Source organism: Penicillium canescens (assembly GCF_028828765.1).
Source record: "Penicillium canescens strain IBT 15451 chromosome Unknown utg000007l_segment0_segment0, whole genome shotgun sequence".
Lineage (NCBI taxonomy): Eukaryota > Fungi > Ascomycota > Eurotiomycetes > Eurotiales > Aspergillaceae > Penicillium > Penicillium canescens.
Window position 1 is genome coordinate 651,797 of NW_026703969.1, and position 275,908 is coordinate 927,704.

General features: G+C 47.2%; 53 protein-coding genes across 53 annotated transcripts; 25 read left to right on the forward strand and 28 right to left on the reverse strand.

Annotated features, from left to right (window-relative positions):
• Nucleotides 1-9,902: 9,902 nt before the first annotated feature.
• N7446_010603 (uncharacterized protein) lies at nt 9,903-10,481 on the forward strand (the record flags this gene model as incomplete). The annotated part of the gene is made up of 1 exon (XM_058519346.1): nt 9,903-10,481. The coding sequence occupies one exon, from the start codon at nt 9,903-9,905 to the stop codon at nt 10,479-10,481; it is 579 nt and encodes a 192-aa protein (XP_058368184.1).
• A 3,287-nt stretch (nt 10,482-13,768) lies between these two features.
• N7446_010604 (nucleic acid/nucleotide deaminase domain-containing protein) lies at nt 13,769-14,901 on the reverse strand (the record flags this gene model as incomplete). Its single annotated transcript, XM_058519347.1, has 2 exons — nt 13,769-14,730; nt 14,781-14,901. 2 exons carry the CDS (start codon nt 14,899-14,901, stop codon nt 13,769-13,771), a joined length of 1,083 nt encoding a protein of 360 aa, XP_058368185.1.
• A 4,108-nt stretch (nt 14,902-19,009) lies between these two features.
• N7446_010605 (regulator of G-protein signaling domain-containing protein) lies at nt 19,010-19,477 on the reverse strand (the record flags this gene model as incomplete). The annotated part of the gene is made up of 1 exon (XM_058519348.1): nt 19,010-19,477. One exon carries the CDS (start codon nt 19,475-19,477, stop codon nt 19,010-19,012), a length of 468 nt encoding a protein of 155 aa, XP_058368186.1.
• Nucleotides 19,478-35,010: 15,533 nt separating this feature from the next.
• Nucleotides 35,011-36,510, reverse strand: N7446_010606 (uncharacterized protein; the record flags this gene model as incomplete). Its single annotated transcript, XM_058519349.1, has 1 exon — nt 35,011-36,510. One exon carries the CDS (start codon nt 36,508-36,510, stop codon nt 35,011-35,013), a length of 1,500 nt encoding a protein of 499 aa, XP_058368187.1.
• Nucleotides 36,511-47,599: 11,089 nt separating this feature from the next.
• Nucleotides 47,600-48,313, forward strand: N7446_010607 (uncharacterized protein; the record flags this gene model as incomplete). Its single annotated transcript, XM_058519350.1, has 1 exon — nt 47,600-48,313. The coding sequence occupies one exon, from the start codon at nt 47,600-47,602 to the stop codon at nt 48,311-48,313; it is 714 nt and encodes a 237-aa protein (XP_058368188.1).
• Nucleotides 48,314-49,526: 1,213 nt separating this feature from the next.
• Nucleotides 49,527-49,856, reverse strand: N7446_010608 (ankyrin repeat domain-containing protein; the record flags this gene model as incomplete). Its single annotated transcript, XM_058519351.1, has 1 exon — nt 49,527-49,856. One exon carries the CDS (start codon nt 49,854-49,856, stop codon nt 49,527-49,529), a length of 330 nt encoding a protein of 109 aa, XP_058368189.1.
• Nucleotides 49,857-50,628: 772 nt separating this feature from the next.
• Nucleotides 50,629-52,239, reverse strand: N7446_010609 (DNA-binding domain-containing protein; the record flags this gene model as incomplete). The annotated part of the gene is made up of 2 exons (XM_058519352.1): nt 50,629-51,141; nt 51,508-52,239. The coding sequence occupies 2 exons, from the start codon at nt 52,237-52,239 to the stop codon at nt 50,629-50,631; spliced, it is 1,245 nt and encodes a 414-aa protein (XP_058368190.1).
• A 12,911-nt stretch (nt 52,240-65,150) lies between these two features.
• On the reverse strand, nt 65,151-65,952 carry N7446_010610 (cyclin family protein; the record flags this gene model as incomplete). Its single annotated transcript, XM_058519353.1, has 3 exons — nt 65,151-65,416; nt 65,442-65,715; nt 65,767-65,952. The coding sequence occupies 3 exons, from the start codon at nt 65,950-65,952 to the stop codon at nt 65,151-65,153; spliced, it is 726 nt and encodes a 241-aa protein (XP_058368191.1).
• A 2,084-nt stretch (nt 65,953-68,036) lies between these two features.
• Nucleotides 68,037-68,866, reverse strand: N7446_010611 (uncharacterized protein; the record flags this gene model as incomplete). Its single annotated transcript, XM_058519354.1, has 3 exons — nt 68,037-68,141; nt 68,248-68,348; nt 68,413-68,866. 3 exons carry the CDS (start codon nt 68,864-68,866, stop codon nt 68,037-68,039), a joined length of 660 nt encoding a protein of 219 aa, XP_058368192.1.
• A 2,003-nt stretch (nt 68,867-70,869) lies between these two features.
• Nucleotides 70,870-72,369, forward strand: N7446_010612 (uncharacterized protein; the record flags this gene model as incomplete). The annotated part of the gene is made up of 5 exons (XM_058519355.1): nt 70,870-71,038; nt 71,093-71,486; nt 71,542-72,173; nt 72,213-72,284; nt 72,356-72,369. The coding sequence occupies 5 exons, from the start codon at nt 70,870-70,872 to the stop codon at nt 72,367-72,369; spliced, it is 1,281 nt and encodes a 426-aa protein (XP_058368193.1).
• A 923-nt stretch (nt 72,370-73,292) lies between these two features.
• Nucleotides 73,293-74,243, forward strand: N7446_010613 (glycoside hydrolase family 18 protein; the record flags this gene model as incomplete). The annotated part of the gene is made up of 1 exon (XM_058519356.1): nt 73,293-74,243. One exon carries the CDS (start codon nt 73,293-73,295, stop codon nt 74,241-74,243), a length of 951 nt encoding a protein of 316 aa, XP_058368194.1.
• A 4,839-nt stretch (nt 74,244-79,082) lies between these two features.
• Nucleotides 79,083-81,427, reverse strand: N7446_010614 (uncharacterized protein; the record flags this gene model as incomplete). The annotated part of the gene is made up of 2 exons (XM_058519357.1): nt 79,083-79,969; nt 80,020-81,427. The coding sequence occupies 2 exons, from the start codon at nt 81,425-81,427 to the stop codon at nt 79,083-79,085; spliced, it is 2,295 nt and encodes a 764-aa protein (XP_058368195.1).
• Nucleotides 81,428-87,463: 6,036 nt separating this feature from the next.
• Nucleotides 87,464-87,790, forward strand: N7446_010615 (uncharacterized protein; the record flags this gene model as incomplete). Its single annotated transcript, XM_058519358.1, has 2 exons — nt 87,464-87,712; nt 87,785-87,790. The coding sequence occupies 2 exons, from the start codon at nt 87,464-87,466 to the stop codon at nt 87,788-87,790; spliced, it is 255 nt and encodes an 84-aa protein (XP_058368196.1).
• A 2,469-nt stretch (nt 87,791-90,259) lies between these two features.
• N7446_010616 (uncharacterized protein) lies at nt 90,260-90,553 on the reverse strand (the record flags this gene model as incomplete). Its single annotated transcript, XM_058519359.1, has 1 exon — nt 90,260-90,553. The coding sequence occupies one exon, from the start codon at nt 90,551-90,553 to the stop codon at nt 90,260-90,262; it is 294 nt and encodes a 97-aa protein (XP_058368197.1).
• A 134-nt stretch (nt 90,554-90,687) lies between these two features.
• Nucleotides 90,688-91,787, reverse strand: N7446_010617 (uncharacterized protein; the record flags this gene model as incomplete). The annotated part of the gene is given in 5 exon segments (XM_058519360.1): nt 90,688-90,872; nt 90,902-91,180; nt 91,195-91,304; nt 91,322-91,663; nt 91,687-91,787. 5 exon segments carry the CDS (start codon nt 91,785-91,787, stop codon nt 90,688-90,690), a joined length of 1,017 nt encoding a protein of 338 aa, XP_058368198.1.
• Nucleotides 91,788-97,474: 5,687 nt separating this feature from the next.
• On the reverse strand, nt 97,475-97,765 carry N7446_010618 (uncharacterized protein; the record flags this gene model as incomplete). Its single annotated transcript, XM_058519361.1, has 2 exons — nt 97,475-97,624; nt 97,679-97,765. 2 exons carry the CDS (start codon nt 97,763-97,765, stop codon nt 97,475-97,477), a joined length of 237 nt encoding a protein of 78 aa, XP_058368199.1.
• A 3,770-nt stretch (nt 97,766-101,535) lies between these two features.
• Nucleotides 101,536-102,118, reverse strand: N7446_010619 (PaaI family thioesterase; the record flags this gene model as incomplete). The annotated part of the gene is made up of 2 exons (XM_058519362.1): nt 101,536-101,991; nt 102,050-102,118. 2 exons carry the CDS (start codon nt 102,116-102,118, stop codon nt 101,536-101,538), a joined length of 525 nt encoding a protein of 174 aa, XP_058368200.1.
• Nucleotides 102,119-102,736: 618 nt separating this feature from the next.
• N7446_010620 (MFS general substrate transporter) lies at nt 102,737-104,468 on the forward strand (the record flags this gene model as incomplete). The annotated part of the gene is made up of 4 exons (XM_058519363.1): nt 102,737-102,981; nt 103,031-103,912; nt 104,027-104,114; nt 104,169-104,468. 4 exons carry the CDS (start codon nt 102,737-102,739, stop codon nt 104,466-104,468), a joined length of 1,515 nt encoding a protein of 504 aa, XP_058368201.1.
• A 5,851-nt stretch (nt 104,469-110,319) lies between these two features.
• Nucleotides 110,320-114,010, reverse strand: N7446_010621 (uncharacterized protein; the record flags this gene model as incomplete). The annotated part of the gene is made up of 3 exons (XM_058519364.1): nt 110,320-110,894; nt 110,996-112,933; nt 112,987-114,010. The coding sequence occupies 3 exons, from the start codon at nt 114,008-114,010 to the stop codon at nt 110,320-110,322; spliced, it is 3,537 nt and encodes a 1,178-aa protein (XP_058368202.1).
• A 736-nt stretch (nt 114,011-114,746) lies between these two features.
• N7446_010622 (uncharacterized protein) lies at nt 114,747-115,061 on the reverse strand (the record flags this gene model as incomplete). The annotated part of the gene is made up of 1 exon (XM_058519365.1): nt 114,747-115,061. One exon carries the CDS (start codon nt 115,059-115,061, stop codon nt 114,747-114,749), a length of 315 nt encoding a protein of 104 aa, XP_058368203.1.
• Nucleotides 115,062-134,077: 19,016 nt separating this feature from the next.
• On the reverse strand, nt 134,078-135,889 carry N7446_010623 (uncharacterized protein; the record flags this gene model as incomplete). The annotated part of the gene is made up of 7 exons (XM_058519366.1): nt 134,078-134,100; nt 134,153-134,650; nt 134,704-134,778; nt 134,910-135,098; nt 135,156-135,228; nt 135,321-135,454; nt 135,508-135,889. The coding sequence occupies 7 exons, from the start codon at nt 135,887-135,889 to the stop codon at nt 134,078-134,080; spliced, it is 1,374 nt and encodes a 457-aa protein (XP_058368204.1).
• Nucleotides 135,890-137,514: 1,625 nt separating this feature from the next.
• On the forward strand, nt 137,515-138,096 carry N7446_010624 (hemolysin-III family protein; the record flags this gene model as incomplete). The annotated part of the gene is made up of 1 exon (XM_058519367.1): nt 137,515-138,096. One exon carries the CDS (start codon nt 137,515-137,517, stop codon nt 138,094-138,096), a length of 582 nt encoding a protein of 193 aa, XP_058368205.1.
• A 2,538-nt stretch (nt 138,097-140,634) lies between these two features.
• On the forward strand, nt 140,635-141,342 carry N7446_010625 (uncharacterized protein; the record flags this gene model as incomplete). Its single annotated transcript, XM_058519368.1, has 1 exon — nt 140,635-141,342. One exon carries the CDS (start codon nt 140,635-140,637, stop codon nt 141,340-141,342), a length of 708 nt encoding a protein of 235 aa, XP_058368206.1.
• A 1,213-nt stretch (nt 141,343-142,555) lies between these two features.
• Nucleotides 142,556-143,203, reverse strand: N7446_010626 (MADS-box domain-containing protein; the record flags this gene model as incomplete). Its single annotated transcript, XM_058519369.1, has 1 exon — nt 142,556-143,203. One exon carries the CDS (start codon nt 143,201-143,203, stop codon nt 142,556-142,558), a length of 648 nt encoding a protein of 215 aa, XP_058368207.1.
• A 1,775-nt stretch (nt 143,204-144,978) lies between these two features.
• N7446_010627 (RlpA-like double-psi beta-barrel domain-containing protein) lies at nt 144,979-145,791 on the reverse strand (the record flags this gene model as incomplete). Its single annotated transcript, XM_058519370.1, has 1 exon — nt 144,979-145,791. The coding sequence occupies one exon, from the start codon at nt 145,789-145,791 to the stop codon at nt 144,979-144,981; it is 813 nt and encodes a 270-aa protein (XP_058368208.1).
• Nucleotides 145,792-151,803: 6,012 nt separating this feature from the next.
• On the forward strand, nt 151,804-153,304 carry N7446_010628 (glycoside hydrolase family 71 protein; the record flags this gene model as incomplete). Its single annotated transcript, XM_058519371.1, has 5 exons — nt 151,804-151,876; nt 151,908-152,446; nt 152,502-152,727; nt 152,774-153,231; nt 153,282-153,304. Exons 1-5 carry the CDS (start codon nt 151,827-151,829, stop codon nt 153,302-153,304), a joined length of 1,296 nt encoding a protein of 431 aa, XP_058368209.1. The 5' UTR covers nt 151,804-151,826.
• A 576-nt stretch (nt 153,305-153,880) lies between these two features.
• On the forward strand, nt 153,881-155,125 carry N7446_010629 (uncharacterized protein; the record flags this gene model as incomplete). Its single annotated transcript, XM_058519372.1, has 5 exons — nt 153,881-154,274; nt 154,328-154,422; nt 154,487-154,852; nt 154,915-155,055; nt 155,102-155,125. The coding sequence occupies 5 exons, from the start codon at nt 153,881-153,883 to the stop codon at nt 155,123-155,125; spliced, it is 1,020 nt and encodes a 339-aa protein (XP_058368210.1).
• Nucleotides 155,126-155,863: 738 nt separating this feature from the next.
• Nucleotides 155,864-157,192, reverse strand: N7446_010630 (cytoplasm protein; the record flags this gene model as incomplete). Its single annotated transcript, XM_058519373.1, has 1 exon — nt 155,864-157,192. The coding sequence occupies one exon, from the start codon at nt 157,190-157,192 to the stop codon at nt 155,864-155,866; it is 1,329 nt and encodes a 442-aa protein (XP_058368211.1).
• Nucleotides 157,193-158,430: 1,238 nt separating this feature from the next.
• On the forward strand, nt 158,431-160,491 carry N7446_010631 (Kelch repeat-containing protein; the record flags this gene model as incomplete). The annotated part of the gene is made up of 6 exons (XM_058519374.1): nt 158,431-158,584; nt 158,633-158,798; nt 158,849-159,323; nt 159,370-159,431; nt 159,483-159,902; nt 159,960-160,491. 6 exons carry the CDS (start codon nt 158,431-158,433, stop codon nt 160,489-160,491), a joined length of 1,809 nt encoding a protein of 602 aa, XP_058368212.1.
• Nucleotides 160,492-174,188: 13,697 nt separating this feature from the next.
• Nucleotides 174,189-174,773, forward strand: N7446_010632 (uncharacterized protein; the record flags this gene model as incomplete). Its single annotated transcript, XM_058519375.1, has 1 exon — nt 174,189-174,773. One exon carries the CDS (start codon nt 174,189-174,191, stop codon nt 174,771-174,773), a length of 585 nt encoding a protein of 194 aa, XP_058368213.1.
• Nucleotides 174,774-176,449: 1,676 nt separating this feature from the next.
• On the reverse strand, nt 176,450-176,884 carry N7446_010633 (uncharacterized protein; the record flags this gene model as incomplete). Its single annotated transcript, XM_058519376.1, has 1 exon — nt 176,450-176,884. The coding sequence occupies one exon, from the start codon at nt 176,882-176,884 to the stop codon at nt 176,450-176,452; it is 435 nt and encodes a 144-aa protein (XP_058368214.1).
• Nucleotides 176,885-177,252: 368 nt separating this feature from the next.
• Nucleotides 177,253-178,062, forward strand: N7446_010634 (uncharacterized protein; the record flags this gene model as incomplete). Its single annotated transcript, XM_058519377.1, has 2 exons — nt 177,253-177,561; nt 177,604-178,062. The coding sequence occupies 2 exons, from the start codon at nt 177,253-177,255 to the stop codon at nt 178,060-178,062; spliced, it is 768 nt and encodes a 255-aa protein (XP_058368215.1).
• A 4,315-nt stretch (nt 178,063-182,377) lies between these two features.
• Nucleotides 182,378-183,696, reverse strand: N7446_010635 (cytochrome P450; the record flags this gene model as incomplete). Its single annotated transcript, XM_058519378.1, has 3 exons — nt 182,378-183,193; nt 183,256-183,555; nt 183,616-183,696. 3 exons carry the CDS (start codon nt 183,694-183,696, stop codon nt 182,378-182,380), a joined length of 1,197 nt encoding a protein of 398 aa, XP_058368216.1.
• A 5,351-nt stretch (nt 183,697-189,047) lies between these two features.
• Nucleotides 189,048-189,761, forward strand: N7446_010636 (uncharacterized protein; the record flags this gene model as incomplete). Its single annotated transcript, XM_058519379.1, has 2 exons — nt 189,048-189,428; nt 189,516-189,761. 2 exons carry the CDS (start codon nt 189,048-189,050, stop codon nt 189,759-189,761), a joined length of 627 nt encoding a protein of 208 aa, XP_058368217.1.
• Nucleotides 189,762-193,438: 3,677 nt separating this feature from the next.
• Nucleotides 193,439-194,608, forward strand: N7446_010637 (uncharacterized protein; the record flags this gene model as incomplete). The annotated part of the gene is made up of 1 exon (XM_058519380.1): nt 193,439-194,608. One exon carries the CDS (start codon nt 193,439-193,441, stop codon nt 194,606-194,608), a length of 1,170 nt encoding a protein of 389 aa, XP_058368218.1.
• A 1,843-nt stretch (nt 194,609-196,451) lies between these two features.
• N7446_010638 (uncharacterized protein) lies at nt 196,452-197,042 on the reverse strand (the record flags this gene model as incomplete). The annotated part of the gene is made up of 2 exons (XM_058519381.1): nt 196,452-196,478; nt 196,581-197,042. The coding sequence occupies 2 exons, from the start codon at nt 197,040-197,042 to the stop codon at nt 196,452-196,454; spliced, it is 489 nt and encodes a 162-aa protein (XP_058368219.1).
• A 972-nt stretch (nt 197,043-198,014) lies between these two features.
• Nucleotides 198,015-198,650, reverse strand: N7446_010639 (ankyrin repeat domain-containing protein; the record flags this gene model as incomplete). Its single annotated transcript, XM_058519382.1, has 1 exon — nt 198,015-198,650. One exon carries the CDS (start codon nt 198,648-198,650, stop codon nt 198,015-198,017), a length of 636 nt encoding a protein of 211 aa, XP_058368220.1.
• Nucleotides 198,651-200,824: 2,174 nt separating this feature from the next.
• Nucleotides 200,825-201,391, forward strand: N7446_010640 (uncharacterized protein; the record flags this gene model as incomplete). Its single annotated transcript, XM_058519383.1, has 4 exons — nt 200,825-200,856; nt 200,925-200,961; nt 201,015-201,110; nt 201,245-201,391. 4 exons carry the CDS (start codon nt 200,825-200,827, stop codon nt 201,389-201,391), a joined length of 312 nt encoding a protein of 103 aa, XP_058368221.1.
• A 2,127-nt stretch (nt 201,392-203,518) lies between these two features.
• N7446_010641 (uncharacterized protein) lies at nt 203,519-205,055 on the forward strand (the record flags this gene model as incomplete). The annotated part of the gene is made up of 4 exons (XM_058519384.1): nt 203,519-203,634; nt 204,444-204,592; nt 204,647-204,711; nt 204,774-205,055. The coding sequence occupies 4 exons, from the start codon at nt 203,519-203,521 to the stop codon at nt 205,053-205,055; spliced, it is 612 nt and encodes a 203-aa protein (XP_058368222.1).
• A 1,010-nt stretch (nt 205,056-206,065) lies between these two features.
• Nucleotides 206,066-207,165, forward strand: N7446_010642 (uncharacterized protein; the record flags this gene model as incomplete). Its single annotated transcript, XM_058519385.1, has 2 exons — nt 206,066-206,484; nt 206,520-207,165. The coding sequence occupies 2 exons, from the start codon at nt 206,066-206,068 to the stop codon at nt 207,163-207,165; spliced, it is 1,065 nt and encodes a 354-aa protein (XP_058368223.1).
• Nucleotides 207,166-210,050: 2,885 nt separating this feature from the next.
• N7446_010643 (uncharacterized protein) lies at nt 210,051-210,807 on the forward strand (the record flags this gene model as incomplete). The annotated part of the gene is made up of 3 exons (XM_058519386.1): nt 210,051-210,308; nt 210,372-210,704; nt 210,766-210,807. 3 exons carry the CDS (start codon nt 210,051-210,053, stop codon nt 210,805-210,807), a joined length of 633 nt encoding a protein of 210 aa, XP_058368224.1.
• Nucleotides 210,808-213,320: 2,513 nt separating this feature from the next.
• N7446_010644 (uncharacterized protein) lies at nt 213,321-214,134 on the forward strand (the record flags this gene model as incomplete). Its single annotated transcript, XM_058519387.1, has 2 exons — nt 213,321-213,372; nt 213,434-214,134. 2 exons carry the CDS (start codon nt 213,321-213,323, stop codon nt 214,132-214,134), a joined length of 753 nt encoding a protein of 250 aa, XP_058368225.1.
• Nucleotides 214,135-217,667: 3,533 nt separating this feature from the next.
• On the reverse strand, nt 217,668-221,060 carry N7446_010645 (uncharacterized protein; the record flags this gene model as incomplete). The annotated part of the gene is made up of 7 exons (XM_058519388.1): nt 217,668-217,678; nt 217,741-218,148; nt 218,668-218,675; nt 218,875-218,993; nt 219,038-219,322; nt 220,383-220,925; nt 220,983-221,060. 7 exons carry the CDS (start codon nt 221,058-221,060, stop codon nt 217,668-217,670), a joined length of 1,452 nt encoding a protein of 483 aa, XP_058368226.1.
• A 908-nt stretch (nt 221,061-221,968) lies between these two features.
• N7446_010646 (uncharacterized protein) lies at nt 221,969-222,643 on the reverse strand (the record flags this gene model as incomplete). The annotated part of the gene is made up of 1 exon (XM_058519389.1): nt 221,969-222,643. One exon carries the CDS (start codon nt 222,641-222,643, stop codon nt 221,969-221,971), a length of 675 nt encoding a protein of 224 aa, XP_058368227.1.
• Nucleotides 222,644-223,535: 892 nt separating this feature from the next.
• Nucleotides 223,536-225,449, reverse strand: N7446_010647 (ankyrin repeat domain-containing protein; the record flags this gene model as incomplete). The annotated part of the gene is made up of 1 exon (XM_058519390.1): nt 223,536-225,449. One exon carries the CDS (start codon nt 225,447-225,449, stop codon nt 223,536-223,538), a length of 1,914 nt encoding a protein of 637 aa, XP_058368228.1.
• Nucleotides 225,450-226,713: 1,264 nt separating this feature from the next.
• Nucleotides 226,714-229,673, reverse strand: N7446_010648 (uncharacterized protein; the record flags this gene model as incomplete). Its single annotated transcript, XM_058519391.1, has 2 exons — nt 226,714-226,823; nt 226,856-229,673. 2 exons carry the CDS (start codon nt 229,671-229,673, stop codon nt 226,714-226,716), a joined length of 2,928 nt encoding a protein of 975 aa, XP_058368229.1.
• Nucleotides 229,674-231,983: 2,310 nt separating this feature from the next.
• On the forward strand, nt 231,984-233,073 carry N7446_010649 (uncharacterized protein; the record flags this gene model as incomplete). The annotated part of the gene is made up of 3 exons (XM_058519392.1): nt 231,984-232,369; nt 232,417-232,882; nt 232,933-233,073. The coding sequence occupies 3 exons, from the start codon at nt 231,984-231,986 to the stop codon at nt 233,071-233,073; spliced, it is 993 nt and encodes a 330-aa protein (XP_058368230.1).
• An 11,532-nt stretch (nt 233,074-244,605) lies between these two features.
• Nucleotides 244,606-244,878, forward strand: N7446_010650 (uncharacterized protein; the record flags this gene model as incomplete). Its single annotated transcript, XM_058519393.1, has 1 exon — nt 244,606-244,878. One exon carries the CDS (start codon nt 244,606-244,608, stop codon nt 244,876-244,878), a length of 273 nt encoding a protein of 90 aa, XP_058368231.1.
• A 3,561-nt stretch (nt 244,879-248,439) lies between these two features.
• N7446_010651 (uncharacterized protein) lies at nt 248,440-250,387 on the reverse strand (the record flags this gene model as incomplete). The annotated part of the gene is made up of 4 exons (XM_058519394.1): nt 248,440-248,531; nt 248,591-249,110; nt 249,169-249,699; nt 249,758-250,387. The coding sequence occupies 4 exons, from the start codon at nt 250,385-250,387 to the stop codon at nt 248,440-248,442; spliced, it is 1,773 nt and encodes a 590-aa protein (XP_058368232.1).
• A 3,760-nt stretch (nt 250,388-254,147) lies between these two features.
• On the forward strand, nt 254,148-255,218 carry N7446_010652 (uncharacterized protein; the record flags this gene model as incomplete). Its single annotated transcript, XM_058519395.1, has 1 exon — nt 254,148-255,218. The coding sequence occupies one exon, from the start codon at nt 254,148-254,150 to the stop codon at nt 255,216-255,218; it is 1,071 nt and encodes a 356-aa protein (XP_058368233.1).
• Nucleotides 255,219-262,846: 7,628 nt separating this feature from the next.
• N7446_010653 (uncharacterized protein) lies at nt 262,847-264,337 on the reverse strand (the record flags this gene model as incomplete). The annotated part of the gene is made up of 1 exon (XM_058519396.1): nt 262,847-264,337. The coding sequence occupies one exon, from the start codon at nt 264,335-264,337 to the stop codon at nt 262,847-262,849; it is 1,491 nt and encodes a 496-aa protein (XP_058368234.1).
• A 3,959-nt stretch (nt 264,338-268,296) lies between these two features.
• N7446_010654 (transposase) lies at nt 268,297-269,907 on the forward strand (the record flags this gene model as incomplete). Its single annotated transcript, XM_058519397.1, has 1 exon — nt 268,297-269,907. The coding sequence occupies one exon, from the start codon at nt 268,297-268,299 to the stop codon at nt 269,905-269,907; it is 1,611 nt and encodes a 536-aa protein (XP_058368235.1).
• Nucleotides 269,908-273,565: 3,658 nt separating this feature from the next.
• N7446_010655 (uncharacterized protein) lies at nt 273,566-274,182 on the forward strand (the record flags this gene model as incomplete). Its single annotated transcript, XM_058519398.1, has 3 exons — nt 273,566-273,590; nt 273,662-273,974; nt 274,059-274,182. 3 exons carry the CDS (start codon nt 273,566-273,568, stop codon nt 274,180-274,182), a joined length of 462 nt encoding a protein of 153 aa, XP_058368236.1.
• Between the last annotated feature and the right edge of the window lie 1,726 nt (nt 274,183-275,908).

Consider the following 275,908-nt stretch of genomic DNA (forward strand, 5'->3'; position numbering starts at 1 on the left):
CACCCTGAACATTGTACGATCCCAAGTCGCGGCCAGTCAATGCTTGCCGGAGAACGTAGGCAGACATTCCAAACGAGTAGATGCAGCACTCCCAGGGAAACACACGCGGAAGCTGTACGATCGGTTGTCGTGGAAGGAAGCGAGCGTACTGGCCCAACTCCGGACTGGCATGGCTAGACTCAACGAATATCTCCATCGAATCAATGTCGCAGAGTCAGATCAGTGTGCATGTGGACAAGCAAGAGAGACCGTGGAGCACTTCCTCTTTCGATGTCAGCGGTGGACCACGCACCGGACGGAAATGCTGCAATGTACTCAGACTCACCGAGGCAACATATCCTTTTTCCTAGGCGGAAAATCGCCTTTGGATGACCAGAACTGGAAGCCGAATTTGGAAGCAGTGCGAGCCATAGTACGGTTTGCAATCGTCACGGGCCGACTCGACGCCGCTTAACCGTGTCGACCAACCCAGATTAACCCTATCCCGCCCCAACCCCAATCTAACCCCCACCAACTACCTTGTGCCAGAGCCGGTAGACGCGCTTCAGTTGCCTAGGATAGGATGTTGAACACTTGGAGAATCGCCGTCAAGCAAGTCTACTAACTCAACACTAACCCACAAGGACCCTCTAAGATATTGACATCTGAGATGACATACACTGAAAAGAATCTTGTATGGGCTGCAAGGAGACATAGCATTAGCTAAGACGTGTATATTTAGATCTGTGATAGTTGCCCTTTCGGTTCAGCCGCCGGGCGTTAATGAATTGTGTGTGTGTGTGTGTGTAGGTTTCACCCGCTTGAATACGTCCAACGGCTCAGCAAGGCGGAGTACGATCAGGTAAAACAGTGTCGGTCGGTGATTCTTTAGCTCGTGGCTCTTGAGTCGGCTCGGCTGTGACTCGCGACTAGATGATCTCCTTTTCTCGATTCGTAGGTGATATGGTAATGTTAATCTGAGGGCTCGATATGACGGGGCCTTTGCCTCACTTCTCCTTGCACACAGACTTGGACTAACAATCTGGCCGTCTGCGAATGTATGTCTCACCTGCCATCAAGCCAGAAAAATCAACCAGCGCTCCCCGGGTTTTTCAGATTTCCAGGCATCGAAAGATACGAGAAGTCAACCGAGGACAATGAGGATCACCCAATGGACGCCATGATTTTAACCCACAAGAAACTGTTCTTTCGGATACCGAGACGCACGGTGGTGCAAGCCCATTGTGGCTTGGACTCTGTACCAGGTAGACACATCAGCACATGACTGATGCACAGAGTCGACTGAGAGAATGGCCGAGACGATCTGAACATTACTTTGGCTCATCATCGATGCCACCAGTAGTTATGTGGAAATGATAGACAGCATGCGATCGCATCGGTATAGGGGAGCTCAGGCAGACAAGACATTTGCCTCGCTTCGCATTCTACTGAGTGACGGGAATATGAGGGGCCTCCTGTTGTACGTCCGAGTCAGCAAGGCTTACCACTTGGACGAGTTGTTATGACTCACCTGTTCATAGATGTTCGCTTGAGACAAGACGATCAATTAGCTTCGTGGCCGTATCTTACCGACGAGATCACTTACAATTGTCTTCATCAATGCAGTCACCATTCATGCCAATTGACATGATGTTGTATCCAGTTCGTCGCACTCTCCGGCTGTCGCTTCGGATAAGCCGCGCTGGGTGCACCGGGCAATTTCTGAGCCCCAAGCGCACGTGACGAACCCACCTGTGACAAGAAATTGTACAGTCGTAATGGGACAAGACCTCGCGATGAGTACGGCGAGAGGTTCATACACCCCGCCGTTCACGGTGTGAGGGCGGTGAGGTTGAGGCGGAAGACGCGATGGATCACGCGTCGTAGTGACGCCTTGGTCTTATCTCCGATGCGGCGATAGAACTCCCAACAGCGATGTTTCACATTGGGGATGGGCTGCTCCTAATTCCAATAGCATGAAAATCGGCAGTGTCCATGTTTTGGAGCACAAAAATTTGCGCGAACAACTGATATAGCACAGCAGAGGGCGCGACAAATCACTCACACTACCAGGATGAATGGACTTCCTTGCAGTCAAGCTCGCAATCGAATGTCCATACCTGTTATTGGTATTACTCCACCTAAGGTATGCTGGCTAGTCTTAAGCGACGGGACCAGGAAAGATGTGTAGGCCATGGCTTGTGCAGAGCACTAACAGGAGTGCGGTAGCCTCGGGGGCACTCTAATGCGATGTCCTTAGTTCACTGTCATTCATTAGCTTTCAGATCGGCGAGATAGTGAATGACTCACATGTTCTGGTGGCCAAAAAGAGACGGCAAAAAGCTGTGGCCCTTGCGCTCGTGCCTTGTTGTCGAATTTCCTCGGTTATATTTAAATCGCATCGACTTCAGGATCAGTAGAATCCAGACAAGTCAGGCTAAGATTCACATAACTGCGACGCGGGTATTCGCGCTCTCTTGGGAATACGCACAGAGGCTGTACAGTAGGTCAGCTCAGTCGGCTGCTGTGGCGGAGGCATCTTCGCATAGACATCTTTAATCGGCTAGTGTGGATAGCAGTGCATCTGGTGGGAATCATACCTGTATCTCTCACAAGCACTGTCTGGCTTGCTAATCCACGATGTATTCAATGAATGTCAGTACAGTGGCAATTTCAGTATGGGGTCAATGGGGAAGAACTTCTCAAGTGGCTCAGACACAAGCCTTCTCGAATTTGCAGAGTCGGGAGAATAAATTGTAGAGCAAATTGCCGGGGTAGAGGACGTATTTATAGGCTTATCGGCTTCTGTGACTTACAAGCTTTGTACCTATCCTAATTGAGGTCCATTGAAACTCATGTTTTCTTTTTGCCGCAATATTTGCAGCGACATCTTTGATGCCTTGAGATGCTTAGTGAGAGAGAGAGTAAAAGTGGTGTTGAGAAAAAGGATGCTGAGTTGGTCAAGAAACGTTGGCTGACTGTGAATCTTTCACGGCTCTCTAAAATTCAGGCACTGAGTACTATTCAATCCGAAATGGCAGGCTCATATTTCTTGTTCTGATACCTCACCTGTGAGTGACTCAACGTTGGATCACCGAAAAGCGCCTACAATTTCGTCCCGAGAAGTATGTATTTCTTTTTCTTAACCTCGCTTTAGTGTGGTGTTGGTTGTGTAGAGCTATGAGTCTGTCCGTCTAGACTGCAGAAAGCGAGGTCGTTCGACCCGTCAACCCGTTGAAGCTTGGCCACACGTTGTCAACACTCAATTTCCGAACTTGCGACCATGAATGATGATGATGATGATGATGATGTATTCATTTGCCCGATGTAGCTCGCTCTATATATATGCTGCTATGCGGGAGTGCTGTCAGGCCTGCCGACAGCTGGAAGGTGGTCGCCAGCCCACTGGGCGACCGTCAGGGAACTCGCCTTGCGAATTTCTGATCAATCGCCCTCGAATCGAAAGACGTAAACTAAACAAAAGAAATGCACGGATGCAAACATGATAAACACAAAGCCAAAATGAACGTCATTTACCCCTGGTCGCGGGTAGGACCAGGGTCCCGCTTCAACACACCATTCCCACGCCCTCTTCTCTCCAACTGTCCAGTCTTGTCGGCTGCCGCTTGCGCGCTCGCTTGGATCAAGGGAGTACAGTGGACCTGGCACTGCACTCCTAATGGGCGCCATCCTTCTTCTTCCGTCACACTGTCTAAGGGATCATTGTCTCCGCTCCTTTGTCGTCCCCTTCCTCGCCCAGAGCCGTAGGGTCGACTGTCTGAAATTGGCCTAGGAGGCCGGTCTTGACCATGAATTCGGCCACAACTGTGCGGGCCTCCGGTCGTGTGAGGAGTTCGTCCCGGTGGAGAGCGACTCCCTGGTATGAGAGAGCGCTTCTCATCCAGTCTCGCTCGTCCTGGTGCAAGGGGCATTCCAGTAGGACGTGTGTTACTGTTTGGCTGCCAAGATCGCAATCACACCGCGCTGTTTCGCGTCGGTTGATACGATTCAGGTAAGCCCCTAGGCCAATTCGCCCAGTTCTAAGCTGCATCAGAATCGATGTCGTCGCTTTGCGCAAGCCCGTCCAGTATTCCAGCGTCTTCTTTGTTGGTGCTTCAATCAAGCGTTTCGTCGGACGACTGGTCGCTTCCTTGGCCCACGTTCTGTCCCACTCCAGCTTCGCTTCTCTGCGAATTCGTCGTCTCGCTGCGGCTGCGAGACATATGTCTCGGTTGAGGGGGTTATGCAGCCCGTCCTGTTCCTGCGCCGCTTCTTTTGCGTGTTGGTCCACGATCTCGTTGCCAATGACTCCTTGGTGCGCAGGAATCCATCTGAGTTCTGTCCGAATGCTTCTGCCCGCAAGTTGTCGGATCAGGTTGAGGCATCCTGCTAGATAGACCTGTCCTGACGGCATCCGCGGTCGCCTCAGCGCCTTCAGCGCTGCTTGGCTATCTACAAAGATGACTACCCCGTTCTTCGCCTGCTTAGCCCATGGCTCTGTGCTTTCCAGAACCATTTCAAGTGCCATCTCAATGGCTCGAAGCTCTGCCGCATATACGGTGGACGTATCATCATCTCCCATCTGGCTATGAGCATGTTGATCCTCAAGGTCCACGACCGCTGCCGCTCCGATCCTTCCATCAATTCCGCTCCCGTCGGTGTACAGAATCAAGGGTCTTTCTTCTGGGTCTTTCATCAGGATCTGGTTGTGATTGTTGACCGCAGCTTCTCTGTCCTCGATGATTACCTCTGGTGGCGCTTGCCATGGTGCCAGGACGAATGCCTTTCGACTCTCCCATTTTCTCGCCAAAGTATCCGGGGGAGCCATAAGACATCCGTCCGCCTTCCAAGCTTGCGCCTCCATCGGTGATCATCCAGCCCAGTCTCTCTCATCTGCCGGTCGGCGACGTAACATCGTTGGCGGGACAGCGAACTCTGGTCCTGTCCGTAGTCGAAGGGCCGTTTCTTTCACCAGTCGATTCATGTGAACAGAAATAGGCGGTAGGTGAAGCTCTGCATTCAGTGCCTCTGCTGCCGTAGTTCTGAAAGCTCCACTGATGAGACATGCTGCCTGCTTCTGGATTGCCACGAAAGGCCGACTGATTATGCGTGCCTTGGAATGACTGATGAGCATAGGTTGATACCACGCGGAAACCCCAAAGAGCATCTGCGGGATTATCACCGCTTGGTAGATCTTTCGCATTGCATAGAGTGAGGCTCCCCACGTTGATCCTGCCAGGCTTCGTAGTGCGTGGAGAGAGACACCGGCCTTGGCCACCGCTTTCTCGCGGTGATGGTGGAATTCCAGACCCGGATCCAGCCAATAGCCTAGGTACCGCTCAGCCGTCCTCGTCGCTGTCACCGTGTGTCCTCGTAGAGAAAGCGATGTGTGTTGTGGGTCGACTTCCCTGGTGTTTACAAAATGCACGAGTGCATACTTCTTCGGGTCAAAAACTGATGCATGTTTCTCGGCCCATTGGTCGGCTTTGCGGCATGCCGCTCTGAGTTTCTTGATGGTTTCGCGTTCGCTGTCTCCCTTTGTCATGAAGCAAACATCGTCGACCCACCCGTTGCTAGTCACACCGTTACCGCAGTTCTCAACGAGGTCTGCGTTGTAGATGAGATATAGAATGGGTGAGATCGGTGATCCTTGAGGGATGCCTGTAGGTGTCGGGATTCGATCAGATGTGCCCTCGGGCATGCGGATCCGTGTGCTTCGGTTGGTCAAGAAGGCCCTCACCCAGGGAACGAAGTGTCCCAGACGTCGTTTCTTGAGGTTGTGTAGTAGACGTTCATGGGAGACATTGTCGTACGCTCCGGACACGTCCAGCATCAGCAGAGATACCACTGGCTTGCCCTTTCCCCATGCAGTTTTGATTCGGTCGATGATAATGTGGATAGCATGATCGGTGGATATACCCTTTCGCCCGCCTAGATGGGTTCGTGGGAGTAAACCGTTGGTTTCTGCTGCGTAGCTGATCCGTCGCGCGACAACTGCCTCCAGAAACTTTCCGAGCGTGTTCAGCAGCGCGACGGGTCTGTAGGATTTTGCGAGCTGGTAGTCACTTTTTCCCTGCTTCCGGAGCACCACCGTGATTGAGCGCTGGAAATGTGATGGGTTGTACCCCGTGTTTATGCATGCGTTGAATAACTGGGCCACTGTTTCTAGAATCACCGGTATCTCGATAAGCTTGTGCCAGAGAGAGTTTGGTATACCGTCTTCTCCGGGTGCTTTCCCTGCTTTCGCTCCTCGCACCGCCTCCTGTATCTCTTGAGCGGTGACTGCTGGAAACTCGATTTGCTGTGGGTACAGGAATGAGTCTGTGTCGGATAGATCGGCCGGCGGTGGTTTTGGGAAGAAGGCAGTCTGGAATGCCTCTGCCTTTTGCTCAACTGTTTCTGCGAGAGTTCCAGGCATTTGGGGATCCTGTATTTTCAGCGAAGGGGTGATACCCTTCTCATATGCCCCGTCTCGGTTTCTTGCCCATTTAGCCAATCGCCACATACCCTGTGGGCCATCTTCAACGACTTGCTGGACTCGGCGCCGGTGCGCTCTTGACAATGTTTTCTTGACGAGTCGCGTTTTCTTGTTGCGTGCTTCCGAGTAGCACATCCAGTCGTAGGGGTCTTTGGTTCTCGTATGTCTGCGACGGAGGCGACGAACTTCTTTGACCGCAACTTTACACTCGTCGTCAAAGTCGGGGTTCGACCACGCGGATGGTTTTGCCCATGGGGTTGATTCCTCGATTGCTGACTGGATCACACCCATTAGCTCCTGGCATTTGGCTTCTATCCTCTGCGGATCTGCCTGGTATAGGCCTCCTGCCTGTAGACCTCCTTCGATCTTCTGGATGAGTTTCTGGTCATCAGTTGCGTTCCAGTTTCTTCTCTTCTGTTGTACAGCAATGGGTGTAATAATATCAAGCACAGTCCTGATCGGGAAATGGTCGGATGCGTGCTCGATGTCATCCGCCCTCTCGCAATTGATAAGCCTGTTGACCAGGTTGAATGTGATGAAGGTGAGGTCAATCACCGACGACTGATCGTTTCGAGACCAGGTAGGTCTGCCTTGTTGGGTCGTCAACTCGAGTCCCCATTCATTGGCAATTTCTAGGAGTTGCTCGGCCTCCTGATCGGCCCTGGTCCCTGTTCCTCCCCATCTCGGGTGATGCGCGTTCATATCTCCAAGGATGATGTGTTCTCCATGAGGTCGTTTTGACAGCTCATTTCTTAGATGTCTAAGGGTATTGCTGCCCGGCCTATTGTATATGTTGTGTATGAAGAGATCTGTCCAGTCTCTGCCTTGATGAGCCTTTCTAAGTTTCAGTAACTGGTAGTCCTGTGAGACGAGTTGACACGACCAATGGCTCGGGTCAAGCCTTTTAGAGACAAACAGGCATACTCCCGGTTGGGAGAGATCCGAGGCTTGGACTTGATCATCCTGGCTTTGGGTTGATCCGTCAGCAGCTGCTTTTGGTGGGTAGATTAGCTGGAAAGTTGCCGTCGCTGGTTGGTGCGTTGTGTGTTGCATTTCGTTCTTCCATGGCTCCTGCACCGCGACGATGTCCGCCGCGAGGACATTTCTGTCTCTGAGGAACGTTGCCATCACTGGCCACGATTTGTGTACGTTGTATTGAAGAATCTCAAACGATTTCATTGATGAGTTTGTTCGTCATCGCTTCGTTCGCTGGCCTCGTGCCATACTTCATCATTTGTGTCTTCGATTGTTGGTGCATCCGTCGGAAAAAGCGGCGGAGATGATCCAATCGGTATCGCTTGCCGCTGCATGTATTTCAGAATCACCAATTTGCGGTATTCGGGGCTCTCGGGGTCCAATTCCCCCTCGTCATCAGGCCCGGACGTGTTACCGGCCTCATTGACAGTGGTGACCTCGTTGATGAATTGGGTAAGTCGGTGTTCTAGGCTATCTTGCTGAGTGTCAGGTTGAGGGAGACTGGCCGGAGTGGGTTGAATGCTGAGCCATTCATTGTCGTCTGGTTGCTCGTCCATGGTGTCGTCCGGCTCGCCTGTGCGGCGCCTTTTCGAGGCCGCTTGGAGTCTTGTGGACCCTTGGCATGCCAGCGGTATCACTGTTGGTTTGGGATTCTTTGGCCTCGTTCTTGAGCCCTTTGGGCGGCCAGGGCCTCTTTTGAGCTGAGTAGGCTGAGTCGGTCCAGTGACCTCCTCTGGTAATGTTTCTACTTCTATTGCTGCAGCCTCCACGTCGATTACAGCATCCTGGGGGTTCCGCCAGGACTCTTCCCCCCGTTGCTCCTCCGGGGCGTGTATCGACGCTTCGAGTCCATTCGTGGCCATGGGGTCTGCCCTGGTCGAAGTTGCTTCGTTGCCAGTGCTTGCCGTCACTCGGAGGTGCAGAGGAACGCGGTGATATGCAGGGCAGTTGGCCAGCGCTTGCTTGGCTTCGTTCATCGCTGCAACCTTCACCGGACATTCCCGACTTGTAGGGCGATGCCCTTCACCACAGTTGGCGCACTTGACTGGTATCGCTTGCCCCTTCGTCGACGGACACTCCCAGGTCGGGTGTCCGTTGGCGCAGTGACCGCATTTGAATAAGTTGGAACAGTGTGACTGGATATGCCCCGGCTTTTGGCATTTTCTGCATAGCTTTATCCGCCCCTCACGACAGAATCGTGATGCATTGTGAATTTGCTTCCCCCACACGACTCCCGAGATGATCGCGCGATTAGCCACGACTGGGCTGGTGAACTCGATCAGGATGGAGCCCTCCGCCCTCTCACCCGGACGGGTCATCCATCCTAGATACTGAATCTTAGCGCCTTCGCCCCAGTTGTTCTGCCTGAGCAGCTCAGCCGCAACGTCAGCCATCGTCTCCGGAGTAACCTTCATGGACCTCACGGGAATATGGTACGCCACCACTCCCCATGACGGTTCTTGGACCACCGAGCCTGGTCCAAAGGCTCTCAGCCACGCAGCATGTTTGCGGAGGACCTCTGCCCCTGCCGCACTGTTGGCGATCATTGCCACATCCCCCGACGGCAATTTTCGAGCAGCGACAAAGAAAGCCTGTCCGGCCAGTACCCCTGAATTCTTCTGACGGGCATTTGATACCCTCTGTCGTTCAGCCCTCTCGACCAAATCTTTTGGTGTCAATCCACGGATTTGCTCGCGGTTCATTCCGACCTTGACGATGACCTCTCGGTCCTCGCGAAGTTCCATTTCCGGTACTCCTGGTGACGATGTGCCGCCGCTCCGGGTGATAGGAGCCGCAGCCGTAGCCAAGTCGCGCTGCCATTCTTTGGCCCGGAAGTTGCGCCACGCTGCCGCAGAGTTCGCCGCGGGGGTAGATAGTGCCGTCGATAATGTGCTCGTTGTCTTTTCAATGGTATCCATTCGCTGGTTCAGACGTTCGGTGTCGATGTTGATTTTGGTCAACGCCTCGAGCACCTTGGCCATCCCCTGGCCGTCTCCCCGTTGGGCGTTGAGTGCGTACTGGCGGACGGCGCGAATATACCCAGTGACATATCGGTCCTCCGTGCCATTGTTTTCGATGTGGTTGAGCACCCTGCGGGCCCCTTCCGCGATGTCGTCCATGGATCGGGGCGGATCCGCGAGGGCCGTGGTTTTTGGCGTTCCTCTCCTGTCAGGGGGCAAAATCTGTGCGTTCGCACCCGTCCCAACCATCGCTGCCATCTCCCCTATGAAAAGGGTATCAGGCCGTAGCGCTTGAGGTTACGATTACGATGAACTAATTCAAGAGGCCGTGAGACCTCTGATTGGCTAGATATTTCAAGAAAACGTTTTTGCCAAGAAAGAGTTGTTCCACACCCCCGACATTTCGCTTGATCGATGGCAAGTCTCCTTCCACAAAGGTAACAGAGACCGCAAAGGAGAAGAGGAAACGCAAAAAGAACCGCTTGAATTTTAAATGGAACGACTCTCTGATGGATTTTGCATCTCCACCCGAGCCGGAACCCGAGCCGGAGGCTGTGCCAGAGGCACCTCCATCCGAAGACGCCTGCGACGATCCGGAAATCCCGTATAAAGAGAAAAGCGCCTGGACTGGGCAATTACGCGACGCATTTGAACGGAGCCTAGTCGTTCCCGGTCCGCAAATCACCGACTATAACTTCACACCACCCGAGAATACCGGGTCCTGGGAAGACTTCACCCCTGTGTTTCTCGAACAAGCTCAACTATACGTGCTGGCCGACAAATATTGCATAGACTCACTGTGCCAGCTGGTACTTTCTAAATTGCATCAAACATTAAGAAGCTTCAAACTTTATGATACGGGCGTGAGTGGTATCATTGAACTTGTTCGATTTGTCTACATGAATACACCGCCAAATTGCGGTGAAAAAGTTGATGCCATGAGGAATTTTGTAACACGTTACGTTGTTTCTGTTCTTGGTCAAATTGGTGAGAATGAATGTTTCCGAGAGATTTTAGAAGAAGGCGGTCCTTTCGTTAGTGATTTCTGGCACACCATTTGGGGTATTGAGGAAAACTCTAGCGCATGAAATGGATGGCTGTTCTGATGTCTTGCGAGTCTACCATGGTGATTCAAGAATCGATTTGAAACACTGTAGGTACAGTATATGTAGCGCGTTCTTCTTAATTAAATCATGGCATCTTGCCCATTGGTTGCTGCAGAATTCGAGTCGACTGATGTTCCTATTTCGTCATGACAGTCAGCGGAGGAAGTCTCCCATATGAATAGATATCTCTGTTATCAGGCCTTAAACACACTCAACATGTGCGATCTGCTCTTCCAGGAAAGGCCGACGTGTGTCGACGTTTGTCAGAAACCTGGAGTCCTTCAAGGGTAGGAAGTAGACGCCATACGAGGCTGAACATCCGTCAACATCAAGGACAGGAGAAAGCACGTGCATTGCCGACTGGTGAAGATATCTGCAAAAAATCTTTCACCCACCCCTTTTCTTTTCAAATAGACTATTCGCTTCGCCGGAGAGTTCAGCTCTGTGGAATAAAAGGGGCCGAGTGAAGGTGGCTGGGTGTGGTGACCCATCCGTTACTCTTGGGTGAATGCCCAAATTGAACAGCCAGCCTCAAAGCTTACAAAAATTGAACAATAACACAGAAGAAATTGCTACTTTAATTAAAAGAATTCAATATGGCTGGAAAGTGGAAAAGTAGAATATTGCGGACAGAAAATGCTGGGAGCAGGTAATTAGATGTTGGTAACCAAATTGCATAGAAAGGTGTGGTGATTCGACTGGTAGTTGCCCTGGTCAATTAGTTCCTAGGTAAACGATTATTTATCTGTCATTCAACCAGTCTGGCCTGACAACTTACATATTTGATCATGCTCGAGATCATGGGGCAGTTGGTGTGCAAAACTACAAACAACTTCTGAATAAATCCGGTTGAACGGCGTGTTCATTTCGTCGAATCTAGCACTCCGCTCTCCCTGCTATCAGATGATTGCCTGTTTGTTATATCGACCCTAAGCCAGTTGATGTATCCTTAGCTAATACGTTCAAATTGCCATCAAACACCATTGTTGGATCCACTTTACCAGCCCTTCACATTCTTTTACCAATCTTATTTCCAACTTTCCAGACACCCCAGCCCTTCTCTTTGATCGGAGTAGTAGTAATTTCGGTATAAACCCCTTGGTGTTGTCCAAACTTTGCACGGTTAGATCTTGCGCGGAGCTTTTCTCCAGTTTCTGGGAAAGATGAAGTCATGAACCAAGTAAATCAGTGTAGATTTTGTGACAATCACACGGGGTACGTAACCTGAGGCATTTTAAACGGACACGCGCCGGGCAATTGGATGGTAAACCACGGTCGGAGTCGCTGGCGATAATAAGTTCACCAAAAGACGCCTAGTTTAGGAATTGAAATGGATAGATGCTCTACGGACTATACAATAAACACGGCGAAAGAACATTTATTTTGGGTCTGCTTGCGTTTTGTGGGCAGAATATTCGGGTGTTTAGGTGTTACGGCGGTGGCCAGCTAACTTACCATTTGCCATCAAGTGCGACTTGTCCGGTCGTCTCGCCGAATCCATCGGTGAGTCCAAAAAAATGATATCCGAAACCCAATTACTTGACGCCAACACATTAATCGTGTTCAAGAGCAAATACGTCGGAAGGATGAGCTTTGTTCTAAATTAGAGGCAAAACAACTGCGTCAGAAGACCAATACCACCAACAGCTAACCAGCTTGTGTGGGAGGATCAATACACCTGAAAGTGATCTACAAGTAATCAACGAGGAAAAATGCGTTAGGGAATTGCGAAGACTTCGACTGAATCTTGATCAATAGGTAAAAGGAATTTCAAAGACACTGCAAAGCTCAACGCTGAGCCAAGTCGATTACAGTGGCATCCTGCAATCGATTGGGACCACTGCAGCCCATCCAAATTCTCTTGTCGCAAGTAACTCTCATCAGCATTGGGCGATTCTTTAATCCTGGATAATGAAAACGCTAAATGATAGCATCTTTCTTCAATACTATCCTGGGATAAGTGAATATGAAAATGAGCTTTTGCTCGAGCTGGATCGACTGATATCTGAGCGGAGTACGTGTTCTTAGAACACCTTCAAAGAGCTTCACTAACCGTTTTTAGGCAGCGTTGATACATGGAGACACTGCAAATCAGGAATTAATACGGCTCTCGGTACTATCCCGAAGCCGTCAAAAGCGATGCGAGTAGAACAACTTGTGGACCATGTCGAAAGCAAGCTGGGAGAATATGCATCAACGGCGCCCAAGATTCGTCAGCAGCAGCTACACAGTATTTTCAGCCAATGTGCTGATTTCAAACTAATGTGCAACCAGCAGCCACAAATCTATAGATTTGTGTCATCGCCATCTGGACATACTGTTGACATGACATGTATGGCTGTGACTGAAACATCGATTGCTCTGAGACAACAATTGCTCTTTCTCTGTGGTAGTTTCTCATACTGTGCGACTTTTTGAGGCATCTAATCACTGGCTCTTCCCAGAAAAAAAATATACAGGCTTTTAGCGTCCTCACTTGAAGACTAAGCCTTTGAACAATAATGTGCGCTGATGTAAAGCAGGACAGCATCTTGCCATTGCGGCCTCATAAGACTTTGGCCTTTACTGTGCCAAGCTTCTCTTATTCCTTCCCCATGCGGTTTTGTATCGAGCCAATAGGCGCCCTAATTTTCCCCAATTTGATTGTCTCGTCATTCTCGGCGGTGTAACATCTCCTCCATGCAGTACATAACGACGGGCAAAATCTTCGGCGGTCTCTCTCTGGTACACGAGGCCATGTCAGTTGAGCTTTTCTGCGTTACATAAGTATTGTACGCATGCTGAAAGCTGTTGTTGATTTCCGACGCTGAGCTTGTTCTCAATAACCAATAAATCTCTTTCCACGCAGAAACCGATGCGATATACTCCTTTTGACTTGAGAAGTTCCATCAGCACTTGCCAAGAAGGCTGCTGAGCACTGGCATCAAGTATTTCTGCAATTCTGACGGTTTCCTGCTTCAGAAAATCTTCTGCCCTCTCAATGTGAAGCACCATATCCATAAAATCACGCGTAAAGGTATGAGCCGTTGAGGCAAAGCCACTGCGAGAAAAAGACAGATCTTCGTACTCAAAATTCGATGTTTCTGCCTGTCCAATGGAGTAAGGTGTTCTTGAAGAGATGCATAACGATTCAACCTCAGTGTGTTCAGCAGTGTGTTCAGAATGGCAACCTTGAATGGAAGCAGAAGCATCATGCCGTAATAATGCTCTTCTGCCAGCACGGGATTCAAGCAAAGCACCAGATGTGACAGGGACAGTACCAGATTCTGTTATGCCGGAAAGCGAAACTCCTGCGGAAGAATCGGGTGGTACAAGTTTGTGTGGAAATTAGGTCGTCGGTCCAGTTCCTCTTTGATACAAACCTCCATAATACCTATTAGTTTTGTTGCGATTGACTTATACAAGTCGTAGGATTTGTTATTCCTCGTGGAAGGAGTAGCCCATGTGGAATAGAGCTTTTGATGGCAAGCCGAAGTCGTAAATGAGAGTGGGTGAAGAGCAAGAAACCTGTCGCAGAGATAACATGATTTCTTGCTCACTCCAATGAAACGGAAAGACGGTATACGCTCAGGATTCTCATCGTAAAAGCCCACAAGCTGTAGCTCGGCATGAACAGTGAGATGGGTCGGGCACTGGTGTAAAAAGTAATTTTGCGGATCCCCCTTCCCTTTCCAGATATGTTGAAGACGACGCAGACACTCGTCCTCCTTTGAGCCCACAAGCCTCCGTAGAACACGGACAAGATTTAACTCTCTGGTATAGATTGGCGTCTTTCCTCGGACCGGCACCGATTCGACGTTCATAGGGTCGAACAAAGCGGGTAATTCAATCACTATCTGGAAAAATGCCCGTGATGCAATTCCATAGCGCCCCAATTTGAGTATGATCAATACCCATTTCTCCAAATGGCCCGCATTTGTACTAAAAGCGGCATTTAGGAGGTCTGCATAGTCATGTTTTGCTCTCTGGGAGTGTCGAAGAAACTGCACTAACGACTCTGTGTTTTCACAATCCAATTCTCCTAGTGCAGAGATATAATCCAGCCATTCGAAAAAAGAGTCCAAAGGCTGAAACGAGGTGCCACTCTGATGCTTGGTAATACGGAGACTGAGCTCTGAGCGTGAAAAAGTCGACTTCTTGAGGCAATTTTGCAAATCTTTGACATAGTGCCGGATCCGCGAAATGTCCATAGAAACGATTTTGATCAGAATTGATGTTTCTTCCGTGCCCTCTGTTCTCAGTCATTAAAGTGAAGTTGACAAATTAAGACTAGAAACGAACCTCCACGTGCCATATTGGAGAGGAGCGCGACAATGCCTCGTGCATTCGATAAGACAGTGTTCTTAACACCGCTATTGCAAGCAATCCTGATTGTTGCCCCTGTAGGCTGGTTTTCTTCCATACATGCTGCTGATACACTGTCGCCACCTTTGTGACTAGCACAAATGAAGGCGAAGGAATCGAGGAATTTTCTTTTGAGAAGCTGGGCTCTATGAGCACCTGCACATTCTTTCAAGTCCAGCCCGTGTGTTGTTGGAACTCCTCTTACTTCATCCAAGGCTTGCAGAAGTAGAGCTGTTTCCAAAAACCGTGTTTGAAAATTTCCAGTTATAGAGAAGGTCGACATATTAGGATAGTCTATTCTTTTACAAGCCAGATGCTCAAAGTTAGACCATCCACTTTAGTGCATAGGAAATGTAAATCTGTCAATTATTATTCTCGAGTCTCGAGAGCCTAAATCTATGACGTCATGAATACTGGCCGGATTGTTAATATATGCTTAGTCAACATCACTTCGGATCAATTCAATCATGGCACTGAGTGGTAAAGCTTACATTGACTGCTCCTCTGCGAGACCTTAGTCTTCTCGGTTCTATGCAGTGTAGGATATGGCAGGCTTACGCACTTTTACAAATTGCTTTATTGATGCCTGACGCGCCCTTCTCGATAACAATTGAGCAGCGGGTCAGATGGTATCAGCCATTCTGTCTCATTTACTTGCCTTACGAGACTATCCTTGACCGGGATTTAGTGATCAGCATGCCAAGGCGAGTTATAAGCCCCCAAGGAACGCTAATACCTACTCCTAGGAGCACCAATACCCCGGGAGCTAGCCCTGGTCAAACGCAGGTTTAGAGGTATAATGTCAATAAGGCTATCGTTTCAGGAAGCTAAGATCTGCCTTGAGAAAGGTATTTGCCTTCACCTGCTAGCTTTATTCTTCATCTTACTCTGTATCGTGTTATCTCTAGTTCACATACATTTAACCACATGTATCTAACTAACGTATTTCACATGTGAGCGGCGCGCACAAGCGAGCGGCGCACCCCACCAAGCCTATCAATTTTAAGTGTAATTATCTCAACCAAAAAGCCATTAAATTCGCTAACCTAAAAACAAGTTATATTAGGACATGTAGTCAATTTATGACCCTGAATTCCACATATACTGCACTTCGGTAAGGCTCTCGTACGTGGCTGTAAAGGTGTCGGAGCGGATTCTGCCTCACGGGGCATTTTTGCTAAAACTGTCTGCACTGGCCCCCATGAAATTTCTGCTCCCCAGATAACCTGATAGCCCGCACGCTGTTTTCTCTCCTCAGTGACATGGATGTTGGATCACAACCTTCCCTTCAAGACCAACTTTCCGAATCAATGATATGGGGGTCTGAATATAATAAACAAGGCAGAATATAATTATAATAAGATAGTCATTGCAGCATAAAGAGTGAAGTAATACTAGACCAGTGCAATATGTGCGCTATCGTATATTACACGAAGCTTTGATACACTTCCACCTGCGTGTCTCTTGTCCCCTAAAACCATCTGTATGCTATCACTCCCTCAATAATTGCTAGAAACCTATGCCCAATATGGCACCAAGACTGTCCCACTCGAAGCTACAGAGTCTCAACTGGTTTGCCCACCTTTTATACGCGTCTTTATCGAACCGCTCTTTTTGAACGCAGTAATCTAGATTTATAGAGCGTTTAGTAGGCAAGTAAGTGGACACGGGTCGCAGATGTAGAAAATGATTATGTCCACCTCGGCCAAAAACAGCTTAAAGCGGCTCCGGATAGGGGCCTACGAAGGATCATCACAGACAAAGAGGAACTCGAATTCATCGATTTTAATGAATACTGTACAGGCGAAACAGAGGGACGTCTGCTCATTTGGAGACGTCGCAGGAATTTGGATTCTTTGACTGATCCACAGCCCCACCCCTACCTGGTTCCCCAAGAGGAAAGCGCGAATTTCCTTTTATTGTAGCACTCGATTTGGCTTTGTTCATTCATTCTACGTACCCCGAGATTCCTAGGAGCTGTGATATACAGCCTAGGATCTATCTAGTATATAAACAAATGATTTGTGGCTTATGCCATATATTAAACATCATCACCCCACTACGTTCTTTTCATTACAATCTATCTCTCTGCCTACTAAGTGACTGTGCTAAGCATATTCAGATTCATTGTCAATATGGTAAGTAGAGTCATCTACGTCTACAGTTTTTGATTTGAGCAATGCCACTAAGCAGCACAAGGTTATTGTGGCCTCCTTGAAGACGATAACCCTTATCCGGTGCCACAGGATTGTTGATAATACGACGACCTTTTTGGTAGAAGGAGTCGTAGGCACGAAAGAGAGTGGAACCAGAGAAAATTTGCCGTGGGTATTTAATGGATGGAGCCTACCTCAATCCATTGAACTTAACAGGGACTTGTACAACTGGTTCGAATGCGGGCTCAAAGTCACTTTGGACGCAACGAGTAAGGCGAAGAAAGGCCGACACCTGGACGTTGTTTGCATTTTAGGGGCCATCCCAAGTGTTAAAGATAATACGGAATTCGATATTCACGCAGCTCTTTGGCTTAAATCCGAAATGGTTGAGAAAATCGTTCCTTGCCTGCTTAAAAGTTACAGCACAGATCCGGGTATGTATTTCAGCGAAAAGGGGAACTCCAAAAGGCTAATTGCCACTCAAAGGCGCTATCGATATTAAGAATCTCCCGAGCCCTAAGAGGGAAGCAGGCATGAAGTCGATCCGCCCACGACGCCAGCCACGTCGCTCCGTCAGAATTCGAAATTTACGCAAGATGCGAGACTGAGATTCAATACTTTGGGGGTTCAAATCTGAAGCAAGAAAATCATGTAGCAAATCAAGCGACGAAAAACTGTTGGGCGGTGTCGAGGAGGTACAGGATGGATCAGGGATATTTTCACCATATAAAGCACTGAAGTGCCGCCCACTACCGTTGCACTCAGCAGGAAGTAACAGTGGAGACTGTCAAATTATCAAAGTGAGAAATGGTTGTCTAAATTGGGCGCTCTCATATTTGACTCGCAAATTCAAGTCGTACTGTGCAGCCCCATGCCCCATCTATTATATTTTATGTTCGCGCACATGCCGTGAATGTGTTCGCGTCAAGTGAACGGGTGACGGCTTCTATTTCTGGTATGACACACCGATGAATCCCGCAACATCGACCGGACAAGTCTCTTTTGATGGTAAATGGTACTGTAGCTGGCCACCGCCGTAGCACCCAAACACCCGAATATCCAGGGGCAAAGAATCTAGTATTATTACAAAGCTCAAATCCACCGGATTTAGAACCGTGTCCATAGCTCAGACATTGGTTCAACCAACAAGTACTCGAACAAGAACCAAGCTAGCAGGCGAAGGCAAATGCCTTTCTCAAGGACAGATCTTGGCTTCCTGAAACGATAACTCATTTCAGTAATGATCTCCAGCACCACGAAGAGGTGTCTGTCCTATCGCTGGAGGTAGCGGTAAGCCACTGGGTGATGGTGCCAGGTAGCTGAGACAGAGCCGTGCAGGTTAACACGCTGGAAGACACGATCACTAGATGATTACCAGGTAGCAGCGACAGAGCCGTGCAGGTTGTCACGCTGGAAGGCAGGATCACCCTGTTATATCCATGTTACTGTAGGGGAGGGCTTTGGACTTTATACCCTTCGGACTGCGAAGATCGAGATCGACAAAGACATGCTATCCAGTGAGGTTGGCACAGCACCGCATTCTTCAACCAGCCCAATCTTCCTGTGGAGTTTTATTGTTTTGCTTGATCGTCCCAATGGATACTGGCGGGGTCGCGTCGGTCCTTGTCTATCGAAATCAGACCTCTTTGACAATTCAAACTTCATAACGACCTGCAGAATATGATTCCAACCGCGTTGGTCTCTGTCAGTGACCGTCCCATAGAAGCTCTCCATCGTGCTTTCGCAAGTACTACAATTGGAGAGAGGATCCAAGCACCATTTGGATTGCAGTTATCTCAGTTCCGGTCACTCATTGTGGCGAGAAACCCTATCATCATGCCCAAGAACTTGCTGATGGGGACGACAGGCTCAAGCATGAATATTTGTTCGAATGGAAGATCCCCAAACAATCCGTGAAGCATATGGTCTCAGTTGAGACACTCCTTAGTTGGGTCTTTGTGTAAAACTATGGAGGGCTGTTCAGAAACGAAACGAAGATCGAATCCTCCATCAGGTGTGGATGTTTTTCACGGCAGGTGCAAGAGTCTCAGGAAGCGGCGGTTTCGACATATTTTTGTGTCGCAAGAGGGTATCACGTACGTTGACGGAAAGGTTGACCTCACGGGCTGCTCCGGGGAGAATGTACGCCTCCAGGAGAAGCTGATAGAGCTTACTTAGGTTGATGCTTGCCGTGGAGTTGGTTGTCTCTATGGACTTCTCTGCTGATTCGACCAATGACTTGTAGCCTTCGCGATATCGTTTCGCTTCGAGAATGAATTCTAAATTCTCGAGGCAATGGTTTTGAGAGAGAAATTCTCTGAATGCGCTGAGGGTATACGGTGGAGGGGCGGTGTTATTCAGCACTTCATCGAGCGTCAGCCCCCAGGCTGCCCTGTAGGACCTAGCTCGAAGATTGTTTAGCATTGTCGATGTTTCCGAAACGCCTATTGACGGATCATTGGAGCCGGAACTGGGCATTGTGTAAGAACTTTGTAGGTATAGAAATTGGGCGGCTAGCGGATGCATAAGATTACTCTAGAAGGAGAATGAATAGTCTGTCTTTTAAGACAGTTTACCTTGAGATAAGAGAGGCGCAAAGTGGTGGAACTCGATGATCGACTGAGATGGTAGCGAATGATAATTTGTGGGTCCTCGACAGATGGCGTGATCAATTTAGACTAGTGTGTGTCAATCCGTTAAAGAAAGAGCGGATTGCAATGAAATGAAAACTTAAAGGAAGCAAGAAGAAGAGAAACGTGGGACAATGGTTGGTGGCGAATGGCGTAATGAAGAAAATCCTAGTTGCCAAGGGGATGCAATTACCGTAACTTACACATTCTCATGGAAAGTACATGGACAGGTTCAACTCTAGCGGAAAGATCTTCCGCACATGAACTAGTGCAACTGGTGTACAGCCTCGGGGAAATAATGACAGACATTAGAGGTAAGACTGATTTCGAATATCTGTATACACAAGAAAGCTTTAGGTACAACTTGGCTAATTGTGAGGCGAACTGTCCTGTCTGATATGTCAGTTGTGAGAGCCCTAATAATCGTAAGGCTGAGTGACTTGCCCCACACATTCGGCCACACTTTTGGCCACACTCGAAACGCCTCACGTTGGGCAGCAAAAGGAGGCTGAGTAAGAGATTGCGGACGAGTGTGTTCGCCCGCAGAAACACACTGATTTTGCCTTCGCCAGGGTCTAGCGAGTCAGCGGCGCTGATTTCAAATTGCAGCCTCATGTCATATGTTTAATTACCGGCTGCATATATTCTCTTGCCCATTGAACTTCATTCTTTCGCCACTCTTATAGAGTATTTATCTGATATCGTGGAAAGCATCGTTGAGACTCCCAAATAACCATCCGGTTTTATTCTTGAGGTTGAGCCTGAAGAATACGGCATTCTTCTTCAGGTCCTGGCGCAACGAGCCCTCTAGGGAATTCGCAATATTCGAAGGGCAATATACTACGTGAACCGACCACCGGTCCATCGGTCCCACCTGGACCGGTTGGGATTCGATAGCCTGCAGGTTATTGTGAGTGCTACGGCAGCGGCGCCTAGGTGGCCTTCACGTCCCGAGGCATCAGGGTAGACCACGATGGCGGATGTGGACCCCACGGTCTCAGCCCAATCTCTTGCCGTTTCTCGGTCTGATCCGATCTCAATCTCTGTGAAGGAGTCGGCTCGCCACGGCGGTAGCGGTCGTGAGTCGATAGTTTCTAGTTCATCTAATCTTCCTAGGTTCATGGTCTTCAGGGCTTCCGCCAGTGGAAAACGAGCGTGCGATCCGATATTGTCCGGCCCCCAAGGACCACAAGACGCCACTAGTATTCTTCACTATGACCAATGATCCCGGATGGTTGAAGCTGAGGCAGCTGAGTCGGAGTGTGCAGCCGGTATTAGGCTCTCAGAACATTTTAGTTTTCAACTAGAGAAGCCTCGCATCAAAACGGTAGTAAGCTATCATTCTGAGTTTCTCGAGCTGCTCCTCTTTTGTGTTACCAGTTCTTCATTCAACATCCCACCATGTCGGGCACATGAGCTCAGTACCAGCTGTTGAGCATCAACTTGGGCACTTTAGAGATCAATAACGATAAGAACTAAGCAGCGACATGCCCTTTTTGGTGTTACAAGCAGTTTGTCTGAATATAGTTCATATCCTAGTCGATCTTCCCGATCTCGTGTTATACTGTATATTTGCGGTTGCAACGTTAACATTTGCAATTTATGAGTTCATACATTAATAACATATGCCACCTCATAATTAGATATGGCTATGGTTTTTCATGTCAGGACAACAAGGTTCATGTTGGTAATTAGATAATGGCAGGGAGGGTGAAGCTCAGATTCGACGAAATATATAATCTGCTCAACCGAGATTCAACATAAACAGTGGTTTTATTCACTTGTTTAGCACAGCAAACGCTCGAAGACCTCAGATATGGACCAATAAATCAAATTGACAGGCTAGGCCAATCGAATCACTGTGAAAAAGAATCACTACCAATTGACCAGGTTTAACTACCTGTCGGATCACGATCACCACTCCCCTCTCTTTTACAATCTGGTCAGTAAAATTCACTTACCAGCCCCCCGGGTTTTTCTGTCCGCAAATCTTACCTTTCCGCTTTCTAGCCGCATTGTATTGTTCCTCTTGACCAGAGTAGTGGTTCCCCAGTGTGTTCTTTCCCTAATTTTTTATTAACCTTTATGCCTGACTACGCAATTCGGACGTTCAACTCTCATCGTCTCTAACCTTTCTTTTGCCGCTACAATAAACGCACAGCCTGCCAGGTAACATAATCATATACACAAGGGCTCGCGATGACAAAGAGGGTGTTGAATTGAGCGATCATTTGGTTTTGCGCAGGACTGCTGATCTTTTCTGGTTTCACAGCACATAAGTTACTGTGTCTGTTCATAGAGAACGTACAAACGTGAAGTAAGAGAACTGCACACATTTGATATCTTATCTATCAATAGCAGCTTTGGCATTCATTTTGTCCATTAGAAAAAGGGGGACTACGTAATAAATCGACTACCTGAATTAATGCAGTGCTGCGGCCTAGTGGATCCCGCGGAATATACTATTTGTTCCCCGACCATTCAAGTCAGATGGTTGAACTCAGCAGAAAAACACTTTTCACCGAAGTCACGTACAGTACAGGCCCTGGGATTAGGGCTCCCGAAAGGAATAAATGAATGCGAATATAGGGCATATTCATATTCGCACCCCGCGAATATGAATAAATGAATATCGTATTCGCGCGAATAAGCGCATTATTCATATTCGCATTCATATTATTCATATCATGCATTTTGCGCGCATTAATGGATCTTCCGTTTCCCCGGTTTTTGTATTACAGAAAAACACGTTTCCACTAGCCAACTTGTACAGTGACTGGCCATAAGTTTGGACACCCTCCTTAGACCCACTCAGATATTACATAATTTTCTGCCGGTTTTAAACCCTCATGCCATTTAATTAATACTGCGTATACCATCCCTCACTATCAATAATAGCTTGCACCCGATGCGGCATAGTCTCAGAGAGATGTTTTAGGTGCTCAAGGTTCAATCGGTCCCATGCAATCTGTGCTGTATCTATTAAAATAGCCTTTGTCTGCTCATTATTCCTCATATCAATGAGATCAGGCCGAAGCTTATAGATCTCTGCCTTTAACAACGCCCAGAGGTTCTCAATTGGATTTAAATCAGGCGAATGTGGCGGCCATTCCATTACCTCGAGCTCTAAGTCCCGTAGAGCTTCTCGGACGACGTGGGCCGTATGTGTTGGTGCATTATCCTGCTGAAAAATCGACCCTTCATTCGATATTAGGGTAGGTAGGATACGGAGGTATAGATCCCGGATAACGATGCTATTCACACCTCCACGCTCTGATTCCGGATCCCCGAATAGCGGAATCAAACCAGTTCGACGGGTAGCGCCCGAGAAAGCAGCCCAAAACATCTGCTTAACTTGCTTTCCCCGTTGTGGAAGGCCTTGAACTTGTCCAAGTTTTGGCTGGTCTTTTGGCCGAGTAAATGTCCATTCTCGACGGACACCAATTCCACGCTCTACCGTACATTCATCAGACCAAAAGACGCGAGCCCAATCTTCGGGAGTAAAGTGTTGATAGCGAAAAGCCCATTGACGCCGTTTAAAGGCATGTTCCTCAGTCAAATAAGGTCGCCAGCTACATCGCCATTTCCGGAGGTTTTCAGCATTCAAAAGCCGTCGAATTGACTTTATTTTCACTTTATAAGAGACCTCAGTAAGAAGGTCTTCGTGTGTAACGCGAGGGTTCCCGTGGATTGAGTCCAAAAGGCGTACTTTATCGGCTTCATTAAGCTTCTTCGGTCGGCCAGAACGCGGCTTTGAGACACCGGCACGTCTTTCATGCTCTTTTTTAATCGTATACCGGATCCCCGATAGTGAAATCCAGGGGTATCTCTTATGGATACGTTTATAACCCCAATAAGCAGCCGTATGAAGCTCACAGATCCTCTCGCGTAAAGCAGGTGTAAGTTCTGAGCGTGGAGCCATAGTAAAAATAGCAGGTTTTGAAAGGTAGGTTTCATGAAATAGTATTATAAAATAGCTAGAATGGCTAAAATCGCGAGAAATAGCGACGCGTAGCTAGCGTGTCTCTCTAGGCGGTGTCGGCTATAAGGGAAAGCGGTATGAAAGTGGGTCTAAGGAGGGTGTCCAAACTTATGGCCAGTCACTGTATTTCAAGTGCGATCACGGCCTCGGTCAAGCATAGTAGAAAATATTTCCCATGCAATCCATGTTCTGAAGTATATACCCTATATTGTAGGGCTCGGTAAGCTCTATATATTCTGCGTCATTATTTTTCGTGATTTTTTATAGGTAAATGTCTAGTTTTGGTGACCAACGGTTGCTACAGAAAGTCGAGCGAAATTATATATATCTACAAGTCGTCTTTCCACATCTTTGCTGCTCTAGTTAAATCGACTACCATAACTTCTCTTGTTCCCACTCGATCTACTCCAAAGTTTAGATTTATTATAACCATGACTATTGGCACGTAAAAACGCGTTTATCATGCCACCTTAACTCACTTCTCATGCAGGTTACAGATTGTTTACCATGAGAGTCGCGAGTGAGAAACCGCCGCGTGTAAAGAAAAGACCTATCAACTTTCCACTTTACTGGGATTCGCATCAGGCGAAAGCATAGCTAGTGTTTCCCCATCATTGTTTCATTCTCACCGTTCATTTCCGACCCGCCATGCTATCAAGTATTGTCGAGTGATACTAAAGGTGTGCCCCGCCTCGCTCCCAGGTACCACTTGGACTACTAACACTGAGCAAATACAGAATGGCATCCTCACCTAACCCATTTGTGCGAAAGACGCGTGGTCTTCCGCGTCGCGACTACAATGCTCTGAACAATGGCACACCCTCCCTACTCCCTGAGCCATGGGAAGGAAATATTCGTGAAATAGAGAGCCCCTGCTCACCAGCACCATCCGAGTTTACAGAAGGCGAAGAGACGTCCCCATCCGTGCTGTCCTTACCCATTCCCAGGTCTTCGCCCGCACCGCTAGATCCCACGCTATCAGGGTTGACTAGCAGTCAGAGTAGCCCACCGACTTACAAGAGACGAAAAGCCAAGTCATATTCTAGCTGGACCCTCGAGCATTTCTGGATCACAGAGCTAGACAACACCTGGCGTCGAAAGGGTGGGCCACCAAAGAAGGATCGGCTCTTAGTCTGTAGGCAGTGCAGTTGGTCATCCAGGGATTCGGCACGCTATGGCTCCACTTCGAATTTGTTGGCCCATCTCCAGGCTAAGCACCGCATCAGTTCCGGATCAGACATCACGTCATCGTCAACTATCGGAACGACCCTGGACAGTTTTTTGACACCTGCAAAAGAAAGGGCGGGCCTTGAACAAATGCTGATACAATGGGTTGTCCAAACGAGACAGCCGTTTACGGTAGTGGAGCATCCGGCATTTAGGGCACTTTTTGAAGCGACAGGGGCTATATTACCCATCAAGACGGCCGACACTCTCTTCAACAGGATCAAGGAGGAATTTCGCAAAAACCGGACTTGCGTGAAAGAAGAATTAGCCAGTAGTAGTCGCACGCTTGCGCTGTCTCTTGATGTTTGGACATCGGAGAATCAGATAGCGATCATGGGCATCATTGGCCATTGGATCTCACCCGAGTTTGAGAAGCGGGAAGAGCTTCTGGAGTTTACTGACATATGTGGACCGCACTCTGGGGAGAACCTTGCGGAAATTGTGATTAGAATGCTCGAGGAACTAGACGTCGCGCCAAAGCTCCTCACAATTACGGGGGATAATGCTGCCAACAATGGAACTCTCTGCGACAGTCTTCACGCCGAGCTTCTCAAGAACTATGACGATAAAGACGACCAATTTCGCATCAGACCTCTTATGCGGTTTCGTGGACGGCAGAGCTTCATTCCTTGCCTTGCCCACGTCATAAATCTCATTTGCAGGGACGTACTTGCTTCCCTGAGGGCCGGCTCAGCTCGAGAGGCGAAGGTTATACTGGACGACATGGCCACACAAAGTAGCCCAACATTCACCTCTGCCCACAGCACGAAGGGAGCAATCATGAAGATCCGGCTGCTGACCCTATGGGTTGCCCGCAGTCCACAGCGCCGCCAAAATTGGAAAGATGTGTCACCAGCCAAGCAAGTGGGCTACGATGTTGACACTCGATGGAACTCAACCTATATCATGATAGCGGACGCCCTTCGGCTACAGAAGGAACTTGGACAATTTGTTCGGATGCATCCAGAAGTTCACGCCCTTCAACTAAACGAGAACGAATGGTCGATTCTTCAACAAGTAGCGAAGGTTCTTAAGCCATTCTGGGATCACACCAACTCCGTATCAAAATCTTGTCCCACGATTGTTGAGAGCTTGCCTATCTATTGGAGTCTAGACGACCTCCTTGACGAGGTTCAAAAAGCCGAAGGTGATTTTGAAGGTGTGGATACTGAGATCCGGGATGCGGTGGAAAGAGGAATCCAAAAGATGAACAAGTTTGCGAGGAAGATGGACACCAATCTTCTTTACTACGTGGCTTCCGTCCTAGACCCGCGTATTAAATCGTCTTTGATTGGATCGCAGATGAGCGAGCAAGATGCGGGACTGATCATCTCTCAAGTGCGGGAGTTCCTAAAGAGGGAGTATCCGCAGGAGTTGTCCATGTCGTGTGTAGTGGATCGCCCGCCGGGAATGTCAGAGACTATGTGGAGGACGCTGCGAAAAGTACAGCCATCACAGCGGACGCTTCTTTCAGACATTGATAGATATCTAGACGCGCCACCGGTGAGTTGGTCCCACCATATGATTGACGATGCAGACGAGGAATGGGTTCTCAAATGGTGGAAGGCAAATGTATTTAGCTTTCCACTCATGGCAAAGGCAGCCCGAGATTACCTGCCAATTCCATCAGCGGAGGTAGGGATTGAACGCGAGTTCAGCAATGCCAGGGATGTATTGGGGCTCAGGAGACACTGTCTAAATGCGGAGACTATGCGGTGGCTTATGCTACTGAAGGGACAGTATCAAAAATAGCGTTCCAAAAAAGTGATTGTGATAATATTAAGATTTATGGGAATGTAATATCTTAGAGATGGTGAACGCATTTGTTATAGAGTCTTAGGCACATGAAAATGGGTTCCTGTATTGAGACGTAACAACATGAACGGTAATGTATGCTCTCTCAGTATATGAATAAATATGATCATTCATGAATATTCATGAATAATGCAATATGAATAAGTCTCTTATTCATATTCATATTATGCAATTCATATTATTCATATTCGCAAATATTCATGAATATTCATGAATGATCATATTCCTTTCGGAGCCCTACTCTTGCTTTCCACACCCTGGCCATCATCCTTGGCCAAGCCGGTGACCCAAATATGCACCCAACCGTGCATGCGTCTAAGGCATTCCTGTGGTGCCTCACGCTCCATCCAGCAACTATGCAACGACTCGAGCCGCTAGTTCCATGGTTGATACTTGCAAATTATCTAAATACTTTGTTTCAGCCGGACATCAATATTGCAATAATTGAAGACGAATCCTTTCCCTGCATCGATAACACACCCACCCAGCAACTGCCGGAAGACTTTTTGATTAGAGGACACATTTGGAGCCGGCTTTATTACCCTGCGAAATTCTTTGATCAGGGGGCTGAAGACATTGACAGACCATTGATTGAGGAGCGGTCTACAATGTTACCGAGAAGGCTTAGGTGCCTGTGGCTTGGAGTGCGGATTGCATCCGTTTGTCTTTCCTGTGAGTTTTTACAGTACACATTGGCTGAACATTGTTTGAACCTAGTTTTCTCGTTGGATGACATATGATCGGACTCAACACTTCACGCCTACCAAGCTTGCTCATCAGTTTGCGCCGGTTACTCAATCCCCTGATCACTTCAGTGGAAATCCATACCCGGGAGCTAGGAATGTAGTGCAAGAAATGGGGGAGTGGAATGAAGGACATGAGCGTCTATTCCAATGGAGGACTGTTGAAAGTCATGCCTTCGTGTTTGCGTCCACCCTTTGTGCTTGGTTGAAGGTCCTAAGATCTGTAATTTCTTTTGAAGAAATAGTCAAGATGCAGGGCAAAGAATACTTCGAAAGTCCAATTTTAATGCCAGGGCCGCATCTATTTATTAGCCGTGTATTTCAACTCAGACTAGAGATGAAAAGTTTAGTGTTGAAAGCGGCCAGTCTACGCTCTAGTGCATAGACAGGGAGCTTTAGGATAGCGCGATTGACTCTAGCCCAACCGCGCCTACGAGGTTCTTTATAGCCTGCTTTGTAGTCCTCGGGAGCTTTGAAGCTGGTAGGGTCGCAAATACTGTGTTAACTCGCTACTGTGCTAATATGAACTAGTAGGAGCATGATTCAATTTTAGCAACTAGAGTCAGTACGTGTGCTTCGCGGTGCACAATAATTCTCCACAAATAGCAGGGGTTTACCTCGGGGGTTCGCCGTCAGCCCTCCACTTGGTGCACATACAGACACTGTCCCACTACTGCCTCCAGAAGTAAGGGGAAATTATACTGTACTTATTAGGCCTGACTTGGCCACGATATATTTTGCGGCTGAAGTCTAGGAAAAACGCTTTGACTTGTTATATCTACATTTTCTATCTCTATCCGTATAAGCAGCAAATAGGTATCCATAGAAGTGTCCAGATACAAACACGCACGTCTCCATCATCACCAAAAAACCGATCACGCTCCTATTGACGGTTACATTAGTACTAGGAACTCACGCCTTGGCCCTGGGAGATCTCTTGCCGCTAGGCGCTACCGAAATGTTTCTGGGAGCAAATACTCAGCTTGTAGAAGCCACATAGCCCCCAGGAGACCGACAGAGCTTCTGGGGCCTAGTACGGTCATCTCGAGTAATCAAATCTGCGTCCCTGTTGACGATTTATTTGATTCTTGGAGCTATAATCTGTCATCTGGGAGGGACCGAATAACACAGAACTGTGCGCAGGCCTGGGGAAGGTGGCATGTGAGAGCTTTCCGCGACTTCGGAAGGAAGGTTGTTGACTCTAGGACCCTAAAATGAGCTCCCAGGGGCGCCACAGTTCCCAGATCCGGCCAATTTATTCCCAGAGCCTGTATGACAGATGGATAGAAAGCCTCAGCTCAGATACATTTGCTGAGCAAGTCGAATGTGGCTGTTCTTCCTACGGCTTGCAAATAGTCCCTTGCTCTTTTCAGTCTTTTCTGTGTATTTAGGAATAACAGTTTCCTATATATCAGTAGACATTCGAGAGAACAAGTGCCGTGCTCCCGGGGCTCGGGACAACATTGCTGCCATTTCTTTAAACTGGGTTCCAGCAACTGTTTCAAATATCTCCTATCGTTTCCCCTTCTAGTGCTTCTGCCTTTTCCTGAGATATAGAATTGATATCATTTATTCCAGATACCATGGGCTCAGCGTGTATGTTTTCCCTGGTCACTGGCTCCACCATGATAGCCTTCAAGTTTGGGGGATCCAGAGGTACGATTGAGGCTTCACGTATACTCGACATCCGCAGGCCTCCTTTCCGATTTGCTGATAGGAGCATTCTTGTTGCACGGGCTATTGTTCGCACCTTCTCATTTGTATGGCACACTATCTTGGACCGACTCGTTCACGGAAATACCTGGGAGAATCTTAAGATCATTAGTAACGGGCCTTCACTGTAAGGGAGTATTGTGAGGTTTAACAGACCGAGTTGCGGCTTTTCTCCTTGGACCACATGTCATCCAATATACCACCTGTTGGAAGGATCGCCTCGTTCTTGTTTGAGATGAATCGGCAACTGGCTATGACGGCAGATAAAGAAGCTTGGCTGATGTCAAAAATGCGCAAGAAAATCTGTAGTCACTTAATGGATGCGAGAGAATGGAAGGAGATTTCGCTGCGCTGGAGTGAAACTCGGACAAACAGGAAGGACATGTCACTTGAAAGCATGGGGACATCTTCGATCAAGAGGAGCTGCTCTTGACTTCCCCACATATGTCAATTCTTTCGGCATGATTTCCTTCGCTGGCTATACAGCCAACTAGGACGAGCCTGAACAGCTTTCATGAGACTTCGGTTGCCTCGGATGTGCTTTGTGGATGCTTTGTGGACAGTCGTCGCTGAGAATGTGTCGAATGTTGCTTCCTGCTACCCAGAGGCTCCTCAGATACATCAAGGATCTCGATTCACATTAGTGTATGTTGTTATTGTATGCTGGGAATGCGCGGCAGAAAGCTTCGGAGAAGGAGAAACTTAAAACTGACTGCCTGTTTCAGGTAAGGAGCCCTTGGGTCGTCTGCTGTCCACCGCACCGTCTCACACCTGATTATTCCGGCCCTGCTTGTTTTCTTTCCATCGTCAGCGGTCACCCCCACGATCAGACACAAACCCATGCACATATTACAAATTTTTGTTTCTCTTGCATCTTTTCCGGTAAGATCAATCTCACCGAATCCTTCAATACCCTCTTAACCGAAGCTCTTCAGGCTTGAGCCTGGACAGACTAGTCACCAAGAGATCTTGATAGCAAAACGTCCTTTGGCTGGTTCGGTACTCAAATTCCCGTTGAACTATACTAGTTCTGACAACGACAATCCTCAGGCCCGCCAAACTCTTGGCGTCTCGCATGATTGCTCGAGTTTGTTCGACCAGAATACCGTCTAAAGTCAATTTCAGCAAACTGTATCAGCATAGTGCTCTTGGATTAAGCTTGTGCTTCCCCTCCACGGGTGCGGACGATTAGGTGCGGTCTTTGAGGGCTAGTTTAACTCTGGTCAGAAGTGCTGCAACTGCTAGGAGACAGACCCTACGCATTGTTGTTTTAAAGTGAGAGCCGTCTGACTAAGTTGTCGCATACCGTTATCCGGCTCTATCTCATGTTACAATAATTTCTTTAAAGAACCTGGTAATATTGTTCCGTGGGTATCTAACATTCACACACATACCATGCGGCTGGGCGTGGAAACAACTCAGACAGTTAGGCTGCTGCGAGCCCTCCTAGGAACGATACTCGACCATTTAAAAGACCTGTCTCATGCAGCCGATGATATAGGTCATGATTCAAGCAAGACACCGATGCCAGTCGCGGCTACCTGAACCAAATATTCCAGGCTAGCTCAAAGTTTACTTCGTAGCCGCTATCTTCCATTAGAATAAGATCATGGGAGCATAAACAATGAACTGGAAGCTTCTCACTAGTACAAAGCGCTAAGGACCGATCCTGTCCCCAAGTCCTCAAACAAAAGGCCCATCCTACTCCCCGGCAACTTGCAACCATCATTTTCATTAGTAGCCTTTATCAAATACACCATTGAGTGTGAAAGGACACCCTGTGGTAGCCCTTTTCGGTTATACTTGGTGAATCCCACGAGTCCATTCAAGAGGCTCCGGATCAACATGTGCACCCGGGATCATTTCGCATTTGGCCAGATGAATTACCCAAGCTCGTGTACTTCACAACATTATCTTTCAAGACACTTTCCGGCAGTGGACAACATGTTTCGTGCGACATTCTATGAAAACTACGACTTCGTCTACGAACGACCTCCTCCAGCACCCTTTTTGGCAGAATCACCCACGCTCACTTCCTCTCCACCACCCTCGCCCCCCAAATAGCGCGATCCAACCTCGACCCAATAAGCATGGTTCCAAAGCCGAAAAGGTTGATGATACGCTACAGCTAAAGCCTCGGAGGCGTCGGAGAGATGAAATGCGCCGAAAGAGCCGACGGCTGTCACAGAAGAGAAGCCGCGCGTCCAAGTCCGCTCAACTAGAGGCAGATGCCAACATGGTCTCTTCAACTAGCCCCGGGAGAGTGAGCTTTGAATTTCCCAGTCATTGGGTACTGCCACATTTCCGAATCTGACTTAAAGGATCACCAAAATCAGTTCCGCACCCTTCAACCAATATACGGATTCCGACCTGTCCTCAAGCAGCCAAGAACCTACCTTCGCTCTTAGACCAATACCGCCTACAAACAACCCTGCAAGCCCAGCGAGGTACCCATCGTCACTTTTGCCCAGTGATGCATCCGGAGCGCTTGTCCGTGGCCGGCCAACCGATCACGACGGCGTACACTGCTCCCTTATTTTGCCAGATTATCAGTCCCGATGGCCGAGTTCGTCCTTTGAGATAAGCCAGAACCAAGCATATATGGAAGCAGCTTGTATTGGATTAGCAGCGCATCTTGAAAAGACTCAAGTTCTGCAGTCATTGAGCATCCTGCAGGATTATACGGCGAAGCACCCTTCTCTTTTCGAAAAACAAGCACCCGAGACGGTTCGAAATTGGGTGGTGGACATTGAAAGGGTGAATGTACCAGGGTCATTGTCCGAATGAGGAAATGCAGTTCAGACACAACAGGTTACTTCAATGGTAGAAACCATTGTCTTGAGGGCCCATAGCCTCATGACCGACCAGAAGTTAGGAATATACAGATTGCACATCACTACCACATGGTGCTTCCCTGGTATTCCCCCAAGTAAAGGAGACAATACAAGATCAACTGTGTACCAGTTTCAGCAGGGTGGTTCCCTGGCTACCATTCATCGGATTTTTAGCCTTTCCTGCTTGAACGTAGCTAGCTGTATATAAAACATGAGTATGACAGCTACTGATTCATCGAACGTGGTGCCTTCAGGTTCAGCTTTTGGCATGCCTCCCCATAAAGCAAAAAAGCGATGATCCAGCACTGACTGTTCTATTGAGAATAGTCTTAATCTTCTGACTGAAGACCCGCTGTTCTCAAAGCTTCCAGCCATTCTCCATCCTTGCTTAAGAATTACGTGGTTGTATCAGATCAAGTATATTTCCTCTTCGGTATATGTTGGATGATGTGGACGGCGATGATGCTAGTTTCCCTCTTTTAGTTTCCATGTTGGATATAAGTGGGAAAGAAAGCCTACAAATCTGAAAATGGGACTTTGGTATAACCCTGCGAGTTTGAACCCCGGACGGAAACCTGTTCCATGGTAGACTTTCAACGGTGAATAAGATACGATCGATATTGGAGGGCTCAACGATAAATCACCGGAGTCAACGAAGCTAGTGGGAAATGCGAAAGCAGCCCACCAAGTATAATGATCAGAGCGTTTAAGTCTGTCTGGGACGTTTAGAGCTTTGGAACTAATTATTATTGGAAGAAGATCTTGAGATGCTGATGACACCATTTGCATTAGGAGCATCATAAAGGTAGCGGGCATAGACGCACTTTTTTGCATCTTACCCACTCGCACCATAGATTATTTCAGCGCTACGGTCAATGCCGAAATATTCATGCAGAATCTCCATTCTTTGTATGCCTATGGTCAACTGTGGCCTACTTTCTCTGCAGATGAAGCCTAGAAGCTTCTGTCGTTCTCAATAATTTGCAAGCAGCGCCCAAACTGAGCTTAGCGAATCCATGGAACCTAAATTGTTAATCGTAAACACCTGTAGAACTTCTTCTGTACGCTGAACAAGAAACTTTTCGACGCGGACACTGCGCTGGCCAACCAGAAGAAACTCCACCATCGACTCGACTGCGATAGACCGGCCAGACCTGCTCGTCCAACTGGAGCTTGAGGCTGCAACACAATCCCAGTGCTCGGGCGAAGAAGGCCTTTGTCCGCACAGACTGGAGCCGAAACGGCATCGGCGTATAATCGCGAGGCTCACGTACGTGCTTGCAGCGACAGATGACAAACATACATCTGATCTGTAACGAGCACCACTCTAAACCCTGGTTCACCTACGCCAAAGCGGTAAGAGCGCTGTGCAGAGCTTGGACGAGGTCATACTCGCTCCCTGGCCCCGGGGTCCCCACGATTCCAAGGCGACCAATCTGGGACGATCCCGCGAAGAGAGGTCACGGGTGGAGCATTTTACAAGACACCCGCACGCCGTGGCCCGTGGTGGCTGGTCAAACGGGTACGGCAGGAGCCTGGTATCCAGCGACGGTTTATGGTAGCTAGTACAGGTCTAATTCGAAGGAAGACGATTGATGCATATTTCCAGCGAGTGCTTCAGCTCCGCGAGCAGCTGTGTATGGATGTCTACTTCAGTGGTGGGCAGCCCGCATGGTTTCAGACCCGCTGATCATTCGACACCGAAATACTGACGGCGGGAGACACCGCAATATCTTTATTGAAGATGGATTAGTGGCTTTTGTGACCCAGTATCAAAAGGGGTTTTATTCGTCGAACGACACGGAAGTCATACATTGATATTTACCCCTTAGGTTGTTGAATTAGTGGTGTGGTATTTATGGCTAGTGTTGCCACTTGTGGAGCGGCTCAAGGCATGCCAGCTGAAAATACGAGAGCAGAGTAGGGGCACTTTTGGCGGAGGAATTCGCGTTTTTCGGCATGATTTGGTAAATTGTCCAATTCGAAAAAAAGACGGTAGCTGTGAGAATCGGCAAGACGGTGACCACCGATAGGTTGATCGCGTGAATCCGCACGACGTCCCTTCTCGGTCCCAGTGCCGAGCGGCGAGCGTATTTGTGGTCGTCAGACACAGCAGCAACCGACAATAGTCATCCGACGGTTTTAGGAGGTTTTCAAGCGGAGACAGGGGTTAGGGTTAAATGGACAGGTGTTAACGTTACTGGCATATCGTGATATCGCCGTTGGTATCAGTCGTCGATTTATGCGGCCGTCCAATGTATTCCCGAATAACGCCAAGCGAGACGATCGAGCCAATGCCGTGCAAGAGGATGCCGATTCCCGAGGACGAAATGAACGCACAGCAATTGCTGGGCAGTTTGCGGATTCAAGCCGTGCAGCCATCTCACGTGGCCAGCATGATTTACGAGCGAGATATCACCGAGCAGCCTGGTACGACGGCACACCGGCGCGAGAACTTCCGGCTAAGTAGCACCCGATTCTCATACAATTTGTAGGTTTTGTTTCTGTAGGGTAACTGAACCGGATCCGACAAGCCAATTCTAGTAATTGTGCGAAATTAAAGATTCTATAAAAATGCTTTGCTCTTGGATATTCGAATTGTCTACGTAATATCTGTATTTAACTAGTTCCGATGGTTTTGCGGTGGATTAAAGTTGGCCAAAAATTGAGGAATGGGCCTCGCGCTTCCGCCCCGTCAAGATATATACGTCAACTACCGTCACCAAGTTTTATCCCGATTCAGACAACCATCACATCAGCTTTTTCCCGACCACCCTTTAGGACAGATATCTCGTAGTCATCAAATCATGGTAAGCCATTCGGTTCACATCACGTATCAAATTTTAGAGTTCATCCGACAGTGGAAAGAAGTAGGGTTGGGAGCTTCTGCTTTCGTGACCAAGGGTTTCAGGTTTTCTCGCACCCCAATGGCACAGCTAATTACTTTAACGAAAAGCGGAGTTCATGCTGCAGTATCTAGAATACTCAAGTCCTGGGAAACTGCAGAAAGAAATGACGAAACGAAGACAACAGGATGGCCGACGGATGATAGAGAAAGCCGAGTCAATCATCCCGCACTGTTGGCAGCAACCAGGCTCGCTAGCTCTTTATGGAGCCTTACCAGGTCAAGCATGTCGGTTTGTTCCAGAGAAACATTTTGATCAATGAATGTGGATAAAAAAACCTCACAAGAGTTCAACTGAGCTCTGATACGCATTGCGTTGTTGATATCACTCGTCGAGGTCCCACTCAAGTATTTGCGAACGAGAACATTGTGTTCCTCAAAAATGCGAACCATATTAGCACGAAGCCTTTCTCCGAGATACTCCGCACTTCCAAGTGATTCAGATGCCTCGTCAGCTAAGAGCCTTAGTTCATCAGTAAGTTTTTGATTGCCACATAGAAGGGGTCGCTCCGATATTCGAAGTCCCGAAAAATCGTCTTCTAGCGGGCTTTGGTAGGGAGCCGGATGAGGTCCAGACGAAAACCAATCCTTTTGCTCATTACCTCGTAATAGCAGCCATGACTTTGTTTGCTCGTATAGAGGGTCGTCCCGGAAGTGCTGTTCCCAGAGAAACAAAACAACTTTCGCAATTCCAAGGCATCCAAAGTTGTTCGAGTTCCCGAAAAGCTGATTCAGTGATTTGCACATGGCATTAAATCCCTTGATTCGTGTACTGCAGTGTTCCAATGGAGTTTCGTCCGAAATTCTAAGGAAATGTGCCTTGCATGGACCGTCGTATGCTTTTTCCAATGCTTCAGATATGCGAAATGCTGCTTGCCATGGCTTATAGTTTGGGACGTCGTGCCACATTCGTTCGCCTTTCTGGAGGCAAAGCATTCTAATCATCTCCGCGGTGTCTGGCAGACTGAACTCAGACCACAATTCCGAAAAGGCGGCCACGAAATGGTACATCAATAATGCTCGGTATTCAGGTCTGCAGTCGGCATTGTTCACGGCACACGATGGATGGAACGACTGCAAGACCACCGCTGCATGATCTTCGGTGATGTTGATTTCTTTCCGGCCCAGTCGGTAATCCCGCCCTGGCAGCTCGATTCGCTTGAGCCATTCGTCCGAATACTCTTCACGATGGCATCTCAAGATCACTTTGGGTTTCTTTGCTTGCAAAATCCGAGCGAGAGCTTCGTGACCTTTTCTTTCTCGTCCCGTCGCAAATTTGTCGGGCTGAAAAGGGAATGCGTTCAGCACAGTAACAGTATGTATGCTTCGAGCGCCTTTACTTGCGAAGCGAATGAGTTCATCCACGGCCGAGAGCGTCTTGGAGCTTTTCACAAAATCCTCGGAGCTGCAGTTGAATTTGTGATTCTGCCTGTCAAGCGGACGCTCTAAGATGATGATTATGTCCGAAAATCCGGTAGTCAAGTGTTGCGCTTGCATGATTTCGTCTCTAGGCTTGCTGAAGCCTTCACCAAGGCTCCCTGTTATTTCAACGGCTGCCACATCTCCGGAGATGGGAAGGCAGGCAGGTGGTGCTCCGGTCAGCCGTCTCAATGACTCAGGAATCGGAACACCAAGACAAGTTTGGAAGTTTTGTTGGGCCATATCGCTTGAGATGTCGCGGGTTTAAGTAATTCGTGCTATGGGTAGAACGGATAGTCGGGTCTGCTACTGCGCGAGAAATGCGGGAATTTTATTCCGGTGCCGAATTATGATGATGCCTACAATGCAAAATACGGAAGGACGGCATCGGAATGGTTGACGTCATGGTATTCTCGGATCATGCGGACTTCCAGCTTGCGAAAAGCCAGAAAGAAGGTACCCGCAGGCTTATTTCCATACAGGTAGAACGAACTAACATTCTGACATTCGTAAATTTAAGACCTGATGGCGGGCAGAATGAGTATCCTTGTTGCTTTTTGTGTAAAGGCTTGTCTGGATATCGCGCCAGCATTCCCGTGAGGAGCGTAGTTGCTGCTTCTGGCCTGGTGAGCCGATATGATGACCTTTTCTGCATCCCTCCATGCATGGATGGATTTGGGTGCGAAAAACAAAAAGCGAGACGAGTTGTAACTGAATTGTTGTCTTTCGCGACGATCCGCTGGTTTGTTTAGTTAACTAGTTAGTTAACTAAGTTAACGTTAACTAACGTGATTCCCGCCCGAGCTGCGCACCCGGTCGAATTGCGCACCCCAAAACAGATAGTAAATGCCATAAATTACTACTTCATATCTCGACAATGTTATCTATGGATGATAAGATATTAAAGGTATATAATATAGATAGTAGTTCTAACCTACTGGGGAAGTATAGAAAAATTACCGGAAGCATTAATGGATATATATATATTGGGGACTCATACAGACACCCCCTTTGGATGCTAACACCCCCCTGCCTGAATTTACTCACCGCCTTTCTCGCCGCTTTCGTGCCGCCGCACTATATTCTCTAGCAGCATCAATCGTCAAAGTAATGCTACACGATAGGTACCTACGATTACTATGTAAACCCCTAGTAAAAATAAGTCACCCCTGTAGCTTCGTACTGAAGGAAAATAATTGATGTTTACATCTCCAAATCTCGCATGTTTTGACACCCATTTCTCGCGCATTTTACGATGGCTTCCTTACATCTCAGCTCGCCGTCTGATCCTGAGCCTGAAGCTATTCCCGAGTCCCCGCCGACGCTGCCAAGCCTTTTTGACGCGCCGCCAAGCCTCCATGACGCTATTCCCGAGCCCTCGCCGCCGATACCAAGCCTCCATACCTTCCCGCTACCCCCTCTCGATCCGCAGTACGATACGCCTGAGCAAGGAATCGCCGCGATCAATGCTTTCGCCCGCCAACATGGATATGCAGTCTCTATACTCCGCTCAAAGCTCACCAAGAAGGGGGTGAAAAAGACAGTCCGTCTATGCTGTGACCGATAGGGCTCCGAAAGGAATAAATGAATGCGAATATACAGCATATTCATATTCGCACTGCAGGAATATGAATATATGAATTTTTATTCACGCGAATAAACGCATTATTCATATTCGCATTCATATTATTCATATTGTGAATTTTATCCGCATTAATACTTTGTCCGGTACAACGGTTCTTGTATTACCGAAATACGTTAGGGGTTAATTTCAAAATGCCATCACTTCATCGACGGCGTTGAACCGTAGAATGTCATTTCCAAATATATGCTAGAATTCAAGATCCGCTTATCTACTAAGCCGCAGTGGATTGTTTTGAGGTACCATACTCATCCACAAGCGTCTGATCATGGAGACTTTAGGGCCAGTAGAAAAGAGCGGTTGAAATTATATATATCTATGACCCAGCTTCATATCATCTTGTTTGGTCTATTTGATTATACCCACTAATTCCCGTAGTTTCATTGTGATCCATTTCAAATTTCGTCCATGCACTGTGTACGATGAATGGCACGTAGAAACACGTTTGCCTCACAATCTAGAGCCTCCAATGACCCTGGCTGCATTTTGTTTACATTCTGTTTACGCTCAATGTTATGAATAGCGCGCTGCAGAAATAGAGAAGTGACCTATCGATTTTCCACTTCATAAGGGGCATATAAAGCGCGAAAATGACCGAGATTGCCAACAATCATCCCACCCTCCAGTCCCCCTCTCAGCTCTGCCTGATTATTCAAGTAGCTCAAGGCATGTTATGCATCATTGTTGAGACCACTTTGATATACTGACCCAGAAGACACTAGCATGGCATCTACACCTGCTCCATTCGTGCGGAGGACGCGGGGTCTTCCACGCCGGGACTATAATGCTCTACACAATGGCCTGGTTTCATCACCTTCTGAGCAATCCGAGGAATCCATTTGTGAAATAGGACGCCCCTACTCTCCGGAACCCTCTCCGTCTAGGGGCTCCCAATCTAAGCGGTCCTTCTGTATGCCTAGTTCTTCCCCCTCCCCGCTTGATCCCGCGTTTTCAGAGAGCACGAGCAATACGAGTAGCTTGCATCCGTATAAGAGACGAAAACCCAAGTCCTATTCTAGTTGGACCACTGAGCACTTTTGGACCACAGAGCTGGACAACACTTGGTGTCGACAGGGCGGCCCCTTGAAGAAAGACCGATTGCTGGTTTGCAAGCACTGTAGCTGGTCCTCCAGGGATTCGGCGCGCTATGGTTCCACTTCGAATTTGTTGGTGCATCTCCAGACCAAGCATCGTATCAAATCCGGAAATCACCCTATATTGTTGCCCACGGCCGAAGGGAACCTCGACCCATTCTTGGAGTCGCCGGGGAATAAGGCTGATGTTGAAAAGACGCTAGTCCAATGGGTCATTCAAACAAGGCAGCCTTTCACGGTAGTGGAGCATCCGGCGTTCAGGGCACTTATTGAAGCAACGGGGGTTAAGTTGCCTATCAGGACCGCTGACACTCTCTTCAATCGAATCAAGGACGAATTCCACTCAGATAGGGCTTGCGTGAAAGAAAAGCTTGCTATAAGCAGTCGAACACTCGCATTATCTCTTGACGTTTGGACTTCGGAGAATCAGATCGCGATAATGGGTATCATGGGTCATTGGATCTCCCCGAGTTTGAAAAGCGAGAAGAGCTTCTCGAGTTCACGGATATCAATGGACCACATTCTGGAGAAAATCTAGCGGAGATTGTGCTAAAGATGCTCGAGGAACTGGACATTGCGCCTAAACTCCTGACTATCACAGGAGACAATGCGGGCAACAATGGGACTCTCTGCGATAGTCTGCATGACGAGCTCTTCAAAAAGTACGACAACGATGATGACCGCTTTCGCATCAGGCCGCTAATGCGGTTCCGTGGACGACAGAGTTTTATCCCTTGCCTTGCCCACGTCCTCAATCTGATTTGCAAGGACGTGTTAGCTTCTTTGAGGGCCGGCTCGGCACGAGAGGCGAAGGCGATGCTGGACGAATTGGCCGTCAATACTAGCTCAGCATTTAACTCCCTTCACAGCACGAAAGGAGCAATCATGAAAATCCGGCTTTTGACGCTATGGATCGCCCGCAGCCCACAACGCCGCCAAGATTGGAAAGAAGTGTCACCAGGCAAGCAAGTCAGCTATGATGTTGACACCCGATGGAACTCAACATATGTCATGATCCAAGACGCCCTCCGGCTACAGACTGAGCTGGGGCAATTTGTCCGGATACATCCAGAAGTCCAGGCCCTTCAGCTCACCGATGACGAATGGTCGACGCTTCAGCAAGTAGCCAAGATTCTCAAGCCGTTTTGGGACCACACAAACTCCGTATCAAAGACTCGCCCGACAATTGTGGAAAGTCTACCAATTTATTGGAGCTTGGACGACTTGTTGAACGACGTTCAAAATGCCGCGGGAGATTTTGAAGATGTGAACACTGAAATTCGAAATGCAGTGGAAAGAGGGATTCGGAAGATGAACAAGTTTGCCAGGAAAATGGACGACAACCTTCTTTACTACGTTGTTTCCGTGTTGGATCCGCGTATCAAGTCGTCCTTGATTGTGTCGCAGATGAGTGACCAGGATGCAGGGCTCATCATTTCTCAAGTGCGCGAGTTTCTAAAGAAAGAATATCCTCCGGTGGCCTTTACCTTGCATGAATCTGAGAACTCACGTCCGCCGGGGATGTCGGAAACCATGTGGAAAACTCTACGCAAAGTTCAGCCTGCCCAAGGAAAACTTTCATCTGATATCGATAAATATTTGGACTCACCACCGGTCAGCTGGTCCCACCATATGATCGGCGATGCGGACGAAGAATGGGTCCTGAAATGGTGGAGGGCCAACGAATTTAATTTCCCTCTAATGGCAAAAGCCGCTCGCGATTACCTATCGATCCCCTCAGCAGAGGTCGGTATTGAACGTGAATTCAGTAATGCCAGAGATATGTTGGGTCTCCGAAGACACTGCCTAAACGCAGAGACTATGCGATGGTTGATGCTACTGAGAGAACGGTATCAAGCATAAATTTCTGGTAATTCAAACTTCAAAGCCTCGTATTATTACGCTGCGTAAGAACAAAATGATGAACCCTATTGATGTATTGGGATGTAATGAAATGAATGGTAATGTATGGGATCTGCGTATTTGGGATAAATATGAATTATTCATTTATTCATGATTAATGCGAATATGAATAGAGGGCTTATTCATATTCATATTATTCAATTCATTTAATTCATATTCGCAGATATTCATGATTATTCACAAATAATCATATTCCTTTCGGAGCCCTAGTGACCGAGGTCGTACTCTTCGAGCGCGGCCTGATGATGGCCCTGAGCGAAGGCGACAGACTACTTCAATAGCAATTGATTGCCCTTTTGGGATATCTCTACGGCTTCAAGAAAGCCAATGGAAGCTTACCGTGGAGAACCAGCACCATAATCATGAACCCTCGCCTACGTCTACTCATATCGCTCACCGGCAGCATGAGCTCTCTAAAAAAGCGCCTGAAATTGAGAAGCAGCTTGCGCAGGGCGTTTCTACGCGTCATATCCTCACTAGCATTCGAAAGGAGGATCAGGCTTCATGTCTTACGGCCCGAGACGTCTACAACCTTCGGAGGAAGCTTCATATTGAATTCCTTGCTGGCCGTACGCCGCTTCAAGCTCTCTTGATAGAGCTTCCGCGCGATGGCGAATGGATCTTCAAGCATGAGGTAGATGATGAGAATCACGTCACTGCCTTATTTTGTATGCATAAATCGAGTATTGCGATGCTTAGGACCAATTCATGGGTTATTTCAATGGATTCTACATACAAAACTAATAGATACGGCCTTCCCTTGCTCGATATCATTGGTTTTGCTGCTACTGGATCAAGCTTTTACGTCGGCTTCGCCTTCATGAAGGATGAGAAGCAGGATAGCTACGAAGTGATACTCAGCTGTCTTGCGGAAGCATTCGAGTCCCTTACCCTCGATCTACCTCGGACGATCCTAACCGATAAAGAAGAAGCGCTAATGAAGGCTATCAAGCTCATTTTTCCTGATACAAAACATATGATTTGTCTCTGGCATATCAACATGAATATCATGAAGAAAGCTCGTCCGATTCTCGCTGAGCAGCTCGCAAAAGCTCGGCAGGAGGCTGAAGATCTACTGAATCCTTCCTCGGCTTCTTCACACGATCGGACAAAGGCAGATAGAAACCGAGAGCTTTGAGAAATGGTCGATAAAGCGTGGAAGATGATGCTGAAGCGGTGGATACGTATTGTCTACGCAATCACTACGGAAGAGAGACAGGAGAGATGGAAACAGCTTCAAGAATGCTACAAAGTGCCAATTTTTGCGCCTTTACTCGATTACCTACGGAGTGAATGGCTAGACGACTGCCCCGAGTATTTCCTTCATGAATACACGTCCGAATACCTTCATCTTAATGAAATCTCGACATCTCGGACCGAAGGAGCTCACTGGCTGCTTAAGCAGGACCTTCAAGTCTCAACAAATGATCTACTGGTTGTTCTCCGCACCTTTGAGAATGCTGTAAAGCTTCAATTCAAGAAGGTCACCGATACGATCAAGAATGATAAGATCAGGAGGTCTACCGATACCCGCTGGAAGCAGCTATTTCGGCTGGTTGTTGGACGAATTTCGGCTAAGGCGATAGAGCATACCAAAGACGTCTACAAGCGCTATCTCCCAGCAAGCGATGAGAAGCCGCCAATTCCTCCATTTTGTCGCTGTAATTCGCTGAATACGGCAGGGTTTCCATGCATTCATCTTATCATACAGTACGAAGAAGAGGAGAAGAGCTTTGAGCCTGAGTTATTTCATCAACACTGGCATTTATACAGTGTATTTGCACCTCCTATTAACCCACTACTTCTACTCCAGGATCCTCTCCAAGTGCGCCGGCGAGGGCGCCCTCGAGGCGCTAGGAACTTCATCGGCGGCGGCGGAAGCACCCAAGCAAGCACCCAAGCAAGCACCGAAGACACCTCCACCCAGCGAGACCCCTCCGGCTTCGAGCTCATGCTATCTCAGGAAGGCGGACGGGTCCGTGGACTCGGCCGAGGACGTGGCAGAGGACGTGGAGGGACACAACAGGCATCGCAGGGAGACAACAGGGTGGGAATAGCTTCATCTACGGCCCAGGAAGCTCAACAAGCTTCTCAGGAAGGTGGTCGGAGCCGTGGACCGGGCCGTGGACGCGGCCGAGGACGTGGCAGAGGACGTGGAGGGACACAACAGGCATCGCAGGGAGATAACAGGGTGGGAATAGCTTCATGCACGGCCCAGGAAGCTCATACGGCATCGCCAGCGAGCAATCCTGCTTCGCCGAGCATAGGAATAGCTTCATATACGGCCCAGCGCGAGGATTCCTGGCCCGACCGCCTCAGGAAGCGTCGGGGAGCTCCATAAATGACTGATACAATGCAAATTACTCAATTTCTTCACAATTCTCATGCAATTTATCAAGAAATTTGACCCAGAATAGCTGGATTCCTTCATTTCTGCAGAGTTTTCGAAAACAGCATCTATTTCCTATTCGGGACTAGTGCCATGCAGTTGACATGGTCGATGGTACAGTACGAAGGTGACTTAATTTTGCTAGGGGGCTGTATAGTAAATGGAAGTACCTCGAATCGATGGTGCCAGCAGGAAATACTGCCGGCAGAAAAATGTTGATGCCTGAGGGTCCAGGCAGGGGGGGTGTTAGCATCCAAAGGGGGTGTCTGTATCAGTCCCCTTTGTTTATTTTCTCTTTACCCTATTCTTTTTATTTATTTATTTCTTTTCTTCTGTTGGCCTTCTTAAAGGAACCACTTTGGCCAAACAGTTAGCAGTTATGTGCCACCCAACAAAAGATTAAGCTTCATGACGCTTTATTTTTCCCTTCTCAACCTGCGCCGAACTCCACTATCTGGCGCGCGGGCCCCATAGGTGGGTCGGGTCGTTTTTCTTTATTTGTTCTGTGGCTTTTTGCTCTTGTTTTAGTTGTTCTTTATATTTCGGGATCTCGATTGGTTGATCATACGTTTTTTTTTTTACCTTCATTTGTCCTCGTACTAGCGTCAGTAGAGTAAACACGGATGAGATCGAACTTTCTACCCTTGATCGCCTTGATATCTGCAGATACTTCCTTACTTTTACACCCCCCAGTTTGAGTTTACTGGGGGTACGACATACCTTATTGACCCTTGCCAGTAATACTTAACGGATTTGCGTTGGTACTCGTTGCTTGGGAGCTACGAACGGAGGTAATGCCGCCCGCTATTTGGGATGTATTGTTGAAAGTTTGCCCTAGTAGAATAATCAGCAAAATTTTGACAAGCAACTTCTATCGCCTCTTATGCGTATACTTTACCTCTCCCGGGCGTGAGACAATGGAGCGACACTTGGCATTTTAGACCTCGCTCGCAGTGTTCCGAAAGACTGCATTGGTGTGTCCGTTACGCCCCGTCTCTAGAGTGCCGGGATTCAAGTGCGACCTGTGGTGATGAGTGTAATGGCTATCCCCGGCCGCTGACGGGGTTGAACCTAGAATACAACGGCACATAGATTTGGCTTCATAGGGTCCTGCAATAAAAACTGTCTCTGTATTCCGAATGTCAAGAGCTTGCAAATTATATACAGTACTGCCAGTGAGCTATATCCCGCGACTGTAATCCAGGCTCTCAAAGTTTTAGTACGGAAATAGCACACCTAGAGCGCTGCTACCGAAGCCTGCGGCTCCCGAAATAGTCCATGTCGCAATAAATGTTACGAGTGGTCTACTTTTGATGTATATAAACAAACCCGATCTGCATAATAACTACCGCCAGTTTACCACAGTGGTTTCTTCGTTTTAGTCGAGAAGCAATATCCTGTCAACATGGAACCAAAGAAGGGCCTCCTCGATCTGCCCATGGAATTGTTATCAGGATTGGCGGATTTTCTAACGGAAAGCGACGTCAATTCATTATCCCAAGGAAGTCGGCAACTTTATGATGGCCTGAATCGCTCTTTATATTGGAATAATGCTCGATATCTTGGATCCTCGGCATTAATACGGGCTTCTGTGAGTGGGAATTCAGCTACAGCCAAAAGGTTTTTCGAAACAGTGACGAGAGAGGGAACTATTTTGATAACGAACAATGATATTACAAATGCATGGTTCGAAGCTTTACAGTATGGACATAAAGGGGTGGCGGAGATAATACTCGAGAAAGTATGCATTGATGTGAACGCGAAAATACATAACGGTCGGACGCCATTATATATCGCCGCAGAGTTTGGCCACACAGCTCTGGTGCGGCTACTCCTGAACACTGGGAAGGTGGATATAGACGCGGATTTCTCTATATTTGGGACACCGCTATCGGCAGCTGCGAGGCATGGGCATGTGGAAGTAGCGAAGCTATTACTCGACACTGGGCGTGCGGATACAGAGGCTATTAATCTGATGGGTGAGACACCACTTTACTCGGCAGCAAAGAATGGGCAAGTGGCAGTGGTACAATTATTCCTTGACAGGGGCGTGGACCTGGGAGCGATACTCGACGGGGGCCCGACACTAGGTCAGGCTCTGGTAGATATAGCAAGACGTGGCGGGCATGAAGAAGTCGTGAAGCAAATATTAAAGTCGTGAAGGTAGACAAAAACGGCTTTAGAATAGCAGCGAGGGATGTAAAGACCTCAGTCTACCACTTAGAATGAAAAGTATCTTCGGAGAATCCAAATGCAGATCCTTTCGGCCGCATGCAATGCATGTAAATCATTATGTAATATCGCTGGCAGATGAGTCAAAGTCTTATTCTACTGTTAGGTTGCTAAGGGAATGTAATAAAATATAACACACTAAGTTATATTTCGAGGAACATGTTTCTGATTAGTCTGTGTCTTGGCTGAAAATGGTCAGGTAAACCTAAGATATGTCCTTTGAAGCGCCCGGTGCACTGCATGTCTGCTAAAGCATTCATGATATCAAGCCACTAATGTATTACTACTTCGCCACTACAATAATTACCATTTTCAGCCCTCCATTTTAAAAGCTCCATTACTCAACCGATCCGTGCTTAATTTCATTGATTTTTATTGGAAAATTTATGGTAATAGCCCTTTGTTACCCGTACAGTACCAATGCGACGCGGTATTGAATGAAATCTGCTGTCTTACAGTTGATCCTTTGCAAAAGTCTACCCTGGGCACTAATCGATCCTAAAGCTTTGCCGTTTGCTCACATCATCAGCTTGCGTGTTGTTCCAGTTGGGGACCGTATCCCAAGATTGGACTTTTGGTCAAATTACGAACAATGAAGTGATCGCAACTTTCCCATTACCCTTCAATTTATCATTTAAGCCACCGTAGGCGACTTAACCTTGTGAAAGGCTCTCATCATGTTCGAATTTAGAGGGCCATTGGCCATATGCGAGACATATTTGTCCCATAGCTTCGCCATTCAGCAAGATTAAAGCTAACTTATTTGGCACTTGCATCGAAGTCTCGATGATCGATTACCTCTATCACACGAGCGACATGATAAGGACACGCAAAAACGACCACGACGATACCCTCGCATAACCTCTCGAAAGATCGGTTCTGTAGCCCACCCAGGTGCCTCGTCCGCAAAAAATAACGTCAAGAAGGGGTTGGCTGTCCAGAAGCCTCTCTAAATATGACTTATAGCCTTTACCTAACTGTGCAACCACAGAGCCGATGTCAACGTCGGTGACGATAACGTTGGAATGCCACTCCAAGCCGCGGCAGCAAAAGGCCACACTGAAATCGTCAAGCTTCTATTGGATAACGGGGCAGATATCAATAAAAAAAGCAACCCCTACTGTTGGTATCACCAGCTAGGTACTGTGTACAGTGGTTATGCTTCCAAGGCAAGACTCAATTTGATTCGTGTAAAATAGATGTTTCTCCTAGGTCAAGGCCCAATACCCCTGAATCCATACGGCGGGAGCCGTTGCTTAGCAAGATTACGTACAATGTGTCTTTGCTTATTCTGACGGGAGTATATGTCCCGACACCTACCGAACCGCCATCACTGCGGCCTCCTGGCACAACCACATTGAGAACATCTTGCTACCGAGCTCGATATTCGGCATCGTTGCGAGAGCTTTCTGATTGTCGGGACATATACTCCCGTCAGAATAAGCAAAGACAGGTTGTACGTAATCTTGCTAAGCAACGGCTCCCGCCGTATGGATTCAGGGGTATTGGGCCTTGACCTAGGAGGAGACACATCTATTTTTACATGAATCAAATTGACTTTTGCTTTGGAAGCATAACCACTGTCCACTTAACTGTGTACACAGTACCTAGCTGGTGATACCAACACTGATGGAGTACGATTTCATCTTCCACTTCTGGTTAACGGAAGAATAATAGAATAAATAGAATAAATAGAATAAATAGAATAAATAGAATAAATAGAATAAATAGAATAAATAGAATAAATAGAATAAATAGAATAAATAGAATAAATAGAATAAATAGAATAAATAGAATAAATAGAATAAATAGAATAAATAGAATAAATAGAATAAATAGAATAAATAGAATAAATAGAATAAATAGAATAAATATTGAACTGATCTAGTGCTCCTCATTTCTTCACGTAAGCAGTAAGTTCCCGATGGTATAAAAGATTGGTTCCCCCATGATTCCATAAAAACCAACATCATGGGAAAATCAAAAATATGTTCTATTTTGAACAAGCTTTGTGGCAACGTATTAGATAATACGTCACAATCGTCAAAAGTTATGACAGCAACTCACGATGTTGGGCAGCGAAGCCTGGCGGATGCACAGGAATTGTCCGAGTTCCGGGCAAAGGTTAATCGTGGGGAGCACTCACGAATAATTGACTTCGCGTGGATACCGCCAGTGGAAGACAGAATCGTTCTTAATAGGTGGCAGAGACTTATAGTTGAGAAAACTGGTGCACAAAGTGTTTTTTTTGACAATAGTAACACCCAGTTTACGACAGTGGCAGTCAGTTTTGATGAAGCTGAGCTGGCACCGCGAATTGTTGAAGTGTTGGAGAACTGGATCCGTGTTTGGCACGATAAGTACACCGCGCAGCGACCAGCGGGGCAGCGAAGCCTAGCGGATGCACAGGAGTTGTCCGGGTTCCGAGCAAAGGTTGATCATGGGGAGGACTCACAAACAATTGACTTCGCGTGGATCGACCCGGTGAGAGACAGAAGCGTTCTCAATGCGTGGCAGAGAGATATGATTGAGCTCACTGGTGCACAAAGTGTTTTTTTTGACAATAGTCACGGCCGGTATACGACAGTGTCAGTCAGTTTTGATGAAGCTGAGCTGGCACCGCGAATTGTTGAAGTGTTGGAGAAGCGGACGTGTGTTTGGTACGATAAGTGCACCGCGCAGCGACCAGCGAGTGATACTACCGCAGCGTTTACCCTTATCCCGACTGGTAAGCGTGTCAAAATCGACATGGGCAAGAGCAGTTGATTATGTCATGACTTGACATGTCATGTTATTCCATGCAGTGTAGGGCGAAACGCTTATTAAGTTGAAAGTATCTCGGGTGAACCTTAATACTGACTCTCGGCTTTGCCGCTCCCGCCTTGCCTGTCGGTAACACACTGTATCATTAACCTAAATTAGATGGTGTCGAACGTGAGAAGCAGGGGATAATCCAAGCTGCCTTGCCTACAATTATTTTCAATTATGCTGAAGGTATCTATGTGATGTTTCGGCACACCGCCTTATTTTGGCACCTCATATACGTTAGAATAAATAGAACACACTATATATAGAGATATACGTCTGATCGGTCTGCGTCTTGGCTCAAAATGGTCTGGTAAACCCATGGTATCTCTTTTGAAGCGCCCGTTGCGCTGCATGTCTGCTAGCATTTATGTTACCAAGACACTATAATAATTACCATTTTCAACCCACCATTTTAAAAGCTCAATTACTCAACCGATCCGTGCTCAATTTGATTGACTTTTATTGCAAAGTGCACCGTAATAGCCCTTTGCCGCCCGCACAGTAGGCGCGGTATTGAGTGAAACCTGTTGTCCTACAGTTGATCCTTTGCAAAAATCTACCCTAGCCACTCACCTATCCTAAAGCTTTTCTTAGACAAACAACTTGCCGTGTGCTCACATCATCAGCTTGCGCGTTCTTTTCCTTGGCAACCGTATCCCAAGGTTAGACTTTCGGCCAAATCACTGACAATAAAGTGATCGCAACTTTCCCATTACTCTTTAGTTTATCATTTAAGCCACCGTAGGTGACTTAACCTTGTGAATAGGCTCTTACCACGTTCGACCACTGGCTATGTGTGACGCATCTTTGTCCTATAGCTTCGCCATTCAGCAAGACTAAAGAAAACTCAGTTGACCCTTGCATCCAAGTCTCGATGATCGATTACCTCTATCACACGAGCGACATGATAAGGACACGCAAAGACGACCACGACGATACCCTCGCTTAACCTCTCGAAAGATAGCTTCTGTAGCCCATGCAGGCCCCTCGTCCGCAAAAATAGCGTCAAGAAGGGGTTGGCTGTCCAGAAGCCTGTCCAATTATGACTTATAGCCTTTACCTAACTGTACAGCCACAGTGATTGCTTCATACAACTCGCTCCAATCAACATTAGTATTGATGACTCTTTTAAAAAGCGTGCGGAGGATAGGCTCCCTAAGATCCGTCCTACTCATACATGCAAGCCATATAGCGCTGTCATGAGTATGTTTTTCCACATAATCATTCGCTTTTTTGCCAGTAGCAACTGGACAACTTGCAAGTTTCCTCTTTCTGCGGCGGCGGCGAGCGGACTCCGGAAATCGTCACTTACTCCGTATCGGAAGTTCACGCTGGCTGAATTAGCTAGAAGCAATTCCACAATGTCAATGTGGTTGTGCCAGGAGGCCGCAGTGAGGGCGGTTCCGTAGGGGTCACTTGTTTCGTTAATATCTGCCCTGTTATCCAATAGCAGCTGGACGATTTCAGTGTGGCCTTTTGCTGCCGCGGCTTGGAGTGGCATTCCAACGTTATCATCACCGACGTTGACATCGGCTCTGTTATTGAGAAGAAGAGTAACTATGTCTCGAAACCCAAGCCATGAAGCGGTTACCAGAGGGCTATACCCATGGGCTGGATGTACGTTGGCCTTGTTCTCTAGCAGTAGGTTTACCAAGGTCTGGTTGCCTAACAGTATCGCAATCTGCAGCGGTGTAATACCAATCCCAAACTGAGGACAGAATGGTTCATCACCCAAATCGTCTTTACTATTTGGCCCCGGATAAGTGCTGTCGTTGGGTGACGAAGAATCGGTTTGGAAAGCTTTGTGGTGAAGATACCAGCCAATTTCCTAGTTGCACGTGTCGACAGTGTCGACATCGGCTCCTGCCTTGAGTAGTTTGCGTGCGGTATCCTGATATTTGCTTGGAATGGGATCTAGCAACTTAGCGTTTAATAACTCAGCGTCGAGACGTTTTGAGATCGTATGTCTCTTGATACACCTCATTATCGGTGAAGGGTGCTTTGAATAAATATGTCTCGGCTTGTGGTCCTATCGTTTTATGTTAGCGGTTGTTGGAACGATCGTGACTAACCGGCCCTTACATTTTTTTACAAAAATTACAGACCCTCCTAGCGGAGGGTCCGCCACCCATATGAAAGGGATCACCCAAATGACAGATTTTTCCTACATTTTACTTTAACCTCAATTTACTACACCACCACATAGTAAATTAATTAATTTAATAAGAGATATAGATGAATTAGTCAACTTACTACTAGAATACAAAAGCAATTTAATTTCCACTGCGTTTTTTGGCCCTTCCATGCTTCCTGATTTCGACCAATACCTTCTTCCACTTCCGCCTCGTTTTCTCTTGATCGGCTTTTTCGCTCAGTTTATATTCTTTTCGCTTTATTTCTTTGAGCTGGTTTGAATTCATGATGCCGGTAATCCGTACATGACGGCGAGATGCATCATACCGGGCGTGGCGAGCTCCCATGATAGCTTGTGTTCGATCGAATTCCCGCTGTAGCTGGAGAGCTAAAGTAGCCTGCGCCTCGGCACCTTTTGCAAGCTTTGCCAACCCCTCTTTGAAATGCTGAGTTGTAGGATCATATTGATTAAGCCGTAGGCTTATTCTTCTCACTTTTTCAGCGGTTTTTGGGGTGCTAAACTCAGTGTTTTGTGAGTTTATTGATGGTGTATTCGACCGGTATAGATTGTCATAGTATGGATCGTATGACTCTAATTCGTCGGTAATAAGCTTAGAATTAATAGGCCAAAGGCCTGTCAATTTAAATCCAAGCTTAATTGTATGCGGTTTGAAGGTTTTTCGACGAATTTCCCCTATGGAATGTAGGAATTCATCCTTTGAGAACTTGCGGCATCCAGTCATTGTTGCGGCCTCGACAACCTCACTATGCCAGTGTTTATAAACACTAAACACTCCGACATCGAGAGGCTGTAATACATGACTAGTATGCGAGAGTAAAAAGAATAAAATGATATTATTCTTCTCACAAAATTGGACGAATTGACGCGTCATATGGGCTCCAAAACGGTCGCATAACACAAGCCTTTTTGCACCTAGTGTACGGCCAATAGTCCACTTATGGAATAGCTGAATCCACTGGAATGCTAAGGTATCATTGATATAGCCGGTGTCAGTGACAGCTAGATGCTCATCTTCCTTAATAGCATCAAACCAGCGTGCTAAGGCTTGCTTTGCACTTAGAATAATAAGCGGCGGGCAGGCAAAACCATCAGCAGAAACAGCCTCCAAAACAGTCACAGATTCTCGGTTTGTGATAGATCCATTGAATAGCTTCTTTTTTGGATGTCTAGTAATGATAAATTGATCACGTCCGACACCAATTTGAAAGCCAGTTTCATCAAAATTGTAGATGTCTTGCTGGCATATACCGTGCTCAGTCACCACTTGTTTATAGTCTTGAAACCACCTCTCAACAACAGATTTATCAAGTGCAGCACTTCTTTCAACATCAAGAGCCTTCCTCCGTCGTACATAGTACTCAGGATTACGTTTGAGAAAACGTTTTAGCCAGTGGTCGCCGATTTGAGGGGGCGGTTCGCTCTCGTCATGGTGGTCTTCTTCGAGGATTGAATTGGCTGCAATAGCAATTTGACGGCGATTTATCGAGGCTCCGACCGTATCAAAGTAATTGATATATTCACATAAAGCCTGCTCTTGTATGGAATTAAGCCTCCGGCCATTGGGTTTTCTTTGAAAAAGCGATTTTCCACCTTTCCATCGCCGTCGGAGTCGACCTTCGGGGACCGCGAATTCTCGCGCAGTTTTTGCAATATTGGGTTTAGATTGCTCAGAGAGAGAGTCCATTGCTTTCTCAATCTGGATCTCTATTTCTTTATTGGTTTTAGGCATGTTAGGCTGCGTGGTGGAGGATCAATGTGAAAACGGTAAATTTAAAAAAATCTGTCATTTGGGTGATCCCTTTCATATGGGTGGCAGACCCTCCGCTAGGAGGGTCTGTAATTTTTGTAAAAAATGTAAGGGCCGGTTAATTAAGCGAGAAAACCATTTTTGGTCAAAACACAAATGGTACCCCGACCGAGCCGGACGGAATTTAACCCAGTTTTTGATATGCCCGTAATTAAGCACAGAATTTTCGTATAAAATTAATTGGTGTTAAAAATAGGGTGTAGCTGTTTCGGTCAGATGCCCGAAAGAAAACAAAACGGAAAACAAAGAAAATTAAACACAAAACAGACCCTAGTGCCTAAATTATGGCACTAATTTGCTGTAAAAGTCCGAAAGAAACATACGGTAATATGACTATGGTTAAATGACTACAGCCGAATGACTAAGGCAGTTATATGACTACCTTAGTAATATTACCCTGGTTATATAACCATAGTCATATGACGGATTTAGTGATATGACTATAGTGAAATACCCAGCCTGGTTATACAACGATAGTCATAATACTAGGTCCGTAATATGACTATAGTCATATTACCACCTTAGTCATTTGACGGGCGTAGTCATATGACTATGGTTATATTACTAGTCCGGTTATGCGACCCTAGTCATATCACTGTAGTTATATAACCATTTAGTCATATTACTCTAGTAATATCACTGTAGTTATATAACCTGTCTAGCGATATTACTGTGGTAATATTACTCTAGTCATGTTACTGTAGTTATATAACCATTTAGTCATATTACTCTAGTAATATCACTGTAGTTATATAACCTGTCTAGCAATATTACTGTGGTAATATTACTCTAGTCATGTTACTGTAGTTATATAACCATTTAGTCATATTACTCTACTAGATTTTTATCCTAACTTCTTCTCCCAACTTCTTCTATTTCGCCTTTCGTTCCGTTCAATCCTGTGAATTTCCTGTGTTATCCGTTTGTGGTTTTGTTGTGTTAAATACTGCATCCAAACCTTTGATGCGAGCATGGTGTGAGAGTGACAGAGTTCTTTTAAAACGTGTTTCGTCGGGATAAATTTTTGTGTTTTAGTGTAGAAGCAGAAGTCTTTAGCTAGGCGAGACTCGATAGCGTTCGGTAGTTCATTTTTCGCCAGAAACTCGTAGTTGCTGACCCGGAAGACGTTGTCCTCTTTGCTCCAATCTAAATCCAATATCAAATATTGTCGCTCGAACTTTGGCTTTTTATGAGGAGTATTCGTATTCTGCTGGAGTATCGGTGAATCAGGTCTTTCGGCGAGGGGACGGCGCTTATGGCCCGCCACCTTCGCGAGACTAGACACTGTGGGCACGTCTTCCATCTCGTGATCATCGTCGCTAGATAGCTGTGCGTCAAGCATCTGCTCTTCGGAAACTGGTCGATTGAAGCGCGCTTCTACGCCGATATTTGCTTGGTCAGGAATACGGGGTTCGGGGGGCTCAACAGTAACTTGGCTGGGTGGATCCGGCTCTAGGTCTAAGCCATCCGAGGTTCTAGTCGCTGCCTCCATGGCCGTGTTATGTACTTGAACATTTTGATGTTGTGGATGGTCGTTATGTAGATATACGGTGGTGTGATGTGGTGCAAGTTTCGTTGAATCAGTAGACGGATGGCTCCTATCACAGCTCCCCTCGGTGGTTTGCGGCATCTCCTCATTTAGAGATGAGCCTCTAGGGGTCGAATCTGGCTCGCTACTCTCACCCTGACCCACGTCGCTGGTAGAGGCACCCACGACACGTTGTGTCGTGTCGTTGTCTATGACTCTCGATGTGAGGACGTTGTTCCCTCCTGCCTCCTCTACTCTAGGTGGCTCGAAAGACCCCGCAGGGGTGGTCGCGGCATCAGGATAAGGCATGTTGCCTTCGGCACCAAAGGGGATAGTCGCTGACAGATTGTCTCCGGTCTCAGAACCTGGTTCAGAGTTCCCAGATAAACGGTCCACGTGGGAATGTTGAGGTACGAGTGGGTTTAATGCTTGGGAAGATGGATGATCTCTCGCGCTGGAGCTACCCGCCGTTGATAGGCTATGGAAATTATTTTCCTCGGCTTGCTCAGGTACGGTAGATCTCTCCGATTTTGCAGGTTCAAACGTCTCGTATGTATCCGAAAACAGGTTCTCTTGGCTTTGCATTCGAATACCATGGGGGCTCTGGGCGCGGTTTGATTCTTTTCGGCCGTTTGGCGTAGCCTCTTGGGTGCATTTTGTGTTGTTGGTAACCAATCCGGTTGTAGGAACTTGACATTCGCCGATACTGGTGTCTAGCGGTGTATCATGCATTGAAGCGCTCTTTCCGCCATCAGGGGTGTTGATTCCAGAATGATTCGTGGCAGGGGACTGAGATTTCGAGGAAGGGGCGATCTGCACATCTTGCCTACTTTCATGTACTGGGAAAGTAGAGGTTATGCCCACTGAAGACTGAGTCTCCACAGTATCCTCAAGATGATGAACCATTCCGCTTCCTTGTCCACCTTCGGTTGACTTGTCAATTGTATATCTTCTCTCTTCGATGTCTGTGTACGTATGGGTTGAATTACTCCTTGTATTTCCTGTTGCGAGAGACTGGGATTGCGCCGCTACACTCGACCCCTCGCTGGGGTGGCTTTTCTTCGGAGAGTTAAATTGAATATCTGGATTGGCTAATGTAAAGTTAGACGAGGCATAGGCGGAACTGCTTTCTGCTTCCTCTGTGCGAGGAGTAGCCCTTCTCTTTCCGTTGCTGGGCGGACAAGTCATGGTACTCGGTGGTAAGGTTCGCGAGATAGCGGTATCGTTGATGCAAGGCTCGTATTGGCCTTCTGATTGCTTCGACGTGGAAACTTCCTCACGAGAATGAGAAGGATGGTCGAAGTAGGTAGGAGCGGTCAGTGAGATATTTGATCGACGGGACACATGACCTGTTGGGCTTCTTGTAGTGAGGGCCGTAGAGCTAGGCCCTATATGGCCTTCGATGTGACTACCGATGTCTATGTCCATATCAGCGTGGTCCTGTTTTATTCGCTTATTAGGATCGTATTCTTCTGGTTCCAAGGGGTCCAGTTGTCGCGGCAAAGAACTAGATAATTGTAGTGCTTCACGCGGCCGCTCTGTCTCATAAATCTCTGATTCATCGTCCTCGCGTGGCCTTCGCCGCTCTGATGTACCTGCGGAGAGCCTACTAGTGACCAATGATGGAGGTTGAAGCATGGCAACGTCCCTTTGAGTTACTTGAAACGATTTCTTACCACCAAAATTACGGTATGGTCCCGTTGGGACGGTGGCACTTGTGGGATCATCGACAGACTCAGACGCCGGAGATCTAACCAATGTCGCGTGGTCCACATGCAAAGGATCCCCGGAGTCAATGCGAGTAGCGGAGATTGCTTGTTGTTGGATCGGATATGAGTAAATCGTCGTGCGAAGTCCTTCTGGGCCGTGTGACGACATCATGCCATCACGTAGCACAACGGTATCGTAGGTATTAGGATAACCTATGCGCGGATTTATGGCGACGAGGGCCGCAGAACTACTCTTCCCACTATCGGAAATAACCCCTGGACACGGTAATAACCTCTGCTCAGATCGAGGTAGGTAATATTCGGGTTGTAAGTGGCTCACGTGCCGTGATGTCGCCCTTGAACTACTGCGTAAGACATTCGATCTCCCTGCGGCAGGAATATCCACAACTCGACGTTTTCCCATAGCTTTTTGACGCGCCAAACGCTCACTGCTATTGTCTCGGAGGTTACGTAAACGCCCCCTACAGGACCAGTGGACCTTGTAGTCGCATTGTAGGCATCATTTACGAAGGGACTCCTGCGGCTACCATCGGGCCAACGCTGCCACATCTTAGATAGTTTAACGGCCGTGTCTTGTGCTATACGTTCTGTCACCTGTGATATGAAATCATCATTCCGTAGATATTGTGTTTGCTTGCCAGGATACGGCGTCCTTCCAGAACTAGACGGTATTTGGGCTTGATAATATTGCTTGTCGGACCGCCTTGGGAAATTGCTTTTATGGCGTTGGACCCGTCCTGTGGAGCGACCTTTTGGGCTACGACCCAAATTCCTATTGGATTTACGACTTGCAGGGAGTGCAGGCGCTTCACTCATCACAACATCTCCTGCGGTATTGGGATCATAACCTGGCGCGCCTTCTATAGCCAACGTCCCAGAGCTTGGCTGCGGTGTTGTTTCTCCTCTCGGTCTGACGCCGACACTATTAGGGGGAGACGTTGGGGGTGTGGTTGTCCATGGTAGCATGTTCGGCTCCTTGAACCGAGGTTCGTTAGTGGTAGGGGAGTCTGGCTCTTGGATGTGGTATGGTAAGGCGGGTGTGTGCATCGGTCCTTGCAAAGGCTCGTCCCCTGTGCGTGGGCCGTCGCCATCTTTCCATCTCGGGCCCTGTGGCTCAGCCATGCCTAGTGACTCTGGATCATTCGAGCGTGAGAGGAGGGTAGGCTGTTGCGTTGTCATCGAGCTATTTGTGATGATTCCGGACTGAGACGAATTTTCAACGGACTTGGACCCCGAACTGTTCATGGGACCAATAATTCTTTCAACCTCTGTCGTAGCATGAGTACCCATAGAGGCACGTTGCCAAATTTGAAATAGTTGACCCATCCTCTGTGGGCCTATATAGCCTCGGATCTGTGATAGAATTTTTGCATCATCTGGTGTTGTGCTCAGCCTAGTATTTAAGCTTGAGCGAAATTCTTCAAGTTGCAAACTTTTACGTGCGCCTTCTGCAAGATGCCGGTGTTCTTCGGAGTGGCCACGTTTCCGTTCTCGTCTTCGTCTCCTCTTAATATCATGACTTGGAGGGAGCGCAGGCGCCTCACTCATCACAACATCTTTCGCGGTATTGGGGGCATTCCCAGGCGTGCCTTCTATCGCAAGAGTCCCAGGGCTTGGCTGCGGTGTTGCTTCTCCTCTCGGTCTGACGCCGTCACTATTAGGGGGAGACGTTGGAGGTGTGGTTGTCCACGGTAGCATGTTCGGCTCCTTGAAATGAGGCTCATTAGTGGTAGGGGAATCTGGCTCTTGGACGTGGTATGGGGTACGTGCAGTATCCAGCGGCCGTCGTAAGGTATCTCCTTTCCTAGTATCACCCTTGTTCTCTCCCCGGGGTTGAGTCCTAGGCAATCTGGTCGGGCGACGCACACGATCTCCTCGTATAGGGTCTTCATCTCGACGGTGATATTGACCCGCTGTCTCCTCGGTGTGGGTAACGTCGGTATAAGACATAGATACCTCTCTAGAAGTATTCTCTTCAGCCACCGGTTGCCCCTCTATGAAGGGTTGCCCTTGCGTGATACGTGGTATGTTTTCTGTATGTTGCGGCCTTGGGGTTACCGCAGTGGAAAGGGGTTTTGATTCTGATATACTCGACAGCGCAGTTCCCATATCTACCGCGGATCCAGGTGTAGGGTCACCTGAAAATACTTCATCCTCTTGCAGGGAGAAATAGACATCCTCGTTCGAGACGGATATATTGCCAGTCGTTGCTGCTCTCAAATTATTCTCGTCTATGGTGGCAACTGAAACTGACGGTGTAGGCGAGTTATCGAGCCTATTGTGTCTGCTTTGCTCCGCTAATGCCGCGTGGGATTCGCTGGCTCCTTCGCCTGGATCTCCATGCTCGTTCTCCTCTCGGCAATCGGAATCACCTGCGAAAGGAGGAGGCCTTGGTGGTACATTGTGAACCCCCTCGCTCCTCTGTTCTAGGGGCTTTCGGGGCCTTACAAAGAACCCTTGGAACATCATTACCTGTACTAAGCGCACGTTAACACTGGTGAAACTCTTGTTAGACTGATTCTGCATTGCTTCAAGGAATAGTTGGTCTTTATTATTGTCCCACTCGCGTTTCCACGGTGGCGATCGTTCACTCAATATTTCCCTCTGGGTATTATCAGACAATTGTTGTTTCCCGCTACTGTTCTTCGATCTTTTTTTTGGGAGCTTCTATGAACTGCTTTCTTTCCAGTGTTTTCGCTGGATCCACCTCTACTATCGTTTCTTAGAGAAGAGTCGCCGGTTTCACAAACCCGTGACAACTCCTCAATCTCAGGTGAATGAAAGCCAAGTGCCATTGCTACACATGCTAGGTGCGATGTCCATTCTGTCCATGCCGTGTCGTCTGTTTCTTTTTTTGTGTCATTTCTCATCACAAAAAGCCACAACTGTTGATAGCTGGACTCGAACTGTCCTTGATTTCGCTCTTCCACTGTCCACTTATCCTTCAATTCCTGCAACTGATCCCGGCTAGGATATGTCGTTTTGTAAATTTGCTTCAGCTGGTGGTATAGAGGATCACAATTTCTCCCTCCACATTTTCTCCTTCCAAGTATCCTTTTCATGCTGTGACTCCATCTCTCAAGGTAGGCGATATGTCGATAAAAAAGACTTAGGGATGGAATAATGCCGGTATATGTAACCAGTCTCCTCTTGATGATTTCTTTTGATTTCTGGTCAAACCTTTTGAAAATAGTGTTCTCGTCGATTAGAGTAGTGATTAAAATCCGATCAGCTGATCTCACTGCAGGTGCTAGACCTTCTAGCTGTTTCACGGTCTCTGCGTCAATTTGGTTTGCCATTTGAAGACGTTTGTCCAACGTATCCCCGGTCATCAGACCAGCCCAAAACGCGACGAGGTAGTTCACCAGCCAGTTCTCATATTCCTAGCAATTGATTAGCTTATCTACCAATATCATCTTCAGTGACTTACAACTTCACATTTTGTTGCATGGGCTTTCTTTATTCGTTTCGGGTTAAAGAATGGTGCTAGCCCCCGTATGCCTAACATTACTAGATCGAAAGTCTTACAAGTCCGAAAACAATTATCCAGGGTTACCATGTTATCCATAATATTCTGGTTCCCACTGGATTGGTATAAGGTCGCTCTTAGTGCTTCTACGACTTCGGCCTTCTCGCCCAAACTTCTCTCAGCCTCCCGAATTTGGCAGTAGAGCACACCAGCGTTTATCGATCGGGGAACGGGATATTCATAGGCTATCAGCTTGATTTGTTCGGTTGATAGGCCTTTTATTCTCTCCATTAGCATCCATTGATCTACATTACTAGGGTGACATACCATCCTTGACCAAGTGAACATATTGCCAATCTTCGCCCGTAGGGTACACACTTAGGCTGGAGAGCGCCTTCAGCCGGGACATTCCATCAAGGCAGAGCAACTCACCGGGCTGAAATATTAAGCGTTCCGCGGAGTCGACTGATTTCGCGAGAGTTCCGGTGCTTGTTTTACTTCGTATTTGTGCCTCTCGGAAGGCCCTTTGCGATACCTGCACAATAGGCTTATGACAAAGCGAGTCTGCGTGCAACTCATCAAGCTGGTAAAATATTCTCCAATGTTCTACGTAGGTTGGAAGAAAAGATCTTTCTTTGTCCCGTAGAAAACGCACTTGGCCAGTCTGGACTTCTGCGATACCTAAATACTCCGGCCATCGGGTCACTGGAACGCCTTTCATGTTTTTTGGTGAACTCTGACTGTGTTCGCACCTAGGAGTTTTCATGTTTTGTTTTGGTTTTTTTATGGTGTGGCCCTCGGTCTAATATTGGACAGGCGCACGTGCCCCAAGGCCCGGTTTTAGCAATGCCTGATGCTCGCTATAAAAGTGATTAGTTAGGAACTTGTCTTTCTTTTCCCGACCGTAATCAACATGGACGGTCAAGACCCGAACCTTCGCCCTCTTCATTTAGGGCAACAATATCCGGCCACGTTCGGGCCGGTGCAACGATACAATATAGAAATCCAGGAGGAATCGATTTGGGAGGTATATGACACTAATGGCAGCTTTGAAAGTGTTGAGTTTAATAATGCTTCCTCTCGGGCTAATCCTCTGGACAAGTCAGTATATGCTATCCGAGCATATAATAAGGACAATGCAGAAGACAAGAAAAGAATCGCTACTATCCAACACACTTTAGATTACCTTCGACACGCTCGTACCACCCAGGATGAAAACATTCTATTCGTAATTGAAGCGTTTGACAATGACAGAACATTCTACACAGTCTCGGAAAGCCCTATTTTGACGCTGTCTCAGATAACAGATTGGGCCCAAACGGAGAAGAAGGCTATGGATGGTCAGAAACTCAACATTTTCACCCACATGGACGTCTGTTGCACTATGATACAGGTATGCTCACAAAAATGTCCCTCACGAGACTTCTTGCATTAACTATACTCAGCTTTCCCGTGGTCTTATCTTTCTAGCACTGAAAAAGCTATACTACGACGACCTAAATGACACTAACATATTCCTTGATTATTCTGGCGTTATCAAGATAGGTAAGTTGGACGAACGAAATACGATACTTAGTAGTACTTACGCGAATTGATAGGTGGCTTTGACAACATGCGGCCTCTGCCAGGAACTCAAAAAATGAAAGAGTGTAAAGATATCAGGAATGCCACTAACGCTGAAGAAGCAACAAAGCAAGCCAAAGCTTCCTGTATAGAATCTTTACAGGGTCTTCCAAATGCATTTGTCAATATCATTGTCAACTTTGAAATACCGACAATCGAAAAAGAGCTGCGCGACGTGGGAAGGAAAGTCAACGCCAGCGACTGGCGATTCCCCGTGGATGATTCCAGTGCCCTAGGGCTGAGCCTTATGTCACTGATCTCTGACTTACGTAAGGTATATTAAGATATACATGTGATACTCTGATCGTCTGTTAACCCGATCTATCGCTAGCCGTTTACTGTTCGGGACACGCTCCCACCGAAATATTTGCATGCCCGGGTTAGACCACTCATCCGCTCGGTATTTTTCCCGGCGGAGGGGTAAAAATAAATAGGACGGGTGCAATAGTTTTTAGGTTCAGGGCACAGTGCACTGGACTCATTTGAACACAGGACCAATCTAAATATACCTACCCCTTAGGTACTTGTTTTCCTTACTAGGGAGCGTCTGGCAATTTCATTACCAAGAGACGTATCGACACGGTACTATACGGAGCTTAATCTTAGAGTGCCTTACGGGGTGTGCCGCATCGCCCACCCCTAGCAAGTTTTCACTTTTCCCTGTCACACCCATATCCATCTTACGACCGAGTATAAGGGCCTAGCAGCAACTGTACCCGCCCTAAATGAACAGTCTAGAAAGTCTAAAAATTATTCCGCCATATCAAAATCCAGCGGTAGTCCAAGCCCCACGTTACGCAATCGTGAGGTACGATTTTCCAAAACGGAGCGAGCCGTAGAGCAACAATAGCTCCCTCCGCAGGGAGAAAAGTCCTTGGTGGAGTATGGTATACGGTCATTGAAGAATGGTGAATCCCCCACTTTCAAATTCTTACGTTCTCACGGTAAGAGTCTTACGGAACAAGCAGAAAGCAAGACAAAGACAACTAGGTGGGTCACCCGATACTTTCTCTTCGCAAGAAGCTTTCAAAAATAATGCCATTTTCCGCTATTAAAATTCAAATCTGGATAATTGTTCCGCTACGTTTTCTAAAAAGCGCTTTAGAAGGGTTGGAAACCAATCCCCCTCTCCCCCTCTCACTCCCCAACGCTAGCCCTGATATATCTGACGCTGTAATTATATTTCACTGAGCATCACGCATCATTGGGTTAAAAGGCATGGTTTTCTAAGACCGATGCACTGAGGTCTTATAATCACCTAATAGTTTTATCTTCTGTCTACTTATCGCCGGTAAAGATTCTTGCGCGTTAGGACACAACTTCCTAGTCTAATCGGCCTAAGAAACGTAACAGAGCTCTTTGAATAGGTGATTTAATGCAATTTATTCTAGTTCTTTACTCTTAAGACGTAATTTTCGAAAATTCGACGCTACATAGGCCGATTCCTCTATATCCACAGTCTTTAACAAATAGGACTTCGAGAGATTAAAGGTGAGGAGTGAATACCTAGGAATTGATACAATTCGACTCAATAATGCTCCTAATGCGAAATAAAATACAATTACAGCGCCAGGCCTAGTCAGGGCTAGTGGTCTTTTTGTTAAAAGCTGGGGTCCTTTTAATGTGACCCTCTAAAAATATATATCCGAATATACAACTGAAGCTTGACTCTATTTACGATGCTCGCTTTCTAATATATTACCGAGATGCCCTTGCATTGTTTCGATTGCAACAAGTTTAGAATATGGCACCTATTCCCCCACCTACGTTCAGAGACTTACCATTTGGCAATAAGGGAAGACCAAAACTGAAGCTTTATATCCCATCTAAACCATCTAAACCGCCTGTACCTGTACAAGTTGTAAGTTGCTCCTGAGGTGATATATGTTCACTGTTAAGTGTCCGTAGCAGGGAACCGGACATCAACCCAGGATGGAAATTGGAAGTCAAGATTCACTAAGATAAACAACGGATGTGTGCGTTCATTTTGCGGTTTGCTGGAATAGTGGCAACGTTAGAGGTTTGCTAGTGTACATGTGATGGCTTGATCTGTGTGAATAGGTGGTTTTCCTGGTCTACTTCTGTATTAAACCACACCTTCATTTAACAATGCGAAAATAGATAATCTATCTAGGTGCTTCCCGCTCAATTAAGGAGAATTGGAGATTAATTGATTGGAGCGTAGAGGCTGGATGCTAAAATGTCAGAATAGTTTGGCTTGGCACAAAACAGTACGCTGGGATAATCAAGTGATAAGGCTGGTCGGTCGATAGTACGCCATGGAAAGGCTTTGTGGATACGCGAGCTGAATTCTAGAGCTACGGATTGTGGTAGTGCAAAGTACAGGTCTGGTTATACGTGACACGGGAAGTTAACCCGTTTAAAAGAAACAGCAACAGCAGGGCCTTCGGTAAACGGAGTGAATGTACGCTTGCCGCACAAAATGAATTATTCAAAGAAAACCTTTAGTCAATCCCGGAATGTTCCTTTTTGTATGCTGGCTAAATTAATGCTTGCGCCGGCTGACTTTCTAACTCTGATCCACAAATATATATTCCGGATCGTCGGTTCTCCATCCAGTAGCCTACTAACAAACTGTCTGCGTGCTTCCACGCTCAGATACTGATTAAGGTTATCGATCCTACCACATTGTTTGATTTCTTTAGGGGGAAAGGAAGTCGGTAGAAGGTCGCGAGTCACAAGTCAAACTGGCACTGTATATATAATGCTTCTGGCATCTGGTGAGAAGGATAGGATTCTATTGTAGTTAAACCATTCGCTCGTTCACCTTCAATAGTGAATGTTCTGCATTGCTTTCCAAAATACCGACATAGTACTCGCACCACTCTATTATTTGGCGCGTAGTGCAGATCAGAGTGTACTTTTTCTGCGCTTCCGTTTGAGTATCGTATTGTGACTTATTCTCTGGTTCGGCTGAGAGCCAATTTACAATGAGTGGCTGGATCAGGCGTACAATATGTTCGTCGTAGGTAGCCCCTGACAGGGCTAGGCTGCTGGTACTTTGGACTAGACTTCGATATGGCAAGACTTCAGATGATACACCTGCCTCCTCAATCTCCTCAATCTCGGTAGGACGTATTGGTTCACTACATACAATTCTTTTAGAATCGCCAGCCATCTCATCGGTTGCTTTACGCTTTTCCCCTTGAAAGTGGCCCATGCTACCGGCGTTACAGAGAAAACAATTTGGTCAACCGATAGTCTTCAACAGGAAACGCTGATCTTATACGCTCGGGAAATTGTATCAGAAATGTCCTATTTGAAGTCCATCTATAAATAGTACTACATATTAACGGTGACGCTTATTATAGTCCTATCCTTCGCATTTTATTGGGAACCAAAATTTCCCACGAGACTAGACTGCGGATGAACAGTGCTCCAAAACACGGATGTAATTGAGTATGACGCGTACGGTACGTCGCGTAAAGTTCTCTTCCGAACACGATCTGCAACAAACATTACCAGTTACCTTTGGAGATACAAGGGAGGCATATTCCTATATGTTATTCTATTGTCACTGTTGCTTTCCATGGAATAGTAACTAATACTAGTAGAATCTGATTTTGAGAAAAGATTTTGTGCCCAACGTGCTTAGACAGCGGAATGTAGGGCCTTTGGTTTCAGGATACGGTTGCGGTGTAGGGCTTCAATCTAGTCACGGTCAAGCTTGTTGTCTATATTTGAGGCTAAAAGCTAAATTTCTGTCAAAGTGGCAGGCCTCTGTAAATAAACACCCCAAAACACTACGTACCGAGGATGCTAGACAGGAAAGAATCAATAAATGATATTGGGCGCAAGGCCCTAGCGGTCGAGCTAATAATCTATATGCGTGCGCCAAACCGACAGCACGACTTGAGTTTGATATATCACCATAATGTCAAATTTGTAGAGCTCTGCATCTCAGACTACGTTTGAATATACAGTGGCGCCCGACATCGCCTTCCATGTCGGGATCGCGAGATAATCTCTCAAAACATAGAACGAAGACGACAGAATTATGTAGAGCATATCATCCTCAGAATCCCCGGCTCTTCCAAGCTGGGATTCATCTCAATCAAGATTCTGGCTATCTCTCGGTAATACGCTGATTTCGACTCGCGTTAGACCACAGACCATATTTCATCGAACATGTATGTGTACCCGGAGCAGGCATCCGCTGCTAGTGGACCATCGAATTTGACAGGTTCAGTACTCGACGCCATGAATGGTTTTTGTTTTCTTTCTTCCGTGCGGGAAACAGTATTTTATCCAGTGGGAGTGGAACTCATTTTTAGCTGATTTGTCATTATAGTCAAAGCCCGCCGACCGAATAGGCCCAAAACGGATTGTTTTATCTTAGGGCCAATCCTAATGTGGAACAAAAATCTTGAACATAGGTGCATAGTAGAAAGTAAATAATATTCAGGTTTTGACATCATATCAGTACTCATTCTGATCCCTAATTGTGAAGGTCTCAAGTTTTCTATACAGTCGGCACTTCGTAGCCACTATGACAGTATTTGCCGAATAGTACCAGCTTACTGCGCCATTTAGACCACGTGACTTTGGAGGAGAACAGGTTGTAGTTAATGTAGCGGAGAAATGCAATCTCGATACTGTGAATCTGGTGCTTGGGGATGCCAGACACTTCCGACCATGCCCCATTGCTGTAGGGCACGTCATCAAGAACTACCGGTACATCAGCATCTTCAACACCAGTGGGGATTTGCGTGCAGGTCGACAGGCTGCCTAGTGTGGTACTAGTAAAACTCACATTTATTGCCAAGCATCAACGCAACGGTCATCAACATGAATTCGCTTCCCCTCTTACCCCCGATCCTCGAGTTAGACCTCTTGAGTCTGTAAATAAGCTCCAAGGCTAGGAAAACGACGTTTACGCTAACTTGTGTGGCCGACAAAATGGTGACCACCCATTCCTGAAACCAAGGACTAGGGATCGGCTTACCAATCCGGCAACGCACAGGACGTTGACCATCCTCGATGGCTTGCAACGTTGAGGTCTCTTCAAACCAGAGCAGGCAGGCGACCTACTTTATTAGTTCAATTTGGCTTTACCAACATGGATTCGGAACACTTACTTGAGCTACAAACCTGGGGAGTGGCTCCTTCTCTTTCTCGCCTTTGGCCGCAGAAGGGGAGCACTGGGATTCTAATTCTTTGTCGATCGACTTTTGTTTAACACTTTTGCGATTTTGCACTCTTTTAGTGGATGTCGTTGGCGACACAGACTTGTGGTGGTGTCGTTTTCGGCGGACAGCAGGCATCTTTTTTTGGCTTCCGAGCTATGATGGTGCTAGGTGTTATAGCCTTAGGATTATTGCTAGAAGATATAGAAATACTCCGACCAGTCTCGAAGCTGGGGAATCTGGTGGCTTTTCTTGAGTCGGAGGCCTGGCAGCACCATAGAGACCCCGTAGGGAATGGGAAATAAAGGAGAGGAAGGGAGAGAGCGATGGAGATAGTGTTTTATAGCATTTCTTTCCGAGAAGTATCAAAGCGAATAAACCTATTTCCATAATTTCGGGTATGAATGACTTTCTCCCTTCAAAATTGGGGCCACTACTGAAGACGGAAAATGGTAGACCTATGTTGACTTCCCTTCTCTAGATTCGATGGTTGTCGTGCGGAAGGCTACTGTAAGCCTTAACATCAACTGCTTAATTGGAATTATTGCTTAGGAAGTCGGCTGGCGTTATCCTCATGTGAACTTGTTGCTAGGAAATAAGGAGAACCGACGAGAACAGGATTCTATAATTAAACCCCTGTCCCTTCCTGCCCCACATGGTCATGCTGGTCGTGAGAATTCTAGTATTTTCGCGTTCTTTCGGTATGAGGGTATACCTTCGATCCCCGATTTCTGTTTCCTTCGGTAATTATTTCTCGGTTACAGCCGTTCCAATAGTTTGATATTCCTTTCAGCAAATCACCTAGGTTGTCAAGCAAACCAGACTAATCATGCAGCTCCTCCTCAGTGCGTCTTCAGGAAGTGGACCACTACATGGAAATACATGGTGCAGACTCCCATCATGCCATCCCATTTCAATGGATATATAGTTGCTGTAGCCTGCATCTATTTCGCGAAGTTGATTTCCCAACTAGACTAACATACGAATCCGCACTCAGCCTAGTGGGTTATGTATGGTTTAGAATCCAACTCGCGAGGGGTTAGGGTAAACCTACAACTACTATGCTCTACGCAATGCCAGTTTCAATTCGGCAAGTCCATTCTGTTCGTAAGTGTATTAGCTAATTTCCGTAATGATGTCTTATTCATAGACAATCAGGCAGTGTTCGCCTTCTCTTTCAGACCTCTTTTCTCGTAGCTCGTAATATAAGAGCTCCCTCTTAGATAGATGGATCCATGATCCTTAGAGATCCTTCTTCCTCTCTCTATCACATATGCGTACATGTCTCGGTAAGAGGTCGGTTCGGAAAGTGTGAGGCCAAGCTCTTTATCCGGGCACCGATCATCAAATACCGACAATCGCTTCCTATCCATTGCTGATGAGCTCCCCAGCTCCCTCGACTTCGACGCTGTCACAACCCAGGCACGCAATCTCATTTTTAGGACGCTCTGTTCATCGACTCAGACAATCGTACAGTTTTTGTATCGTGTGAACAGTCTATATAAACTGTGGAGTACCCGAATGTCATCGTCTGCCAAAGTCTACCGAGCGAAGAATCGTACTCTGCCCAGATTATGTTGTCACATTTCACGTGGTCGCGGTAGGCGGAAGTTAGACCAACGTGCCCGCTGGATCAAAATTAGTTACTAAGGCCTGACACAAAAACCGGGTACTTGATGCTTAACTCAAATAAGCCCATACCTCTGGAGTAGCTGAAACAATGGCAAGAATATCATGTGCAATCCAATTACAGAAGATCTAGACAGCGGAACTTTGAGATATAAACATATATTGACAGCGCTTTCAAAGCTTGGCAGCTGCGACTTCTAATTTGGGCTCTACTATAAGGGAGCTGAGGAAAGCAGTACCGAAGTAGCCTAGCTCATCAGCTATTACCGGCGCAGGTAGAGATAAAGCAGGTCACTACAGTCTAACTATAGACGCTGAGCTTGACAATCATTTCTGCAATAGGGCATCATGTGATTCAAGTTTAACACCCTCTATACAAACATGGAAGGCGGCCGGTCCTACTGCGCAAGCCAGTACATGTATAACCCATATACCCACCAATGGAAAATCCCGATCCCCCTAGAATCCGATCCCTGAAATATGCTGGCACCAAAGGGGACCGGTGACTGCGTCAGATGAGGTCTCCTACCTAGTATCTTGACCCAAGACGACGAGATAGTAAAGAAGGTGGTGCACATTACCGGACAAAGAAACTAAGAGTCTAACACACGCATGTACAGGTGCATGGCGAGCTTGAATCCAAGGGAACCATGGTAATCGAACTGCTTGTGCTCGCTGGAGTTATCGCTGGGGAGATCCTACTGAGGACGTGCTTGACCCGGAAGTGGCCAATGCTTCAGATGACGCTACTGTAGGGGTGGCTGTAATAGAATCCATCGTGGCGCACGAGTCTACTTGGCATACCGGCTCGGAGACAGTCCCTGGGGTTGAAGACTGAGTCGTAGGAAGATCAGCCATGCTCACCGAATCAACTTGTGAGCTCGTTTGACTAGCCATAGAGGTCGCTGTTTGCAAGGTTGGTTAGCACCAACTTGGGAGTTAAGGAGAACACGTGATGTAAAGACGTACTTGAAGAAGAGGCCGGCTCGATGGATGAATTGCCAGATTCTGTAGCACAGTAGGCACTTATAGCGTTTTGGTTAGAGGGAGATTCCAAATCCCTTCGAGACGATAGGCTAGGATTTTGAATATTAATAGGGTATGGGGAGTCATTTAGACTTAGCACGCGAGGTCCAGATGGTAGATCCCAGCTATACGTAACCCTAATAGTAAGCCGTTGATTTGAAGCGCAACGAGGAACCTCCACATCACCGAGGTCAACACGATCGAAATTTGTGGAGGCCTGGAGGGTGGCGTTATAGACACCGGGATCTAGCGGAGGTTCTAGGTTGAATTCGAGAGAGCCATCAGATCCGGACGGAATCGTGTCACTCTGCTCCGCGGTAGGACTCGCGTATGCAATACTAGCCAGACTGCCAAGGCTGACAAGGCTTCCCCAGGCCACATGTCTATAGTACCGCATAATAGTGATTTGCTGAGTACGATATATGGTTCAGATACCCAAGGATTGGGAAGGCAGTGCTATAAAACTAGCAGGTCATTCGGCGCGTCCGGGTTTAGAACGTCCTATTTATAGCATACTGCCGATCAAAACTGGTTCGTTGGAAACTGGTCGGTTACAGGGAGGATCGAAATCAATTTCACCGTTTACTCACAAAGGTTCTTTTCGAACTCTCCTTTGAAACAAGCTATCTATTGCGGGTACTCTGTCCCCGAATCCTTTCTTGTCCAGCACAGCCGTAAATAACGGCCTAAAATAGATTGTGTATTAGTCAAGTAAGGTCTAGGCGTTCTAGGACTTTGACCCAGCAAACAAAGGATGCCTGCTGGTTTGGAGACGTGGCTAGACTTTTTGTTATGGACTAATGTGTTTCGAAATAGGGTTCGAGAAAGAATCTGTGTAACGTACTAATTTTGATCCGTCCTGTATGGGCTTAGGATGCGAATCTTATGCCCAAAGCCGCTCGATCGTGCAAAATTAGGACTGCTGCTATGAGCATTCTAAAGTACATAGGGAAAAGTAGAAAATAGCTCTCATATGAACGCTATTTAATATTGAATCCTACAATGCCAAGGCATCTTACGCCAAACCATCAAAATAATTGCTATGGAACGACTGAGCTTCCTCCCGTGGCTGCGGGCCTTCGACCATGAGCCGGATAGTGAATGCATTGATATATACGGCCCTTTTGACCGAGTCCACGCTCCACAGTCAAGGCGCCAATGTCAACCTCGCGTGCTGACCATCTCCGGGTCTGCTCTAAAGGGTGACTTTAACGGTATGAACACGTGTATGGTGAATCACTTAGGCCATTCGACAGTCTGTAATCACATCAAGTTTAGCCCACAGTCGGCTCTTGCTGGGAATCCTTCGCTTAAAAGACACATCCCGCTTGAAATCGTACCCGCAAAGGATGTAATCCGGCACCTGTGTCTTTCCTTTAGCGATAGTCTCTGTATATATAGCTTGAATATCGAGGAAGCGGCGCGCGAGCTCATGCTATGGATCTTAGGGCAGCTAGAGTCCCCACTGGAAGAGTGGCCGCCGGTGATATTCCTGGTGCAGACTTTACCCCCAGAGGCCGATGCGGAACAGGACCTGAAGGACCACTGCAGTCGTCTGATAGACGAGATAGACGAAGATACGCTGCCACCGGGGTGTTTGGATAAGGCGTTCAAAAATTGTGCCGTTTTCCGACACGGCTGCACGGAGTCCAGCATAAGTGATGTCGTGGAATTGTGCTTACAGGCGAGCGCTGAAAGGCTACAGCAAGGATGGGACAGGCGAAAGAGGCTTCGGAATCTTTGGACACTCACTATATATGTCGAGATGACAGAATTATTTTGCTCAATGAGCACACAACGCTTACCACCCTTGCTGGACTTGGTCGTCAAGCTTCGAGAGCAGTCCTGGCCTGGTACTCAGATGCACTCGCTCTGTTCGCTCCCGGAATGGTTTTCGTATGTCAATGAGGAAAGAACCCCCCAAAGATTTTTGGCCCCTGTATTGGCGGGGTTATTTCTCCGGGATTCTGAGAGTCTATCACATAGTAAGTCGGGCGAATTCGTTCAGGTTGCCGGGTTAACATTCTCTCTACGCGATTAGGCTTTTCAGGACGGGACCTCTTTCACAGTGTGTATGCCCCTCTATGCAGGGAGGCGCTTGCAACGGCCACAGAATCATCGCCGGTATCTAAGATCTCGATGAGCGAGCTGACAAACTTAGTAGTGTGGCACATGGAGCACTGGTCATCTTGGAGCGAGTTGGCCGTGAACTCTATGATGAAATCCGTTCCCTTTACGGGTGTATGCGGATTATGCCTTTGGCATCACCCATCCCTTATTATCTTTCAGTGCGGCCATAGAATCTGCGAAAAGGATGCATGGGCGTGCTCGGTTCGAGACCTTCCGTTCAACACACTCTCTCACATTGAGCATTGTCCCGTGTGCCTGGCGCCGTCAGGGATGAGAGTGCGTTTCCGTCCACTTCAATGTGGCTTTCGAATCGTGACAATCGACGGCGGAGGCGTACACGGAATTAGCCCGCTGGTGATGTGGAAGTACATACTGCTAGGGCTGCCGTTCGGCTTACGGCTATCTGATTATGTCGACCTGAAAGTGGCGACCAGTAGCGGTTCGTACTACCCTTGTCTAACCCATGTGTATATTAAGTTTGACGTAACCCTAGGTTCGATCGTTGGAGCGGGGCTAGTAATTCAGGAGATGGAGCCTGATGAGTGTATTGACATGTTTACTAATACTGCAGGCAAAGTATTCCAAGATAATGCCGCCTGCACATTCCTGTTTTCCGTTACTTTCTATCGAAAGATCCTTCGCCAGTGGCTATATGGCGCTAAATATAGTAGAGATTGCCTTTTAAGTGCTCTGCAAGGCATCTTTGGATGTGAACAACTACTAAAGGCCGCCGCCGACCCTAAGTCTGTGAACAATGTTCGAGTGGCATTTACCATGACCGACTTTAGGACCAAGCTGTACCTATTACGCAACTACGACGATGTTACCGTGGGCGCTCATGGTGATGCTATTTACAACGACGACGGAAATCGCAAGGTCGTGGACGCGTGAGTCTTTGTCTCGTGTACCAGAAAACGGTTTCCATACTAACGCAGACCGTAGGTTGGTCGATGCCTGTGCGGCACCGACTTTGTTCAAGCCGAACAATAATCGTCAAGACGGTGCATTTGCAGCAAACAACCCAAGCGGGGTCGCCTTGGCCGAGCTCAATCGTTTATCCTTGAGCTCTCGAAGAATGCTGGACTTCTCGATCAGCTTTGGAACTGGTCGATTTGTTCGAGAGGACCTACAGCCCTACCCTAGCTGCTTCCCGTGGTTATGTCCGCAGTGGATCCCTCGACTAGGGCGGAGTGTGCTTGAAAGTTTCTCTGCGAGCCGAAACTACCAGCGGCTACAAGAGCAGCTAACCGTCCAAGAAAGATCCAAACATCATAGACTCGATCCTTTATTCGTGGGGCGCCCAATTCCGTTGGATGCTGGAAAGGCAGTGAAAGAGATTAAACGCCTAACAGAAGAATTCATAAAACACGGACTAGACGACCAAGTAGTTCAGGATGTACGGTTGGCTCTAGTCGCGACAGGCTTTTACGCAGTTGCTAGATCATCCCCGACATTCGATGGACTGAAGGGTGTATACTCTCTGAATATCGCCATCGTTTCTCGTTGGAATGACGATGCGGAAGCATCTTTCAAACTTCGAAACTATCTCAGATATGCACGATTCTTTGTGCAGGGTAGGTCTTTTCCTTTCTCCGACCCACTGATGGTAACAGTCACTGCGAGGACACTCGACGCAATCATGGACGCTCAGCTCCAGCCGAGCAATAGTAAATCTCACAATATCAGTGGGTTCCCTATCTCCATTGCAGATTTTATCTTTCTCCAAAGAACAATCCCGCTATGCGACAGAAAGCAGACTCGGAAACGTAAATTTTCGTGCAAAGTATCGTGCAGTGTATTCAAGCGAAGGAAGTTAAACTCCTCCATAATCCCACCATCTCTAGAAAGATATCTACCGCAGCCTCTTGGTTCCATCGGCTCAAATGTCACGTGCCCGTACAATTCCCCTACCGCCTTTTCTACCGCCTTTACTCATTACCCTTATAGTACGAATCCTATTTGGGCCCATTTCTTTAAAAGAATTATCCAATTTTTATTATTTAGACGTTTTCTTGCTTACTATAGGCTGTCTATTATTTAATGCAGCGATGGTGTATTTAGTAAGGAAACTAATCCTTTTTCTATTCTTATTATTCTTCTTATTATTATTCTTATTAGTATTCTTATTAGTATTCTTATTAGTATTCTTATTATTATTCTTATTATTATTCTTATTATTATTCTTTTAAGTCTAGTTTATTTTTGAATATTTTCGAGATAAATATTTACCCTTATTAATTGTCATTTTTATGTCTCCACTCCTATGAGGTGTAACATCCAAGCTTCGCCGTAAAGTCCTGAAGGTTATGAATATGGAAGTACCGCTTGTAGTGGATTAAGATATTGGACCCACGGACCCAATTGTGGTGCCTAAGCGACATATGCTATTGCAGTGAAACGCTCAGGTATACCTAGGTACACAGAGATTATCAAAATAAAGAAACTCATGAGTAATGATGAGCTTAAATGAATGTGAAAAGCGGGGACGAATGTCAAAGCCATATTCCTCAAACATACTAATCGTTCCGGCCATCGAGTGCTACATTCCCTAGGATCTATAGTTAGACCTGCTACTTCTAACAGGGTCATATTTAGCTTCGGCAGCGATATTACGCATTTTCGTATATAATATACCACGTGAAAGCGTAGGACTAATTTTTAAAATCTCCAAAACAGTGTAGCAAAGCGAAAGAATGAAAGTTTGTCGCCTCATCGCCTTTATCTGTGCCTTAAGGCACGCCCTTGGCGACACGGCCAAGTCCTCGTCCAATGCCCAGGTTGTCACGTACTGGGGACAGACAGCAGGCCAGAAGAGTCTACAAAGTTATTGCGCGGATGACGCCGGTGTTGACATTATCCTCCTTGCGTTTTTAAATACGTTTGGCCAGAATATGGATACACCATCGGGAAAAATCGGCTCATCCTGCCAAATTACTTCAGGAAATCCACAAGGCTGTGAAGAGGTAGCTGCTGGTATTGACTATTGTCGGTCGAAGGGCGTCAAAGTGATTTTGTCGCTCGGTGGTGCATTGGGGGATTACGGACTAAGTTCACGGGAGGAAGCAGAAACTATCGGTCAGAATCTATGGGATGCATTTGGAGGGGTAAAGCAAAGCCGCATTCCTCGCCCCTTTGGCGAGAGTTTTGTAGATGGATGGGATTTCGATATTGAACTTTACGAGGGGACCGAATATTATCGCTACCTCATCGCCAAGCTACGCTCCAATTTCGCAACCGATCCATGCCATACATACTACATCACAGGTGCCCCTCAATGCCCTATACCCGAGCCCTACATGCAGAAGATGATTACCAGCGCCGATTTTGACTATCTGTGGGTCCAGTTCTACAACAATCCTAGCTGCTCCCTTAACACCCAGATCAACTATGATGAATGGGTCACAAACATTGCCAACACGCCTTCTACTAATGCCAAGGTCTTCATCGGCGTCCCGGCCTCGCCCTTGGCAGCTACAGGCACCGAATCTGGCTCGCGATATTATCTTGATCCAAGTGCGCTAGCCACACTGGTACGGCAACACGCGACCAATCCAGCATTCGGGGGGTTATGGCGTGGTCGGCTGGGTATTCCGACAGTAACGTTCAGAATAGTTGCACTTACATTCAGAATATTCGCAAGATAATTAGTTCCGGGAGCCCTTGTTAAGTCTGGTACCTCGCCAACTGAACAGCAGTCCGTGCCCGAAGAAATTTATTTTCAACCTCATTGCCTCTACTTGTGCCCAGATTCCACCAACTAAATAACTGTTTTGCCGTATCTTATTTTAGTCTGGCCGCCGGGCAATCTAACATGATCGTGACAGTGACAGAAGAGAATGTAATGCCATTCGGAAACAAACTAGAATACAAGAAATCAATACCAAGATTGAAGCGCAATATTAAGCCCCAATTCTGTAAAATAAGAATTAAACGCACACAAATTCTGTTGCTTGGTAATCCATCGAATATTTTGATTAAATATGCTTAGGCGATTTTCAACACGAGGCAGCAACAGCAGATACACACTTCAAAGAAAAAGATAGATTTACCCTTAGTTAAAGTGAAAACTCATGACTTGGGCGTGAAACCCACCTAAGCTAGGATAGTCGCAGACTAACCTGTTTCTAAATCGTTAATGCCGTGTTGAACGGTCAGAAGAGTTCTGCTGCAGAGCTCTAGTATTGATGGGACAGCTAGCCGGTTCGGACACGCATAGCGTACTAGGTTTGTGGTTGAAGGTGACTTAGATCGGTGTCAGAAGTATGCAGAGAATGGACTCATTTTTGATGAAAAACAAGAGGATCATACTAGTGGAATTTTCTCACTATACTTTCCTGACAAGCGGAAATTACGCGACCTGCAACGCTCTCGATGAGATTTGTAAGGAACGGCGGCAGCTTTCCCTTCTCTTCTTGACCAAAGGGCGGCGTGTTACTAGACAAGCGCTGATATTTTGCACGACGACATTCCCTACATTCCCTAATGAGTCTATGAGAAACTACTTTCGGGCGGTGACGCCACGTATCATAGAGCCTTCTGTGCGGTGGACGATTCCGCGCGATCGGATATTTATACAGCCGACTAGTCCTTCGCTTCTGAATAAACATTGCTGGAGATGTTGCTCCCGCTTCACCTTGCTGGAATATATATATATTTCTAGTTACGAGAGGAAAATGTCCCATTGCCTAATTTAGAAAAACAATAAGCGTAACCGAAAAGTTCATGGGAATGATAAAAATTGGGAAACTTATTAAGAAGGTAGCATACATAAGCTTGAAATAGATCTGCTGGAAGTGGACCGACCGGCTTGGAAATCGCGAACTAAGGCAGAACAACATCACGTGATCTTTTGACATTCTCGGTGAGGAAATTACGTAGCTGCTAGTTACTTAGTTAACTAACTAGGTTGGCAATTTAAACTGGGTAATTACATAATATTAGACTTGGTAGGAATGACCGAGTCCCAATGCATCCATGCATCCACACGAGACCACAACCCTGCCAAGTGCCTGGGATCACATCGGCGCCGAAACAGCTTTAGTCGAAATGTCGCTGGACCCTTGCTATTCAGAATACGGTGACATGATATATGGAAGCAAATCTTACAGCTTTTTGTGGGACGAACATTGATCTGGTAGTAGCAGAAAACCACAACGACCTCCTATGTGGGGTGGGACAGACAGTGGGGACTCTGAGCTCCATAAAGGAGTGGATGCGATACCTCGCAGAGTAGCTACAGATTATAAAGAAGCAGCTTCATCAGCTTTATTATCCCGCGATTGGATATCTGACGACTTCTCCCTCCTAGATCGTGGTTTACCCCCTCGTCTTTTGATCACACGGAACTCCAGTCAACACCATTTCACCTACGAACCCGAACAAGCGAGATGGCTACCGTATTCCCTATTTCGGAGCCCAAGGCGGCATCAGAGCATACACACCTAAATGAAGGACCTCCAAGGATCAAAAGTAACCGAATCAGCATACCAAGACCTCTTACCTCAAAGCAACGTGATACTGGAAACCCCTTGATCGGTAATAGACAGCTGCATGATCACAGGCCACCAGTTGTTACAATTACCATTGAACCGATGGACAGATCGGGCGAGCAGCTTATGTGTGTTATGGACGTGTTTGATTCATCCGCCAAACGGAATTCCACGTTCCGTCATCTAGTAACATTGAATGGTCCCTAGAAGCTACTGTCAAGGTGTGTATATCCAAATATTACTATGTATTGTATCTTACTGAAATCAATAGAGTGAGCTGAAGGTAGGACCAGGAGCGAATCTCTTATAAACTCATGACATTTATTGGAGCAAAAGCGTGACCCTGGATGGTTCTTAGAGTACGAAGATTTTGTTGAATTGGAAATTTAAACATCCCTGTAGCCATGTCGATCAAAGTCCTAAGCCTTGAATCAAGCAGGATTCAACTATATGCACTAAATTCAAATACGGGTAAAGCGCCGACGCAAAGTTAGAACGTCAAGGTCCATCACCCAGGCTGTACTAGGAACATTGTTTAAAAATGAGCGGAACCACGTAAGCATGATCATTCAATGAAAGAAAAGGTATACGAGAAATAAACAAACAAGCGAATGCAGAGACACTCGGAATTAGCTTCATCTCGGTGCTCTCTTTCATTCGTCGAGCTCTGCTCTGCATCACGCTATACTGGCCCACGTCGTTGGAAGTACTTCAGTACCTTAATAAAGTACAGAAACGGTTATCGTATCATGGTTTATGAGCCATGCTCTGCCTAACAGTCGCCTGCAAACGAACAAACGATGCGTACAATGCAAGGCGCGTATCAAAAGGCTGCAAGATACTTTATGCACTTAACGCTTCATTTTGCACCGTAGGACACTACCACTCTTTTAACCCGTAAAGGTTTCTAGACGATTCTTTACTTCGGACACACGTTTGGCACTTTGCTTGTAAAGCCAACATCGGGTCTCAGCGGCCACAATTTTCACTGCCTCCAAGTAAGGGAGTGTCAAGATATGAGTCGAGCATTTCCTTCACGAAATCTGGCACCTAAGCAGCGATTGAATCGTACTTTGCGCGGATAGAGTCTTTCTTAGATGGAACCGGAGATTGTCTCTCGAAAGACGAACGGCGAGCTCTTGAAGCCCCTTGTTCTGGCTCAATGGCGAAAAAGACATCAGATATCGAATCAAAGTATTTAAAACGGTTCAATTGACCTACAGCCCCGATCACGTATTTTCCCGCGTCCGCGTCACGATGCTCCGGGATGCACTATTTGTCGCCCAAAGCGAACAATTGTGCGTATAATTGAGGTGCCGATATTGATAGCAGGGCATCGTTGGTGAGCCGTCTGTCGGTCTATCTTCTATCGCCGGTAAGCTCTGAATAATCACCAGTGTATAGGAAATCCACGATTTCTCTAACAATGGGCATCCATTCATCCGTCATCTGGTACGTAGATTCTGCTGCTTCCTACATTTAAGCTAGGTTAGAAATTAACCGAGGGAAAAAGCCGACGTAAGGGACAACTTGCTTTTGAATCCCGGGTGCAAGCAGCTCGAAACACAAAAGATTGAGAACATAATATGATTTATGAACGTCGATATCGACTTCGTCACAAATGAGTTGAAATCGGTGTGAATACCACTTTCACGAGATCTTCAGTTATTTAGGAAAGCTTTATAATTCTGGGGGTGAACCTACTGCGAAATCTTATCAGTGATGCGCTGAGTTTGTGTTGATGAAGTGTTGGCATTGTTGCATTGGTTATATCGGAAATAAGAGGGCAAGAATATTACATAGACCTTGCTAGTACTCGAATGCATTTGAAACGTTGGTCAAGTGATAGCTAGGCACGGTCTCAGTGAATGTCTTGACGTAGTACCTTCAGTAATGACGTAGCTATATGTTAAGTCTTCACTATGAGCTAACTGTGTTTGATGAATAATTTTCCTAATCTTGATAACTACTGTACCGAATTTGTGGATGTTGTCCAGCAGATTACACATCCGGGAAACCGGAGAGGTCATTCGAACACGCCGAGGCTGATAGAGCGATTTACTTTAGCCCACTGCCTTGAGAAAGAATTGTAAAATTTAGATTTAGAATGGTGAAAGGCCTCGACAGTGTCAACGGTATAATTATTGCCATTCAATTACGAAGCTATTCATCACGTGACCCAAAATTATCTATATTTTGAGATTCCTATATCGAAAACAGACCAGTGTGTCTCAAAATTGAGTTTGAGAACATGAAGAAAGTAAAGTCCCAAAACTGATTTTGAGCCCGTCTATACAACAAAGAGAAGAGAAAATACCAAGGGCGAGCATGTAAAGCGATTGATAAATGTTAAATAAAATGGGAAAGTAAACCAAAAAAAACAATTAAATAAAATAGAATCAAGGATGAGAAAAAGAAAATGGAAGCTAGGATATAGAAAATAAATTAAAATAGCTGGAAAATGACAGGAAAGGAAAAACAGAAAAAAGAGGGGAGTGTTAACCTATTGAGTTAGTATTGAGGACGGTAAAAAAAATCAAAATCAAATAAAATCCATAAGCGAAAACGAGAAAAAAAAAAAAAAAAAAAAAAAAAAAGAATAAAAGAATAAAGGAAAACTAAAGATTAAAGGGAGATAAAATGAGGGATGGTTGGTAAGATCGCAAAAGAAACAAAAAGTGGAGAAAGGAAAGAACAAGGAAAACATTATGGGCGGTAGAATATGGAGAAATAAAAAAATAAAAATAAAAAAGAAAACCAATAAAACCCGGAGTTTCTCGTCCACTCACTACGACCCACTTATGATAGCTCTTCTTATCTCAAAATAGATACCTCGTCTAGTGGATAGATTGAGTAAAAGAGGGGGGGGGGGGGGCACTGCATAATAGGCTTCATATTGACAGAAAATATACATCGAGATATATTCATTCAGGCCTATACAAACGGACCAGGAATAGGCGGATATTAGACTAGTAGGTAAAACTCTCACGAAGCTTAAAAGGTAAACCAAACACAGAATAGGAAAACACTCATAACTTCCCAGAAGGAGCGTGCTGGGTAGTGGAAGGCTCCACCCGTGTAAACCAAGTGGCCTGTTGGCGACGCTGGAAGATGGGAAGAAGTTGACCCGATGCGTGATGTAGACGTGGCCTTTCCAGGAGGGATCGTAAATGCCCCCATTTTGACGGTTTGCTTGAAATTCGAATATACGGTATCTCTAGTTCCTGTTGCCGAAAAGATAGATGAAGAGCTCCGCCCTCTGCTATATGTGGCTGAGTGGGATTGGATTGTCGACGTAGCGATGGTCGATCCCTCACAATAGAAAAGGAATTGTTGGAATTCCGGAAGAGCTGAACTCGTAGTGCGCACTCCCGAGCCGGAGTCCACACAGGATTTGCAAGCGCGATGGGACACTTGGAATGGAGAACCTGGAGAGCACAGCTTCTGGGTCTTGGTAATTGATTCGGCCGCCTCCATCGCATCGTTACACGGACCATAGCACTTTCCCGGAATGTTCAGGTCTCGTTGGGTATTTACTCGCGGTTCGGGAAACTCGAAAATATCGTACCCAAGCCCGAACTGGAGAGGGCTTAAGTTGATAAATCCCGGAGCCACAGTGAATCGTATTTGGCCGGACGACGTCGTCGAGCCCTGAAATGAAGTACTAGGCAGCGGGGGACTGGGAATACACTCCTCGGGCGCACAGTAATAGGTGTCGGCCGGTGGCCCAGCTTCAAAGTTGCATTCACCGTTAGCCGTTCTCTTGGATGGGTTACAAAGAAAGTTTGGCGGGCAGCCCCAGGTGTAGTCGCGAGGTGGCCGTGATGTCGGTGTGTACGTTGGATTGATGACTCTGGTCGGGCAGATGGAAAGCGATGAGTCTATTCACGTTAGCCAACGTAGTCTCGTTCTCTTCTGTCTCCACACTTACTGGGGGAAACCGATGTCGAAGACAACGCGGCACTTCTATCATTAGTTTGAGCCTGCCCATCGCTGGGACTTCCGGAAAGAGGCACAGGATTGGCCGGGGTGACAAACAGCTCCGTCGACGACTGGACTCTCGAACTTAGTTCCTGTTCAGTCGCATGATCGATCGAAATTTGATCGGTAGATACCCTGGAGCCGCCTGTATTGGACTGAGAGGCGACTAGGCTAGAGTCGGGTCCTTCCTCTGTGGGCTGGCCTGAGGGGTTACCTGGACTCGTAGGTAGCGGAAGAGACGATAAAGGTGCCGCGTCGCCTGTTGTAGTGGGTAGAACCGTAATCCATAGACCCCCTTGTGGGCTCTCAGTAGCGCTCGTATAGACTACGACGGTGGTAGTTGATACTACGATTGTGGAATTTCCGGCAGGGCTCGTACGTGATGAGAGCGTGACTTGATCTTCTGAGAGCTTAGATGGGTCGCTGGACGATGTGGGAGTTGACTGCGTGACCGCCGTATTGCTTGGAACGTTGGTCATTGTCCAACTGGTCACATAGCTGGTATCGTGAAATGTAACTGTGGCGTATTGAGTTGACGCGCTTGGATCTGAATTGGGAGCTTCATCCGGAGCAGATTCGCTCGGCAGACTGGGTGTGTTTGATGTCGATAGGTCCACTTGCGAGCTATCGATCACGCTCGTACCTATTGCCGTGGTCCTCGATACCGTGATCGTCGAACTTTGGTCGGAGCTCGCTGAAACAAATACTCCACTCCCTGTCATGGTAGGGGAGTCACTATTTGACGACGGAATTGACTGGCTGATTGGCGTCGTGTTTGAAAGTCCTGTAGTCCCCCAACGAGTTGTGTAGCCGGTATCATGGACCGTGACCGTGGTATATTGAACCGACACGCTCACATCTTGCGTGAAAGATCCACCCGACAAGGGAGTAGGAGCGCTGGGAGCGAGTGTGATAAAGCTCACTACCGTGGTCACCCTCCAGTCTGTTACGGTGGAGATATCACCGACAGGAGTCTCGGTAGAAGCGGGTATAGTGGTTGTGCTTGAGACGTCTATTGACGTTGACTGGACGTCGGTGCTAGTTTGCGACGCTGTGGCTTGTGGAGACGAGCTTGCCATGAGCGAGGTTGTCGTTTGGATCCAATCGGTGCTAACGGTCGTGCTAAGGGCCGTTTCCGTACATGTACAGTCGGTTGTGTCCGTCGATGTCGTGGTCAGAGTGATAGTAATCATGCGTTTGGCCAGCTGGGATATAATCTCCTTTGTCGTCACCCCCACCCGCCCAGTCTGGCAGGAGGGCACTGTCTGGCTAGAAAGAGAGATGGAAACATCGGAGGCAACCAGTAAACAGAGACCTTGAATGCAAAGCAAGACGAGGGATAGGGTCGAACTCCGCATTCTGATTCTGTATGCGACTAGACAAGATTAAACAAAGGTGGGTAGAATGATACGGAGGAAGGGTGTCGAGTAAAAAGTCGTCGTGAGATAGACCTCCTTTATAATTGCTCAGTTCCATGGTGCGATACTAGCGCCAATAGGCAATTCGATCGGAATGGGTTTGGTTTTGAGTCATAAAAACCCCGGAGGTGATCCCATAGGGAGGGTTTTAGTACCCGCTTGGTCCACGATACTTTCATCCACAGATCATAAGACCCAGAGAGGTCGCCCTTAAGCCAAGTACACCACGGCAACCTCACTACAAAATGTGTGTTCTCTACTGGTGCCGCCGCATTTGTGCTTTGGCCCCTCTCACAGTTCATTATGTGCAGGACAGATGGGCAGCCCATCTGGATTCCTAAGTCATCAGTGATCGAAACACGAGCATAGATATCTGTAGGATGTATACGAAAATTAAGGGTTCTAGAACTAAAACAGGGATGATTCAAGTATCCCGTCGCACTACTAGCTGTGATGTTGTGGATTTGTCTTGAGATAGCGTGCCCAGGTCCGCCTGCCCTACAGCATGGAAGAAACGCTTCTTCCATTCTCTCTCCCTCTCGTCTAGCCAAATTTAATCTATTGCCATCCTTTGCTAGTCCTCTTCTCTCTAGACTTCGCGAAGAAAAACTCAGTGCAATTGCCACAATTTTACCAAGTGACGCCAAAATAAAGAGCAATTTCTCCCCACGGATAAAGTCAAATGTATCAATAGGCTCCACGGGGCTTAGTGAACCCCACAAAGTTCTAGATTTAGGAATTTAGAACTTGGCATCCTATTTTGCCTCATGGGTTGATCGGGACCAAGTAGGAGAAGGGCATAATCAAGCAGTTCGTTAAACGATTAACAAATATTTCTTTCGAACATCGACACACTAGCCCAGTTTCGAGTCATAAGAATAATTCAGATGACAGTTGGTGATAACACAGGTCGGGAACGAACAAAATTTCCACCCCCGCCGCCTACGTGGAGAGCATTTGGGAGCGAAACAAAAACAAAACCAGAGGTAACGGACCGTAGTAGGTTGCGCTGTCAATACGGCTAGGGGCCTAGATATAGATTAGGCGTTTTCGGGATTAATTCCGAGAAAAGACCAAGGATTTCAAAGTGGTGGAACAGATTCTGAGCGTGCATACACAAATAGCCGAATTTTTTCATCCCCTCCTTCGCTTTTGATCAAATGCCCCCTGCAAGGCCGCTTCAACGCGACAGTGCACCCTAGTTCTCCATTGTGAGTATGTCCGATAACACTATGTATTGCATGCCGGGTTCCATAGGCTAATGTACATGTCACAGATAGATGAATCTGCTCAATCTTCCTAATGAGCTTCGCCTTTTGGTAGCAGAGAGTCTGGATAAATCAAGGGACAAATTTACGCTGGCTTGCCTCAATCGATCAACAAGAGATCTCCTCCTTCCGGCTCTGTACAGATTCAATCTGCGGCAGCAACGTAGCTCTGCCTTATTTTGGGGTGCTGGCAACAACCGACCAAAACTTGTGGAAAGATTGTTGCGCGAATATCAAGCGGACGCTAACACTACGGATAGGAAATCTCGCACACCCATCTTCTACGCCGTTCACAATGAGGATACCACCATGGCTGGCATGCTTCTTTCTGATTGGAGATCTGATATCAATTGGCAAGACAGGTACCTGCAGACGCCACTAGTATACGCCATAAGTCGAAATCTTCTGTCCATTGCAACATTTCTACTGAAGTTCAATCCAAAGGTGGATAGAAAAAATTACAAACAGCGTTCGGCGATCTGGTATGCTGTCAACCAACGAAATGAAGATCTGGTGCAGGTTCTTTTAAACATGGGCAGCGATGTAGTAACGCCCGATTACAGAGGAACATCACCGCTTCTCCTTGCTATTTCTAAGAGAAGCGTCAAAATCAGCCGAATGATATTACTGCATTCGGAGGGATCGGGAAAGCCTTTGCTGGAGAATGTGCACGATACACATGGTCTGCTTCGCCAAGCTGTAAAGTCAGGTCTTAAAGATATCATTTCCCTATTGATCGCTAGTGGTGCAGACTTAAATTCGAGGAATGACGATGGTCAGAGTGTGTTGCATCAGGCCACACGAAGAGGTGACAAGGCTATAGTCCAACAGTTACTCGCATTTGAAAATATCTCGGTCAATGTGGCTGATAGAAACACCCGCACTCCCCTCCACGTTGCAGCAGAACGAGGGCTTAGGTTCATAACCAGTCTGCTACTTGGACACAAGGATATAGATGTTAACGTAAAGGATATGTACGATCAGACCGCCTTCGACATCGCAGTAGGATGTGGCAATAGTTCAATCACGAGCCTTCTTTTAGCAGCTGGTACTGTGGACATCAACGCTCCAGATGCTCATGGAACAACAGCACTCTGTGTAGCTGCACAGGAAGGGAATACAGATATAGCATTGCAAATACTCGCAGAAGATCTTGTAGATGTGAACGCGGCAGGCCAAGAGGGAAGGACAGCTCTTCATCATGCGGTGAGGACCAATAACATGCTGATCACATGCGCACTCTTAAATAGAAAGCGGATAGATCCAAATGTTTGTGATGACTACGGATGGATGCCCCTTAGCGAGGCTGCTTCCAATGGTAATCTACCCATAGTTGAACTTCTTCTCGCCAGGCGGGACATACACGTGAACGTGCAGAGGACCCCTCCGTTGTTCTATGCCGCTCAACGGGGTCATGTAGAGGTTGTACGTCGATTACTGTCCCTTGGCGATAGAATCGACATTGATCAACATGTCTCACACAAATCGGCTTTATGCATTGCCACCGAGAAGGACCATGCTGAAGTTGTAAGGCTTCTTCTCCTTCAGCAGAAACAGGGACCCGGTATCGACACCAAGGGAAACCCAGAAGACCCAGCGCTTTCATCCCCTGCCTAGAATAGATATTGCCATGAAGATGGAGATCTGTCTACATGTTACTGTTACCGTACTGAGACTCTAACTAGAACGGAGAGGTAAAAGATGGTAGCAATGTGAAGAACACTATTGATGCGGCTGACAATGCTCCGTCTTATGTTGTTTCGTGCGTCCATAAGGATCGCTTAGGTTAGTCCAAAACCCTATAGCTTAGTTTTCACTGATCAGTCCGAGATTACAATATCTACTCTCAGTCAAGAATGTAGAGGTATTTCATACACAAACCTGGCGGCGGTTACTATGGTCTTTGAAGCATGAGACATCGTCTTCTACTCTATAACGATTTGCTTTCCCTATAATGGAGAGAGAGGAAAGACAGAAAACTTGTTATAGTATATCAAGCTATACTATGATACAACGCAAAAGAGGCTGACTACAATAAGGTTTCCCGTTTGTTTATTGCTTTAGGAAACATATATATCATATACACTGAACCTCTGTATTCCCCTGAGGCAGAGTGCTACATATTATATTAAGTGACGAATGCTTAAATCAAGCTTCATGTCTTCAACTCTTGTATAAAGGATTGTTTCTATTGAAGAGAGGAGTAACGGAGATGAACCGTGGATGAAAATCGTAATTTTGTTTCCGAAAGTTACGGATCATGCTATGTTCTTGTTACAATACGGTTCGTGACTTTGTAACAATCAAAGTCAAACATAGACTGCGTGTTTCAGAGTAGAGTTCACCATGAAGTAAAGAGAGTAAAGAAGTGAATTAGGAGCGCATCTGTAAAATTATTCATATAGTTGCTGTCCGAATGAGCTTTGTTTTCTTTGGTTTATCAAGGACCAGACAAAGAAAAACGAAGAACTAAAATATAAATAAACACAAAAAAAAAATAAGACCAAGAATAGAATAAAATAAATATAAAATAAAATAAAATAAACCCAAAAGAAAGGAAAACGGGACACTTATCACCTTGCACGCCGACTTTTCCATTCTCTTTCTACCTACATTCTGACCAGAAGCCATCCTGCCACTACCAAATTAGGAAAAGGCAATCAGAAAAAGCCTCCATTCTTTCACAACTTCTATCACCTTGCTTGTGTGTTACAAAAGATGATGCTATACAACGACTCCGATGAACAAGATAGTGCACTCTTTGCTTGCGCATTGCGTCTAAGTAGTCACGTGTGTCCTTTTATTTTGTCTATCAGGTATTGAGATTCCATAGACAGATGGCGACCCTGGGCTAATCTTTAGCTATTTACTATTTCCATGGACACTAAGATCAGACTGGTCGGGTTTCCGTAATTTCAGTCAGCTCTTAGCTGCCATGATGGCAACAGTGGTCTGTGGTGTTTTTTTTCTTCTCAACCAAGCTGGCAGAAGGCCCCCAGTACCGAGAGCATCACCTCCGCGAATTCATGACGTTACTGAAGTAAGTCCTGGACCATAGCATTTAGAATAGCTAACTGACAATTTTGGCCTAGTGGATGCTATGAAGCTAGTAAAATGGGCTTTTTCAACATGTCTATTTTTCTTCTTTTGGCAGCGCAAGATTCTTTTCGACTTGCTTTGGCAGGTTGGGGCTTGACCATCGCCGTCACAGTATTCTACATCATTATGCTTTACTTGGCCAGCGATGAATTGATGTGAGCTTAATGCACTGTAAAAACAAGCTAAGTAGAATATTACATTTCTCAAACAGTTACGGAATATGTAAAATAAAACAAAAACTCGCTAGAACTCCATAGGAGCCTAACAGTGCATATCCAGAAATCAGATCAGCGTTGCCAAGTCGGTAATTGGCGGAACGTGTCTCAGGTCTAAGCTGACCAATACAGTCGGTAGGTGTAGTGAAAGAAAGGAAAGCCTTCTACCCCATCGCCTACGGGAAGATTTTCGGCGGTGAAACATGCGCGAGTCCAGAAGTGTGTGGAGCAGTAGCCATCACAAAGTTTACGAATCAAGGTAATTATGGGAAAGACAACATAAGAGTCGAAATATACGGACCTTGGAGTAACCACCCTCCCGCGATTACGCAGGGTAACGACGGGAAACGGCAACGGAAGACCAAGTCTCGCCTTGTCCTATCACCAATATTACTGCCATTGTATACCTACCTTCTAGATCTCTGCGCCTTTCCTATGATCAATTATAGGTCATCGGGTGGAAAGCCCTCGGTCCGCGCGCTGAAGGGGCCTGTAAACCTTGACGCAGACGAAAGGCAAGTAAACACCACAATGCTAGTGGATTGTACCAACCATTTCTGGACGGGGTTCCACATGTCAGTACTAGATATATCGCTTATTTAGATATACAGTATAACTGATTTCGAAAACTACTGTACATCTAACTAATAATATTGTTGAGTCAGCCAAGTTTATGACTGGGCTTTAGAGCAAATCATTGAAATGCGAGAAGGAATGTCTCCTATGTTTTATACACGTAGTTAAGCAAAAACATGAATTAGTTGATTGTTGAAGAACTACTATCGTGGTATCGATAGTTAAGAATCACTGTACCTGTATCGATTAAAGATCTGCGTCCTAGATCGCGCCAACGGGCGGCGCTCGGAGGACGAGATAATAAAAAAGACTCATAAGACATAACATAGGGAATATGCCACCTCCCGGTGTGCTTCCGGCATCTATGCATCTCGCAAAGCCGACAGCCGAAACGCGCTAAGTACTGATGTAGCCTTATTCTAATGCCGTTTGAAGACATGATCTCCGGTGGCTTTTGTGATGTGCCACTTTTGGACTGTCGCACGTAGTCAAACAAATTATCTATTTAAGCGCCAACTCTCCTCTTTGGAACGAAACGATTTTCAGGTTCCTTCACAGCCAACAAAGACCTGTCGCAACCGAATAATCCCCTCTTATTTCATCACTTTATTCTCGTGTCGTTTGTAAACCGTCTATACAAGAAGCCTCAGCTTATCCGCTAGCAAGAGATAATCCTACTGAATCGAATATTGGTACATACGCTAAAACCCCTCTCTTGTAAGTCACATACTCCTCGAGGAGCCATCAATATGGTCTACCGGGAGTCCATTAATATGGCTACATGCTGACAAATATAAACAAGAATATATAGCATTTTTATGGCAGTCTTAGCTTTGTTCCTTGTGGAACCCGACGATTGCAGTGAAGACGAGGCCGAGAAGGTCCTGAAGGATGCTCGGAGTGGCATAAGGAAAGCCGTCGAGCAAAAGAACCTGCATGTTAGATGGCTCGTCATGGGCTTCCCGTTGGGGATAGGCCCGATCTATTCCATGGAAGTTCTTTTCGATGGGCCACCCGAGTTGTTGGACGAGGTCCCTCGAGGCAAACCTGGAGTAACAGGAGACCCGGTTTGTTATCATTGGAAGTATGACAAGGTGGAAGCGGTGAGCAGATTTAGCAACCTCAATTATATTATGCAGATATAAAGGCCAGGTGCTCCGCCGGCCACCGAAAGCATGTATTTATCGGCTGGATTACGTATATTGTGTTCCAAAATTCCAAGATAGTACCTCTATCACATGTAATCACATATCCATCAAATTACATTGGAAACGTATGCATCTCGGCCTTATGCTTTACCTTAAAATAAATCTACCTTGTTGGTCAAAAATGTATAATACGGCGTCCTGATTTGGTTTTCAGCTTCGTGAAAAAGGACCAACATAAACAAATGATCGGCCGCCGGATAATAATTATTGCTACTTCCGCCGTCAGAGACTTTTTAATGCATAAAGAACTCGATTTGTTCTATCCAAGCCCGAAATCTTTCCTTTCCCTCCGTGTTCGTTTTGCTGTACCAATATCCTCGTACTTCATGATCTTGGCCTTGTTAACAAATTGTCAGCTTTGTATTTTGTCGAACATTTTTTCTGGGCGTTATGTAAGACGACGAAAGTAGAAACGAAAAAAATAGGACGTAGGAAAACAAAATCCAAAAAGGGGAGAGGAAAAACAAGAAAGAAAATAAATGAACGAAAAATCCAAGGATAAGGTAAGACTTACACGAAAAAAGAAATGCAAACAAGGAGTGGTAAAAGAGAATGGAAATAGAAAATAGAAAAATATGGAAACGGCGGTGAAATATTTAAATATAGAGTAAAACCCGAATAGGGCCTAGAGCCGCGGAAGTCTCCACTATATCGCCTACGTTAGTAAGATGCAGTGCGCCTAACGAACTGATGCTGAACCTACTACTCTGATTCTCTGATAGAATTTCTGCCTCAAAAGGGACAACCCGCCCTGTCAATATGTTCGATTCATGTTATAAACTCAATGGCTCTTGTATCGAGGAATTATAGTATACAAGACATCTTGTGGAAAGTGTAAGAGATTTATTGATTCACTCTCATTAGAAACAATATAGAAGGCGTGGGGTGGACGGACTTTGGTCCGAGTAAGGGAATGGTATCAAAAAATCTGTCGAGCCTCGAATAGTGGGCCATTTTTGGTAAGTAGAACTGGCGATGCGGGATGAACCGAACGCGAGGTTAAGGTGCCGGAATACACGCTCATCAGACACCACAAAAGGTGTTAGTTCATGTAGACAGCCCGACGGTGTCCATGGAAGTCGGAATCCGCTAAGGAGTAGTAAACTAAAGACAGAGTAAAAAGGAACTTGCAATTGCCCAGAGGGACGTGCAGGTTAGCGCAAGGAAGCTCCACCAGTGTTAGATCAAGGGTCCTCTGGTCGACGCCGGAAGACGGGAAGAAGTTGACCCGGTGCATGATTTAGACGTGGACTTTGCATGGGGGATAGTAAATGCCTCAACGGGGTCGCCTAGAGGTTGTATGTCAATTAATATCCCTTGGCGATGGAAACGACATTGATCAACATGTCTCACACAAGTCAGCTTTGTATATTGCCGAAAAGGCCATGTTGAAGTTGGAAGGCTTTTGCTTCAACAGAAAGGGCAACATGGTATCAACACCGAAACGAATGCAGGAGACCCAGTGCTTTCATCGGCTGCCTAGAATAGATGTTTGCCATGAAGGTAAAGGTTTGGTTAAATGTTTCTGTCACTGGTAATGTAGGTAGAAGGCATTATACGTAGCAGCTCGAGGTACGAAGGAAGACATTGGGGCAAAAAGTGGTAACAATGTAAAGAACTCAATGGATGCAGCTGAGGAAGCTTCGCCCTACGTGCTTCCGTTCTACGTTCAGGATCGCTCGAATGAGTCCAAAGCGCTATAGGCTTGTTCTCACTGATCAAGTCAGCGATTTGCTTTGTTTATATCGACATAAATAGCTACTCTGATTAAACCGTCTAGAAGTGTTTTTCATATATTTTGCTGGAGGACAGTTCGGAAACGTGTAAATACAGTAGTGCAAGTTTAACCATGAAGGTTAGTCTGGTACCCTACCGTAGTAAGGGATCGGGCAGTACGAGGAGCTGTACCGCCTAAAGGCCAAGCCATGAGGATGGTTGGCATTTTGTTGATCTTTCAAGACTTGAAGGCTATGATAGTCCGAGGATGCGGCAGGGCAAGGCATCGTCAACAGTGATGCGGGTACCACAAATTAATGCCCTTATCTCTCGGCTTATTCCTTGCAATACCGTGGTAGGAAAAATCTCTCTCTCCTCTCGTTTGTTCGTTTATCGCCATTTAGAATAGAAGAGATCAATCAGACTGCTGCGCCTCCTCATTCCTGAAGACGTCGTCGAGCCGTCACAGCTCTCATATTAGGACTAGTAATATTGATATCCTGTTGTTCATGGGGTTGACCGTATTGGAAGTAGGATTGGACTCCACAGCTAGACCTTTCACATCGGTGGGGCACTGCACTCTCTCCTGAGAGCTTCCAGGACTGCAAACATTCTGTCGTGTCAACGCGTGTGCGACTGTCGAGCGCCCCGTGTCGCAAGGGCTTTGTTTGGTAGTATGCTGTGTTTGGTTCACAGCAGTAAAGCCAGCAGACCCAATGGCACAACAGGAGGAACTTTCTCTACATAGAACTCCTCGATAAATTTGGTTAGCGAGTCAATATATTCCAGGTTGGTCATCGCTCCCAGGCTGACGCGTAGAATGCCAGTTGTCCGGCGATTTGAGACATCGTGGTCATCGCCGCAACGTAAACCGGCGGCATGATGGCGACGCAGCTCTTCGCCTGTCCACCCAAGAGACAAGGTCGTTCCTCTGGGGTTGTAATCCGAGCTACAGCGTAGTTGGATATTCCGTACGGCTGCCATTTCTTCTACCTCGGTCCTGGAGATCCATTAGCCACGACTGTTTCTCAAATTAAAAGCGACGATCGGGCCTTGGAAGAGTGGCTTGCTATAACTTGGTTGGTAAGTCTGACAGACCTTTATGTCATTAAAGTGTCTCAATACAGACAGCTGATCATAGAGTCGCTGAGCGAGAAACCCAGTATGTGCGGAACTATTAGACATTGACCCGTACAGACGCTTGTGCTAATGGCGGCATCTAGTGCGATGATGCTCTGAAAAGGAAGGGTATCGTTGTTTAGCCGCTCAGGGATCGAGGTGTCTTTCTTGGCATGCCATTGTGCTACGGATATATCGACATATTTACTGTACGCCTGCCAAAAAGCTTTCGTCTCTCAAGTAGGGAGCCAGAACATTTCCGGACAATCAAAGCCCCTAGATCCGGGAATCCAAAGATTTTGTGGAAGCTGAACGCCGTAAAATCCGGCGCGGTGTTTGGCGCGGTGTTTGCTTCACCAAAGTCAAGAGGAGCGGTTGATAGAAATGAGGAGGCATCAAGCAAAGTAGATACATTCCCTCCCTGACAGGCAACGGAACGGAGTTGCGCGCACCACCGAAGTGGGAGACGTCGACCATTCATGTTGGACTGGGCTGGAAAGGCAAACAACTTGGGAACTTAGACTGAGCTGTGCTAAGCTCAGTAATCCAAGCCTCGACATCAGCATCGTCAAAACATTGAGAGTTTATGTCCGCGAGCTCCCGCACACCAATCACACTGGTATGGGAGTCAACATGGCAGCCATACCAAAATCCGCCAGGGTCGGCTCGGCATCACGAAACAAGTCTCCAATCAGCTTCATAGCTGCTGTCGCATTTGCCACAAAGACTAAATCAAATCCATTGGGGTTGGCATTAAAGAACTGGAGGACTTGGAGTCGCACGTCATCTGTCCGCCGTGTAGACCGCTGTGATGATACCAACATCGGATGGTGACTGGACATTATATCATCAGAGAATGACTGGATAAAAGACTTGGCAAAGAGCGTGGTTCCGGCGTGGCCAAGATAAGTCATTCCTGCAACCCATGGAAGAGGATAGTCAGCATAGACGAATCCAGTCATTTGAACGACTGGGCTATACCATTGAGAAGAAAATACTCTTGCTCATGAATGGCATCCGTATCGGCAAAGTAACCCTGACCATATTGGGGATGAACGAATTCCTCTAAATATTCTCCATCATACTCGATTTGGCGCATGGAATCGAAGAGTATATTATTGCTTCCGCGATAATAGTGTGCTGTGCATGAGATTGAAAGTGCAGATAAAAAATTACTTTAATAGAAATGTATAATTGCCACAGAGATGGTGCGGTAGACATTTACAGCGGATATAGATAAAGGGAAAACAGTCGTTTGTGATCATGTTTACTAGGCTAGTTGGTAGGTTTACTGGCCGACAATGTTAGTCCCTATATAAGCAAGGTTGCGCGGTAGAACTCAAGGCCAATAAGGGTTCGAGGGAAGGACACATTTGGAATTAATTGTCTCCCACCCGCTCGCTGCAAGTATTCACCGTAGTTGCATCAACTACGAAGAACCCTATTTAATTCCTGGAGTGGACCCCATCGTGAATTCTCTTATTAACGGACCATGTATTAACTGGGGTCTCGAGAATTATGATTGCGACCTCATCAATTTTGTGTGGGTGAATATTTACTCCCCCTTCCCTTTTAGTTTATTTTCATTTATTTTTTATTTATTATTTATTTAATCTTTTTTTTTCAAAAAGAAAGAAAAAGGAAAATCGACATTAGTGCTTAGATATGCACTTCGACTAAAGCAAACCAGGGTACCAACGCTGAGAATGTTTCCGTAAGACTTATGAACATGTTATATCCCATGGTTTTGCTAGGAGAGATGATATCGGATTTTGCTCGTTTTCATAGAATGACCGCGAAGCGTGCGATGGCCGAGTAAAAACCGGCAACAGCTAACCTCTTTTGAAGCGAGGACAAGAAACGCACGGCACACATTCTAGTCGTGTATTTGGTGCACATTTTGGAGCGGCCGGTGCTGACCTACGGAAACAGTTGTAAGCCGGAACCGAAGAATGCCACTTCAAAAATTGACCCGTATGATTGGTCTGTTGATTTATAAGAAAACAATCACAGCTAAATGATTGCCACAGGATCATATTACGTGAATAATGGTTTGGTTAGCCGCAGCCTATTATGGCAGGCACCCGTTTTCGCAGGTCGCGGCGCTTCGCAGGAGTGTGAATACTTATCGCCGGGCGCGTTAGCGATAGGAGCAAGTATATACAGAGTCATTTAGGGCGAAGAAATCATAAGAGTCGAATATACGGAGGTTGATGCAATTACGGGAACAGCAACGAAGGCTAAGTCTCGCCTTATGCTATCACGAATTGTCATTGTACTCCGAATTTCTCGCTCTCACTGTCTTCTCCAGGACCAATCATATTTCATCGGCAGGAGTGTGACTCGCGCAGGTTTAAAAGGCCGAAGGTCCTTTCCATGATGGAAAGGCAGAGTAAACAATAAAAGCGCTAAGGAAATATTGTAATTCTCATCAGTTTTAAATGAACTTCACGTGCCAGCGCTAAGAGTATATCGTCGACCCAGATATCGACTAAGTTAGGCATGTTCGGATTAATTCGGACAGGACATCGAGGAACTGCATCCAGAATAGGATAATATTCTCATCTTTCTCCCAACGTTCGATTAAACTTCTCTGCAAGGCCAGCTGAACTTAAAGTTGCTGGCCAGTGTGAGTATAGTCAGTACTGTACCACTTTGTGCCATATGGTTGGTTGTGTGAGCTAATGTAGAATAGATAGATGCATCTGCTCGATCTTCCCAATGAACTTCTCTTACTGTTAGGAACACCGTGGGAGCTCAATAATCCAAAAGTGAACCAAACAGGCTACTATGAATGCGATTTTAGTGATTTTTCACAGTAACCCCTTAACTAGCAGTAGGCCATGTGTAGTATTCGTATACGTGACTGAGCAATGGGCGCTAGCAGTTTGGAACTCGAGCAGGAGTCTCACGAATCTTCCTTCCTTTCTGGCTTGAACGACACACCTAAGATCTAGAAGCCTCGGCGAGTTCAAGATATCCTCTTTGGTAGAACTAGACATGGGCCTATATTTTATCGGATCGTGTCGCCCGTGATAGAATACTACAGAGGACCCAGATTTATGGGTCAAATTTAATTTCACACATGACAGAATGACCGACCAATTTGGCAGGAATCGACTACATGTTATTATTAGCCGCCCCTAGCGACAAGGTAAGAGAATGACCCCAAAGGTTTGTGCCAGATTCTCTCCTAACTGGGTTGACAAAAAATTACTACCGGTGTTTGATCTTACTTTCTCTTCATTTGTCAGGCTTTATTGTCGGTACCGACAGAATTATAGCGAGAATTGCATCACGGAATACTGATTCGACTTCCTAGCTTTGACACTTGCATGCTGAGCCTCACCGTCTATCTCTGCAAGGAACTCCAATTTTGAGCAGCACGTTTTAACAGCAAAACGCACATCCCTGACATATACATCCCCTGTCTTTAAAAAAGTCCGCAATGCCACCGGTGAATCCCAATCTTGCCGCAGCCAGAATTTCCTAAGCCCCAAATAGCTGCCTTACCTCATCAGGACACCGACGGTATACGGCAATAGGGCGACCCATCAAATCCTGCTTCCACGACCTCAACATTTATCGGAGCATGGCATGCGACCTTCGAGGCTACAGTATCATGGGATGGAGATCTCCTCGCACAATCGCAACGCTCTACGGTTTATTTATAACTCCACCCCACCGAATGAATGAAATACGCAGTGATTGATAGTAGATAATTGTACTTCTGAACATAAAAGGGGCAACACCAAAAGTAAACGAGATATATTGACTACATACAGCCCACTCAGACCAACTGGGTATCTGATCAGTACAGATGAACGTGCATGTCTGCATGGGGGCTACACGACTTGGTTGCCAAATTATCAAACGGCTGGTTATATACCGACGGACATGGTATTTCATTGGCACGACAAGAGATCGCAGGGCAAGTTGATATACTTGGCTCAACAATGACACTGATTCCGCCACCTCCGTCTCCGTTAATATAAGATAAATCATAGAACATCTGGTCTGTGAAGCAATAGAAAAAGCTGTCACATTCAGGTGGATATGGAGGACAGTAGCTCATTTCAAATTGAATGATGTTCCCGCTTCCCCTCTGTCGTGACAGTTTGTATGAGGCCGCAGTTCCATTGATCGTCGGCTGATATTGCCCTGACCATACTTGATTTGATGGAATAACAACATCGGCAAATGTATCTTTGGTTGTACCTACCATGTACACAGGAAAGCTGCAATGATTGTGAAGGAAAGTGCTCCCACGGTTGGAATTCTGACCATAATCGTAACAGGCTACTGACAAACTACTCGCCGAGGCAATAAGCGTAACGCCAACTGCAATCTTTAACAACAGGTTTATTATACCGTGGTGCATCACCGAAGTGTGTTATAGTCAGACCTGGAAATGTGACTAGCAAGCTGGCAATCAAATATACACTAGGGATGGCTTTCCTACATGGTCTATTTAGGGGAGCGTGGGAGAAAGGCCAGCAATTACTCTTACGTTCTTTCGTTATAAATAGTTTAGGTGCTATTTTATAACCAATCTGCGAGACTTGAAATACGGGTGGGGTGGACTGCTTCCCCGGAAAGCGACAGTCAACTTCAAAATGGTGGCTGATAATAATATTCTACCGTCTGCCACCGATTATGATAATATTCTACAGTCTACCATCAAGACACTGCATTCGCTCCCGCAACTCCGACTTGGTATTGAAAGAGTTTCTAGTACAGAAGTCACCACTCTGGCCAATATGCTAGCCGATGATAAAAGTCTTATCCAAAGGAGGCTTGAGGTAGATCTCGGGTTCTATAGAGGATTCTTGATATTTGTGGGGCAGCTATTGGCTATCGTTAAAGAGTACTCCGATGCGGACATAACCAGTACCGGCTTCCATCCCGAAAATCGGAAGATGATCGAAAATTGCTACCGCCCATTCAGCCCGACGGGTGAGGTGCCTTGTGAATTCATAAAGAAAGATATCCAGGATGCATCAGCGGACTACAGGATGATTATTCTCCAGCAGCTACAGTTAGGGCAAATAGCTGACAAGAATGGATGTTAATTTCTGCAACCACTCCCACATTGGTCCGGTAACCCTTTCCCCCACAGGGCGGTCCATGATATTCTAAAGCCGTTATTCGTAATCACGGTATAGTACGACGTATGCAGGCCTAAAACTGTGCAAACAAATTTGTTCAAATAACATTCTTTTAATATCTTGGGGAAACCAGGAAACAACAACTATCTTAGTATGGGCAATCAGTCTCAAAATAAGATAGGAATTGACACGAGAAACACTGAGGTTTTCCTACAAACCAGTCAAGGGTAAAGATTCAATGAAAAGGGAAGGCAGGATAGCAATTTTTGCAGGGTGCCAATAAAAGATAGGGCTGGTAATCGAAAAAGTTTATTAATTGCAAGTGTGGCGTGGCGTGCAAACGCGCCTCAATCGCAGTGCAGACGGCGGTGTACAGGATAAAGCCATTCGGACCTTCACCATGTTGCAGTTATTTTAACAACAGAGTCTGAAAATGTTTCATGATAGTCCTGCAGAGCTCGTTCAAGACAAATACGGTCAACAAGACCACTACAGTACATGCAAACAACCCCCACACCACATGTGGATATCCATGTAGTTACAATGGCTGGGAAGCCCGGGAAGCCCAGCAACATGCATCCTTCCTCACTTCCACTTGCACTGGAACTAAACCCACGGCCCCAATGCAACAATGAACCGCACCACTACGATGGCCATTTCAAAATGCTTCTCCAGTATGCCGCAGCTGTCAATGCCGTTTTAGACTTCGTTGGAGGCGTCACAGATGTTTCGCTAAGCCATGGGCATAGTTAGCTACGCACGGGCAACAACTGGCCGCCAAGACCTTTGGCCTCCGTGACAATGATCATTGCGGTTCCTGGGCAGATTCCCGTAACAGCTTCCTAGTGTAGGTAGCTGGTGAAACACTGTCGATTCTTCGCAAATGACCGCCTTTGGTGGATCAGTTCTATTCCCGCTCTCACGGAGCGCGGATGTTGTCGCGAACAAGCGCCTTCATCCTTATCAGCAAGATCGGAAGGGGTGTTGTTTGCCCGCGCTTGCCGCCTCCTGGGCCAGCTGATCTGCTCGTCATTTCCTGAGTTGTCGCAGTGCACAAGCCCCCAGCACCCACTGTAGACGAAATGCTTCTCCTGTCATTTAAACCTCCGTGGCCGTATGGTGAATGGCATGGCCGGCCTTGTTAGGTTAGGGTGCCATCCACGCCTCGGGCCGTATCTCTATTATTATAACGATGCGATGCTGATATACATAGTGCATTCTGTCTGCTCCGATGTCAGATACAAACCATCAGTTCTCTAGTCTAAGTGAAAACGGTGATGCACCGTCGAACTCGAACAAACTTTCACATAATGGCTAATGTGACAACATACAGCTCTGTTTCATCCCCATGTGTACCATCGCGGAATTGGCCGAGATCGTCCTCCAACGCCCAGAAAAGCTTAAAATATCCGATGGCTACAGCAGCAAAACTCGCATTGGCTATAGCTAATACACTCTAGCAAATCAGCCCTGCGTATTCGTAATATGGGTATAGTAAAATATTCGACGCATCGTATTACACTGAAGGCCGTGTCAAACTGCCGTAATAGGGAGTGATTACTTGTCATCGCTTTTGCCGATCAAATTGTGGTGAAACTAGGGAACGAACTCCTAAGCCTGGCAACATAGGACTGCAAAAATTGGATTATATCACGCTTAGTTTGAAGAATACGACAATTCAGGCACTTGGGGGGATTTCTTCTAGGTCCTCGCTAGCGTTGGACGACTCGGCCGGCGATGATACCTGATCCTCGTCCATAGGCCGTTCCTCAACCACCTTGTCTGTCACATTGTCCAGGAATAACCCAAAGAGGTTTTTATCACCTCGCTGCTTGAATCATAAGTCACGGCCATCCAAGTAGTTTGGGTAAGATATACTCACTATACGCCTTGCCACGCGCTCTGCAACGCATTCTAGTAGGTATCCTGGACGCTGCGTAGTCTTTCGCACCCTATGCCGTGAAGACATGTGAGGGCTACGGAATTGCGGCTGCCCACCCGGCAGTGGAGGATACATGGGCTGCATGGGCTGCATGGGTTGCATGGGCTGCCATGGCTGGGAGTGAGATTGATTTTGCGGTGGGACTTCATGCCTATCGTACGGACCAAAGAAGAACTGTCCGGGGTGATATGGGGATGGTGAGAATGGCAGATTAGATATGTTTTCACCGGCCCGCGGTGGGGTACTTTGTCTGCCTAGGCCGACTGACTCGGCTACTGGGGCGCTGGCATTTGGCGTTGAATCCATCGTAGAAGCTTCACAATTGTTGATAGCGAAATTTGAACATATTCCACCAATACTAAATACTATGTCGCTATCTGAAGATGAAGGTCTGACTAAAAATAGCATCGTATAGGTTTATTCCGGCTTTAGAGGTCTCTTTGTGAAGGCTAAATTTAGCGAAGCTAAATATACTTGGGTCCTTAGTAGAGGGTCGCAATCTAGTCCTGAAGACAGCCAGTATTCACTCCGCTGAAAGTAATCACCTGGTGGACTGATGCCAACTTGACATACCTGTCTGCAGTGCAACTAGGTAGGACAATTTCAACCAAGAAGGGCTGGTGCGAGGTCCAACCGCCGCAGAAGCAGGGGCTTCGGGCTAAACTCATCGAGTCTACTTAAGACGATCTTTTCATGCAGCCTCTCCAGTATGAGGCACGCCGCTCAAAATTGAAGAATACGTTGGTGAGTCGCAAAATGTACGAGCGATGCAATCAGGTGCTGTCCTTGTTATGCAACCTGGGAAGACCCAGACCTAAGAGCGGGAAGAAATGTTGGGAAAATAGTTTCCAATTTGCCCACAAAGGCTACTAGATGCTGTATTGTTCCACACTGCTAGAGTTTCATCCGATATTTAGTTGCATTCAAGCAGTGATTTTCTAAAATTTACATAGCCCGGAATCATGTTCATCGCTCATGTGGCTCAGCGTAGACGTATAGGCCTAGATTATGATTAAGCTTACGTGATTAAGACCAGCAGCCCTTATCCTAAATTCCCTGGGTTGGAATTAACCTTTACATCCAGGAGAACGAAGGATCTCGACAGCACGTTCATGACCCCGTTCTCGCGCGGCCTTTAGAGGTGTCCATACCTCCGTGGCCACCAACAGCTTTACCACTGAGTCATGTCCATTATCTGCGGCAGGTAGCAATTGGGGTCTGCCAAAATTAGTTCGGATTGACTTCTTTGTAGAAAGCAGTTGCTTAACCACAGACGGGTGTCAATTTTCCGCAGCACTTATGTAACAGTGGTGTCGCTACTCCGAACTCTATTTAATTTAGTTGTCCACCATAAGCAATGAGTGTCTTCACCACAGCACTACGCCCCGTCGATGCTGCCACTAGTAGTGGCGTTTGCAGGTAAATATTTTTACAGTCTGGATTTACTACATTGGTACAACGGAAACCCGTACCACAGACTCATGACCGTTTTCCGCTGCTATCACTAGGGCATTCTGACTGAACCTGAATAATGCAGGAACATCAGCTGCGTCTCGTAAAGGCATCGTAACTGTAGCTGTTTGTCCACACTTCGCAGCCCTGAAAAGAGCGCAACTGCCAGAGTCGTACATCATATTGATTTGAGATATAAGATTAATGGCCTGTAAAAGTCGGAATTTGTCCGCTCAAGAGCATTAATATTCCTTTTGGATGGCTGGCGTCTGCCACAGTCGTAATAGCTCATTGGGTAACTGAATAGTTAAAGGTAACTTTACCATCTAGTCAGCATGAGAATACGAGCGACGACTAAAGTATAATGTCATCTTCATGTCATATTTTTAACAGTTGCACTGAATACAAAGTGTGGGCCAAACACGGACCTGACCTATCAAGGTTTCCTTAGGCGGACGACATATATAATTGAAGTCCTATTTCGATCCCAAATCTACGATACGTAACGAAACAGGAACAGCAGGTTCCAAAAGAGACCTACCACAAGAACAAATAACATAAAACCTTCGATATCAAATCCGTTGACCGGAGCTTCCCTTCTAGGACGATTTCACCCTTGTCTACTCGAGCAGCAGGGTGGCTCCCGGTTACGGTTACTCATCAGGGAAGACGGACAAGTGAGCATCCGAGATACAGTTGATACTTGCTACATAAAAAAGCCGACATATACCTTCACCCCAACTCCAGCCATATCCCGCTAGATCTCTACTCTGTACTCTCATATTTAGCAGCTATTGGGGCTCTCCACATAGTATTCAGGCGTCATCCCATCAAGTAATTAAGAAAGGCGCCAATCTACATATTCACTGACCCAATAGGTAGAGAGCCATATAGTTCTTGATCAAAGGCATTTGGCAAAAATCCCGGATCAATTAACCCCTGGTCTTTTAGTCCCGGGCTTGGTGGGGCAGGGTTTTCGTTGCTAGACCGACCAAGATCTGGATCGTCTGAATGCAACAGCTCGGATCCCTTAGTGGAGAGCAATATAAGTGTATCGTGGCTTTTCTGTCTCAGATCACTTCTTTTGGTGGCGAAAGGGTGACTCACATTGTATCCTGTTGCTTGCTAAGTACTGCAATGGAATTTTGTAACTGGGCCCATCGTTGACTCCAGTCATTTTCTAGAACAGACAGTCGTTGCTCTAGAGTCGAGAATCGCTTTTCCAACGAGGAAGGTCCGTCTTGCATTAATGAACACTCCTTATGGGCTCCTGGGACCGGAGAGCTAGAAAGCGTATACGGTTTGGTTGTCTTTCTATTCGAACTAGACCGCTTCCGGATACCGTCGTTTGTTTTCCAACGAGATCCCAGGTTTGCATTCGGGTCCCAGCGTGCAGTCTCGTACGTTGATAATTGGGTCGATGGATATGACCTATGCGACGTTTTTCTCGTCCCCGATGGTTCATATCCACTGCCACCATGCAGAGTAGGTCCTGTCATTCTGTAGAGATTCGAAAATAGATGGCCATGAAATAGAGAAGATGACTTTATAAGTGACACGACCTTGGAGTTTCAATGTGTCCTATCTTTAGCATAACACCGAAAATAGCATACTCCAAGTTTCGATCTAATAATAACCCCTATGAAGGAACAAAGCTTTAACCCATATTGTTAGTCAAGTGGCTTTTTCTAAGGGACCGTGATCTTCAGTAGAGGAGCAGCCTCGTACGACGAAGTCTCTTGGTTTGAATTATTACAGTATGGATGGATGGATGGATGATATCATTTACCCTGACCTCTCGCTTTTAGTTGGATTCTAAACCATAACCCACTAGGCTGAATGCGGATTCGTATTTTAGTCTAGTTGGGAAATCAACTGGTCATGAGCCCGGATTGCATGACCTTTGAGCGCGCCGGTTCGATCCTCACAGTTTGCGTTCTTGAGCACCCAGAGCCACCAGAAGACGGCCTATGATTGGTCGCATAGCCAGGCAGCAGAGCTCCACACGCGCCCCCAACCAAGTGTTTATGGTTTACGGGGGAGAGTTGGATTCTAAACCATAACCCACTAGGCTGAATGCGGATTCGTATTTTAGTCTAGTTGGGAAATCAACTTTTTTGCGAGGGGTCAGGGTAAATGAAATCCATCCATCCATCCATCCATACTGTATCATACTGTGTTGAAACTGGCTGTCATACTACATATGCAATGCTTCCTACCACCATCTGCTATTGTCCGCTGGCACATAACAGTATCAATGTTAGATCTATCAAGTGGCTAACATTACACGGTAACTCGCAGAGTGACAGTACACTGTGTAGAGACTCTCCTAGCACAGAACCACTCTACTGACGAGGGATAATGAATAGCGCAGAGGCTGTGACCACTGTGGCCAGGTCACCGGTGTCTTTGTCCATTAGCTTGATTGATCCCTCCATCTCAATCTTCCGTCCATTGACCTTTGTTGGCCAGGCTTCCAGGAACAGCTCAGCATCAGGTGGCACTGGTTGATGATAACTGAGTGTCAGACTTGCAGTGACCGGAGGGTTGCAGCAGTCGACAAAGAGCTGGTTACAGCAGTCGGCAAAGAGCTGGTCGAGGAGAAATGCTTGGTACCCTCCGTGGAGCTTCCCCGGGTAGTAGCATACTCCCTGGCTAGGTGACAAGGCGATTTCTGCCCGGGCCTTATTGCCTACCTCACTCAGATGAATGGTGGGTGTGTAACCTTGAAGAAGCACATGTTGTATTCCGTATGTGGGGTGCCTATCGAGGCTGTCGTGATGAAACTGTATCGACTGGTACTGCGGCAAACTGTTAGCTCATTGAACGTCGAATCTAGCGGACTAGGCGAGGAATCACCTTCTTTCGTATGTTGGAAAAAAGACCCTTGCGAGCGTGAAGTTGTATTCGTGATCCGTCCCATAGCATATAAAGAAGGCGCTGAACCTTTCCCCTTCCCCCTATCCAGGCAGAGTGGCGACGTGGATACATGACGACTGCGAGGAGGTTTGAGATCCAGGTATGACTCTCTCAGTCGAAAGCAAAATTGAGATGGAGAATCCGGATATAAGACGAGATTCTACGCCTAGGTCCCTGTGTGTGTGGGTCTAGAGCAGATTCCTTTATCATACACAGTGTACCAAAAAGCTAGAAAAGGTAGCAGTCATGATTGCGTTCACTAAGCGTATCGCATTCTACTGGCCATCGTTAGGACACACTAGACATATTACGGTTATACATCCGTTGCTTTGACCGAATAACCCTCGAAAGACCTAGACCTTATCGATTATTTCTCGCTGAGTGAAATCAACACATCGAGTGACATCATGGGATCCAGTTACTTTCCTTGGTGATATCGCCCATAGATGTCGCGTTGCGGTCTAGCCATGGGCCATGCCCTGTGTGTTCCTCGCCTGGGGTATTTAATACATGCTTTGCCCATTCACAGGCAGCGTCTTCTTCCTTGTTTACAGCGCTTTTTGGGTAAATTGCCTATTTACTTCGATTTATTTATCTTGGTATATTGCTACCAATTCGTTGCTCAACATGGATACACACCCGGAGCTCTCATCTAGTGGCCCAGACCCCAACCACAAGTTGGACATAACGGTTCAGGAGGAGCCACAAACCCCATCATCCAGCCCTACCCTCTGTTTTGGTGACCCCAGCTGGACTATTCACTTTCAAGACAAGAAAGACGACTCCCAGCCTACCGACTATAGCGCTCGCCAGTGGGGCACTGCTACAAAAATCCTAATCTCCATCGTTGCAATTGCCTCGTTCTTTGTGGTGTACGTTCTGATTCTTCCTCTTGAGGCTTCGACTAAAAGTTGATTTCAGCACCCTGACAAATTCGATCTACATTGCTGCCATTCCGGGCGTTAGAGCGGAGTTCCAGATTGGATCTACCTTGGCTATATCGCCCGTTACCCTATACGCTATGGGGTTTACGATTGGTCCTCTCCTCTCGTCGGCTTTGTCAGAGGAGTTTGGGAGACAGTGGGCTATTAAATGCTCTCTGCTCCTTCACCTGGTCTTCACTATCCTCGGTGCCACAGCGCGAAACTTTCGGACCCTTGCCGTTGCCCGTGCCTTATCAGGCATTTTGGGCTCTCCATTGGTGACCATATTTGTGGGAGTCCTGAACGATATATGGAAGATGCCTGAAGATCGGCTGGCAGTCCCTGTATTCCTGCTCTATGGACTCGGAGGTATCGCTGCTCCAACAGTCGGGCCTATCATTGGACAGCCCGTCGTGGAAGCCGGCGGATGGCGGTGGTCCTTTTGGCTGATAGCCATACTGATTAGTGTCTGCTTTCTCGCAGTCCTTCCTATCGCAGAAACCTACGAACCGGAGGTGCGGAGGAAGGCGCTCAATCTCCCTCGTCGTGACTGGCGCAAGCTCATAGGTCCTGCCGTCCTACAACCTCTCGATATGCTCTGGAAGGAACGTATCATATTCCCCACCACTTCTGTTACTATTGCGGGCCAAGTCGTGCTTTTCGTTCTCTACGAATCGTTCCCGATCATGCTGAACGAGGTCTATGGATTCTCCCCATACCAGACGGGGCTGGCCTTCTTAGCCCAACTGGCCGCAGGCTTTGTGGCATTCCCACTGTTAGCCTTTATCGAGAGGAAAAGACAAGCCACCGTGGAAGACCCGGAATTTATTCTCGTCGGCGGCAAGTTAGCGGGTGCCGCGATGTGGGGTTCTCTCTTCACGTAAGTTTTGGAAACTCCTTCCCTATACACCAGCCGGGCAATAAATTTGGAGACTTCAAGTCATCAGGAGAGACCCGTCCCGTGGCACCAGAAGGTATACTGACATCAAGATAGTCTCGCATGGTTGCCACGGCACAATGTTCATTGGGTCTGGGTAATTCTGGCGTCTGCTGTTTTCGGGTTTGGTTTTGCGTTGTCACAGGTATTTTGCTTCTTTTGACTTTGAAAGACTGCCGCTCATCTGTTCTGCAAACAGTTAGTCTATGCCTGCTACAAAAACGAGGTGTATAGTGCCGAGCTCGGGGCTTCCGTTCTCGCAATCGACGTGTCTATGAGATACGGGGTGTCGTGTGTATTTCCCCTGTTCACCATGCAGTTTATGGAGCGGATCGGGTTTCACTGGATGATATCTCTGTTTGGGGTTCTACATCTAACCCTATGGACTATTCCGTGGGCCTTACAAAAGCACGGTGCTAACGCGCGCGATATAAGCCCCTATCTGAATCGCCACTCCCGACCGTACGAAGATGCTGTGAAGAGCATTCAGACGGCGTAAATGCCAACCCAGAGTCGTAATGAGATATGTACATGGCGGCTCTACCCTTGTAACAAAGATTTCATGTCTGTAGTCTTGAGCTTCATGGCGGTTCTAGGCTCCTTCTGATTGAATTGGATGTTATTACCACCTTGGGCCCCGACTAAGTAGGGCTGATTTGAAGTCCTGCCACTATTATATCATCATAGCTCTAGTGTCCCTAATACGGGAACCTCTTGTTTCTGAATGCGAGATTAGTTATCCGTACAGTAGCCAAACCACGCTTCATTCTTCCTGAAGTTGGATAAACACCCATTACACTAATCGCGCAACGCTGCTTTTTTGGCTTTTGCCGTCACATTAAGATCAATTGCTTTTGGCTCCTTCCTGCATGGTCCCCACTATCAGCGTCGATATTTATTCTTCTTTCTAATGAGGATTACAAACAGACCACACTTGTAATAGCAACAGGTGCAACACGGCAGGCTTTAGGTTACTGGCCGCACTCTATCCGGTCAAAGAGGGTATGGCAAATTCTACGCAGATCAACGAGATCCGACCCATCGTATCACTTATCGATCCTATGCCATAGAACTACTGTCAATTCGATACGCTCGACAAATGCTAAAGAAATGATCGAGATTCGTTTGACTGACTCTAGAATCCTCATCAGTTCGGGGTACTAAGTCCACAGATCCAGTCGCTATAATACATCTCATTCCCTACCTACGCCTTAGGAAAGAAAAATGCAAAAGACTGAGGAAAAATACAAAATAAAAACAAAAACAAAAATAAAAATAAAAATAAGAATAAAAATAAAAATAAAAATAAAAATAAAAATAAAAATAAAATGATAGGTTCTATTCGGGACTGTTGCGTGAGAGCCCCTTGCGTCGGGCCCACGATATCCCGTGCTGGACATCGCACACAAATATCGCCTGGCCTTCCCCTCCCTCGAAAAGAACATCGCCGTTTCGAGGGAGAGCCGGGCTCTCTCCGCGACGGTTTCTTCAATAGTTCCTTTTACAATGGTGCGTCATAGTTCGGCGGCCCCCAGTCTAACCCCTGGGGGACAGACCACCCTGGGCTCCTCGATCTATCCACCAGAGTACATATGGAATTCCCTCTCCGACTCCCAGCAGGACTCATTCATCTCTACTGTGTCCGCGTCCCTTGTTGCGGGCGACGGGCAGCGCAAGCGCCCACGTTTAGACCTCACTGCGGAAGAGGATGCTGACGACGGTAGGGTCCCGTCTCTTGTTTTGCCAGTCCTTCCCCGTTTCCCCGGCCTCGACCGTGCTGCTATTATAGCCGTTTTCGAGCACACCTTCCGACCAAAGAAGGACCTCATAAAACTCCGTAGCCCTGAGTTCAAAGCCTCGGCACCGGATGGCGAGTCTTTCGACTTAAAATCCACATCATCTGGCCTGCAATTCCGCAAGGTAGTCTCAATTAAGGACTGGGGAAATGACGCATCCCTCTGGGCCCATTGCTTTAGCAATTACGTCGCTGTCTGGTGTGATTTCTTCGCTGCTAAGCACCCGTTATGCATCAGTGGAATGGTTCTCTTCCACCGCCGCATTTGTGACCTTGCTAGGGCATATAAATGGCAGGACTGTATCCTGCAAATGGCCCTGGACCACCACCAGATGGTCGTCGATAAAGGCGACCTCACCGTTTCTCTTAGCGATTGGGAAATTGGGAAAGCCCTCGAAAGCTCCTACCTTCGCCCGGACAACGTGCTCCCAGCAAAGACAGCGCCGGCTACCCCAACCACACGGTCAACGCGCTCTACCGCTGCGCCAAATAATGACACTGTCATTTGTGAAAAATTCAACTCTTCTGCTGGCTGCCACTGGCGAACATGCCACCGAAGACACGTCTGCTCTAAGTGCGGCAACGACCATTCCGTGACAAGCTGCAAAGTAAAACCAGTGAGTTAGGAGCACGCCGGGGTCGGCCCTGGTATAGGTCAAACCCTGTCGCCACCAACTAGCTGGCCAGCCCCGCGTCCCAACACTTCTATTCAGTTTGAGGTCTTCGACCCTTCCCTCCCGCCTCTGCGTGATTCCGCTTCTCCCTTCATTGCTTCGGCGTGGAAAACCCTCCTCGAACGCTATCCTGGCAACCTAGGGACTATCTGCAGCGGCATCCTTACATTCGGCTGCCGCCTCGGTTGTACGATCCAGCCAAGATACCGTCGAACTCCTAATCACCGCATCGAGGAACACTCTCTTATCACCCAGAAGCTCTCTGATGACCTATTATGTCGTCGGGTGCAACCATCTACTGGCCCCGTCGTTGTTTCCCCACTAGGGCTGGTGCCTAAACACGACGGGAGCTGGCGCCGTATCCATGATCTTTCCTACCCGCCGGGTCGCAGTGTCAACGAGTCCATCCCCGACGCTGCTTCTACTATACAATACATATCTATGGATAACATCTTCGATCTCATACGCACGTCTGGACGAGGATGCTATATCATCAAACGCGACATCAAGGATGCCTTCCGTAATATCCCAGTCGCCCCCGCTGACCGGCCCCTCCTAGCCTTCTCATGGGATAGCAAGACATACATGGAGTGCTGCCTCCCATTCGGCCTTTCAACGGCACCCTTCATCTTTAACCTTTTTGCTGAGGGCCTTAACTGGCTCCTAACCGCTTACTTGCCGTTGGCCTCTATCGCTCATTACCTTGACGATTTCATCGTTATTTTTCCTTCCTCCGTGGGAGGTCTCTCTAAAGCCCTTACCGCTTTCAATAGCGCATATATTCCTCTCACGGATGCGTTAGGCATCCCATGGAATGACTCGAAAGACGCCGCGGGTACCGTGGTCAGTGTCCTTGGGGTCAAAATCGACACGACACTTCTGCAGGCCCGTATGCCTCGCGATAAGCTAGCACGCGCATCTTCCGAAGCCGCGTCGCTACTACAGCTAGATCGTGTCTCGCATAAAGCTTTGCAACGTGTAGTCGGTTTCCTCCAACACTGCTCAATAGTTATCCGTCTCGGCAGAGCCCGCCTTCAGTCGCTCTACAGCGATCTCGCATCCTTCCCGCCTCACCAGCGCTCCGTCCGCCGCCTATCCCATGATAGCCGCGGGGATCTCGCGTGGTGGAGGGACACTCTCCCGTTATTTAACGGCATCCATTTCTTCGAGAAGAGCCGCCCCCTAGTTGCCCTCTACACAGACGCGTGCGACTCAGGTCTGGGCCTCTTCTTCTTCTATGCGCCCTCATGGGACTCCGCCAGGGACTGGATGTCTGCAGCGCCTCACCTGCCTTCCACCCATGCGGCTATTGTGGACGCCTCCTCCGCCTGCGGCGACGTGGCCCACATTAACATTAAGGAGGTCTCTGCGATCCTGCAGGCCTTCCTCATACACAGCCCCCATTGGGCTCATCATCGTGTCCTCGCTTTCACGGACAGCGCCGTCGCGTTTCATGGCCTGTCTAAGCAGGCACTCCGTGGGCCGGCTCATCGCTCTCTGCTCATGCTTTTCAGCATAGCAGCCGCCCTTGACATCGAAGTCCAGCCACACTGGCTTCCTTCATCGGAGAACCTACTAGCTGATGCACTGTCCCGTTCCGATTATAGGATCATCGCTGATATTTGCCCACAGTGGACGAGCTCCTTTCCCTTGCTCCGCCAGCCTGGTTCTCTCGACAGCCTATTTTCGTGAATGCTGGCCATGCAAAGTTGGTCTGGAATGGCCTTGCCGAGGGAACCAGAAGAGGCTATCGCTCTGCGCAGCGCTCGTACACCCGTAGCTGCGCTATTATCGGAGTGCAGCCCTGGCCAGCCACTGCCCCGTCGATCTGCACTTGGCTTACGGAACGCCTGCTGGGCGCGGGTAGTTCCCCACCTGTGAAGCCCGATTCAGCTATGTCTGAGCTCTCGGCTCTCCGCGCGTATCACATCGATAACGGTCTACCTGACACAATTTTTGACCTCCACGCAAAGCATTTTCGTCGCATGATCGATGGCGCTCGTCGGCTGCAACCGCCCCGCCAAAAGCGGATTCGCAACCCAATCTCACGCGCCTCAGTCATAACCCTTTCAGGGAATATCTCACATATCCCTGCCCAACCGCTGGGGCTCTCAGCGGCCCAGAAAAATGACCTTAATCTTGCCGTGGCCGCCCGCGTTGCCTTCGCTGGATTCCTTCGGGTCGGGGAATTTACATACTCAGCTGCCGACCTTAGAAACACTCAAGTCTTCGCTGCTACTAAGTTAACCCGGGCGGATATCAGGTTCTCCCCCACCATGGACCACGTCCTCCTTACCTTGAAGAGAAGCAAGACCGACCGAAACCACGAAGGTGTCAATGTTGTCCTTGCAGCAACAAACGACGCAGCCTGCCCCGTCGAAGGCCTTTCTAAGCTATTCCTCCACGACTCACAGCCTATGTCTGCCCCCTTGTTTACGCTCTCCTCTGGCCCCTTCACCTCATCCGCCTTCCAACGTGCGGTTATCTCTAAGCTCAACCGCGCCGGGGAAGATACCACGGGACTTAAGGGTCACAGTTTCAGAAAGGGGGCAGCACAACACGCCCACAACGCAGGCTTAAGAAATGACCACATCCAAGCCCTCGGGAGATGGTCATCCGAAGCCTTCCGCCTTTACTTCACAACACCTACGACAACACTGTACGCCTGGAACCGTCAATTCCAGACCGGTTATCCAACTCCGGTCTCATCTTCCATACCACCAGCCCCTCCACCATCCTCTTTTGGCCCACCGGGTCATTTGGGCCCGCCTGCAGCCCTCACGGCGCTGTAGCCCTCCGTCAACGAGGCCTACATCGCCAGTGTTCAGACCGCAGGTGCCCCGTGCGAGCCAAAATATCTCATCCGTCTCCATTTGTGCCAGTGTAGCAATGGTTAGAATAGAATAAAAATAAAAAGGGGAAAGCGGAAAGGGGAAAGCGGAAAGGGGAAAGCGGAAAGGGGAAAGCGGAAATGATCGACGAGGTCGCAAAATCAAACTTATCGTGAATATTGGAATGAATTCTCCGATGTCTGGAATTTAACGAGTAAAGGTTTTCGATGCACGGCCTATTTAGCAACATCTGAAATAGGAATATCCACTGTCATGATATAACCAGTTCTTGTAGGAAATTCGGGCAACCATCGGCCACTGCTTCTTCCAACCGACGCGGAATAACATGCTACCAGGAAGCTATGCTAACCGACTAGTCTGCTTTTAGCGCAGGGTTCCTTTTTCCCCCTTTTCGAAAAAGGAAAAAAAGGAAAATCATATATTAGCTTTTCTTTAATTCATCTTTTCTATTTAGGACATTATGCCCCACCTTCTTCTTCTCCTTTGTTTTCCTTTTTATCCTTTTTATTTTCCTGTTCACAAAACATTTACGCTACGACGATTGAGCTATCCTTCTTTTGTTCTTTCCAAAATTGCGCATCGCGCTAATATGTCACAACAAAACTGTTTCCTCTGATTTCCTTCCGTTAAAGTAACCATGATCGATCTACTTAGGTCTTTATATGTAGAGCTTTGGCGCATTGCGTCAGTTTGGCACTAGCCTTATACATCCTAGGACACTGTACATGTTACATGTAATTTTAGCACCATTCGGTGGGACTAGGCGGGTCTAGTAGCTAACCAATAGAATCACCTAGGTCTCTATCACGTGTCCACCGCATTTACATCTACAGCGTCTACGAGTCGCGTTGGCAGCGGCCTTCGGCCGCTGCTACCGGGCGCGGCGAGTAGGATGGTAGGGAGTTTCATTCTTGAAATATCGATGTTATGGGACTAAATAAAAGTTCTCAACGTAGGTTCTATATATGTGAATCTCGAACGTCGGCATGGTGGCTGCATAAAGGTCGAATCTCGCCCCATTATCTGCTGTCACAGAGGCAGTAGCAATTCGTGATAAACGACATTAATGGTGTCTTGCTCTATGTCATTTGGGTCTCGGAGAATACGGATGTCTACGGCAGAGCGGACGCGGGATAAGCTAGTGTAAAGTTGGCCATGGGCGAAGACCGGCAGGGTGAGATCTAGCACAACCCAGTCCAGAGTGAGACCCTGGCAGCTGTTGAAGGTGGTGGCATAAGCTAGACGCAGCGGAAATTGCCGCCGTTGCACCGTCCAATTCGCGCGGTGAGGCCGAAACTCGAATGTGATCCGTGGCAGGTAGAACGTCGGCGACTCGGTGTCAGGCGTGCATGCTCGTTGCAGTAACCGTACCTGCACGACATTCGGTAGCAGGTTAACCACCTGGACCCTCACGTTTTTGACCAAGTTTTTCTCGATGGAGAGATTCCGCATCACGCTAGCAACGGAGCCAATTTTGAGTGAGAGCTCATGCGGGGGTATTCCGGGCTCGTTCAATACCGAGAGAAGATCCGCCTCTGAACCCGTGGGGAGATTGAAGGTGGAATCGTCTAGTTCTTTAATCGTATCATGACTGTAATAGGTCTCTGGCGCAGTGGAAGGTTAGCCAGAGGAGCATGAAGGGTGAGTTGCGTCAAGCGATTAGAATCATGTTACAGGGAATAGTCATTAGCAAAAATCGGAATACCTGCACGCCCCGGTAACCGTTCTAAGATGAGCTTATTAAACAGATCAACGCGCGCATTAAACGGGCTAAGGAATGCGTGCTGGACAGCAGCGGCGGAGGTAGAGACGGAATCTTGTGGGAAGAGGAAGTCTGCCGCAGCGTCAAGGTCGTCAAGATGCTGCAAGTGATGCAGTGGCACACTTGTCTCATAGGGGTGTACACCATCTCCTACCTGGTCCACCCATCTTGCGTATACCAGATCCCCGGCCTGTCGGACCGGGGTAGTCAGCCGCAGGACCTTAAAGTGGTTCCAGAGCGTGGAGGTGCGGATAGAGCTGTTGACAGTTGCTGTAGGCCCAGAACTTCTGCGGACGACTGGTGCCACCTGACGAAAGTCGCCTAGTCCAATGAAGAGTTTTCCTCCAAATGGCAGGTCATTCCTCATGATATCTTGAAGGAGCTGGTCTGCACACTCCACGACCGCCTTCTTCGCCATCGGCAGCTCCTCCCAGATCAGGAGCGAGGCCTGGCGTAGGAGCTCTGCACGACCTGACTGGGGGCTGACCTTAGACACCAAGCCCATGTCAGACTCCTGAACAGGAATGCCAAAGGCCGAGTGGGCCGGCCGACCCCGCTCGTAATGGATCACACTGAGGGCGGTGGTTCCAGTCACGCATACGATGCGCTCGTCTGCCCTAACGCGATCACACATGGCGCTCATCAAAAATGTCTTCCCGCGACCCGCACGGCCGTCGATGAAGTAGCAGCCGCCAATGTCCGATTGGTCTAGGAGATGATCGAAGATGCCTTTTTGATCCGAATTCATCCTACCGTAGGCCTCCTTATGCCTCCCGCGGATAGATACCAGTTGGGTCTGGAAGAAGGCAAGTTCCAAATCCACCTCCGCACAACGTTGAACGGGCTCCGGTAGGCCACACTGTGCCAAGGACGATCCCTGTGCTGAGAGATAGCGTGCCAGGTCCTGCAAGGCAAGGTCTGTGGCGTGGGCCGTAGGGTGACGTAGTCTATAGTCAGCATTGAGATCGCCGTGGAAGCGGGACCATAGTTCCACAGCTGGAAATGGAAGGTTAGACAGAAGCTGGGCAAAGAGAAAGCGGAGCTGGGACGGGCGGCTGTAGGCTGTGATCGCTTCATTCATCGCGTACACGGCCTCGTGGTTATCCTGGAAGAGTCCTAACTCAGTGGCAGCCTCCTGGTATGTGGGATAGCAGTGCCCCCGGATAGTGCGGACATCTTCGAAGCTGTTCGCTGGCCGCACCTGGAGCAGTGCGCGTAGGTAAAACGTTTCCTTCAGACGAAGTGGGACGGTCTGAAGTCGGGTGACAATAGGCTGGCTGACTCGACGGCGCAACACCTTTTGGCATGGTCCCTTTTCGGTGGTGACAGTAGCAATGAGGGTCTGACCTCTGTGTAGTGGAACATCCAGGGGCACCGTCTCTAGGTAGAAAAGGCTGAAGAACTCGGTATACTTCAAGCCTGAGAAGGTTTCTGTGGATGGGCGTTTGAAGTACCACAACAGGTCGCTCATCTCGGAGTAACCCGGTTGGTTTCGATCGTGCATCCTCCCTAAGTTCTTGCCTTCCAGATGGACAGAGAGGCAGCGGACACCAGGACGTTTGGAGACAGTATGGAAGTTGAGGATGCGGTAGACAGCCTCGGACGAAGAGAGGTAACGGGCGTTCATATCGTCTCTGAACTCATCTATTTGGTCGTCCTCATTGTCTGCCCGGGCATCGTGGAGGGCCCGAATACCAAAGCGCGCCCGATCGGGTCCTTTGAAGAGGTACTTAAACAGGTAAAGGAAGATCGTCGCTGTAGAGCACACGTCCGCATAGATATGGCAGTCGAGCAGGTGCACTAGGGCGGGTACAGGAGGAGTCACCCATCGATCTTCCTGCTTGCGTCGGCGGTAATGGACACGACCAAGATCATCCATGTCTGGTTGTTGATAGGTTGAGGGTACTCGTAAATGCAGCGGCCGTCTCGGTTACAGCGTGACGTGGACCGGTCCAAGTGGTTCTGTGAGTGCATATGGAATCTGCCGATCGCTGCATGTAGGGCAGGGTCCTCGTCCGGATCTGGTAACTCGGCGCAGATGAAGCCATCTAGTTGGCTCAAAGGTAATTCATGTTGGAGCTTAACGACCAGATGCGCGTGTGGTAGACCCCGTTTCTGGAACTCTGTAACGCATATCTCGTACATGAGGCCTCCAAATTTCTCCCTCATAAAGGCCTTCAGCCCACAGAGTCGTCCGTGGAACGCACGGCACACCACCGCAGGGATGTCTGTGAAATGTTGGCCTGCGAGCAACTGGGACTGAATCTCGGGCCAGTTAGGGTTGGTCGTCATGGTGAGGAACAGTGACGGCTTGGCCAGCTGTCGCGCGATCGCGAGGGAGTCAGCCACCTGGTCCGAAGCCCAGGCCCGGGACCCCATGAAACCGGCAGGGATTTTGTTCTCGAAGAGATCGGGGATGTCAGGATTTGGAGCCTCATCCATGGCAGCAGCTTGCATGCGTCGGCCCCGTTTGAGATAGTGCAGGCGCTCCTCCTCCGTCCGCGAGAACATGTCCACAGCATATTCACACGCCAAACGGCCATAGATCCGCATGCGTGGCTCGCCCAGGAACAGGTGGCGGTACCATTGGATCAGCGTGCAAGGTATGTTTTTCCGGGACTCGTCGAGAAAGCCCCAACCTCGCGTGCCATGTGGAAAGAGAAGTGGATATTGTAGCGGCTCGTACTGGCAAGACAGGGTCGGAACGAACCGTGGCTGCAGGCCACCTTTTCTGTAAAAGACGACCTGTCGCGGGGCTACGCGGCGGAGATTTTCCGCAGTGATAACTGCAGCGAGCTCACCACCCGCAGGAGGGATAGAGAGCTCAACAGCGAGGGCGACTGTTTGGTCCGGGACCTGACTGACGGCGTGCCGCAAGGTCCGCACATAGGCGGACATAGGGATTAACCAGACTGAGAAAATCGCGTATCCCATGTAGAATGTCATTAGGGATGTCATGATGCCTTGCCCGTAGACCTCGTTCGGACTCGTCATAAAGAAACCAGTGCATGCTGTGACCCGTATCCGCGACATCCAGCAAACGGTGGTAGATCCGGCCTTCTAGGACCACGTTCGCCTGACCTTGGAATCGAACGAATTGGCCAGTGGTGCCGATGGCGGAGAAGACAAACAGGTTATGGAGCCGACGGCTCATGGCAGACACACGGCCTTGATACCGGTCCAGGAGAGACTGCACAGCTGGCGTGAATGGTGGTAGGTGAGGTAGGCGTCTGCGGCCTCGCCGACAGCACCAGCCATCAGCCTCAGTGGAAAGAAGGAGCACACCGCAGAAGGAGCAGTCCCTTGACCAGTCCTGAGAGAAGGGCCGGACTGCAGCCTGGGCAAGGAGTTTCCACCATACAGGTTGCACTGGAATAATAGGCGGTTGACGGATATAAGGAAGCAGGGCTCCCCTTGCGCGTCAGGGTTAACCGAAGCACGTACAGGCAGCGGACGATGCCGCCGCCGCCGCATTCGAGCTTTATGGCGGCAGTCATCACAGACCCTATACCGAGCAGATTGCCAAGGTCGCGCACAGCCCGAACAGAGCACACGCTGTTCAGAAAGGGTGGCGTCTGTAAACGACGGACGAACAGTAGGAGCAGCAGGAAGAGAAGACGGCACCGCGGTGGGAGCTTGGATTTTGGACGTGGACAGCCGGTATCGTTGCAGCTCCCGACAGCGAGAGCAAGTTTTATATCGACTGGGCTGCCAAGGACGGGCGCAGCGAGAACATAACACCCGCTCCCCTGATGCGGACGCCATCCGCAGTCAGAAGCATGGCGGGTCGAAGGCGTAGAGGACCTTCCCGGACGGGCAGCAAAAGGGTCGTTGAAGCCAGGCGCGGCATGTTCTCTGTAGAAACGGTGAAATGCTGGCGGGTGAGGCCCAACGGCACATGCGGCTCGTCGGGCCGCAGGGCAGGAGAGGGATCCCTAGGCACGACCACAGACCGCCGCTCTACGCCCACCAGCAATGCGAGACGGCGGCAGTGGCATGAATCACCCATGGAGCAGCGCAACACGCCCACGCGAACACGCGACGGAGGTGGCACGTCCTCACGTGAGGCGAACACTGCAGGGGGTCACATGGGGTCCAACAATCTATATAAGTTTCTTATAAAACGCGACAGTGACGAGGTAGTTTTACATTCCCTTAACAGGCGTTTTTACTCGGATTATGCTACTCTCGGTTGGTGAGAGACCTATACGACGAGAATGACTAGCGGATTTCGCAGCTGTGATCCCGAGCTCCCCATTAGATTTACCCCAGTTACACACTGGAAGACGCGCGCTGCGCACGCTGTGGCCCTGAAACGAAAAGGGTTGACGAAGTGAACTGGATTTGAAGAGATAGTATGACAATGAACGCTTGCTTTTGATAGGGCGCGGATAATAATTATGCACGGATAAAAGTATGAGTCAAATATATGTATGCCAAGCCACGCAGTACGATGTGGCAAAAGGGGTGATTGGTTGAGCATGTGAGTAGAAATATATCCGTAAAGTTAAATTGAATTATTTATCACGGGATGGGGCCCCTAAGTATATATTGCTACTAGTGTTCGTCTACCAAAAGTTTGAGGTCTAAAACGAGTACCTTTACGTTGATTCATCGCAAGGACTATTCTGTTATGGTGGAGCACGGTCTCATTTATTTGAAGCTTCACGCCAAGCAGCAATCGTCTCCTTCTCGAGGTCCTGAAGTCTTTGCATTTCAGTTAGTAGTCGGGGATCAGGTCTGAATCGAAGATCTTGCATGTCGAGTTTCTGCAGGAGATGAAGACCTTTAGAGGAACGCAGTCGAGATAGCTGCACATACATCGAGCAATACTTCCGGTGACGATCCTGTCCTCGGATCGCGGGGTCATCTTTAAGGTCGAGGATCGCAGCCACAAGGGTCGAGCCTTGCACTTTATAGTCGGTAAGGCTGAAAGCGGGGCACATGGGAACTTGCGTTCTACGGACCGAATAGCCTTTCAGGGTGATAGATCGCTCTAAAGGAAAGACTGGCAGGACTGAAGGTTCAAGGTCTTGAAACGCAGTGGGTTTGGGTCTGTCCGGTTTAAACAATATGCAGGCGGGTGGTTTGGTGCACATGATATAGAGGTCGTTGATTTGGAAGAATTCGGCTAACAGAGAGGTGTCAGGCAACGTTCATGACTATTTATGGATGACAAACGGACCAGTCTGATCTATCACGATGCCTACAGCAGTCCCCGCAGCACCATTGACCAGGCCGAGCAGGGTACAGATGTTAGTCAGTACGACTGCAGGCATATTTGGGGTGTACAGAAAGAGTCCCGGGAAGGGGATCTTAGTGCCTTGGTCCGGCTGCTGGAGCAAGTCGTCTGCATGGAGCCGCAAATTGATTGGGCCAGTAGACTTGGTTCGCGTATGAAGCGCAGGAAATATATAGACATTTTGGCATCGCGTGTGTGCGAATTGCTCTATCCGAACGCGATTTATTTGGTGTCGCAGAGAGTTTAGCTTGACGACAGTGATTGCATCTTCTAACTGAGGGCTGGTCAATGACGTGATGGTTTGGCCGTTAAGAACTGATCGATCGGTTTCAGTCAAAGTCCCTGTCCTCGCTCGCGATAGGAGGTCCCGAAATGGAGCATCTGCTGACTGTCTCATTTGCTCATCCAAGATGATTACCTGTTTGAACTGATGCCAGAGGAGCCGACCGTTCTCTTCGTCGCCGGCTCCCCTTCGTGGCTCCTTCCATAGCGCCGGACCCCGAACAGGTGGAAATTGGAAAAAGTCGCCGATAAAGATGACAACGGGAAGCCCACCAAAAAGATCAGGGGAGGATCTGTCGAGGGATTTGGCGATTTTGCAGTGGTTATTAATCACGCTGATCATGTTTAGATCCATCATGCTGACTTCGTCTACGAACATGATGGTCTTGCGAGACCAGAGCCGTCTCACTCTTGCTTTCATCGTGCCTTGACGGGAGCGGTCGATGGAGATCCCTAAGGATGTATGGTACGTATTGCCCCCGATATTATCCGCGGCCGCACCTGTTGGTGCCGTGAGGATCACCTCGTCCTTCCTTCCAATAAGATCCATACCAGCGACGATTGCGGTAACAATCTGGCTCTTCCCGGTGCCGCCCTCACCTCCAACATAGAGGAGGGTTTGTTCGCGTTGCGTTGGATCATAAGGGTGCTCGGCCCAGGCCAACGACTCAGAAAGGATCTTCTCTACGATCATCCGTTGTTTCCGATTTAGTGGGATCACTTCACATACCAGGGAGGTGAGAGAGGCGCCGGTGGGATTATGTCCAACCCGAGACTGGCGACCATCCATAGCAGGGGCCATATCGGAGCTAGCCAGCATGGGCTGGAAGGTGCTATCTTCAATCTGGGCTTCGAAATTGTCAAGTGCAGAGCTAGAGGTCGCAACCTCATGATCCATGCTTTCCTCATGATCAAGGTTGGTGAAACCTTTCAGTCGAAATTCCCATGCCTGTAAAGTAGACGGTGGGATGAACCTTAGGCCCGATGTTGCGTACGCAGGAGTGCGTAAGATGTCGAGTGGCTGAAGGTTTTGTAGAGCTAAGCTTCGAGTTTGGGGTATCGCACGGAGCAAGGGAGGGATCCGCCGTCCAGTGAGTAGAGTCTCACGATGCCATGCTTTGCTGATGGAGTGGTAGGCTGCGATCAATGTTTCCAGGTTAAAATTCTCATCCTGAAGGTGAAAGAATTCATCACCGTCTTCTTCATCAGAACCGAGACTTGCAGGCTCAAAGTCATCAACATCATGGCGAAATGAGTCAGCGGCACCGTTTGCTGACTTCCACATCTTTGCATCAGCCTGGCAGTCTTCCTTGGATTTCCGTAGGAGTTCGATGTTTCTTGCAAATCCTCGGTTGTGAAATGTGAGGGTTGATTCAACGGCCGCCCATACTTGAATGCAGGCGTCCCGTTTTGTCGCATAGCGTCGGAAGAGGTTCGTTAAGTGATGCCAGGGAACAAAGAGTCCCAATAATATCTCGGATATGTCATTCTTGACCGCGGTCGTTTTCGGATGGCCTCCTGGAATCGCGTCTTCCGCGGCCTGGAATTCAGTTAGATGTCCGTTGAAAGTCACGGTAGCCACCTGGGATGAGGTGCGCGCCAGGCGCTGTACGTGCGTGGTATATCTAGGATGGTTCGGGTCAAAGTCCATGTCGTTCGCAATGGCATCGCGTATATTCTTGGTCTTTACAAGCATGCAGTATTCAAATAACGCAAGAGGAGCCAGGTTCGGTCCACGCCATTTATAATCGTCAAAGATGCTTACGGGGGCGGCGTCGCCAGTTTCGTACCTGCAAGGTTCTTCTGCTACAGGATCAGAAGGGTGACTACTTTCAGGGTTATCCGGCTGAATGATCGCCCGGATGTATCGCCTTAGCCACCATAGGTTGATGCGGACGAAGTTGTAATTGATCGTGTAATAGGTTGGTAGCTGAAGCAAGACGCTGGCGACCTGTACACCACTGATTTCTCGATCATGAGAGAGAGCATTAAAGCAGCGTAGTGCAAAATTATTGACACCCTTTTCTCGAAGTCGCAGGTCTGTCGCTGTTGGTGGCTCAGCAACCTTTGCCTTCTCAATGGATTGCTTCAACAGAGCTGCCTTAGCTATTATCTGCCATGGAGAGACATCATACTTCGTGGCGTAATTTGTGATATAGTAGATCAGAGACAAAGACTTGGAGATCGTTGGAATCCAGGAGATGTCTTGATTGGAACGGACACAACTGGCGATGGCCGGGTTCCACGGATTGATCCAAGCGTGACTTCGAGCGAGGTGAATCAATCCAAACTCATCTATGGTCGAGGTAGGGACGAGATATCGAGGCATGCCGAATCGACAAGCATTCTTTCTGGATCCAGTTTGCCGGTACTTGAAGCACGTGGTAAGATGATTTTTGGAATGAACCTGCATTCTACGAGCGACGCAATTGCTATCATGAGATAGTTGGAGATGAAAATCGTCATCGGATTCGAAGCCTTTGGCCGATGGTGGCATGCTGGGAAGGTTCACTTCGGGGTCGTGTGGAATACTCTCATCAACGCCTTGGATAATGATTGATTCTAAGTAGCGAATCATGCGAGCTGCAAAGTCGCTATCCTGGAGAAGACGCTCCCGTAAACTAGTGAAAGCCAGATTCCCCTTTGCCCATGCCAATCCGTGGAGATGCAACATGCCTCGGCCGTTCGTCTCGACAACAGCAAAATGGTTCGAGAGGTCGCCAAGGATACCGATCCGGCCAGTATTAGTAGCGAAAAGTCCGTCCAGGATGGCTTTACAGATGTGATGTAAGAAATCGGCGACCGCCACCGGGTTAGAGGTAGCAGCAGCCTCACGGATAGCGGCATTTGCAGTGGTAAAGATGTCCCCAGAGTACTCTACGCCGGCCAGGATCAGGACCAGGGGGTTTCGCAGGTCGGACGGGTTGATAGTGATCCAAAAAGCGGGCATGCCGAACCGGGTAATCAGTCCTCGAATCTCAGAACGCATTCTTAGTTTCTGGGCGAAAGATCCCGGGACTTGCATGCCGATTGTCTCGATATTTCGCAACAGTCGTCGGATGATTGGATCCTCAATCCTCTGGCCAGTTGCGACCGCCTTCGCTGCATCCTGGAGCTGGCTCACCGTCAGAGAGGCTATATCGTCCATAGCTGATTGCCAATTCTGCCGTTTGATGAGGAACGCGTTGCCCATCGACGACTTCCGGAGCTGGATCACATCATACAGCAGATACATGAAGGTTTTGTGGCGTGCGAACCTACGCGAATAAGCAGAAGTAAGCATCACTTTTTAAATTTTCTTTTTTAAAGAAAGCGACCCACCTCCTACTGTGGTGACGCAAAGCCCACTCGGCAAAAGCGCCGAGTGACACCGGGATACTTCGCTCATCGAGATGGCCCCCGAAGCCAGTCGGAAACAAGGCTGGGAATGCGGCGGTAAAGTAATGAGGATCTGTCCAGTGATCCACCAGGGTGGCCTCTCCACGGATTGTGTAGGAGATTGCCGGCATCTTTCGATGATCAAGGGGCCGCATGTTTCTCAAGCTTTCTCTACTCGAGATGTCCACACCCGATGGCGCGGATCTGTTCGCGACTACATCGAGCAGTGCCTCCAGCGTGGAAACATTGGGGTCCTGACGTTCTCCATTGATGTCTGTACAGACGGAGCCAGTGATAAGAGGCCCACTACCACCGGAGTCAAGGGCACTATTCTGGGCAGCCTGAAGATCGTTCTCGTAGTTTCCTGTCTGCAGGCGTACCGTGTACCCCTCACGTTCATGGTGATCTGGTTCGTCGAGACTAATAATGTTGTCGCGCAGCTCTGGCGGGATGAAGTCGTCACCCCAGTCGTCGATTATGGGGTAGTTGATCGTGACGTTACGGTAGAGGTGGTTATGTTGAACAAGGTACTGTAAAGCCGCCAGGACCTTCGCCTTCTGAACGACCAGAAATGGATTCAGGTCTGAATCTACAGGGGGTCGAGCACCCAGCCAGAATACCTTGATTAGGCTATGCAGAGTTAACTCAGGGCTCGGTAGGATCTCGAGAAGTGGTCCTGGGTCTTGTGGGATGACAATGAAATGACTGCGGAGGGCATGGTAGTTGACTGGTGCGGGGCGGCCACCCGGCCGCAGTTTCAAAACGACACCAAGAGGATGGCACTTGGCAATGAGGTATTCTTCCGTCAGGGTGAGGCCTTCCAGATCAGACGGATAGTCCTGGCACAGAGTTATGTTCACCAGGTTCTTCGCAGAGAACTTCGGAATCATATCCCGATTGAGTGAAGCATGGCATGACCAGCAGAGATCCCAAGTATTGCCATGCCGGCCGCAAGTATCAAGGGCTCCCTCCAATGGCAGCAGTAATGGGTCATCATTATCCACATGGTAGATATTAGTGTTGAGGGCAAGTTTTCCGCATGAACAACAGACAGATCTCTTCGCAGCAGCGGAAATCTCATCCTCGAATCTGGCTACGGATGTTCGTATGTGTGAACAGGAGATCTCCGGGGGAAATACATTGGAGGCGACGACCCGAGCCTCCAGCTCATCGCGCAGGAAACCCAGCGCTCGATCTAAATTATCCGGTACCGTCCCCAGCTCTAGCTGTCTTTGCCTTTTGACTGCGGCACTCAGTGAAGTTGGGTTGCTTCTTTTCTTCCCGGCGGCGACCGGGGATGGCTGTGATATCAATGGCGATGGTAAGGGAGGCACTGGCAGAGGACCCGCAGGAAGCAGCACTCTTTGCGTTCTCGGCTCGGTTCCCAGGTTTAATGGCACAGGAAGTGCGAGTGGCGGTTGCGGAACTGGTGCCAGAGGCCTTAAAAAGACCTCGTTGCTGGCAAGGATGCCCCAGTGTCATGAGCAGGATGCGGGGTGGGCGAAAGTGGTGCTAGAGGCCTTAAAAGACATCCCCCTGTTGGCAAGGATGAGGCAGAGTCTCGAATAGTGTGCAGTGCACGCTGGACAGCGTCAAAAATGGTAGCAAATCAGAGGACGGTCCACACCCAGTACCTTATGAGATGCCGCCATCCTTCGTGTAGCTGGCTGGCGACAGCGGTCACACGTCTTATAACCCGTCGACTGCCAGGGTCGCGCGCATTTAGAGCATAAAACACGTAGGGTGGAAAATGCAGGGTGGAAGTGCAATGTAGAGGAGGCGGCTCAATAGAATCGTTGCTCCCTCCCGCGCCGGCCGTAAATTGTTGAGAAATAAATGCCCGCTGAGAAGCCATGGTCCGGCGGCGCAGGACGGCATTAGTAGGAGCGCAACATGGAGAAGTAGGCGGCGGCGTGGAAGACCAGGGAAAATACAATCTTATGATAGAAAGCCCAGAGTGCCTTCCAAGCCGTTCTTCTGTTGTCCTTTGAAGCTTTCCAATTTGCTGGACACGCAAAGCACAGTCGGAGCGCGGGGCTTTTTGTGCAACCCATTTGTTCGTGTTTTGAAGCGGTTCGCACTACCAAGACCTAAACGAACCCTATCGGATTCAGCCGCTGCCTCCCGCAACTCTAACCGCGCCTTGACCCATGCAGCCACACCGGGTGGCACACCCTTTAGGCCCGATATGTTCGACCGTATCCGCTCATTAAGAGATGGAGAAAAAGCATGAGATGTTAACACGAGCCAGGGAAGCACAAAGCTTAAGGAGACCAAGCCTAAGGAGGAAAGAAAGACAGGTATCAAACTATCAATCGGAAGAGAGCCTGGAAAGGAAGAACAGCAAAAGCGAAGAGAGCGAGGAGAACCCCAAAACACGTCACGAAACGCCCGTGCCAGGCACGTGATAGCAAAGAAAAGCAGCAAACGAAAGGCGAAGGCGTGAAGAAGAAACAGCAAATAAAAGCGAAGAAAAAAAGAGGAAACAGCAAGTAAAAGCGAAGAAGCAGCAGCGAAAACAGCAAATAGGAACAAAGCTTGGCAACGAAAACGGACCAATTAGCGCCGCGAAACGTAAGGGCTGGTGAGGTGTTGGGTACTGGTGACGCGCGCTACCGCACGCTGTGGCCCTGAAACGAAACCGGGGGGAAATGAGGAAGAATTTACAGATGTCATGAACATTGAAAGTTTGGATTTGGTAAGGTGCCGGAAAGTTACACGAACGTTCGCTAGGATACGCTAATTGTATGCAAGCCACCTCACGTTGTCCTGTGGCGTAACGTGTGATTGGATGAGTATCGATGCAGAATAGAATATATCTGCAAAAGGACCCTTTAGTGAAGAGTTGCTTGTATGTTTCAATTTCCCTGCCATGCAGCAATCGTTTCCTTCTCGAGCTCTTGAAGTCTTTGCATTTCAGTCAACAGCCGAGGATCGGGTCCGAATCGAAGGTCTTCTATTTCGAGTTTCTGCAGAAGATGAAGTCCTTTGGAGGATCGAAGCCGGGATAGCTGCACATATAGCGAGCAATACTTCCGATGGCGATCTTGCCCCCGGATGGTGGGGTCATCTTTAAGGTCTAGGATCGCAGCTGCAAGAGTCGAGCCTTGAACTTTGTAGTCGGTGAGGCAGAACGCTGGGCACATGGGAACCTGCTTTCTTCGGACCGAATAGCCCTTCATAGTGATAGATCGCTCTAATGGAAAGACTGGCACGATGGAAGGTTCAAGGTCTTGAAATGCAGTGGGTCTTGGTCTGTCTGGTTTGAATAAAATGCAGGCAGGTGGCTTGGTGCACATGATATAGAGGTCGTCGATTTCAAAGAATTCAGCTAGTGGGGAGGTGTCAAGAGGATGGTTTCATCACTGTTTACGAAAGATCAACATACCGGCCGGATCTAACACGACTCCTACAGCAGTCCCCGCTGCGCCATTAACCAGGCCGAGCAGGGTGCAGATGTTGGTCAGTACAACGGCAGGCATATTTGGGGTGTAGAGAAAGAGTCCGGGAAAAGGGATTTTGGTTCCTTGGTCCGGTTGCTGGAGCAAGTCGTCTGCACGAAGCCGCAGGTTGATAGGACCAGTAGACCTGGTCCGCGTATGATGCGCAGGAAAGACATATACATTCTGACACCGGGTCCGCGCGAATTGCTCAATTCGAACGCGGTTTACCTGGTGACGCAGAGAGTTTAACTTCACGACAGTGGTGGCGTCTTCCAACAGCGGGCTGACCAGGGTCGTGATAGTTTTGCTGTTAAGAAAGGCTCGATCGGCTTCTGTCAAAGTTCCAGCCCTCGCTCGTGAAAGGAGATCACGAAACGGAGCATCTTCTGATTGTCTCATTTGCTCATCCAAGATGATTACCTGTTTGAACTGATGCCAGAGGAGCCGACCGTTCTCATCCTCATCTCTACCCCTTCTAGGCTCCTTCCATAGGGCCGGTCCCCGAACAGGTGGAAACTGGAAAAAGTCACCGATGAAGATGACGACAGGAAGCCCACCGAAAAGATCAGTGGAGGATCTATCGAGGGATTTGGCGATCTTGCAGTGATTATCAATGACTTTGATCATGGTCAGATCCATCATGCTTACTTCGTCCACGAACATGATGGTCTTGCGAGACCAGAGTCGTCTAACTCGAGATGTCATCGCAGTTCCCCGTGAGCGGTCGATAGAGATCCCTAAAGATGTGTGGTACGTATTCCCGCCAATGTTATCGGCCGCTGCACCCGTTGGGGCCATGAGGATTACCTCGTGTTTTCGTCCGATAAGGTTCATACCGGCATCAATTGCCTTGATGATCTGGCTCTTACCCGTGCCCCCTTCACCCCCGACATACAGGAGGGTCTGTTTGCGTTGCGCTGAGTCATAAGGATGGTCCGCCCAGGCCAAAGCTTCAGATAGCACCCTCTCCACGACCATTAGCTGTTTCTGATTTAGGGGAATCACTTCAACGACCAGGGACGCCAGAGAGGCGCCAGTGGGACTCTGGTCAACCCGGGACTGGAGGTCATCCATAGCAGGGACCGTGTATGAGCCAACCAGTGTAGGTTCCAAGATGCCATCTTCAATCTGGATGTCGAAATCGTCGAGTGCGAAGTTAGAGCTGGTGGCATTACGATCTGTGCTTTGCCCATGATCAAGATTGGCGAAACTTTTCAGGTGAACCTCCCACGCTTGTAAAGTGGATGGTGGGAGGTACTTTAGGCCAGATGTTTCGTATGCAGGAGTATGAAAGATATCCAGCGGCCGGAGGCTCTGTAGTAGCAAGCTTCGCACTGGGGTTATGGCGCGGAGCAAGGGAGGAATCCGGCGTCCAGTGACCAGCGTCTCTCGATGCCATGCTTTCCTGATGGAGTGATAGGCGGCGATCAACGTCTCGGTGTTAAAAGTCTCATCCTGCAGTTGAAAGCATTCATCGTTCTCGTCGCCATCAGAAGCAAAATTTGGCGGCTCAAATCCGTCAACGTCATGGTGAAATGAATCAGCTGCGCCATTCGCCGACTTCCACAAGCTTGCATCGGCTTGGCAGTCTTCCTTAGACTTCCGCAGCAACTCGATGTTTCTTGCAAATCCCCGATTGTGAAATGGGAGGGTTGGTTCAACGGCCGCCCATACTTGAACATGGGCGTCCCGCTTTGTCGCATGCCGGCGGAAGAGATCAACCAAGTGATCCCAGGGAACAAAAAGGCCCAGTAATATCTCAGCCATGTCATTTATAATCGCAGTCGTTTTCGGATGGCCTCCCGGAATCGCGTCTTCTGCGGCCTGGAACTCCGTTAGCTGTCCATTGAAAGTCACGGCGGCCACCTGGGACGTTGTGCGCGCCAAGTGCTGTACATGCGTGCCATATCTAGGATGGGTTGGTTCGAAGTCCACGTCATTCGCAACAGCGTCGCGTATATTCTTAGTCTTTACAAGCATGCAGTATTCAAATAATGAAAGAGGAGCCAGGTGCGGTCCACGCCACTTATAATTGTCAAAGATGCTTACGGGGCCGGTGTCGCCCGTTTCATATGTGCAAGGTTCTTCTGCCATGGGATCAGAAGAGGGGCCGCTTTCAAGGTTATCTGGCTGAATGATTGCCCGAATATAACGCCTTAGCCACCAGAGGTTGATACGGACGAAGTTGTAGCTGATCGTGTAATAGGTTGGTAGCTGAAGCAAGACGCTAGCGACCTGCACACCACTGATCTCTCGGTCATGAGAGAGGGCATTAAAGCAGCGTAGTGCAAAATTATTGACACCTTTTTCTCGAAGTCGGAGATCTGTCGCTGTTGGTGGCTCAGCAACCTTTGCATTCTCAATAGATTGCTTCAACAAAGCCGCCTTGGCAACCATCTGCCAGGGAGAGACGTCATCTTTCGTGGCGTAGTTGGTGATGTAATAGATCAGCGACAAAGACTTGGAGACTGTCGGAATCCAGGAGATGTCTTGATTAGAACGAACACAACTAGCAATGGCGGGGTTCCACGGGTTTATCCAGGCATGGTTTCGAGCGAGGTGAATCAGTCCAAAATCATCTACCTTAGAGGCAGGGACCAGATCTCGAGGCATGCCAAATCGACAAGCATTCTTTCCGGGACCTGTTTGCCGGTACTTGAAGCATGTGGCGAGATGGTGTTTCGAATGGACTTGTGTTTTACGAGCGACACAATTGCTGTCATACGATAGTCGAAGATGGAAGTCGTCATCGGATTCAAAATCTTTGGCCGACGGTGGCATGCCGGGAAGGTTCACTTCAGGGTCTTGCAAAATACTCTCATCAACGCCTTGGGTAATGATTGACTCTAAGTAGCGAATCATGCGAGCCGCAAAGTCGCTATCCTGGAGGAGCCGATCTCGCAAAGTAGTGAAAGCCAGGTTTCCTCGCGCCCATGCTAATCCGTGGAGATGTAACATGCCTCGACCATTCGTCTCGACAACAGCGAAATGGTTCGAGAGATCGCCAAGGATACCGATCCGGTCAGTATTAGTAGCGAAAAGGCCGCCCAGAACGGCTTTACAGACTTGATGGAAAAACTCAGCGACTGCCACCGGATTAGAGGTAACGGCGGCCTCACGGATAGCGGCATTTGCCGCAGCCAAGTTGTTCCCAGAGTACTCTACGCCAGCCAGGATCAGGACCAAAGGATTACGTAGGTCAGAGGGGTTGATAGTGATCCAGAAAGCTGGCATACCGTACCGTGTAATCAGTCCTCGAATTTCAGAACGCATTCTTAGTTTCTGGGCGAAGGATCCCGGGACTTGCATCCCGACAGTCTCGATATTTCGCAGCAGTCGTCGGATGACCGGATCCTCAATCTTCTGGCCGCTTTCGATGGTCTTCGCTGCATTCTGGAGTTGGGTCACTGTTAGAGAGGCGATGTCGTCCACTGCCGACTGCCAGTTCTGCCGTTTAATGAGGAATGCGTTCCCTAGCGAGGATTTTCGGAGTTGGATCACATCATACAGCAGGTACATGAACGTTTTGTGGCGTGCGAACCTACAGGAATAAGGAGAGACAAAGATCAGTATCTATAGAATTTTTTTTTTTTTTTTTTTTTTTTCCAAAGAAAGCCACGCACCTTCTACTGTGGTGACGCAAAGCCCACTCGGCAAACGCTCCAATTGACACCGGGACAGTTCGTTCATCGAGATGGCCCCCAATGCCTCTCGGAAACAAGGTTGGAAACGCGGCAGTAAAGTAACGAGGGTCCGTCCAGTGATTTACCAGGGTGGTTTGGCCACGGATTGTGTAAGAAATTAATGGTATCTTTCGATGACCAAGGGGCCGTGTGCCTCTTGCACGTTCTCTGGCTGAGGTACTCTCACTCGACGGGGCCGGTTGGTTCGTAAGGACGGTGAACAATGCGTCCAAAACGCGGCGATCCAGGTCTTGACGTTCTCCGTTTATGTCCGTGGCGACAGAGCCGGTATTGAAAGGGCTACCGCCACTCGCGTCGAATGCACTATCCTGGGCAGCCTGAAGATCGTTCTCGTAGTTCCCTGTCTGTAGATTTACCGTGTAACCTTCGCGCTCGTGGTGATCCGGCTCGTCGAGATAGATGATGGTATCCCGCAGGTCCGGCGGGATAAAGTCATCGCCCCAGTCATCGATCATGGGACGGTTAATTATGGTGTTACGGTAGAGGTGGTTATGTTGGACAAGGTACTCCAAGGCTGCCAGAACCTTCGCCTTCCGCACGAGTAGGAATTGAATCAGGTCCGAATCTACGGGAGGTCGACGACCCAACCAGAACACCTTGATCAGACTATGTAATGTCAACTCCGGGCTCGGTAGGATCTCGAGAAGTGGTTCTGGGTCCTGTGGGATGACAATGAAATGGCCACGGAGAGCACGGTAGTTGATTGGCGAGGAGCGGCCACCTGGTCGCAGTTTCAAAACGACACCGAGAAGATGGCACTTTGCAATGAGACATTCTTCTATCAGAGTGAGGCCTTCCAGAGCAGACGGATAGTCCTGGCACCGAGTCACATTCACAAGGTTCTTCGCAGAGAACTTGGGGATCATATTTCGATTGAGCGAAGCATGGCACGACGAGCACAGATTCCAAGTGTTACCATGTCGGCCGCAGGGATCAAGACTCCCCAACAGTGACAGCAGCAAAGGATCCTCATTATGTGCGCGGTAGATATCTGTGTCGGAGACAAGTTCCCCGCACGAACAACAGACGCATCTCTTCGCAGCCGCAGAAATCTCATCCTCGTATCTGGCTATGGATGCTCGTATATGCGAACAGGAGATATCCGGGGGAAAAGCATCGGAGGCGACGGCACGAGCCTCTAGCTCAGCACGCAGGAAACCTACCGCTCGATTTAAATTGGCCAGCGACCTCTCCAAATCTACCGTTCTCTCCCTGTTGACCGTGGCCTGTAAAGGATTCGGATAGCATCTTGTCTCTATATTGATGGGAGATGCCTGTGAGATCCGTGGCGACTGTGGGGAGGACACCGGCAAAGGACCTGCAGGAAGTAGCACTCTCTGGGGTCCCGGCCCGGTTCTCGAATATAATGGCACAGGGACGGGCCGAAGCGCAGCGTTTAGAATATCGAACGATGGAGGCGGAGCCAACGGCGCTTGCGGAACTGGTGCCAGAGGCCGCAAACGGGATCTCCTTTCTGGCAAGTATGCTACAGTATCATGTACAGAATTGTCATTAACAGGACTTGGTATGCGGAGAGCTGGTGCTAGAGGCCTCAAAGGAGATGCCCTTGCGGGCAAGGATGCTCTAGGATCACGAACAGGATGTGGCGTGTGTGGAACTGGGGCCAGAGGCCTTAGAGTAGAACCTCCTGCAGGCAAAAACGTTCCAGGGTCTCGAACGGGCTGCAGTGTGTGCTGAACAGGGTCAACAATGCAGCAGATAAGAAGGACGGACCACTCCCAGTACCTGGTACGATGCTACCGTCCTCCGTGTAGCTGCCTGGCGGCAGCGATTACACGTCCTATGATACAACGACCGGCAGGGGCGTGCACATGTAGAGCACGAAAAATGTAGCGTCGAAAAGGCAGGAACAGTAGGGGAAGTTAGAGGCGGAGGTGGCCCAGTTAAAATATTACTCGTGCCTACAGTAGCTGAAAGCTGTCGGGCTCTGACCGCCCGTTGAGAAGCCCTCCTGCGGCAATTGTCGCAGGACCGAAACTGTGTAGAGCGCCATGGTCTGGCGCAACCAGAGCAGAAAGAACGTTGCGCAGGAGGAGATGTCATTAGAGAAGAGATGACTTGAAACCAGCAAACGGCATCCGTTCCAAGGCGCACTGGGAGAGGAGCGACAGGAAAAAGTTCGGGCCAGCGAGAAAGATCCGTGTTGATCATTCATATAGTAGAAGTCGAACACGTCACCGTGCACATGAGTGCATAATAGTACTATCTGCAGGATGCTCAGGACAAATAAGCGTGGAATCATAATAGAAAGGCGAGAAGGCCGGAACACCGACTCCAAGACGAGCGGGAACACCGGGATCCCTAGACACGGAGAAAAAGCAACAGAGGCCGAATACGAATTCGGGAAGCACGAAGCCTAAGGAGGAAGGAAAGGAAAGTAGGTGAGCAGCAATCAGAAGAGAGCGCGGAGAGACAGAGCAGCAATCGGAGGAGAGCCTGGAGAGTCGCAGCAGCAAACGAGAAGGAGCGTATTGGCAGTCAATAGGAGCATTCCTTGGCACGAGAAAGCACCAATTAGCAACGAAAAAAACGAAGAGTTTGGCAGTGAGAGGCCAGCAAAGGTTGGCGGGCAGCTCGCGCAGGGTTGTAAACCCTTTCACTACGTTCCTTCGTTTCAGGGCAGGTTGGCGGGCAGCTCGCGCAGGGTTGTAAACCCTTTCACTACGTTCCTTCGTTTCAGGGCAGGCCAGCAAAGGTTGGCGGGCAGCTCGCGCAGGGTTGTAAACCCTTTCACTACGTTCCTTCGTTTCAGGGCAACGAAAAAAACGAAGAGTTTGGCAGTGAGAGGCCAGCAAAGGTTGGCGGGCAGCTCGCGCAGGGTTGTAAACCCTTTCACTACGTTCCTTCGTTTCAGGGCAAAAAGGAAGACAACAAAAAAAAAAAAAAAAAAACTAAAAAAGTCAAAAAAAGAAATTCCAAAAAAAAGGAATCCCGAAAAGCAACATCAAGCAAGGAAGGAAAAAAATAAAAATAAATAAAACAGTTCATTTCTCAGCTAATATACAGTTCGAGCATAGAGCTCTACTCCACTTAGGGCTCCGAAAGGAATAAATGAATGCGAATATAGGGCATATTCATATTCGCACCCCGCGAATATGAATAAATGAATATCGTATTCGCGCGAATAAGCGCATTATTCATATTCGCATTCATATTATTCATATCATGCATTTTGCGCGCATTAATGGATCTTCCGTTTCCCCGGTTTTTGTATTACAGAAATACACGTTTCCACTAGCCAACTTGTATTTCAAGTGCGATCACAGCCTCGGTCAAGCATAAGTAGAAAATATTTCCCATGCAATCCATGTTCTGAAGTATATACCCTATATTGTAGGGCTCGGTAAGCTCTATGTATTCTGCGTCATTATTTTTCGTGATTTTTTATAGGTAAATGTCTAGTTTTGGTGACCAACGGTTGCTACAGAAAGTCGAGCGAAATTATATATATCTACAAGTCGTCTTTCCACATCTTTGCTGCTCTAGTTAAATCGACTACCATAACTTCTCTTGTTCCCACTCGATCTACTCCAAAGTTTAGATTTATTATAACCATGACTATTGGCACGTAAAAACGCGTTTATCATGCCACCTTAACTCACTTCTCATGCAGGTTACAGATTGTTTACCATGAGAGTCGCGAGCGAGAAACCGCCGCGTGTAAAGAAAAGACCTATCAACTTTCCACTTTACTGGGATTGCATCAGGCGAAAGCACAGCTAGTGTTTCCCCATCATTGTTTCATTCTCACCGTTCATTTCCGACCCGCCATGCTATCAAGTATTGTCGAGTGATACTAAAGGTGTGCCCCGCCTCGCTCCCAGGTACCACTTGGACTACTAACACTGGGCAAATACAGAATGGCATCCTCACCTAACCCATTTGTGCGAAAGACGCGTGGTCTTCCGCGTCGCGACTACAATGCTCTGAACAATGGCACACCCTCCCTACTCCCTGAGCCATGGGAAGGAAATATTCGTGAAATAGAGAGCCCCTGCTCGCCAGCACCATCCGAGTTTACAGAAGGCGAAGAGACGTCCCCATCCGTGCTGTCCTTACCCATTTCCAGGTCTTCGCCCGCACCGCTAGATCCCACGCTATCAGGGTTGACTAGCAGTCAGAGTAGCCCACCGACTTACAAGAGACGAAAAGCCAAGTCATATTCTAGCTGGACCCTCGAGCATTTCTGGATCACAGAGCTAGACAACACCTGGCGTCGAAAGGGTGGGCCACCAAAGAAGGATCGGCTCTTAGTCTGTAGGCAGTGCAGTTGGTCATCCAGGGATTCGGCACGCTATGGCTCCACTTCGAATTTGTTGGCCCATCTCCAGGCTAAGCACCGCACCAGTTCCGGATCAGACATCACGTCATCGTCAACTATCGGAACGACCCTGGACAGTTTTTTGACACCTGCAAAAGAAAGGGCGGGCCTTGAACAAATGCTGATACAATGGGTTGTCCAAACGAGACAGCCGTTTACGGTAGTGGAGCATCCGGCATTTAGGGCACTTTTTGAAGCGACAGGGGCTATATTACCCATCAAGACGGCCGACACTCTCTTCAACAGGATCAAGGAGGAATTTCGCAAAAACCGGACTTGCGTGAAAGAAGAATTAGCCAGTAGTAGTCGCACGCTTGCGCTGTCTCTTGATGTTTGGACATCGGAGAATCAGATAGCGATCAAGGGCATCATTGGCCATTGGATCTCACCCGAGTTTGAGAAGCGGGAAGAGCTTCTGGAGTTTACTGACATATGTGGACCGCACTCTGGGGAGAACCTTGCGGAAATTGTGATTAGAATGCTTGAGGAACTAGACGTCGCGCCAAAGCTCCTCACAATTACGGGGGATAATGCTGCCAACAATGGAACTCTCTGCGACAGTCTTCACGCCGAGCTTCTCAAGAACTATGACGATAAAGACGACCAATTTCGCATCAGACCTCTTTGGCGGTTTCGTGGACGGCAGAGCTTCATTCCTTGCCTTGCCCACGTCATAAATCTCATTTGCAGGGATGTACTTGCTTCCCTGAGGGCCGGCTCAGCTCGAGAGGCGAAGGCTATACTGGACGACATGGCCACACAAAGTAGCCCAACATTCACCTCTGCCCACAGCACGAAGGGAGCAATCATGAAGATCCGGCTGCTGACCCTATGGGTTGCCCGCAGTCCACAGCGCCGCCAAAATTGGAAAGATGTGTCACCAGCCAAGCAAGTGGGCTACGATGTTGACACTCGATGGAACTCAACCTATATCATGATAGCGGACGCCCTTCGGCTACAGAAGGAACTTGGACAATTTGTTCGGATGCATCCAGAAGTTCACGCCCTTCAACTAAACGAGAACGAATGGTCGATTCTTCAACAAGTAGCGAAGGTTCTTAAGCCATTCTGGGATCACACCAACTCCGTATCAAAATCTTGTCCCACGATCGTTGAGAGCTTGCCTATCTATTGGAGTCTAGACGACCTCCTTGACGAGGTTCAAAAAGCCGAAGGAGATTTTGAAGGTGTGGATACCGAGATCCGGGATGCGGTGGAAAGAGGAATCCAAAAGATGAACAAGTTTGCAAGGAAGATGGACACCAATCTTCTTTACTACGTGGCTTCCGTCCTAGACCCGCGTATTAAATCGTCTTTGATTGGATCGCAGATGAGCGAGCAAGATGCGGGACTGATCATCTCTCAAGTGCGGGAGTTCCTAAAGAGGGAGTATCCGCAGGAGTTGTCCATGTCGTGTGTAGTGGATCGCCCGCCGGGAATGTCCGAGACTATGTGGAGGACGCTGCGAAAAGTACAGCCATCACAGCGGACGCTTCTTTCAGACATTGATAGATATCTAGACGCGCCACCGGTGAGTTGGTCCCACCATATGATTGACGATGCAGACGAGGAATGGGTTCTCAAATGGTGGAAGGCGAATGTATTTAGCTTTCCACTCATGGCAAAGGCAGCCCGAGATTACCTGCCAATTCCATCAGCGGAGGTAGGGATTGAACGCGAGTTCAGCAATGCCAGGGATGTATTGGGGCTCAGGAGACACTGTCTAAATGCGGAGACTATGCGGTGGCTTATGCTACTGAAGGGACAGTATCAAAAATAGCGTTCCAAAAAAGTGATTGTGATAATATTAAGATTTATGGGAATGTAATATCTTAGAGATGATGAACGCATTTGAGTCTTAGGCACATGAAAATGGGTTCCTGTATTGAGACGTAACAACATGAACGGTAATGTATGCTCTCTCAGTATATGAATAAATATGATCATTCATGAATATTCATGAATAATGCAATATGAATAAGTCTCTTATTCATATTCATTTTATGCAATTCATATTATTCATATTCGCAAATATTCATGAATATTCATGAATGATCATATTCCTTTCGGAGCCCTATCGCCAACAATTAAGCCAAGCCGGTTAATTGTGTCGGCAAAAGGGTATATTAGTACCTGGACCACGTTCAAGGACCTGTCCCCCATATAGAAGCCTAAATCACTCTTCAGGAGGGGACTGAAATCATCTCTTGGTTGGAAGTAAGATACCTTTCATGTACATCAACCGAATTTTCACTCGCACACATTTTAAAATATTTTCCCAATCTAATATATATTTTTCAAACTTTAAGACTGTAACATTCTACAGTACGGCTGAAGATGTACTCTTTACATTTACAGGATGTCGTAAAGTCCTTCTGGTAATGTTAAATGTCGCATACTATTAAGTGTAAGGGAAATATAGCATCGTGGGCTACATAGATTCCGCCTTCAATCCCCACAGTGTCGTGTAGCAAGCGTTAGTACATTCTGCTTTCTTTCCTTTAAAGATTGGCACTACTAATGGTGTCTCAGGCATTCTATAACTTCTTTTAACTCCATGCTGGATCGTAAGGCTAGCAGCTGTAAAGTCGCATAGTCCGGATGTCCACTGTTGAGAACTCCCGCGTTATGAGATCACTCTAGCAGATAGTGGTCTACTGCACGGGTTGACAATAGCTGCCGCTTCCGGGAAGCTTATTACGATTTTACCATGATCATCCAGCCAGGCAGCAGAATCAGTAGCGATCATGAACCCTGAGAGCTGTTCCAATTCAGTCTTGATCGTCCCAGTAAAATCATGTGGGAACCAGATACGTGGTGTCCAGAGTTCACTCGCGGGAGTACGAAATCGCGGCGCATCTTCCTTCTCTGTCGGCCGTGGGATGCCACCAGCAAATGGCCGGATCATCATACTTAGATAGCAGTGGTAGATCACGACAGCCACGAATAAGACAACTGTCACAATCATAGGGCCGACTGCCGACCGGTCGTTCAGGAGTCCAACGGCAAACACGCTGATGAGGTACATAATCAGTAGGTAGCACCCGACGGTGACATGCTGTAGGGCCAGCAGAAAACTCTTGCCCCGTGTGTCAATCGTCGCCTTCATAATGTAGAGAATGTTGTATCGGTAGATGATAAAGAAGAGATATAACCCCAGGGCGGCCGCGCCCACAACCAGAGGCGCGATACATGAGTATGCGATTCCTTTTAGATTTTTAGAACGAGATTAGTCACGATGAGGATTCGGCCCAACTTACCTAGAACTGCGAGCAGAGTGGAGGCGGAATAGATGTTCGCCCATTTCAGCCTTGGTTCAGACCATCGGTGATACACTTTGCGGGGGTGTTATCAAACACCTTACCCAGTGATCCATTGACAACCAGTCTGCCTACTTGAAGTAGCTTGCTTGCACTCAGGGTAAGACCTTGCAAGAGTATATACGAGAGGTAAAAATTAGACGTACGGTTGATGATCGAACATATGACAATATCGGCCACCTCAGGGCTCCGGGTGACCTGGGAAATGAGAGGTGGAGCAGCAATAGAGACGCCAGTCACCAGTAGTATCTGGATGAGCAAGAAGCCGAAGCAAACCTTGTGAATGCAGAGCTCAAGCGATGACAGGGTTGGTATGCCACTCTGCCTGATAGTCCCTAGAGAACGTGTTAGTGCGCCTACCAACACAGAGCTCCAGCTAGAGGATAGCTTACAGCGAATTGGAGTCCGAGCAACAGCCATCAAAATGGAAGTAAGGGCAGCAGGGAAAAGACCTGCGATTGCCCCCTAAACCACGCCGGTACGCGGACGTGAATGGTTAGTGTGGGTCGGAGCTCGGCCCAGAGGTCAGTACTTGTAAAGGCACCAGCCATGGTCACCGGGACAGCGTAGAGAAGGGTGAGAATTGCAATCCACACACCGACCCATATATTGTGGAAAGTGCGCTGGCTACCCGTGAACCGCAGGTTTTCCCAGATGATTTGGTCCTTGACTGCATCATAGCGCCGGAGCCCTAAGGAACAGTCTAAGCTTGTGATCGATGGTTTGGAGGCGCATACAACATACCCGGTGGAAAAGTGGAGCTCGCATCAACATATCTATTGAACTCTACGAATATACAAGGAAGAACGGGTTCATTGGTTATACCTTTACACTGTAGGTCCTCGATCTCCTGTTTCAACCTTGGCATCCTTGACTTGGCCCACATGATAGTTGCCTGCATTTCCGTCCCAAGGACGCTCTGGTGGTCTGTTAGCGAGTGGTTGGGTACTGTGGCCGCTGTTTTGTGTTTGGATGTTTTCGACGTTACAGTGGGCGTAGACTTCCTATATGCTTGCTGGCGCCGCCGAATGTACTCCACCACACATTCCTCAATCACCTTGACAGTCTGATCGTGATCCTGGATTTTCTTCTCGACGTCCTTTGTATCGGGTACGTCCCAGATCATAGACAACTTCTCCCGCCCGATACGATCTACTACCTGACTCCGGCGTAGGCCTTCCACTGGCACACCCGTAAAAAGGACGGTCCTGCATAACGTGTCCCCCGTTTCGAGGTGATCTACTATAGCTTTGCGGAACAACCTGATAAACATATTGTACTCCCGGGTAAGACTTACGAAGAACCACCCTATGTATGTTAGCGGAAAAGAGTCAAAGGGGTGCTTTCAACCATACCCAGAAAGGCCCAGGCGCTCAAACAGTGTGCGTAATATCTCAAAGATGACTCCTTTGCAATATTCGAAATGGTCAAAGAATTCAACTGGACCATTTCACCTCCTCCGCTGCGGTTAAAGGGGAGAAGTATGGGCCACGTGATACACGTACCAACGAACAACGTCGAGGCGCAAAATCGAAGAAATCGAAGCAAAAGATACGAATCTAGCGAATGATGATATAACACATGATCATCCCGAAGTGTGTACAGACTTAGTAACAGGTCCCACCACTCCGTCCATGTTTTGGTAAGACCATCATATATGGGCAGGTACCCCGTTTGCTTGCTCGGCATATAAACATGAGGGTATCTGTGGCGCAATAGCGCAAACATGTAACTCATAAACAGAAAGCTAACAATACCAAATACCAGAGTTACCACTAGGGCTGATACCGAGTCGGGCGCGTTGGAAGCATGCTACTTACATTAGTGGGACTTGAGGTCACCAACCCTAGAGGAAAACTTTACCATGGCCTAAGCAAAGAGTTCTATGAACACGCCACAATGGATAGAGCTGTCGCGGCGACCATTTCGATATGACTTTGTGAGGATTTAACAGCGGCTTTATATACATTAAGGAAAGGTGTCGATGGTGCTAATTTTGATTTTCAGCGACAACGCCGTTTATATCTTCTCACCTCAATAGGCGGTCTATTAATGTAGAAGGGAAGTGGGATATATGTCAGCTAGTCGAAACAGACAGTGCTTTGTTACCTTGAACATCAAACGTATCCGTTCCTCCATGTATAGATGAAAATAGTTTTTATTGTGTTGCCGGGAAGAAGTTTCCAGCTCAAGACTTTGGAAGCGCATGAATTAGTGGGGCGACACGTCGACAGTTTGAGCGCAGACTTGTCATTAATTGGCATTGCGCCTTACTGCTGATATTACAGTACCCAGTACTGTACCAAACGGGTAATTGATTTCACACACGCGACAGTTGAACCCCATCAAATTTGACACACGACAAAAATAGCACCCATAGTAAATACAGTAAATTGACATTTTATATCCAAACAACGATGACCAAAAGGGCTTTTTCTTATAGACTCATACTTTTTCAGGTGATATGTAATCTCTTTCGGGGGTTTAGGAAACTTTCGTGATTTAGTGATCAAGGTATCTAGCCTAGGGCAATGTAACTTGCATCCTGCTAGATCACTCTTCCTGGACGATCGTGGCGTCGGATGTGTCGTGCCGGATTGCTGCATTTGGGCTTCGCAACGGGGTAACAACAAGGCTGGCGCTTAGCAAGAAACAAAGCAAGAGGGACACTTTTTTCTTCATCTTGCATTTCCACTGACTGACTCTTAAAGCCTGGCGTCCCCACATCACATTATCATCAGGCGACAGCAAATGGCATCCGCTCCCCGTCTTCGAGTTCCGTCCCCGCATCCCCCAGAGGCGCACAAAGCGCGGGCAATGGAATCTATCAGCGACACCGCGTCCAAGGCCCGCAAGGCAGGACGGCCAGCTCTTCTATGGTTCGATGAGATGCCGAAATGTTTCCGACTTGAATCTAACCAGTGGATTCTCCGTGGCTATCGGCCCATCTCAGGCTCGGCTCACGCTTCGTTCTGCAGTTGGTCGTATATTCACAACGAGTCAGTCAACATCTATTCTCACCTCATACCAGCCGTTTTCTTCCTGTGTGGCGAGTGGTATATCCCGCAATACCTTGCCAGCAGATACTCCGGGGTCACTGGCGCCGATATTATTGCTTTCTCCATCTTCATGTTGACAGCCGCCACGTGCCTGTCGTTGTCGGCAACGTACCACACCTTGATGAACCACTCCCAAGAGATGGGACATTTCTGCCTGCGACTGGACATGCTGGGTATAGTGATCTTCATACTGGGCGACCTTGTCTTGGGAATATACATGGTTTTCTGGTGTGAACCGTTGCCACGCAATATCCACTGGTCTTTGGTTAGTTAATCTCCATGTGCACAGTTTGGCTTTTTCTCACCCCGGACCTGGTACTTGAGTCTAACACTCTTGATGATGATGATGATGATGATGATAATTCTTATACCTAATGGAGCCTGCCTAAGCGTGCGGTAAGCTATGTAGGTCGGTGCACCCGGACTGGCACCACAAGAAACCTTCTTTAACGCCGAATTCCCAATAGAAATGACCGGACGGTCTGTCCTAGTGCTTTAAAGCGACCGAGTGACCAATTGTTTAGTATGTTGTATTTTGTTCAATGCAATCCAGGGCGCCCCCTAGAACTCAGATCGTACTTTGTTGAGCTTTGCAGAACTGTTACACCTTTTCTCAATCTAGCTACCACAGAGGGGACATCCTTCTTTCCTAGCGGCCCGAGTTAAACGGCTAGTACTTCGGAAGGTAAGCTGAAAGGCTAGACCGGTGACAGTTTTCCCCACCCGCCTTTTATTGCGTACCGCAGTAGCTACCCCTACCCCGGGTCTACCATCCAGGTCCTAGCCAAGTCAACCAAGGTGTAGGCTTTCTTCGGTAGGTGCCTCTGGGGTAAAAGTTGTGAAAGTGACAGGATTCGAACCCGCAGTCCCTACGTTCCGTGCTAGGACCCCAGCTAGCATTTTCGCGTAAGACCTAACCAGTGACGCACTACTGTTTACGCCACACACCTCCTGTCTAACACTCTTCTTTTCTTGGTTGATAGATTGGAGTTTTCGGGACGTTGACCATCTTCATGACAATGCATCCCAAGTTCCAGGGCCCAAAGTATCGCCTTTTCCGAGCATTGATGTTCGTGGCGACTGGCTTGTCCGGTGTTGCACCCTTGATTCATGGACTCAATGTGTTCGGCATGTCGCAGATGATGAGAAAAGCTTTTCCCTATACTCTGGCAAAAGCAGGCTGCCTTCTATCTGGGACTTTTTTTTATGCAGTAAGTCTCCCAATTCCGCACACAAGAGAGAAAATGACCCTAACACATGTGGTTCTGAAGACCAGGTTTCCCGAAAGCCAATATCCTGGCAAATTCGACCTATGGGGCTCCCATTCGATCTTTCACATCCTGGTGGTATGCGCCGCTGTGGTCCAGTTGATGGGGTATCTGGATGCTTTTGACTATGCGCAGGCAAATCTTTCTTGCTCGTCTCTTTGAATATTCTCCTAGTGTAGGTTTCTCTAAGCATTGTCAAGATGAGGTATCGTGAACGGATCTACGCATAGCGTGATCAGCACTAGCACAAGGCAGCACAGCTGCTGCCTACAGATTGTCTCTGGCATAGGAATGAACACAATTATAGAAACCGACTTTCGTCACTCCTTTAGATAGAAAGTCAAGAGTCTCCAAATCATCAGATCAACGGGTCATTATAGCGTGACAGTTATGAGCCCGGTTTGCCCCAGGCTTCATTGAACGCAGTTATATCCCGTTGGACGCCGCATGCCGTTGTGATCAAAAGGTTGATCAGAGACGGATTTCCGTATCTATTACACTATACACCGGCTTCCACTGCTGTTATCGCCAATAATGGATCCAACGGATCTGGAAGCCTCTTCCCGGACCAGTCCAAACTATAGCAGTATACCCTTTCGGCTCTATATTTTAACACATTGTGCTATCAAGACTTAAATTATCCTGCATGCGAGCGCCGCCGTCGGAACACCATGGTCAATGCCATATTTTACAACCACGTAAGTCAGCAACTTTCCATCAAGTATTTGATTATGTCAGAAATATGGTGGATCTGCGTGTGGATTTCTGGGTATTTACCCAGAATATCTTACGACATCAAATCAGACACCTCACATAAAAGTGCATATTAGTCTTTGTCAGCATATCCTACAAAATTGTCAAGTTCATAGTTTTTAGTTAGAGAGAGATTTTAATATTACCGTTCTGGAACCCATACAATGTTGGTCACTAATTTCTGTTAGATTACCATAAACATATCTGTAATTTAGCTGGACAATTTATATATCAAACAGGGAGTATATATTTAAGAATGTTAGAGCACTTGATTCGCTATTACGAGTGTGAGATGTTAGACAACGGTAAGAGTAATATAGAGTTTGGATTGAATTCTAGAATTGTGAATATCTTTGTGTATTTGGGTTTTCCGACTACGATGCTTGAAAGCTACATTATCAAGATTTGCAAAGCTGAAGAAAATACACGGTATAAATTCACTTTGGTTTGTATTGCATGGTTACAAGAAGAGCCTTGTCAATGGGGATCCCATTCGTATATATCCGTGTCTCAAAATCACGCTAAATTACCGGCTCACGCCTCACATATTTCCTAGCTGTACAAGTAGACTCTTGGACCATTTTTGGTTCCAACGTTGCCGCGTAAGTCTCACAATGCCTATTTTTGTAACGGAATTTCTATAATCTCTCAATTCTCGAGGACTATAATACGTATTTTCGTGTGTTCCTCATCCTGAACCCCAGTAAAGGAAGATGATATCACGCGTCTCCTTGCGCCGGTTGGCGCTCAGTACCTTTCTCCTTCATTCGGTAGCTCATGCCCACGTTGTCATGCTATCGCCTGAGCCCTACAGTTTTGACACACTTGATAATTATCCGTTAGCCGCAGATGGTAGTGATTTTCCTTGCAAGCTGCGCGATAACGCATTTGAGGCCCCCGAGACTGAAACAACTATCGGTGTGGGCGAATCGCATGAACTGATCTTCCAGGGCAGTGCTATGCATGGAGGAGGCTCGTGCCAGATCAGTCTAACCACAGATCTTGAACCATCCAAGAATTCGGAGTGGAAGGTAATTCGCTCATTTGTCGGTGGGTGCCCGGCCAACGTGGAGGGAAATCTTGCTGGTGGGTCCGCTCGGATCGAGAAATATCCGTCGAACTTCACCATTCCATGTGATATCTCCCCGGGTAAATATACGTTGGCCTGGACCTGGTTCAACCGCCTTGGAAACCGCGAGATGTATATGAACTGTGCGCCTATTACAGTGACAACTGAGGCCTCAAGCGGAGACTCCGTCAAGTCCATCGCGCCCTCGTCCACCCTTCCTGCAATGTTTGTTGCGAATGTGAACGGTTGTATCACGAAGGAAGGCGTTGACATTAGGTTCCCCGAACCTGGTGAAAAGGTTGAGTTTAAGGGGCAGCCTTCTAACCTCGCACCTGAGGGAGAGCCTGCCTGTACTGGCAATCCGACATTTGGCGTGGTCACGTCATCCAGTATATCCATGAGTACCCCGTCAGCTACGGCAGGCGCATAGGCCCAGGATGACTTCCTGCAAGCTGGAAGCTTATTTGGGAAGGGGATGGAATAGGTAAATGCTCCGTTCTTTATAGTCAGTATATCCAGGTAATGAGATAGCTCTCGATATATGCAAATTGCGAATTCATCATCTATGTTATCTCTCACAGAACGGTCGTAAGCCCCAGTTCGATATCGTAGTCTTGACTACTATTCACAACTACTTTCCTAGAATTATTGGTAAAGAAAGTTCTTTCGCCTCTAATCCTGCGAGCTTAACGCATCAACCTAGGGCCGAGCTGCTGATTCTGTTCTTCGCGTGAGACATCGGGACAAGGAAACAGGGATTGGGACAGTTAATATTACCAACATCATGTCGTGGTGAGGATTCACCGCCTGTGTTGTACCATCATATAGACTGCGCTGGAAGGGAATTTTTCCGTCGCGCCGACACAGCAAAGCGATGGAGGGCTCCCGGTGTCACGTGTGCATCGACTGCATCAATGGTCCCGCCACCGTATCCAAAGCTAAAATGCTGGCTTGACTAACATAGACAGCCGTTGTAATATTCAACGTGCATAATTTTACCTGAATCTGGCATGAAGAAGAAGAAGCTGCAAAGTCCCAAATCGTGGCGTTAAACAAAATACATAAAAAAGCTAGGGCTGGTGGGACCACTGCCACGAGAACAAGAAATAAAAATAAAAATAAAAAATAAAATAAAAAGAGAAACAAAAAAAAAAACAAAAAAGAACAAGAAAAAGAGCAGAGGGGGAAGGGAGCCTGGCCTATAGCTGCCTAGTATGCAATGTCCCTCTTTTTCATTATGATTATATAACGTTCCAACTCTACTAAGTCGGAGCTTTTCCTTGCGGTGATTTCTCACTCTCTACCACGTCCTTCAACACCGGGTATGTAATTGATTTCTAAAATAGGCCGACCAATGCTGACGGGTGTCAGTAAGTGAAGTCAGCATCCGAATCCCCATGGCCTATGCGCTACCATTTGGAACATTCTCCGATGATAATGTTATATGTGTGATATTTGGCTTCATTATGATTGCGCTAGGTGTAGGACTTGGCTTTGCTGAAATCTCCCGCCCGCCGCCATGTCTGCCTATTTAGCGAATACAGAAAAAGGGAACTTCCAATCTAGCCCCACAATATTGGCTCCAGTACTCTTTTCCTAAACCCAAACAACGCCTGCAAGTCGTAGCCAGTATAGGCAAGGTGCTAAATTGCAGTAAATATTCGTAATGTGGCTTTGAATGTCCTCTGGCAAGACTCACTCTGGGACATGAGGCTGCTAAGTGGTTGTATGATTCTCGGGTTCGAAACAATGTTCCATACCGAAGAACCCTGGTTTCGCTGTCCACGACGGTCTAGTCGAGGTGGCGCTTGGGGCGTAGTCACCGAATGAGCCGGTTTGTGCTCCTCGCTGCCTGCCGAAGAAGATAGCCATTTCGGGCCATGGTTCTGGTTGTGCGGCTGATTGACTGGCTGGTTGCTCCACTGGATGTTCCATTGGTTTTCCGACTTGTCGCTCGGCTGCTGGTTCGATTGGGTTTCCTGCTGGTTCCGCTTTTGTTTCTGGTTCTGTTTCTGGTTTTGGGCCTGGGTATAGTATATCTGCATATCTTTAGGGCCCTTGCGATCTTCTTGACTGATTACATCGTAGTCGGGTACAAATTTCTCATCACATGATGCAAATGTCTGGAGCTTCCCAGTTTCCTGGTCGCGAATATAGAGAAATATATCCTGGTTGCAAAGAACGCTGAGCTCATGAAGCTTCTTCATTGCCCCCGCGGAGCGCTTCCGATAAGTAGTTAGGCGAGATCTCTTATTTTGTAAGCTGACAATGGCTCTGCGTACACGGCCCATTGCGATAATCTTAGACACTATAACATGTATTGAATTAGGACTCCTGGTAAGATATAGCAAAAATGTTTAGGCTGGCTAAAAATATACCACTGGTGTCCAAATTTAGACTTGTTGGCAATACTAAGTTACTAATATGAGCCAGTGACTTGATCGTCCCGACAAGTTGGCACCACTAGTGGATACTACAGTAGGTGTAAAGTCTTCTATCAATAGAACGGTTGTCTGCCCACCAAACCATTGGTATGATTTTGGCCCCCGATGCGTTGGAGTAGCGAGCGATTTCTCTTGTGCTTAACCGTCCTTCGTTCCTTTGAGCCAATATCACTGCATTCATCGGTTCCATTTGCATCTATTCTATCTTTAGAAGAACATTAGTGTCCCGGAATATTGTGCCAAAAATAGTTTCAATAACCTTTTGCCCGTACGCATTGATCTATCAAAACAGTATGACCTGGCTAGTAGGGGGTCGGTATAGTGCATTTACAGAAAAGTAACAACTGAGGTCTTTCAGAAGAGGTTGTATGTGTTCCACGTGCCCTTGGAACCTGCTATTCAAGGCCGAGCTCACTTTGAACCCTCACCAAACCCCAACCAACTTCTATATCGAAGCTGGTCCGAGAGACAGCCCCGTAGCCCGATGAAAGCTCCAAATCTCATTCTTTTTTCTTCCAAACTAATATCGTTTTCGTGAGACATTCCAATCCACGGGGACATTAAAATAGGGTATTGCAACGTTGTGAGTGTTGGGGGCCAGACCTGGTGAAAGTGCCGGGCCAGGCTATCAAGTTGGGTCGAAGTCAAGAGATAGAAGGAGAGAAGAGTAGATGGGAAGTCGGGATGTGTTTCTCCTGTGGACATGGATATTAATGGCAAAATAGCCTTTGACTGTAATGGTACAGGGCGCATGGAAAGTGGGCGTGGTATTCGTCGAGCTTTGATGGCACTTTGTTTTTACGTGTATAATGAAAGCAATATCGGGCAGAGCATCTGAAATTGGCCTTGAACCGCCCATCCCGCGGCGTTCTTTTAATTTGCTTCATAATGGCAACCGGTGAAAAGTCCTAAACCCTAGCGATGTGGTACCTTTTATACCTCGGGTCGAGTTGAACTCCCACTAGAAGAGTTTAAATGTGATTCGGAGGCCCTCATCATGCTGCGACAGCAGTCCATTTTAGTCTACGTCGGAGTTTCCAACGTTGCGGTATTCGGCAGGGCGAAATGTCATATGTCGGACGTCCAGAATCGGACGTTTAATAACCTAATCTTGGATGAGATATTTTTAGCCCCACACGCACCTAGCATAATTTTTACGCTAAACCACGGCGGACTCAGCACTTCTGCGCGCGGGTAATGCCTATCAGCTTCAATCCGGGTGTAACCCCGGATTTCGTTAAACGAATGTATCGGCTTTCACACGGTAAATACGAGAGCAGGAGGTCTTTGAATCGAAACTTTCAAAACTGGCATCTCAAGATAGCAAAAGGCTGCCTCTCACCGTTGCAATAAAACGGGCTTCCCACATGGCTAGTTGTGCCCTTCCTTATAGCCAAAATAAATCCGGCTGAAAAGCACTAGTTATAAGATCAACCAGTATAAAATCGAATACGGAAAATTTATGTCCATTACGGCGAAATCCCTTTTCTATCCGAGCCTTAAAAAAATGATAATGACAATAACAAACGTTCGCCGGTGGGTACTGTACATTGATTCCTCATGGCATCTGTTTTCCAACAAAGCAGCCCGCTAATTCCAACGGCATGGGCAGTCGGCCTAACTTAAAGCAACGTGACACCTTTCCCTACGTATCCTGGTGTGCAGTATGGGTTAGAACCGCCGCGGCATCTCCAGCCAGCAAAACATGTCTCACGGGGTGTCCATGTGGTGCCGATACACTGTTCCAGGACATTCCCGTCGCGTTTCCAAACGTTGTCCGTGCATGCAGTTGCCGATGAAATGGTGGTATTTGCGCCGATCTGCACCCTCGACGGGGCCAGCAAAGGAGCTGAACACCGGGGCGAGGCGGACGCAGTCGTGTATCCAGGCTGTTTCGATACTGATGGCAAGGAAACGCCAGAAGAGCTGTTCACAATGTCGTTTATCGTCGTGTCAGTTATTTCCCATGAGATTGCGAGGTGACCTAAACTGCAGGCATTTCCTCCGGCCAACTCGTCTAGGACAGTATAGCTAAAGTCAAGACCAGGAGCGCCTTCCGCATTCCAAATCCTGGTGGATGAAGAGCCGACACTACATCGTTCGCAGCCATCTCCAATGAAGAGCTGCATGGTGGATGGCTTCCCATTAACGGAGACTATTACTTGTTTACCGCAGTATTTCGCCGGGTCTTGGCGTAGCTGGGTGCTATTCATAGCGACAAGGTGGTTTGTATTAATCTGGTTAAGGGAAAGCGGTATGAGGGAGCTACACATCACTCCGCCTTGATTTTGAGACTCAAATGTAGTACCGCAAGCGTTCACCTGCTCGACGTCATAGTAGTACGTGACAAAGCCATTCCCACTGTCAATAGTAGATCTAGCAACGACTCCTAGCTGGGCGAGCAAGCTGGCTGTGACACTCGATCGGAAACTCATGTCGAAGGCCCTACGAGAGATAACGCGGCATCAAAGCAACTCATGAGCTCGAAGATTGTGCAATGCTCATGCGAAATATTCTGTTTTTCCCAGACGGAGAATACAAAGCCAAATATAGTTCTTGCTACCCCAAACCTATGCCGTATTCTGGTAGCCAATCTAAAATTAAGATGGTGGATGTACAAGGTACACTATTATACTTGCCCTTCTCTGGCAGGCCCTTCTTTGATAGTAAAACTGCAGCCGGATTTGGAGAGGTATCCCTGGGATAAGATTCAAACTTACGTTGACTGAGCCTTTACAGACACTATAACGCAAATTTAAGCCTACTTAGTCCGAGTGAATAGGGACGACGATATCTTAGCTAGAACATTAACTGCGTATAGCCCGCGTCTGCTATCTGCATCAACACGAGTGTCTCACATGGTAATCACGTGATGTCAACTATAGTGAGGTTATGCGAAAGAATGTTTTAAACGTAAGCACTATTAACAACCACCACTAAAATCGGGTGAATAAGGGGAGCGTGCAAAATTTATCCTGCGGAAACTTAAAATTAAGACATTGTAGACATACCGGAAATCTGGATCGAGCATAGGAGTAAATTTCCTCTGATTCCGGTAATGTTAATATAGGTAAGTCTGAACATAAGAATATTATTCATTACAAATCCTCATACAATGTTCAAGTTACAATGCTCAAGGGGGCTTCTTTCTAAAATATCTGTCTTTACATGTCCGTTCCTGTCCATCCAGGCGGTTAGAATTATCAAATAGAAAATTCTAAGACTAAGGCTCGATCAAAGCAATCCCGTGTTAAACGGCCTACGTCGGTTATGATAGACAGGTTAAAATTCTCGTTGCTGTTGGCTCCATCGAGACGTTTATTGAGTTTCTACTATAGGAGTGTGCCATTAGCTCGCTTTCTACATTGGCAGGGCCTATGAGGAGCCATAGGTCCCCTAAGCCCTTGCCAATGGGTATTCTTCACCCTTTTAGAGACTAATAAACTATGTACCCTTCTCCTGCCTAGTCTTGCCTCTGCCTCCTGTAATATTGCGCGTTTCAACCCACCAAGCAGACGATACTCACTACTCCTTTTGAGTACGTTACGTAGGAGAAGCCTCAGATCTGAACTTTGGATAATCCAGAGTCTGCAACGTATCCTAACCAGGCACCGATTGACTAGAGAGATAACACCATATTTCGTACCAAAGGCATAGATATCTATGTCTCGCCAGATTGCACCATAAGACAAACTGATTTGACGGTCATGTTCGCAGATCAGACATCTTCTCTTGAGAGGCGTAGGATTGAAATCAAATGTAGGGGATGATGTTACGCCAGTCTCTAGGAACGTTTGAAAGAGTCTTACCCTATCTTTACGATCATCGAGGTTTATCACGGTAGAATTTTCGACCTTATGCTTCAAGAACGGCGATGTCTTGGTCAGGTGTTGTTTTGAAAACATAAAGCTTTCACCTTGACAAAAGACTTCGATCGTTTCTTCGGACTGCCTGCCTATCATAGCTGTCTGATCCATAGGATCACTCTCCATCGATATTCGTGAGGGGTCAATGTGCAATGTAGTGTTCCGCTTGGTGATTCCAAGGCGGGGATACGTAGACCTCGAAATGGGGCGGATCCGGATCCAACTTTTGAATCCTGATCCTGATCCGCCGGATTTCCGGATCGAATTCTTTGATCCGGATCCGCACCGCGGTTCTACGCAAGGCGGATTAGGATCAATCCGTTTCGATCCTGATTTGCATAAACTCGCCAAGACTTTCCTGTTTTGGCGGATATAAATGATGACTTATCTAAATAAAATACTGTAATATACACTTGTTCTGGTCAATGCATTCATAACTCCTAAGATTTAGTGATTTTTTGGTTGAAATTTCATGTTTTGAAACCGTATGTAAATCATTTTACCTATGGAATTTGAATAATAGAAGTTGTAACATCATTTCCGACCTTGGTTGTTAGCCAATTATTAAAGTAAAGTTGAGGTGTTGTAATGACATGGGAAATATATATTCTCACCCAAGTATCATGTCACACTTTTTCGGAACTTTCTTGAACTATTTTAAAGCAAAGCCTTCTAAAATCATTATATCCTTATGATTAGTTAGCTGATAAACTAAGGTACTTCATTTCTTCCTTTGTTTTTAATAAGTGATTCCTACCGAAATACCTATCTCTGTAGCCTACATAGCATACTTTGGATTAAAGAGTCAGGCAAATTCAAACATACTAAAAGGTTTTAGGAGGGCGGGGCGGGGCGGATCAGTCAGGATTTTCCCAGGGCGGATCAGGATCAATCCGTTAAGATCCGTTCTATTGTGGGCTCGTTTTGCTCTTAAAGCCAATCATATAGTAGGGCTGTAGGTCGCCTAGCCCATATTAGAATTGATATATCTACAATGTCGTTCAGCTCGCGCTCCTGGTCGCGTCTTTTAATTTCCCTTCTTTCTCGCTTCTTTCCTCCCTGTAAGTCTCCTTCTTTCTCTTTACTAAAGTTAGTAGTGATACTTATTCACTATGTCACAAAGTCAAGCCTCTCAGTTCTCGGATACCTACCCTTCCTCTATCTTTGAGGATAATCCTCTAGATAACCTTTCAGATATTCCTTCTGACGGAGCAATATATTTTACCCCTAGTGCTCTATCTCAGCAGACATCCACCCTTACACCTGACGGCGATTCCGCTCGACCATTAATAGTACCTCCTGTTCCGCCGACTCTAGAACGTGTTGGGCCTACGACAAACCAGAAGCACTTTATACTCTGGACTGAGGAGATGAATGATGAATTCTGTGGGTGGTGGTTGATGACAGAGTATGGAAGTCAGATGAAAAGGAATATCTTCGAGAAACGACGCCAAGCGGACTGTTGGAAACACTTCTATCAGGTTGCTATGATTCAAAATGGGTCACCTAAGGTCATGTGCAAAGTATGCAGCCAGGTTATCATCCACCCCGCGGTCGGAAATCGTGGGACATCCTCCCTAAATAAGCATGTCCGGGAGGGTGTTAATTGCCGGAGATCGAAACCCTCACAGGATATTCGAAAGCTTCTTCAATCAGGGGTATGTTAGAACTTATTTTTATTATGCCTACTCCTCCTTGAACCTACAATTAACTTGTTTATCTTAGGTACTTAATGGCCCTCAGCCAGAGAAATTTACCCTCGAGGAGTTTGATGAGTGTGTGATATCTCTAATTACTGAGTTACGACTACCATTTCAGTTTGTTGAACATCCTCGGTTTCATAAACTAGTCAAACTGGCTAGTCTCGCCTCATCTCCGCCTCGGGTTTTGTCTGCATATCTAGTACGACAGAAGATCCAGGCGAAAGTGATAGAACGCCAAAAAGGCCTTCTACAGATGCTTCCGTCAGGTGCGAAGCTTTCTATTGCATTAGACTGCTGGACCTCGCCCTTCCGCCAAGCCTTTATGGCCATTACCGGATATTTTATCGATATAGACTGGCATTACCGTGAGATCTTGCTTGGATTTGAGCCACTTCATGGAAGCCATAAAGGGGCCGACCTTAGTGTTGTCCTCTTGGATCTTTTAAAAAAACATCACATCGAAGATCGGGTTTTAACAATGACCACTGACAATGCATCAAATAACACGACGCTCCATGATAGTATCATGAAAGCTCTTGATTCACTCGTGTTACCAGATGGTACCCCTATTGTTCGAATCCCGTGTATGGCACATGTTATTCAACTCAGTTTAAACGAGCTTCTCGGCAGGATGGAAGCAGCCCCAAAGAATGACCGAGAAGAAATGGAATGGACAGATTCTGAGTCCCGGGGTAAAGCTCATGGAGAGAAGAAAGATATCGTGCTTACCCTTAATAAGGTAAGAAATCCCCCCCCTCCTTCTTTCTTAGCTAATATTATACTAATATCAACCTAGGTTCGGCGACTAGCAGTCTGGGTTAATAGAAGCCCTCAGCGTAGAGAGCAATTCCTCGAGCTCCAGTCCAAAGAACCAAAGCTTGTTCTGATGCAGGACGTTAAAACCCGGTGGAATTCTACATTTCTGATGCTCCAGCGTGCCAAAAGACTACAGACTATCTGCGACAAGTATTGCTCTGAGTGTGGCCTCTCTGACCTTGTGCTCACTAAGGACGAATGGAAGCAGATTGACTATCTTCTTTCTATCACACAACCCTTCTTCAACTTCACAAGTGTTCTCTCAAAGACTAAGGATGTCACTATCCATATAGTCTTTAGTATCTACAATCAGCTATTCGATCATCTCGAGAGGTCTAGGGACCAGCTTAGACGAAAGAAAGCAAGATGGCAGATAATAATGCGAACCGCTCTCGAATATGCAACACAGAAGCTAAGAGACTATTATGCCGAGACCGACAAGGCCTATGGTGATCTCTATGCGATTGCGACTATCATGGCACCCCAGAACAAGCTTGAATACTTCTCTGGGAAGGACTGGAATGGGCCTTATCGCAAACAATACCGCGAGAGTCTTGAAAAATACCTTGAGCCATACAAGAAGCGTTACTTTGAAACTCGGCCAGCGTTGCATGGAGTTTCTTCTATAGAGCAGTTCTCTATAGTTGATCAGATAGGTGACAGGCAGAAAGCCCAGGGGTGTGAGATCAACCAAGACGATGAGCTTACACAATATCTTGGAAGTAGTAAGTGAATCATTACTAAATACCTTTTATTATCTCTTACTAATCCTTTACTAGGTACTCGCAAGATTAATCCATGTGTCTTTTGGAAGTGTAATCAGTATGAGTTCCCAGTTCTTGCGAGCCTTGCACGCGATGTTCTTTCTATTCCTGCGACTGGTTCTGGTGTTGAACGACTCTTCAATACTGCTCGTGATATCTGTCATTACCGCCGAGGGTCTCTTAAACCGACAACTATCCAGGATCTTATGATGTATTTATGTACATCGAGGTTTGACATTGAAAGTGATCAGCATACTTTGATAGAGGAGTATCTTACAGCACAGGAGATACAAGCAGTGAAGGAGAAAAGGAAGAGCGAAAGGCTAGATGATGATATGTTTGATCTAATCAGTGATACTGAAGAAGATTTCTCAGCTAAGGCTCAACCATCGCAGGGCCCGAGCAGGGTTGCGCTTGGTAAAAGACCTCTTAGAGATATCAGAGATACACCTCTGATTGAACTCGGAGACGAGGATGAAGAAGTCCAAGAGGATGAGATCCCGCTACCTGATAATTCAAATCTGCAGGATGCAAGTGGTACTCAGAGGCGTACATCAGGGCGGGTTCCAAAGCGTTCAAAGCGGGATGATGGTGAATGGGAGTACTTAAAGCCCTAGATTTAATAGAATTAGAGAGTTCCAAATCAATTTCTATTTCATTAGTATACTTTTTTGATTAATCTGTAAGCCAAATACTTAAAAATACAGCCCAAATCTACATAAAATATGCATATCACAGGGTTTCTTATGTTTGTCCTTTTTGTTAATCCGGCGGATCAATCCGCCCCGTACAGGGCGGATCAAAGATTTATAGAACCGCCCCACGGATCGAAGAACTAGATCCGGATCCGCCCCAAAGGCGGATCGGGGCGGATCCGGATACAGATCAGAACGGATCCTTTCGAGGTCTAGGGATACGGTAGGACAGGCGTTAGTGGACCTGAAGGACTACGATAGAGACGGTCATTGGTAAGATGATTAAAAGCCGTGGAGAGGCTATTTATGGACCGATATATTTAAACAACGACAACGTAATGTGGCCCGGGCGCGTTGGGTAAAATTTAGCGATGCCCTAATCACCGATGCCAGTACTGGCGCTCCAAGGTGGGGTACCGCCTTGGCCTAGCCTCGAGCCCCGTCAGTAGCCAATATCTACAGGCTATAACTTGCAACAAATGTTGCACCTATACAGGTGGTAGGGAAAAGCAAGACATGCAATCCGAACTGACTGAATGGATTATTATTATGTATCGATCACGTGCCGGTTATTTTTGTGTCTTTTCTACTCTCCTCTTGCAGTTGTCGCCGATGCCACGAATTACATGAACGACACTGACCGTCTGGTCTTGGCTCATTTTATAGTTACGATTTTGTGTATCTTAACGCTAAACAACTACTAATAGAATCCAGATGGGCACAAGCCGCGTGGGTAGAGCGTCATCGGACTATGATCAGGATATGAAGCGAGCCAGGGCTTTTGGTATTGATGCGTTTGCCCTGAACATTGGCGTTGACCCCTTCACCGATCAGCAACTTGGCTTGTTGTACGAATCGGCGTCCAATAATGACATGAAAGTCTTTATTTCCATTGACTTTAACTGGTGGCGTATCGACCAAACTGGGCTTATTGGCGAGAAGATTGCTCGGTTTTCCAACCAGCCCGCACAGCTTCTTGTGGATGACAAAGTTTTTGTCTCATCGTTTGGTGGGGACGGCCTCGATGTAATGGCATTACGCGCAGCAGTAGGGAGATCCATCTTCTTTGCCCCCAACTTACATCCGCCGTTTAGCACAGAGCTTGAATCGATTGATGGTCTCTTGAACTGGATGGCCTGGCCAAGCGACGGAAACAACAAAGCCCCAGCTCCCGGTCGGCATGTTTCGGTCGCTGACGGAGACACAATATATCTTAATGCGCTCGCAGGAAAATCATATATCGCGCGTGAGGTTCCTCAAGTATGCCTCCGCCAGCTGAATAGCCTACTAATTCCCTACAGCGGTTTCACCGTGGTTCTTCACGCATTTCGGGCCCGAGGTATCCTATAGTAAGAACTGGGTTTTCCCGTCGGATTTACTCTGGTTTCACCGATGGATGGAGCTCCTAGCCCTGAATCCTCGTTTTATTGAAATCCTCACTTGGAATGACTACGGAGAGAGTCATTATATCGGGCCCTTAAATTCTCCACACATTGATGATGGGGCTTCCAAATGGACAAATACTATGTGAGTCTCGGCGGAGGTACTGCTGTGGCGTGGCTGATCTGAGTAGGCCTCATGACGGATGGTTAGACGTTGCGAAACCATTCATTGACGCGTTCAAGCAAGGCGCGAGCTCCCCTGATGAGTTCGTCACGTCGGATAAGCTGGTATTCTGGTATCGACCAAACCCTCGAGAGATCAATTGCGGGACGACGGACACCTGCATGTCCGAGGCCGATAATAGTAGCGGGAATTACTTTATAGGGCGACCAGATGGCTGGCAGCAATTGAACAACTCCGTCTTTGTTGTATCTCTACTGACTTCCGCCGCTACCGTGCGAGTGAGCAGCGGAGGCAATGTCTACGCCTACGAGGCTCCGCTAGGTGTAAGTGCTAAAGAGGTATCAATGGGGTTAGGGGCTCAGAGCTTTGCTGTCATTCGTGGTGGGCAGACAATTCTCTCGGGCACAGGGACAAAGGAAATCACGGACGAGTGTATCTATGGAGCATATAATTACAATGCCTATGGTAAGTCGTGTCCTACGTCCTACGGCCGGTATCTGATCTGCTAGTTATAGTCGGAACACTTCCTCCTAACTGAAAGAATGCTTCATCTGGCTCCATATATGAATTCCTTGCTATATTCATTGAAATGCTGAGCGGTGGCCATACAGGCAAGATTGGGATCCCATCTCTTCCTTCGGTTAGAAACAAAGGCGACATTAAAGGCCCACTACAGTAGACCTGTCAATGTTTACATGTAAAGCTCCGCTGGCTTGGCCCGCCCCCAATTGCATTCGAGAATGTCGCGTTCCGTTACCCTTGCTATACAAGTATAGAGTATGGTACTGCTAGTCGATTACCACTTGTCCTGTAAAATATAACATGTTTTATGATACCAGTTTGACTGTGAGCCTATGTCCATGTGGCTACAGGCGTCTGTATTGGTGGTAAGCAAAATATACCCTGTTCTTCCTTAGCCTCACAGATAGCAAAAAATGCGTACAAAAATTTCATTCCAGTCTAATGTTGGTCTCGCGCTAAGGCTAGTTTCCACTATCTGCCAGCATGTTAGCGCACCAGGCTGAGTACCTATTTTTGATGCTAGACAGCAACCACATTGCCTCCCGGAATCTTGCCGAGCCTTGTTGTCGTCTTTTCCCCAGCGGGACTCACCATGCCAGGAAGCCTTCCGAAAGCCCTACGTGCTATAATTGCCATATTTATCCTTCTTGTTGTAATCCAGTCCCTGCTCATTTTGACAGATGGGCCTACGGTGGCATATCTCCCACGTCACCAGGGTGTTCAAGCAGACGTTGACGCAGTGGACTGGTCGCGTTTTGCCTACACGCAATACGTCACCAACACAGCTTATCTCTGCAATTCAGTCATGTTGTTTGAAACCCTACATCGCTTGAACAGCAAGCCTGACCGAGTTATGATGTACCCATTGGAATTTTCGCTAGACGAAAACGATGCTGAACCGGTGGGTCGACTACTGCGGAAGGCGCGAGATGAATACAACGTTCAACTGGTACCTATTCAGGTGCAGAGTCGCATCAGTGGAGATGGTATATGCCAGCTGATTTTTTGATTAAAATTGTGAATACTAACCGTGTTATAGCAACATGGGCGGAGAGTTTTACTAAACTCCTCGCCTTCAATCAGACTCAATATGATCGAGTTCTAAATTTAGACTCGGATTCTACTATACTGCAGGTGTGTTTGTGTGTTTCCAGAACACAAGTTTGTTTTCAATATCCTTGTACTAAAAAGTCTGTAGAACCTGGACGAATTGTTCTTCATGCCCCCTTGCCCGGCAGGATTACCGCGAGCCTACTGGCTTAACCCTGATGAACGTGTGCAAAGCACCGGCTTATTACTGATTCAACCTTCTCGTTTTGAATTCCGCCGCATAATGGCGGCTATTAACAATGCTAGTGGTTCCGAATATGACATGGAAATTGTGAACACTCTGTACAAGGACAGCGCACTCATCATCCCGCATCGTCCATATATGATCCTGACAGGGGAGTTCCGTGGTGAAATTCACACCAAGTACTTGGGCAATAACCAAGAAGTCTGGAATCCAGATGAAGTGCTCCGTGAAGCTAAATTCTTACATTTTTCTGACTGGCCCGTCCCCAAGGTTCATTATTGAAACTCCTTTTCTATAACTTCCTTGGAAATGTATCTGACTGTCCACTTTAGCCCTGGATCAAAGCCTCTCAAGAAGTCATAGATCAAGAACGGCCTCGCTGTCGGTTCAATGCGACAAGTGGACGTAAAGACGACTGTCGCGATCGTGATTATTGGTTGGGCTTCTATGCCGATTTTTCTAGACGACGAGCAGTATGTGCCCTCACATTATCTTGCGGACATCAACTGAAAAATCTAGGACGTCTGTGGCGGAGATATTTAACCGAACAAACGGGGCGTATCAACCGTAGAGATGCCTCTTTACATGAATCATTGCAACCCGCTATTGAATAGTGCCCGTCGGGTCCTGAAAGTCCATTTTGTCCGTATCTTTCGATATGATAGAAGAGACGAATATGTATACACTTTGTGAGGACTGGTCTCTACAAAGTTTGCAACCGAAGTATCCTACCGCTACTGTATAGCCCTAATAGTATCTGTGCTCCTGGGCAAGCGCCGACTAGTATCCATATGCGTGTATGGCTGATGCTGATACTCTATGGCGTTTGGTGGACCGTATATGTCGAGTAGCTTTTCGAAGGTCTCCGTATAAGTGAGCCGGTGCTCCCAACAGGAACAAGACAAGAAACGCAAAGTGACTCTAATAAAATTAACTTGGCATCCTATGGAATTTGCGACAGATAGAATTATGCTTAGTAAATCTACACCCGGTTGACACTACAAGCTCCCAAACAAGGTCTAATCGAGAAGCCATTCCCGCCGCATTTCTGCGTATATACAATCGTTACATGCTTATGGGCCATACTGGAAAAACATCCAGTACCAAGCCAGCTTAGCTTTTCAGGAGCGAACTTTTTACTGACTAGAATAGAATGGAACATGTCGTCATGACGACGGAAACTCCAGCACTATATTATTCATGCAGTGGTGTCTCAACTTAGAGCGTGCGTAGACTTCAGCTTCGCCCTAGTGGTCAAGTAGAGTTGGCAAAGCCTTTTGCCTAGATCACGTAACACACAGACTTTGAATGCATCACCACAACAATCTTGGAACCCTCAGAAGAACCACTAGCAATGATGTCCTTCTCAAACCATGTGGGTACATATGGAAATTCATCCTCTCCGCTCTGAATGCATTTTTCAATGGTATCTAGCCTCCACCTCACAAGAAAATGTCCCACCGTGGTCACTATCTCTTCGTCGTTATTGTGAAAATACGCTCCAGTGAAAACCACCCGTTTGCCATCCCTTTGGCACCTCCTCATGTCATCTTTATTCAACTTCAGGGTGTGAATGTGACTTTTCGGTTTTATCTGAAAGCGACATCTATCCTCTAAAGTTTCGAACAGAATAAGCTCCCCATCGGTAGTAAGCACAATCCATTGACCACTCGCTGCGATACAAATATGGTGAATAGGCTTGCTTTGAAAGTAGCGCCTAACTTTCGCGCGGTCTATGCTTCCGTGATATAGCCGTAGGACGCCTGTGTTATTTCTTTTCATCAACGATGCGGCTGCAATCCGGTCGCCTGCGATAGTCGCTACGCAAGTAAACTTCTCGCCTGTGTACGTTTTTCTTTCATCCAAGTTTCGCCCATTCGCGACCCGAATCAGCTTATCTTTACTTAGACCGACAAAAGCGTCTGTCTCAGCGGAAGCAGAAGACCAGGCAAGCAGCCCAATTATGCCCCGACGTGGACACATCCCAACGATGCCTTTGTATTCACCCGAGAGATTGACCTGATACATATCATCATTTGCTACCGTCCACACTCGCAACTGGCTCTCATTTTCACAGAGAAAGCCCCCGGAGGGTAATATCTTTGTTTCGTTAATTTCAAGGCAGATGGTATTGGTCAAGTAAAGCTCAGGGTAGCCTGCTGCCGTATGCCGTCGTTGATATAACCCAATGTTGGAGCCCCGGCACACAACCACCAATGTGGATCCAACAATGAGGATGGAATTATTCGTGTTGCGCAATTCATCAGGATCACTGTACTGGTATTTCACATCACTGGGCTTCCACTGGGGAATATCCTCCATCTTTATCTTGACCTTGTCGTGGTTGCTGAAATTCCGATACTGCTGAGAGGCTAAGGCGTCAGTGTATTTACTATCTTCAATTTTACTATCGCAGGGGAGGGTAGGGTAAAGAATGCTACTTCCCAGAGGGTCTGCACGAGACGTGCTTGGTACCATCTCACGCGGCATACTAAAATCTCTACCAGTGACGCCATCGAACTCCCGAGAATTGCTAGGACCTCGGACATTCGTGTATCTTCCTAAATATTGCACAAACGCACGAAACAAGTCTCCTTGGTCTCCAATCATAGAGAACTCTCGGCGCTTCCCGGACCGTTCCTGCCATGTTAGAATATGTCGGGGAGACTGGTAATACTGAAATCCTAGATCATAGTCAATAATAAGGGTGTATTTACTGTGCGTACTGCTGTACACTTCAATTTCACAATTCCCTGTGGTCTTCTTTGACAGTGTTATTGTAGCTGGATAAAGAGGCTTATGATTGGATGAGTACTTGAACGCTCCGTCTGGAATTTGGATCCGCACGTCGGGCTCCTCCGACGGACACTTTGGCCATACTATGACTATCAGACGTGATGCTACAGAGGGTCGGTGTCTACTCACTGCGGTTTAACAGAGACAATAACATATTACGCTCCAAGTCTATCCTGGAGAATAATACGTGGATCAGTTTACATTTTATTGGGGGAAAATGGTTCTAAATCTGGAAAATGACGTGGCCAAACCTGGCGCGGTCAAAGTCTCCGTTTCAACTGTACCAACTTAGACCTTTTGTTTCCGGAAAGCCCGTTTGACACAAATTTCATGTTTTGGATACGCGACTTGGTCGGGATGCTTGCTAGGCGACCTACAATAGACAAGGCAGGTAAGTGACAGCCATGGCAGTGTAAAAGATACAGATAGAGATGTATTGCCCCTGGTCGCTTTTTTCATGGGCACGAGGTCTGGTCTAGTAACCGATGCGGCTGGCCTCCGCGAACAGGGCTGGCGGGTGTATGACTTTGGTGGTCCAATATGACAATATTTACCTTTCGTTGACTCCCACATGGCGAATTGACTGTCAAGGGGTTGAAGACTGTTCCAGATGGCCAGGTTGCCACGTTACCAAGGAATGATGTTACCTTATCGATGTGGGACTCGCTACAGCAGAACCGTCCATGACCTGGTCTTCGCTAGTGGGATTGAGTGTTGTGCTCTTTGTAAGAGGTAAAAAGTGGGGCGTTACTCGAGGCACTGGGTGCACCCTATAATAGCATATCAGTGCCAGTGTCCTCGATTTCCTTCTTCTCATTGGAAATATCGACTATCGACAATTTACTGTCCGACATAACCAGAAATTGCCTCCTGGGAAGTACCCTTTTAGGTCATCACTCGATTATGCGGTCAGCATGGAGAGCGTGGCTGTTGGTCGCTCTACTCTGGACGGATCGCTCGGAAGGATGGAGCTCCCAAGTGAATACTTCAATGTGCAACTGGTCTCAATCTAAGGGTATGTGCCTCGGTCCCTTCTTACGGTCGATAATAAAATGATCGAAGCTAGCTTAACGAGAGACAAAGTTTACTTTGCCGGGGGATCGAAGTGGGATTTGAAGTATGATGTTCTCGTGCTTCTGTGTGCTATTATGCTTATGCAATCTAGTGGTTATTCCGATGGAACATATGGAGTTCCCGAGAACGACGGTCAGTTTAAGTGTATGCAATACGCCGGTTATCATCTAACGTTCCCAGCGGGATTGAGTGGCACCATCGTCGAATTCTCGCTTCGTGAGCCCTACAATACCGATGTCACAAATCTCTCCGCTCTATTTACAAAGATCCCCGATCCGGCATACCACACAGTCGCGTTCGAAAGTGGAACAATGTTCACGAATGATGACGACCTGGTGCTCTATGGGTTCGTTGAATCTAAATTGGAGCAACGAGGCGCTAGCTAATGTCAGACAGTGGACTTCATCGGCCTACAGAGGGTGCTACCACTCCAGGGCCCCATGGGCTGCTTGGCTATCGGGCCTTCCAGGAAAGCACTGTCAAAGATGCCTGGGAACCAGGATTCTTCCACATCACGCTTGATGACAGCCTTACCAGGTTCGTGACAAATGGGGCGGGAGCATCAGTACCAAGCGAGGATTTAGGGTTCTACTTCGGCGGAAGACGAGGGGAGAACTGGGGACCGATCATGCTGGACGATGAGTCGGCCAACTTTACGGCCAATACGCTGATCTCGGTAAATATGACGCAGCAGGCGGAGTATCATCAGTGGGTCAATGAGACCTTGCCAGATCACATTGTATCACGTGCCGACGCAGAGCTCATATGGGTTCCTACCGGTGAGCGTGGTATTCTAGTCGTGATTGGGGGAGGAGTATATCCAGAGGTGCTGTATCCGTCAGGCCTTTCGAAGGCCCAGCAGAAGCAAAATGTGAGATGTCTCTCTATCTCCAGCGATCCATTGCTAACACGACCAGGCCGACGAGGATCCCTCGTTTATGCAGGCAATTCCGATTTACGATATTGCGAGCCAATCATGGTAATACCCCAGCAACCTCCGCCGAGTGACCGTTTTACTTATGAATGGCAGGTATGTACAGAACACCACGGGTGATATCCCGTCGCTCGGTCGGACAATGTTCTGCTCTACGTTAGCTTCGGCCAGCGACGGGAGTTCCCACAATATATATATCTACGGAGGCTACGATGGACAGGACGGGGAGAATGTGCCGTATGACGACGTCTACATTCTTTCTCTGCCATCCTTCATATGGACCAAGGTCTACAACGGGTCTTCGACCCACGGAAGAAGTGGTCATCGATGTTTCCGCGTTTTCCCAGACCAGATGTTGGTGATGGGTGGGCGCTTCAGAGACCCCTCGCTCTGTGTAGAAGGAGGAATTGTCCAGATTTTCAACCTCAACACGATGCGTTTCCAACCTAAGTATGCACCCGATGCTTGGAGCGACTACAGGGTACCCGACGCGATCAATAGCAAGATCGGGGGCAAGTATGAACGCTCCTCCATGTGGCCCAATATATATCAATGACTGATCACGGTTGATAGTGGACTTGGCGGTGCGAATATCAGAGCACCACAGATGTGGACGGACAGTAAGGTTGAGGCCTTGTTCAGAGTACCGTATCAAAAGTCGATCAAAACTTGGTTCCCATACAATACCCCTTCGACGAAATTTGACTCCCCGAAAGCAGGCGGAGACACCTCACACACCGAGTCTCGTAGCTGGGTGTTGCCCGCTGCCCTCGGCGCTTCAATACCAGTCCTCGTGCTAGTGGTCATGGTTTCGTTTCTGTTCTACCGACGATCCCATCGTGCATCACAGGTTACGTGGATATCCTGGGGGCGACGAGTGCTTCAAATGATTCGAGGAAGAGATGTTACCCCCGAGATGGACGGAACTAAGGTTGGAAAGAATCCTATACGAGTGCGTGTCGTCAATTCCGGTGTTGAACTTGATACCAAACGGCCATTTGAGGCAGAGGGGCCGGATAGACAGTTGTCATCTTCTATTACAACGACACCCACCGAGATGTACTCTGGGGATACACTAGTTAGTCCTATTACCCCAAAGTCCTAGTCTCGGCGTGAAAGATCTCCCATGCTCCAATCTCCATCGTATGGGCTGCGATGTGTCCAAAAATATCTAGACCCTGGAGCGGATATAAATAGGATGGTGATTAACATTTGATCTATATTAAGTCCTGAGTTAAAGGAAGCAGAAGGGGATATTTTAGGAACAACGAATACTTAGTGAGCGATAAGTGCCAATTCTAGAAGCTTAGAGACAATCGAGGTAAACGGCTCAATGCGCTGGATTCAAGGTGTTTATCGTGGCTTAAGCTCTAGGTACGAACACCGACAGTATTGTCTGGTGAATAGAACTAACAGGACTAGCTCCCCGGCGACCGTGTCTGGTCTGGAGGTTGGGTCTTTGTGGAAGGAACCAGAGTATGACGCCCAACAAGATTCATTTACAACAGATGCCGTAAGCCCTCCGCCAGCCTACTGCTTGATTTCGGACCGAGAAACGAGAGGGCTGCGGTGCCAGCGCTGTAACAAACGCCGATCTCGATCTTACCACAGGTGGCATAGGCTTGATCCCGTCAAATTCCCGCGTGATGGGATCTGCACGCGGTCGGACTGCGCGGCGGCTCAAGTAATTATTTTGTCAAGTAGACATGAGCTCCCGGGCAGCTAGACGATAACCTTTCAGTGGATGCTTCTATCAGAAGGCTCAGCAGGGGCGTGTAGCATTTAGCGGGTGTGGGTTATATTTTTCATTACTAGAGTTTGAATTTGGTTTAAAACTCGGATATATACTGTCATCTCGATGGGCGTTAGTTCATTCTCAGGGTAGATTATGGAACCCAGGCCCAATAGCATACTCCACCGCCCAAGACTTTCTTCCAACTAGTTTGTCTTATTTCACGGGAAGACGTCATCTATTTTGAAACATCGTACCCGTCATTTGCGCTATATTAAGATGCTTGAATTTGCACTTGGTAACCTCAAAGCAAAGCCCTGATATTCAAGACGTCTACCCCACTGCCGGCCGTCCTACCTCGCGCAGCCTTTAGAACTTGTGAAAACCCCCTTCCTATGGGTACATGTGTCCCTAACTTCAAGTCCGACGACCACTATAGAATTTAGAGGGCGGAGCGAGACATGCGTAAGGTTGTATAATGAAGAGAGTTGCAGAGACTTCGAGCAGTTCCTTCACTTCAAGCACGGACGATTCTATAACGGGGACATTTCTATTTCTTGATTGGAACCATGCTCAAAATAAATCTCCCGTTTGTAGAAAATTTAGGATATATGAAGTTAGGAAGAGACTCCGCATTTCATCTTCCATTCAACCAGATCGGCCTTTCATGATTTAGAAAATTTGACCGGGTGTCGCTGTTGCACCCTGTATACAGGTGATTATTTGGGATTGCAGTACCAGACAGTAACTTTGTCCGTCAACGTCCATTGGTCGGTCCTCTTGATGTCATTAATTAACACGGAAGAAGCAATGTGCGAACCTTATCCAGCGATTTTTCCGACGAGGCTCATTGCAGACTATGAGCCTAGTCAACGTGCGCCCCCTACAAAGAAGCGTTTACTTTGCGATAGGTCATTCAAGTGTCGTAGGAACACGCTCCTGTCCCGGCTACCTATAGAGGTAGTGCTTCTTATTGTTGAACGCATGGAGTATAGAGCTCTTTATAACATCGCTTTGGTCAATCACAAATTTCGAGATATTGTGAGCCCGTATCTCTTTCGAAATATCTGGATCAGGACGTGTGTTTGCCATTGGCAAGAACTGATCCCAATGCCAGTTTTATCTTATGTTCGATCCATTACATACGTTGCCAGCTGGAAGGTCGAACCAGGCATGCGCAGGCCGAGCGCTGGTTGTGTTCACGTCGATGACATAGCATCCCAAGGCAGCGACCTCTGGTCGACTAGAAATCCACCCCCGTGGAAGCAGAAATACCATCTAGATATCAGGCCGGATGTGGAGTATCTGAATGCGATGATCCAGTCTTGTGCCAATTTAACTTCCCTCCACGTGACGCTCGAACCATGTCGCGAATGCTATTCTCCACTCGTGTACACACTGCCCGCCGAGTTAGTTCGTCAACATCTACAAGCGATCGGTCGCGTGCTTGATACAATTCGTAAGAGGGGCCCACGCCTAAAGAGCCTCGCTGTTGATATCTTTTGGGCCGATGACACGATCGAGGATCTAGGGGTGACATCCATGTTCCTAGAAGCCGTAAAAAGCATACCGAATTTAACGTTGCGGGGACAGTTTGGCTTTTGGGAACCTCTTCTCTGTTATGACCCGTCTCCTAGCCTCCAGTCGCTCGTGCTAAGTGACTGCGCCATCTGTTATAACACTCTGCAGGGTTTTGTTGACCGTGCCAATGGCAAGCTGAGGATGATCAGTCTTCAAAAGGTGTTTATACGTCCATTCCGCGAATTGGGGTATATCAGTAAGAGCGGATCGCCCGCTGGCATTTTGCGTTGGTTGCGAGAGATAAACGGCTGGGTACAAATCTGATTTCGGTGTAAGGCCAATGTCCTGATCGGGTTGGATGACATCATAATAGATGCTCATCTCCGAGATACGATGGTCCGACCGCTTGTTCAACGAACCTGACTTGAAAGTAATATTGTACTACACCGGGACATTTCTCATAGTATTGGTCTTATTCAATTCTGTTTGTCTCTGGGTACATATTGAAGTAGCATGGCTCGATGGCTGTCTGCTATCACATTTCATCTGAACATGTTCTCCACCCTTAAGCTTCGACATATTTGCCCTGCAGGAAGAAACACAAGATAATCGAGTTGAATATACTCTGTAAATATCAATCACTTGAACTGATTCCGCAGCGCAATTGTGTTTTTATTTTCGCGTAGCAGCTCCGACAAACATGCGGTGAAGGGCGTAGTGGCAGCTAGCTCAAAGAAAGCCTAGGCTTGCATAGCCCCTTCCTCTTATATGAAGCACCGAGGATGTCAGGTGGCGGTGCAGGTGGCGGAGCACGGTGGACCGCTGAGCCTAGGGAGCATCCTCGCTCACCTAATGATCACGGATTTCTAGGACGGGAGCCTTGTGTAGAGACCGTAATATATAAATTAAATCTTACTTCTTGGATCCATTCTCTCCATTGTTCTCTATCAGCAATTCTTCTATGACCAAGGTCAGACGCAAACAACTACCCATCAATTGCTTGTGTAGCTGTACCACTTCAAAATGTCCACCAGATACAAGATCATAGAGAACCTTATATGTGGTTTTCTCTGTATCACAACTTGGGCTGCCGCCAGCCTGTGCTGGGCCATTGTTGGCCTTGCACACATTCTACAGGACCGAGCAAAATCCGACATCGTCATTCCCGGCAAGGCCTATCCAGACAAGATGTTCATAAGTCTCATGGACAGGGTCGTGAGATCTACGGGAACCTTCGGCGCCGTTTCTACTCTCATTGCTCTTTTCGAAACCGTGATTATAACCACGAGGTGGCGAAGAGAATACGATCAGGCTGGGCTTTACTTTGTAGGCCTTGAAGCTGTACAGGTTGTGATTATGCTTGCTGCAGGAGGCTATGTCAGTGGCGAGATCCACGGTTATCAGACCTCATTTCAAAGGTTTCAGGCTGGCGACAAATTGGCATTTTACAACATCATGTACTATGGAGGTCTTGGTCAGGTGGGATATGGGGGTCTACTCATCTTGGTTCTAATCATGTTGCTACTGATAGCATGCCTGAGTGCACATGGGCCCTGCCATCATGGAAGGAGTAAGAACGAAGCAACGGAAGCGATGCAGGGCCATGAGAAATATGGGCGAGATAGCACAGAGGCTTCGTCTTGGCCCAACGGCGGGCAAGTATTATGTGATACAGCGATTAGCGTCCCCAAATGATATGTCCTAGATAAAGCTAGAGATCGATGTTGGAGGAGAAGAGAATGAAGGAGTGTGCATACAGGGGAAGACAAGTTGTCGGAATATGATACAATGTGCGTCTCGATGTCTTATTTTGATACCCCTTGTGACGTGCCTGACGTAAGGTACGTACTCAACACAGCTGTCAGTGAACTCCTATCACGGGCGTTGTGTGTACGTAGGATCTGTATAGCTACTTACCAAAAGAAAAGGTTATACCAAAATATTCCAAATGCTAAAATAAGGCTAAACCAAAATACAAATCGAGGTGACAGATACCATACCCTCGCCTTTAGTAGCCAATTATAACCTGTCCAAAAGACATTAGCCTAGTAAGCGCCTCATTCAAATTTATATAAATACAGCCCATCTCACCCACAGCGTGAGCATATACCGACAACCCAGATTCCTATCAGAAATGAGCAGCACCGGACCATCTAGGAGGACCCGTTCGCGCACCATGTTCTCTGCCACCCCACCCCCCTACAGAACAACCAGCACGAAAACGGATGCCACTTACCTCTCTCAGTCAGGCTCAGGCGCAGGAAACAGAGAAGCACAATCATACCCGTTCATTACCTTTACTCCGGTGAATAAACAACTGGAAATTACAGGGCTTTCCGATAACTCCCTATCGACGCATGCGCATAGTGACCCCCGAGGATTTCGGAAATCAATTGTGGCCGATCCTGACTCCCACGCTTCCGACTCTAAGAAGAACAACTGTGAATCACATTCTAGTGACCCTAGACCTAATACGAGAGCTGCGGCGGCTCATGGCCTAGGAAACTGATTGGGTTACCCTATGATACGTATGATTTGACGGTCCTGGCGCTTCCTGGTGATACCTTGGCAACGTGAGTCCTAAGATAGCGCTGGGCCAGAATGGAATCACTGGCTTGATTGGTGCTACGAAGCCAATCATCTGGAATTAGGCCCAGGTACCAGTCTTGTTAGCGGCGACATGATTTCACTACGATCGCGTTACCCGGTTATACCATGCGTCTCCTTGCCTCCTTTGCTCATTCTGGTACCACGTCATTGCTTTATCCGCTCTGCCTTTTCAATATAGAAAGTCATGCTTACGAGGGATTTCTTTTTGTTATGGCAAAGCTAGTGATGATATACTTGGTGTTACCACCCTTAGTTATCATGTTTTGGTCTGTGCTCGTAGGTACCCCCTTATACAGTGATAATTCTTAGGTGTAGCGGAAGCGTCGAATGTAATTGCTTAGAAATAAACCTCGTACAGATGGTGTAATGCTTGAAAGCACACCCTCTCTGTCCCAAATACAGTGCCTCCTATAACCCTTGGAACATTCAATCTTGATTGATGCAAGGCTGACCATGTTATTGTGCATTCCAGCAGACTCCGCCGACGGCTTCTTCTCCCCTATGTCAGCCTCACAACGCCCTGGTTTGGCCACATAATCATGCCGCCAAGAAGAAGACATGACCGAGGTACCATCCCGCATTTAATGAGGTCATTGCCTACAGTAGCACGAGCCTTGGCTTACTGTAAAGATCTCCTTCTATTGTCGACATTATATATGTACACCGGTCATAAGAACAAGTCTGACCCGGGTCTTGTTCCTCTCATATTTCGTTACAGTCATAAGCCCCAGTCTTTCCCCCACAACGAGGACCTACCCTGTTTGAACATCTGTCATGCCTTTGATCAAATCTTCTTCATTCCCCCCGTGCCCCGGCCCTCCTCCAGTTGGACCTTTGCCTCCTGTCCCGGAAACAAAAAGCCTACAGCTCACCCAACGTACGTACATCGGCGTATAGACAGGTTGGACTAGACTAATCTTGGTTTTGGCTTTAGAACGCTAGAAGCAATTTCGGTTACTGAAACAGCATTAAGCACCGCTTCGTGTACACTTGTTTGGCGTATAGGCCTTCTATTCTCCGAGGTGCATGGCCGCTGCCTAGCTCATTTGGCTGGGGTTCCTTTTTGCCACATTCTTTTTGGTATTTTTAGTTTAATTTGATTGACGGTGGACAATACGTATTACATGTTCTGTGCTCAGTAAAACACACTTCACCTGCCACGTTAGTTTAGAACCCTTGTGCTTTTCTCATAAGCTAGGCAGTTGGAACAAAAGGCCGCACAAAACCACACAACCCTACTTTGACTTGGACCCGTCTATTTTCACCCCCGTCCAATTCAACCACGATTATTCTTTTTTAAATCTGCGTCCACATTTGACAGTAACTGTAAGCGGGACTCTCCAACGATCCAACCGGAATTTCACCGGCCAAGAGTGAGTTTTAGGCCCCGCATTGAATATAACGTGCTACGTACGAGGACCAGGGAAGGCGGACAGTGGCGGTTGGCACGGACATACCCCCATCAGAGTCTATAACAAAGCCCTGGCCCAATCTTCTCTGCCTTAACGATGGCTCATTCCTACATGGCCCACGGGCTGTACAGCCCCTCATCACCTACCACCGGGAATGGGGACTCGGACAAAATGGTATACAAAATGGAAGTTCGAAAAACTGCTTACCAGCTGCTGATGGTATGGGTCACTCGGTTTGGGGCGTATTTGCCTCCCGCAACCATTTTGACCAGGTAATCTCGTCCCCCACGGCCCCCCTCCTCCCTACCGTTTATGAACTAACGGTTTAGTTTCCTCCTGTTTCCTCCAGCTTTGAACAGCCTATCTACTAGTGCCCCTTCTACAAGAAACCTCGCTACAATTGGTGTAGCATTTGGCCTTAGCGCAGTAGGGCTCCTACCACTTTTGTTGTTCGCCATCTCCGATCGGCGAGGTGAAACCGGTCTCGTAGGGCACGCGTACGTAGAACATGAGCAAACAAGCAACATATACTGATACAAGTCCCAGAATCTGTTTAGCGGCTAGCCTCGGTGGCTTACTGAACATGGCAATACACGTTTCCTGGGGACTGACGTTAACTACTCTAACGATTATTGTCATATCTCTGGCAGTAGCGCTTCCGGTGCTTTTTACATTGTTATTGATTGCGCAGGCTTATATTCGATCTCACAGTACACAACACCCGAACAGCATGACTTTGCAATGGCGACATCTCCAGATGAGTGACCAAAAGCCATCTGCTAAAGGTCCTGGCGCGCTAGATTCTATTATATGTAGATAGAATTTGGACTGGATACGAGACCTTTTTAGAACTATCAGCTCGTATTGTGAGACGAGTGTCAGGACTTGATTTTCAGCACTGTTCCGTAATTAGGACGTCTTGTTGCAAAGACAAATGTAGACTCGGTATCGTAAACTTCTAAACCAAAAATAAACCTTCTGTCCCTCCTTTGTCAAGCCTTTATGAATAGAGCTTCTGACCACAGTCCGCAGTGAATTTCCAAAACGCATCATATCTAATGCCGAGTCAAACAGCGCCTCCATATTACCATCGCCGGATAAGGCAGATAAAAGCCGACGAAGAGCCAAAGGTCCATCCGACGCACCCAGGCCGGGTGCATCTGTCCCCAATGCTGACATACTCGGCCAGTCATCCGTCCCGTCGGGGTGAGGCCTCAACACGGAGTATCCGTCTTTGTATCCGCAGTATCTGTTAAATGCCAATTAACAGCCCTTCATAAACTTTGGCGAGGCTATGATATTATATCTACGACATTGGGAGCCTTCAACTGTGGACTTCATGGACATGTCTCCTACCACGGCTAGATGCGTTGCTGTATTTTGGTGGATATAAGTCTTTGGGCAGCGTTCCATAATCGCACAGATATCCCTTCGCTAGCTCGGCATTAAGCGCTTCGGTGGCCGCCATCCCAAGTTTATTATAAGCTGTAAGTACATGCTTCATAATGGGTATACATTTTGTCGGTCATATCAATGGCTATTGAACTATGAGAGCTTATCAAATTCTTTTGCCGTACCAAAGTGGGGAATGGTAGACGACGCGTGTAGATTTAACAACGGACTACTCTTCTCCAGGGAGCCGAAATGGAGAAATCTACAATACCAAGTTGCGCAATCTACGGAGGACCATGCTGTCTGTAATTTGCCGAATGAATCAGACACAGGAGCTATCTCCGAGCATTATTGCGAGGCTTTCCCTAGACCAGGCAGCATGTATATACAAGGCCCTACTTAAAGTGGACCCGATATATATATGTTGCTATGCGAGTAACCGAAGTAACTATAGCCATGGCTGTATAATCAAGCAATTCTCTCTAGACACTTTCATGCGATAATCAGAATATGCTAGTAAAAGGCAAGCGATCTTACTATCTTCGCATTGCAGATCATGTGACCAGGGTATGAAAGGGCCTGTCAGTGTTCCTGACAGGGAAGGCGATGTCGGGCGCTGCTATAGCAATGGTTGTGGGCCTGGATCTGTAACCACAACAGCCATCAAAAGTTATACAGATACATAGTGCCAACGCAGATCTCAGTCAGCGTTCGCAATTCTTGGTCTACTTTTTTCTCTGGGCTACATTAGACCTCGTTCCAGGATTAGATTGCTAGCATTGGATCACGTGATCTCCGTCTTCGGCCCATGTCACGGGACACTCACATTCCAATAGTTTACCATCGCTCATCCTACGAGACAGGACTCTCCTGTGGGAATCTCTTGGGATTGCTAAATTGAATCTACCTTACATGCAATGAATCTCGATTCGACTCTGATTACATAATTATGCCTTAACCAGGGAACGCAGTGACCCCTGTTTTAGCACGACTCTCGTCTCCACTTAAAATCCACTCCTCTCCTGTCAGACTTTCAAATGTTGAACACCAGAAGATCATTGGAATAAATAGCATAATACCCTTTCCATAGCTACCAATGTTGTTGGCCTCGGGCCATAGTGAGAATGTGTGCCGCCGTCCGTTCTCAGAAGGAAGTATCTCTCCTCAGTTTTATAGGGGACAGGTGCCTCAAGCGAGGACACTGATATTTTTTTTTTTTTTGGGCGGCATTATTTCCCTAATCGGTGCTTGGCATCCTGATCAAGGGACAGGTACCTTAGGCATGCTGGACTATCAAGCCAGAAGCAATCATAACAAAGATAAAAAGAGTTAATCAATTTGGTGGGTCATCGTCAATAAATAACTAAAAAAATCAAAAAAGGAAAAAGAAGGGAAAAAAAAAACATTTTCTCTTGAGCTTGTGGATCGGATAATTTCTTTTGGATTTAAAGTCCGTTTTTCCTTTTTTTTCAATGGAGAATATTCCGAATATTCCAGATTCGACCCGCTGTGTGAACCGGGAAGTGGGGCCCAGGAGCTGGCCAAAATATTTTATTTCGACAAAATTCCCGCTTACTTGCATTTGCTGGCAGAAACTTACATATTTCACCGCTGGCTTCTCTGGAAGGAGGGCTGTATGGGACAAACCACTAGAAATATTATCATTATTTGGTGGGCTTAAAGGTTGTGCTATTCTTTACCATGATGGTCGGAGCATCTACACATGTAGCTTGAGAACTGGCGATACGCTCCATCTATTATGTTGGACTCTTCTAAAACAGAACCTCAACTTTTTCCTGGGCGTGTTGCGTTGACAACCTAGATCTAGGGACTCCACTCCCTATTTCCGACCGGGTACATGTAAATGCCGGAAACAGCCTCGCATGTAACTGGGAACTTGTCAAAAACCATATTCAGCACGAATGGAGGCATATTAGCAGCGGTCGGGTTCCGGGAGCGCCGCCGAAACGTGGGTGGGGTGAGCAATTGTCGTAACTTCATCCCAACCACCTGCTCCAAGCGTGATGAATATAGATTGTCGGCCGAACAATTCATACAGATGCTGAACCCCCCAGTTGCGAACTCGGACACATTCATAGACGTAGATAATATCCTCTTTTTCTGTGAAGCTCACCAAACCCCCTTTATTATTTGTAATTGTGATCTTGGGCCTGCGCGCTGTGTGGTAACCAACAACCAGATATCCCTGGGGTCTGCCTTCTTCGACAAGTTTTTGATAGAACTCATGGTGATTGTTTAACCTATGTTCTTGAAATCTTTCGGTCGCAATTGTAGTTGTGACGCCCCTTGAAGACGTATAAACGGATTTGCAGTTCGCGAAAGCATTAACGCTGTAGTCTCTGTGCAATCCCAGATCGAGGAAGTTGTTTGGCGGTTCTGCGTCCTTAAAAATAAAGTAGCCCAGCTGGACATCCTTTTTTGGCAAAAAGGGCACGAACAAGATCTCTGCCATAGTCGTGAAAGAAGGAGGAAAGTGTTTATAGGTGGAAACGAAGGCTCTAAACGTGGGCGGCCGCTCTGACCCTACAGAGCGTGAGCAGAGTATGTATTCTGGAGTGGATAATATTCATATACTGTATATACCTAGAATATTAGGTTCCCCTCTTTGAATAAGGGTTGGCCTTGGCCCATGGATGGATAAGAGAATGTACCACGGAAACCCCAGTGCTGGGCGGAAATTTTCAACGGTGAAAAACGTAAAAGGATTAACGTAATTTAGATGAATTGGGACTGATGTATATTACAGGTAATATTAATAAGTATTTTGGTTCTATTACCATGTCTTGATGCACTCGGATTGCACTTCTGGCATGCTTTCCAAAATATCTTCACGTTACTGGGCGGATCTGTACATGTTGCTACGGTCTCGGCTTAATTCAGGGATCGAGGATGTAAATAGTAAATGTTGTTATCTGTTGGCCCATTGGTCTTTTCACCGCTTTTGCCAACCTTTACCAACTACGAGCGCATATGTCGGTCCCTAATGACCTAGAATTAGGATGATTTGGCACTGCGTCTGGAAGCCATATGCCCCGTCCTTAGCGAAAGATTTACATGGAGAACCACAATATCCAGCGAGGATTGGCACCCAAAATTTCGCTAGAGGTGTAGACGTCCTTTGGACCGCGGTTCTGTAACGAATGATGGTATTTTATACCAATATTACGCTAATTCCCTAAGGCCTTGTGGACTGACCTAAAGTCCATTCGCATGACGCCTCAGAGGATGCATGGCGTTATACTCTCGCGATGTCCTGAATTCAAAGCTCAGAGAGAACTATAAAGGGGAGGCACCATCCCTTGTAGCTTAACCAGAATCTAGTTCAACATGCGCTGTTGTGCGATGTCCTCATCCTTAGGCAGTCTCCCCCTGAGGTACGTAGGAGTCTTGGAACAGAAACTCCGTCTTTTAATCAAAAGCAAAAATAGGTGTGGGACTCTATCCTCTTTACCTTACACCGAGATGTCTGGTGAAATTTTCTCGTGCTTCTTCGTATTGTTCCCACATGGTTCGTTCGCAGGTCAATCGCCGTATCATGTATTATCTCTCCCCGCGGGCACCATTCAAACTCCAAATGGTACTCTCGGACCCGGCGGCAATGCAAGGATGTGAGACATTGGAATTGACCCGGTGCCGAGATCCTGCCCAATACCAGTACTTTGGCACCCCGAACACTGTCCGAAAAACGCTACCGCGGAATGATAACTACATCAGTCTCAAGCTATCACGAAGCCAGAGCCTCAAGAAGCTCAATCCAGGTTCAATCGCGCCGGACAATATACCCCCAATCCCAGCGCACGGTGGTTATAGTAAGACGATACAGCTTGATGAGCTTGACTTTCTTTACCAAATGTGCTTTGCTATTCATAGATGCAGATCTCAATCATATACCCACGGGAGCAACTTTTGTGGCGGGAGAATGAAAATGATTAGGCTTTGGAGCGACCGATTTACCCAAAGCCCGGTTCAATCTAATCTCAACGGCAGCGGACCTGACTTGACGCTGTTTTCGAAACTTGTCTGGACTGATTCAAGCTTTGATGTTAGTATTTTTATTTCGGCGCACAGGGGTATCTTGCTAGAACAGGGGTGTTTCATACCTTGTCTTGCACATTTTGCTGGATTGTATTCCGCGTCACAACTGTTTCAAATTGACGTCGATGAGGTGGTTATACGAGATAACTATCTATTAGCCCTCTTTGAGGGCTTCAGCTTTTAACTAGGCGCCGACCTCCTTGCTAAATTAAGTTCTTCTTTTGCTGGCAAAAAGATGTCGTGGGGTACGATATAGGCTTACTTGGGATCTTTCAGTCTACCACACACAGAGTGCTATCTGCTTGGTCTACACTTTCTTAAGAAAAATTGGGGCAAGGATCATCCACTTTGGTCCCTTTCATGATCGTATCGCTATTTCGGTAAGCTCCTGCTAGACCCCAATGAGGGTAAAAAAAGCCTAAGAATCATCATTCTCTAGGGTCCACATATTCTGCGTTAGATCAAGTGATGGCTTCCCAACTGAGGAATCTACGGTCTACGCACTAACATGCAACGAAGCCTTCCGAAAGCCCTAGCAAGTGACAACATCGCGTACTCTACACAGAGTGTCACAACGTCCTAAAAAAATCAATTCCATAATAGGTCGACTGCTGACACACTTAGTCCTTGATCGTCTATTATCACCTTGTCCTCTGCATTTGGAAGCGCTGTATCGTGAGCTTCGAATTTGTAGTGCATTTAAAGGTGTCTTGAGGAGATTTGCTTGGAGCGTATTGTTCAGTTAATGGTGTTCTTTCAGGAACTTCGATAGTGAGTATGAGGGCTGTAAATACGTACAATCGAGCGTAGTCGACCAAAAGCGTCAGAGACGTGCGTCGGGCGCTTTTTCCGATTGGATTTTCCATATTGAGTCTATTTACTACATATTTTTCGCATTGAGTAACTCGCAAGACCAGACCCTTGATTCTCGATTCCCTAGGAGAATCAATGCAGTCGGTATTGACATCCAACTTTTTCACCTGCCATGAAGAAGCCCTTGGCGGATATAACTATTCGATAAGTATAAACCGCGTGATATGTCCCTTAAGATTAGAAATCAGGTATGGTTGAGGTTGCAGACGGATGCGTTTGTGTTAGCTCATCTAGCGTAAGCGCCTTTTTAATGGAAAAGGGTTCAAGTGGAGTTCCGGTTCTCTCTCCTCTACGACCTATGCTGGCAGACTTGCTTGTCCTCCCAGCCTGACTTTCCATTCTGCTGTCTATTCCACCACTCTTAGGCTTGACCAGAGACATGATTCCGGTGCATTCATCAATATGTGATTATGAACCCCTGTGCTGAGAATACCGCACTATTCCGTAAGATACGAGTAGAGCATGCTACAGGAGTAGTATGTCATGGAATTCGAAATTTAGGTGTATGACGTGTTGTTTGTGCATAAGGGCCTTTCCTTGCCTGCCATTTCCGCCTTGGGATTCGCTATGGTAGTTACCGCGGGCTATGCGGTTCTATCACGTCTCATACACAACGAGCATGATCGTCCCAGGAAGGCAAGCGCCGGTATGCATTACATTCAAGTGTAGCGCCCTGTGCGCAATCTTAGCTAGAATGACCCACTCCAGGTTGAGACCAACACCCTGACTATCGAATGGAAATATCCGCTAGGGGCAGCGTCATGACGAGTTTCCCAATCTAGGTAAATAGAATCGATTCACGCTAGTTACATACAGTATAGCACGGGAAACTGTAGGATAGGCATTATAAAAATTGGGAGGGCAAGGTAAGCTGCCATCAGTGCGCTTCTTCACTGCGGCTATTTTACTAAACCCAAATCTGCTCTCAGGCCTACTTTGCCAAAACACGGATGCCATCATGTTGCGCAGAGTCATCCTCGCAGCGGCGTTAATGCTGAATCCCACCGGAGGTCTCGTACCCCGGCCCCGGATCTTGTGGGTCTAGAGAAACTCTGGTCCTACGGGCAGTTGGAGCCTGTCTACCCGACATGCACGTATCCCACGATAATGGCCATTCAAACTACTCTAATCTGATTTCTAGTCGAGACCAGAGGCTTAGGGAACTGGACAAACGCATATGTTCAAGCCAAGAAGCTGGTAGCTCAGATGACCGCCGAAGAGAAAAGCAATTTCACGTACGGATATACTTCGACCATTAATGGCTGCTCTGGAAAGTCGGGCGGTGTTCCGCGGCTCGGGTACCCTGAATTCCGCCTTCAGGACGCAGGCAATGGGGTCCGTGGCACCGACATGGTGAACAGCTATGCCTCGGGCATTCATGTCGGCGCATCGTGGAACCAGCAGCTCGCCTATGATCGGGCAAAGGAAATGGGGAGGGAGTTCAAGATGAAGGGGGTGAATGTTGCGCTCGGACCTGTAGTGGGCCCTTTGGGTCGTATCGCTCGAGGTGGCCGGAACTGGGCGGGCTTTGGCAACGACGCATACCTCTCGGGGGTTTTAGCAGGCGTTACCGTCCGTGAACTACAAGAGTCTGTGATAGCATGTGTCAAGCATTTCATTGCCAATGAGCAAGAGACCAGTCGTAACCGCCCTTACTCACCCCGGGTGCGCTCAATAGGTCGGTGTCATAGAACGTGGACGATAAAACACTACACGAGCTCTACCTCTGGGTCGAAAGCAAATTTCCCTCCAGATACACGCAGTGCTTCTCGATTCGTTATACTACGGTAATCAACATTGGGACAATCATTTAGACAATCATTTATTTTAAAAATAATTACTAAGTTAGGATCAGCACGTTACGTAAGCTGATATATTCCACGATCGTTTTTGGTAGGTTTCAGCACGCGGAAATACAGTGTCTAACGGAGCTGCTTGCCAAAATCCGTTTTGTCGACAATACCAACTGAGATCCCCAAGTAATACTCAACTAAGTGGATGTTCGGGGTTGCACTTCAGTTTTATACTTCGATACAGAGGGAAACCGAAAAATAAAAATAAAAATAAGACCACTTTCTACTAGTCAAATATAAAGATCGACCAATTGCCTATAAACTTATTAGGAGGTCTTGGCTTTACAAAAATCGAAGTTCACTCATCTCCTACCCTATACCTATCGCTGCATGTCTGAATGCGCTATTCGGGTCCGAAAAAAATGCCACCTCGAAATCAAGTATCTACAGCGTTTGGTCGAAACAGAAGATCACTACCTGAACTACCCCGCTGGAAACTGCGCATGATCTATGATATGATAGTCAGCAAAACACTGTCTGTGGCGGATATGGCAGAAGCGGCGAAATGCAGCGCGGAATCAATAAAAGAAATCTACCATTTGCTTCAAATCTTAGCCTTCCGTGAGGACGAAAATTCTCCCCCGCCATCTGCAACAGTCAATATAAATGTCTTGCCAGCAGACTCCTCAACGCTTCCATCAATCTCAATTTCGGCGACAGCTCGCTCTGTGAATATTTACGTGACAGGAAATATCACAGTTTCTGTTCCTAAAGAGGGCACCATTGAAAAACAAGAATCATGACCGACACGGGCGCTATGATGTTGAGACGACTTTCTTCGAAGTCCATAATCGCTCGCAATAAAGAATGCGCTAAAGCTAGCATGTCTTATCACAGACTAACACTAGCATAATAGAATATGGGTAGGGTTCGGTCTGGTTTATGTGTATTAAATCCGGAAAACCTTTTTGCCTTTAATGTTACAAAACCATATTACGTGAATAACAAATTAAGGAGTAATCAGATACGGCAGACTGGGAAGATCACCATGACATCTCTCACCAGTAATGCACGGCCAGAGGGTAATACTTCTCCAGATTTAAATATTCATCAGCGAGAATCCTAGCGACAGGAGCGAGTAACGTGTGAGGTACGAACTTAAACAAAAATTACAGCTTACACAGAGCCTCTACTCTTACTTACTACGTCTTTTCCCGTTGTGTGAAGGGATCGTAAGTCAACACGATTTAAGTTTAAAACGGAACAATTTTTAAGGCTTGCGTGATATCGATTCTGTTCTCTAATATTGATGGAGAATCGGTGAGCTGGATCGTATTCCGCACAGCGTGCTTACACCACGGTATTGTACACTTTGAGGTGCGAGATGCTGAAGGGTCTCGACGAACTTCGATCGTTACGCCATCGGTGATCGCAATGCTGATACCATGGCAGGGCAGCTAGACTGATTGCAAGCAAGCTTGCCTCGCCTCATCCGGAGAAGGGGTGACGTAGTGGCTTTGTTCGTTTTGTTATGACACACTGCCGAAACAGTGGAGTATAGACAGTCCAGTGCTACCTCCTGTGGTTTCGCTCCGCCAGCAAGTCGACCCCTGGTCTGTCGCTTCCGCTTGATCCATATCATATTCCGCAAGAAAAAGAAATACCAAGCAAGCACTAATGTGCCGTGTATAGATCGTTACAGAATTCCATGCGAATTTTCTCATCAAGGATGCCTTCTTTCACAACAACATGCGACTTTCCGTTCATAACTTCGTGTTGTTCCCAAATCGAAGACACACCATGCCTTGATATGTTCTCAAACAACCACTGCTCGTAGTCTGGCTCACGTTGTTTTAGAATTGTGCCAAACTGTCCATCGACCGAGTGTTTTTTCATGCATCGCTCTATACGAGACAGGGCCTTCTCAGTGATGTCGCTAGTATCGAATTCAACCATAAGACACCTTTGATCATATATTTCGTACCCGAGTATCAGCGTGAAATGGGCGCGTGCGCGATATGCCAGAATCTTCGACATTTGCTTCACCACATCACTTAGTGAAATATCCGCTGCGCAGAAGGCGCGTAGTAGATAGTTAAACTCAGTCATAGCTTTAGCTTCTGCGCTAGTGTGGACAAGCACGAATATTTCCAGAAAGAGGTGTGAATGGGGGTCCCGAGGATTATATACTTTCGTACCGAAAAGCGCTACCTTATTACAACGATCCTTTGAATCTATTCCGGTAACCCTCATGCCAAGCGCCCTTCTTGTCATCTGATTAGTCAAAGGAGAGGGTTTTGGCCCCAGGGCTAGTAACTTAGCATGAATTCAGTACCTGGTTATATAATGGGGAATGCCTCATTTCAAACCATTTCTAACAAACTGCTACGAGGATGCTTGACAATACTCTCTCGTTATGGCCTTTGTGGCGATCGGTTGCTAGAAATTTGTCGGTGGGCGATCTACAGTCGCTCCGAATGTGCAACAAGCGCCTGAACTCCATATGTCTCGATGAAGGCCTCTATAGGCGTCACGTGTTCGCGCATGACCTGAGAAGATGCTTCTCTGACTGGGTGATGTTCCTTGAAGTGATACGGTCAAGCAATGCGCTATTAGCCGGACCCCCGATCATAAAGCTCTTGACACAAGAGCATCTGAAGGTGGTCGAAGATGTTGACATATGCGTCACTGAGAAATATGGAGCAGCGTGGGCGCAGTATCTCGCGGAACGTGAGGGCTATGAAGTCATCTACGAGTCTTCACGATGGCGCAACAAGCGGAGCCAGGTAAGGCTGACCCATGGGCTTTTTACCGAACTAACTTTATAGGTCTTTCGTTATTCGAAAGTGGTTAAGAGGGGCGCAGATTCTGAGCGGCGCGTAGTGCAGCTTTTTGTCTTCGTTTCACAACGAATCGAGGAACAGTACTGCCAGTTGATGGGGATCTCATCACTTATGACCTATTGGCGAAACAATCAGATTGTTTCATTCTTCTCACAACAACTGTTCTCAAAGACCTTTTGGAGCACACGTGTTGGGTTCGTCGGAGTATTTCCATACTCTGGTCTCAGGTATGGCAACATTCAAGCGCTCCGCGAGGCGGGGTTCCATGTCAATGGTTGGATATCTTTTGATGAGAACGAAAGCTGTAAATTGAGCAGCAGGTGTGTGCTGTTTCCTGTTACGCTCACGGGAAGACATGATTTCCGGATGAGCCATATGACTCCCTATCGAATAACGGTGGAGTACCCAGAAGTTACAATCGAGTACAGTCAATCCCAACTGTGATTTGGTGAATTAGAGAATATTGTAGACCTAATGAGTGCATGTTTCGCGGGGGCGCAGCTGGAGTGGGAGGTGCAAGATGCGACCGACCTTCATTAGGTTTGTGTATGGCTGAATGCTCGACAAATTCACCATACATGTATCAGCACGGAATATAATCTACTCTACCAGATATTGAAGAAAGAGCTTCCTTTTGAGGATTACCCTCTAATGTAGAAGCACATCGCCATTTGGTGTTATGACCACGTGAAAAAGTATGAAGGAATTCGGTACGGCCGGTGTCATACTTGACCGATTTGCGTTTTTACTCGTCGACACTGGTAGCTTGGCCCACCGTATGATGGAAGCTATTGAAATCGTACCTAGAAGGATAGTTAGCAGGACCACCAAGATCATCTATAGGGGTAGCTCTTCCGCTTATACTCTTTGATACTCTCTGACCCCCCGGTGCCAGGCAAAGGAGGGACACTTGGCTCGAGAGGCGACAATAAGGTATTGCTTCGTGTCTGTAGAGTGCCCCGGTTCAAGTGTGCCAAGTCCCTAGGTCTGTCTTTCAAACCTGTCTACCGGGGTTGTGGACTAGGCTTCATAAAGTCATGACTTATGCTCGGCTCAATGTCACCACTCAGGTTTTTTTCTATATGTGACAATTTTGAACTTGGAACTCGGTATTTAGAATGAAAAGGATTATGCGTCTCGTCTAAATGCCATGACAGATGCCGTTGTTTTCCATGTTTTCCATTCACCTCCGTGTCAAGCCAAGCATTTTTCTAAGCCTGGCTCTTAAGCCTGCGCTTGATTCTCTGCGAACGTCCGTAGGTTCAAAAATTCCTAATACCAGGGCTATATAAAATTAGACTGACTCCGAGCTCTTCATCGCGAATCTTACCTAATTTTCCGGGGTAGGCTGCTGACTTCCCGAAGACAAGGCTACTTATTATTAGAAAATGCTCTGAAAAAAAAAAAAAGCAAAAGGACACCTGAGGTGGGCAATGAAATGTGAGCGTTTGATCCTGACCAAAAGCATTTATCGCAGAAGTTTCGCGTCGTAGGTTTCTTAGATGGTGTCTTCTCGTCTGTCTGTGTTATCATTCTTCGATCGCTAGATATCTCCACATTGACATCTTTTTCGTCTAAAAAGGCAATAAGACTTCCGGCTAAAAAGTTATAAATATGCTACCACTTGAAGGGTTTCAGAGGGACATTGGAATCGTATCACTTACTTCCGCCTCCGCATTTCGTACATATAGAACAATAACAAATGAAGCTGTTTGGGTTTTTAAACTTTTGGCGCTTGGTGGAAATTTTGACATTACCACAAACGCAACTGCCCGTCAGGTCCATTTTGAACAGCACACTTTTTCAAGTTTGCCTACGAAAGTAGGGAATATGTGAAGATATAGCGTTTCACTTGATTAAGCAGACAACGCCAAGGGAGCGGCAACGTATGCGGCGTTTTTATGACGACATGGTTAAGAGTCGTCTATTAGCTCTAGTCATTGCTAATCTTACCCCTACTTGGGTTCTATCTTAATATGCTTTTCTCTGATCCGAATTCCACTGTCCTGTGTATTACGATGAACCATGAGACTGGGTATCATAAAATGCCGTTCATGTTTCCTCTCACAAGGCGTATACGATAATACGATGCTAGATTTGGATTAATGTTGCGAGAATATATATTATACTACATTACTAAGTAGCAGATACCCTGAGCTACACTGGTCGGAGGAAGCTTAAAGTCTCCAGCGAGCTGAGATCTTTGAGAGATGCATTGTATACCAAAGCCCCAGAGAAGAAAAGAATCGATCAATATATTGTGGAAGAGATAATCGACTCTGACCCACATGACGACGAGAACCATGGCCGACACGCGGCGGCCAAGAATAACCACAAGGGCTTCACCTTTAGTCTATCGGCGTACAATGAACATGCGCAACCAGCTCTCCAACTGAAGAAGAATGGCACTACTAATGGAAAATACCTTGAAGCAAAGCTGGAAGAATTAAATTCTCACAAAGAAAAAGGCACGTGGAAGGTCATTCCACTTCAAGGAGGGATCAAACCGGTTACTTCACGATGGGTCACTACCGACAAGTATGGACCGGACGGCGAAGTCGCCAGGCGCAAAGCTCGCTTAGTAGCAAGGGGCTTCCAACAGGAAGAAGGCATAGACTATGAAGAGACGTTCGCGTCCGTGGTCAAGTCAGCTTCGACCCGTATCTTGCTCGCGTTGGCGGCGATTTGCCACTGGAATGTCCACCAAGGGGATGTGAAGACGGCGTTCCTGAACAGTGAGTATTTGCTTGAATTGCTATTTCTAAAACGGAAAAGCTTCACTTTTTGCCAGCGACATGAGATCTAGACATCTATCCCTAACAGCCCGCCTCCTCCCCTGCTTTTTGTTTCTTTTCTTTTCTTTTTTTTTTCGGTTCAGGAGTAATCAGGAAAAGATTGAGCAGTGGCCTGAAAATGGAAAAAAGAAACGAAGAAAATTGAACCAAAAAAATTTAACAACAAAAAGTTATTATAACCCGCAAAGGATCTCTCTCGAAAAGGAAAGTTAAAAAAATAATTAGAATATGAGTTCGCCCCGCTATCCCGTCTAAGCCCAAAGCGGCCTTTCAACGTTCTATACTCGGCTCAGATACCTTCTTTGTTCTTGTTTCCTTTTCCTTTCTTTTCCCCTCGTTGAAGTTTTCTAGAAAGGCGGCAGGGATGTTGAAAAGACGCAAAAAATTAAGAGAATTCAATTTCCTTGCCCTAATATGAAGGCGGACGTAGGTGGTCCCCGCTATCTCCTCTAACTGTAAAGTAGGCTGTGCCTATAAGCTCTTCTGCTACGAAGCGAATGTGTACCCCCCACTTACCAACCCACCCCAGCCAGTTTGAAAACCTTCTACTATATACATGTTATGTCCAAGGGCCGTCATCTGCCGGTCCAAATTTACCCCTATAATACATCGGTGATGTCAAAGGCATTGGCACGCATCAGGTATATTTCCCAGCAATAGAGTCGGAAAAGGGCAGAGGTATGGCTGATTTTAAAACCACCACAACAGAGAAACATAAAACGATCTCATATCATGAAAAAGAAAGTGTTGCTATCCTAAAGGCTATCCACAATTATAAAATGATTCACTACATCCATGTGTATGGCAGGCAGTATAACACTTCCTTGGATACTGCATATCACCAAATTCACCTTTTATTGGAGGCGGCCAAGCGCAGGACGCCAGAAAAAGCTCAGTGCCACGGCATATGCTGGTATCAAACCCGTATTAGATATCATCCGTCCTGGCTCCGAAGGGAACTCGTGCGTGTGTGGAGGGGATAAGGGAGTAAAACGTTTGAATGAGGTATGGTACGACATATGTGTTTTTCGTATGAATCTGAAGATTGAAGCAAGACTCGATGAACGCCTTGTGCGAGACTTGCGTGGCCTTCTCGGACAATACATGATGGTAAAGAAGTTTGAAATCACAGGAGGGGGTCCCAATGATACCACAAAACGCATGCGCTCTCTGAGAGACGAGATCCAATGGCTAGATGATCGGCCAGTGGTAAAGAGAGGTACAGGGGACCGCCAATATTTTGGCGAACGATTCGGCATTGGAAGGGATATCTAATGGGAAGACTCATAAAAGGCGAAAAAAGAGACTTATAAAAAAAACATATAGGATGCGTGCGCAGATTTCATTCTAAATTGAACCCATTTCCGTGAGCCGAACCAATAAAAGGCCGTTCCGAACTAAATGCTTTCAACAGCATCTGGTAGAAGTATCCAATGAAAGTCTTAAGTACATGCCTATGTTGCCAAGATATTTAAAGCAAAGAAGGCGACCGAGGGTAATTTGAGAAGCTGCGAGAGTGTGCTAGGAGAGTATTCTTTCCACGAGGATAGTTGCAGAGCCCTCTTCCAAATCTTTGAATTGATGGCGGTCGTAGACTGTCGTACGGGAACATGGGGGCCGTGGGCAAGGACAGGGCCGCTCAAGGAGCAAGTAATACATTCCTATATGAAGATCACTCTTCTAGACTAGGCTTGTAAAGCAAGGGGTACAATTTTGAACACATTTTTATGCGCGAACATCAGCTGCTCTTTCGCCCCTCATCGCGTTCCTTTGACGGAATTAATGAGATACATACAGACTGTAACGTGCGAGGTGGGGGTGTTCCAAGCCTGACTAGGCTCTCAGATTTGACGTACTAGAAAACACCGTATCATGTGCCGATATTTGGCAAAATCTCCCAAACAAAAACATTTTCATAACCAAACGACATCTCATCCTGTCACTCCAACTTATCCCTAAGCCATTCAAACCTTTACCTCCGCCGGATGTAAGCTCACAGTCACCGGATCAGCCGGACAAGAAGTCAGTGAAACACCAAAACGAATCTCCCTCTCCGGGTGCACATCCTCAATCTGATCAAACCTCTGTAACAATCTCACCAGCACATAACTAGACCTCATCAAAGCAAACTTCTGACCAATGCATCTTCTTCGCCCCGCATTGAACGGAATATACCCCAAAGAGGCATTCCCGCCGTCCCACCGGTCCGGATCGAATATTTCAGCATCGTCGCCCCAGATATCCTTTCGACGGTGCAGGACATAGGTGCTGTACATGACTGTATGACCCTTGCGGATGTAGATCGGTGAAGTACCGTCTACGCCGCCGCCACGAGGGAGCGTAGTATCCTTTGTCGCGCAACGGCGGTTGAAGGGTACGATAGGGTACAGACGAAGAGTCTCCTTAAGAAAATGCTGGAGGTACTGGCATGATTTTAATGACTCAAAGTCCAAGTTGCATGGCTGATCATAAGTACCGAATTGTTTGAGGATATCGCTTCGAAGTTTTTCGAAGACGTTCTGGTGACGTGCGAGAAGGAGGATCGTCCAGCTCAATAGAGAAGCCGTTGTGTCACGGCCTGCTAGGAGGACGTTCAGGGATTCATCGCGCAGCCTGACGGGGTCTTTCGTAGTCCGAGCCAGGGCTTTCAAGAAGAAATACTGCGACGGAACCTTTTCGGCGCCCTGGGCTTTCTCCTCCTCCTGCTGTACCTGCCTCAGAGCAGAGAGAGCATACTTGTCGACGAAGGCGTGCAAAATATCAATGCACTTCTTAAACTCCTGATTGTAAATGACCCAGTAGAGCCGGTCAAACCGGAGTCGCTCCGCGAGATACCACATACACCGGTCAAACGCGTAGAGAAAAGTATCATCACAGGCCTGTCCTGCTTCCCTTGCGTAGCAGCAATCTGGCTATCACAGCTTTTGCCGAAGAGGAACTCTGTGGCCGAGTCAAGGGTAAGACGAAAGAAAATGGCTTGAATATCCACTGCGGATGACCCGCCGTCAGAAAGAATCGAAATGGCGTGCAATGCATTTTGAACATGACGTTCTTCCCTATCAAGATTGCTTATCTGATCTCGTTTAAACTGAGGCCGTAGCAGCGATCTGGAATGCTTCCAATCCTCGCCATCAGTAGTAAACTAGGCCGAGTCAGCCAAGCCTCCAGAAAATGTAACTTCCGCTGCGGGAATAAGACTCACGATTCCATGACCGACAACGGGGTCAGCTACATTACGGCGCATATCACCTAAGCCGAAGTCCTTGAACTGAGCCACCAGCATAGCCTGGACATTCTCCGGATCGGCCGTGAATAGCTTCCCCAACCCATACGAAAGGTAGAAACGTATCTGCCGAGCTGGCTAGATAGGGAATCTATCCGGTCCTCTGCAAGTGCTGGAAGCCGCTTCTTTCTCGCTGCTTCACGTGTCTTGAGGAGGGTGGAAATACCGAAAGGATCCTTGCTGGGATAGAGAGGGACTGCTTTACAGTCTAATCTGCGAGCTTTCTGGGCATGACGCCAGGTGGAATATACGAAGAATAACAGACGCCCTGCAATTGCGAGTGCCACAAGGGCTGGGACTAACCAGCTTTGCATGAGGAGGTTGTTAAGCGTTGTGGTACCAGTAGGGGGTGTTAGGATACGCTTTTGTCTCGGACACAGTGTGGGAGGTGAAAAAATAATAACAATCTTTATCTGGGAGTTCTCAAGCATATAAAGGACTGAAGCAGGTTGGTAACACAAAGGAATACGGCACGGGCGAAGAATTCACAAGACGATATATTTTCATCAAATACACCCGAGATGAACAAAGGTCCAAGATCCTTGCAAGACAAGATGATGCTGGTGGAGCGCCTGAATACCTCCAGACAGCCACTCTTATGTTGGGGACTCCACCTGAGCGCTGCGGTTTTCTTGAGCCGGTACACTTTAACCATCCTAACCACCTGACGAGCATAGCCACATATTTGTAGGCATACCGATCATAGAGGATCAGAACTCGATCAAGGCTGAAATAGCAGGGATATATCAAGCAGACACTGTAACCGAGTGGCCTGAGACTCTAATCGAGGCATAGGCAGTCGTGAAGGACATCAGAGATATAGATGCTTAGGTCAAGGATACTACAGCACTAGCAAAAGAGGGAGAGGGGAAACGAGCTATCTCGAATTGGTACTGCCCTGGTGTCTATTGTTGTTGATTGGTATAGGACAAATTCCACTGAACGCGGGAACTATATATCAACCTGCCAACAAAACGACATTCAAAAGTAGGAGAGTAGAGGCTCGATGGCATTACCTAAGTACTGTCTCTGAATGTCTTCCGGTACCGATAGTCAGACTCGTTAATTCCCTCTATGAACCTACCACACCAGAAAAGGAAAATATGCGGAGCTGTTGACGAGCGTCACCACTGTACCAGAAGGCTTTGCCGTAAAACTGGGCACGCTGTACTACAACCTACGCGGGGCGAGAACCGACCGTCACAACGGCCTTTTATCCATGAAATATGCGAAGCTTAAGCCCGACAGAGGCTGTTCTTCTGCCCTACTGCGTTTGCGTTCTATCCTCGACATGGACGTGAGGCTTTGTGGAGCAGTTGTGCTGTGTTCGGGGAGATGCTACAGTATTCGGCTTCTAAACCGCCTTTCCGCTATTCCTAATTGAGAGTGGGGTACAGTACGGCTGTTTATTCCCTTGTTTAACTTGAACTTTATTGGTTTAATTTCATTTAACTTTTTCGGCTTTATAGATTTTCTTGATTTGGTTAACTTCATTTTGCTGGTTTCGTTTTGTGAATTTTGATCATATATTTTATTTTATTCCCAATTATTGCTCCTTTTTACTTCTTTGTAAATCTTGATTTATATTTCGCTTATTATTTCGATTCATCACGATTCTATGATTATTTTAATGATTTTTCCACTATTGTCGTTCTTATATGTTGCTCTTTCTTGAGGATAACGTGCATCTCTAGAACCGGTTCTCGCAGTAAGCGGCAAACCTAGCAAGAAACAAGGGTCCATTCGCCATTCATCCGAAGACATTCAACTAGAGAAGAGAAGGAGGGAGAGACGCAGAGCTAACGACATAAACCCCTCACCGCCTTTGCGGTTCTGCCACTCATGCAGGCTAAGGCCAGTAATGCAGTATCGCTAACATCAGTTTTATAATAGTTATTAGGTAGCTTGTGCAAGTCAGGTGATAGGCCTTTACACTTTCAAACTGTCCACCAATATTGAAGATGTAATTGGCAATGCGTCCCTAAAAGCATAGCCTGATCTACGAAGTGGATGCGATGCTTCATAATCTGTGGATGGTGGAGCGATCAATGATTCTATTCCCAGGGTCTTTGTCAAAAATTTTGGTGCGAATCAACCGTCGTGAATCCGCAACATGGCAACAACTATTGAACAAACATACCCTTTTTTTGGATTCAACTAGTACTAATACAGCAACCTATGGTTCTGTGTCTCTGCATATTGTTGTAATATGAGGCTGGTGCAGGCCAGGAATCAAACCGTACCGTCGGAATAAATTCCCGCATTGTCTATACGATGAACCAAGTTGATTTCAATCAACTTGATCTTCTCATCGTATATATAGCCCCAGTTATTCCCTCCTGTACAACAATGATAGTCAATTAATGGTGAAAGAAACGGCCCTTCGACTACGGACAGGACCAAAGTTCGCTGTCCCGCCAACGATGTTACGTCGACGACCGGCAGATGAGAGAGACTGGGCTGGATGGTCACCGATGGAGGCGCAAGCTTGGAAGGCGGGCGGATGTCTTATGGCTCCCCCGGATACTTTGACGAGGAAATGGGAGAGTCGAAAGGCATTCGTCCTGGCACCATGGCAAGCGCCACCAGAGGTAATCATCGAGGAAAGAGAAGCTGCGGTGAACAATCACAACCAGATCCTGATGAAAGACCCAAGAGAAAGACCCTTGATTCTGTACACCGACGGGAGCGGAATTGATGGAAGGATCGGAGCGGCAGCGGTCGTGGACCTTGAGGATCAACATGCTCATAGCCAGATGGGAGATGATAATACGTCCACCGTATATGCGGCAGAGCTTCGAGCCATTGAGATGGCACTTGAAATGGTTCTGGAAAGCACAGAGCCATGGGCTAAGCAGGCGAAAAACGGGGTAGTCATCTTTGTAGACAGCCAAGCAGCGCTGAAGGCGCTGAGACGACCGCGGATGCCGTCAGGACAGGTCTATCTAGCAGGATGCCTCAACCTGATCCGACAACTTGCGGGCAGAAGCATTCGGACAGAACTCAGATGGATTCCTGCGCACCAAGGAGTCATTGGCAACGAGATCGTGGACCAACACGCAAAAGAAGCGGCGCAGGAACAGGACGGGCTGCATAACCCCCTCAACCGAGACATATGTCTCGCAGCCGCAGCGAGACGACGAATTCGCAGAGAAGCGAAGCTGGAGTGGGACAGAACGTGGGCCAAGGAAGCGACCAGTCGTCCGACGAAACGCTTGATTGAAGCACCAACAAAGAAGACGCTGGAATACTGGACGGGCTTGCGCAAAGCGACGACATCGATTCTGATGCAGCTTAGAACTGGGCGAATTGGCCTAGGGGCTTACCTGAATCGTATCAACCGACGCGAAACAGCGCGGTGTGATTGCGATCTTGGCAGCCAAACAGTAACACACGTCCTACTGGAATGCCCCTTGCACCAGGACGAGCGAGACTGGATGAGAAGCGCTCTCTCATACCAGGGAGTCGCTCTCCACCGGGACGAACTCCTCACACGACCGGAGGCCCGCACAGTTGTGGCCGAATTCATGGTCAAGACCGGCCTCCTAGGCCAATTTCAGACAGTCGACCCTACGGCTCTGGGCGAGGAAGGGGACGACAAAGGAGCGGAGACAATGATCCCTTAGACAGTGTGACGGAAGAAGAAGGATGGCGCCCATTAGGAGTGCAGTGCCAGGTCCACTGTACTCCCTTGATCCAAGCGAGCGCGCAAGCGGCAGCCGACAAGACTGGACAGTTGGAGAGAAGAGGGCGTGGGAATGGTGTGTTGAAGCGGGACCCTGGTCCTACCCGCGACCAGGGGTAAATGACGTTCATTTTGGCTTTGTGTTTATCATGTTTGCATCCGTGCATTTCTTTTGTTTAGTTTACGTCTTTCGATTCGAGGGCGATTGATCAGAAATTCGCAAGGCGAGTTCCCTGACGGTCGCCCAGTGGGCTGGCGACCACCTTCCAGCTGTCGGCAGGCCTGACAGCACTCCCGCATAGCAGCATATATATAGAGCGAGCTACATCGGGCAAATGAATACATCATCATCATCATCATCATCATCATCATAGTCAATTAATTCCTCTGAATTACAACACATATGATTGTACTCTCTTACTTATCACCGCACTGGCTCTAACCCGCAACTGTTACGGTAACATATTTGGGAGGTTAAATTATACTCACGTAAAGGTGGACCTCCCTCTTTCACGTGAGAGTATAATTTAACGTGTCTACTTTTGCGCAGCATACATTGTTATATGTGTTGCTACGAGTTAATAAACCTCTCAGTTCCATTTCAATAAAAGTTTCTTTCAACTCGAGCAAGTTAGTCTAATGCTTGAGAAAAGTACGTAACTTCGACTTTAGAATATCATACTCTGCGTTGCGGTTACGAGAGAAGTAGCAAAATAAAATACCGAGCTGCTCTCGCATCGCTGAAACCTTGACCTTACTGTTGAAGAACGCCGCCATATTTTCCGACACCACCCGCTTGTCTAATTCATATTTTGGCATACCTTCCACTTGGACCGCTGCAGCCACGGGCTTAGAGTTCAAATCTAAGACAAGGACACCACTCAAGGTCATCTCTGTACCCGATAACCGACACATAGTTTCGAACCGGCGAGGAGCCCCAGAACAAAATCCCCATCGCTTCGGGGACACTGGCTTATACTTCGTCACATATGGCGCTGGCGCCCGCAATAGACCTTATCAAGCAAGAGACGAAATGCCGGATTAGCGTATGTATACCGTAACGAGCGGAGTAACCGTGGCGAAATATAGCAGAGGTACTTCCCTCGCCGACCGAGAGTTATCCACCATCTTGGGTAGTCAGTTCGTCAAACTCATGAGGCGTTCATTTTGCCATCTGGTTTTTACTACAAGCAAGTTACTATCGAGATTAAGTCCGATAAGCGGGGCTGTGACAACGGCGAAACTGGACCCCTCGAAACTCCATTGGATTGCGCGAATGTCCCACATACGTTGTAGACACCTCTTGCTCCTTTCTACTCCAGTTTCCAAACAAAGTAAGCATAGGGCGGTTGCTTCAGCAGTAACATGTATATATCATCATATAAAAATCCGTGGAAATCCACGTCCATCGTGTTCGCGTTGATACCTTTTCCAATTTATTTTACGAGCCAGGTAGGACGTCATATTACAGATAATGTACTGTAACAATACAGTACACTACCTCATTTTCGGATATACGGTATCATATACCTTGATCCGTCAGATCCAAATATGGCGACAAGACTCATCTATAAATATATGCACACGGGCCTTGCAGGCCGTGCTTAGTATAAGTAGGGCAGACATTCCCCCTTTTTTGCTTTTGTGAATAACTTTGGTTATCAAAATGGTTGATGACGAAGCATCTGCTATCGAAGGCTATTGCCGCGGCTTTGATAAAGCTTGTGAAGATTTAGGGCGTCGAAAGGCGCTCGCACCTTTTCTTGGAAAAGAGGTAGATGACAAACTCGGTGAGTTTGTCCGTTCTCCTCGGCGGTTCCGGCAGGAACTCTCAAGAGCAAATGCGTTTGTGGCAGGGAAGCTTCCAGGCATTGTGATATATGGGCATAGTGATGACTGCCCTTATGCGAAGCGCTTTAAAGAATATCTAGATATCTTACATGTGTATGTTCATGGGCCAGACGCTGATCGTCTTGGTGAAGAGCTGGGGAAGAGCTTGTTGGAAGAACAAGGACGTACGCTGTTGGAAGAGAATCGCGGACGACTTGTATGTGCATTATGCTATGCTGAGTGGATAGAAAGCTGACTATGTTAGGGCTGTGAGCTTAAGTTTTCCTGTAGGAACGGTTGGAAGATTCACGTGCGATGTATTCGCGGCGGGTTCCTGACGTTCGGAGGTCATCCAGAGTGTATTATGACTGGCCACATGATTGTGTCGATGCTGCCGGAAGTTCGTCTGGCGTCAGGGGTGAGGGAAATTACCCCGTGGTCTTTTGAGACGTGGGATCATGCAGCGTTCGTCTTTACGTGGAATCGACGGCAAGAGAAGCACATTGTGCGGCGATCTGAGTGGTATGTGGCAGCACTTGGGGAAGTGTAAGTTCTCAGCCGAGTCGGGTTGGTATTCATATTGAGTACAGTATAAATATATATGTTCTCAGCATATGTGATCGAACGTACACTGCGTATTGTCACTCCCTGACAACTATGCCGAAGGCCAACTCCTTCCACTGCATCGTAGGTCTTCTCTCCTCCAAGCTCCGGTCGGGGGCCCCCAGGGTTTTCTTATATCCATAGGAGTAAAGAACGAACATCCTCATGAGAGTAGTACTGTAGGGTCAATTTTGCCTCGAACCAACATTCATTATTCGCTGCCGCGACACATCCTGCTGCAACATATACAGACATGTAGCCATATATAATATATATATCTGCAACCACAGGTACCTGTACGACATCCGAACACTGTATGTTCCGACTCGTACCCATGACTTCCACAAGGGTTAACCTTTCACCCCAAAAGTGTAAAACCCTCCACTACCTGTCGCCCATCTCGCAAACAAAAACACCTTGAACAAGTACGCCCGATACCGGGCCGGAATGCCTGCCGGCACAAGGATTGTTACTCAGACTAGACCATGTCAGCAGCATGCAGTTGACCAAATCATAATTCGCTCTCGCGAATTTAACTCACCACCATCGGATAAACCTAATCAACACAACATAACGCTGATACTCTATTCCGCCTCTTCTAGACCGCGAATATTTTATGGCGCCCGGCGCCGTCGACAGCGTGCCAACGCGTTCCAAACAACCCGCCGATCTTCACTTCGGCGCAAATGTCTCACTGCAGCACCAAGCATTGCTAGTCTCCTCGAAGGGGAGACTTGAGTGGTGGTTGCGCACACCGTCCATCCCGACTATATCGCCAGTCTCTGACTCGTTACCCTTCGGGAAAGCGCTGCGGTAGCCGGCCCTTGGCCGGGGTCCTCTACATCAACATGAAACATTTTCTATCAAATATAAAACCACACCTTTAGTAGACCTTCTGTCAACCTGCTTTAAACAACTCAGACCCTCAGGAGAATAAAATCCCTTCCGATGGGGCTTCGCCCCTCAGGCAGAAGCTGGGGCCCGCGGAAAAAATCATCGAAATTTGATTTACACGGAAATTGTGTCGAGTACATAGTCTGGCATTACCACAGTGAAGTGCTAATTCTGTATTCTGACGGTTGCACGTTTGACGATGGAAGCAAACTCACCAAATCGGGATGATAAGAGATGGCGCTCGTTATCAGTGGGAGATATCAAACGCCACCCTACCAGATAGTTTCTTTTCTTCTTTCTATTCTCTAGTCTTGATTCCCTCATTAAATGCACAGATTGTTCCCACTTCCCTTTTTCGTTGTAACAGAAATTGGTTTTCCCGAATCCTCAGATTCACATCATATAACATTCGACATGTCATATTCACTCCAAAGAAATAATCTTCAGAAATAAATGCAATACTCGTTCCGTATCAAACCCATCGTCGTCTTTTCTCCCAATGAATACAGCTCCAGCTTTTCCAAATTGAAACCGAACAGGGAAAAAAACAGGATCTTCAGCCGACTGCTGAGAGAAACAAACACGATGTGTAAACTCGTCACCGATAAAACGACGTCTCTGAAACTCCGCCAGTTAGGAACATCTTTCACTGAAAATACGTATAAACCCACAATCGACGTACTTGTCAAGCGCCTCTGTTATGATACCTCTGCCATGAGGCCCTATTTCCATATTGATGCCTCCGGCCTTAGCGAAGGCCGGAGGGGTTCTGCCGGAACGGCAGCTTCTCGGTGGTATACCGACTTCCAATCAGTCTGAGGTGGGAAACGACCCTGAATGGGGAAGCCAGCAATATGTATTTTTAGCTCAGAAATATGACCTTTTCGAGCCCACGACTGGTCGCTAGATTTGAACTGGGCGGATCAAAGTAACTCCGATAACCGGGTATTGTATTATACGGTCACAGTACATTGTCTGTAATAATATCTCTTACGTGACTCGTGAAATAAATTACAAAAAGTACCAGCACGAACATGATGGACGCAGCTTTCCAGAGACTTTTATATGTTGATATATACATGTTCCTCTGAGAGGGCTTTCGCGTACTGGCAAACCCGATCTAGATCTACGCGACGTTCACCAATGATAAGCTTATAGGGCCTGAGAGTGTGCATGTCAACGCCTTCACTCTTGGCAGCAACTCGAATAGCTTCAAAGTTTGCGTGTGTTATACACCGCAAAAGCCCGCGAATGGACAGTGACGCACCGAAAAAGGCCCGCTCATAAATAACACCCAAGGATGCACTTTCCAGCATGGGAGATATACAATTCTCCAGGTCGACGAGGGCTATCCGTGGTGTCACTCCACCTTGCAATTTTTGGTCAATGATAGGGCAATTGTGGAAATCGACGTCAGAGAACCTAGCCTCGATGAAGGTGGCAAGCTGCTCAAGTGCAGGATTCAAACGTGGAGCAAGTTGGTTTTAAATACTGCTCTGGAGCATTAAATCATGACTTACAGTAATAGTTTCATTCTATTTATTTTGGTTCTGAGGTAGGAACTTGAGTAAACATCAGGGCGATCAGGGTTACCGTTCATTCTCATGACATGCTTTTATCGAAATTATTTAACGTTTACTTTTGCTTCACATTAGATCCAACAGCGGTTTATATACTCCAATAACTTGATCCTGTTCAAGTCAGTTGTGACCTTTATATTGCCTGAAAAGACCAAGGAAAGCGCCTGCCACTAGAAAGCACTGTAGGACTCCCAGCAGCTCCTCCGGTAATATGAGCTGAAACGTGAGCTGACCTTATCTTACAGATGCGCTCTGTAAAAGAGACGCTGGAACACGGGAAAGATGCCTTTGTTAGAAAGTTTAGCCTCCATGGGATTTTATATTTTTTCAAAGATCGTATGGACCAAATCTCAAAATAGTGCGAAAATAGTCTCCGGTTACAGCGACCTATCCCTGCATAGCCCTTCAACCAGTGCACGATTTGACCGCCAATGTTAGTAATAATGTCTTGACAAGTCAAGTTCGTGGACCTAGAGCAACGAGCACTGTGCCTCTGTCGGGATACTCCAATACATCGGGTGCCACGATATCTTCAGTTTGGCGTTCGGCTGATAAAAGGTTATCCGTTGGTCTGCTTGTGAGCGGATCAGCATGTTGAAAGGCTTGGTCACTCTAGAACGTTATATTTTTACGATATAGAGTATATCTAGTCGGTACACGGAGCATTAGACACTTGAAACTCCTCAGCTCCCCGGGGGATAGGAAGGAACGACCTACCATTCTCGTATGTTACATGTGGCAACCGTGTTGAACAAACAAGTGAAATCAAATCTAGCCGGGTTCTACCACCATGCATTCATGGCATAGCAATTCCCAGCTCTTTTCCAACTCACGTCTAACGGAATACGCCATTTCCACTTTGTATAATTATTGTCAACAACTCAGTAAGATAGAGGAAGTTAGTAGACATACAGAAGTTTTGAAGCAAGGTCCACTAAGGAATGCCATGGTCGTATGCACCAAATGCTGCTGCAAAGTGTGAGCGACTAACGGTTGCGCCGGCCTATCAGACCCTCATTGACTGTCGCTTCATATAAGTAATCAGAGGATCCCCCTGGAAAGCAGCTGTACATTGGTTTAATGTCACCTACGCTATCTGTTCGACTAAGCCCTTGACGTAACCCTCCGCTTCCAAGTGCTGCCCGTCGAAATGGCACTCTCCGCAATCGAGTGTCTCCCGCCCGAGATCATCGAGACTATCTACCTCGATGCTTTAGAGGTCAATCTTGCACGTGCGTCCAAAGTGATCGCGGCGGCTGTATCCCGAGAGGCTGTCTATAATTCTTTCATGATCCAAGCCCTTTGGAACGATCCACAGGACTGTGTCCGGCCGCGGTACTCCGACCGTGAATTCGTGTACATGGATGTGAGGTGTATAAAGCGAGATTATCGAGAGAGCCCAGGGTTCCAATCGGAACTACGGTTGGCCGCCTATCGCCCTTTGCTGATTTCAGATCAGAAGGAGCTGCAACGAAAGGTCATGTCTTGCCGCTGGTTCAACATTCATCGGTTGGAACGGGTTTTACCGACACTGCTAGCACTGACACTGGATGCCATCCTGTTACAAGAAAAAACCCGGTTTCCCTCCAAAGCCATACAGCGGAGAGAATGGAGCGGTACTTCCACGATGGACGCTTTCCGAGCGCTTCGGGTGCATACGAACGATGGATCGCCAAAACGACTTCGTATCATGGATCAGTTTGCCATTGAGGCCGAATATTCTGTCCCGGAGCACGGGCGAAGTCATATCATTCGACCCGTCCGTGTTTTCTCCCTTCCGGACAAGGCATTACACGGCCCATGGTGTGATGATAGAGTCAACCTCCTAGTTGCCCTGCGCCGTGCGTTTGGGAAAAGGTTTGCCCGTCATGACCTTTCCTACTCCGCCATGCGACAGCAGACTCTTGCTCCGGTTATCTCCGGAATGGCTTGCCTGCAAGGCATTAAAGACGCCATAGCAGAGGGCAACCGTCTCGCCCTGCTGTACCTACTTGATATCAGAGAAAATTTCCGACCAGTGGCGACGAATATCTTGCACCAGACTCTGTTCCCGGATCAATTATTGAAGATGGCAATCCACACGCATACGCCTGACTTTGATATTATTAAGCTTCTCATTCGAGCCAGACCATTTGCTCGAAGCTGCAATTTGGTCAAGTGGACCATTGCCACTAGTCTTCCAGGCAGCGTCAACGAAACTCGGTTACTTTGTTGTCTCCACCAATACAGTGCCGTTGGCAGTAGGAATTCCCTCTGCAGAGCACTCTGGCCGAATCCAGGTTCAGAGCGTTCCCTCTTAGCGGAAGAGCCCTGGTTGTAGATCTAAGTCATACTTTCTACATACGTCCCAGTGTTCAGCGTGTTAATGCATGTTTGGATGGAAATTACTCGTATATAGTACAGATAATACCTAGAGCCATAGCCCACGTGCTAGAATTTAAACTGCAGTCGAGGATCCTTCATAAGTGGTATATTGAAAGACATTCGCCAACCCTAGGTCACCTTTCATAACACCCACCACAATGCAACAAATAAATTCGATTCACCGCGAATTAGGTTTCTCGTTAGATATTGAAGCCTTCAAAAAGGGCCAATAGATAGTTATCCCGTATCACCACCTCATTGATGCCAATCCGAAACAGTTTTGACGTGGAACGCGATCCGGCAAAATGGCCAAGACAAGGAATGTGACACCCCTGCTCTAGTGAGAAGCCCCGATAAGCCGAAAGAATAAAACCCACGTCAGAGGCTGGATCAGTCCAGAGAAATTTTGTGAAGACCCTTAACTCAGAAACAATGTTGTTAATGTTATATTGGATCGTCCGGGGGGTAAGCCAGTCGTTCAGAAGCCTAATCATTTTCATTCTCCCGCCACAAAAATTGCTCCCGTAGATGTTTGATTCGGTTTTGCATTTATGAATCGCAAAGCACATTTGGTACAAGAAATCGAGCTCATCAATGTGTATCTTCTTTTTATAACTACCTTGCGTCGGTGCTTGGGCGACACCGTCAGGTGTGATTGAGGCTGACACGGCCTTCTCAATCGTTTGGCTGCGTGATAGCTTAAATCTGGTGCAGTTCCCCTCCCGCGCTTGGTTGATGCGGGCAGTGCTCGGGGTATGAAAGTATTGGCCTTTGACAGGATCTCGGGATCCGGTCAAGTCCAGAACTTCCCATCCCTCCGGGTTTAAGAGCATCATTTGGAGCTTGAATGGTGCCTTTGGGGAGAGGTAATACGTTATACGGTGATTGACCTGAGAACGGACCATCTGGGAGCAACACGATGAAGCAAGAGAAAAGTTATTCAAGGATCCCGGGGTAAGGTAGGAGAGGACAGAGTCCCATAGCTGTTTCTCTTCTTGTTAGAAGACAGACTTTCTGTTTCAAGGATTAGGCCTACCTCAGGAGGGAGACTGCTTAGTGAGAATGACATCGTATTGCCGCGCAGGATGAAGGCACATTTTGGCCACAAAACTGTTTAGAATGATTGTCTCCCCTTTATACTTCCCGTGCTGTTTCAGCCCCAGTCAGGACGATAGTATAAATGAAATGTAGACGTCATGCGAAACAAGTCTAGGCCAGGTAACTCACAACGCGCGAATAAAGTAGCGTATTCTTGGTATAAAAGACCACCCATCGTTACAATGTGGCGGTCCTGAGAACCGGGATGAGTACTCTTTGAATCAATTATCAAACATTGTGTGAGGGGCAAGCTTAGCGAAAACAAGGGTACATTCGTCCGAAGACATTCAACTAGAAAAGAAAAGGAGACCTTTATCGCCCCCCTCCACTGCCTCTGCAGCTCTGTCCCCAAGGTTGTAATCTCCAGGACCATCGCCCAGTCACGCTTGACCTGCATGCGTCGCATATTGCATGTCAATCGTCGCGAGTTCTCGTCGTCCACGATGCAGACGTGCGCGGTTACAATCATTATACTGCTTCCGCCGCCCTTGCCTAACCATCTGCGCCGCGCTACGAACTAGAGGATTCTACCCATCGCTGAGTAATTGTATCTGGTGCTGCCCAGTTGCAAAGTCTGACAAATGAAGTGGAGAAACTAACGTTAGTTGGGAGGTAGTGAACAACAGCAATGCAAGATTTATTATTGGATTGCCCCGAGTAAACGAATCGTCTACTCTCCCCTGGGATGTCGAAGTGACTTCTCAAACATGGTCAATGGCTCGGTAAATCTAGAAAGGGACCCTTTTCTTTCTGAGTCGGTTCTTCATTTCACATGTCAGACATAGACAATCGCAGTTATTGTCCCCAAAGTAGTCAGCACTGTAATATACCGTAATTTCTGTGTCCTTCGGGATATAACGGTTTGCGACCACGGACATCTGCCGATTGGCACCGACCACTAGATGGGCATTTGGCTTGCAGTCATGATTGATGAAGCGAGCTGGTCCTAGGAAAACCGAGAGTCTCTTTTTGTTGCTCGATTCGACTACGCTGAAATCTTTGCCGATCCGACGAAGATTCTTCTCCTGTTCATCAGTCATACTGACATAGGTTCCGGTCAGGTATGGAATGGTCTGCTGCGCTGTAATCGACCGACGTGCGCGTACGGTGGCTTCATATGGGCGGATATAGCGATTCGTGTAAATGATTTCAAACACGCAATCCGACTTGTATATGTTGATATACTTCTGTAGGTGCTGACAAAAAAGTTTCTTTCCCGCCTGTTCATCCAGACCTGGCATATACCGTTTCAGCAGTGGTAGGGCTATCAAAGTGTCCACAGCCTGTTCCATGCCTCCCTGTTTGATCCGGGAGACAGTATCTCGATCAAGACCACGGAGGGGTGGGTATTTTTCGCGGCTTTTGTTAGTTGTGAAAAGTGCCTAATGGCAAGATCAACTCGGGAAGTCCCATGGGGTCCCAGGATGGAAACATACATTGTCTATGAGCAGGTCCAGAGCGATATCATCAAGCCTGGCTAGTAAATCCGGCGTCAGTGTAACAGGAGAGCGTTTGCGAACTTGATTGCTTGATTTTCTCTCCCTCACTCTCATGCAATATCTTTTCTGCGCCGATCGAGCAGATCTACGCTCTGTTCGCTCTCTGCGTAAACTTGTTTTGCTGTGACGCTGGGAACGATGTGCCGTCTGTTTTCTACCAGACGCTTTGTTCACGCGACGACTCGACCCGTGGGCAGACATTGGTGCTGTGTGCCCGGCTGGTTTATCTCTAGACCGGATGGCCCGTTTATACATGTCCACATATACTACGAACCTCTTACTCCAAAAATGGCCTATAGTCTTGGTAATCGGATGGAGCGATTCCCGAAAAGAGCCTGGGCCGTAGCATGCCCATCGGTCCGCGTGCTGGCTAGTTCGGCCAAGTATAGCCTTTGTCTTCGAGATCTAAATGATGGGCGATTCAACTACGGACAATCGGCTTTTGCAAGATTCAAGTCTATTCCTATCCACGTCATTTTAGACTTGGGTCCCTGAATTAGCATCGGTAGCACCCCCATCGCCCTTGGGACTTGCAGGAAACCCCAGATGCTAGACAGCATGTCATTCTTGCGTTATACCAGACTTGATACGGAACGAGACTGTGCTAGCTCGTAGGAAATTTAGGGTGTATTTTCTTGATCAACCCTTGTCATTGCATCGGTCAGATTTAGCACTCCAAGTGTCTTCCTTTGTGTTTATAAACTGGACTATGGCCGTGTGGGGAGTATTCAGAAACAATTGGCACCACGCAGCTCTATAGACCACCTAGTGGGAGGACAGGCAACCCCCATGAGCACACAGCAGCTTCATTAGTCCGATGTTGTTTTGCTCTAGCGCAAGGTCGAGCGGTAATTTTCGCTGCCGGTCGGTCACTCCATTTGGCCACGCTTGGTATTCGAGGAGGAGACGTACAGTACCGAGGTCCTCGTTCATTGTTGCAACATACACCGGCAGGAGCCCGTGGAACATATCCGGGACGTCTGACTGGGCCCCACTGTCCAGAAGAAACCGGACTATCTCGAGCGATCGTCCGTTGATCGCAAGCATCAATGGATTGATATAACCTCCAAGGTTGGTTATTGCAAAATCCTGGGCTTTGAATTCGTCGCCGCCGAGGATCCCCTTATGCTGGTGACCGGTGCCATGACGTGCGGAATCATCGAAATCCTTGATAAGATGCGGTATACCGGGTATTTGCTGTACCAGATCCAGACTTCCAGTACGGATTGCATATGTCAGCGCCACGAACTTCTCGTGAGTTGAACTGTAGGAGGCATGTCGGAGCTGGTGATAAGAGCCACGATACGGAAACACAACCAACAAACTGAACAGATCGTATACCCCTAGGCTTGTTGTTATAAGATAAAAGAGTTCGGATGGCAGCTTGTGGAGACTGCTCATTTTTGCCAAGGGAGAGTAATGGCTATAGAGACTAAGGAAGTGCCTCCGTGACATGCTCCATAAATTGGATTAAATATGAATTCCTGCTCCCCACCAACTGCCACCAGCGCTATTCATGACGTATTCATATGTTCGGATTACGCGCTAGCCTACGTATCAGATAGCTACAGTACTGTATAATTCTGCTCTGTGACAAGCGAAAGACTCCTCACTCTTTGTCGATTGTAAAGCAACAGGGCATCTATCTGTCGTGCCATAACTTTTGGTTGAACCTTGTTGCCATGCGTCCAGTCCGGTCTCGCTCGTTTTTTGCAGACAGCTGGTTCATCTAGGGGACCAATGAAAGGAGTCTTTGCAAAAGACAGTGGAAACCTACTAAGGACATACCGCAAAGACTTGTGCAACGCATAGATGTCCTGCTGCTTTACAATCGACAAAGGCAGTGACGACGGTATGCGCGAGGGCCACACTTTCATATTTAGGCACCGCTCATCGATTGGTTACCCTTCGCTTTTGTCGTTCCGCAGTCATTCAAGCATCCTTAGTAAACACATACACCGGTTCCTATATAGGCCGGCTTTCATCACCGGTTCATCTTCTAATATTAGCACAATGAAGTGAGTGACTATTTAGGTCGATTCTCGAATTTTGGCTAGTCAATTTTGTTTGTGCATTGACGATTTTTTTTATTGTCCATAGTAGACACGGCGGGGGAAAGTACCCGCCTTGCGAGCCAATCACATAGCGGACACGATGTTCCCCACCACAAAAATTGGAAAGTGCCCGGCAAATCATTCTTTTAAAGCCTGTCATGGAAATGGACGAGGAAAACCCTGATCGGGCTGATGTTTATTCACCTTCCTATCTCAGAAAAAGGAAACAGACCTTTAAAGATATGTTGAAGTGGTAGATCTAGCGAAAGTACTGCATTAATGGCTCGAGTTGTCTAAATCGCCTCTGGTGGAGATATGCCGTTTCTACTACGTGAGGTTTCGCTATTACACCAGTCTAGTGAGAGGGTAAAATGGGCGGTCCGAGAAAGTTGAATGGGGGGGAAAGTGAGGCGATGGCGATAGTAACAGACTGCCGTACAGTACAGGATCATCCTAACACTCGGATATTGCCCGACTTTTCTCTTTCTCACCAGGTTCTCCACGAATGACGAATATTAGGATCACCATAGTCTACTAATGGGTATGCGAGCGACCCCACTAAGTTGCTAGACTTCCATTGATATAATAAATAATAAAATAATAAAATAATAAAATAATAAAATAATAAAATAATAAAATAATAAAATAATAAAATAATAAAATAATAAAATAACAAATTAATAAATAGAATAAATAGAATAAATAGAATAAATAGAATAAATAGAATAAATAGAATAAATAGAATAAATAAATAGAATACATAGAATACATAGAATACATAGAATAAATAGAATAAATAGAATAAATCACACGAAGGGTGGAGAGCCACTAGACTTCATAGTCTTACAGTATTTTATTGCGCGATGCTCGGCGAGGGTGACCAAAAAGCAGTAGGCAAGTCACCATTTATTGCACTAAATCAATTCGAAAAAGATGTACTTTTCACCACGGGACGAGTCGGAAGGAATAAAGCTGCATTTGGAGGCTTCCGCGTGCGTTGGATAGTGTTCGCTTCCTACGAATTCACGAGGGCTGATTGGCACCGGAACCTCTGGCAGACCGACTTCCTACTAAGCCTGTTATCCTAGCACCGTAGTATATCATATCGCACGACATTTTGTGATCATTTGACAGCAGTCAGGGTATTTAATGAAGAGTAGAAACCTTCAACCTACGCCTAAGTTCTCCTGACAATTCTACATCTACACATTCAAAGCAGCTGTTCGAAATGTTTCACAATCTGAAACCTGCTTTTAAAATCAAAGTGCGTGCATACACTACCTACTTATCCAGGGCATGTAATCACCTTATAAGCCTAGGTGGACATCGGAGACAGCGAGAAGTTGAAGGGGGGCACAACATGCTTTGTATGTCTCTCCCATCCGTCACAGGCCGTACCTGACTAGAAGACTTTGCATGAAGAACATAATCGGAGGCTCTACTGTATCAAGCCTGAGAAAAACTTCTCCTTTTTGGAGTCCACCTCAATCCAGGGAAAACGCGACATTTACCGAGAGCAAAATGTTGCTGCTCAACGTCTCTATCGAAGCAAAGTACGTTATACGGAACCAGACCTATTTGCCTAAAATTGCGCGACAGAGCTATGCTTACCTATATGCAGAGCTAAGAACGACTCGACACCAGGGGAGGGCAGAAATGTGCGTCCAAGACCCAAAGTGGCGATAGGGGACGATTGCTGAATTGATCCTAGATATCTATGCACTGGCGTGGCATTGCTGAAATCGACGAGGTTGTGGAAAGCATTTTAGGGAATACTTTCAAGGGGGAGAAACCAACTTTAATCCAAGTAAGTGTGTATTCGGAGCAGATATATGAGTATCGCTGACGATGATCATTTTGTAGTTACTAGGTTTAAAATTGATGTGAGATACGTTGAACTAGAATCCTATCCGTGAGCGAGGATACTGACATTTGACATAGGTTAAAGGCAAAAATCTAGAGAATCGAATGTTTGTTGGTCTCGGCCAGTTTGTGGTGAAGGGAGAAAACCTAAGCATCATCTATGAGGTGTATGAACGTTGCATTCAGCCCGACCTTTCTCAGTTGACCAAGACAGACTTGGCATAAATGGAGTACATGTAACAGTTTAAGGTGCCATCTATTTTACAGCTACGTAGATATTGGTCGAGCCTAATTCTCGACACAGATATACGAACAAGAGAACTGAACCGGCAATCAGAGTGTCACCTAAAAGCACGAAATAGGGCGGTAAAGGTTGTCAAATTTTCTAGTACATTGAATGACCAACGTCAATAGTCTCCAGGGTAATCGCTCCCAATGACGACAAAATGAGTGTCGATGGTGCGTTCGAAACATCATAATTTTCCCAAAATTCCTCGTACATGATTTCTTCAAGGACGCCGAGGATGGATTTACACGTAGGTGGTAAGTGGCATCAATTATCATGTGCGAATCACTATCTATCAAGAACGATCTGGATATATTGAAGTCATTCTCTCGTTTTGTTGTCTCCTCCATCATGAGTAGATTGGTTGGGACAGGCGGATTCGATTCGAACTCCATTCTCATCCTCTGGTCGGTAAATTTGCGCCGGAAGGTTGGCTCTCGTTATATGATCGGTAGGCCAGTGTTGTACCACAGGCGGTGACAGGTAAAGGGTGTTGTGTTATGGCAGCCGATCATCAATCATCCGAAATCTTATCTTGGATCTAGGAGAATATTTGATCATCGTAATGTATTGTTTCGGATCCATAGCACCATCTGGATCCCAGAAATGGTTGTTCCAGTTCTCAAGTAAACTGGCACCAATTCACCCTGCATCCGTAAGTAGTTATTCGATCGGTAGAAGTGTCCGGCCTCCTGCGTCAGCCAATCTCTTCCAGTCATATGCTCTCGACAGAGAAATATGGTTGTGACATCCCACACCCCGACGGCTTCGCCATACCTCCCTTCATCTGTAGTTATTAACAAGAAACTGGATGACACCATATGTCTTCGGTAAAATCCAATTCGTTCTTCCAGTGGCATTTTGCTAGAGTCTTCGATATCCAGCCCGATGAGGGCATTGTGCATGTTCCGGCTAGCCCATTGCGTTTCCTCCTCTAACTTGGGAAGGTCCATCGGCAAGTTGCAAGTATATAATTTGATAATATACCACTTAGGAGCACTAGAAAAATATGTCTAAAGTGGAAAACTTTTAGTTTTTGACCAGATTGTACTAGAGGACCTGCGTGGCATCACATACCTTTCATCCACACTTTTCATTCAGTTGGGTACGCCTTCGCTGGTCTCCACCTCCTCTATGTACGCGACTTCCAAAGTCGGGATGCTACCACTAAAAAGAGATAGAATAATTCAAGGTGTAAGAAAGTCACTGGGGAAGATTTAACATCATTCCTCTGAATTAAGACCCTATGAAATCGATGAAAGCGGGTGTCTGTCGGTCATGTGACAGGGACTTCATACTTGGTTCCAAGAAGGGTCACCATAGGTACTGGAATTCTCGTTTACTCCTACAATATATCTTACACACGTACTGTAGCATTGGGCTCCTACGAACAAAAGAAGCTGCTCAAAAATTTTCTGGGGAAGCTAGTACTGACCGGTGCTTTTGTCGGATTCTCGATGAAAAGTTCTAGAAGCTCTTCTGATTTCATCATAGTAGCCGCAGGCCTTTAGAGGGAAACTTGGTGTGTATGAGTGTACGCAACGTGATGTTCAATTAATTAATAATTGAGAAGAGATAAAACTATTGTTGTACGCAAGGTAATGTTTGTTCAATGAATGAACAAGAGAGAAAAAGAGTACGGAACTAATATAGTTCCGTTGGAATATGATTGGATAAGTTTTTTGGAGTGAGAACCCCGTGTCAGTTCCACTACCTGTATTTCTTGTTCATGATCTGAACAAACACCACCTTGGGTTCAACTGTAGTTACAAACTCTCAATTATTAATTAATTGAACATTAGCTTGGCTAAAGCGACACTCACTTTTGTAAAGGTCGGGCTTCGGCCCCCCCCCCCCCCCAAAAGGCAGAGCCTGAGCCTCCCGATCCTTATCCATCAACACTAGATGTGTAAATATATATATCTGTCCGCATTACTTGCCTGGACGGACTGTCCACCAACAAGTTTATTGTTTGAACTTTTGCCACTTCGGAGAAATCTTTTCTTTATCCGACCATTTGATCGTCATTTTTTTCAAGTCAACTGCAAATTCAAGCCATATTACCCATGGCTTCTTCGAAACTGCGCCAACGTACCGGCGACCCATACTGGCTTCATAGCTTCCTCCAACAAACGCCAACCAGCGTTCCAACTCATTCTGCTGCGTATCACTCAAAGAACACGTGAGAACCGACGTGTCGTGCTCACCAAGTGCCCACGGATAAAGGCAATACGCCTTATTCCATCCTATCACACAACACATGTGTGTAGCGTACGCGTACCTTAGAACGTCATAACGAGCATTTTTGCATTTACCACCATAGTAGAATGAAATATGGATTTCTGTTCCGCCGTCACGAACAAAACTAACTCCCTGATGTAAGCATCAGCACAGTGAAACCCCGAAGGGGTTATATATCAAACCTCTGAACATCCTTCAAAACATAACGAAGGAGGTATGCTTTTGTATCCTTCGACACTACGAAGGTAACGTACCCAACGTCGCATTTTCAGGCTCTCATAAAAGTATGGATCGACTACGATAATGTCGAGTCTGCCTGACTGCCGTCCTAGAAAATAAGAACGGGCGAACTCGCCCGCAATTACAGCTCCGGTAGCACGGAGCAACAACCTTAGTATGCATGGATCATGCACAAACTTTTCAAGTTTACCATCAATCTTACGTCTCTCTTGAAGAGAGAACGAAACAAGTCCATTCATCGACTTGGATGTCATAGACAACACTTGTAAGTCACGATGTGTCATTACATGACTTAATGCTATCCAAACAGGGGAATAACATAGTACCACGATTTCAAACCTGGAAACCGCCATATATATGGTATGTTCGTACCGAACATATAGTTTATTCAAACACGCCCATTACTTGGGCGGGCGTACTCGCCCTATTTATACCTTTTACCAAGGTTGTATCAGCCTAAAATTATCATTTCATTTCTTAGCGTGAGCACGTGCTGGTTAATAACGCTAGTGTCGGGTATAATAGCACCATACTCGAAGCACCCAAGGCGAAGATTCGCCTGACATTTGAGGTCAACACTCTCTCCCATTTCCACATTGCGAAGGAGTTCTTGCCGGCCATGATCAAAGCCAACCATGGTCACGTGGTGACAGTCGCCAGTACGGCCAGCTTCGTCGCTGTCGGTGGGATGGTCGATTACTAGTGCTCGAAAGCCAGCGTTCTAGCTTTCCACGAGGGTCTACGCCAGGAGCTCAAGTATTCATATTGTGCGCCAAATGTGCGCACTAGGTGAGTCGATCATTTGACTACTTCTATCGACTTCTTGACTCAAATATTTAGCATTATTCACCCAACCTGGGTTCATACCCCTTGATCAAGGCCTTGACCGAGAACGAAGGTAATTTCAGCAGGCGTATTCTCACTTGCCAGGTGGTCTCTACCGCCATTTGTGAGCAGATTCTGAAGCACCACGGTGGGCAGGTTATTGTGCCTGGCTACCAATCCCCAATATCCCTCGTGCGAGGTATGCCTACTTGGATTCCAGAATGTGTGCGCACATACGCCTCCAACTCTTTGAAGAGAATACGCAATCCTCAGGATTCTGCTCAGGATGTGCAGTAGGAATCAATCGACACGATGGCCCAGCGCTTGCATGTAAATACAATGCATAGTTGTACTGACGTCACCTGCTATACTATATGTTATACTTCACCTCTCTGATACACATAATCTGGTCTCGGGAGCAGAGGGAGATTCCAATCTAGTACTGGATGAAGTCCTCGTGATTTATGGGCCTCATCAATTGCCCACCGGCTTCGAAACATCACATGAACTATACTACTAGTCCGTGAGACATTATAAGAAAACATTGTAAGCATAGAAGTCTGGTTTGTTTGGTTGGTCTTGTCGTCGTTCTCGAATTATAAGGTGTCAAATGAAGAACGCTGGCGGCTGACGTAGTCGATTATAAAATCTTGTTCGATAGCGAAGTTCCGACTCTGCCTTTGTGACACTACACAGAAAAAGGGAGGCAGAAGCTGAGAGTGGGAGGTGACATTTCTCCGTGGGGCAACAGTTGAAAATGACGAGTTGAGTACGTCCCTTGGCTAGTCTCTTCAACTCCCACTCGATAACTTAGATGTCATGGCAACGCATATGACTCGGATAGTATTATATTGGAAGAATTAACACATAACTTTGCAGATATATACAAAGTAAATCGAAAGGATCACGTGATCTTGGCAAACCTGACAGAGAGCATGTCCGACCGCGAGGAGATAAACTAGTCGCATTAAGTTCGTACTTGACCCACCTGGGAAAGAAACAACTGCGTGTACGAGATGAGCTCTTTTTAATGTTGTTCTATTTTAAGCCGATCTCCGGCTTGGATCGGTCTAAATGGTTTTAATCTCGCTGAACGGCTCAGAATTAAGTGGTACTCGCGGGCCGTGGAAATGGACCACTCTATTTAGGGATGCTAAGAGGACCACTTACAGAGCGCTGCGAGGTTATTTCCGAAATAAGTCTTTTTGGATCTGCTCAGGAAATCGGACACCGCGCGATGAGAGTATAAGATCCGCGGGTTCCCAAGTCGAATACCAGTATCACGCATAGCCCTTGTCCAGGAAGCCATGAAGGGAGCCAAATGTGTGATTTTTGTCGCAGATCTTGCAACGGCGGCAGTCCTGAATGGGCATCACCGTCGCCACGACTCTCATCATGATCACGCTCTTCATTATTACAGCCTCCACAGGCACCCGCCATTCCACATCGCGAAGATTGAGAATATAAACAGAAAAACTACCCAAATACATCCCACTTCTCTTGATTCTGCTGATGATGCTAACATGGGTTATACAGACAGTGCGTACCATATAGCGGGTAACCTTACGACCCTCCCGTCCTCCCAAACGTCGACTACCGATACGAATCTGTTAGGTATCAGCGGCGAGGACCAATACGGTATGTCGTATACCCCATACACTCAGGATGGAGGTTGTAAAAGTAAGCGCGAAGTGTTGGCGGACCTAAACGTGATCACGAATAAAGGGTTTGACCGTGTTCGTTTTACTCTACTGACTGTAGTGCGCTTTCACATATCGGCGAGGCGTGTAAGAACGATGGTTGCCATATAATTTTAGGGATTTACATTGACCAAACAGGGATCGCTGCCGCTGAGAAGCAAGTTCAGGAAATCGCATACTGGGCGAAGTGGGACCTGGTTGACCTGATTGTCGTGGGAAATGAGGCCGTTCACAACCGTTTCTGTGATGCGCCGGCGCTAGCGGCATTTATTAGAAGTACCAAAGCGACTTTAAAGGCCCACGGGTACAACGGAAAGGTGACAACTGCCGAACCGGTCAACGTGTGGCAGATGTATGGGGCCTCCCATCTCTGCGCCGAGGTCGACCTAGTCGGAGCAAACATCCATCCGTATTTTAATCCCACAGTGGAAGCTGCTAAGGCGGGAGAGTTTGTTGTATCTCAGATCGACGAACTTAGCAGGATCTGCATGGACCAAGAGGTGATAAACCTAGAGACTGGCTGGCCAAACGCCGGCGTGGCCAACGGCGCCGCGGTTCCTGGAGAAGAAGAGCAGGTTACTGCGATAAGGGCTATTGCCAAGGCCGCAGGCGCACGTTGTGTCTTCTTCTCGTATGCTAATAATCTTTGGAAGTCGCCGGGCGACTTCGACGTGGAGCAACACTGGGGATGTGGTGACGTCTTCTAATGGTCGGGGAAGCAACATTGGCACAGTCCGGGTAAGGTCTTCTGCGCTTGCCTTGTAAATGCTGAGCGGTTTTTAATTTAGCGATTGTAGTTGAGATATAGTAAATAGATAGATAGATTTGTAAACCAGTCCGTCTGTGCGCGCATGGCTCGGTACCCATACTTTGTTTCTTGGCCAAGGGATGGGCTAAGGATGGACCGAGGTATTGAGGGCACTCAGGTAAGCCAGTGTCGTGATCTCTCAAGCCATACTGACTATGTTTGCAGTAGCGTGGTGGAAAGTCAACTGTGGATTTAAGTGCGGATAATTGACGACTGGGCAGAATTGCAGCGATACATTCATTGCATAGCCCGTCTCACCCGTGGTCACACACCTAACTAGCTTGAGTTTTGCTGATTGGGACCGCACATTATTTTCAATGCAGCAACTCCGAGCTTGGTCATATTTCTATTTGCTTACAGAGAGAGACTGTTCTTTATCGTATGCGAACATTATAAGTTCTAGTTTCCGTGCTGTGGACGTTCAGTAGATTGAAGAACGGCAACTACAGCCTGGGGCAAACGATTCCTATTGGCATCACCATGCGAATATTTCATGATACCGGAGGACCGTGCTACGGAGAACAGCTTAGAAATTAGACTACCCTTTTCAAGATTAAATGCTTCGGAAATAGGTGTAATTCAATGTACATTGTTCGACATCTCCAATTGGTCAGACAAAATACTGCATTTCACTGGATCCAGCACGGCTGGTCAGACATGTCGACCAGCACCGTCCTAATGAGGATGACGCGTTAATTTAAAAACGGAAAGAAAGAAACAGAAGAGAAGAAAAAAGGCCCGAACAACCCAGAATAGAATGAGCCTGTCTTGTTCCGTCGTCCCTGGTGCTCTACTCCTGACCTACGAGAGGATCTACATGTAGTAGCTGTGGTTTTTGCTAGCCCCTTTCAATGAGCCCCTTTTTGATCGCCTTGAGCGTTTGATTACGTCTTCTAGTCTTATTGTAAAACCGAAGCCCGATATCCCCATCCCGGGGAAATGCTGCCTCAGGAATCTCGCAACCGCCGACCAAAGAACTCCCACTACTCTGGGATCATAAGCCTAGTTTTGTGGTCTTCCTATGTCTTCATTTTGTTACTTTGACTTGAATATCTCATAAATATTTTTGGACTTTTGGCTTGTAGTGAGAATTGGGACATGGAAACGTGGGTGCAGCGGTGCAGGATTCCTCATTTTTCGCGGATAAAAGTGTGTATCATTTCCTGCAGTGGACTGCCAAATAGCTTCAATCATACGGTTTAACAGCCCTATTAGGGAACAGTCAATTTTGCGTAGGTCCATTTCTTCCGATGGAGAAGCCTTCTTCTTGCTTCCATAGCTGGCAAATGCGCTCGCGGTTATGCGTTCTAGATTGTACTTCAAACACCTGCAAATCTCTCTTCAGCGTAAACCTCTCACCTTCGATAACTCAATCTTAGCAATAAGGCTAAGACTGCAATGGAGTCTGGATTAACGTATTTACCTCTATTACACAAAATTACGAACCCAGAAAGGACAGATTATCTACACAGGTTTATTAATTATAAGCGTACAAAGCTATACAGAGTGGTGAACTGGGAGAGTAATGAAATGGAGGACAGAGCTCAGTGATGTCTTCCTCGAAACGGTCAAACCAATTATAGATGCACTGTATTCCACATGCGCTTCTGCATTGGAAAGAGATATAAAAGAATTTCCCACCATAGTCTAACTCCCACTTGATCTATCCATAACATATATTTTACCCAAGCCTCCGAATCATGCGTCTTGATACCCCTTTGGTCCTCGGACTAGCCACATCTGTGTCTGCTTTGTGGTCAATTACTTACTATACCACAATGAATCTTCTTGTTTTTACTATATGCATGTACCAGACAGACTTTGAATATTGAGATTGGAGGTGGAGCCAAACTTAAACTCTCAGAGACAATCCAGATGTCACCTTTCTGGCTGGCATACTCGTTTTCCCTCGGAAAGTCCGTTCTTGTACGTGTATCGAGAGCGTAGGGTCTTAAAATCCACAATGGAAGAATATGCAGATTGTAATTCAGCTGCCATAATAGGCCGCAGTTTATGAATGCGATTCCTCTCATCTCACGTGGTACACAGTAGGATCTCGAAAATAGCCCTAGTTACTGACGAATCTTCGTCGCGTACCGGAGACCGCATTAGCTCAGTGGTAAACAGATCTATAGACAACGTCAAGCCTGAATGTGACCTAGTTAATTTTCTTTACCGAGCGAGAAACAAATTGTGAGTTTTTTTGTGGCAAAGCCGTTTCGATATCCACTGCAAAGGGCTTCGGGCTTTGACAGGACTAGAGGGGTGAGGTGTACGAGGAAACAGCCCACAATTAGATTGATCGTGCTCGCCGTTATCACATATCCCCCGCCCTCTTGGGATTGTGTAATTAGCATAGCACCAGCCCATCATACATCTTCATATATCTAGGTACTTCAAGCTGCTACTGCGCTAGATGAGCGATCTGTTGTCTGGGGCTAAGAAGGTGCGATCGGCTTCAGAGAACAGCAGAATGGTTTAAGGGGAGATTCGTCTACTATGTTCAAGGAAGGATCCTGAGGTCTCTGATCCCTATAGTCCCAATGCCATTCTATAACGGGCGATCTAACACGCTCCACACCGTGCCAGGGTGGTGGACACAGAGCAAGCAAACTATCGCTGTTAGATTTCCCGTCCCTGGCTCACCAAATACATTAGATCCGTTAGTGCTAGACTTGTCTGTCCCTGCATTAAAGCGCACATATATCAACGGGTTTCTCCCCTCCCCAATCTCTGCCGCACTGATGTAAAATTCCCCCAGGTAACCGTCATTTGCTGCTCAAGATGAGCCACGATCGGGTCTTGCAATGGCCTGAGGACGGCTGGACCGGGGTGCTCAACTTTGAAGAGAGTCCGTCTCAACCGTTTCGACACCTAGGCTCTCCTACCAGTGTCGGTAATCCAGGAAATCTTCCACTCTGTCTAGAAAACCCCTTCTTGCCCGATGACGACATATCCGATCATTTTGACCCGTACAACATGTATTTAGAGCTTCCGTCTCTATCGTTCTCAACAACTCAAACCCCTGAATTTCGCGATACTGTGAGTGTAACCTCCAGAGGATCCCGGGTATACATCTAACGACCACGGCTTCCTTCGCGCTAGTATCTACTACAACCATCTAATTCTTTTATGAGCGACACGGCGCATCTGTGGCTCGGCCCTGATATTTTGCTATCTACGGCCTCGGCAGAAGACGTCTTTACGTATATCAAGCAAACTTTCGACTTTGACTGGATCAGCTGGCTAGAGCTTGATTTCACCTTCTCCGTGGAAAGCGTGACAGGAATCCCGCTGTCCCGGAACTGCATTCGATTCCTCTCCGAGGCCAATGGTCTCAAATCCAAGCGCCCGAGCGCTAGTCTTGAAGATGTCCGCCGGGATATTCTCGATTCTTTCTCGAAGGGGGGTTGGCACTCCATACAATTGATTCTCAGGGTACGGAGAGACTTGGCTTCTATGATATAGTCCTACTTTCAACTGGGACGTCACCTGTCAGTATAGACACGTCGACGTTGGTACATTGACATCTTCTGGGTGATAGGAATAGGAACAGGACTCTATGCATTTTTCTATAAGATGTGATGACTTCTTCGCATTTTGATTACTAAAATGACTTCAGGGCATCTTGGTAGTAGCAATATATCTGGAGAGAATAACTGCGCTCTACAGTATATCAACCCTGCGTTTCGTTGCCGCCCATGGGTGCAGTGGATGATGCGGGTTACGGGCAACCAATCATAATTTTGTCCGCAATTTATTTTGGCCGCGTCGTAGTTCAAATTGGAATTTTAGACCCACTTGGTCGAAGAAAAAAGAGATTATTTTTTTATTTCATTTTTTTGGTTTTTCCTTTTTCATTCATTCATTTATTTTATTTTATATTTATATTTTATATTTATATTTTATATTTATATTTTATATTTATATTTTATATTTATATTTTATATTTATATTTTATATTTATATTTTATATTTATATTTTATATTTATATTTTATATTTATATTTTATATTTATATTTTATATTTATATTTTATATGGAATTCTGATAATCAAGATCCACTAGACTAGACTAATTGCGTTCGTCCTTTCCTTCGATTCCTAGCTTCCATGTCTAGGGTACCTCCCCCATGATCAAGACTGCCAGCACTGGTCCGAGGAGTGACTAATCAGTGCCCCCGCTTGTCGTACATATACAATCTAAAATGAATTCAAATATTTAGCAGCACACATTCTCGCTATGGCCTAAGGTGATCGTCAAACTTGGGGGCGGTGGGGGGGAGCATTGAGCCATTCTGCTGCTAGAAGTCATGACCACGAGCACGACCAAAGTGGAGACGCCGATTTGCGCTAACACACGGGGTCATTGCGTTTCCCGGTCAAGGGCTGACATAACAGCGTACTGTAAAAACTGGCTCGATAATCTTATTTCCAAAGACAGAAGCAGATATTCCCTCTCACTATGTTACCAACTTTTGGGAATCTAGCTATGTGCTTGATAGCCTCTATCCTACATTCTGAATGCCAACCTACGGCCCCTAATCCAGTGGATAGTCCAATCCTGCAACCAGACAATGCTGTTCGGTCTCGTCAATGTGATCCTGCTGATCGTCCAGTAAGACATGATCATCAAACGAAAGCTGGCTCTTTGTCGCGCGATACAGTCGAGTCCGTTCTTGGATATCAGAATTGCGACTTCTGGATTCAATCTTATGGACCCCCCTATTTACTCTCTGAAACAATCTCTCTGCTATGTTTGACAAGATATGAGCAGCTTCGAAGCTCTATTTTTCAGTGCTTAAGTTCAGCTTTTGCTTCTATGGTCGAAGCCATTGATCGGCATTGCTATCATGTCATGTCAGCACCACGCAGATCCCGACAGATCCACGCATAGATATCCTTACCAGCCGCTCTGAAACTATGGCTCTTTTGGGTTCTCTCGCTGGATTCTGTCGTATCTTGGCTTTCATCTACACAGCCGAAGCTAAGGGCCAATCCGATGTACACCGTCTGTCTGAATACGGATGGCCCGCTGCGAGAAGACTTTGATGTGTGAGCCTTGGCTGTGGTGGATTAGGCCTAATTTAACTCTCGGACCTGTTGATCCCCAAGACATTTCTGTTATGGTTTATTGGCTCCGTAATACGGGTTTATTTTCTCTTAGAATCGGAGTGGGTACCAGGGATAAGTGAAGGTGGGGTTTGACATTCAATGGGGAGGACTTGCCAATTAATAAGGATAATTCAAAGGGGATGGACAGAATCGTACGTATCAGAGATTCTATTGAGTATAAAGTATTCCAAGTGGAAGATAGCAGAAAATCAGAGCCGATATCTCAACTCTGGGCACCTTTGTCTATATCTTGACCGCTCCAATTCCTTCCGTAAGAGATTGTTGCTAAGCACTACTGGCATGATGATGAGCGGTCGCACAGAAACAGCTGTCTAGGGGACTAAACCGACCGACTACATCATTTCTTCCTATATCCATCCGGAAACACTGGAAACATGGCGTGGGGCGCGGAATCTTAGATATGATTGCCTTAGTTAATCCCACGGGCAGATTTGATTCTCGCGACTAGCTCCTCTAGACAGTCTGCCAGATATTCCCGAGAATTGAAGGTGACGATTAAGATGCAAAGCAAAGAGCAAAGAAAGAAGCTAGGATGAATTTGATAAATAAACAGTATAGTCACACATTGTAGAGAAGGCGGCAACCCAAGAAAGGCTAGGTGTAGTTCTCTTGCTTGAACATCCATCACGAGTGGGGGAAGTGACAGAAAACGACATGCGTAGATAGTTAGAAGAGGCAGGTCATTTCGTTTTCTTTTTATATTTTAGGGACTACCCGGGAGGGTAGAAATTGTCTTACCTAACTTCAGGGCCCCTCCCTGACTATAGATCAAAGGGCTATATTTGGCCGCCCTCTCGGTACGTACCATGTACCTTTCACATTCTCTGTCCCTCCCTGCAAGAAGCACTGGCTTTATAGTAAGTAAGATTGATCCGCCAGGTATAGATTTTAAAGCCTCTCACTCCAACAGTCCTTAGAGATGGCTAAGAAGAGATCACCACCACATGGGAACAAATGTGCGATCGGTCCTAGTGCGTCCTACATTGCCAAATATGAGGCCAATTCTTCTGAATGTATTAATCCCGTTGCTAGGTCGGCGATCGAGGTCGCTGTTTGGTCCCGACCGACCATCAAGCGAACTTCTCACGGATGTAGCCCAAAAGGATACCGACACCGGGATACGCCCGAGAAAAGTCGAGAAGCAGAAACTTTACAAACATGGTAAAATCTCACCCTCTTTTCAATCGTTTCGTGCTAGCTTATGCCGGTTTACGTACACAGGGGGCACGGAAGAACTCGAAACTCAGAAGACTGAAAATGCGAAATCAAGTATCGCAGGTCGGATGCTAGAACGCAAGGCCCTGCTTTATCCGACAGTGGAAGATGACTTGTCAAGGGAAAGTAGTACAGGTCACCAGGTGGCTATATCAATGGCAGAGTTGTTAAGTAACCGGCAAAGGGACGGCATAGATGCCCCCTTGAGGGATGCAGCGTCTCCTTCTACCACCCCCGAGAAACAAACTCGGTACTGCGAGGGCGGGCTGGCCGCAACACTCGGAGCGACTGGCCCACTGCCTGACATTGATAGACGGAGCCATGTCTCATCACCGTTCAAGATAGCGAGCCTCGCCTTTGCATCCGACGGGTGTCTGAGCTGTGTATCTACCACCTGCTGGCTTTCGAATTTCAAAGACAACCAAAATCTTGTGTTCCAGCCGTCGTCCCCAGTGCAGGTGCCCTCTACCTTCGATACTGGCATTGATCCCCAACTACTTTTGAAATGCTCCAGTTAGCTCTCGAGTTGAGCATGTTTTGTATCTAAGGTTTCGACTCCCAAACCGATATGAGCACCCAATCACCATTTAACCTAGACCGCATTTTATTCCATCTCACAAAAACTGGCTCGGCGTGGGAACAGCGTGGTAGGCTACATCCAGCTTTCATCATGGCTCAATGCTGACCTCTTTCTCGCTACCCCTAGTATTACGTAGATCATTGGACATACCACATGCTGCAAATTCGGAGTATTGACTCTGGAAATACCTCGAGCCACATTCAGTCCGGAAGTTTTTAGTGGCATCCCTCAGATACTACATGTATTGTCTAGTACAACAATCATGCGAGGGTGGCGCAAGGCATACTGGGGCAGACTTGGCATTGTAACCCTTTTGAATTTGCCAGGGCATGTACGAACAATGTAAGGCATAACCTGGTTGAACCCCGTGTCGAGGTGCCACAGCTGCACCCAACCTGAGGTTCAGGTCAAGCCGATAGGCCGAGGTCGGTATACGCCGTCAAGCTGATCAGGCTTACGTGCCGTCGATATTATCAACAAACATGACTGAATTCTCATAGAAATAGCCGGAATGGAAACCTCATGTGATCAGGGGCTCAACTCTGTCAGATACAAACACAAGAAGCCAAGATCGAAGCGTAAAATATGGATGCAATCAGGGAGCATAGGTGCATCAATGTATGCCCCGACACAGTATACGGCTCCGGTGAACGTTGACTCAGGACTTGAATAGACCCATGGGAGTAGAACCACCCTCCGATGCCGTTAATCAAAGCCATAAAGATATAAGAGGCTGTCAGTCGAGATATACCAGAAAATACAGCGTTGTAGAGCGAGACAATGCATAAAACCAAAGCTCCAAACCCTCCAATCACCAGGACTCGTTCTCTCTTCTCACTTGGCCAGGTTATCAAATAAGTGGCACAGACCACCCCGCCCAGTGTGACTCCCAGGAAAATGGAATTGTTGTTCCCGCTATCAGTAGCCTCTAAAAGCAAGACTGATACAGATGTCCCCCATATGTGAAGAATAATTCCAAGGTGGTCCAGCAGGAAGTAGAAAGAAGGGAGCTGCTTTCCGGAATCCAGCACGTAGTGACAAAAGGCAGAAGTTCCAAAACAAATGAGATTGGCTAAGAGAGAAACCAAAGCTGTGGCCGTATTGCTTCTGGATGAAGGGCACTGAGACACATGGTAGATAAAGCAGAGTAGGATGATACTGCCGCATAAATGGAATCTCGGGTCGACAGAGCCGTTGGTGTGGACGAGTGTGCTTTGGGGCTTCGAAAAGCGATAGCTGGTTTCCATGTCGATAAAATATATTGTCACAGAGGAATTTATGGAATGAGTAATTTATGGCAACTGGTAGGTACAACAAGGCGAAGGCTTTTCGTAATAGAGGTGGTAGAAAGCCTTTAAGCTGGTGGCAGGGCCCGGGTAAAGAAGGCCTTTCCATGGGAGACACACCTTCATTACATTATCATGAAAAGATGATGTCTCAATTTGGACGCTAGTCACGAAATGCGAGTCTATATGTGCTCGAAGTGGAATTATCCAAATAAATCACTCCACGTATTCACTCCCGGCTTTCACATCCATATTGTCCACTTAGTTAGGGCGGAAACAGGGTCTATCGATATGGCAGGGCAGGTTCTTTATTATAGTTTTAATATTAGAATTTAAACTAGAATCTATTCAATAATGTATATCTGCGAGAGCGGTAATGCAGCGTACTGTACGTCAAATGCTTTCTTTATCTGGATATGCGCGTCAGATTGGATTCTCACTTCAAACCTTACAAGGACAAGAATTTGAAAAAAAATTCATATACGCCTGCCAGGGAGGGGTAAGGCTGTCAATACAAGGAAGTTCAGTCGAAAATACATCAGACTAAACTGATAGCTAGTACAATGGCCAGCTCATAACAGCTTTTACCGGCTCGAAGATGCTGAAAAACGGATAGGGCTGGTACGGCACTACAAGTAGAGAAAACTGGTAGTCCATTCCCTGCACTTTCGCAATACCTCAAAGCTGCTGACTAATGGCCCTTCTTTATTGAAATGCCATTGGACCTGTCACTTGTGATGAACCGAGTATGAAAGTCAGATGTGTCGTTTGCGAGACAATATTCTAATCCTTACTGCATCTGAAAAGACCATCTCTTCACGCTTGATAAACATTTGACTCGGACCAGTTAAGCATCTTGTGTTCCCTCTTTCTTTCTGTCGGTAGCTACCTAGTCCCTCAATGCGACTGGAGTGGGTCTTTTTTCATCACCAGTAATCAATTTACACCATACTGCACATAACAAATTCATTCATTCATTTTCTTGTTACAGTAGTAACACGACCAATTACGTACACCGACCTGGAATCCTGGGCTACGTTGGCCTTTTCTAGAATTTCTTTGGAAGGCACACGCTATCAGTTTCATACCATGCCGGAAAGCGCTTTTTGATTTTTCTAAATTTTTTTTCCCGGTTCACAAATGGCCGAAACTGGATAACCTAAAATAGGCCAAAAAAAGGACTGCCTGTCAAGCTCAACGGTGTGCGATTTCTACATCTAGAATTATAGGATTGACTGATACAGCTGATCGTCGTGACTCCTTGCCGTCGTGCTCTTTAGATTTTATGACAAATCAGATATTGAACGACGAGCATGCTACAAAATCCAGAATGGAACCACGGAAAAAGAGTGTATAGCGGTTCTCCCGTTCTGGGGCGGCATGGCCATATCGTCAACGTTGGTCTGGCTGTGGGCAGCTTTGGTTGCCGCCGGAATCTGAAATTTCGCCAAGCCATTGAGGCTTAACCTGCCTCTTTTTAAGATCAATCACGTTCTAGAATTAGCTTGCTCTCCTTCAGATTTAGTGAATATACGGTATTTAATTGGCTAGGAAAGAAATATATCAGGCAAAAGGGAAGGACACATTAATACTCCGTGTGATGGTTCTAGTTCAATTTCGGCAGGCGGAGGTCCATCCACCTTCCAAGTCTAAGGACTAGACTATAGCACGTGAATAGTAACATTCTAGCGATACTGTATTAGTACTTATCAACGGGTTTCGTTAACCAGCGCATCATCCATAGAATACACATGCTAACTTTTGCAAAGTATCCATATGGTCGCTATCAATAGCCCCAATCAAAATAGAGCCGACAAAGACAGAGCCAAACACTATTCAAAAAGACAAAAAAATATGTGGGACGAGATAGTCAGTGATTTCACCTAAGACTCAGCGTTTGTTAATGGTTGCGTGGCCTCATGCTTATTGATCTTCCGGTCTCGTTCAGCGGTAAGCAATGAGCTGCTGCGCTCACGCTTTACCCTAGCAGGAGATTCCAACGAGGCGACTTCATCCCCTCGTTTGTTGACTGTTTCTCTGCATCGGGCTCTACGGAATAACCGGAACGATACTGGGGACGCACAATCCTGTGAAGAGCTATCTTGCGGGCGATTGGTGTGCTGATATTGTTCCCTTGGCGTAGTGAAAAGCCGTGGGTGGTAATTGGTAGCCATGGAACTGTCGGTCATTGCTGCACTAAGTGGTCAGAATTAACAGGTTCTGTACCAAACAGACGATAACTACCACTCTATACCTACCGCGCGGATCCGTCGAGGTGACTTTACCACCCTCCCTCGTTGGCGATTCCTCTGTATCGGACCCTTCAAATAGGTCGTAGAAAGAGTCGAGTGATACCGTGCACGGGTCCACTCCCCTTGGATTGGTGGAAGGCTGCTCTGGATAGTTGACAGTGGGCGGATTGGGATCCAGGATGTTAGGTCCCGTCTTCAGTTGCCCAGCGTTCGAGGTAGGTTCGAACTCGCCTGGTGTGGTGGGCAGGGCGGTCGTGGCAGGGGCGATCGTGCCTCCTGCTATCGAGCAGCTCGTCAGTTCTGCCGCTCCATCCTGCCTCGCCTCCGTTTTTATATTAGAGGGGACCCTGTGTGGTGAACCATTCTCCTCTAACTGTGCTTCGCAGTTTTCAACTGTGAGCCCGTTATGCATTGCTACACCAGAATGTTACAAGAATTAGAGGGTTGTCTAACGGACAGATGCCAGTTACCGTTTTATAGTTGCAGGCTGTAACTCCCTACCCGAATTCGCTACATACGAACTGATTATAGCAGATCTATTTTTACAGGCATTCAAATTTGCCCCTGAAGCTTTTGTATTAGCATCAAAATGCGGGCCTCCCCTGCACGCCCATACCGCGACTAGGCATCATTCCAAGAACCGCTGGAGCTAATCGTCGCTTCTCTCAGATGTTTTAAGAGGATGTAGCTTAGAAGTACATATTAAGGACATTTCTCGCTACTGCGGAGGATATCACGCGAAACATAAGAACAACATCTACCGTATCTTACGAGGAATTAGATTTGGTACCAAAACAGAGTTCTTTGAATGGTTCTATGTGAAGGGAGTAAGTTCGTAGTACCTAGCAATCTAAACTTTCCCACAAGCTTTCACAGGCTCGAACTATGTCCAGGCTGATGACAAATCGTCTGCGAGCAGACGGGTAAGCATACCTTTGTCCCTAAATATTCCCATTGAAAGTTCCGTTTTAGCACTACGAAGGGCTACAGATCTCTCAAATTTATTCACTCTTCAGAGTCTCATCAGGTAACCGGAAACCTGGTGTGCAGATTGGAGTATTTTCTCCATCATAAGGTGAAGAAGGTATGTTTAACGGTCCATGTTGGCGGACCTGGCGTAACGTCCGTAGAAGAACGTACCCCAGTGCGCAGACTACCCAGTCGACCCAGTAAACAGCCAATGCAGCCAGGACAAAACACTCCTGAAAGAAGTCACCGATCAGCCGCGACTCCAGGTAGAAGCTATCCTTTCGCGAAATCTGAAATTGGTGCTTAGAGCTCCCCTCGGGGGTTCCTCCTTCACTGGTTCATCCTGACCGGCCGAATTGCCAAGGATGTTAGTCCCCTTTTGTGTTTCAGGTTGCCCGGTAGTCCCGACAGCTTTGAGATCCCCGTCTGGTGTTGAGTGCTCTTGTCTTGCCTCGCTATTCTCGGGCGAACTGATCTGCGCGGACTCGACATCGTCTGTGCCAGTGTTATCCGGGATGCCTAATTGGTTGCCGTGGATTCCATTCACAGATGTTACCGGAACACCAAACTTGCGGAATGTGTTAGGACGCTCGAAAGAAGACATAGTTGAGCCAAAGAACTATAGAGAATCAGACGTTGTGTAACATATGGTGGGGTAGTTCGAGAGGTCATATATATATCAGCTAAAGAATGGCTCCTGAGCCAGAAATAGCCATGTAGGGATCAAGTGTGGGAATGATCCCCGAAAGCATCCACAGTTCCACTTTCCTATCAAGCTATACCTATTCTAGAAACGTTGTATATCTTGACATAGCTACCTATAATGGCCGACACCTTTCTGAAGCAATTGGAATACCGTACAACATAGCAATTTCTCTTCTTGTTAGAGTTTGGTTTTTCTCGTCGAATTTCATGCGGGTATATTCCCTGCAAATATAGCGAAAACCTCACCAAGCGTGAAAAGGATCCTTCTGTCATACTTCTAGGCCGCATGACCTTGGTAAATACAAATGTTCTAGAAAATAATCTATAAGGTAAAATAATTGTTCTAGTACACATCAATGTAACTTTTGTTTGTTCACGTGGCGGATGCCACCGGATTGGTGATTATTATACTCTGCCAGCCTAAAATCCTGGACGTATCTCCAGACTGATTTGGGCGATATGGAATGTGATCTTCTCAATATTTGGTAATATGTAATAGCAACGTGCTGATTCAGCAATTGGCGCCTACAGGTAAAATTCATCTCCGCTCTATTGGCCCTTAGTGTACCGAATATAAAACTCCCCTTGTAAGTTATTGATCGGCGACACAGGGGCACGCCTGATCCTCTACACGAGACTCATAACATCATGCTTAACATATCCAGTGATAAACCGCATTTGAGATTCGGAGATAGCCGAAGGTCCCGGTAATTTAAAGGAAAGGCGCCGACCACATGGAAGACCTAAGTCATGTGTGGAAGACCTTAGGATGTAATCATGTTTATCACGGTTTCACGTTGACAGCCTTCACACGCGTACAAGCGATACATTCGATCTTGTTCTCGGCGGTATTTATTTACGATCCAGGATAACATGAGCGATATAGCGGATACAACCAATGTCATCAATGGAACCCATGGGCTTAAGATGACCTCTACAGCTTTTACAGCGTGTATAATCAATATCATCAGTACATGAGAAAGACGATCAGGGGTAGTAAATAATGGCAAGAGGTCCTTGGTAGGGGTGTTTCCGGGGGTATCATTTGCCTTCGATGATGACAAGCCGCCGTTGTTTGGCTTATCTGGAAAGAGCGATTTGGTACAGGAGATGCCGGACTCCTTTTTTGCTCTCTGTTGGTCCTGGCCTGGGGTCTCCCCGGGGGAGCCGTTTGTATTGTCTTGTAGCTCCTGCCCGAGCGAGGTGCTACTGGGGATGTCGGAACCTTCTTCTGTACCGATAGGGTTAACGTCCGCAACCGGTGTCTTCTCCATGGGTTCGACGGCACTAGGCCAACTCATATCCATGGCGTCGGTATCGTCTGAAGAGGGCATTTGCTGTGTACCACTTTCAACCTTGATTCTCAATTCTTCGCCATGGGGGGTAAAAGCTAGTGAGTACTTCGGTTGGTCGTTAGGGGTCTCCGGGATGTCCTTGGTATTGTAATTCACATGCCCGTTCTGGCCGTGCGAGTTGGTAATGGAATTGTTAGATCCTTCATTTGTGGCATCACAAACCTTTATATCGGTGTCATATTTACTGTTCAAGGTTTTTTGCCTTTTACCAACATGTACCGATTCCTCGTCCAATTCCACGTTACTACCTCGCTTCCCAGAGAATTTATAGGCTTTGTCATTCTCGATGCCAAACATAGTTGCGCCAACGGAACTATGGAGAATCAGAAATGTGCAACACACACAAGAGGTTGATATTCTGTCACGTACCCAGCAAGGTTTATATATCTACTATCCCAGTATAAAAAGGATTGCGAGCTGAAAATGGCCACATAGTGATCGAGTCAAAATTATTTGCGAAAGCATCCATATTAACACCTGGGATGTCCCAGGCTACAAATAAAAGTGCTTCCTTCTCAAATGTGGACGTCTACACCCTTATGGATGCCTCAAGAATTCACTCTGTTAACTTTTAATGAAAATTCGCTTTTGGACGTAATCTTGAGACCAGTTAGCCATGTCGCCATCAGAAAAGAACCTGTCGGGACATATACTCCCGTCAGAATAAGCAAAGACAGGTTGTACGTAATCTTGCTAAGCAACGGCTCCCGCCGTATGGATTCAGGGGTATTGGGCCTTGACCTAGGAGGATACACATCTATTTTACATGAATCAAATTGGCTTTTCCTTTGGAAGCATAACCACAGTACACAGTACCTAGTTGGTGATACCAACAGAACCATTTCCGGTGAAACCCTTGCCTGGAAAGGCAGGCTATGTCTAAGCTGTCGCATTTTATTTCAATAACCCTTGTTTGGTCGAAATATATAACTCGCTTAGCACAACTGCACCATACATGTACCCATGACTGACTGATAGAGAGTACGACATTTTAAATCACTTATTCTACGCATTCCTTACCTTTTTGGTCTTTCAAAACGAAAATAGTTATCTAAAATAGTTGGAAGTGGATTGTCTGCCCTTATCAAGTGTTGGGGAAAAAAAAAAAAGCTGAAACCTAGAGATATTAAAGGTAATGCCACTATATACAGCGAACTTCAATTGCAGTAGCTTCTGAAGTAAGGTTACATGCTCTTGGGGTACAACTACCACACAGCCCGAAACGCCGAAGCAGTCGCCATACCACAGCTTTCGCTTTGCAAGTCAGGGCCCTGGTTCCGTACTGCTATTGCGAGCAGCCGGTCGTTCAGTGTGGTCTGCCGTCTCCTATTGCGTTTGTTGCTGAATTTTCTTTTAGCCTCCCAGCGATCAGCGCGTGAAGCACGCTGAGTGTGTAGATGGATGGGCTCGTCGGCCTGAGACATTAAATTGTGATCTAACATCCGTTCAACATTGCTGACATGGTGAATCTCGATAGACGGAGAAGGCGGCGGTGATGCTGGTCGGATGGACTGGGCAGTGGTGTCCCGCACTCTAATGCCTTCCTCTGCCTCGTACAGTTGTCGCGCGTACTTGGTACCCTCCCACTGGCATAGCTTGTTGATCTCCAACTCACTCAGGTTGAATCGATCAAATACTTGGAATAACCTGCGATGCCATTGAAACCGGCTCAGTCGCATACGATGTGGTGGATAAGAATAGTCCAGCCCGGGGTATCGTGCTTCGATACTTTCCAACGAACCGTAGAACTGTATTATTTCGACGCGTATCTCGGGAACTAGGTATTGCCTAATCAAATCGTCGATTGACTTTGCTTTGTGTGTCAGAGAACGAGTGAAGGTCGCTTCAAACACGGCCTCGGCCCACGAGGACTTGCGCATGTTCCGGGAGAACCTTGGAGCAGAGGGTAAGCGTCGGGACTGTATGTATGGAAGAAGCCTTCCAGTTTATTTATGGTCTCGCACCGTGCGCTTTACTTAAACGAGATGAAAACCTCCTGGAATAGCTCAAGCTGGAACAAGTTTCGAGGGACAGGTTGGGTGGCTTTCCGACGACTTGGGTCTCTGAGCGTTGTGGATTGAACGGTTCAGTGACGGACCCTAATAAGCTGAATAGTTTGAGCTCAGCCCACGGCGGGAATTGCAGATATCCACAGTCAGCTAGCAGAAATAGCTTCTAGCACTCTATCAAGTCTACGATATTGCTATATTTGGACCTTTGAAAGCTAGAGACCAAAGCTCAAAATAGAAACACGCTAGTGGGGGATACGCCGGTTATATCCATGCAGCAAGTATTGCTTTGTCAGATGACATTTTGCATTTACCTGGAGGATTCCATGAGAAGCTTCCTAGGGAAGGAGATAGGAAAGAAATGAAGGCTCTCGATGGTTCATCTATAGAAGAACCTTCCGTCTCATCCTCACTCGTTGCCTTTTTTGAGTTCAATACTATGACTGACTTGTACTTTGCCTATCCTTAGTAAGATAACTACTCAAAACTCGCAACTACTTGTACTTTGGGACATAACATACTATTCGAATTGCAAGATCTATATCTTAACAAGCCACATAGACGTAGACGTAAGTAGGGCATAAACTTTGCGAACTGTCGAAGAAGCAAATATCGGGGCGCATTGCGCTCCTGTAAGTTGGAGCAGTTCATTTTTGTAGTTGCGGAAACGGATCATAGCTGATGACTGGGGCTGAAGCAGGTTAGGAAAAAACAGGGTAGGGGTAATACTCCGCTAGCCAGCCGCATCTAGGCACCTCATAAATCAATTGCAATATACGCGGGGCCAGTACCAATTCGAGATCACTTTCTTGACACTCTCTTTCGTTGCTAGTGCTGCGGCATCTCTGACTTGAGTATCGATATTTTTGAGATCGTCCACCACAGCCTGGGCCTGCTTGATGAGAGACTCAGGCCAGCTAGATTCAATCTCCGTTCGACTCTTCGTTACTAGTTCTGCCGTGATTCGGGATTTAATGGTTTCATATCCAACGGATATCCTTTGATGGAAGGCTTCCAGTATCGCCCTTGTAGAATGGGGATCACCCCCACACACCACTTCCCTAAGAGGCGATAACCCGTGCTGGTTCACAAAGAGAGCGTTGGCCCCTTTCTCTAATAGGATCTCAATCGCCCATTCACGTCGGAGTAGTCTAGGTTCGCACGCTATCCAAAGCAAGGGCGTCCTGTCAGTCTCGGAATCACGAGCCTCGATATTTGCACCCCCTTGGAGGAGCATCTCAACACGTTCTTTTGTTCTCCGCCTGAAGACCGTACTAGAAAGCTTTCCCTGACAACCAAGGTAGTTGTGTGCAACCTGGAGAACTGCGTGTACTAGGAGAGGACATCCAACGTGTGGGGCGCCCGGGTACCGTATATTGACGTCGAATCCAGCTTTGACAAACGTGTCAAAGCATTTCGGCTCGATGATCCCCGGCCAAGACGGCTTGGCGGCCTGAAGGAATGCACTTTGATGTTCTTTACGTTCCGGCTGAAGTTGAAGTCCATGCTCAATTAGTAGGTTGAACGTCTCTGGCCCTGCCGAGACCGCCCAAAAAAGGATATCTTCCGGTGGGTCGCTCAAACAAAAAGGAGGTCCTAGACCGTGGTCGAGAAGTAATCGGGCGCATTCGGGTTGTCCCTCGAGTATGGCTGCATGAAAAGGGGAGCCAGCGAACGGATCCACGACATACGTTGAGCACTCTCCGTGCTCGAGTAAAAGTTCCACAATATCGTGACAGCCTGCGCTTATGGCCTCAAGGAGGGGAGTGCGTCCGGGAAGACTGGAACGGCCGTTATTGCCGTCAGGATGCGCACCGTACCGAAGCAACACCTTTGCCGCCTCGACTTGGTGGTATCGGGCAGCCACATCAAGAGGATGAGGGAGATAATGTTCGAACCAGCCGGGTGAATATTCATCAGGACCCCTTGAGTAATCACCGAGAACACCATATCGCTTGATTATCTTCTTCATAAGGGCTATGTTACCTCTTGCTATAGCCCCATGGAAAAGAGCCCAACGATTTCGCCAATTAGATGCAATGGTCCTATCGACATCAATCCATCCCAATATCCACTTCTCTTGCTCGCGGCATTGCCGCGTCGGCTCGGAGAATACTTCTAGGACATGTTCTATATCCAGTTCCGATGGGTCGGATCCGCTCTCCTGGAGAAGTGCCGCGGCCGGAAGATTTCCACAGCGCACAGCCTCTAAGAGTGGGTGAATGCGAGTCACTACGTGCGCAGGGTTTAGCTCCGCACCGCCACTGATCAATAGCCGTAAGATCTCGAGGTTCCGGCTTGAGGGGCGCACGGCAGTGACGGCCTGGGTGAGAGGGGAGGAGGTTGATAGGTGACTACCATCCGTCGGTCTTACACCAAGGTCGAGTAAGAGCCTGACAATTGATGGGTCATGGCAGCGCCAGCCTACCGCTAGATCCAAGGGCCTAGCAGTGTACACGAGCTGGCGGTAAAAGTCATCGTCGGGCTTGAATCCTATGAGCGACTTGATCACCATTTTATAGCGCCGGTGGATTGCAATTTCCAATGCCTTTGAAAAAGCGTATGCTAGGTTTGGATGCTTGTTCCAGTTATGGGAGGGACCCGGTGGATTGGCTTTGTGTTCCCTTTCTAGGAACCTCTGGACAAGATGGGCATATCCGTGATTTGCAGCAGCCATGATGGCTTCTCCGTAATTTTCTAACCCGAAATCCTTTGCACGCATCACTCTCTTCACGGCTGCCAGATCTCCAAGACTCATCGCCCGAATTAGCACCTCCATTTGCTGTCCGTGTCGAATAATATGTTGATAGAATCGAGAGCTGAACACATGGTGAAAGTCTCTGTTCACCCGCAATAACACACTTCGGTCACCAAGATACTGCAGATGGGAGTAAATTTCAAATAGCAACTCATTAGGTAGATCCAGAATGTGCCGCCCTCTCTGGCTATTGTGTAGACTATTGTCATTTGGAACTAAAAGGCCCCCGTGGTCCTTGCTATTGGAATCTGAAGCAGTGACTTCATTTAAAATACTTTGCAGGTAGTCAATAGGGCTAGGTATATTCATGCTGTGTTGATCAGTACAAGAGAAGTGATAGTTTGAATAAGATGGACTGCTTCAAATCCCGGCTATACGTAGCGGAGATTAGGACCAAGAGCACAGGAATGCATGGCAAGACGCGCAGGCTCACTGAAGCGAATTCAGGCGAGTGATAGATTACCTTTTACAATATACTGAGCCTTACAGAGGCTAATGCCTCAGCATAGGCTCGATTTAGAAAGGCTGGAAGTGTCCATAATTAGATAAGATGCCCAGAGGAAGCGGTACTTTATATAATTCTGAAATGACCGGTTGAGGAGTCAATAAACTGGGACTTGTCCTTTTATAGACTGCGGACAGTCCTTTACTAAGTGACGAAAAGTTTTGGAACATACCTTAAGATACTGGAGAGGAAACTTTGAAGACTGTTCTTGGCGCAGTTAATAAAAGGTGGGATCGGAAAGTTCTTTATCAATCAATCAATCAAAGTCAATCAAAGTTCTATTAACCTGTTGTAGCCTAACTAGTATCGTAATGGCTATGCAGGCGCTTCTATCCGGTTGAAGCAAGAACTCGTGTCCGTACGCCTGATCATGCTCCAGTACAAAAATGAGGCTGGTTCTCAAGGAGTGGAAGCACCAGCCCGTACATGTAAGCCAAACCCATATAAATCGCAGTACAAATGAGAAATTCAACGCTAATAAGCATGAATACAAAATGAATGCGTGGATGCACCTCCACCTCTCCAATGTCCTCTCCTTCTCACGAGACATGTACACACTTCCGCATCAAAGACCCTACCCAGTAAGCACTAGGCAAGATCAGACCCCGTTCTCCGACATCCTCACTTCAGCCTCGATTGCTGTTCGTTGTTGTTTCAGGCCGTTCCGGGGCCAATAGCCTAGTCCGGCAGCGTGTATTCGAATAGCTCATCGAGGTTCTCTCCTCCCTCGTCGGTGTTGGCAAGCATTGGTGAGTGCCCAGCGTCTTCGGGACTCTGCTCCATGACCTCTAGATTCAGGTCTTCAGCTTCATCATCGGACTCTTCTTGATCAGCATGTTGAAACTGAGCAAGAAGACCGGTTTGGTGCATAAATTTGGCAACGTAGCGGGTTGCCAGCGGGTTGCCAGCGGGTTAGAGACAATGTTGTCATAATTAGACATTTCAAATGGTCCAATTGCTCGATGCAACTGGTCAAATAGACGTTTTCTCAATGCTCCGTACGTCTCACATTGAAGCAAGACATGCCTCGGCGTCTGAGATCCTTCTCCACAGGGGCATTTGTCAGACTCCACTTCATTGATCTTATACAGGAAGTGCCGGAGCGCAATGCGCATCGAGCGCATCTGTATCATGATCGATGACCGTGGCTTCGACAAGCATTCGTACAAACGTAGGGTCTTCTTGCTTGGCCACACCACCAAGCGCTTCGTGGGCTGAGCGGTCCTCTCGCTCTCCCACTGCTTCTTCCAGCGGTCCTGGATCCGCTCCCGTACCATTCGCTTGGCAGCGGCAGCGAGTCGGATCGTCGGTTGATCCGCTCCGGTCCCCCCGCTGGTCGCACCTCCCGCACTTTCGAGGGCCGCGCATTTCGCATTGTCGTCGGCAGCTTCATTGCCAGGCACCCCGACGTGAGCGGGGATCCAACGGAGGGTGATATTTGCTAAGAATTGCGACCTGAGGGTCCGTACGTGCGCGTATATCAGTGTGAGCGCGTACTGACCCGACGGTCGTTGTGGGTTCTGCACTGCTTGGATAGCAGCCTGGCTGTCAGAGAATATGATCACTTCTCGAGCCTTTATGGGTGTTGTTTCCTTGTTGTCTTTGATGGCCCTAGCCAATGCCATCTCGATGCCGCTGAGCTCTGCAGCGTACACCGTGGACTGGCTCTCCGTGCCGAGATGTCTGCGGTCGGAGATGACGGTATAACCGTCATGAAAATTGACGGCAGCTGCACCAATGTGGCCTTCGAAGCCACTGCCGTCGGTGTATATCAAGGAAGCTCCACCTTCCTGTGTCGTCTTTTGTTGGATAATAGAGTCATGGGTTGCCAGTGCAGCCTCCGAGGGTTCAATAAAACACGAGACGCGTTTCTCCCAGGGTGGCAGCACAAATGCAACTCTTGATTCCCATTTCTCCGCACAGTCCGTTTTCAGTGGTCCCTTCTTCCAAACCAATGCTTCTAAGGGTGCCCACCCTCCAATGCGCCGTTCCTTCGGCTTCCTAACCATTTTTGCCGATCGGGGGCAGGCCCATTGAGGTCCCGTAAGAATGCGGATCGCGCATTCTTCGATGCTTTGCTGGAGTCGCAATTTCATCGGCAAGAGAAAGAGCTCAATGTCCAATGCAGCTGTAGATATGCTCTTGAATGCGCCGCTAATAAGGATAGCCGCGCGTTTCTGTAATTTCGTGAGCTCATTGACCAAGCGGGTCATTTCCCAAGCTGGTAATGAGCGCGCGGCAGGGCAATACCAGGCAGAGATACCCCATAATGCTTGTGGCACAATGACAGCCTGATAGAGCTTCCGCATGCACATCAAGGATGCGCCCCACGTAGACCCTGATATGCCCCGGAGGGCCTCTAAGCTGCCATTGGCCTTAGCAAGAAGCTTTTTGCGATGCGTGCTAAAATTGAGTTGTTTGTCGAGCCAAATGCCGAGGTATTTGGCTTGTTCTGATGCTTGTATCGGTGCTCCGCCTGGTACTGCCACTGGCATTTGTTCGTGACCACATGGGTCATCGGGGACGGCCCAGACATCATATTCGGAGGGAGGACTCGGAGAGATCGTCTGGGGGGAAGGCTCCATGGCGATACGTGGGTTGCTATAGTGGATTAGCTCGAACTTATCAGGTGCAAACCTTGCTGCATGACGTTTGGCCCACTGGTCAGCTCTCTCAAGAGCTTTTTCAATGAGCCATACGTTTTCTTCGTAGCTATCTGAGATAGCTAGAATGCAGACATCATCCACCCAGCCAAATGCTTCGGTACGGCCGTAGCCAGTGGTCAGAGAGCAGTTCTTGACTAGGGGCGTATTGAATAACAGGAAAAGGATTGGTGAGATCGGGGATCCCTGAGGGATACCGGTGTTGGTCGGGAATTCGTCACTAAGGTGGCCGGGTAGACGGATCCGAGTACTCCGGCCAGTGAGAAAGGCCTTAGTCCACGGGACTAATTCAGAAAGGCCCATTTGACGCATGTTATGAAGAAGACGTTCGTGGGACACGTTGTCGTAGGCTCCAGCGACGTCGAGAAGCAGCATGCTTGCTTTCTTACCACTTCCCCAGGCAGTGTGGACCCGATCGAGGATCAGCTGAATGGCGTGGTCCACAGAGACGCCTTTCCTGCCCCCAAGGTGAGTATCAGGCAACAGCCGGTACTCTTCAACAGCCCAGGCGATTCTAGTAGCTATAATGGCCTCAAGAACCTTGCCAAGCGTATTAAGGAGGGCGACAGGCCTATACGCCTTCGGCAGACGGTAGTCCCGCGGTCCAGCCTTCCTCAGCGTCACTGTGATCGAGGTCTGAAAGTGCCGGGGGTTATGGCCAATGCGTAAGCAAGCGTTAAATATATCGAGAACGGTAGATATGAAGACCCGCTGTGAGGCAGATTCGCCTGCTAGCAGTCTCCACACCTTATTTGGAATGCCGTCAGCTCCAGGAGCTTTGTTTGGAGGTGCTCGCCGTATTGCATCGGTCAGTTCTTGTTTCGTGATAGGTGGGAAGGGAATCGGGGATTTCGTTGAGTTCGTGATGTCTGAGAGATCAGCATCTGGAGGTGTAGGAAAGAAGGCTTCGCGTAAGGCCTGGACCTTCTCATTTGTCGATTCAGCAATGCCATCCGCCGTCTTTAGCGGAGGCATGATGCTGCTTTGTTCCTGGCCCCGATTCCTCGCCCATTTAGACATCCGCCAGAGACCCTGGGGGCCCTGGTTGATGGCTTCCTTGACGAATTCACGGAATCCCGACCTTAGTGCTCTTTTGATGATCCGTCCTTTCTGCCAAGAGACATAAAGTAGCTTCGGCAGGCCTACTTGCATAGACCACTACCCCAGTTTTTCACCCGATAAATGAGGTTTCTGGACTCTTGAGGTGGACAAAGCCTCTCACCCTGGGTGTCTCTCAGTTTGCTCCTTAAGCATACATCACGGGCAAATCACCTAGGACGACACCGCTTCAACCAGGCTAACCTGATCTCTGGCCCTCAGTGCGAGTGAGGTAGTTGATTCCCGACTCTTTGTACACCGACACGCGCATCCGTCCTCTCGGGCCATACAGACAGTCTCTTAACAGGCCCCGACCCTGTCGCAGTGGCTGCCATTGTACACCACGCCCCGCGAGAGCTTAAACTCTCGTTTCGCGTTACCTGGGGAGGTCTCCCCCGCCAGGCCGACCGTGTCTTGCAGAAAGCCCTTGTGTACGCTCCGTCCGGCAGTGTACGTCGGCCACTTTCCACTAACCAAGCTTGTCCCCCGATGCCTGAGCAGGATCGATGGTTTGCCCGTGGCAACGCCTTAACGAGGTCCATCGTTTGCCACCAGCCAACTACCAGTCCCTTCCAGAACGCCCGTGTATCTCCCAGGAGGATGCCCGTGTCTCAGTGTTGTCCGTGTCAAGAAGAGGAGCCGCACCAAAGGTTGCCCGTGGCCAGGCCTTAACGAGGTCTTTTGAGGCGGTCTCTCCGAGCCTTAACGAATTCGAGTCTTAACGAGGTCTCCTGGGCCTTGAACGAGGTCTGTTCGAGATTAGCTTGACTGCCTGTGTCACCGGTTCACTACCGCCTCGCCGCATCTCGCACGATGCGATCCCAGACTGTATGCAAGCTCAGGGGTGTCCTGTCTTCTTTCTAGGGCGACACCACTTCCACTGGTAATGCAAGACCAGCTTCAGGGCCCGAGTGCGAGTCGGGTAAAAAGAAGTCGGATGGTTTTCGTATCCCGTTGTCCCCTGATTTTGGTGTGGTTGTGCGGTCGCTTCCCGCACCGGGCCGAACCGCACAACCACGGCGGATTCAATTTGGTCTCCTCCACGAGGATTAACACCGGACACCACGAGAAGGTATGAATCCATTGTCCCAGCAGCCTGGCTAGGACTGCTGCCCAGTGCGAGCTCACTGGGGGCCGGAAAGTTCTTTAGTCTTTGGTTTATTACTTGATTATGGCTGCTATTTTATGCCTCGAAGTATATCCGGTGGCCTTTGGGAGGCGATTGGTTGGTTGCGTCGTCATTGCATCTTACTAAAGTGCATAAAATACCATCCAGGCCGATTCCATCCATTCGCTGGTTAATAAATATGTGCCTGTTTAAAATGTGCATCTTTGGTTGTAGCATCTTTAAGGCTCGTTCGGTTGGGTGCCTGATGAACAAGCAGGGCACTGCCTATGATTGGTTCACGGCTGGGTCAAGCCACAAGACCCGTCATGACGTACATTGGCATGTGGCAAACAAAAATGAACTTTGGTCGTGCTGATCGTAATAGGAAGTTGCCCAATAAATTGGATGCAATCAACTCTACAATAGATCTACACGCAAGCGCAAAAGAAGCATTATGCTTTTGCTTTCAGATAAGACGCAAACTGGTGCGTCCAGCGATACCATCCTAGCTCGCAGTCTATGGGAAATCATGCTACTTGTATTCAATCTGCAGGATCTGCGAAATCGGGCTCCAGGGGTGCAATGCTACGACTCATTGGGATTTTCATGGTTTAAAATGAACATAACTCTCTTAGTGCAATGAACCTTTTGTCGGAAGCGCACCCATAGGTTGCGGTGGAGCTTCACTAGATCCATGGCGTTCATCAATGTGTTCGAACAGGCGTACGTATATATCAGCTTAATACAAAAACATAGAGAAGAATGCTTGTACAGCTAGCTAGTCTTCTGCGCGAATGGCACGATAGCACTTTTAAAATCTAGCACGTCAAAAAACATCCGCACGAGAAACCTCAAGCGTCACCGGAACCTAGGAGCATAAAGTACCTCGGGAATCTGGATAGAAGAGCCATGATGTCTGTGCTCCTGCTGCCATGGAATAAGAGAGGAAAGCAAGAAAAGAAGTTGCGAAGCCGGGCTAAGGTTGCGGGCGGGGTATAAAGCCCGGCGTTCGGCTTCATCACGATGAGCCTGATGTCTGGTCCTCAAGTCCTCTTCTCCTTTGTATGTCTCCCGTCAACATGGACCCTGCAATTCACGTACCCCTGGCACTTTCTCCTCCCTCCATGCGCCCGGCGCCTACACAATCTGCCGGTGTTACCCACCTCAAGCACCTCATCAACAACTATCTAAGCAACCTCGAATTTGACAGACCAGGAACCCACCATGGCATGGCTTATGCGATTGAAAAAGGCGTCGAAAGCCACTTTGTCAGCCTCCCCTTGGAAAAGGGCATGTGCTTCCCAGTGAGACCCGTCTTCGAAGTAGCTGCGACCTTTGCCCATCAGGCATATACGGGGCTTTCACTTGAGCTCCAGATCCAATGCGCTATTTTGCTTGCCTACATGTTTATAGTGGATGACATTGCGCGGTGTTCCATGAAAGGTCTCGACTCATTTGGCCAAAAGTTAGTTCTCAGTTGCTCCAAGCAAACGCGATTACTCACCTATCTAGATTTTTCGATCAAAGAGACCATGCAGATTACATTCTAAATGGCCTGGATGGACATATCCGAGGGTTGTCGAATCATTACGGTCCTTCCTGCTATTCGCAGATCACCCAGGGCTTAATTGCCTATGTAAACGGGTGTGTGATGGCGGAAGCAAATGCAAAATCCTCCGCCCAAAATTCCCAATCAAGCCTCATGCCGGCGTATCTCCAGTCTAAGGACGGGGGTGCAGAAGTCCTAATTCATCTTCTTTGGCCAAAGGATATCTTTCCTAGCGACAAATCTCCGTTCAGCTATTCGGAAGTGACTCCCAGGCTGATGAGATTCGTAAATTACAGCAAACATATCCTTTCATATTATAGGGAAGGTATTCGTGGCCCGGAACAGCGTAATTTTGTGGACGATTGGGCTAAGCTGCGGGGCTTATCAAGCTTGGAGATCTTGGAGCAATTTGCAAACGGTGGTGTGAAGGTAAGCAAATCTCGTTGGGTGCTTTTCCTATATTAACACCCACCTGATAGGCAATGAAAGAAATAGACGCGTTACCCCTCGACCCGCTGATCGTCGAGCGGGTCCAAATATTTACTAAGGGATGGATCATGCTCGGCATAGCACACCGGGAATACCACCTAGTTGAGCTGTTTCAGGACGAGTACCTATAGCCATACGATGCTTATCACTAGTGCTTATCACGAGAGCTTGGCGGATGACTTCCGACCCCGTCAAAGGCCAACGGCCCTGCTTGCAGATCCGTGTCCTACCTTTTGGTAGATGGTTTTTTTTTTTTTTTTTTTTTTTTTTTTTTTTCCCTCAAGAACGATGTCCTTGCTTACTCAGCATGTTTTCCAGTTAGTTGAACTTGAGTTCTTGATATCGCATTGGTAGTCTTGGTAGTCTCATTATAGGTCGCTCTAATTCTCGTTGGGGGTCCCCATGATATCCTTTCAAACACTCACTGGAATAGGGGGCATCATCAGCTGTTCAGCTAGATTAACCACCTTGAGGGGTAGGGTAAGGGTAAGTAGCGTAGTGGCTTCTTTGGAAGGGGCACCTCGGAATGGTAGATTTTGCCCAAGTATTCGTGACTAAGCCGAACTGGTGTGACCCGAAGGCGGAACCGGATTGAGAACACCAGAGCCACAGCACTGTCGCTTCCACGTAAGGAACCTTGATATAGATCAATGGTGTCGAAGACAGAATTGGACAACGTATATCTCTGTCTGTAGGTATATGACATGTCAAGAACTTCGAAATTCCAAATCTGTGGATTTACAGAGCCAAATCTAGTCTGGCAGTAATCAACGGCACGACGTCAACACCGCTCTGTTGCGTGTAGCGTAGACCCGCGTCTCCAATCAAATCGCGCTTATGGTCATGAAATCTAAAAGCGGAATATGATAAATGTACCTCCCCACTGCTTCCAAGATGAACGATCACCTCGGCCCGTAGCAAGGAATATGCTACTAATATTTGAGTTACATGTATCTGTAGTAAATTTGAACGTTTCGACAAGAGCACCAAGAGATTGCCGTTCTGCTCCTGACCCGTCCCAGTCGACTTAGCTATGGGAATGGTACCCTAGATGTAGAGGCTAAAACTGTAGCCAATGGTAAAGGATCGACTTCATGTACTCGAGAGTGGATACTGAATAAACACAAAGGAATCAGAAAAAATAAAAGTGAAAAATAAAAAAATGAAAAATGAAAAAAAAAAAAAAGAAAAAAAAAACGAAGTGGAAAAGCAAGAAAAGCTCCAAAAAGGAAAAATGGAAGGAAAAATATAGAAAATGAACAAGAGAAGAAAAAAGAAAAATTAATTTCTGTTTTGTTTTCTTTGACCTCGCGGGTCTGACCTTGGGTTTCACCAACGACAGGGGAAGCCGAGAGGTGGGGCGATGTATTTTGGGGCGAAATTATGATTGGTGGACCGAGCCCCGCATCATCTCTCGCTCCCACCAGGAACAAGGAGTGGGTATTGACATAGAGGGCAGATGTTATCTAAATGCATAGCTGATACCAAAATGCGTGATTGTTGCAATAACATGGAAAGATTCTGTTGTCATGTACATGTACGCTGATAGATCACGCAAAGAACCTAGTTGAAATCAGGACTACATTATAGGTGCCAAGTCTGCGGGACACGTAGAATCACTTGTATGGACTGCCAGCCTCCTTTCGACAAAGAATTGAGAATGTCTAGACGGACATCTTCAAGACTAGCGCTCGGGTGCTTGGACTTAAGGCCATTGGTCTCGGGACGCAATCGAATGCGGTTCCAGGGCAGTGGGATTCCTGTGATTAGGGCTCCGAAAGGAATAAATGAATGCGAATATAGGGCATATTCATATTCGCACCCCGCGAATATGAATAAATGAATATCGTATTCGCGCGAATAAGCGCATTATTCATATTCGCATTCATATTATTCATATCATGCATTTTGCGCGCATTAATGGATCTTCCGTTTCCCCGGTTTTTGTATTACAGAAAAACACGTTTCCACTAGCCAACTTGTATTTCAAGTGCGATCACGGCCTCGGTCAAGCATAGTAGAAAATATTTCCCATGCAATCCATGTTCTGAAGTATATACCCTATATTGTAGGGCTCGGTAAGCTCTATATATTCTGCGTCATTATTTTTCGTGATTTTTTATAGGTAAATGTCTAGTTTTGGTGACCAACGGTTGCTACAGAAAGTCGAGCGAAATTATATATACAGTATCTACAAGTCGTCTTTCCACATCTTTGCTGCTCTAGTTAAATCGACTACCATAACTTCTCTTGTTCCCACTCGATCTACTCCAAAGTTTAGATTTATTATAACCATGACTATTGGCACGTAAAAACGCGTTTATCATGCCACCTTAACTCACTTCTCATGCAGGTTACAGATTGTTTACCATGAGAGTCGCGAGTGAGAAACCGCCGCGTGTAAAGAAAAGACCTATCAACTTTCCACTTTACTGGGATTCGCATCAGGCGAAAGCATAGCTAGTGTTTCCCCATCATTGTTTCATTCTCACCGTTCATTTCCGACCCGCCATGCTATCAAGTATTGTCGAGTGATACTAAAGGTGTGCCCCGCCTCGCTCCCAGGTACCACTTGGACTACTAACACTGAGCAAATACAGAATGGCATCCTCACCTAACCCATTTGTGCGAAAGACGCGTGGTCTTCCGCGTCGCGACTACAATGCTCTGAACAATGGCACACCCTCCCTACTCCCTGAGCCATGGGAAGGAAATATTCGTGAAATAGAGAGCCCCTGCTCACCAGCACCATCCGAGTTTACAGAAGGCGAAGAGACGTCCCCATCCGTGCTGTCCTTACCCATTCCCAGGTCTTCGCCCGCACCGCTAGATCCCACGCTATCAGGGTTGACTAGCAGTCAGAGTAGCCCACCGACTTACAAGAGACGAAAAGCCAAGTCATATTCTAGCTGGACCCTCGAGCATTTCTGGATCACAGAGCTAGACAACACCTGGCGTCGAAAGGGTGGGCCACCAAAGAAGGATCGGCTCTTAGTCTGTAGGCAGTGCAGTTGGTCATCCAGGGATTCGGCACGCTATGGCTCCACTTCGAATTTGTTGGCCCATCTCCAGGCTAAGCACCGCATCAGTTCCGGATCAGACATCACGTCATCGTCAACTATCGGAACGACCCTGGACAGTTTTTTGACACCTGCAAAAGAAAGGGCGGGCCTTGAACAAATGCTGATACAATGGGTTGTCCAAACGAGACAGCCGTTTACGGTAGTGGAGCATCCGGCATTTAGGGCACTTTTTGAAGCGACAGGGGCTATATTACCCATCAAGACGGCCGACACTCTCTTCAACAGGATCAAGGAGGAATTTCGCAAAAACCGGACTTGCGTGAAAGAAGAATTAGCCAGTAGTAGTCGCACGCTTGCGCTGTCTCTTGATGTTTGGACATCGGAGAATCAGATAGCGATCATGGGCATCATTGGCCATTGGATCTCACCCGAGTTTGAGAAGCGGGAAGAGCTTCTGGAGTTTACTGACATATGTGGACCGCACTCTGGGGAGAACCTTGCGGAAATTGTGATTAGAATGCTCGAGGAACTAGACGTCGCGCCAAAGCTCCTCACAATTACGGGGGATAATGCTGCCAACAATGGAACTCTCTGCGACAGTCTTCACGCCGAGCTTCTCAAGAACTATGACGATAAAGACGACCAATTTCGCATCAGACCTCTTATGCGGTTTCGTGGACGGCAGAGCTTCATTCCTTGCCTTGCCCACGTCATAAATCTCATTTGCAGGGACGTACTTGCTTCCCTGAGGGCCGGCTCAGCTCGAGAGGCGAAGGTTATACTGGACGACATGGCCACACAAAGTAGCCCAACATTCACCTCTGCCCACAGCACGAAGGGAGCAATCATGAAGATCCGGCTGCTGACCCTATGGGTTGCCCGCAGTCCACAGCGCCGCCAAAATTGGAAAGATGTGTCACCAGCCAAGCAAGTGGGCTACGATGTTGACACTCGATGGAACTCAACCTATATCATGATAGCGGACGCCCTTCGGCTACAGAAGGAACTTGGACAATTTGTTCGGATGCATCCAGAAGTTCACGCCCTTCAACTAAACGAGAACGAATGGTCGATTCTTCAACAAGTAGCGAAGGTTCTTAAGCCATTCTGGGATCACACCAACTCCGTATCAAAATCTTGTCCCACGATTGTTGAGAGCTTGCCTATCTATTGGAGTCTAGATGACCTCCTTGACGAGGTTCAAAAAGCCGAAGGTGATTTTGAAGGTGTGGATACTGAGATCCGGGATGCGGTGGAAAGAGGAATCCAAAAGATGAACAAGTTTGCGAGGAAGATGGACACCAATCTTCTTTACTACGTGGCTTCCGTCCTAGACCCGCGTATTAAATCGTCTTTGATTGGATCGCAGATGAGCGAGCAAGATGCGGGACTGATCATCTCTCAAGTGCGGGAGTTCCTAAAGAGGGAGTATCCGCAGGAGTTGTCCATGTCGTGTGTAGTGGATCGCCCGCCGGGAATGTCAGAGACTATGTGGAGGACGCTGCGAAAAGTACAGCCATCACAGCGGACGCTTCTTTCAGACATTGATAGATATCTAGACGCGCCACCGGTGAGTTGGTCCCACCATATGATTGACGATGCAGACGAGGAATGGGTTCTCAAATGGTGGAAGGCAAATGTATTTAGCTTTCCACTCATGGCAAAGGCAGCCCGAGATTACCTGCCAATTCCATCAGCGGAGGTAGGGATTGAACGCGAGTTCAGCAATGCCAGGGATGTATTGGGGCTCAGGAGACACTGTCTAAATGCGGAGACTATGCGGTGGCTTATGCTACTGAAGGGACAGTATCAAAAATAGCGTTCCAAAAAAGTGATTGTGATAATATTAAGATTTATGGGAATGTAATATCTTAGAGATGGTGAACGCATTTGTTATAGAGTCTTAGGCACATGAAAATGGGTTCCTGTATTGAGACGTAACAACATGAACGGTAATGTATGCTCTCTCAGTATATGAATAAATATGATCATTCATGAATATTCATGAATAATGCAATATGAATAAGTCTCTTATTCATATTCATATTATGCAATTCATATTATTCATATTCGCAAATATTCATGAATATTCATGAATGATCATATTCCTTTCGGAGCCCTACCTGTGATGCTTTTCACGGTGAATGTAAAATCAAGCTCTAGCCAGCTGATCCAGTCTAAGCCAAATGTTTGTTTGATATATGTAAAGACATGTTCTGCCCGACGCCGTGGACAGCAGGATACCGGGACCAAGCCATGGATGTGCCTGTCGCTCGTGAATGAGCTAGGGCTGTAGTAGATACTAGTGCAGAGGAAGTCATGCTCGTTAGATATATACCAAGGACCCCTCGGTGTTGCACTCACAGTATCGTAAAAGGCAGAGATATAGGTTGGTGATAAAGACAGGCGAAAATTCTGCATATAGATTGCGCTGGTCTCTCCCACTAGTGTCGGACCAAGTATCCAAAGGACTGCGGCGGACTCTCCTCGGCCTTGAGCACCCCCATCCAGGTATCTTCAAGCCATTGTGAGACCCGACCTTGGCTCATATTGACCAGGAAATGATACGGTTACCTAATGGGGCTTAACATCAATGACCAGATTTGGGGATGGTAGAAACCAGTAGTAGTAGTAGATTTCATTTACCCCGCCCTCTCGCAAAGTTGATTTCCCAGCTAGACTAAAATACGAATCCGCACTCAGCCTAGTGGGTTATGGTTCAGAATCCAACTCGCAAAGCGATATACAGGCTACAGCAACTATATATATCTGTGTATGTACATGTATGATGTCCCACTTCCTGAAAACGAACTTGGAGCCTCGTCAAGGCCTATCGTGGCCTAGTTGCCGCTCACGTCGTTAGGCTGCCCTCATGGCGCGCGACATTGGAACCGTTGTGACGCCTCAGCGAAGCCTATCACGGCCTTGACGGTCCTAGCCCGCGAGACGGTATCTGGTTTACCTCTCTCACCTTCACTTGAGCCTCCCAGCAGACTCGATACGCTGTTAAACGCGTCCCCAGATTCACTCCTTAAGTTCCGCCGAATTTCCCTCAGATTTGGGCTTTCTACCAGCACGTGGGTGACTGTTTCTTACGCCGCACACGCACTGATCATTGTCGCAGAAGCCGAAGGTCTTGGCATAGATGGATAACCAATAATGGCCCGTGCGTAGCTATGTCAGCAGGTACGCCTGGCCCCTGGGCAAATCCCATACAGCTTTCTGGTGTAGGCCGCCGGTAGAGTGCTATCCATTATACGCAGGTGACCGCCTTTGGTAGATGTTTTCCATTCCCGTCCTTACTGAGCGCGGATGATGTCTCGAATGAGCGCCCTCTTCCTTGTCAGCAACGGGCGGAAGGGATGTGTTTTACCCGGGCTTACCACATCCTTGGCCAGCCGTTCTGCTGCATCGTTCCCTAAGTTATCACAGTGTACACCGTACAGTCGGTAGCGGGATCAGCTTCCACCCCAAGCATTACTTTTCTATTCAGGCCCCAAGACGCTATTGCAATAACTTATTTGACAGGAACATTGAGGATCGGCATACAAACGAGGCAAACATCATCATTGTGCTACAGTACCTATTGACAACAGTAGACAAGTCCTTTCCGACATTCCAAGGTTTCACCATCTCTCCATGAAAATCAATAATGCTCAATCTATGCTTTCCTATGCAATGGACGTGGGATAATCGTTAAAATACCATCACTTTAAAAGAACGGCTAAATAACACACCGGTCCAGCGTAGTAGTCGTACGTTGACAGCTCCTCATCTAGACGGCGCGCAACTTCTCGTAAAGTAAGTCCGGTAACAGCTATATACTTTATTGGGCATTTTGCCGGATGATCATCTGCCAAAAGCCCTAAAACATTACATTAGAAGCCAGCAACACAGGCTCGATAGAAACCAACCTATTAAATCTCTGAGCGCATCCAACATAGCTTCGCAGCATGCCATGTCTGGGATGAGGTCGTCGTCGACAAGTCGAAACGGCCGGTCAACAACCATGTCTATGAAACGGACGAATTTCAACCACAAAGACACTCGCTTTGTGTCACCAATCCATGGTACATATCCGCAAATTTCAGCGACATTGATACATATCAACGGAACGGACGAAGGGAGACTCATTTTTCTCATGTATAAAATGGGTATCACAAGATATACCGCACTTCTTATAGGTTTACTTACACCCAGGTTTACTTGCACCCAGGTTTACTTGCACCCAGGTTAATTCCTAGACAGATTTTACTGTTCCGTGAGATGAAGTGCTAATATATGATCTTTCCTCAAGTCTCATTCCTAGCAGTGTATTCTGTCGTGGGACTTGCCGTACTCCCCGTCAAGGCTGAGCATTGTAGACCCACTTCCTCAGACGAGCCTCATCAGATCACGTGTATGATGTAATATTTCAGGTACTTACAGTGACGCAGCAAATGTTTTAACACCCCTCTGAATTTTTAGATTCTGCCAGTCAAAAATTGGATTTTTTTTCAACACCCTTTAACTTGTTTCTTTAACAAAACACTTGGCCTTTGTGTATTGAATAGAATCATATCTTCTATAAAAAACACCTACTGAGACAAGAATGTTTAAAAAGTAAGTTAACATTAACTTGCTCTTCGGTTTACAATAGGCGGTCTCAAAAGCGGTCTGTCCAAGGGTGTTAAAACATTTGCTGCGTCACTGTAGCTAGGAAAATGATGATGTTTGCCTTGTTTGCATGCAGTAAGGCTCGCGTAGGGTAAATGTGTATCGCTTTCCCATGGAGTTTACCTTTCGCTTTTCAACTACCCCCGGGGATTCGTAGGATAACCGGGGCTCATTATTAAAAATATCTCAGAGACTTATTATTGACTCTGCTAGAATTGACCTATGGTCACTGATTTATGGTATCACATGATCACATTCCCGTTGACAAGATGAATGCCAATACGATTGCTGTACTAGGCCTATTCGGGCTAGGTTCAGAGTGGAGCTTGATTCAAAAGAAAGGTGGGGCTTTGAGATTGCCCCCAGCCAAGTTAGGCTCTGCCCGACATACTACCTAGGTGGTTACCAAATTTGGTCCGTACCCTCAAAATCAACACCATGGGCTCCCAATCCCTTTTGAATTCTTCTCGTTGGTTTATAAACGGACATCTTCGAGTGTATGACTAAAGCGATACCATTCGCGATCCTCGCATTTAGATTGAACCTGTCATAGGCCTGTTGGGGTCCCCACTTCGTACTAAAACAGAAGAGGCAAAGTCAGGTGCATTTTTCTTTTGCTTTTTTGGGGGGTGGGGGTCACGTGATGCTCACGGTAGAACTAGGGACGGTGGATCGATTTGCTGAGTGATGGACGAGCGAAGAGCCTGACTGAGTAACCTTTACAGCCAGAACATTTCGTTCAGAATGGTCACATGTATCACTTTTGAACAGCAATGCGGCTTCCAAAATGGTGGGGACTAAAGAATGCTGCGATGCATTCATTCTGTGGACACCGAGTTCGGTTGGAGAAACCGGGCCTTTAGGTGAATTACCTCCGGTGAACAGATACATCGACTGACTCCTAAGCCATCGAAAAGACGCCCTTAGGTCCATTCATTTACGACCTGTACTAGAGACACATGCGGCAAATAGTCATATATATCCAGGTGACCGAGATCCCTTGATATGCATGTCCCGTCTTGATCGGTAGGATGTCCAAATGGATCAAAGTACTAACGCGTCTGGCGATAATGGAAAACTCAGAAGCAAAGGTGGCTAAGAAACCGATTTGCTAGGGTTGGTGCTCCGTCCACTATTGTCACATGCTGTACTATAGGTTACGCTCGGTATTACATGAGAGCCCTCGGGTTCGTGACAAAGACCTGCAAAGCATTCGTGGTACACTTGGATAACAAAACACTGGTGTGTTATTACTAGGATTCTACGTAAGAGCTAGCCATCCTCTTAGATTTAAGGCAACGCTATAGCAAGACCACCGTCATATCCAAAGCATATTCCTACCCCAAAGGTCTATGTTATTATTAGTAGTAGAAGCGGGGGACGAACCGCCATTTAGAGGGCCTAGAAACTTACATCATCTGCCTTTCGAACTAGGCAGAGTGTTGTTAAGGTCGAGCATCTAATGTTGTATATATATATCTCAAACGATGGGTCTCGGTTGTTCCGCTTTGATCGAAGAGACGGACTCAGTCACCTTGCAACATCCCTCAGTATGTCCCTTACATCGAATCCAGCGCATCTTCTACTTTATATGCAGCCCGCAAGTTCTCCAGATTCCACCCCTAGATCCCAAATTCAGAACCAAGTGTCGCTGCCGTTGCAACATCAATCGACCTATAGACACAATGACGCGTTACAGCCATCGCAAGTACATTATACATCGCTCGAAACCACCTCGACTGCGTCACAGTTCCAACAGGGGCTCGCGGCTAAAGGTAATGCTGCCCTACAGTCATCGCGACTAGCTTTGACATCGCTCGAAACCACTCCGACCGCGTCACTACCACTACAACAAGAATTCACGACTAAAACCAAAGCCGCGCTACAGCCATCGGAACTAGCTTTGACATCGATCAAAACGACGTCGACCGCATCACACTTCTTGCAACAGGACTCCACGTCGGAAGGAAATGCCGCGCCACAGCAATCGCATCAATATTCGACATGGCTCGAACCCAGTCCGGCCACATTACAGTCCTCACAAGACGCGACCACGTCTGAACCGAGTACCGCATTACCGCTATTATCCTTGAAGAAATCTCACAAAAGTATTGCGAGCGCATCAGAATCATCGACGCAAACTCCGGTATCACGAGAGGATTATATTTCAACCGTATCAAGCTTGGTTAGGCAACTCTCAATATCGGGAGATGACTACACTCCACCAAGCCATATATCAAGCGCGGCGCAGTCAGGGCAACCAAATTCTACTTCCATACACTATCACACGCAACAAGAGCCAACGTCGCTCCAAGATAAAACAGGTCTAGAATCTACCTCAAGCACGCCACAGGCATCACAGCGAGACTCAACATCCTCAGAGGGTCATGAATCGTCGTCATCTCGTCAGGTTTCACCATCGAGACACGGAAATCTCTTTTCAACCCATCAGACGACCTCGCGGTCATATCGGCGCGGGTCAACATTGGCCGAGGAAGACTCGCGACCAACGCCTATCTTTCATTTAGCCAGCGCCACCTCACAGCCAACATTCAGTTCCCATCAAGAATTGAGTGCTTCAGTAAATATTCTTTCAAATCCTGCATCCACAACGAGTCAGCCCAAGAGCAACTCCTCATCATCCGCGCGCGGTCTTGATCAAGGAATGACTCCTCCAGTGACCTCTACACCCTCTCTGCCCATAAAACAGTCACGCCGTTTAGAGAATTGAACCTCAACTTATCCGAGATCAGAAAGCTTCAGACCGTGTCTCCCGGACAAGTTGGAACTGTGTATATTGTGATCACTAACCCTACAACAAGCATTTCAGGTCCCTATTACACGGTCCAATCCTCTGCAACGTTGCTCGCGACGAGTAGTGAAGGGGAAGAATCCCTTTCAACAAGACATACAAGCACCGTGAATGGGAAAAAAACAGCCACGGCGTTGAACCCCGGCACCAAGAACTTTCAACCCTCGCAACCGACCCCATATCAAGAACCAACTACAGTAGATTCCACCTACGCTTCTCTAAGGTATTTCCCGTGCCCAAAAGACCAAAATCCATGTTAGCTGAACAGTATCACCCACAGCAGTTTCACAGGAGCATTCGTCACCGGTTCCAATCCTGGATCTTCTCATCCTACTAGTACGAAATATACATGTAGTGCGAGTCTACCTCTCCAGGAGTCTCCTAGAGGTGAAAACACTCTTTCACCGTCATCTTCAACATCAGATGGCTCCGCTGCCCAACACCACGTGACCATCACCAGCGTTGGTGTCGCTGTCGGCAGTGTCGCATCGGGCGGGTTTATTTTTCTGATACTCGTGGTGTGGGTGAGAAGACGGAAAAAAAATCGACCAACTTCGTCTGTATATTCACGCCCGCCTTAGGCGATATCACCAGCCAAGCCCTAGCGCTGTTCGCTTTGCTACAAATGGATCGCGGATCAGGTTATCAGTATGGTATTAGAGAGTCTTCACCAAGAAGGGGTTGGGAAAAAAATAAAATAAAATAAATAAATAAATAAATAAATAAATAAATAAATAAATAAATAAATAAATAAATAAATAAATAAATAAATAAATAAATAAAGGGGAGAAGTGGAAAAGCAGATACTCAGTCCCTAGTATAATTCGTCATTCTTTTTGGGGGCACAGTAGAATTCGAAAACAGTTTACCCCTTGGATACTCCAGCTTTCTTTCCCAGCGCCCCACTTACAGCGCTGGATTCGAACAAGAAATGTCCCACCATCAATTCTTGAAGTATTTCAAGTAGATCAAATGTTTGATTCAGGCATATCCAGTATCTATGGGAAATAATCGGAAGTAATATGAATGGAGGCCTGATTCCTCAAGCGCCGGACTCATCACGTGTGGGTGCCACAAGGCTGCATTCGCCGTTTGATCTCCAACCAATGTCTGGATCATCAGCCTATTATTCTTTCATCCTTATTTGTCAAGTCGTCAGACAAGCTGGCAACATGGTCATGGGCGCTTTTACTCGAAATAGCCAGGATGGCAGACTTTCTGCACGCGAGGCAGCCTTTGAATGCACAGCGCGCGTCCATGACACTCGCCCGAGCGATTGGCTCGAATGGATTGATGCCGCTAAGTATTTCAAGCTCCAAATCCAGTGTTCTAACTTCTTCAAAGCTTGCGAAGGTGCCATTCCAGTGCCCCATCCCGACGCCAACCTCGGTCTACATACCAAAGTCTGCCAATCACCCAAGGAGAGCGACGTGACCAGGATTTAAAGGCAGGCGGAAGGGTTGCGGACCTCACCTTCGTGGTGGTTACCAAAATTTTACCGATACCAAGCAACCTAGTTCGAACAGATACCGATGGTCGCAATCTACCACTAACTGGTGAAGGAGGTGAGTGTAAATGTGGAATAACGGTATATGGAATATTTGATACAGCGAGGGCTGACCTTACCGTTTGTACTAGCGAGCTTTTCCAGAGACGATCGACGAGATATTTATCCGGAATTTTGTGTGATTTCTGGCCCTCAAGTATGCCTACGCCTTCAACGATCGGAACCTCGGTGACAAGCCCGAATATTCTCACACTATCAGTGGGCTCGCCATCCCCGCAGTGACCATCACAAGCCTAGTGCACAATGAACAGCCACGATCAACTGTGACGGTTCCTGTGATGATTATTGAACTCGTTCGGAACCAAGAAAGCTCGAATCCTGGTTGCTTACTTTGCGTCCGACGAACTTATCATAAAAAAGACGTCGCTTCTTGACTTGGCTTTGAAGACGATACAGTGGCGGACGTCAATGTGAGGCTTCTCATGAGATACATGGCTTCGAGACTACAGATGACACTGCCACGGTTAGCCGCGTCGGATTCCTACAACGCAGAAAGCTCGCTAGTATTTTGAGACGGAAACAATATACACTCAATCTGAAAGACCCAGCACCACCGACTCCTTCGGAACACCCTTGGAGCAAATTCAGCCTCAGACCTTTACGCTCTATGCATGCAGGGTCACCTAAAGGGAGAAGCCAATTTTCCGTGATCACATATCCCGACCACCCCTTTTTACTGCGATGTTCACGCCCTCTAGACCTGAAGGGGAAGAGGTTGTCTCCAATCCGTCGTCAATACGACACTTGGGAACCCTCAATCAATCCACGGGCTTCATAATTTCGATGACCACGTTCATGCGTGACGCGTCCTCAATGGGGGATGTGAAACGGGACCAAATGATGGTATTGGCAGTTGCTCCGCTGCATTGAGCTCACTGTAGTTTCGAAAGGGCTAAGACAGGGACTTTTTGTCAATATTTCGTTAGCTGAAAAAGCTCCATTCATAATCCATGGTATCATATGCTACCACTAGCAGATATGGCTAGGCTGTCTCTTGTTACATAGAAGATCACAACTCTACTCTGTCATATCAAAGAATTTTTAACTAGGAGACGGCCACGACTGGCTATTTGGCGTGTAAACAAAACGTGGGCCCAAACAGACGAAGGATTGCCTGTAGGTCCATATCCTTTAGATACATGTATTGGTGTGGAAGTTAGCTACGTATCGACCTCGACAGCCCGTATTGGTATAAACTGGGATAAATGCAGAGCAGACCAATGAGAGCGAGGCTTGGCGCGATTTCATTAGGGTGTTTCTCTCGCAGCGTCAACTCAGCCTTCATTTGCTTGCCACTGGTACTTGTGAGGTGTCGATTTATTGCTATTGGTTCGCTCTAACTATTTGTCTCTTTGTTTCCTTAAATTGCGTTTCCCCTACCTAGCCTGTCACATACATCAATGCTTCCCGTATATTCTATATCCGGAGGGAATGATTGGGAACCAACAGCATGACGGTCGTACTCATCACACAACAAATTGATGGCCTGACCCACAGCGTCACGGGGCGGCGGAGTTTGGATCACTTTTTGCCTAGTGCCGTCTGCCACCGGCAAAGAGTGGGGTGTCCCATCAGGGCGAAATATATTGGAAGCAGAAAGGCCGTCTTGAGAGGCATCAGCAAGCGACGTAGAAGAGAGCGTTTGCGTTACGGTAGCTCGCCGGCGATAATTGTGTTTCCATTGGCGACAGCGATCACATGTTTTAAACCGGGGAGACTGCCAGGGTCGGGCGCAAGCCGAGCAGACCGTACGTTGTATAGGTGAATGCAAAGTTGTAGACGGTGGCAGAGATTGTACAGTAGAAAGGGAGGTCGGTACCTCACCAGTACCAGTAGCAAGCAAACGACGACGGAGTCTTTGTCGGTGGGCCTTTTGGCGGCAGGCAGGACACGTCTTATATAGAGGTGACTGGGTAGGTCGTCGCGAGCAGCTAGAGCATAGCACGGTATTCGAAGCTGGGGACTCCATAAGAGTGGAATGGACGACTGTTAAAGTAGCAGGAAATTGTATTAGGTAGCAAGCACATGTAGACGAGGCTGCAGATTGAAGGAACTTCCTTTTTACCATACGATAGGGTCTGTGAAATATTTGACAGGCTAGGTAGGGGAAACGCAATTTAATGAAACAAAGAGGCGAATAGCTAGAGCGAACCAATAGCAATAAAACAAGGAGCCAATAAGGAACGGAAGAGATAATAGGGCGATAGAACTAGGATGAACCTAGGAATAAGAAAGAAAAAACAGGAACATAGAAAGTATAACACGTGAGGACACGCACCAGGTGCATTGACAAGTACCAGACCAATGAGATCGAGGCTTGGCGCGAAATGGGGGTGTGTCTCTCGCAGCGTCAACTCAGAACGCGATCTGTGCTGTATCTGGCCAATTGGAGATGCATTAACATCTATCAACATATACGCGAATTTAAATACCATTGCCCTTAGCCATCGAGAAAACTCTAGAGCCATGCTTGTCCCATTAATCCTTTCATAATTTGGGAAGGGAATGAACAAGTCATCCTCGTTCATAGCACTCATAATCCAGACAAACGTCAGTAAATCCGTCTGCGACATATCACCGTCGTAGCCATGCAAAGCGTGACAACAACACACATAGATGTCCTTCACAACGTCTGGTAACAATTCTGACATCTACTGAAACACTCAAATCCATTTGTCGCTGTAACTCTGGGTCAGGCGATTTAGGTGACTGACTCGCGGGTGTGAAATTGTTGCCTGCGAAATACCCTCGCCCCATTCTAAGAATGAGAAATCATCGGGGCGAAGCCCTACGCCTCGAAAGAGATGAGTTTTACCCCAGCCAAGCTAAATTTTTTTTACCAACCTTGTTCCGCTTCCCTCCTGCCAGGCTCTCTAGAGTTGGGTCTCGACGAATATCACCGGGAACATCGTCATGGCGTCTAGGATGCCACGTTCATCGACATAGTCGATAAGTCGTTCTAGATGTGAGTCCTGATTTTGTAATGCTTTTTGTCCTTCGGGTCCTCCCAGCACTAGTCAGACTTATATGGACATGAGCGGATATCACATCGCATGAGTTCATATACACATGTTCTTAAGTCGAAGGTTGTTCAGTAACTTCAGATTTTCCCATGTTTGGGCTGTTTGTTGCGTTTGCGTGAACTTTTGTAACTAGGGAAGGCAAAATGTAATTTCAATATTTCGAAATTTCTGTAATTTGGCCTCTTGAAATGAAATTTGAAATGGGCCTTGAAATCTTGAAATCGAGCTATTCCGTAAACGGTAGGGTTTATTTTATTTGCTACCAATCAGAACCCTAAATGCGGAGGGCGTGAAATCGACATCAGCCTTTATTTACACCCCGCCGTTGAGCTGGCTGCTCGCAATGCTCTGCAACTCCTTGAGGCCATTCAGATAAACGCTTCTTCCCTTTAGTGTTGCCAACCTCAACTGTTCTATCAGTACTGGTTCTGATCGAGCTCGGGCGTATGGGATGAGCTGAATTTGGCGTAGATGTCGTTGGAGGACTCGGGAGAGGCTCCGAATTTGGCTTAAGCAAAGAGTTAAGCCTCGAATTCAACGCAGAAACCAGGGCAGGATTCGCAGAACCTGAAGCTGAATTCAACGCAGAATTCAACGCGGAAACTAGCGCAGAAGTCGGTGCAGAATTCGGTGCAGAAGTTGGTTCTGGATCTTGTTCCGAATTTGATTCAGGTTCTGGCTCGGGATTCAAGTCGGGATTTATGTCTAAAGTTGACACGACATTCGACCCTACACCAGGCGTAGGACTTGGCGTAGGACTAGATGCGGGATTCGATGAAGTATCCGAAGTCACAGAACCCTCTGATAGATGGTCCTGCACCTGCTTACGCTGCAAAACCCTCTCTATTTCGTTGTCTTCTTCCTCAAGAAGGAACTCTTGGGTGATTTTAGGAGGCTGTTCTGTCCGGAATTGTCGTTTATTGATCTGGACAAAGAGCAACTTTTCAACGCGGTGAGGCTCGAGCCGATTCCGGACTTTTGTGTGCTGAAGGTTCATTTGTGAAAAGGCTCTCTCCGCTGCTGCGGAATTCGCCACAGTGTTGCAAAGACGACGGGCAAAAGGAGCAAGAATAGGAGCAAAGTCCGCCTATAAATGGATCTTAATGATAAGTATTTTTTCTCTCTAGTTGAAAGCTTCGACTTACGGCTTCAAGCCAAAAGAGAGATGGACAGTTAGCCTTCCAGCAAGAAGCATTATAAAATGCACCTGTCTTCTGCCGAAACGACAGAAATTCGTGCCAAGCAGACGAGCTTTTATCTTCGTTTTGAAGAGGCCGTAGAACACCTTCAATGTGATATCGAGAGCTCTCGTCAACTTTTCCAGGGACTCTAGCAGGGTCAAGATGATAAGCTACCCAGTGAATAGGCTCTAGCTGACGCGTTATACGACTTTGCCAGCCTATGCCATCCAGATATGATAAAAAGTCATCCTTGAGGGATGTTTGGGAAGCCAGCGTTCGCAGACTTTCATGGAGATATAACCACCGTTGCGTTACCTCCATGATTGACGAGTTCCGAGCTTCCGATTCCTTCTGGGCTATATGCAGAGGCTTAAGTATCTTGATCAACTCCTTTAGTTGCCACCAGAAAGAATGAGAGTTAGCAGTCCGAACGATCTCCCTCCCCCCTTGTAGTCGAAGCAGCAGGAGTTGCGAGAGTCCACTTGCAGATGGCTTCTTGGCAATCATGAAGTGATGACAGCATATTATATTGCGTTCCCCATCGTGTAATGACCGACGCAATAAGCGCCTTTCTATGGCCCCACTTCTCAATCTGCTTTGCTTGCATCCTTGCGTACTCAAGTGGTGAGTGGTGGAAGAAGACAACAACTTCAAGGGCAGACCTAAACACCTCTTTCGCCCGTGGAACCTTTGAGGACTTAGGATCAACGATATCCTTCATAATTAGCTGTAGGCCGTGAGAGTCACAGGGAATCATAAAGCAGTGTCTGAGTTCTGGGGTTGCCTCCAGTTTCTCCCAGACTGATTTCATGACATGACATGTGTCTGTCGAAATAGAATTGATCCTATTCCAGTCAACGACTTTGTCTAGCTGTAATAGGATGCCTTGGAGCCTGTTTAAGATCCAACTACTAATAGCAGGAGCATCAAGAGTCTTGTCTTCCATGTCATTAAGATGAATAAACCACGACTTCGTCGGCGTTGTTATAGTCATCACAATCACCCGCTGAGATCGGATGTTAGTGGTCTCATCCACCGTCACATTCAGGAACTGGGTTCTTCGCAGCTCCTTAAGCACCTCCTGCTGTAGTCCATGGTATGCTTCATCCAGCAGATCATCGGCGATTCGGTGTCGAGAAGGGATTTGATACGTTGGACTTAACGCATAGATGAGGTCACGCATCTCTTGCTGATCAAAGAGATTAAATGGCCTGGCTCCAGTAAAGCAGACCTGGGCTATTAGCTGATCAATACCCCGGGATGGCTGAGAAGTAGAAAAACTTAGCAGTTTCTGTTTCTTCCCCGTGGCGGTCTCAGGATCCATCAGAGCCTGTGCTTTGATGCATTTATTAACGTGCTCACTCTGACGAGTCGTGTTTTTGGCGCGAATTTTAAAGCATCCGAGGCATTTTGCTTGGGGCACCTAGCCATAGCTAGGGGAGTACAGGTTGGATTTAGCGAGTCAGTCCTTACCTTTTTATTCCCCTGTATGATTTCAAAGCACCTTTGAAGTTCTAGCTCGGTGTAAGAGACCTTGTCAGAAGAGTTGTCGGCCATTTCCGAGAACATGTAACTACGAAGGGGTGAGAGCATCCCGGACATATTATGGATATATATTTGTGCAGCTGTTGCTAGGAGTTACAGCAAATATTCTAGACAGAGATGAGACGGCAGAACCTTTTATCGCGGGCTCCTATTGGCTGAAAGCTTTCACCGTTAATGATGACTCATCAAGCTGAAGCCCCTTGAAATGTAATTGAAAGGAGGAAAAAAAATTGAAATTTCAAGATTTCGTAATGAGTTGGCCAATTTCGTTATTACACCATCACTACTTCCAGTCCCGGCCGTCTAGTTCTAGACTCTTGTATCTGCCATACTGGTATTTTAAGATCTTGGTATTTATTACCTGGTTAGGTACAAAACGTCTTATTTACGCGCTATCTCCATATAGATTAGCGTGTCATGTGATTAGGGTTTGAAAGAGCTCCTCTGTGTAGTCCGACATGGAAGGCGAAAGCGGTCGCTACTGTACCGAAAGCAACGGTCGGCACTGTACATATCAGGATCGACTGTAGGACCAGAGTCGCTACTGTAGCAATTGGACTGTACAGTACGGAGGATTCGACCATGGGGATGACCACGAGAAGCCAGCGGGTGGGGCTGAACCCCCAGCTTCCAAACCCCCCAACCCGTCGCACATCTCCCACCCCCGAAGCCGCAAACCCCACAATCTCACCCGAATACCCCAACGTTGAGGACTTTTCTCTCGCCGAGGATGATTCTCATGATGAGGACGATTCTCACGTCGAGGATGATTCTCACGATGAGGAGGATTACTTTCTCGTCTCAATCACCTACGATTACTCCACCATCACAGCCCGAGCTCGTTCGTTCAAAGGAATAGTGCTTGCTGGGGCCACTCCGCTCCAACTGGCCCAGAATGGCTTCTATTACCGACCTTCAGGAGTCAGCAATGTGGCATGCTGTTTTGCCTGCCAATCGACCAAGCACTTATCCACCTTCCAATGCACCCCGTTCGAGGAAGTGCAACAGCTACACGAGGAAGACTGCATATGGCAGATAATCTCGTGCGATTTGAAACACCACCTCGGAACTCACAACAAACCCCCTCCTCAACCACCGCATTCTCCTCCCCTAAACGGTCAACTCCTACCGCCGATTCCAGTACACAAACTACAGACGACTCCAGTACAAAAAACACCAACCTAGACTGCCGTTCCAATCCGCTACCCGCCATAATAGACCCAGAGCCTCAACAACCTCCAACAGCCCAATCTCCCCAGCCTCATCAAACGATACCGCCCATCACTTCCTCGTCCCAAAACCAACAAACAACCTATGCTTCCGTCCTCCAGCGACCTGTCACATCCATACCGCAACCGACTCCTCCAGTGCAAGAACCTTTTCTTCCCGCCAACCCCATACTCACAATTGAAGATCTTCACCTCCGTTTTCACAATAAACCGTCACCGTTCCAGCTCGAGAATAAGACAAGCCAACGCTCAATCAAACGAACTCGGAAAAAACCCGCATCTGTCTCACAATCACTGTCCAGATTCTTAGCCTCTGCTTTACCCGCGTTCTCGCGGTTCCTAACAGAGATGCAGCGGAAATCGGACGCTTGCGGTCCGTCTCACTCGTATATTTCCCGCAGCCGCGCCATGAGGGCAGCCTAATACCGCAAACGGCAGAAAGGCCACGACAGGCCTTACCAGGTGAGGCTCAAAGTTCACCGTTCAGGAAGTTTTGGAACAATCTCATTGGAACACACAATCATGTATTTACACAATAGTGGTAGCCTGTATATCGCTTAATTGCGAGAGGTCAGGGTAAATGATATCATCCATACTGTACCGAAAGGGGAAGTACTGTATCCACCGGGAAGCGGTCACTACTGTACAAGGCGGCGACTGTAATCACCACCGAAAGGAGGTCCCGGAATACCCTTTGGATGAGTCCTCAACTTCCAAGCCCCAAGGCGGGCAAAACCCCTCTGCGCAATCGCCGCCACCCTCATACCCCTGAATCCGCGAACCCTGCCACTCCACCCGATCAACCTACCCCACAACGTACCGAAAAATTCCTTATCTCAACCGCCTATTCAACCATCACTGCCAGAGCTCTGTCGTTCCAAGGACAATTGCTCAATGGCGTCACCCCGCTCCAACTGGCCCAAAATGGCTTTCACTACCAACCATATGGAAGCTCCGCTGGGCTGGCCTTGTGCTTTGCTTGTCAACGTTTCCAACGCCTAAACAGCTTCGAAGGAGTACCTTTCCAAGAGGCACAGTTACCACATGCAGTAGACTGCTTATGGCAGGTCATCTACAGCGACTTGAAACAACACCGCGAAACTGCCAGCACACCTACCCTCTCAACCAACGCAACCCCACACCCTAGACAGTCAACTCCTCGCCACCCTTCTTCTTCGAATAGCACACCTCCCAAGAAAACCTTCACCAACGCTAGCACACAGACACCAACCCAATCAACCCCAACAGTGCCCGCTGCTATAGAAAAACCTTCGAACACTAACATCGACTCCTACACTCAACCACCCTCTGCTACAACCGATCTAGAACCACAAACAGTTCCACCAACCTACACTCCCAAGCCTCCTCAAACGATACCGCCTATTACCTCCTCGTCCCAAAACCAACAGACAACCTATGCTTCTGTCCTCCAGCATTCTATCGTACCCGCACCAGAATCGACTCCTCCAACGCAAGAACCTATCACTCCCGCCAAATCTACACTCACAATCGAAGATCTTCACCGCCGTTTTCACAACAAACCGTCACCTTTCCAGTTCGAGAATCAGCCAAGCCAACGCGCGACTAAGCGAGTTCGGAACAAAAACGCGTCTGCAACACAGTCACTATCCATATTCTTAGCTTCGGCTTTGCCCGCGTTCTCGCGGTTCCTAACAGAGATGCAGCCAAAATCGGACACTTGCTGTCCGTCTCATTCGCATATTTCTCATAGCCGCGCCATGAGGGCAGCCTAATATCGCAAATGGCAACAAGGCCACGACAGGCCTTACCAGGTGAGGCTCAAAGTTCACCGTTCAGGCAGTTTGGATCAATCTCAGGGATCAATCAAGATGTATTTAGATAGTTGCTGTAGCCTGTATATCGCTTTGCGAGTTGGATCCCAGGTCACGTGATGCATATAGATCTATAGGAGTGGCTGCCTGTTAGGCAGACACTCCGCTAGGCAGCAGGGAGATGAGCTGCTGCAACTACAAATAGCTGGATCTCTCAATATAGATCAATATCACACTTGTACCTCAATCCAGGGTTCAACTGGTTATGAGCCTCTCTTCTAAAAGCTAGCCTTTGGATTGACACAAGTGATCAGTGATCAACAGAAACCAGACCCCAGACGCCCAATTCCGGGCACCAGATACGACATCATCCAAGATGGATGAAGTTAAACCAGATCGCCGGCTCAAAGGCAAGACCAACTTCATCAGTTGGAAACGCGAGTTTGAGCGAGCAGCCAGAGCAAATGATGTGCTTGAATTTCTCACGGGCGAAGAAGTCGTCCCACCCAAGCCCAACAAGGACGAATACTTTGTGAAAGTCCTTGACACCGAAACCCGTCGGTCTACTCGGATCAAGAAAAGTTTAAGTCCGACAACCGATGACGAAAACGAGACGGATGATGGCCAGGCAGTTGTATTGACAACAAACAACACACTCCGATGGCAAATTGATTACAATGATCATAAAGTTGCGAAAGAGAAGATGAAGATGGCAAACAAGCTACTTGACAAATGGATTTCTGACGGCATCAAAATCGAGACCGAGGATTGCTCGGACGCCAAAGAAGCTTACGATTTTATCAAGAAGCGATATGCGGTCACAAATGAACGTGCGCGCGATATTCTGTTGAATCGATTGAACGATCTCAAGCTGGATCACTGCGCATCTGTGACCGACTACACCAATCAAGTCCGCCAGGTCAAAGCTGATCTCAAGACAGTCAAGTGTGATATGACTGACGACATGTTCGCAACGGCTCTTCTTCATGGCCTTCCTCCCAGCTATCGCGGTTTCAAAGAGAAGTATGACTGGATTAGGTCGATCAACCCTGACGATTCTCCTGATCTGGACTATCTTTTTGAACGCATGCATGTTGAAGAAATGCACCAGCTTCAAATTAAAGAAGAGAGAAAGATCAGGGAAAAGGTCAAGAGAGATGCAATCAGCAGCAACGGCATCATGAACACGGACAACAATACTCGTTACAGGCCTAGACGGGAGGACAGAAGTCACCTCAAGTGCACCCATTCTGGCTGTGGCAAGACTGGCCATACCGAGGAATATTGCTGGGTTAAGAACCCCGAGAAAATTCCACGATCTCTCAAAGAAAAGTTCACCAACACCACCAACAGGGCTGTTATCACCAATGGCATGGGCGGTGTCGCAGAAATGGATCTCCCCGATTCCAAAGACTCATATATCCGGACTGATGCTCTGGATGCATAGAGCTATCTCTTGCATCAAGTTGCGGAGATCAGGGGGAGTTGATATGGGGGACCCAGTACCCATGACGTTGGATTTCTCTAAACCTGTATTAGGAGCTTTCTTGGCAGGCAGTTTCTGTACAACAGACACATGGCTAGCGGACACAGGAGCGAACATGCATATCGTTAATGACATGAAATGGTTTAAGAAAGATACTTTCCGCTCATCCAATTTAAAAATCAGCACCGCAGACGGGTCCACTACCCTCGAAATTGAAGGAACGGGAGTTGTCAATCTTGTCCTAAAAAGCCCTGATGGGTTTCTAGTGAAAGTATCGCTTTCGGAAGTTGCTTATGCTCCTCGAGGCAAATGCAACCTATTTTCGGGAGGGATGTTCACTCGAAAGGCAAAAGTAACCGGCATCTACAATGAGCAATATATGACATGGATGAATGATGCCGGACATATGATCGGACATGCCATCTTCGGCAATGGTCTATATCACCTCGACGCCACAAAACTTCCCAATGATGATATGACGGGTGGCGTCATCGCAGCCACAGTGGACTTTGATGATCCTGTATGGAAATGGCATCGGAGGTTGGGGCACCTAGGCTTTCAAAACATGCTGAATCTGCTGCGTAGCTCAACTGGGATGGAGATCACCGAGAAACAAATTAAAGCCAAGCTCAAGGCCGTTTGCCCTGTATGTGCGACGACACGGGCCCTGGTCAAGATTCCACGCGATCCTGCCTCGCGACATGCTCAACAACCAGGAGCGATGGTTCATATGGACGTGTGGGGACCATACCCAATCGAAGGATTTGATGGAACTAGGTACTTCTTGTTCATCACCGACGACTGTACGCGATATACATGGAGCGCACGATTTGATAAAAAGTATCAGCTCTTCGAAGTCTTCAAGTCGCTGGTCAAATTGATCCAGAAGGTTTTCAATATTACCATCCGGTGCTGTCGCTTTGACAACGAATTTGAAAGGGGACCGATTGGCAAATGGTGCCACTCTCATTCCATCGCGCGAGAACCTATCGAGCCATACGCCCATTACCAGAATGGTGTTGCAGAGAGAACAAACCGTACGATTCGTGAAAAGGCCGCGCCTATGGTTCAAGAGACTTCCATCTCTGGACAAGTCTCCAAGATCATTTCCGAAAAGGGTACCGAGTTGTTACGGACTTCTAAGATTCCCGAAAACCTTTGGCCCGAAGCTATTCAACATGCTGTCTGGCTGAAGAATCGAATCCCAGCAAGTGCGTTACGCAAGAAAGATGCAAAAACCCCGTACGAGGCATTAAGAGGGGTAAAGCCAACCCTCACAAGAGAACGAATCTGGGGTAGTCGAGCATACGTCACATATCCTCAGGAGTTGAGGAGCGCGGCTTCGATGACAAAACTACATAGTCCCCGTGGCTGGCTGGGATACTTCGTCGGGTGTGAAAGTGAAGCAATGTATCATATTTACTCTCCGGAAAAGAATAAGGTGTACCGTATTGGAGTTGCTAGGGTCGAGGACGGTGAGGGTCTGAACGACCCTCATGACGCACCATGTCTTGAAGACAGGGTTCCTATCCCGGATCTTGATATTCCAAGCAATACTCCCTCGGAAGACGAAAGCGAAGCTTCCAGCGAGAAGGACAGTGATCAAGCTGGGCCACACAACGCTAATCACAATTGGCAGAGTACAGGCTCTTTAGAAGAAGAAGGGATCGGCCAAGAGCAAAACCCTTCTGAAGCGTGGCACGAGTCACGAGATGAGATCGAAAGCGCCGACGATGAATATGAAACCGACGAAGAATCAATAACCCCAGTTGTGTCCAGATATTTCAATCATTCCAAACACGCCGGTATGGCTAAACGGAAAGCTACGGATGCTCCGATAGTTGCTCCGAGGAAAAGCCGAAGAGCGACACACGATTCATTTGAAGCTGAATTCGCGCATTCAGACTCAAATGCGACAGACTCAAACGATGAATCCTGGTATTACTCGGACGATGGGAAGATTTCTCAGGCTTACTGGCAATTCGTGAGAAAACATGGCGGTAACAATATGAAGACTTTTCTTCCCGATGACAATAAATGTGATCGCTGTTTCCGGAATGGAAGGAGATGCGACTCTGCAGAAAATGGAACGCCTTGTTCTATATGCAGAAAGGAGAACCAAGGCTGCAGACCACAGTCAAAAGAAACGAGAAAGTTAGTTCTTCCTGAGAACCGTCACAAGCGTAAAGAAATTGGAAGAGTACAACAGGACCAGCCATGCAGAAGATGCTTCCAGACGAACCGTACTTGTTTTCTCATTGACCCAAGCAACCCAAAATGCGAAGCATGTCAAAAAGCCAAGATCAATTGCAATTGGAACCTAGACGGGGCAAAAACGTCAACAGCACGGCAGAAAAGAAGACAGGCTGAAAAGGAGGAAAAGCATAAAAAGCTCGGATTTGTACCAGTTCCTCGTGATCAGAAATGCTACCGGTGCGCAACAAAAATAATGGCATGCGATGGGAAGATTCCGTGCAACAAGTGCAACACCCTTCTTCAACGCTTAGCATGTCGGCCGCAGGGCGTGGATGATTTACCTCCTTGTGATCAGTGCAGAAATGGAATCAGGAGTGGAAAAAAGTGTGACCGCGGACGACCTTGTAAGGCATGCATCCACGGAAAGACAACATGCAGCTACAAAGCCCAGGATGGTTTGTTAACCAGAATCTATCGCGTCCCTGATTCTCCGTTTCCAACTGGCTTCTCCTCCGTGGGCCCTCTTGAGGAAGGAGATCTGTCTGATGAAGAATGCGTGCGCTGCCGAAGAAGTAAATTGAACTGCGACGGGGGACAACCCTGTTACCCATGCGTCAAAGCACAGCCCAACACCCACGTTGCTAATTGCAACTATCGCCGCTCTGACGGGACATATGAATCGTGGGCGATTCGTCCATTTGAGTTGAAAGCTCTAGGCGAGCCGAATCTCCGCGAAGACTACGAAAAATACACGGGTCGAAGGAAGTCTAGAATTCCAGGAGATGTCCACGAACTTGGAAAAACATCTAACATCGGACAAAAGAAGGTGGAACTCATTCCATATATAGGACGAGAAACAGTTAACACCGAACGGGATAAAAAAGAGGTGAATACTGAACAAGACGTGGCCAAGAGTGGCCACAAGGAATTCAAGTTCGGGCTATCTGCGTATGGTGGACACACTGTGCCGGCCCTCCAATTGAAGCCGAGTAGCACCAATCGTGCAAAATACCATCAGGCTAAAGTGGAAGAGCTAAAGTCCCACGAAGAGAAAGGAACGTGGACTATCGTTCCACTCGACAAAGGAATTAAACCGGTTACCTCACGATGGGTCACCACAGACAAATACGGAGCAGACGGGAATGTTATCAGGCACAAGGCTCGTTTAGTAGCTAGGGGTTTTCAGCAGGAAGAGGGTCTTGATTATGAGGAGACGTTTGCCTCCGTTGTCAAATCCGCTTCAACCCGCATATTGCTCGCGTTGGCAGCGATTTGCCATTGGCACATTCACCAGGGAGATGTCAAGACGGCTTTCCTAAACAGCAACTTGGACAAGCCAGTCCATATGAGACCGCCTAGTGATGTACAATTAACGCGTGGATGCTGTTTGCTGCTTCTGAAGGCCCTCTATGGTTTAAAGCAATCACCTCGAGCATGGTATCAGAAACTCCGGGACACCCTTGTCCGCTGGGGTTGGCGAATGTCCGCTTACGATCCGTGCGTCTTTATCAATGACATAACCGGACTTATCCTCGAGGTCCACGTGGACGACATAAACGTGATGGGCAAAACCCTTCAGACAATCCTTGACTTCAAGGCACAATTTTCGAAGGAATTTCCGATGTCCGACGAGGGGGAGTGCTCCTGGTATTTAGGAATGCACATCGAGCAGAAGCCTGGAGAAATCCATCTCCATCAAAAACAATACATCGACCAAATCGTCAATAAATATGGATTCAAAGATGCAGCTCCTGTCATGACTCCTCTTGACATGAAGACCAAGCTAGCGAAACAGGGCGACTATGTTGCCAACACCAAATTCCGCAAAGACTATCAGTCAAAGGTCGGATCACTCAATTTCAGCAGCAATCAGACAAGACCGGACATTGCTTTTGCTACCGGATATGTAGCTCGATACGCATCCAATCCAAACCGGGCTCACATGGATGCCGTGGATCGCATTTTTGCGTATCTGAAGAGCGATGCTAGGAAGGGAATTGTCTATTCAGATAAACACGGTCTTCAGCTGAGGGGTTTCGTCGACAGCGACTTTGCCGGATGTGAGGACTCGCGCAAGTCGACAACTGGATGGGTGTTCACGCTTGCTGGAGGGCCCATATCGTGGTCATCCCAGAGACAAAAAACAGTGGCTACATCAACCATGGACGCGGAGTACATTGCATGCGCCGAGGCTGCGAAGGAAGCTATGTGGATTCGCAACTTTATCAATGACCTCCGCATCCCCGGAGTACACATTGACAAAGTTCCCCTTTATATCGACAATAACGCAGCCTTGAAGCTCACCAGGAATCCAGAGTTCCACAGCAGGGCCAAACACATTGACGTCAAGCATAACTTCATTCGGGAAAAGGTGGAGGAAGGTCTTATTGATACCCAGCGTGTCAATACAAAGGACAACTTGGCAGATATTTTCACCAAAGCTTTACCGAGGTCTACACACGAAGACCTTGTGGAACGTCTGAATATCCATTCAGGGGGAGGTGTTGAGTCTGCAATTTCGTTCAAAGAAAGATCAGAAAATGCCAGAGCATATTCTGGGATCCTTGAGGTGCCTCGACCCCTTCGGGTCCTCAGCACAGGGGGAGAGTTGGATCCCAGGTCACGTGATGCATATAGATCTATAGGAGTGGCTGCCTGTTAGGCAGACACTCCGCTAGGCAGCAGGGAGATGAGCTGCTGCAACTACAAATAGCTGGATCTCTCAATATAGATCAATATCACACTTGTACCTCAATCCAGGGTTCAACTTTGCGAGAGGTCGGGGTAAATGAAATCTACTACTACTACTACTGTACCGAAAAGGAGGGCTGTTGCGATGTCTAAAGTCATGTCAAAAAATAAAGGCTGAAGATCAACCACCCCGTTCGAAGGCAGACAATTAATCAGATTGTCGACATGCTCGCGGAAGTGGTCCAAGTTCTGATATTGGACACAACTAAGTTGTTTTCGCAGAAGTTCCCTGGATTGCTGCCAGGCAAGTCCCTCCTGGGTAGAAATGCCATTTCCTAACAGGGGCGCAAAAATCTTACGCCTGGCGCCAAAGCCATAGTCTGAGAGACATCTAATGAGCAAACAAATTCCTTGAATGATTGATTGGACAAGGCCTGTGGTCGAGGTTCACCTTTAAAGTTCGTGGACAAAATCGCCTTAACATTCGAAGGATGCAACACATGAAACGCTCTAGGCCCAAGTAGTAGAAACTGTGAAATATTATTCCGAGGTTCGTATTCCTCTGCTACTTTGCAGAGATATGCAAGCAGTCGGCCTTCTGCGTTTGTCTCCCAGAGATCCTTGATGCGATCAATTCCAAGGGGCCACTTCTTAGGAAGCTCGGGCGGTAACTCGCAACCTGTCGAGATCCCAACGCAGAATCGTTCTAGTATACCATGAGCGACTGGTTTTTCGCAAGCTAGCTTTTACTCACACGACGATCCTTGAGTTTTGCAAAAGATAGATAACATAGTGGACCAAAGACTAATAAAAGTAGAGTTCCAACTAGAAAGATCAAGGCCATCATAGATCAAGGTCTCCCATAAATTTATGGGCGATTGCGTCGACATTTATAGCTGTCTAGTATAAATAGAGCTTTGCCCCTTCGCACTGTACCAAAGTATAAATGACGCGAAAAACCAGACGGGCCCACTAAATTGACTAACTCTGTTTGTTATGGTCGGGCCCTGAATTGGTATTGTCAGAGATATCAACTTCTCGTGAAAAGCTCTCTAGACAAAGTATTCCCGTGTATTGAAGCCTAAAATCAAGATAGAAAATAGAAAACAGGGGAAGAAGCTGACAACAGTCATATATTGTTACTGTTGTAGCCATCAAACTCCTAGAAAAGGTAGGTGCTGTCTTGTATGGGATCCACCTAACGCATAATATGGTAGATGGTAGAAGAAAAAGAAAACCTTTTTATTTTTTATCTTTTTTTTTTTTTTTTTTACTTCGGTTTGTCGTCTGAAAGGAGCTTACCGAACATGTGCTATGATTATAAAGGTCCAAATGGGTTGTTCCCCACCCCTGCGCGGCCGTCACTCCGACAGAGGCTGTTCCTCTCCATTGCATTTTCAATCTGGACGTTTGTCTTTGTGGAGCAGTTGTACTTTGTTCGGGGAAATGCTGCGGTATTCGGCTTCCAACCGTCTTCCGCTATTCCTAATTGAGAGTGGCACGTAATTGTGTTAACGTATTGTGTAAGCGAGTGGAAAAGCTAGAACATCACCTTAAATGCGAAATTTGGTGATTATATATATCGACAACTAACCCTTTTTATGATTCAACATGGTGACTAGTATCTTATTGTAGTAAAATTAGATAGCTACGAGATTTTTAATAAAAATAAAATAAAATTGAAGAGATTACGGTTAAATACGGTGTATTTTTGCATTTTCATATAGAAATATATATATCTTTGCCCTGGAGTCTCTAAATAATCCAAGGCTCCTACAATATAATTAATTTTTTATATATATCATATCCTTAGAGTTAGCCTTCTTATTATCCCACCAGTGTGGAACTTAGACATTGTAATTTATCACCTTTAAGTGGTGTTCTAGCTGTTCCACTCGCTTACAGAATACGTTATAGTAACTATCTATCACGATTGCCCAGTAATAAGGACAGACGTCGAAATTTTACTTTTTACTTTTTATTTATTATTTGTTATCATTTTTCTCCTTGTTATGTTGGGGGATTATATCTGGCCTCGACATCCCGCTAGCCCCGATTAGGGGTACCGGGTAAGCTCATTATTCCAAATTCTAACTGGGATACGGTTCGGAGGCCGAGTCATTTTCAATTTTCAAATTTTTATTTTTATTTTTTATTGTGCGGCTTTTCATACCCTTGTCCAACTTGAACAATGTTACTTTTTTGCCCTCTTTTTACATTTCGTTGTTTTCATTTTGCTAGTTTTATTTTGTGAGCATAGATTGGTTTATTTTATTTATTTCTAATTATTGCTACTATTTATTTCTCAATTAACCTTGATTTATATTTCCATTATTGTTTCGATTCACGATTCGACGATTATCTTAATGATCGTTCCATTATCTTCGTTGTGATATCTTACTGTTTTCGAGGTAATATGCACCCCCAGGGCCGGTTCCACACACCGCTCATAAAAAAGATACAGGAGGACACACAATATTTACGCCAACCAAGCGGGATCAATAGGTGGACTCAAGCGAACTTTGAACGGTCGGCGACGGCTCTGACCCTGGTAGGCACGTGACTGGTGGCTTTGAAAACTGGTTACGTTGGGGTGCGTTATCTACCCTTTACCTGGCGACGTCACCTTCGATATCACGTCTTAATCTGTGCAGCACAATAGCGGCCTGGATAGTAAACTGGAAATCTTCTATGTCAGGAGTCTAAACTTCTCTCAGTCTGTTTACATCAATCATATCCTGACCAGTAACTAACAAAACCACGTTTCTTCCTGGGCCAAGTTCCTGTGATAGCTGGACAGTCTTGGCAACCGCGTGAGCTGAGTCCAGCCCCGTGGAGATTCCTTCCTGTTGTTGAAGCATTCTGAAACCTTCCAAGGCATCTGTATCGGTAGCCGTGAAGACCTCAATGCGACCAGAGTCTTTCCATTCCGCAATCTCGGGTCCCACAGTAGATATATTCATATCTGGGGATATAGAATGCGAATCGAGAATCTGGCCGTCCTCGTCCTGTAGTAGGAGGGTGTGAGCACCATGTAGAACCCCACGCTCACCGTGGGTGATTGTAGCTGCATTGGTCGCTTCAACGCCAATCAATCGAACGGATGGGTTATTGATAAATGTGCTAAAAAGACCTACTGCCCCAGAACCGCTACCAATAGCAGTGATAACAGCATCGGGGAGAGGATCTGCTATTTCTTGGAGCTGGGCCGAGACCTCCTTCCCGAGAAGAGCCTGAAACGTACGAACCAGTCTCGGTAGGGGACTTGGACCGAGTGGGCCACCAATGAGGTAGTATGCAGTCTGATAATGAGAAACCAAATATCGCAAGGCCTCTGTGATGGCGGCTCGAAGGGTTCCTTTGCCGGAAGGTGCACGAGCAGAAATGATCCTGGCTCCGAGATCCCGCATATTCCGAACCCCTGTCGGCTGAGCGGAGATGTCATCTTCCCCCATGGCAATTACACAGCCTAGCCCTAATCGACGGCATAGACCAGCGGTGAATATTCCATGTTTGGCAGAGGCGCAATCTGCGACAACGTCTAACCGGCCCATTCGACGGGCTAACAGAAGCTGACCGGTAATATGACGGGTCTTGTGGGTTCCGTGTTCGTTTTGATCCTCGCGTTTCAACCAAATGGATGCCCCTCCCGCTTCTCGAGTGAGCCCCTCGGCTAGGTAAAGCTCGGTTGGTTGAGGTCGACAGAATTCCGAATATTCCTCCCAGAATGAGGATTCCGAGACGATCGCCTCAAAATTCGAGTTCAGATCGCATAAGAAACCTATCATAGACTCTGGAGCAAATTGGCCCCCGTATGGTCTGGTGTTCTTGATGCGAATATGTGGAACCTGGAAAGTTCCATTGAGTTGTGTGATAGGAAGGGGGCGTGTAGTTGACTTTATTGTGGTCGTCGAGTTGGAAATTGTCTGACAGGAACCAGTGGCAGCCGACGGTGTCGTGCCTGGATTTTCCTCTGAAGGTGGAACCGCCGAATGCGCCCTTATGGCACTATCTGAACAGGAAGTCGAAAAATGAGGCTGGGAGGTAATGTCCCTTTGCACAGGAGGAGTTGAGACGCATAAAACGGGCCTTCCGGAGGTATGTGCTATCTGATTGATATCTATAGCAGAATCGGCCGGGGCATCGACTTGCGAGAACAGATTGTCCCGTAGAGGGAGTAGAGATGGGAGCATGATGGATATAGTTCTCCACAAACTCCACCATATGTTCAAACGAGGTAAGCTCGACACAGATGAGACAAGCTAAAACTGAGGGTCAACCTTCCGCTGAGAAGATATAGGCAAGGTTTGGGGCTGGGGGTGGCGTCTTAAATGCCGATTCGGAGCATCTCCCCTTGTGTCCAGTGAGCTGATATCATTTACCAGTGTATCACTACGCCGAGACCAACAACGTAATTCCTGATATGAGCATAAAACTCCATTTATCACTAGTTTGGTCGCACGGATTACTGAGCAGACAAGACAGGTCAGATCTCGTCATTGATTCCCATAGCACGAAAGATACCATTCCTGAAGACAGGGGTATGTAAAGATAAGTCTGCGGATGTGGGTGGAGGAATTACAGTGCAAGTATGAGCACATGGAATTTGGAATATAGAGTAAGCCGTCGACAGGTTTGGCTGACTATTTCATCAAGGCTGTGACGGACAAAAGGCTTTCCTTGCCATCTACATGGCTAGATACAAGTCCGATGAGAGGCATACGGCCGCTCCGGAAGACATTGTGGGTCTTCGTTCGTCTGGTTTAGGGGAAAGAGCCAAAATGTCTAACCTACCTTGGGACAGTCGGAACAGCGTTTTGGTAATGGTACCTTTCGAATATGCACCTCAGGAGAAATATCGGTTGCATGTGAGAGAATAATCGCTAGGCCAGTGAGATAAATATGCCGACTCGAAAGAGTCCGACAGTGATGTCCCTGAAGGCTCAAACGATATTTGCTTATCAAAGCAGCCCATAGATCCTTGCCGATGCCACTGGAAGGCACCTTTGCATCCTGACCCTGTAACACAGCGCCGGGTGGCGCGAAGTTCCAGACAACGATGGCGACAGCCATCGAAATGCCATCGGAGACATACATATACCATTCATGATACAGGACAGGGTTGGAATTTACGTAGCCTGCCGAAAATTCGACTAAGCGGTACAGAATACGCACCGTGATAGCTAAAAGGCTCGCATACAACATATAGAGTGGTTTTCGCCATCTCTGCTTATCGCTAGACAGTTGGCTAGCGCCAACTTCAGTATTAATCTATGAAATTGGAAAGTTAAGACCAGAAAGCAGACGATAAAGAGCTGTTGGATACCGATGCCGATCATATAGACGTGGATGCCGTGCATTTGCTGCTCTGAGGTACCAGTGGCCATAAATCCTCCGATTACTTCGATGACGAAAGAACCAACGTCGAGAAAAACGAAGATTTTGGGAAGCAAGGCAGGTTTGGATATCCCGATACGACGCTGGGGAGGAAAATTGATCATCCGAGCTAGAAAAATTTAGTCAAAGGCACTGATCCACAAATGGGCTACCTTGGCTTTTCATTTTGTTGGAATATCTGCCCTTTGGAAGTTTTGGAAGTGTGTCTGCTTGCTACAGCTACTCGTGGCAAATATGGAACTCTTTATCTAGCTTAGCCGAAGCGATTTCTGCTTAAGACTGGAAGAGTCGTGAAAGTTCATCAGAGACCCGAAGCAGCACTTCGGTCCGATAGGGTAGGAATGCTACAAGAACTACTAGGAAGCTTTGAAGTCGACCCTCATACCTCAACAACGAAATCCTTTCATACAATTTTTACAGTGGGTAACGGCAGCGTAAACGCTCTTCGATTCTACTTAAACTAGAACCTAGCAGAGTAGAAAATGGCTGCGTACTTACCTTACGCTACAACGACCCAGATGCTCCCCTCCGGCTCCAAAAGTATCCATCGAACATTGAAAGAAGATTTATCCAAATTAGGGAATTGCGTATTACAATTATTTCGAGGAATGGATATGCCGAAACGAAAGAACTTATGTAGTGTTCTTGGCAAATCCAGGGAAATAATTAGGAAAGCCTATCTAGGAAATCTACTTCGGCTCACTGGCCTACCTAACCCAAATATTTCCAACGCGACCTTGGTGGACGGTTTTAATTGGCACGGCACCAAATATAGGATTTAATTCCATACTCTGGCGTTCCAAAAAAATATAGTCATATTCTATACCTAGTGTAAATGACCTATTGATGAGCGTACGCCCGCAAACAACAGTCCATAAATAAACCAAACTAAGAGGCTATATTAGAAAGATACCCGAGCTGTTATAAGGGAATACCAATCTACCCTGACGTGTTTGAGTATCTTCATATAACTGAAACTCGAGATGGTGGTTTTGGTTATCAATCACGAGGGCAAAATGTTCAAATGGACCATGAATTATTATGAAAGTGGTCGTAGCACGATATCCTGCGAGCCAAAATCACCAAGCTGTGGGCATGGCCCTACTGACTTACAGACAAAGAATCTAACGGAGCGGGTGGAGAAAGCTATACTTGAATGCCCAATTACTAACGACGACCTAACTCTACATTCGAGGCTGCAAGAAGAACTATCCAATGTTGATTTATACTTCTCTGCACATCTCGTGTCGAAAGCAGGCTGACCTGAGTTCTTTTGAATGCCTTGCATCTTCTATGGTTGTGCATTATGTCGGGCTTTTTCCGATGCTTAGGAACGTTGATATTGAGATTCTTCTGCCCATTGCATTTGGGTGGGTGAGAGCTGTAATTGCCGCTATTCAAGTCATTTTGCTTGGATATATATATACTGTATTGATTATATCGTGTCTGTAAAGGTTCGTTCTTCCAGTCTGGCAACAAGGCTGGATATATGCAATATGTGTAGGGTCGATAACGGTTGAAAATGGGCATGATATTAGAATCATCCGTGCTGAATAGGGCCTTATAAGTTGATGTTAAGGAGCCTCTCATGTGAATATTGATTCTAAGCTCTCGCACTTTGTGATTTAGAGCAAGGGAAACGTATAGAAATGGACCTAGGAAAGGCACCATACCGTTCTTCGCTATTTATAGCGTGGAAACAATCCACTATTTTCAGTGTTATTTACTGGCCTTTGTGCTTCTCCTAGCATATTTTTTGTCTTTTGCCCAGCTGATGTTGGACGGATGTCTTCGTCTAGTTACCACCTACAAACATCACACTTGATGGGCCGATCACATCCACAGGCCTGCCTCCCGTGGGCATTCAATATTCCTTGGGAGATTAAAACCTCGGAATATCCGTGTCTCTCGTATACCTTTGCGAGGCTTTCCTACCTTATAAAGTCTTTATTGGGCAATGGACACATAGATCATAAAGCCGCGACTCGCCGAAATGATGCAGATGCACCTATTGTATTGGGTTTAAGAAAGCAGGCCACACGAGGAGTCCGAGGTCCAAAGTTTGTCTCGGCATTGTCTCCAATTTCAGAGGAGTCTCGTGTCGGTATGTGGGTCTAGACCACGTATAGATATTGTAGTCACCTTGAGGCAGCTGAATTGGGCAATGGGCAATGAATATTACCCTTTGTTCTACGTGCCGAATGGAGAATGCTAGTGACATTCTCGAGGCATGCATGTCTTCGTCTAGTCATTTCGGAAGGCCTTGGGGGAATCTTCCATCCATTAGTCGATTCTTGGGGCTTGAGCGGCGAAACCAATGTGGTCAAACTTTAAATCAGCTGAGGTCTTTCTGTTTGCATGTTTACTCTGCAAAATGCGAGATAATCCTTAGGCGCTGCTTTTCTGCGAATAAGGCGGAAACTAGTCCATAGGGGGTTTATTTACAAATTATTAATTATAATTTTCTTTTTCTTTTTATTTTTAGTTTTATTTTTATTTTTATTCTTCTTGGCCATACTCTTTCTAGATTGGCTATTTGGTTTAAATTATCTCCTTATTTTCAAATTCCATTACTCTACAGGTACGGAATGTCTAAAGAATCTTCAAACCCCTAGTAACCGGCCCTTACATTTTTTACAAAAATTACAGACCCTCCTAACGGAGGGTCCGCCACCCATATGAAAGGGATCACCCAAATGACAGATTTTTTTTAAATTTACCATTTTCACATTGATCCTCCACCACGCAGCCCACCATGCCCAAAATCAATAAAGAAATAGAGATCCAGATTGAGAAAGCAATGGACTCTCTCTCTGAGCAATCTAAACCCAATATTGCAAAAACTGCGCGAGAATTCGCGGCCCCCGAAGGTCGACTCCGACGGCGATGGAAAGGTGGAAAATCGCTTTTTCAAAGACAACCCAATGGCCGGAGGCTTAATTCCATACAAGAGCAGGCTTTATGTGAATATATCAATTACTTTGATACGGTCGGAGCCTCGATAAATCGCCGTCAAATTGCTATTGCAGCCAATTCAATCCTCGAAGAAGACCACCATGACGAGAGCGAACCGCCCCCTCAAATCGGCGACCACTGGCTAAAACGTTTTCTCAAACGTAATCCTGAGTACTATGTACGACGGAGGAAGGCTCTTGATGTTGAAAGAAGTGCTGCACTTGATAAATCTGTTGTTGAGAGGTGGTTTCAAGACTATAAACAAGTGGTGACTGAGCACGGTATATGCCAGCAAGACATCTACAATTTTGATGAAACTGGCTTTCAAATTGGTGTCGGACGTGATCAATTTATCATTACTAGACATCCAAAACAGAAGCTATTCAATGGATCTATCACAAACCGAGAATCTGTGACTGTTTTGGAGGCTGTCTCTGCTGATGGTTTTGCCTGCCCGCCGCTTATTATTTTAAGTGCAAAGCAAGCCTTAGCACGCTGGTTTGATGCTATTAAGGAAGATGAGCATCTAGCTGTCACTGACACCGGCTATATCAATGATACCTTAGCATTCCAGTGGATTCAGCTATTCCATAAGTGGACTATTGGCCGTACACTAGGTGCAAAAAGGCTTGTGTTATGCGACCGTTTTGGAGCCCATATGACGCGTCAATTCGTCCAATTTTGTGAGAAGAATAATATCATTTTATTCTTTTTACTCTCGCATACTAGTCATGTATTACAGCCTCTCGATGTCGGAGTGTTTAGTGTTTATAAACACTGGCATAGTGAGGCTGTCGAGGCCGCAACAATGACTGGATGCCGCAAGTTCTCAAAGGATGAATTCCTACATTCCATAGGGGAAATTCGTCGAAAAACCTTCAAACCGCATACAATTAAGCTTGGATTTAAATTGACAGGCCTTTGGCCTATTAATTCTAAGCTTATTACCGACGAATTTGAGTCATACGATCCATACTATGACAATCTATACCGGTCGAATACACCATCAATAAACTCACAAAACACTGAGTTTAGCACCCCAAAAACCGCTGAAAAAATGAGAAGAATAAGCCTACGGCTTAATCAATATGATCCTACAACTCAGCATTTCAAAGAGGGGTTGGCAAAGCTTGCAAAAGGTGCTGAGGCGCAGGCTACTTTAGCTCTCCAGCTACAGCGGGAATTCGATCGAACACAAGCTATCATGGGAGCTCGCCACGCCCGGTATGATGCATCTCGCCGTCATGTACGGATTACCGGCATCATGAATTCAAACCAGCTCAAAGAAATAAAGCGAAAAGAATATAAACTGAGCGAAAAAGCCGATCAAGAGAAAACGAGGCGGAAGTGGAAGAAGGTATTGGTCGAAATCAGGAAGCATGGAAGGGCCAAAAAACGCAGTGGAAATTAAATTGCTTTTGTATTATAGTAGTAAGTTGACTAATTCATCTATATCTCTTGTTAAATTAATTAATTTACTATGTGGTGGTGTAGTAAATTGAGGTTAAAGTAAAATGTAGGAAAAATCTGTCATTTGGGTGATCCCTTTCATATGGGTGGCGGACCCTCCGTTAGGAGGGTCTGTAATTTTTGTAAAAAATGTAAGGGCCGGTTACTGAGTAGATGGGCGATCTGTCCACCGTGAATCTTACGTAAAGGACCTGCTTGAGAGGGGAATTGATAGGGACACTCCCACTTTTGTTCCGGACACTCCTAATTATGTAATATCCATGATTAGGTAATTGAAAACGTCATGTGATTGTATTGGTATTCATTCTCCGTATTATTTACATGACCTTCGTGTATGCCCAACTTTACCACATGCAGTGCATTTAAAGGGTGCCCTCTTCCGTTTATTCATAGTCTGGCTGTTGTCTTTCTGCTCCAATTGATCCCACTTCCGCTTTTTAGGCTTTGGAAAAGGAATCAAAGGCTCTAAGAGAGGAAGGTATTCTGATTCCATTTCAGAAAGCCCAGTTCGCCAGAATGGGTGGATATCTGTCAATGGGATAGCTTTATTGCTCTCCAATAAACTAGTAATCCGATGGGCACAAGGAAGACCCATTGTCCTTGTGAACGTATTAGTACAAGGGGGTAAAGGAGCAAGATTTGTAGCTCTTCTAGCCTTTGTAACTTGCTCGCCAATTAGTCGTATCGAATAGCGGGAGGTCCTGATCACAATATTAGTATAAAGTTGATGTAAGGTTACTACTGGCCTCTCAATCTGATCTCGTCTAAAATCATATTCAAGCGTAGCATGCTGGGTTTGTAAAGCCTGTGAAATCCTTTCAAATACGATCAACATATCCCCTGTCGAAGCACCGATGTGCTTTTTAAAAAGGCATGTGAGCCTTCAACTCGAGAGGTCGCAGAATTACCGAGGTGTAGGCATTGTTGTGTCCATGCAACTATAAATTTTTCTTTATGAATTAGCCATGTCTCCTTAACATATCGAAGAGAAGGGGAGGTCTGATATCGCTTCTCGAACTCTGATAGCCTCGAATTGTAGTCGTTCTCTGTAGTAGAATAAATTAGCTGATTCCATGATTTTTGAAATGTTTGATATTCGGCGTTCGTCGTAAAATGCTGCTTCGTATTAGACGTTACGTTCTTGTTAATATGCCAGATGCAAAGAAGATGGGGATAATCTGGACAGACGACCTTGACAGCACCTAATAATGCAAGGTCTCTATCTGTACAAAGAACTGGATAGAAAGAGAGGGGGTCGAGAAATGAGAAAAAAGTCTTTAAAGCCCAAATATAGCTCTCTTCCTGTTCATTCTGCATAAAGCAAAATGCAACGCTAAAGGTTGAATTTGATGGCGAGACACCAATAATATGCAATAGAGGCATACGATATCGGTTTGTCTTATAGGTGCAGTCTAGGACGAATACCCTGTTGTATAGGTTAGCATACTTGATTGACTCTGGGTGTGCAAACATAAAAAAGAGGACATGTCCTTCGCTATCCTGCTTAATAGCATATTTCCAGTGATTTTCCTTCAAAGTCTTCAGTAGAAACTCAAGGGGAGTACTATTACCGAGCTTTTGCCTTCGTAAAGCACTTCGCGCATTGTAGATGTCTCGAGGGGTAACTAAAGCATTAGGATGCTCTCGTTTGATTAGAGCTAGGATGCCACGAGGGGGAGATCCAATTTCCGATAGATGTAGGACCTTTTGAAGCTGCTCCTCTGTGAGCCGACGGGCAGCTGAATGTCCGATCATATTATCATCAGCTGTGTGATTATGATTCCGGTTTTGGACCTGTAGCTCCCACTTATCATCAAAAAGCATTTTCCCGTATAGCTTAAATGGACAGCCAATCCGCCGTGTAGTTGTCGTTCTTCGTTTCGCTCCATCAGGAGCATTCACTCGGTCACGATACGTGCCACCACGGTCACAACCAAGATAGATGTACTTATCTGTGATTGATCGTATAGTAGTGACAGCGTAACCTTGCGAGAGAGCATGCTGACGGACAGAGGCAATTAATAAATCTCTGCTATCAAAAATTTGCTCAGTAGGGGGCTCCATTTCTGAAAAATCCGAGAGGCAGAGATTTGAGGAGCTAAGAAAAGAGGGAGGCGAGAGCTGGGGATTTATACGTTTAATATACTATACTATGGTATGACATTTAGAATGATGTTGCTGTGGTAATTCCAATACAATCACATGACGTTTTCAATTACCTAATCATGGATATTACATAATTAGGAGTGTCCGGAACAAAAGTGGGAGTGTCCCTATCAATTCCCCTGATCTGAGGTGTATTAGCTAATTTCCCTAAACGACGTCATATGCGTACGTGTCCGTGTAAGAGGCCCGTTCGGGAAACGCGAGCTCACGACGAGTCTAGTCACGTAAGTTCCGCACATCATCGGGATAACCGTGGTTTGCAACGTGCCAAAGTCGAGTTCTGAGAGTCGCATCACGCACATCTTACATCGTTGATTATAAGTTCTCCCGTGTATAGACAAAACAATTCACACTGTCCTTGAGGAGAGCGGGATAAGGCGGAGTGGCGGGTGATCTTAGATGTCAACAAAAGAGGGTCGAAATGTTACTAGTGCGCCCGAGGAATATTCAGCACTCCCTCTGCCTGATGATCGTTAAGGCTCTCAACGACCTTACTAAGCTCATCCCCTATTTATTCTGCACTTTCTATAGTATATAAAAACACTCTGAAATACTCAATTGGCGATGCCCGTACTAGTCCGTACTGTAACGACCACGTTCCGACACTAGATCCAAGGAGTTGATTCTGGGTGATACGCGTAATATTACGGTACTATAGCTGACTCATCTAATACAATCATTGCGATGACAACTCTGCTGGAATAATGAAGCGGTGAACTATAATACGCTAGTGTCCTTCAGACTTATAACTGATTTCGAAAACTACTCTACAGTGAATTTCATTTCTTTATATCCTAGTCCAGTCAGGATTGTTATCCTTCAAGTGGAGATCGGAAAATCCCCACGGTCCATCTTTTTCACTGTTTGTTTTCCTTTGGCTTCATTGTCAAATCGCCTGAAGATAATGCTGAGATGCTCGACCCGTTACGTGGCCTGCTCTTTTTTTCCCCTTGCGTAAACGCAAATATCATCCTTTCCGCTAGCCAGGACGTGGTAAGCACAAACCATTGACTGAAATTCGGAGGATGCGTACTCGGCAAATGCGCACGCAGATTACATTTACCGTCTTGTGGAGGTTGATCTGATGCCTCTTTCGAGGTAGTGAAAGTACGGATTATTTTATCTCGGTAGCGTATTTTCCAGATAGTCATTAGTTTTGATATTATTGATAAAAAATGACCACGAGATCCAAGGGGTTCTAAATCAGATATAAATTGACCCAGGTCGGCCTTAAAAATCAAAATAAAATCTAGTCGCAAATAGCCATTGGATTTCTTCGGGCCAACTCTAGAGACCTACGTTGCCATGGCTCACTGTGCTCGATTTAGATACCTACGGAGTACTAGTCAATAACAAGCAAGCCGTCACTATTATACCACAATACACAGCCTCATCTATCTCATCCTAGGGACGCCAAATACCGTACTTCTAAGATGATGAAGGTCCCCTCGAATACTGGTATGCTCTTTTGTAGTTTCAACGTGGTACGGGTTTCATACCCTTGGGGGCGATCGCTGATAGCACTCTAGATACCTTTGGCCCTGGAATCCCTCTCTACTATGCTCAGAGTGAAAAACTAAGTGAAAGTCCTTACGGCATGCCTTGGGATGGCCCAAAGCTATCTGAGGCGCGCACTGCTTCTGCCCTCATTAAGCATTTTGACCCTGTCGCCATATCGGCAAGAATGTCACTTCTGATCAAACAGGGAGATGACGATGAGGTAGTGGAGTCCCTTCCATTCTATCTATCCCTAGACACCCGCCTGGCAAAGGTGTATGAGACAATAAGAACAAAAACAAAGGATATGGGTGATGACAAAAAGCCTCATCTTATCATTGAAAGGTACACGTCGGTGGGCAGAAACTGAACGTTATTCATATAGTCGCGCGAGAAGCTACCAGAAGTTTCTTAAGACATGCCTTGAAGTTTCGAGCAGGATCTCGCGTACCGAACATTCGCGAACACAAACGACACCGACGAACGCAATTCTTATAAGCCAAATCTCCGTGTCATTTACTTTAACGTAACCTACAAGATCCACATTGAATGAAAAACAATTTTTGGACTTCGCCCACAAAGACAGATAATGCGTTGACTATAAAACTCCGAGGTAGAGTAGACACAACCCGGCTGCGGATCCCGGCAATATTCAGTAAACAATGGTCGGCTATATTACGCATGCGACAGTGGTTATGACGTTCTGCTTGGACATCCAACCCTTCCTCCGCCTGGATCTCATAGTATCCGTATGTTCGTTTAGCGTGGAAAGGAAATAAAAGTCAATGGTGACTTGTATAACCCCCGATTAGTATATAGGAATCAAATCACTGTCTGAAGCGTTGTTTCTAGAGTACAGTATATATAGGCGGCCCTAATACTAAGTAGATCGTTCGCATTACCTTGACAGATACCTTCTATATATGCCACCCCTCACTAGCAAAAAGATAGGAAACAGTGACCCTAAGTATAGGCCTAAGGAAGAGAGAGTTCACGGCTTGTCGAGTCTGCTAGAGAAAAGAAGGTGAGAGACGCAAATCAGATATTTTATTGGGCGACCCATTTAGAAAATGAAAAAGTAAGAGTTATATAACAGAAATTAGTGACCAACATTGTATGGGTTCCGAACGGTAATATTAAACTCTCTCTAACTAAAAACTATGAACTTGACAATTTTGTAGGATATGCTGACAAAGAGTAATATGCACTTTTATGTGAGGTGTCTGATTTGATGTCGTAAGATATTCTGGGTAAATACCCAGAAATCCACACGCAGATCCACCATATTTCTGACATTATAGGCCAAAAGTCCCGAGTAGATTTTTTGCCTGTTTTTCTTTACGTGTAAACGAAATCTGCCTGGTCTGCCTCGTTCAATAAGCTGAACGGCCACGCCGCTATGATGTGTTGTCCGTATGGCTCTCGTCGATAAGACCATTGCATCCAAGAGGCACAACCGTTGGGCTCTCTCCCATGGGGCTATAGCAAGAGGCAACATAAACCTCATGAAGAGGTTGCTTGACGGATATGGTATTCTTGATGACTGCTAGAAGAATCTCCATGGCCGTCCGTTTGACTGCTTCGACAATTACCAAGTCGAGTAAAGCTGTTACTTCAGCACGGTGCCTATCCCGACGCTAACAATGGCCGTTCCGGTCGCCCCGAGTGCACTTCGCTTTTTGAGGCTATAAGCTGAGGCTGTCAGGATATTGTGAAACTTTTCCTTGAGTGCGAAAGGTACTCAGCGCATGTCCTTGATCCGTTCTATGGCTCGCCTTTCAATGCTGCAATACTAGAGGGCCGGCCTGAATGCGCTCAGTTTCTTCTGGATCACCGCGCGGAGCCCTTGGTTTGTTTGAACGAGTTACCAGAGGAATACCTTTGTGTAGCAGTCACAGCAGGGCCAGAGACGCTCAACCTACTGATTGAGCATGGACTTCAACTTCAGCCGGAACGTAAAGAACATCAGAGTGCATTTCTTCACGCTGCAAAGCCTTCTTGGCCAAGACGATACACTAAGTTTTGACGTCTTTATCAGTGCCAGATTCGACATCAATACTGGGTACCCTGGCACCCCACGTCTTGGCTGCCCCATACTAGCACACGCAGTTCTCCAAGTCGCAGGGAAGTATCTTGGTTGCCGGGGAAAGCATTATACTACGGTATTGAGGCGGAAAACAAAAGAACACATTGAATTCCTCCTTAAAACGGGTACAAATATCGAGGCTCGTGATTCCGAAACCGACAGAACGCCGTTGCTTTGGATAACGTGCGCGCCT